This window comes from Xiphophorus couchianus, chromosome 10, assembly GCF_001444195.1.
Source record: "Xiphophorus couchianus chromosome 10, X_couchianus-1.0, whole genome shotgun sequence".
NCBI lineage: Eukaryota > Metazoa > Chordata > Actinopteri > Cyprinodontiformes > Poeciliidae > Xiphophorus > Xiphophorus couchianus.
The window spans coordinates 139,655-428,012 of record NC_040237.1 but is presented as its reverse complement, the minus strand read 5'-3'; the positions used below and the strand labels follow the sequence as shown (position 1 = coordinate 428,012).

The 288,358-nt window shown below is 39.6% G+C and overlaps 12 protein-coding genes and 1 long non-coding RNA gene across 24 annotated transcripts; 5 read left to right on the top strand and 8 right to left on the bottom strand.

The window, feature by feature from the left end:
* The first annotated feature begins 4,519 nt into the window (after positions 1–4,519).
* LOC114151769 (nuclear pore complex protein DDB_G0274915-like) lies at positions 4,520–8,104 on the top strand. Its single transcript, XM_028029165.1, has 5 exons — positions 4,520–5,067; positions 5,192–5,308; positions 6,609–6,696; positions 6,918–7,179; positions 7,268–8,104. The coding sequence occupies exons 1-5, from the start codon at positions 4,593–4,595 to the stop codon at positions 7,433–7,435; spliced, it is 1,110 nt and encodes a 369-aa protein (XP_027884966.1). The 5' UTR covers positions 4,520–4,592; the 3' UTR covers positions 7,436–8,104.
* Positions 8,105–69,232: 61,128 nt separating this feature from the next.
* LOC114152399 (mucin-13-like) lies at positions 69,233–75,758 on the top strand (the record flags this gene model as incomplete). The annotated part of the gene is made up of 11 exons (XM_028030301.1): positions 69,233–69,743; positions 69,847–69,960; positions 71,326–71,432; positions 71,591–71,649; positions 71,747–71,901; positions 73,128–73,256; positions 73,333–73,375; positions 73,467–73,504; positions 74,153–74,240; positions 74,438–74,699; positions 74,832–75,758. Coding segments are annotated over 11 exons (1,596 nt in total), but the record flags the coding sequence as incomplete, so codon positions are not given.
* A 2,133-nt stretch (positions 75,759–77,891) lies between these two features.
* LOC114151776 (protein HEG-like) lies at positions 77,892–80,808 on the bottom strand. Its single transcript, XM_028029172.1, has 7 exons — positions 80,671–80,808; positions 80,169–80,297; positions 80,051–80,093; positions 79,931–79,968; positions 79,078–79,165; positions 78,611–78,842; positions 77,892–78,519 (listed from the first exon to the last, which is right to left on the bottom strand). Exons 1-7 carry the CDS (start codon positions 80,717–80,719, stop codon positions 78,472–78,474), a joined length of 627 nt encoding a protein of 208 aa, XP_027884973.1. The 5' UTR covers positions 80,720–80,808; the 3' UTR covers positions 77,892–78,471.
* Positions 80,809–80,946: 138 nt separating this feature from the next.
* LOC114151777 (uncharacterized) lies at positions 80,947–83,293 on the bottom strand. The gene is made up of 5 exons (XR_003597006.1): positions 83,152–83,293; positions 81,763–82,311; positions 81,517–81,633; positions 81,123–81,229; positions 80,947–81,005 (listed from the first exon to the last, which is right to left on the bottom strand). It is a non-coding gene; the product is annotated as an uncharacterized LOC114151777 (long non-coding RNA).
* Positions 83,294–88,219: 4,926 nt separating this feature from the next.
* On the top strand, positions 88,220–130,955 carry lrp2b (low density lipoprotein receptor-related protein 2b). Its single transcript, XM_028029003.1, has 81 exons — positions 88,220–88,418; positions 89,717–89,827; positions 90,129–90,251; positions 90,761–90,877; positions 91,018–91,128; positions 93,105–93,221; positions 93,300–93,416; positions 94,155–94,298; positions 94,919–95,035; positions 95,232–95,360; positions 96,008–96,177; positions 96,274–96,497; positions 96,628–96,834; positions 96,929–97,131; positions 97,210–97,350; positions 97,480–97,689; positions 97,772–97,964; positions 98,662–98,787; positions 98,906–99,036; positions 99,515–99,652; positions 99,787–100,062; positions 100,150–100,389; positions 100,470–100,592; positions 100,720–100,836; positions 101,337–101,714; positions 101,791–102,039; positions 102,841–103,049; positions 103,124–103,308; positions 103,406–103,634; positions 103,727–103,904; positions 103,987–104,115; positions 104,231–104,397; positions 105,253–105,396; positions 105,563–105,672; positions 105,830–106,007; positions 106,804–107,017; positions 107,182–107,418; positions 107,513–107,704; positions 107,792–108,264; positions 109,378–109,822; positions 110,320–110,485; positions 110,587–110,745; positions 110,818–111,107; positions 111,559–111,762; positions 111,854–112,096; positions 112,702–112,827; positions 112,919–113,038; positions 113,185–113,316; positions 114,145–114,346; positions 114,426–114,721; positions 116,162–116,678; positions 116,777–116,932; positions 117,137–117,307; positions 117,406–117,629; positions 117,717–117,894; positions 118,841–119,037; positions 119,142–119,387; positions 119,494–119,622; positions 119,789–119,908; positions 120,126–120,242; positions 120,911–121,027; positions 121,615–121,752; positions 122,191–122,313; positions 122,894–123,022; positions 124,192–124,323; positions 124,404–124,529; positions 124,643–124,786; positions 125,407–125,572; positions 125,651–125,779; positions 125,860–126,080; positions 126,898–127,080; positions 127,200–127,319; positions 127,437–127,524; positions 128,046–128,110; positions 128,217–128,388; positions 128,571–128,634; positions 128,758–128,889; positions 129,131–129,217; positions 129,455–129,517; positions 129,612–129,668; positions 130,606–130,955. The coding sequence occupies exons 1-81, from the start codon at positions 88,352–88,354 to the stop codon at positions 130,642–130,644; spliced, it is 13,857 nt and encodes a 4,618-aa protein (XP_027884804.1). The 5' UTR covers positions 88,220–88,351; the 3' UTR covers positions 130,645–130,955.
* A 2,207-nt stretch (positions 130,956–133,162) lies between these two features.
* On the top strand, positions 133,163–151,805 carry LOC114151678 (MAGUK p55 subfamily member 3-like). Of its 2 annotated transcripts, XM_028029021.1 has the most exons (20): positions 133,163–133,418; positions 138,904–139,038; positions 139,218–139,336; positions 140,726–140,803; positions 140,926–141,006; positions 141,947–142,084; positions 142,198–142,279; positions 142,642–142,727; positions 143,506–143,580; positions 143,878–144,074; positions 144,148–144,212; positions 145,106–145,123; positions 146,105–146,146; positions 148,197–148,262; positions 148,439–148,597; positions 149,652–149,732; positions 149,848–149,941; positions 150,049–150,157; positions 150,859–150,978; positions 151,078–151,805. In XM_028029021.1, the coding sequence occupies exons 2-20, from the start codon at positions 139,014–139,016 to the stop codon at positions 151,255–151,257; spliced, it is 1,815 nt and encodes a 604-aa protein (XP_027884822.1). In that variant the 5' UTR covers positions 133,163–133,418; positions 138,904–139,013; the 3' UTR covers positions 151,258–151,805. The 2 variants fall into 2 exon arrangements, with proteins under 2 accessions (XP_027884822.1, XP_027884823.1); XM_028029022.1 differs by lacking the exon at positions 148,197–148,262 and having other exon boundaries at positions 133,164–133,418; positions 151,078–151,804.
* Positions 151,806–152,780: 975 nt separating this feature from the next.
* Positions 152,781–157,877, bottom strand: psmc5 (proteasome 26S subunit, ATPase 5). The gene is made up of 11 exons (XM_028030149.1): positions 157,730–157,877; positions 156,618–156,689; positions 156,462–156,531; positions 156,279–156,376; positions 156,143–156,199; positions 155,840–156,070; positions 154,968–155,094; positions 154,687–154,877; positions 153,828–153,926; positions 153,639–153,749; positions 152,781–153,024 (listed from the first exon to the last, which is right to left on the bottom strand). The coding sequence occupies exons 1-11, from the start codon at positions 157,751–157,753 to the stop codon at positions 152,884–152,886; spliced, it is 1,221 nt and encodes a 406-aa protein (XP_027885950.1). The 5' UTR covers positions 157,754–157,877; the 3' UTR covers positions 152,781–152,883.
* A 1,697-nt stretch (positions 157,878–159,574) lies between these two features.
* smarcd2 (SWI/SNF related BAF chromatin remodeling complex subunit D2) lies at positions 159,575–172,899 on the bottom strand. Its single transcript, XM_028029940.1, has 13 exons — positions 172,312–172,899; positions 170,250–170,431; positions 168,144–168,186; positions 167,928–168,050; positions 165,823–165,942; positions 165,034–165,129; positions 164,487–164,588; positions 164,230–164,391; positions 163,753–163,850; positions 163,424–163,559; positions 163,217–163,339; positions 161,639–161,740; positions 159,575–160,720 (listed from the first exon to the last, which is right to left on the bottom strand). Exons 1-13 carry the CDS (start codon positions 172,462–172,464, stop codon positions 160,667–160,669), a joined length of 1,494 nt encoding a protein of 497 aa, XP_027885741.1. The 5' UTR covers positions 172,465–172,899; the 3' UTR covers positions 159,575–160,666.
* A 1,055-nt stretch (positions 172,900–173,954) lies between these two features.
* On the bottom strand, positions 173,955–179,497 carry atxn7l3b (ataxin 7 like 3b). 7 transcript variants are annotated; one of them, XM_028030003.1, is made up of 10 exons: positions 179,365–179,497; positions 178,841–178,874; positions 178,644–178,767; positions 177,321–177,453; positions 176,444–176,615; positions 176,160–176,260; positions 176,050–176,072; positions 175,880–175,925; positions 175,075–175,167; positions 173,955–174,889 (listed from the first exon to the last, which is right to left on the bottom strand). In XM_028030003.1, the coding sequence occupies exons 3-10, from the start codon at positions 178,692–178,694 to the stop codon at positions 174,810–174,812; spliced, it is 699 nt and encodes a 232-aa protein (XP_027885804.1). In that variant the 5' UTR covers positions 178,695–178,767; positions 178,841–178,874; positions 179,365–179,497; the 3' UTR covers positions 173,955–174,809. The 7 variants fall into 7 exon arrangements, with proteins under 7 accessions (XP_027885804.1, XP_027885802.1, XP_027885801.1 ...); XM_028030001.1 differs by having other exon boundaries at positions 178,644–178,770; positions 179,365–179,496; XM_028030000.1 differs by having other exon boundaries at positions 178,644–178,770; positions 178,841–179,001; positions 179,365–179,464.
* A 941-nt stretch (positions 179,498–180,438) lies between these two features.
* LOC114152195 (nucleolar transcription factor 1-B-like) lies at positions 180,439–186,536 on the bottom strand. 4 transcript variants are annotated; one of them, XM_028029998.1, is made up of 17 exons: positions 186,292–186,535; positions 186,143–186,208; positions 186,027–186,062; positions 185,679–185,756; positions 183,984–184,139; positions 183,831–183,895; positions 183,682–183,739; positions 183,547–183,572; positions 182,776–182,914; positions 182,655–182,696; positions 182,518–182,589; positions 182,164–182,207; positions 181,935–182,091; positions 181,805–181,852; positions 181,661–181,732; positions 181,088–181,150; positions 180,439–180,947 (listed from the first exon to the last, which is right to left on the bottom strand). In XM_028029998.1, the coding sequence occupies exons 3-17, from the start codon at positions 186,033–186,035 to the stop codon at positions 180,903–180,905; spliced, it is 1,074 nt and encodes a 357-aa protein (XP_027885799.1). In that variant the 5' UTR covers positions 186,036–186,062; positions 186,143–186,208; positions 186,292–186,535; the 3' UTR covers positions 180,439–180,902. The 4 variants fall into 4 exon arrangements, with proteins under 4 accessions (XP_027885799.1, XP_027885797.1, XP_027885795.1 ...); XM_028029996.1 differs by having other exon boundaries at positions 186,027–186,202; positions 186,292–186,536; XM_028029994.1 differs by having other exon boundaries at positions 186,027–186,208.
* Positions 186,537–187,219: 683 nt separating this feature from the next.
* On the bottom strand, positions 187,220–195,381 carry LOC114152323 (putative upstream-binding factor 1-like protein 6). 2 transcript variants are annotated; one of them, XM_028030172.1, is made up of 16 exons: positions 195,086–195,381; positions 194,801–194,991; positions 193,752–193,829; positions 193,475–193,630; positions 193,317–193,381; positions 193,116–193,230; positions 192,384–192,433; positions 191,449–191,599; positions 191,328–191,369; positions 191,131–191,199; positions 190,024–190,067; positions 189,418–189,604; positions 189,289–189,336; positions 189,150–189,209; positions 188,879–188,934; positions 187,220–187,689 (listed from the first exon to the last, which is right to left on the bottom strand). In XM_028030172.1, the coding sequence occupies exons 1-16, from the start codon at positions 195,123–195,125 to the stop codon at positions 187,503–187,505; spliced, it is 1,539 nt and encodes a 512-aa protein (XP_027885973.1). In that variant the 5' UTR covers positions 195,126–195,381; the 3' UTR covers positions 187,220–187,502. The 2 variants fall into 2 exon arrangements, with proteins under 2 accessions (XP_027885973.1, XP_027885974.1); XM_028030173.1 differs by having other exon boundaries at positions 187,553–187,689; positions 188,867–188,934; positions 195,086–195,380.
* A 786-nt stretch (positions 195,382–196,167) lies between these two features.
* On the bottom strand, positions 196,168–211,029 carry slc4a1b (solute carrier family 4 member 1b (Diego blood group)). Its single transcript, XM_028029126.1, has 18 exons — positions 210,986–211,029; positions 207,888–207,932; positions 206,062–206,240; positions 205,158–205,293; positions 204,090–204,162; positions 203,411–203,453; positions 203,105–203,289; positions 202,809–203,019; positions 201,205–201,408; positions 200,979–201,127; positions 200,706–200,900; positions 200,371–200,619; positions 200,111–200,200; positions 199,839–200,005; positions 198,849–199,090; positions 198,593–198,762; positions 197,555–197,728; positions 196,168–197,476 (listed from the first exon to the last, which is right to left on the bottom strand). The coding sequence occupies exons 3-18, from the start codon at positions 206,216–206,218 to the stop codon at positions 197,396–197,398; spliced, it is 2,526 nt and encodes an 841-aa protein (XP_027884927.1). The 5' UTR covers positions 206,219–206,240; positions 207,888–207,932; positions 210,986–211,029; the 3' UTR covers positions 196,168–197,395.
* A 17,517-nt stretch (positions 211,030–228,546) lies between these two features.
* On the top strand, positions 228,547–267,516 carry ngfrb (nerve growth factor receptor b). The gene is made up of 6 exons (XM_028029903.1): positions 228,547–228,955; positions 237,506–237,647; positions 246,809–247,168; positions 260,905–261,142; positions 262,967–263,127; positions 265,267–267,516. Exons 1-6 carry the CDS (start codon positions 228,902–228,904, stop codon positions 265,608–265,610), a joined length of 1,299 nt encoding a protein of 432 aa, XP_027885704.1. The 5' UTR covers positions 228,547–228,901; the 3' UTR covers positions 265,611–267,516.
* The last annotated feature ends 20,842 nt before the right edge of the window (positions 267,517–288,358 follow it).

Sequence of the window (288,358 nt, the reverse complement as noted above, 5' to 3'; positions counted from 1 at the left end):
AGCACCAACCACAACAAGAAGAGCAACAACCACGACAACAGGAGCACCAACTACGACTACAGCAGCACCAACAACCACCACAGTAGCTCCAACCACAACAACAGGAGCACCAACCACAACTACAGCAGCACCAACAATCACCACAGCACCTCCAACCACAACAGCCCCAACCACAACCACAGCAGCACCAACAACCACCACAGCAGCTCCAACCACAACAACAGCAGCCCCAACCACAACAACAGGAGCACCAACCACAACCACAGCAGCTCCAACCACAACCACAGCAGCCCCAACCACAACAACAGGAGCACCAACCATAACTCTGACAACAATCACAGGATCGCCAATTAAAACCACAGCTACTCTATCTACAACCACAGCAGCAGCAACCACAACCACAGAAATTGAATCTACTACCACAGCAGCTCCATCCACAACTACAGCAGCTTCAACAACCACAGCAGCTACAACCACAACAACTGGAGCACCAACTACAACAACTGAAGCACCAACAACAACCACAGCAGTTCCGACCACAACCACAGCAGCTCCAACCACAACTGTAGCACCATCAACTACCCCAACAGCTCCAACCACAACCACAGTTGCTTCAACAACAAAGACAGCAGCTCCAACGACAACCACAGCAGAGCCAACTACAACATCTGCAGCTCCACCAACCACCACAGCAGCTCCAACCACAACAACAGGAGCACCAACAAAAACCACAGCAGTTCCAAGCACGACAGCAGCACCAACCACAACTACAGCAGCACCAACAACCACCACAGTAGCTCCAACCACAACTACAGCAGCTCCTACCACAAGCACAGCAGCACCAACCACAACTACAGCAGCATCAACAACAACTACAGCAGCTCCAACCACAACCACAACAACAGGAGCACCAACAACAACCACGACAGTTCCAACCACAACGACAGCAGCACCAACTACAACTAGAGCAGCACCAACCACAACAACTGGAGCACCAACAACAACCACAGCAGCACCAACCACAACCAAAGCAGCTCCATCCACATCTACAGCAGCTTCAACAACCACAGCAGCTACAACCACAACAACTGGAGCACCAACTACAACAACTGAAGCACCAACAACAACCACAGCAGTTCCGACCACAACCGTTCCGACCACAACCACAGCAGCTCCAACCACAACCACAGTTTCTTCAACAACAAAGACAGCAGCTCCAACCACAACCATAGCAGAGCCAACTACAACAACAGGAGCACCAACCACAACAACAGGAGCACCAACCACAACTACAGCAGCCCCAACCACAACAACAGGAGCACCAACCACAACGACAGCAGCTCCAACTACAACCACAGCAGCCCCAACCACAACAACAGGAGCACCAACCACAACAACAGGAGTACCAACCACAACTACAGCAGCCCCAACCACAACAACAGGAGCACCAACCACAACCACAGCAGCTCCAACCAAAACCACAGCAGCCCCAACCACAACAACAGGAGCACCAACCACAACCACAGCAGCCCCAACCACAACAACAGGAGCACCAACCACAACAACAGCAGCTGCAACCACAACGACAACAGCACCAACCACAACTACAGCAGCACCAACAACCACCACAGCAGCTCCAACCACAACAACAGGAGCACCAACCACAACTACAGTAGCACCAACAATCACCACAGCAGCTCCAACCACAACCACAGCAGCCCCAACCACAACCACAGCAGCACCAACAACCACCACAGCAGCTCCAACCACAACAACAGCAGCCCCAACCACAACAACAGGAGCACCAACCACAACCACAGCAGCTCCAACCACAACCACAGCAGCCCCAACCACAACAACAGGAGCACCAACCATAACTCTGACAACAATCACAGGATCGCCAATTAAAACCACAGCTACTCTATCTACAACCACAGCAGCAGCAACCACAACCACAGAAATTGAATCTACTACCACAGCAGCTCCATCCACAACTACAGCAGCTTCAACAACCACAGCAGCTACAACCACAACAACTGGAGCACCAACTACAACAACTGAAGCACCAACAACCACAGCAGTTCCGACCACAACCACAGCAGCTCCAACCACAACTGTAGCACCATCAACTACCCCAACAGCTCCAACCACAACCACAGTTGCTTCAACAACAAAGACAGCAGCTCCAACCACAACCACAGCAGAGCCAACTACAACATCTGCAGCTCCACCAACCACCACAGCAGCTCCAACCACAACAACAGGAGCACCAACAAAAACCACAGCAGTTCCAAGCACGACAGCAGCACCAACAACCACCACAGTAGCTCCAACCACAACTACAGCAGCTCCTACCACAAGCACAGCAGCACCAACCACAACTACAGCAGCATCAACAACAACTACAGCAGCTCCAACCACAACCACAACAACAGGAGCACCAACAACAACCATGACAGTTCCAACCACAACGACAGCAGCACCAACTACAACTAGAGCAGCACCAACCACAACAACTGGAGCACCAACAACAACCACAGCAGCACCAACCACAACCACAGCAGCTCCATCCACAACTACAGCAGCTTCAACAACCACAGCAGCTACAACCACAACAACTGGAGCACCAACTACAACAACTGAAGCACCAACAACAACCACAGCAGTTCCGACCACAACCACAGCAGCTCCAACCACAACTGTAGCACCATCAACTACCCCAACAGCTCCAACCACAACCACAGTTGCTTCAACAACAAAGACAGCAGCTCCAACCACAACCACAGCAGAGCCAACTACAACATCTGCAGCTCCACCAACCACCACAGCAGCTCCAACCACAACAACAGGAGCACCAACAAAAACCACAGCAGTTCCAAGCACGACAGCAGCACCAACCACAACTACAGCAGCACCAACAACCACCACAGTAGCTCCAACCACAACTACAGCAGCTCCTACCACAAGCACAGCAGCACCAACCACAACTACAGCAGCATCAACAACAACTACAGCAGCTCCAACCACAACCACAACAACAGGAGCACCAACAACAACCACGACAGTTCCAACCACAACGACAGCAGCACCAACTACAACTAGAGCAGCACCAACCACAACAACTGGAGCACCAACAACAACCACAGCAGCACCAACCACAACCACAGCAGCTCCATCCACATCTACAGCAGCTTCAACAACCACAGCAGCTACAACCACAACAACTGGAGCACCAACTACAACAACTGAAGCACCAACAACAACCACAGCAGTTCCGACCACAACCGTTCCGACCACAACCACAGCAGCTCCAACCACAACCACAGTTTCTTCAACAACAAAGACAGCAGCTCCAACCACAACCATAGCAGAGCCAACTACAACAACAGGAGCACCAACCACAACAACAGGAGCACCAACCACAACTACAGCAGCCCCAACCACAACAACAGGAGCACCAACCACAACGACAGCAGCTCCAACTACAACCACAGCAGCCCCAACCACAACAACAGGAGCACCAACCACAACAACAGGAGTACCAACCACAACTACAGCAGCCCCAACCACAACAACAGGAGCACCAACCACAACCACAGCAGCTCCAACCAAAACCACAGCAGCCCCCAACCACAACAACAGGAGCACCAACCACAACCACAGCAGCCCCAACCACAACAACAGGAGCACCAACCACAACAACAGCAGCTGCAACCACAACGACAACAGCACCAACCACAACTACAGCAGCACCAACAACCACCACAGCAGCTCCAACCACAACAACAGGAGCACCAACCACAACTACAGTAGGACCAACAATCACCACAGCAGCTCCAACCACAACCACAGCAGCCCCAACCACAACCACAGCAGCACCAACAACCACCACAGCAGCTCCAACCACAACAACAGCAGCCCCAACCACAACAACAGGAGCACCAACCACAACCACAGCAGCTCCAACCACAACCACAGCAGCCCCAACCACAACAACAGGAGCACCAACCATAACTCTGACAACAATCACAGGATCGCCAATTAAAACCACAGCTACTCTATCTACAACCACAGCAGCAGCAACCACAACCACAGAAATTGAATCTACTACCACAGCAGCTCCATCCACAACTACAGCAGCTTCAACAACCACAGCAGCTACAACCACAACAACTGGAGCACCAACTACAACAACTGAAGCACCAACAACAACCACAGCAGTTCCGACCACAACCACAGCAGCTCCAACCACAACTGTAGCACCATCAACTACCCCAACAGCTCCAACCACAACCACAGTTGCTTCAACAACAAAGACAGCAGCTCCAACCACAACCACAGCAGAGCCAACTACAACATCTGCAGCTCCACCAACCACCACAGCAGCTCCAACCACAACAACAGGAGCACCAACAAAAACCACAGCAGTTCCAAGCACGACAGCAGCACCAACAACCACCACAGTAGCTCCAACCACAACTACAGCAGCTCCTACCACAAGCACAGCAGCACCAACCACAACTACAGCAGCATCAACAACAACTACAGCAGCTCCAACCACAACCACAACAACAGGAGCACCAACAACAACCATGACAGTTCCAACCCCAACGACAGCAGCACCAACTACAACTAGAGCAGCACCAACCACAACAACTGGAGCACCAACAACAACCACAGCAGTTCCGACCACAACCACAGCAGCTCCAACCACAACTGTAGCACCATCAACTACCCCAACAGCTCCAACCACAACCACAGTTGCTTCAACAACAAAGACAGCAGCTCCAACCACAACCACATCAGCTCCATCCACAACTACAGCAGCTTCAACAACCACAACAGCTCCAACCACAACAAGAGCAGCTCTGACCAAAACCACAGAAGGTCAGACACTCTCTACCACAGCACTTCCCACAGGCACACCTGTCACAAGCACAATGTCTACCACATCAATGGCCACAGGCATACTCTCTACCACAACGCCTGTCACAGGGACACTGTCTACCACAGTTACTCCATCAATAACCACAGAAGTAGGCCAAACGACAACTACAGTTCCTCCCGGTATGTTACCTAATTTATAAATGTATTAATAAAATTTATAATTATAAATTATGTAAATTATTAAGGTCTTACTTAATAGCTGAAATTCTTACATGGTGTTCTTTTGGTTCTTGTCTTAATTTAGGTGTGTGTGCTTCAAACCCATGTCTTTTTGGAAGCACTTGTGAAGAACGTGATAACCAGACTTACGTGTGCTTGTGTATGGCTGGTGAAGTTTATGGTCCTCAAGGTTGTCAAAATGGTAAGTATCTTAATGTAATGCAACAAGGAAATATTGTGCTTCTCATAACTAAGTGCAGAGAATTGTTCATCTAGACAATATGATAAATTATTTCAGTGTTTGCTACAGGTCTTATAGTATTCATAAACTGTTCATAAAACAGACTTATCTATTCACAAATCAATAACCTCAGTGTTTTTGGTGTCTCTTTTCAATTTTAATATATGAAAGCAGTTCCAGCCCTCCACAAATACGGTTTATACACCAATGTGGGCAGAGCATTTGGGCACAAAGTATTCAGTGGGCACTAAAAAAGTATGCTTGTAAAAAGTCATGATCACTATGTTGACGATGACATGTTTAAAATAAATTCTGTAGAGAATATTTATACAGTATAAACAAAACAAAAGGAACACATTTTTGAATAAATAGATATAAAGAGTCAGGGATGTAAAAGAGAAAAGAGAAATAGCCAAATAATAGTTTTCCTCTCATTATGCTCAGAGCAACTCTGAGCACCACTTGGGTGCTCAAAGATTAACAGAGGCAAGATTTTTTTCTTTTTTAGGGTTTGTCACAATGACAAGCACAAACTGCATTTTAAAGTACAAAACAGTTGTAGTGGTCAAAAAATATCAGACATTTATCTGTACAATTTAACAATACTTAAAGAGAAATGGGAAGACAGTTTGTAATTGTTTTACTGCTTGGCAAAAAACATGGAAAGGTATCATTTTACGCAGTTATTTAAGACTCGAGCAACACTAATCTTTGCTTTGAACAAATGAAACTGTGAGAAATGATAAATACAAAAGATACAAATGAACCCTTTGTCATCTGTGTTTTTTCCCCCTAAATTATCTTCTGGCAAAAAAGAGTAGGCGATGTTTTTCTTTTTTGTCTTTTCTTTTGCCAAAATCACTTATGGCAAAATAAATAAATAACTTAAGGCATTATGGCATTATTTTGGGAATGTGACAATTTGCATATCCTCCTCCCAATATTTTACACTTTCCGATGTTCAGCATTTGTTCTCCATATTCATGAAGGCACAGATGTAAAATGGATTGTGCCTGCTATGATGCTCATTTTGCAAACAATATTCTTTAAGCCTTGTTGGTATGAGGTTTTTATACATGCAAACCTTTTAAAGATTCAGCCCTCTTTCTATTTTTCTGAATATTATTTCAAAAACTATTATACAATCTTTTAAATAATTCTTCAAAATACTGAGGCGAAATGCTTGCTAACATTTTGCGTGATCTTGTAGCAAGACCATGCAGAGTCTGAGACTCATTATTGCCTTCTTCTCTGTTGTTAGACTGGTGGTTGATCCTTGTGATCGTTTCCTCTATACTCGGATGTCTGCTCTTCGCCTTGGCGATCAGTCTGCTCGTGGTAGTAAAAAAGTAAGTATGAACGCTATCCATTTATCACCCTGGTTATTTTTTTATTCACCTTTGTCTTGTTAGTTTCTAACCTTTGTATTAGACTATAAGCTATGTTAAGTGTGCTAAGTCTTTTCAAAATTGGGTTATTTTGAAAATGAATTAGTACTGGCTGTACAAAATCTAATTATAAACACAACACAGTAGAACAGATGAATTTGCAATTACTGTCATTTTTACAGATTCAGGAAGAAAATCTTCAAGCGTGAAGAGGAAGATATTTGGAGACCCTACCAAAACCCTGCTTTTGACAAGGGTCCACCATCCTACAGCAGCATCAATGGCTTTTCTGGCTGGGTCAAAGAACCAGCGAACAGCCTGGTAAATTCTGCGGCCCCACGAATCCCACGGGCCAAACTCAGCAACAACTGGGTCAGCAGGCCCAGCTCTCAGCTGACTCCGAGCAACAGCCGACAAAACTTGATTGCTTCAGGAATGAACTCGGTGAGTACACCTCTGCACGAGACCCCGTGAAGACAAACATCTGTTCTGTTCACTCACAAATTATAATCTCTCTTCTTTTCTACTGCAGAAATTCAGCAACATCCAAGATGACATGTTTCCATTCTCCCAGAGTCCACCCAGGAACATTCCCTACGAGGAGGTCCAAGCCAGAAGCAGCCCTTATCACCAACTCCGAGCCAAAAACCCTTACGACAAGGCCCAAGGCCAGACCAGCCCTTACTTAGTAATAACCTAAAAAAGCAAAAAGAACTGGAATCATTTCAGGGGATCCTTCAGTGATAGTATAATATGTTATATATATGAAGTATATAATTACTAAGTCCAGAGTCACCCAAACTCTCATTTCCGTATGTTATCTAAACATAAACACATCATTTTTATGTTTATCCTCACTGAGTTTACAGATGAGGAGTTCTTACAGTTTTTTTTTTTTGTTGTTCATGTATGATTTTACTGAAGTATCTTTAACCATAATCTCAGTCTCACTTTATGTTTAAGCATTGGTAAATGACATGAGCTGAAAATTTCTCCAAATGTATTTATTTATTTATTTTTGGTCAATTTTAACCTTTATGTGCAAAAGTAAGAAAAAAAGAAGAAAAAAACTGCTGAAAAAATAAAACAAAACTAGAACAGAGATAGATAAATATTTAAATTCTTGTCAATGGCAAGAACACAAGGGATCCAAAGTGTGCACTGAATAAAAGTGTAGAAGCTTATTCAACTTCACTTGTTTTAAATACTTACAGCATCATCAAAATCAAAACAGCAAAATATTTCCTGTATACACACATATCTCCAAGGTATTCCAGCTAAGTCTGTAGAAAACCTGTAAAACATAATCAAACCATATTGTATTTGCTTAGCAAATGAGTTGTATATATATTATTTAATGAATGAAAAACAAGTTAGTGGGATGTACAGTTGCTTTCAATATTTGCCTTACCTTTAGTTTTTTAGACAAAACATTCTCTCTTAATTCAGTTTGTTTTTTTAATTTTGAACCACTTCTGTATACTCCTTGGAAGAAGTTTACTATACGCTTTGTACTGAGAAATGCAATTCAGAGAACGAAGATGTTCAGCACTTTAAAGTGTATTTTGAGAAGTGATGAACACTTTATATTGGACACTTTACATTTATTTTATAATTAATTGTTTGAGCAATGTTTGTATATTTATTCTTTTTTTATTGCCTCATGTGATATTTAAAGTATTTTTCTCATGTAACAAGGTATTTAACTGAAAAACTGTAAGTCAGAAAGAATACATCTCTGATAGAATTTTATATGGGAACAATAAAGGTCGTATTGTTGGTTTATGAGTTTCAAATGTTTAATAAGGGTGATTTCCTATGATGGACAATTTTATTTTTAATATTTATGGCTCTAATTCAGACAGATTAGATTGAAATGTTTGCTCATCAATGTATGTTTGAAAAATGTGTTTATTGCAATAACTCAATTCACCAAAACACGTTTAGATTCATTTCACATACTAATGTTTTCCATTTTTAACTATGAGAATTTTTTTGTTTAGTTACAGAAAATGAAAAAAATGACATTAACACACTTCAGCCCAATGAAAAACATTTTAATACAGAAATGTGGGATTAATAAAAGTATATATTATGACATTAAGGTTATTTTCAAAAGGTGCATTTCATTGACTTTGGGTTTTTAATAATGAAGAACTTCAAATATTTCTGTTTCTGGTTGAAATATTTATACAACTAATTGTGACCAATCTAATCTATTAAACATCAAGAAATCAGAGTCCTGTATTGTCACATTATGTAATAATGTTTCAAATTCTGCATTCAAAAAGTAGACATCATCAAAATCTCCAACTCTTTGAGCAAATTTTCTAAGTTTTTGTCTCATAATGTATTATGTAATGCTAAAATTTTAATGTTAAGAGTTAAGAGCTTGTGGTGAATGAACAGGAAAAACAAATTAGATTTGAATTAGAAAAAATATAATATAATGAAAAAAATTATTACTAATTGGACATCAAATAATTACAGACAAAATTATACATAATGTAAACAAAACAAATCAAATAGATAGCTAGTAGTATTTCAAAATTCCATCCATACATCCTGGAATTAAATTCATTACTAAGTTTAGCATTAATTACGAATTAGCTTCTACATTGATTCATTCACAATATGTTGCACAGCAAGGATTCCTTAAAAATACATTCAATGCTCTGTACCGAAATTAAGCTCAGGTATCATAGGCATTTCACTAACAATGCAACAAGCACTAACATAAAAAACGTCAAAACATCATAAATATTAATATGGGTCAATGGCACTTTACCCGATTTATTAAGGACCCTTAAAAAAATCACTTGTGCCATCTTGGATATTAAATAGTTTTGTTTTTTTTCTCACAAACTTATCAAAAAGTTCCAAGTGGTATAAGAGACAAAATGGGACTTAAAATCATGTCCTAGAGAGATTTATAACTTTAGACAAGAGTCCAAGCAGCCTAAATGCCGAGCAGCTCACTGGCAATTCCATATTAAGTTTTCATTCAACTTCAAAATGTGAGACAGACCTCTTCACTTGAGCAACACACCTCCGGCAGAATCCAGCGCCGGAAGTGGCTTCTTCTTCTTCTTTTCTATTATGGCGGCTCGCAAGCAACTTCAAGGTGCATATCGCCACCTACTGTACATGAGTGTGTAGCACAATTACTTTACATCTATTAAATTCTATTTTTTTATTTTGTATTCTGTAGATAAATAAATATTCCTTTCCTTAATCTGTAAATATCCACTATGTTTCCTTCATTTCCCAATATTCCTTTAAGACTCCATTCTTATCCTGTCCTTCCAACCATTCTTCTCAATTTCTCCCTGTCAGGTTCATATGTTTTACAATTCATCAATACAGTTCTACATTTTCTTTCTCTCCACATCCTTCACATTTATCATTATTTTTTCCTCCCTATTGGACATAACATGTCATTTAAATGGGTATGGTCTATTCTTAATCTGATCATTATTAGTTCTTCCCTTCTATTTCTTTCAGTAATATTTTTAATTCATACTGACTTTTGTACTTTATATAATCTTCTTCCTTTCTTGTTTTTATTCCACCTTTTTTGTCATATTTCTATTTCTTAACTCTTAAAAACGGATTTCCCTTCTTCTGTGCTGAAGTGTGGACCAGAATGTTTTTCTTTCTTTAAACTAACTTAAATTCTTATATATATATATTTATATATAGATATAATGCTGTTTCCTTTAAAAACTTAAAAACTACTTTATTTATCTTGTCATGTTGAACTAATATTTTTTTCACTATTAATGTCTCCACATCATATTTCCTAATGTCTTGTTTCAATTTTTCCCAACTTAAATATCTACAAAAGTTTGACATCATGGCGAGATCCAAATAAATTTCCGAACAAGTGAGGAAGAAAGTAACTGAGATCTCTCAGTCTGGAAAGGGTTGCAAAGTCATTTTTGAAGCTTTGGGACTCCAGCAAACCACAGCCAGAGCCACTAAATGCCAAACGGTGAAAACAGGGGAACAGCAGTGAACCTTCCCAGGAGTGGCTGGCTGTTCAAAATTAAAGGCATTTTGTAATAGTTTCTGGTGCATTATGAAATAATATTGTTACATTTTGTGTCAATTTAGGACACTCAGAAAGGTAGAGCTGTGTGACATCAGCTTAGGTGTGATAATGAATACTGTCTCTTAATGATTCCACCCTATGGATCATTAAGATCCATCCTATCACCCTATCATGAACCGATCATTAAGGTCGGTTCAGTGTGTTGGACCTAAATTAGAGTTTCTTGAGAACACCGACGCTGAACATTAATTATTGTTTTTAACATTTGGAAACTGTACTACTTAGATTTACAAACATATATTTATTTAATCTTAACACAAAGTATAGTATGTACTAACAATATGATTTACAAAAACAGGAAAAAAATGTTTTTGACAATTTAGCATGATACGTGGACAACCTTCAGGTCATTATGTGATGATGACGTAACATCTTTTTTCCATCCGCACCCAAGACGACATTGAAATGGAACAAGAAATGAAAAGTGCAAAGAGAATCCAAGTTTTTTATAAAGGTTACTTTGTTTAACGAGTGGCTGACATTATAGCTAAACTTTAGGTACCATACAAACCTTCACTTCCCACTTAGCGTGCATCCCCAATCTCAGCAGTCAGTAATTTAGCTGAGTTGATGCTAACTTCATTCAAATTTTATTTGAGTATATTTTTACAGTGATTTGATAAGAAAGGATATCTTTATATCAAAGGTCCGTAATCTGTTTTACCAAAATGTTTGTGATGATAAATGATGTAAGTGGGTCAAAAAAAAAACCCTTCAGAGACTGAGAATTATTACAAATAAATTATGATAAAGTGTTCAGTGATTTGTGAATGTATTTATATTTATGCTAGTGAATACATCAAGCTTAAATGCCTGTGATAATTGAGGACAGGTGGGGCACTTTTTCGAGCTTTACATCAAGTTGTAATGTTATTCCATCATCAAAAACTTACATGGAGTATTGATTTGATTTTTTCATGCATATTTGAGAAATCCTTTAATGTCCCATTGCAACCATTCGGCAATACCAATATTGAGCTGCGAAGTTACTGGATAACTCTATCCCATCACACTGCTCAGTTATGTGTGATTAAATTAGTTAAATTAGTCTGGCTAGAGTTTTTTTGGCTTTAAAATTTTTACTGCTATTTTGCAACACTTTGACATATTTAAAAAAAATTGCAGTAATATTATTATTTTTACTCCACAGTTTTCAACTTCATCTTTCTTGTGGCCACTCTCCTCACCAACTCCCTCCATGATGACAGCCTCGTAGCACAGGTAAAATCCATGCATGTGCAACTTTGGTTTCTTTATAAGAAATTTACCACTACATAATGGGAATCTTTTAAGATTTGCAACTTGTTGCCCAGAAACACCCTATGAGGAGTGGTTACTGATTAAAACTACCACAACAGGGATGATTTCACACCCATCCTATGATTTCAGGCTCTCAGGTGTCATCCACACAGTTCGTACAGTTTTGTCCTTCAGGTTTCTTTCTACAATGGCTAAAACATTGATTGTGATTTTCATCCTTTTGGATTGCAGTTGGCACTGTTGGTATGCTGTTGGTTTTTTTTATATACCATCATTAGATTACTTCATTTAAAGGTTATAGTGAAGGAACACATTTATGTACCAATTTATTTATACATATGAGGTTGAAAATGTTTGCTTTTCCATTAAAGCAGAAACAGCTGCAGTCTATACCTTTAGGACGACAACAACCACAGAAACTCCAACCACAACCAGAGCACCTTTAACAGCAACCACTACAGCTGCTATAACAACTAAAGCAGCTCCAACCAGACTTATGTGTGTTTGTGTCTGGCTGATGAAGTCTATGGTCCTCAAGGCTGTCAAAAGGGTAAGTGTCTAAATGTGAACTAACAAGGAAATATGTTGTTTCTCATGAATAAGTGTTGAGAAATATTAAGCTTATGAGAAATCACTATCATTATAGTGATCACAACGATGTGTTTAAAATAAAATGTTGTGCATGTTGATAGATGTTTTGCATCAAGAGAAAAGAAAGAGCCAGATGATAGTTGGACGTAGTTCACACTGTGTCTCTGTGGTCCTCTTCTTACCCTTGGCACTCTTTGGCTCACAATGATTTGCATTGAACCACAGCAGCCTTGACCACCACTTGGTAGCTCAAAGCTGACAAAAATAATTTTACTGTTGTAGACAAAAAAAAAATCTCCATCAATTATTCACACTAAACTGCTTTGAACACATGAAAGCTATACATACAAATGCAACAAAGACATGAGAAATGATCCCATGTTCAGTTCAATGATTTACATGGATAAAATGGATTGTTTATTCCTCAAAAGCCAGTAGTGCTTTGCAAAATGTTATGTATAACTGTTGAAGCAAGCTCCTAAAAAGGTTGAGACTCACTGACAACTTCTCGTGTCTTTTTACAGCCTGGCTTTTTTCATTCTTATCATTTCATCTATCCTTGGATGCCTGCTTGTCGCAGTATTGATCACGTTGCTAGTGATAGTGAAAAGGTTTGTTTCAATCCTGTTCATTTATTACCTTAGTGACTTTTAACAATCACCTTTGTCTTGTTTGTTGGAAGCTACATTCCAACCTTTGTATTAAACTATAAGCTGTGTTACTTGTAAGTGGTCATTTTAAAGTTTTTCGGTTTTTTAAAGACACTAGAGCAAGACAGACACTGTTGCACTACTCTTTGTTATTCTTTTTTCAGATTCAAGTTGAAAAACTTCGAAACCACAGAAAAAGGCATTGGGAAACCATACAAAATCCCTCCGACTGTCAGGTCTCCACCATCCTATTGCAGCAACAGCTTTTCCACCAGCATCATTGACCCAACAAACAACCTGGCAAATTCTGGGATCCCACGAATCCCACAGGCAAAACTCAGCAGCAGGACTAACCCGGAGATGACTCCAAGCAACAGCAGACAAAGCTTGATTCCATCCGGGAGCAACTCAGTGGATACACATCTACATATCACACTGTGAAGAAAAAACATTTGCTTTATTTGCTCACAAATTATTTCTCTTTCTTTGCTGCAGCGATTCAGTGACAACCAAGATGACACGTTTTCTTCCAAGAATCGGCCCAGGAACAACACCTACAAGCAGGTATAATGAAACAGAAACCTTTATGCCCAGAACCATTACGCTCAGCTGAGAAGCGAGACCAACTCGGAACCAAACAGGAACATATCATCTGGGATGTGCAATGTAATATAGAAGATATTGTTGTATCGTGTTCCTTTACTGCTTTTGCTTCTATTGTTTAATTTCTATTCTCGCCTGTTATGTACAGTCATAAACCAGTGTGGCTTTCATTGTCAAAAATCAGGAATGTTGTGTTATACTTCCTAGATTATATGTCACCAAGCCTCTCAGTTCTGTATGCTAACTGAACAAAGATACTTAATTTAATTGATGTTTATTCCCACTGAGCAAAATCTCAGATGAGGAAATCTTGTCCAATATTTTTTTTCATTTCTTCATTTATGGATTCACTAAAGTTGTTCATAATGTGTTGCACAACAAGAGTCAAGCCATTCTGCATTCAGTACTCTGTTTGCTTGAACCAAAAATAAACCCAGGTATCACTGGCATTTCACTAAAAATGCTTTGAGCATAGTAGCATACAGGTGCAATGAGAAGCAAAGACACTAAGTCAGGGGTCTCAAACTCCCGTCTTCGAAGGCTGCAGTCCTGCAACTTTTAGTTGTGCTTCTGCTGCACCACACCTGAATAGAGTAATTAGGTCATTAAGGCTCTGGAGAACTTATCTACACAAGAAGGAGGTAATTAAGCCATTTCATTCCAATGTTTTGTACCTGTGGCATATCTAAAAACTGTAGGACAGCAGCCCTCGAGGACTGGAGTTTGAGACCCCTGCTCTAAATGCTGCAGAATATATTAAATCCCCTCCACAAAAAAAAAAAACCCTAAACAAATCTCTTTTTTTAATAATAAAAAAGATAAAGTAATAGATGGTGTTTATCAGCTTCTATTTACTCTTAAATGATAGCAGATGTTAGTAAAATGTTGAAATCCTACAATTAATAATAAGAATTTTTAAAGAATTTTTTCTCTTAAATGGACAGGCACATGAACATTACATACCATATTCTAGGTGAAAATGACAATTATATAATTATTTTTTCCCAAATAGGGCCTTTGTTTTTGTATTTAATGTTTGTATCCCAGTTGCCTTTTTGGGGTTAAAAGAAAAAAGTTAGTATATGTGTAATTAGTCATGTAAGGTTTTTTTTAAACATTCTAAATAATGAAGTAGTTATGTTATTTTCTGCATTGCAAAATAAAAGAAAATGCCACAAAGTAAATGAATTTGAGTAAAGAATCAATTGTAGATCAGTTGAGTTCACATTTTTATAAAACATTTACAACAGAATTGGTAAAACGTTTCTTATTAAAGCAAACCTATGTGATCAAGTCAAGTAATTGTCAGTAGATATTTACTCGTTGCGTCATTGACTTTATACCGATGTAGTGACATCGAAGAGGAACAAACTCCAGTTTAACAGAAGAACAACTCTTGCAAAACCTGAACCTAGCTCAATGTTAGCGTCAATCTGCAGTGACTGACTGGGGGTTTGAGAAAACAGAACATGCACATGTGTAAAAATTGAAAACACAGCCACACAGGCACTGATCTGGGAATACTTTCTATATTGACGCAATGTAAAGAGTTTATGACAGTAGAAACTGTTTTAGTAGCTTCATTCAGCAGATAAAGACAGCCAAGCAGATAAGCTCTTATCCAGTTCTCAACTCCACAGGATGAAAGAGAGTAGAAAAGAAATCTCCATGGAGAAATACACAAACAGTTAGATCTGCAAGACAACTCTGCCGTAGGGCAGAACGAAAATGGCGTAAAACTCAACTCCACGTTCATTGTGACATCTACAAGGAAAGACTATCATTTAACACTAAAACATGCAAGAGAGGCTTTCTTTGCAGATGTCATAAACAAAAACATTAACAATGCTCGAGCTTTATTTGCAACAGTTGACAGAATCACAAACCCTCCTGTGACGTTACCACCTGAATTCCAATGTACTGACGCCTGCAACCAGTTTTCCAGCTTCTCTTCAGAGAAAATTCAAAAAATCAGAGGATTAATCTGTACATCCACTATAAAGCCAGTACCAATGCTGTGCCCAAACAAAACAAATACAGGAAAAATGACCCAATTCCAACTACTTAATTATAAAACCCTACAGGAAATTATAAGTCAACTAAGCTCCAGTTCCTGCTGTCTGGATGTTTTACCCACAAATTTCTTTAAGAAAGTCCTGCCTGTTATTGCTGCTGATCTGATCCAAATAGTAAACTCATCGCTCTCATCAGGCGTTTTCCCCCAGGCTTTGAAAACATCAGTAATCAAACCACTTATAAAAAAGAACAATCTGGACAAATCACTACTGCAGAATTACAGGCCGACCTCTGACCTCTGACCTCCCATTCATCAGCAAAGTTATTGAAAAAGCTGTGTGTAAACAATTAACTAGCTTCCTAACTATAACCAACCTCTTTGACTCCTTCCAGTCTGGTTTTCGTGCTCACCACAGCACGGAGACCGCCCTCGTAAAAGTGTTCAATGACATCCATATAAATACGGACTGTGGCAGAACCACAGTGCTGGTTCTGTTGGACCTCAGTGCAGCTTTTGACACTGTTGACCATGACATATTACTGAATCGACTGGAGAGTTGGGTCGGACTCTCCGGTCCAGTGCTTAACTGGTTTGAATCTTACAGGGATTTCTTTGTTTCAATTGAAAACTTTTCATCAAAGAGGCCAAAGGTCACATGTGGGGTACCCCAAGGTTCAATCCTAGGACCCCTTTTATTCAATATTTATATGCTCCCACTAGCTCAGGTTATAACAGGAAATAATATTAGCTGCCATAACTATGCAGATGATACACAGCTCTACATTACGATGTCACCAGGTGACTCAGAGCCCATCCAATCACTGAACAGATGCTTAGAACAGATAAATGTGTGGATGTGCCAAAACTTTCTCCAGCTGAACAGAAACAAAACTGAAGTTATTATCTTTGGACCTAAAGAGGAACGATCTAGAGTTATAGATCTAGAGTTATAGATCTAGAGTCAATGCACAGCTTCAGTTATTACAACTGAAAACCAGCGATCAGGCCCGAAACCTGGGAGTAGTGATGGACTCTGACCTGAACCTCCAGAGCCACATAAAGACAGTTACAAAGTCGGCCTTCTATCACCTGAAGAACATTTCCAGGATTAAAGGACTAATGTCTCAGCCAGATCTAGAGAAACTCATCCATGCGTTCATCTTCAGTCGTATTGATTATTGCAACAGCGTCTTCACGGGTCTGTCCAACAAATCAATCAAACAGCTGCAGCTGATCCAGAATGCTGCTGCTGGCGTTCTCACTAAAACCAGGAAGATAGAGCACATAACACCAGTTTTAAAGTCCCTCCACTGGCTCCCTGTAGCTCAAAGAATAGACTTTGAAATACTGTTGTTAGTTTACAAATCACTGAATGGCTCAGCACCACAATACATTAAAGATCTGCTGTTATTGTATCAACCTTCCAGACCTCTCAGGTCTTCTGGTTCTGGTTCTGCTCTGCATCCCCAAAACCAGAACCAAACAAGGAGAAGCAGCTTTCAGCATCTATGCACCACAAATTTGGAACAAACATCCAGAAAACTGTAAAACAGCTGAAACACTGAGTTCCTTTACATCTAGACTTAAAGACCCACCTGTTTAGAATTGTATTTGAAACGTAATCAATTACAAATTTATTGATGGAACTTGACTTAATGCTGTGTTTTGATTATTGATTCTATATTGCTTTGTGTTTCTGTGTTTGTAATGATGTAAAGCACTTTGAAATGCCTTGCTGCTGAAATGTGCTATACAAATAAAATTTGATTGATTGATTGAATTTGATAGACAGTTAGTCACAGGAAAAGCTCAGTCGAGAGAGCCCGGGTTAAACACAGAGCAGGGAAGGTTTTGAGTGGAGTGGAGAACTCATTAGGTGTGCAGTAAATCTTCTTGTTATAGTAATAAACTGGTGCTCAAATGCTAGTTTCCTCCTACTGTTGAGAAGAATCATAATATAAAAACGTATGTCCTCTCTATTTTTATCCTTTAACCTAACAATTTGCAATCCTCTTTCCGTGCCAGAGCTGCCAGTAAAACATTAATTCCTGCTGCCATCATACTCTGACTGGCCCGCTACATTCTGTTTGTCTTCTTTATCTTTATCACAGCTTCCCACTGAATCTGAGCCATCACACTCCCTTTTCTTTTTCTTGGACCATAGGAAATACTCAGTGACATTGTCTGAATATCTATAGTTACAGCATAAAGTTAAATAATCCATATTTGAGGGTAAAATAAAGTTTAAATACTATTTTAGTATTGAACTTCTGTAAAGACTCAAAATAAAAGAAATTCTGTTATTTTCTTGTACCATTTGCAGTCACCAAACTGTCACTGAAAGTGCATTACTCTGTTGTAACATATACACATTATTTCATGTAAGAATTCATTTTACATTGAAAAAACTTAATTGAAAATGTTTCTTCTGCCTGAATGTGTTATTTTGTATATTTATTTCTGCTATTTTTTAAATTTTATTCTTTAAAATACGGGAACTTGCACAACTTTATATTTGGTCTAAATTTAGTTGGAATTTTTAATCATTTACTCAGTAGACTTTGATCACTGCAAAGTTTTGTTTCATGTGAAGCAAAACTGGTTTTCTCAGGTAACTGTTCTATCATAAGTATCATACTGAATGTTATCATGCTATCTTTCAAACGACAATAAAACAAGACGGCTAATGAGCCATGGAGTTCCTGAACAGCTTTGTTAAACATTACTCAGGAAGTAAAACATTACAATACAAACCCTTATATAGTCCAATAATAAGAGAATTACAATGAATTGAATAAAATGGGTGCATTTGGGGTAAATGATATGTACATTTACATATCATTAGCATTAAATGTTGTAGGGCCACAACATTTAATGCTGACATTTCAATCTGCTTTCATTTCTGTGTAGAAGCTGTGCTCACTATTGCTTTCTGTTTATTGTCACAATAGACCAAATAGAGCAAAGTCAGGGAGGAGACATTGGACAAGAGCCAGGGGTGATTTTGGGTTGGGTTGAGGGTGGGCTTCTGGTGAATGCACTATTGCTCTCCAACCAGGGGAAACTCTGTTGTGAATGGGAAACATTTATTTGACTTCTAAAACATGTTCTTCATTTGTGAAGGTTGAATAAATAACTCTGAGACACTTTAACTGCTCCGACTCAGAAACTACAGTACAATACTTCGACTCTTCAAACCTGGACTAGATTATGCTGCACTAATAGTAGAATATGCAAAGCCCCGTTGTTGACTCATGAAACTTTTATTTGACTTTACTTTTATTTCCCAGAAAGAGCTTCCTCGGAAAATGACAAAATATGTTGGCTCCTTGGATGCTGTTCACAGCATTTTATGTTTGGAAAAAGTACAATTCAATACATAAGACTATTTGATCTTGCTAAATGAATTAAAAATATTTATTTAATGGATCCTGTCTACATTGCCTTATTTCAAAATTTTTAGTGGATCTATAAAATACAAAAAAAAATGATCTTACTTTTATTTTTGCAAAATGATTTTTCCTGTAGAGTGAAAGCTGTGTCGGACGGATTTTACATGTACAAAAACAGGAGAGTAATGGCTCAAGTAATATTGGCTTGTGAAAATTTGCCTTCAGGAAAATTCTTAAAAATAAACAGTAGCGTTAATATAATACCGCAGTTACTGCAGCACCTTTGAATGCTGCTATAGAGCTACCATTGGAATTTACACACATAAACTCAAGCATAACTATCTTCACTTATTGATCTTTCACAGCCAGAGGAGACACTTATTGAGTTGCCTATCAATAAGTGTTGCTATGACAAAAAAAATGACATTTACAATCAGTTACCTTTGTAAATGCAAACTACAAGGTAAATAGCAAACATGAAACATGAAAAACAAGGATTCGTGTGTTTGTGCATCACGAGAACTGAGAAGTAAGAACTTAAGAGTCTTTGCAGCTTAATAAAAATCACTGACTCATTGCATGAAGTTAAACCGATACATTGTGACTTGTTTATGATTTTTCTTCAGAACTGTTTAGTTTTATTGGTAAAATAAATTTGTTTAACTATTGCATAAAAAAGGGGTTTATATTGCATATTGCTGTAACTAAGAATGTTGCTGTATTATGTTTTACTATACTTTAAAGGGACAACTCACAACATAGGCCTCTGAAATTAGAGGTTTTCTTGGATAAATAAGAAATTTTTTAGGTACACTGCTCTTTGAGAAAATTTGTGTGAAGACAAACAAAGATACAATGTGTGGTTGCTGATACGGTTGCTGATCTCTGCAAGTTGCAGAGATAAGACAGGATATTCGATCTAGAGATTCACAGCAAACGGTGAATTTGCTGCCTTTGAGATGCAAAAGAGTTCACAATCTAAAAGAAGAGGAAAAATAATATAACAAGGAAAAATGGATGAATTAGTGCTTTGCCTCAATAGTTATGAGCACTGACTCTAAAAAAGTCAACAGTAAGACAGGATCTAGATGACATTCTCAAATAATAAATTAGCATTATTCAGATTCAGAGTGACGTTTCTGGAATAGATATTGTATATAAATACAGTAGAATTGATAGTCTGCCTCCCTGAATGTTCATTCAAGGAACAAAAGAGGGGTTGATTTGGCCTCACTGACTCTGTATTTGTATACTTGGTTTCCAGTGTTTCAGTCTCATGTTGCTCAAAAGCTAATTCCATTCACTCCAAAACATCCTCAGTCAAAAGACAAGAATCAGCTGAATGTGCAGCCACACAAGCTGTAGTAAAGGTCACGGCAGAGCAAGAATATTATCCAGGAACTAAATACTAAGACTTGAAGCTGAAGATAAACTGATAGCTGCAGAAGAAGAAACTGCTGTGATAATGCGGTACCTTCAAAGAGAAAAAGATGAGATTGTGAATGTCAAGAGGCAGCTCTTCTAAGGGAACAACGAGAACGGGATGGAAAAAGAATTTGAAATTTCAAAAAGGTTTGAAATGAGAGATCCTGCGTTTGGAGGAGTTAAAAAGGCTAAATGCAGCCGAGATTCATCCAATCCAAGAGTCTAAATCACACAAATCCAAAGTCGCCTTGATGTTACTTTACAATTTCTGGTTTGCATAACAAGATCCATTGTGTGTGTCATAAAAGGAAACGACTTAGCCTGCGCAAATTTCTTAAAAGCCTTTTTATGACAGAGTCAAATTTGTTGTGAAAAATAGGACCTGTTGGGGACACCTGCTCAAAGCATCATCCCATCGGCTTGCATGAAAATTGCTCAAGACACGAACAAGAAGCCCTTGTCCTTTTCTTAACTAAAGTAGTTGTAGTTTTATTTCTCTGACAGAGTTAGATCTAAATTAGAAACGAGTGCTATCCTTGAAATCGTTCTGTTTCCAAATCTCGTTTTAATCATGTCAGTTTGTGAAGGCTTTGAAACCTGTTTGTAATGGACATGCAGCATTGTTCAGGGTGTAGCTTTTCCTATGGTACGTATGATGCGTGGTATACCGTCAAGGCATTTTGTGATGATGACGTAACATCATTTTAACTGTCTGCTGTCATGCTCAGTGTCTGCTGCTGACACTCAGGATGACTTTGAAATTGATAGTGTCAGCGCAAAGAGGAAGAAAGACAAGATAAAAGTGATCTCTGTTAATCAGTAGCAGTGCGACTACAGTTCAGGTCCCATAAAACAATACGTTTCTCACTTCGTATACAACCTTTTCTTAGTAGATAGTAATTTAGCTGATCTCCTGCCAATTCCATACTCATTTTACTTTAGTATACTGATTGACTTCATAAGACATCTTAAAATCAAAGGTCAGATTGTTCATTGTCCCACCTTGTTTTACTGGAAACGGAATGTGATGTGTATTATAGGTGGGTCAGAAAATGCTATTGAGACTTATTACAAATAAATCATAAACTATTTGGTGATGATTTTTCAGTCTAAAGTGGATATAAAAAGTCTACACACCCCTGTTATCAGGTTTTCATGATGCAAAGTGACAGCAAGACAAATAATTTCACAACTTTTTCCTCCTTCAGTGTGACCTATACCCTGTACAACGCATCTGATTAAAAAGAACAAACACTGAATCATTTAAAGGGGGAAAATATAAAATAAAAAACATGGTTGGATAAATATGCACACCCTTAAGCTAATACTTTGTGGCACCACCTTTGGCTTTAATTATGGCACTCAGTCTTTTTAGGTAGCATGACACATTTTGGTGTGGCAGAATTTGCCCACTCTTCTTTGTAAAACCACTCCAAATCTGACAGATTATGAGGACACCGCCTGTACACAGCCCTCTTCAGATCACCCCACAAATGGTCAATGTGTCAGGAAGTGCGGGTGGTGAGAGTGGTGAGGCAGATGCAGCGGACCCAGGTATGATGAATATGATGTTTTAATGAAAATAACTTAGTCTAAACAACGAGCAGGAGTAACACACACTGAACACGAAGAGACTAAACATTGACGACAACAAGGCTAGACATTGACGAGGACCCGACGAGGAACAAAGGACACAGGTGGAGTTAAATACACGGGAGGGTAATCATAGAAACGAGACACACCTGGGAACAATCAAGGGGAGGACAGGACAACGAAGAGACTTAAGGGGACAGAAAACTCTAAATAAACACAGAAAGACACAGATCATGACAGTACCCCCCCCTCAAGGGCGGCTACCAGACGCCCAAGAAAAAAAAAAAAAAACCCAAAAAACCCAACAAGGGTGGGTGGAGGGGTGCCGGACGGCGGGCCAGAGTCCAAACTAACAAAAAAAAAAACTACCCACAGGGTGGGCGGAGGCAAAGGAGGCGGGAACCACTGAGGTGGTCTGGCGGTCGTCCGTGGCAGCGGGAACTACGGAGGCGGTCCGGCGGTCGTCCGCGGCGCTGGAGGCGGGAACCACGGAGGCGGTCCGGCGGTCGTCCGCGGCGCTGGAGGCGGGAACCACGGAGGCGGTCCGGCGGCCGTCCGCGGCGCTGGAGACGGGAACCACGGAGGCGGTCCGGCGGCCGTCCGCGGCGCTGGAGGCGGGAACCACGGAGGCGGTCCGGCGGTCGTCCGCGGCGCTGGAGACGGGAACCACGGAGGCGGTCCGGCGGCCGTCCGTGGCGCTGGAGACGGGAACCACAGAGGCGGTCCGGCGGTCGCCCGCGGCGCCGGAGGTGGCAACGGGGAGTCCCGGGGGCCGCCCACAGACGGCGACGACGAGCCCCCCGAGGCAGGGTCTCTGGTGGAGCACAGGGGGTCTCGGTGGGAACGCCGGGGGTCTGAGTCGGAACACTGGGAGTCTTGTGAGGAACGCAGGGGGTCTTGGTCCTCGGGGTCTCGGGAGTCAAGGTCTCGGGGGTCAGGGTCTCGGAGGGAACGCAGAGGGTCAGGGTCTCGGAGGGAACGCAGAGGGTCAGGGTCTCGGAGGGAACGCAGAGGGTCAGGGTCTCTGGAGGAACGCAGAGGGTCAGGGTCTCTGGAGGAACGCGGGAGGTCAGGGTCTCTGGAGGAACGCTGGAGGTCAGGGTCTCGGGTGGAACGCTGGAGGTCAGGGTCTCGGGTGGAACGCTGGAGGTCAGGGTCTCGGGTGGAACGCTGGAGGTCAGAGTCTCGGGTGGAACGCTGGAGGTCAGGGTCTCGGGTGGAACGCTGGAGGTCAGGGTCTCGGGTGGAACGCTGGAGGTCAGGGTCTCGGGTGGAACGCTGGGAGTCTGAGTCGGAACGCAGGGAGTCTCGGTAGGAACGCAGGGAGTCTCGGTCGGAACACTGGGGGTCTCGGGAGTCGGGGTCTCGGGAGGAACGCAGGGAGTCTCTGGAGGAACACAGGGAGTCGGGGTCTCAGGAGGAACACAGAGGGTCAGGGTCTCAGGAGGAACGCAGAGGGTCTCGGGAGTCGGGGTCCCGGAAGGAACGTAGAGGGTCTCGGTTGGAACACAGGGGGTCTCGGTCGGAACACAGGGGGTCTCGGGAGTCGGGGTCTCGGAGGGAACGTAGAGAGTCTCGGGAGTCGGGGTCTCGGCGGGAACGCCGGCTGATTCGGCCTCGGGTGCGCCGGCTGGAACGCCGGCTGATTCGGCCTCGGGTGCGCCGGCTGGAACGCCGGCTGATTCGGCCTCGGGTGCGCCGGCTGATTCGGCCTCGGGTGCGCCGGCTGGAACGCCGGCTGATTCTGCCTCCGGTGCGCCGGCTGGAACGCCGGCTGATTCTGCCTCGGGTGCGCCGGCTGGAGGTGAGCCGGAGCGGAGCCTCGGTCCCGGCTGCGGGGGCGAACCGCAGCGAAGCCTCGGAAGCGGCTGCGGGGGCGAGCCGCAGCGAAGCCTCGGAAGCGGCTGCGAGCCGCAGCGAAGCCTCGGAACGGGCTCCGGGGGCGAGCCGCAGCGAAGCCTTGGAAACGGCTGCGGGGGCGAGCCGCAGCGAAGCCTTGGAACCGGCTGCGGGGGCGACAGCTCCGGAAGGCGACGAGGGGCCGGGTCCACCGGCGGCTCACGTCGCTGTCTCCGGGCTGACCGTGGAGGTGGCGGCTCCGGAGAGCGACGAGGGGCCGGGTCTGCCGGCGGCTCACGTCGCCGTCTCCGGGCTGACAGCGGAGGTGACGGATCCGGAAGGTGACGAGGGGCCGGGTTCACCGGCGGCTCACGTCGCTGTCTCCCCCGGCGTGAGTAACGGCGGGGGCCGAATCCGGAGGGCTTTGGGGTGGTGACTGGTGGGATCTGACATCTTCTAAATGCCAGGGTATAGTCTGAGTCCAGTCCCATCTCCTCCAGCAGCAGCGGAGATGGCAGGATCTCTACGTCCTTGTAGAGATCCCGCTGAGCCAACTCCAACTGCTGCTGGAACCATGCCTCCTGGTCGTGCTGGGCCATATGCTGCATTCTCACCGTTCGGTATGGTCGGGTCCTTCTGTCAGGAAGTGCGGGTGGTGAGAGTGGTGAGGCAGATGCAGCGGACCCAGGTATGATGAATATGATGTTTTAATGAAAATAACTTAGTCTAAACAACGAGCAGGAGTAACACACACTGAACACGAAGAGACTAAACATTGACGACAACAAGGCTAGACATTGACGAGGACCCGACGAGGAACAAAGGACACAGGTGGAGTTAAATACACGGGAGGGTAATCATAGAAACGAGACACACCTGGGAACAATCAAGGGGAGGACAGGACAACGAAGAGACTTAAGGGGACAGAAAACTCTAAATAAACACAGAAAGACACAGATCATGACACAATGGGATTTAGGTCTGGACTTTGACTGGGCCATTCCAAAGTTTAAGCGTTTTCCGGTAAAGCCATTCTTTTGTTGATTTAGGTGTGTGCTTTGAGTCATCTCCTCTTGATGATGACAGTCTCCACTGTGTTCCACAGTATATTTAATTCCTTGGAAATGCTTTTCACAGAGCCGTGCAGAGACCTTTGGAGGAGCAGGGGCTCAAAGTTAAAAAAGGGCACATTGAACAAGATCTTAAAACATCGTACAATAACATAGCAACAACTCATATTAATCAAGAATTTAATTGGATCCTGCTATATCATTGCCATCATGCAAAACAAATGTAGTCTATATTTTCCCCCAACAGGTGTAAAGTTTCTGTTTCTGCTGCTGACAGTCCTGGAGGGCTGAGTTGATCTGAGGCTGTTGCTGTTAAACAGACCAGAGGAGAGAAGGTCACTGGTTATGAAGTTATGAAATAAGCAGTGATAGTCATAGTACCGTATCAGGATATCTGATATATAGACAGATATTCTTTATATCTGTCAGTGGGACCGACTCAAGCTGCCTGTAGCGAACCGGGCATTTAGCAGCCTGATTAAGTTAAAGTCAGAAGTTTCTCTGCAGCCGAAGCATTTCTGTGTTTAGGGGCGTGGCGGGTTTTTTCCCGCTATTGCGAGGACAATCACGAAACTATAAATAGAATAGAATAGAATAGAATAGAATTCAACTTTATTGTCATTGCACTGTCACAAGTACAAGCAACAAGATGTAGTTTTCATCTATCCAGAAGTGCTGTACAAGATATAAATATTTATTTACAGGTGTACAAGACTATGTATGTATGGACTATAAGGGGTTATAGCAAAGAGATACAGATATTGTGTATAAATATAAATATAAATATGGGAGCTATATGCACAGATTATACAGAATATACAAGAATGTTAGGAAATGGATTATATATGTACAGTATATAATATAATACAAGATAAATAAACTGATTTTTCTAACGTCAACATCAAACCTACGTTTTTACTCACAAAACAAGGTAAAAAAAAAAAAAAATATATATATATATATATATATATATCTTCTTGCCCATAATTTGATAGTTAGAGGGCACAGTTCAGCCCCCCTCCTCCTCACCTGAGAAACTGAGAGTCATTATTAGACTGAGTTCAGCCAGACTAGTATGTTTTGCTAAATTATTATATTTAGCTAAATACTATTGCAGAGGGGCACAAGCAGGCCTTCTGACAGACAGATTAAAAAAATTAAAAATTTGAAAAACCTTTTTCAAAAAAGGCACTAGGGGCATCAAGGATAAAAGGGGCGGGGGCTCAAGCCGCCTTCACATAAGTGTGTGCACACTTATGTGAACGAATTATCTCAGTTTATTTTTAGTTCACCTCCCTGAATGATTTCTTCTTGTTTTTCAATTGTGTTATTCAGGTTAAAGGTCACACTAAAGGCGGAAAGAGTCTTATTTGTCTTGCTTCTTTTTTTTTCACGTCATAAAAACCTGGTATTTGAACAGGTGTGTGCAGACTTTTTTATATTCTGTGTATTCATACTTGAGTAAATAAATCAAGCTTAAGAAAGGGAGAGCTACAAAAGCATTAAAGAACTGGCAAACAATGTAATCTTTGTTCCTCTGGGTTATTATTAACATCTTTCTGCAATCTATGAAGTCACAGGCCGAGATATGCGTGAGAAATCAAAGCAGACCTATGCTTAAATATTTGTTTTGAAATACTGTCACTTTCGATTTGATTGTGTAACAATCTCCAAACTCTTTGCAACTTGTAAGGAAATTAATAAAAGAATAAATATTTCATTGGCAAGCTTTAGTCATTCTATAAAGTTATCTACTCTACACAAGCATATTTGACACATTTATTTAGTACATTGCTGGGTTTAAGAAATACTTACTTCATTTCAGTTTTTAAAAAATACATTAGAGAAATTTACTGTTTAGTAAAGGGCAAAACTAACCAAATGGAAAATAAGTGAGAAACCTAAAACCACAAAAAATAAGCAAGAATAAATAAACAAACAAACAAATAGATTTATAACTTATAAATTAAGTGTTATTAAAACCAAAACCATCTTATATTGTTTGTGGCGTAGATTCACTAAGCTGTAAGGAAACATCCTCAGAGATTTCTTTCCACACTGACATGATAGCATCGCATGTTTTTTTGACTGCACTTCCGTGTTGCAATTCCCCAGATTTCACAATATTCCAAACGTGTTCTGCTGGATGAGTCTGGAGGTTATCACTTATCACTTGCAGTGTAATCATTCTCACGTTGAGAGGATATGGGCTTTGTGACATGAAGGGATTAATGTGGTCAGCAACAAGCCATGCGGTGGATCTGTTGGTAACACTTGTCTTTCAGCAAGAAGGTCCCGGGTTTGAATCCCAACCTTTCTGCATGGAGTTTGCATATTCCTTGTTTCCTGACATAGTCCAATAACGTAACTGTTAAGTTGAATAGTCTCAGTCGCTCTTTGGAGTGAATTTGTGTGTGCGTGGTTGTTAGTCCTTTTTGTCACTGTTTTGCCCTGCGATTGACCGGTGACCTGTCTATAGTATACCTCACCCAATGACCGCTTGAGATAGGCCCCAACTCTCTCACAAGCCTTAGAGGAGCAACACTCAGGAAGGTTGTGGCATTAAAATGATCCTCAGATTGTACAAACGAACCTAAAGTGTTGAGTGAACCCGAGTTTACAATACAATAAACCAGATTTGCGTTTTCAAAAGAATGAGTGAAGATCCCAGTTGATCTTCAGTTTCAAAAATACCCAGACCATTTTGTCTGGCACCAAGTCACATTCAAAGTTACTTCAATCTGATTTCTTCCTCCTGTTGATGCTCACTTTAACACTCACCAAGTCATCCTCAGCATTCATGTTATGTTGGTGTTAACAAATAACAGATCAGGTTTTTGTTGTCAGGTGGCTGGATGTCTAATAAAACTACACATACAATAAACTAGAGATCATTTTACATTTTCGAAAGAATGAGTGAAGATCCCAGTTGATCTTCAGTTTCAAAAATGATCTTCAGTCAATAAATGTTAAGGGTAAATGTTGCTTGAAGTCTGACCCAAAAGATTCATATGTTGTTTTTTTTAAATTTATTTATGTTTTTACTGTTAATTGTGATTTCAGAAATGTAATTGTTAAATGCCACATTTTTAAAACTTTAGATAAGTTATAAGTTAGAGAGCCTTGGATTCTGTTATCATCACTGCTCCCAGAAAAGTCAAAAATACCCTGCTGGTCTTTGCACTCGTTTGCACAGTTCTGGTCCTTTCAAATAACATTTCTGCTGTTATTTGCATATCTCTATTGTTTTATTGTCACTTATTGTAAAATGTCTTTTAACGGACAAGCCCACGTGAACATCTTGTAGATTTTTTTATTATGCTATTCAGTTTCACATTCCTTTGAACCAGAGTATACTATGGTTTTGATTGAACTTCAGTGAATTATGTTGAAATTTTGCCTTTACAGTACTGTATGTTATTTTTAATTCTGTTTTTTAAATTCAGTTCAGTTCAATTCAAATTCAAAAATATTTTGTTGATTGGAAATTAAATGCAGTAACACATATTAATTAAACTTTAAAAGAGTTGTTGTAGATAGTGATGACTGTGGGCAGGAAGGATTTCTTGTAGCAGTCAGTACTACAGTCAATTTCAAAAAGCCTCCGACTGAAGACAATGTTTAGCAATGACAGTCTCACTAAGGGAATCCTCTGCATTGTCCATAATCTTCTTGACTTTATATAAAATTGTTCTTCGTACCAACATCTCTAGATATAACAGATGTTTTTATTGCTTTATTTTGTGTGCCTGGATCGCCTGTCCCTTTGCTGCTGCACCTGTATTTTCCCACTGTGGGACCATGAAGAGTATTTCTATTTTATCCTAGCCTTACTGGTTCCTAAAATTATATTACCTATAAGGAAAGGTTAATTTCTAGATACATTTGACTTTCTAGAGCTTTATTTATGTAGATTTTTAAATGTTTTTATACTTCTGTTGCAACACTGAGATACTTATTTAAATGAAATAGTTTTTGTTAACTTCATGATTTTCAACTTCAAATTATTTTCATGGCCACTCTGCTCTCTGACACTCTTCATGTTGACAGCCAATAGCACAGACGCAATCTTAATTTAAATAGGGCAGTCTGTGCCACTTTTGCAGCAGTAATCAATTATACATGCAGTCTTTGTAGACTGCCATCAAAACGGCCAATAATTGCACGTACAATGCTTCATTTGTTAATGTTTTTTCCATTAGAAATATTGCACTCTTTACTAAGTCTTTTAAGGTCAAGACTCTAGACTAGAGCTAAACAACGCCCCCTGTGGAGTGGGGAGTGGTCACTAATTCAAATTTCCTCATGAGGATGGCTTCTCTTCATTTCTCATGTTACGCTTTGAGGCTCTCAGGTGTCATTCACACATGATTTGTATTGTTTTTTGTCTATTTATGGGATTTTTTCCTTCATGTTTTTGTTTACAATGACTAAGACACTGATTTTGATATTTATCTTTTGGATTTCTGGAAACACTGCTGGTGGTGGTAAGCTTGAATGTTTTTATGCATTATCTGTGAATTACCCTGTTTAGAACATGTTGTGAAGGAACATATTATAACTGTAGAAATTAGATTTTGCTTGATCTAAGTCAAGTTAAAATAATGTATGTTTTTATTAAAGCAGAAACAGCTGCACCCTATAAAGATGTAAGGTAGGAAGATGAAAGGATAGTTTAACAGGTGGATTATATCTATTGTAAAATATTTATTTACTTTCTTGGATTTCATAACTCATTAAAAAGACAACTATGAAAAAAAATGAGTGCCTCAGGCTGCAGGAAGTTAAAAATCAATATGTCTATTCACATAATGAATAGCACAATGCAAAAAATATTCACAGCTTGTCACTTTTCTGTATTCCAGATTTATTTAAATTAATTGATTTCCTTAAAATTCTAGACATCAACATCCTATTATGACAACTTGGAAAAATGTTTCTGACTGTTTTTGCAAATTTATTAAAAATAGAAAACCAAGAAATCACATTTACATAGGAATAAAAGAATTCACAACCTTTGGTTGTCAATCAATCAAATCATCCATCCATTTTCTGTTCACCCTTGTCCCTAATGGGGTCGGAAGGGTTGCTGGTGTCTTTCTCCAGCTACGTTCCGGGCGAGAGGCGGGGTACACCCTGGACAGGTCGCCAGTCTGTCGCAGGGCAACACAGAGACATACAGGACAAACAACCATGCACACACACACTCACACCTAGGGAGAATTTAGAGAAACCAATTGACCTGACAGTCATGTCTGGACTGTGGGAGGAAGCCGGAGTACCCGGAGAGAACCCACGCATGCACAGGGAGAACATGCAAACTCCATGCAGAAAGACCCCGGCCGGGAATCGAACCCAGGACCTTCTTGCTGCAAGGCAACAGTGCTACCAACTGCGCCACTGTGCAGCCCTCAATCAAATCAATCAATCAAATTTTATTTGTATAGCACATTTCAGCAGCAAGGCATTTCAAAGTGCTTTACATCATATCAAACACAGAAACACAAAGCAATATAGAATCAACAATCAAAACACGACATTAAGTCAGGTTCCATTTCAAATACCATTCTAAACAGGTGGGTTTTTAGTCGAGTTTGCGTCCATAGAAGGTTTACTTGTTACACTCCTACTGTGTTATATGGAACAAAATACCTGTTGCTATTTTTATTCCCACTCACGCTCACAATCACACAGTTTAAAACGATGTAAACAGCCTTTCAACAGGCTTCCGGCACAAGGCTCCGTATGCCTCTTTCACGGAATTTCGAGCAGGGACTCCATCGTCCCTCATGGATATGGATTTTGTGCAATTCTATGGTACCTGTTAGTGTCTAGAATTTACAAGGTTTCCGTTACGTGCAATGACCCTCAGTCACTCGCAGTTTTTCTTCCGACAAGAGGCTCCGTACACCTCTTTCACTGAATTTTGATTTCCTTAATTTTGGGAGATCAGTGATCAGCCGATGCTTATATGTGAATCTGATACTATCCACCGATCTTATTTACCTCAACGAAGGTCTAAAAATCAACCACTGTCCTCTTCCAGCCCACCGGGTCATGTCCTCACATTTGCGGTTAACAACAGTCGCCCCACTGTTGCCAAGTCATTGACTTTCTTGTCATATTTAGCAACAACAGAGGAAACAAAATTAGTATTGGTCAAAAACTGAATCGACTGGTCAAGCTTTTTAAATATTGGTAATCGGAGATCTGCTAAAAAACTGTAATTTATGCACCCCTCGTTAATACTTTGTGGATCCACCTATGGCAGAAATTCCAGCCTCAATTCTTTTTTATTTTAATGCCTCAAGCTTAGCACACCTGTCTTTAGGCAGTGCTCATTCGGACCTTAGTGGCAAATTACATTTTCGGCATCCTTCCCCAAATTTGTACCTCTAGAAAGGCACACACAAATCAAGCCATTTGCACTGTAGAAACCACTAAAGGTGGAAACAAATCAATTCTAAGCTTTATCAAGTGTTAAGCAAATGCTCTGAACACTGATGTAAACGTTATTTTTGTGGTTTTCTAATTTTAATAGATTTGCAAAACACTCACACAAAAAAAAATCCATCCATCCATTTTCTAACACTCTTATCCCTAGTGGATTTGGGAGGGATGGTGGTATTTGTTGAATACAACACACGCAAACACAAAATGCAGTTTCTAAATGAAGGTATTTCTTATTAAGAGAAACAAAAAATCCAAACCTATATGGCCTTTTGTATAAAGTGATTAGTACCCTCGGATAAAAAAAAAACAAACTTAACTGTGGATTTATCACAGCCTAGTTAACTTTCTCTTTATCACTTTCCAGTTCTCCCTGGTTCTGCCTCTTTCATGTCTCATTCTAAGGGCGTAGTCTACCCTGAGTTATTTCTCTAGATTATTTACCACAGGTTACTGGAGGACAAACTGATCACTTTTCTTAACTTTCCTCCTTCACTACTCTGCGATTTGTATTATTTGATGTTATTTAAACTGTCAAGTTTAAAGTTTGTCAGTTTATTTTTCTTTCCTTAGAAGCTACATCTGGTTTGGTATTCTGCTTGGCTGTGATGCCTTCCTGCAGGGGAGCATCGACTGAAATAATTGTGTCAACAGTTAACAGCCAGGACAGCATTAGTAATATTGGCTAATATTGTTAATGTCACCACTCCCAGGCCAGGCCAAAAAGAAAAACATAGTTGAACTGAACACTCCCCTCTTGTGTCTTCTTGAAATGGTTTGTTCCTATGGTGTTTTTAGCAGCAGTCAGTACAAGACAATGACAACTGTGATCATCACTATGCAGCCAAGAAAAATAATGACATTAGGTTTTCAAAAAAGAGGGAGAGAGGGAGAAAGAGAGAAAAGAAGGGATACAAAAGAATTGTGTCAATTGGTAATCCAGTTTTTCTCTCAAGAGAGGTGGGTAGACTATGAGAATATCAACTATTTACCATAATTAGCTTAGCTACACACTACTATCTGCCTCCATTTCACCAGCATTTAATCAATGGAGGAACATATTCACCAAACTATTCATATATTTAACTTGTTCCTGTACCTATTACAACACTTAGCAACAGATGAATTGATCAACAACAGCTTTAACCCCCCACACCAGCCTAAACTCCTACCTATTCCAGTGAAAAAGGTGAGCAACATTAACAAGCTAGTTAGTATCATTCCAGGGAACGTATGTGGATTTAACCCGTCTTTTCGCTCTTATTAAAACTACCCAACAAAAACAATGTATTTATTACTGACAAAAAAAATCAAACAATCTTTATAAAATGATCATAGAAACCGTCTGGACTGGAGGCTGGACAGTTTGAACAGTGAGTATCTTACCTTAACTTGCATTTAAGTTACAGATATTAGCTGCCACTTTCCCTCATGACCTGCCCCTTTTCTACTCCTAAGTGAAATTAACAAAATGATACAACATAGCATATTATAGACTGTTATTTGTGGGGAGATACCTTACAGTAAGGTAAAACTAAAATAATAAACTTATTTGCATGCACAGATATTGTGCTACTTTCAATATTGGAACAAAGAAAGTAAGGGAATTGCAAGCCTTTAACTTTAAGTAACGCTTTTGATGAGTAATATTGACTCATGAAATACTTAGCAAACTGTACAGAGGTGGCCCAATTAAATTTTTGTTCATTGGGCCCAACATTCCAGGCGGTACCCTTGGCACAACACATATTTCCTCTTCGTGAAATAGTAAGAATATGAGACTAAGGAGAACCTCTTGCATTTAATGGAAGAGGTTAATAAATATAATAAATAATAAAAAATAATATACAGCCATCAATATAAATGTTAAATTTTAACATGGTTCACAATACAGTATGAGTTCACTGCCATTACTAATTATAGATTAACTTTCAAAAAATTCCTACTTGAACTAAAATATGTCATTGTAAGCAACTGAAGGCAAAACAGAGTTAGTATCTTGAATTAATAACTAATAGATAGCTCATAATTCAGCAGGCATGTTGTGGTAAATAGAGCTGAATATACAATATAAATACCAATTTTTTAAAAAAGGGCTTTATATGATGCAAAGGATAAATTATGTTCGACACTCTGCTACAGCTCAAAGCAGTATAACTGGCATCACAGCAACACCAACAGGAACTACAACAACAACCACAGGAGTTCCAACCACAACCACAGCAGCTCCAACATCCACCACAGCAGCTCCCACTACAACCACAGCGGCACCAACTACAACCACAGAAGCTCCTACCACAACCACTGCAGCTCCAACGACAACCACTGCAGCTCCAACTTCAACCACTGCCTTTCCAACAACAACCACTGAATCTCCAACTACAACCACGGCAGCTCCAACCACAACCACAGGGGTTCCAACCACAACCACAGAAGCTCCAACTACAACAACAGCAGCTCCAACTACAACCACTGAAGCTCCAACCACAACGACTGCAAATCCAACCACAACCACTGCAGCTCCAAAGACAACCACTGCGGCTCCAACTACAACCGCTGCCTTTCCAACAACAACCACTGAATCTCCAACTACAACCACGGCAGCTCCAACCACAACCACAGGAGTTCCAACCACAACCACAGAAGCTCCAACTACAACAACAGCAGCTCCAACTACAACCACAGAAGCTCCAACCACAACGACTGCAACTCCAACCACAACCACAGCAGCTCCAACAACCACGGCAGCTCCTACCACAACCACTGCAGCTCCAACCACAACTACAGCGGCTCCAACTACAACCACTGCAGCTCCAACTACAACCACTGAATCTCCAACCACAACCACAGCACCTCCAACCACAACCACTGCAAATCCAACCACAACCACAGCGGCTCCAACAACCACAGCAGCTCCAACTACAACCACAGCAGCTCCAACCACAACCACAGGAGTTCCAACCACAACCACAGAAGCTCCAACTACAACCACAGCTGCACCAACCACAACCACTGCAGCTCCAACTACAACCACAGCAGCTCCAACAACAAACACAGCAGCTCCCACTACTTCCACAGCAGTTCCAACAACCACAGCAGCTCCAACTACAACCACAGCGGCTCCTACCACAACCACTGCAGCTCCAAACACAACTACAGCGGCTCCAACTACAACCACTGCCTTTCCAACAACAACCACTGAATCTCCAACTACAACCACGGGAGCTCCAACCACAACCACAGGAGTTCCAACCACAACCACAGAAGCTCCAACTACAACCACAGCACCTCCAACCACAACCACTGCAGCCCCAACTACAACCACTGCCTTTCCAACAACAACCACTGAATCTCCAACTACAACCACTGCAGCTCCAACCACAACTACAGCGGCTCCAACTACAACCACTGCAGCTCCAACTACAACCACAGAAGCTCCTACCACAACCACTGCAGCTCCAACTACAACCACAGCGGCACCTACCACAACCACTGCAGCTCCAACGACAACCACTGAAGCTCCAACCACAACGCCTGCAACTCCAACCACAACCACAGAAGCTCCAACTATAACAACAGCAGCTCCAACAACAACCACTGAAGCTCCAACCACAACGACTGCAACTCCAACCACAACCACTGCAGCTCCAACGACAACCACTGCAGCTCCAACTACAACCACTGCCTTTCCAACAACAACCACTGAATCTCCAACTACAACTACTGCAGCTCCAACCACAACTACAGCGGCTCCAACTACATCCACTGCAGCTCCAACTACAACCACTGAATCTCCAACCACAACCACAGCACCTCCAACCACAACCACTGCAAATCCAACCACAACCACAGCGGCTCCAACAACCACAGCAGCTCCAACCACAACCACAGGAGTTCCAACCACAACCACAGCTGCACCAACCACAACCACTGCAGCTCCAACTACAACCACAGCAGCTCCAACAACAACCACAGCAGCTCCCACTACTTCCACAGCAGTTCCAACAACCACAGCAGCTCAAACTACAACCACAGCAGCACCAACTACAACCACAGAAGCTCCTACCACAACCACTACAGCTCCAACGACAACCACTGCAGCTCCAACTACAACCACTGAATCTCCAACCACAACCACAGCACCTCCAACCACAACCACTGCAAATCCAACCACAACCACAGCGGCTCCAACAACCACAGCAGCTCCAACTACAACCACAGCAGCTCCAACCACAACCACAGGAGTTCCAACCACAACCACAGAAGCTCCAACTACAACCACAGCTGCACCAACCACAACCACTGCAGCTCCAACTACAACCACAGCAGCTCCAACAACAAACACAGCAGCTCCCACTACTTCCACAGCAGTTCCAACAACCACAGCAGCTCCAACTACAACCACAGCGGCTCCTACCACAACCACTGCAGCTCCAAACACAACTACAGCGGCTCCAACTACAACCACTGCCTTTCCAACAACAACCACTGAATCTCCAACTACAACCACGGGAGCTCCAACCACAACCACAGGAGTTCCAACCACAACCACAGAAGCTCCAACTACAACCACAGCACCTCCAACCACAACCACTGCAGCCCCAACTACAACCACTGCCTTTCCAACAACAACCACTGAATCTCCAACTACAACCACTGCAGCTCCAACCACAACTACAGCGGCTCCAACTACAACCACTGCAGCTCCAACTACAACCACAGAAGCTCCTACCACAACCACTGCAGCTCCAACTACAACCACAGCGGCACCTACCACAACCACTGCAGCTCCAACGACAACCACTGAAGCTCCAACCACAACGCCTGCAACTCCAACCACAACCACAGAAGCTCCAACTATAACAACAGCAGCTCCAACAACAACCACTGAAGCTCCAACCACAACGACTGCAACTCCAACCACAACCACTGCAGCTCCAACGACAACCACTGCAGCTCCAACTACAACCACTGCCTTTCCAACAACAACCACTGAATCTCCAACTACAACTACTGCAGCTCCAACCACAACTACAGCGGCTCCAACTACATCCACTGCAGCTCCAACTACAACCACTGAATCTCCAACCACAACCACAGCACCTCCAACCACAACCACTGCAAATCCAACCACAACCACAGCGGCTCCAACAACCACAGCAGCTCCAACCACAACCACAGGAGTTCCAACCACAACCACAGCTGCACCAACCACAACCACTGCAGCTCCAACTACAACCACAGCAGCTCCAACAACAACCACAGCAGCTCCCACTACTTCCACAGCAGTTCCAACAACCACAGCAGCTCAAACTACAACCACAGCAGCACCAACTACAACCACAGAAGCTCCTACCACAACCACTACAGCTCCAACGACAACCACTGCAGCTCCAACTTCAACCACTGCCTTTCCAACAACAACCACTGAATCTCCAACTACAACCACGGCAGCTCCAACCACAACCACTGCAGCTCCAACCACAACTACAGCGGCTCCAACTACAACCACTGCAGCTCCAACTACAACCTCTGAATCTCCAACCACAACCACAGCACCTCCAACCACAACCACTACAAATCCAACCACAACCACAGCGGCTCCAACAACCACAGCAGCTCCAACTACAACCACAGCAGCTCCAACCACAACCACAGGAGTTCCAACCACAACCACAGAAGCTCCAACTACAACCACAGCTGCACCAACCACAACCACTGCAGCTCCAACTACAACCACAGCAGCTCCAACTACAACCACAGCGGCACCTACCACAACCACTGCAGCTCCAACGACAACCACAGCGGCACCTACCACAACCACTGCAGCTCCAACGACAACCACTGCAGCTCCAACTTCAACCAGTGCCTTTCCAACAACAACCACTGAATCTCCAACTACAACCACGGCAGCTCCAACCACAACCACAGGAGTTCCAACCACAACCACAGAAGCTCCAACTACAACAACAGCAGCTCCAACTACAACCACTGAAGCTCCAACCACAACGACTGCAACTCCAACCACAACCACTGCAGCTCCAACGACAACCACTGCAGCTCCAACTACAACCACTGCCTTTCCAACAACAACCACTGAATCTCCAACTACAACCACTGCAGCTCCAACCACAACCACTGCAAATCCAACCACAACAACAGCGGCTCCAACAACCACAGCAGCTCCAACTACAACCACAGCAGCTCCAACCACAACCACAGGAGTTCCAACCACAACCACAGAAGCTCCACCTACAACCACAGCTGCACCAACCACAACCACTGCAGCCACAACTACAACCACAGCAGCTCCAACCACAACCACAGGAGCTCCCACTACTTCCACAGCAGTTCCAACAACCACAGCAGCTCCAACTACAACCACAGCAGCACCAACTACAACCACAGAAGCTCCTACCACAACCACTGCAGCTCCAACCACAACTACTGCAGCTCCAACTACAACCAAAGTGGCTCCAACAACCACAGCAGCTCCAACTACAACCACAGCAGCTCCAACCACAACCACAGGAGTTCCAACCACAACCACAGAAGCTCCAACTACAACCACAGCTGCACCAACCATAACCACTGCAGCTCCAACTACAACCACAGCAGCTCCAACAACAACCACAGCAGTTCCAACAACCACAGCAGCTCAAACTACAACCACAGCGGCACCAACTACAACCACAGAAGCTCCTACCTCAACCACTGCAGCTCCAACCACAACTACAGCGGCTCCAACTACAACCACTGCAGCTCCAACTACAACCTCTGAATCTCCAACCACAACCACAGCACCTCCAACCACAACCACTACAAATCCAACCACAACCACAGCGGCTCCAACAACCACAGCAGCTCCAACTACAACCACAGCAGCTCCAACCACAACCACAGGAGTTCCAACCACAACCACAGAAGCTCCAACTACAACCACAGCTGCACCAACCACAACCACTGCAGCTCCAACTACAACCACAGCAGCTCCAACTACAACCACAGCGGCACCTACCACAACCACTGCAGCTCCAACGACAACCACAGCGGCACCTACCACAACCACTGCAGCTCCAACGACAACCACTGCAGCTCCAACTTCAACCAGTGCCTTTCCAACAACAACCACTGAATCTCCAACTACAACCACGGCAGCTCCAACCACAACCACAGGAGTTCCAACCACAACCACAGAAGCTCCAACTACAACAACAGCAGCTCCAACTACAACCACTGAAGCTCCAACCACAACGACTGCAACTCCAACCACAACCACTGCAGCTCCAACGACAACCACTGCAGCTCCAACTACAACCACTGCCTTTCCAACAACAACCACTGAATCTCCAACTACAACCACTGCAGCTCCAACCACAACCACTGCAAATCCAACCACAACAACAGCGGCTCCAACAACCACAGCAGCTCCAACTACAACCACAGCAGCTCCAACCACAACCACAGGAGTTCCAACCACAACCACAGAAGCTCCACCTACAACCACAGCTGCACCAACCACAACCACTGCAGCCACAACTACAACCACAGCAGCTCCAACCACAACCACAGGAGCTCCCACTACTTCCACAGCAGTTCCAACAACCACAGCAGCTCCAACTACAACCACAGCAGCACCAACTACAACCACTGCAGCTCCAACCACAACCACTGCAAATCCAACCACAACAACAGCGGCTCCAACAACCACAGCAGCTCCAACTACAACCACAGCAGCTCCAACCACAACCACAGGAGTTCCAACCACAACCACAGAAGCTCCACCTACAACCACAGCTGCACCAACCACAACCACTGCAGCCACAACTACAACCACAGCAGCTCCAACCACAACCACAGGAGCTCCCACTACTTCCACAGCAGTTCCAACAACCACTGCAGCTCCAACTTCAACCACTGCCTTTCCAACAACCACCACTGAATCTCCAACTACAACAACAGCAGCTCCAACTACAACCACTGATTCTCCAACCACAACCACAGCACCTCCAACCACAAGCACTGCAAATCCAACCACAACCACAGCGGCTCCAACAACTACAGCAGCTCCAACTACAACCACATCAGCTCCAACCACAACCACAGGAGTTCCAACCACTACCACAGGAGTTCCAACCACAACCACTGCAGCTCCAACGACAACCACTGCAGCTCTAACTTCAACCAGTGCCTTTCCAACAACAACCACTGAATCTCCAACTACAACCACGGCAGCACCAACCACAACCACAGGAGTTCCAACCACAACCACAGAAGCTCCAACTACAACAACAGCAGATCCAACTACAACCACTGAAGCTCCAACCACAACGACTGCAACTCCAACCACAACCACTGCAGCTCCAACGACAACCACTGCAGCTCCAACTACAACCACTGCCTTTCCAACAACAACCACTGAATCTCCAACTACAACCACTGCAGCTCCAACCACAACTACAGCGGCTCCAACTACAACCACTGCAGCTCCAACTACAACCACTGAATCTCCAACCACAACCACTGCAAATCCAACCACAACAACAGCGGCTCCAACAACCACAGCAGCTCCAACTACAACCACAGCAGCTCCAACCACAACCACAGGAGTTCCAACCACAACCACAGAAGCTCCACCTACAACCACAGCTGCACCAACCACAACCACTGCAGCCCCAACTACAACCACAGCAGCTCCAACCACAACCACAGGAGCTCCCACTACTTCCACAGCAGTTCCAACAACCACAGCAGCTCCAACTACAACCACAGCAGCACCAACTACAACCACTGCAGCTCCAACTACAACCACTGAATCTCCAACCACAACCACAGCAAATCCAACCACAACCAAAGTGGCTCCAACAACCACAGCAGCTCCAACTACAACCACAGCAGCTCCAACCACAACCACAGGAGTTCCAACCACAACCACAGAAGCTCCAACTACAACCACAGCTGCACCAACCACAACCACTGCAGCTCCAACTACAACCACAGCAGCTCCAACAACAACCACAGCAGTACCAACAACCACAGCAGCTCAAACTACAACCACAGCGGCACCAACTACAACCACAGAAGCTCCTACCTCAACCACTGCAGCTCCATCTACAACCACAGCTGCACCTACCACAACCACTGCAGCTCCAACGACAACCACTGCAGCTCCAACTTCAACCACTGCCTTTCCAACAACCACCACTGAATCTCCAAATACAACAACAGCAGCTCCAACTACAACCACTGATTCTCCAACCACAACCACAGCACCTCCAACCACAACCACTGCAAATCCAACCACAACCACAGCGGCTCCAACAACTACAGCAGCTCCAACTACAACCACATCAGCTCCAACCACAACCACAGGAGTTCCAACCACTACCACAGCAGCTCCAACTACAACCACAGCAGCTCCAACCACAACCACAGGAGTTCCAACCACAACCACAGAAGCTCCAACTACAACCACAGCTGCACCAACCACAACCACTGCAGCCCCAACAACAACCACAGCAGCTGCAACAACAACCACAGCAGCTCCCACTACTTCCACAGCAGTTCCAACAACCACAGTAGCTCCCACTACTTCCACAGCAGTTCCAACAACCACCACTGAATCTCCAACTACAACAACAGCAGCTCCAACTACAACCACTGATTCTCCAACCACAACCACAGCACCTCCAACCACAACCACTGCAAATCCAACCACAACCACAGCGGCTCCAACAACTACAGCAGCTCCAACTACAACCACATCAGCTCCATCCACAACCACAGGAGTTCCAACCACTACCACAGCAGCTCCAACTACAACCACAGCAGCTCCAACCACAACCACAGCAGTTCCAACAACCACAGTAGCTCCCACTACTTCCACAGCAGTTCCAACAACCACAGCAGCTCCAACTACAACCACAGCGGCACCAACTACAACCACAGAAGCTCCTACCACAACCACTGCAGCTCCAACCACAACTACAGCGGCTCCAACTACAACCACTGCAGCTCCAACTACAACCACTGAATCTCCAACCACAACCACATCACCTCCAACCACTGCAAACCCAACAACAACCACAGCGGCTCCAACAACCACAGCAGCTCCAACTACAACCACAGCAGCTCCAACCACAACCACAGGAGTTCCAACCACAACCACAGAAGCTCCAACTACAACCACAGCTGCACCAACCACAACCACTGCAGCTCCAACTACAACCACAGCACCTCCAACAACAACCACAGCAGTTTCAACAACCACAGCAGCTCAAACTACAACCACAGTGGCACCAACTACAACCACAGAAGCTCCTACCACAACCACAGCAGCTCCAACTACAACCACAGCGGCACCTACCACAACCACTGCAGCTCCAACGACAACCACTGCAGCTCCAACTTCAACCACTGCCTTTCCAACAACCACCACTGAATCTCCAACTACAACCACGGCAGCTCCAACCACAACCACAGGAGTTCCAACCACAACCACAGAAGCTCCAACTACAACAACTGCAACTCCAACTACAACCATTGAATCTCCAACCACAACCACAGCACCTCCAACCACAACCACTGCAAATCCAACCACAACCACAGCGGCTCCAACAACCACAGAAGCTCCATCTACAACCACAGCAGCTCCAACCACAACCACAGGAGTTCCAACCACTACCACAGCAGCTCCAACTACAACCACAGCAACTCCAACCACAACCACAGGAGTTCCAACCACAACCACAGAAGCTCCAACTACAACCACAGCTGCACCAACCACAACCACTGCAGCCCCAACTACAACCACAGCAGCTCCAACAACAACCACAGCAGCTCCCACTACTTCCACAGCAGTTCCAACAACCACAGTAGCTCCCACTACTTCCACAGCAGTTCCAACAACCACAGCAGCTCCAACTACAACCACAGCGGCACCAACTACAACCACAGAAGCTCCTGCCACAACCACTGCAGCTCCAACCACAACTACAGCGGCTCCAACTACAACCACTGCAGCTCCAACTACAACCACTGAATCTCCAACCACAACCACATCACCTCCAACCACAACCACTGCAAACCCAACAACAACCACTGCAGCTCCAACAACCACAGCAGCTCCAACTACAACCACAGCAGCTCCAACCACAACCACAGGAGTTCCAACCACAACCACTGCAGCTCCAACTACAACCACAGCAGCTCCAACAACAACCACAGCAGCTCCCACTACTTCCACAGCAGTTCCAACAACCACAGCAGCTCAAACTACAACCACAGCGGCACCAACTACAACCACAGAAGCTCCTACCACAACAACTGCAGCTCCAACTACAACCACAGCGGCACCTACCACAACCACTGCAGCTCCAACGACAACCACTGCAGCTCCAACTTCAACCACTGCATTTCCAACAACAACCACTGAATCTCCAACTACAACCACGGCAGCTCCAACCACAACCACAGGAGTTCCAACCACAACCACAGAAGCTCCAACTACAACAACAGCAGCTCCAACTACAACCACTGAAGCTCCAACAACAACGACTGCAACTCCTACCACAACCACTGCAGCTCCAACGACAACCACTGCAGCTCCAACTACAACCACTGCCTTTCCAACAACAACCACTGAATCTCCAACTACAACCACTGCAGCTCCAACCACAACTACAGCGGCTCCAACTACAACCACTGCAGCTCCAACTACAACCACTGAATCTCCAACCACAACCACTGCAAATCCAAGCACAACCACAGCGGCTCCAACAACCACAGCAGCTCCAACTACAACCACAGCAGCTCCAACCACAACCACAGGAGTTCCAACCACAACCACAGAAGCTCCAACTACAACCACAGCTGCACCAACCACAACAGCCCCAACTACAACCACAGCAGCTCCAACAACAACCACAGCAGCTCCCACTACTTCCACAGCAGTTCCAACAACCACAGCAGCTCCAACTACAACCACTGCAGCTCCAACTACAACCACTGAATCTCCAACCACAACCACAGCACCTCCAACCACAACCACAGCAAATCCAACCACAACCACAGTGGCTCCAACAACCACAGCAGCTCCAACTACAACCACAGCAGCTCCAACCACAACCACAGGAGTTCCAACCACAACCACAGAAGCTCCAACTACAACCACAGCTGCACCAACCACAACAACTGCAGCTCCAACTACAACCACAGTAGCTCCAACAACTACCACAGCAGTTCCAACAACCACAGCAGCTCAAACTACAACCACAGCGGCACCAACTACAACCACAGAAGCTCCTACCACAACCACTGCAGCTCCATCTACAACCACAGCGGCACCTACCACAACCACTGCAGCTCCAACGACAACCACTGCAGCTCCAACTTCAACCACTGCCTTTCCAACAACCACCACTGAATCTCCATCTACAACCACGGCAGCTCCAACCACAACCACAGGAGTTCCAACCACAACCACAGAAGCTCCAACCACAACCACTGCAAATCCAACCACAACCACAGCGGCTCCGACAACCACAGCACCTCCAACTACAACCACAGCAGCTCCAACCACAACCACAGGAGTTCCAACCACTACCACAGCAGCTCCAACTACAACCACAGCAGCTCCAACCACAACCACAGGAGTTCCAACCACAACCACAGAAGCTCCAACTACAACCACAGCTGCACCAACCACAACCACTGCAGCCCCAACTACAACCACAGCAGCTCCAACAACAACCACAGCAGCTCCCACTACTTCCACAGCAGTTCCAACAACCACAGTAGCTCCCACTACTTCCACAGCAGTTCCAACAACCACAGCAGCTCCAACTACAACCACAGAAGCTCCTACCACAACCACTGCAGCTCCAACCACAACTACAGCGGCTCCAACTACAACCACTGCAGCTCCAACTACAACCACTGAATCTCCAACCACAACCACATCACCTCCAACCACAACCACTGCAAACCCAACAACAACCACAGCGGCTCCAACAACCACAGCAGCTCCAACTACAACCACAGCAGCTCCAACCACAACCACAGGAGTTCCAACCACAACCACAGAAGCTCCAACTACAACCACAGCTGCACCAACCCCAACCACTGCAGACCCAACTACAACCACAGCAGATCCAACAACAACCACAGCAGCTCCCACTACTTCCACAGCAGTTCCAACAACCACAGTAGCTCCCACTACTTCCACAGCAGTTCCAACAACCACAGCAGCTCCAACTACAACCACAGCGGCACCAACTACAACCACAGAAGCTCCTACCACAACCACTGCAGCTCCAACCAGAACTACAGCGGCTCCAACTACAACCACTGCAGCTCCAACTACAACCACTGAATCTCCAACCACAACCACATCATCTCCAACCACAACCACTGCAAACCCAACAACAACCACAGCGGCTCCAACAACCACAGCAGCTCCAACTACAACCACAGCAGCTCCAACCACAACCACAGGAGTTCCAACCACAACCACAGAAGCTCCAACTACAACCACAGGAGTTCCAACCACTACCACAGCAGCTCCAACTACAACCACAGCAGCTCCAACCACAACCACAGGAGTTCCAACCACAACCACAGAAGCTCCAACTACAACCACAGCTGCACCAACAACAACCACAGCAGCTCCCACTACTTCCACAGCAGTTCCAACAACCACAGCAGCTCCAACTACAACCACTGCAGCTCCAACTACAACCACTGAATCTCCAACCACAACCACAGCACCTCCAACCACAACCACAGCAAATCCAACCACAACCACAGGAGTTCCAACCACAACCACAGAAGCTCCAACTACAACCACAGCTGCACCAACCACAACAACTGCAGCTCCAACTACAACCACAGTAGCTCCAACAACTACCACAGCAGTTCCAACAACCACAGCAGCTCAAACTACAACCACAGCGGCACCAACTACAACCACAGAAGCTCCTACCACAACCACTGCAGCTCCATCTACAACCACAGCGGCACCTACCACAACCACTGAAGCTCCAACGACAACCACTGCAGCTCCAACTTCAACCACTGCCTTTCCAACAACCACCACTGAATCTCCATCTACAACCACGGCAGCTCCAACCACAACCACAGGAGTTCCAACCACAACCACAGAAGCTCCAACCACAACCACTGCAAATCCAACCACAACCACAGCGGCTCCGACAACCACAGCACCTCCAACTACAACCACAGCAGCTCCAACCACAACCACAGGAGTTCCAACCACTACCACAGCAGCTCCAACTACAACCACAGCAGCTCCAACCACAACCACAGGAGTTCCAACCACAACCACAGAAGCTCCAACTACAACCACAGCTGCACCAACCACAACCACTGCAGCCCCAACTACAACCACAGCAGCTCCAACAACAACCACAGCAGCTCCCACTACTTCCACAGCAGTTCCAACAACCACAGTAGCTCCCACTACTTCCACAGCAGTTCCAACAACCACAGCAGCTCCAACTACAACCACAGAAGCTCCTACCACAACCACTGCAGCTCCAACCACAACTACAGCAGCTCCAACAACCACGGCAGCTCCTACCACAACCACTGCAGCTCCAACCACAACTACAGCGGCTCCAACTACAACCACTGCAGCTCCAACTACAACCACTGAATCTCCAACCACAACCACATCATCTCCAACCACAACCACTGCAAACCCAACAACAACCACAGCGGCTCCAACAACCACAGCAGCTCCAACTACAACCGCAGCAGCTCCAACCACAACCACAGGAGTTCCAACCACAACCACAGAAGCTCCAACTACAACCACAGGAGTTCCAACCACTACCACAGCAGCTCCAACTACAACCACAGCAGCTCCAACCACAACCACAGGAGTTCCAACCACAACCACAGAAGCTCCAACTACAACCACAGCTGCACCAACCACAACCACTGCAGCCCCAACTACAACCACAGCAGCTCCAATAACAACCACAGCAGCTCAGACTACTTCCACAGCAGTTCCAACAACCACAGCAGCTCCAACTACAACCACAGAAGCTCCTACCACAACCACTGCAGCTCCAACCACAACTACAGCGGCTCCAACTACAACCACTGCAGCTCCAACTACAACCACTGAATCTCCAACCACAACCACATCACCTCCAACCACAACCACTGCAAACCCAACAACAACCACAGCGGCTCCAACAACCACAGCAGCTCCAACTACAACCACAGCAGCTCCAACCACAACCACAGGAGTTCCAACCACAACCACAGAAGCTCCAACTACAACCACAGCTGCACCAACCCCAACCACTGCAGACCCAACTACAACCACAGCAGATCCAACAACAACCACAGCAGCTCCCACTACTTCCACAGCAGTTCCAACAACCACAGTAGCTCCCACTACTTCCACAGCAGTTCCAACAACCACAGCAGCTCCAACTACAACCACAGCGGCACCAACTACAACCACAGAAGCTCCTACCACAACCACTGCAGCTCCAACCAGAACTACAGCGGCTCCAACTACAACCACTGCAGCTCCAACTACAACCACTGAATCTCCAACCACAACCACATCATCTCCAACCACAACCACTGCAAACCCAACAACAACCACAGCGGCTCCAACAACCACAGCAGCTCCAACTACAACCACAGCAGCTCCAACCACAACCACAGGAGTTCCAACCACAACCACAGAAGCTCCAACTACAACCACAGCTGCACCAACCACAACCACTGCAGCCCCAACTACAACCACAGCAGCTCCAACAACAACCACAGCAGCTCCCACTACTTCCACAGCAGTTCCAACAACCACAGTAGCTCCCACTACTTCCACAGCAGTTCCAACAACCACAGCAGCTCCAACTACAACCACAGAAGCTCCTACCACAACCACTGCAGCTCCAACCACAACTACAGCAGCTCCAACAACCACGGCAGCTCCTACCACAACCACTGCAGCTCCAACCACAACTACAGCGGCTCCAACTACAACCACTGCAGCTCCAACTACAACCACTGAATCTCCAACCACAACCACATCATCTCCAACCACAACCACTGCAAACCCAACAACAACCACAGCGGCTCCAACAACCACAGCAGCTCCAACTACAACCGCAGCAGCTCCAACCACAACCACAGGAGTTCCAACCACAACCACAGAAGCTCCAACTACAACCACAGGAGTTCCAACCACTACCACAGCAGCTCCAACTACAACCACAGCAGCTCCAACCACAACCACAGGAGTTCCAACCACAACCACAGAAGCTCCAACTACAACCACAGCTGCACCAACCACAACCACTGCAGCCCCAACTACAACCACAGCAGCTCCAATAACAACCACAGCAGCTCCCACTACTTCCACAGCAGTTCCAACAACCACAGCAGCTCCAACTACAACCACAGAAGCTCCTACCACAACCACTGCAGCTCCAACCACAACTACAGCGGCTCCAACTACAACCACTGCAGCTCCAACTACAACCACTGAATCTCCAACCACAACCACATCACCTCCAACCACAACCACTGCAAACCCAACAACAACCACAGCGGCTCCAACAACCACAGCAGCTCCAACTACAACCACAGCAGCTCCAACCACAACCACAGGAGTTCCAACCACAACCACAGAAGCTCCAACTACAACCACAGCTGCACCAACCCCAACCACTGCAGACCCAACTACAACCACAGCAGATCCAACAACAACCACAGCAGCTCCCACTACTTCCACAGCAGTTCCAACAACCACAGTAGCTCCCACTACTTCCACAGCAGTTCCAACAACCACAGCAGCTCCAACTACAACCACAGCGGCACCAACTACAACCACAGAAGCTCCTACCACAACCACTGCAGCTCCAACCAGAACTACAGCGGCTCCAACTACAACCACTGCAGCTCCAACTACAACCACTGAATCTCCAACCACAACCACATCATCTCCAACCACAACCACTGCAAACCCAACAACAACCACAGCGGCTCCAACAACCACAGCAGCTCCAACTACAACCACAGCAGCTCCAACCACAACCACAGGAGTTCCAACCACAACCACAGAAGCTCCAACTACAACCACAGCTGCACCAACCACAACCACTGCAGCCCCAACTACAACCACAGCAGCTCCAACAACAACCACAGCAGCTCCCACTACTTCCACAGCAGTTCCAACAACCACAGTAGCTCCCACTACTTCCACAGCAGTTCCAACAACCACAGCAGCTCCAACTACAACCACAGAAGCTCCTACCACAACCACTGCAGCTCCAACCACAACTACAGCAGCTCCAACAACCACGGCAGCTCCTACCACAACCACTGCAGCTCCAACCACAACTACAGCGGCTCCAACTACAACCACTGCAGCTCCAACTACAACCACTGAATCTCCAACCACAACCACATCATCTCCAACCACAACCACTGCAAACCCAACAACAACCACAGCGGCTCCAACAACCACAGCAGCTCCAACTACAACCGCAGCAGCTCCAACCACAACCACAGGAGTTCCAACCACAACCACAGAAGCTCCAACTACAACCACAGGAGTTCCAACCACTACCACAGCAGCTCCAACTACAACCACAGCAGCTCCAACCACAACCACAGGAGTTCCAACCACAACCACAGAAGCTCCAACTACAACCACAGCTGCACCAACCACAACCACTGCAGCCCCAACTACAACCACAGCAGCTCCAATAACAACCACAGCAGCTCCCACTACTTCCACAGCAGTTCCAACAACCACAGCAGCTCCAACTACAACCACAACGGCACCAATTACAACCACAGAAGCTCCTACCACAACCACGGCAGCTCCAACCACAACCACAGGAGTTCCAACCACAGAAGCTCCAACTACAACAACAGCAGCTCCAACTACAACCACTGAATCTCCAACCACAACCACAGCACCTCCAACCACAACCACTGCAAACCCAACCACAACCACAGCGGCTCCAACAACCACAGCAGCTCCAACTACAACCACAGCAGCTCCAACCACAACCACAGGAGTTCCAACCACAACCACAGCAGCTCAAACTACAACCACAGCAGCTCCAAACACAACCACAGGAGTTCCAATCAGAACCACAGAAGCTCCAACTACAACCACAGCTGCACCAACCACAACCACTGCAGCTCCAACTACAACCACAGCAGCTCCAACAACAACCACAGCAGCTCCCACTACTTCCACAGCAGTTCCAACAACCACAGCAGCTCAAACTACAACCACAGCGGCACCAACTACAACCACAGAAGCTCCTACCACAACCACTGCAGCTCCAACTACAACCACAGCGGCACCTACCACAACCACTGCAGCTCCAACTTCAACCACTGCATTTCCAACAACAACCACTGAATCTCCAACTACAACCACAGCAGCTCCAACCACAACCACAGGAGTTCCAACCACAACAACAGAAGCTCCAACTACAACAACAGCAGCTCCAACTACAACCACTGAAGCTCCAACCACAACGACTGCAACTCCAACCACAACCACTCTAGCTCCAACCACAACCACTGCAAATCCAACCACAACCACAGCGGCTCCAACAACCACAGCAGCTCCAACTACAACCACAGCAGCTCCAACCACAACCACAGGAGTTCCAACTACAACCACAGCACCTCCAACCACAACCACTGCAAATCCAACCACAACCACAGCGGCTCCAACAACCACAGCAGCTCCAACTACAACCACAGCAGCTCCAACCACAACCACAGGAGTTCCAACCACAACCACAGAAGCTCCAACTACAACCACAGCTGCACCAACCACAACCACTGCAGCTCCAACTACAACCACAGCAGCTCCAACAACAACCACAGCAGCTCCCACTACTTCCACAGCAGTTCCAACAACCACAGCAGCTCAAACTACAACCACAGCGGCACCAACTACAACCACAGAAGCTCCTACCACAACCACTGCAGCTCCAACTACAACCACAGCGGCACCTACAAAAACCACTGCAGCTCCAACGACAACCACAGGAGTTCCAACCACAGAAGCTCCAACTACAACCACTGCAGCTCCAACTACAACCACTGAATATCCAACCACAACCACAGCACCTCCAACCACAACCACTGCAAATCCAACCACAACCACAGCGGCTCCAACAACCACAGCAGCTCCAACTACAACCATAGCAGCTCCACCCACAACCACAGGAGTTCCAACCACAACCACACAAGCTCCAACTACAACCACAGCTGCACCAACCACAACAACTGCAGCTCCAACTACAACCACAGCAGCTCCATCAAGAACCACAGCTGCTCCCACTACTTCCACAGCAGTTCCAACAACCACAGCAGCTCAAACTACAACCACAGCGGCACCAACTACAACCACAGAAGCTCCTACCACAACCACTGCAGCTCCAACGACAACCACTGCAGCTCCACCTACAACCACTGCCTTTCCAACAACAACCACTGAATCTCCAACTACAACCACGGCAGCTCCAACCACAACCACAGGAGTTCCAACCACAACCACAGAAGCTCCAACTACAACATCAGCAGCTCCAACTACAACCACTGAAGCTCCAACCACAACGACTGCAACTCCAACCACAACCACTGCAGCTCCGACGACAACCACTGCAGCTCCAACTACAACCACTGCCTTTCCAACAACAACCACTGAATCTCCAACTACAACCACTGCAGCTCCAACCACAACTACAGCGGCTTCAACTACAACCACTGCAGCTCCAACTACAACCACTGAATCTCCAACCACAACCACAGCACCTCCAACCACAACCACTGCAAATCCAACCACAACCACAGCGGCTCCAACAACCACAGCAGCTCCAACTACAACCACAGCAGCTCCAACCACAACCACAGGAGTTCCAACCACAACCACACAAGCTCCAACTACAACCACAGCTGCACCAACCACAACCACAGCAGCTCAAACTACAACGACAGCGGCACCAACAACAACCACAGCAGCTCCCACTACTTCCACAGCAGTTCCAACAACCACAGCAGCTCAAACTACAACCACAGCGGCACCAACTACAACCACAGAAGCTCCTACCACAACCACTGCAGCTCCAACGACAACCACTGCAGCTCCAACTTCAACCACTGCCTTTCCAACAACAACCACTGAATCTCCAACTACAACCACGGCAGCTCCAACCACAACCACAGGAGTTCCAACCACAACCACAGAAGCTCCAATTACAACAACAGCAGTTCCAACTACAACCACTGAAGCACCAACCACATCGACTGCAACTCCAACCACAACCACTGCAGCTCCAACTACAACCACTGCCTTTCCAACAACAACCACTGAATCTCCAACTACATCCACTGCAGCTACAACCACAACGGCTGCAACTCCAACCACAACCACTGCAGCTCCAACTACAACCACTGCCTTTCCAACAACAACCACTAAATCTCCAACTACAACCACTGCAGCTCCACCCACAACTACAGCGGCTCCAACCACAACCACAGAAGCTCCAACTACAACCACAGCTGCACCAACCACAACCACTGCAGCTCCAACTACAACCACAGCAGTTCCAACAACCACAGCAGCTCAAACTACAACCACAGCAGCTCCCACTGCTTCCACAGCAGTTCCAACAACCACAGTAGCTCCCACTACTTCCACAGCAGTTCCAACAACCACAGCAGCTCCAACTACAACTACAGCGGCTCCAACTACAACCACTGCAGCTCCAACTACAACCACTGAATCTCCAACCACAACCACATCACCGCCAACCACAACCACTGCAAACCCAACAACAACCACAGCGGCTCCAACAACCACAGCAGCTCCTACCACAACCACTGCAGCTCCAACCACAACTACAGCGGCTCCAACTACAACCACTGCAGCTCCAACTACAACCACTGAATCTCCAACCACAACCACATCACCTCCAACCACGACCACTGCAAACCCAACAACAACCACAGCGGCTCCAACAACCACAGCAGCTCCAACTACAACCACAGCAGCTCCAACCACAACCACAGGAGTTCCAACCACAACCACAGAAGCTCCAACTACAACCACAGCTGCACCAACCACAACCACTGCAGCTCCAACTACAACCACAGCAGCTCCAACAACAACCACAGCAGCTCCCACTACTTCCACAGCAGTTCCAACAACCACAGCAGCTCAAACTACAACCACAGCGGCACCAACTACAACCACAGAAGCTCCTACCACAACCACTGCAGCTCCAACTACAACCACAGCGGCACCTACCACAACCACTGCAGCTCCAACGACAACCACTGCAGCTCCAACTACAACCACTGCCTTTCCAACAACAACCACTGAATCTCCAACTACAACCACTGCAGCTCCAACCACAACTACAGCGGCTCCAACTACAACCACTGCAGCTCCAACTACAACCACTGAATCTCCAACCACAACCACAGCACCTCCAACCACAACCACTGCAAATCCAACCACAACCACAGCGGCTCCAACAACCACAGCAGCTCCAACTACAACCACAGCAGCTCCAACCACAACCACAGGAGTTCCAACGACAACCACAGAAGCTCCAACTACAACCACAGCTGCACCAACCACAACCACTGCAGCCCCAACTACAACCACAGCAGCTCCAACAACAACCACAGCAGCTCCAACAACAACCACAGCAGTTCCAACAACCACAGCATCTCAAACTACAACCACAGCAGCACCTACCACAACCACTGCAGCTCCAACGACAACCACTGCAGCTCCAACTTCAACCACTGCCTTTCCAACAACCACCACTGAATCTCCAACTACAACCACGGCAGCTCCAACCACAACCACAGGAGTTCCAACCACAACCACAGAAGCTCCAACTACAACAACAGCAGCTCCAACTACAACCACTGAATCTCCAACCACAACCACAGCACCTCCAACCACAACCACAGCATCTCCAACTACAACCACAGCAGCTCCAACCACAACCACAGGAGTTCCAACCACTACCACAGAAGCTCCAACTACAACCACAGCTGCACCAACCACAACCACTGCAGCCCCAACTACAACCACTGCAGCTCCAACTACAACCACTGCAGCTCCAACTACAACCACTGCAGCTCCAACTTCAACCACTGCCTTTCCAACAACAACCACTGAATCTCCAACTACAACCACGGCAGCTCCAACTACAACCACAGCTGCACCAACCACAACCACTGCAGCCCCAACTACAACCACAGCAGCTCCAACAACAACCACAGCAGCTCCCACTGCTTCCACAGCAGTTCCAACAACCACAGCAGCTCCCACTACTTCCACAGCAGTTCCAACAACTACAGCAGCTCCAACTACAACCACAGCGGCACCAACTACAACAACAGAAGCTCCTACCACAACCACTGCAGCTCCAACGACAACCACTGCAGCTCCAACTTCAACCACTGCCTTTCCAACAACAACCACTGAATCTCCAACTACAACCACGGCAGCTCCAACCACAACCACAGGAGTTCCAACCACAACCACAGAAGCTCCAATTACAACAACAGCAGTTCCAACTACAACCACTGAAGCACCAACCACATCGACTGCAACTCCAACCACAACTACTGCAGCTCCAACTACAACCACTGCCTTTCCAACAACAACCACTGAATCTCCAACTACATCCACTGCAGCTCCAACCACAACGGCTGCAACTCCAACCACAACCACTGCAGCTCCAACTACAACCACTGCCTTTCCAACAACAACCACTAAATCTCCAACTACAACCACTGCAGCTCCACCCACAACTACAGCGGCTCCAACCACAACCACAGAAGCTCCAACTACAACCACAGCTGCACCAACCACAACCACTGCAGCTCCAACTACAACCACAGCAGTTCCAACAACCACAGCAGCTCAAACTACAACCACAGCAGCTCCCACTGCTTCCACAGCAGTTCCAACAACCACAGTAGCTCCCACTACTTCCACAGCAGTTCCAACAACCACAGCAGCTCCAACTACAACTACAGCGGCTCCAACTACAACCACTGCAGCTCCAACTACAACCACTGAATCTCCAACCACAACCACATCACCGCCAACCACAACCACTGCAAACCCAACAACAACCACAGCGGCTCCAACAACCACAGCAGCTCCTACCACAACCACTGCAGCTCCAACCACAACTACAGCGGCTCCAACTACAACCACTGCAGCTCCAACTACAACCACTGAATCTCCAACCACAACCACATCACCTCCAACCACGACCACTGCAAACCCAACAACAACCACAGCGGCTCCAACAACCACAGCAGCTCCAACTACAACCACAGCAGCTCCAACCACAACCACAGGAGTTCCAACCACAACCACAGAAGCTCCAACTACAACCACAGCTGCACCAACCACAACCACTGCAGCTCCAACTACAACCACAGCAGCTCCAACAACAACCACAGCAGCTCCCACTACTTCCACAGCAGTTCCAACAACCACAGCAGCTCAAACTACAACCACAGCGGCACCAACTACAACCACAGAAGCTCCTACCACAACCACTGCAGCTCCAACTACAACCACAGCGGCACCTACCACAACCACTGCAGCTCCAACGACAACCACTGCAGCTCCAACTACAACCACTGCCTTTCCAACAACAACCACTGAATCTCCAACTACAACCACTGCAGCTCCAACCACAACTACAGCGGCTCCAACTACAACCACTGCAGCTCCAACTACAACCACTGAATCTCCAACCACAACCACAGCACCTCCAACCACAACCACTGCAAATCCAACCACAACCACAGCGGCTCCAACAACCACAGCAGCTCCAACTACAACCACAGCAGCTCCAACCACAACCACAGGAGTTCCAACGACAACCACAGAAGCTCCAACTACAACCACAGCTGCACCAACCACAACCACTGCAGCCCCAACTACAACCACAGCAGCTCCAACAACAACCACAGCAGCTCCAACAACAACCACAGCAGTTCCAACAACCACAGCATCTCAAACTACAACCACAGCAGCACCTACCACAACCACTGCAGCTCCAACGACAACCACTGCAGCTCCAACTTCAACCACTGCCTTTCCAACAACCACCACTGAATCTCCAACTACAACCACGGCAGCTCCAACCACAACCACAGGAGTTCCAACCACAACCACAGAAGCTCCAACTACAACAACAGCAGCTCCAACTACAACCACTGAATCTCCAACCACAACCACAGCACCTCCAACCACAACCACAGCATCTCCAACTACAACCACAGCAGCTCCAACCACAACCACAGGAGTTCCAACCACTACCACAGAAGCTCCAACTACAACCACAGCTGCACCAACCACAACCACTGCAGCCCCAACTACAACCACTGCAGCTCCAACTACAACCACTGCAGCTCCAACTACAACCACTGCAGCTCCAACTTCAACCACTGCCTTTCCAACAACAACCACTGAATCTCCAACTACAACCACGGCAGCTCCAACTACAACCACAGCTGCACCAACCACAACCACTGCAGCCCCAACTACAACCACAGCAGCTCCAACAACAACCACAGCAGCTCCCACTGCTTCCACAGCAGTTCCAACAACCACAGCAGCTCCCACTACTTCCACAGCAGTTCCAACAACTACAGCAGCTCCAACTACAACCACAGCGGCACCAACTACAACAACAGAAGCTCCTACCACAACCACTGCAGCTCCAACCACAACTACAGCGGCTCCAACTACAACCACTGCAGCTCCAACTACAACCACTGAATCTCCAACCACAACCACAGCACCTCCAACCACAACCACTGCAAACCCAACCACAACCACAGCGGCTCCAACAACCACAGCAGCTCCAACCACAACCACAGGAGTTCCAACCACAACCACAGAAGCTCCAACTACAACCACAGCAGCTCCAACAACAACCACAGCAGCTCCCACTACTTCCACAGCAGTTCCAACAACCACAGCAGCTCAAACTACAACCACAGCGGCACCATCTACAACCACAGAAGCTCCTACCACAACCACTGCAGCTCCAACTACAACCACTGCAGCTCCAACTTCAACCACTGCCTTTCCAACAACAACCACTGAATCTCCAACTACAACCACGGCAGCTCCAACCACAACCACAGGAGTTCCAACCACAACCACAGAAGCTCCTACCACGACCACTGCAGCTCCAACCACAACCACGGCGGCTCCAACCACAACCACAGATGCTCCAACTACAACCATAGCAGCTCCAACTACAACCACGGAATCTCCAACCACAACCACAGCACCTCCAACGACAACCACTGCCAATCCAACCACAACCAAAGCGGATCCAACCACAACAGCTCCAACCACAACCATAGCAGCTCCCACTACTACCACAGCAGCTCCAACCACTACCACAGGAGTTACAACCACAACCACAGCAGCTCCAACTACAACCACAGCAGCTCCAACTACAACAACGGAATCTCCAACCACAACCACAGCACCTCCAACCACAACCACTGCAAATCCAACCACAACCACAGCGGCTCCAACCACTACCACAGGAGTTACAACCACAACCACAGCAGCTCCCACCACAACCACTGCAGCTCCAACCACAACGGCTCCAACCACAACCACAGAAGCTCCAACTACAACCACAGTAGCTCCAACTACAACAACAGAATCTCCAACCACAACCACTGCAAATCCAACCACAACCACAGCGGCTCCAACCACAACAGATCCAACCACAAAAACAGCAGCTCCCACTACTACCACAGCAGCTCCAACTACAACCACACCGGCACCAACAACAACCACAGAAGCACCAACCACAACCACAGCAGCTCCAACAACCACGGCAGCTCCTACCACAACCACTGCAGCTCCAACCACAACTACAGCGGCTCCAACTACAACCACAGATGCTCCAACTACAACCACTGAATCTCCAACCACAACCACTGCAAATCCAACCACAACCACAGCGGCTCCAACAACCACAGCAGCTCCAACTACAACCACAGCAGCTCCAACCACAACCACAGGAGTTTCAACCACAACCACAGAAGCTCCAACTACAACAGCAGTTCCAACTACAACCACTGAAGCTCCAACCACGACTGCAACTCCAACCACAATTACTGCAGCTCCAACGACAACCACTGCAGCTCCAACGACAACCACTGCAGCTCCAACTACAACCACTGCCTTTCCAACAACAACCACTGAATCTCCAACCACAAGCACGGCAGCTCCAACCACAACCACAAGAGTTCCAACCACAACCACAGAAGCTCCAACTACAACAACAGCAGCTCCAACTACAACCACTGAAGCTCCAACCACAACGACTGCAACTCCAACCACAACCACAGCAGCTCCAACAACAACCACAGGAGATCCAACCACAACGACAGCAGCTCCCACTACAACAACAGCAGCTCCAACCACAACCAATGCCTCTCCAACTACACCCACTGAAGCTCCAACCATAACGACTGCAACTCCAACCACAACGGCTCCAACTACAACCACAGATGCTCCACCTACAACCACAGCAGCTCCAACTACAACCACAGATGCTCCAACTACTACCACAGCAGCTCCAACCACTACCACAGGAGTTACAACCACAACCACAGCTGCTCCAACTACAACCACACCTGCACCAACTACAACCACAGAAGCACCAACCACAACCACAGCAGCTCCAACAACCACGGCAGCTCCTACCACAACCACTGCAGCTCCAACCACAACGACAGCGGCTCCAACTACAACCACTGCAGCTCCAACTAAAACCACTGAATCTGCAACCACAACCACAGCACCTCCAACCACCACCACTGCAAATCCAACCACAACCACAGCGGCTCCAACAACCACAGCAGCTCCAACCACAACCACAGGAGTTCCAACCACAACCACAGAAGCTCCAACTACAACCACACCTGCACCAACCACAACCACTGCAGATCCAACTACAACCACAGCAGCTCCAACAACAACCACAGCAGCTCCCACTACTTCCACAGCAGTTCCAACAACCACAGAATCTCCAACTACAACCACAGCAGCTCCAACAACAACCACAGCAGCTCCCACTACGTCCACAGCAGTTCCAACAACCACAGCAGCTCCAACTACAACCACAGCACCTCCACCCACAACCACTGCAGCTCCAACCACAACGGCTCCAACCACAACCACAGAAGCTCCTACTACAACCACAGTAGCTCCAACTACAACAACGGAATCTCCACCAACAACCACAGCACTTCCAACCACAACCACTGCAAATCCAACCACAACCACAGTGGCTCCAACCACAACATATCCAACCACAACAACAGCAGCTCCCACTACTACCACAGCAGCTCCAACCACTACCACAGGAGTTACAACCACAACCACAGCAGCTCCAACTACAACCACACCTGCACCAACTACAACCACAGAAGCACCAACCACAACCACAGCAGCTCCAACAACCACGGCAGCTCCTACCACAACCACTGCAGCTACAACCACAACTACAGCGGCTCCAACTACTTCCACTGCAGCTCCAACTACAACCACTGAATCTGCAACCACAACCACAGCACCTCCAACCACAACCACTGCAAATCCAACCACAACCACAGCGGCTCCAACAACCACAGCAGCTCCAACTACAACCACAGCAGCTGCAACCACAACTACAGGAGTTCCAACCACAACCACAGCAGCTCCAACTACAACCACAGCAGCTCCAACCACAACCACTGCAAATCCAACCACAACCACAGCGGCTCCAACCACAGAAGCTCCAACTACAACCACAGCAGCTCCAACTACAACAATGGAATCTCCAACCACAACCACAGCACCTCCAACCACAACCACTGCAAATCCAACCACAACCACAGCAGCTCCAACCACAACCACAACACCTCCAACCACAACCACAGAAGCTTCCACTACTTCCACAGCGGCTCCCACTACTACCACAGCGGCTCCAACTACAACCACAGCAACTCCAACTACCACCACAGCAGCTCCAACCACTACCACAGGAGTTCCAACCACAACAACAGCAGCTCCAACCACTACCACAGGAATTCCAACCACAACAACAGCAGCTCCATCTACAACCACAGCAGCTCCCACTACTACCACAAGAGCTGCAACTACAACCACAACAGCTCCAACTACAACCACAGCGGCACCAACTACAACCACAGCAGCTCCAACCACAACCACAACAGCTCCAACCACTACCACAGCAGCTCCCACCACAACCACTGCAGCTCCAACCACAACAGCTCCAACCACAACCAAAGAAGCTCCAACTACAACCACAGTAGCTCCAACTACAACAACGGAATCTCCAACCACAACCACAGCACCTCCAACCACAACCACTGCAAATCCAACCACAACGGCTCCAACCACAACAGCTCCAACCACAACAACAGCAGCTCCCACTACTACCACAGCAGCTCCAACCACTACCACAGGAGTTACAACCACAACCACAGCAGCTCCAACTACAACCACACCGGCACCAACTACAACCACAGAAGCACCAACCACAACCACAGCAGCTCCAACAACCACGGCAGCTCCAACCACCACCACTGCAAATCCAACCACAACCACAGCGGCTCCAACAACCACAGCAGCTCCAACCACAACCACAGGAGTTCCACCCACCACCACAGTAGCTCCAACCACAACCACAGCAGCTCCATCAACAACCGCAGCGACTCCACCTACAACCACAGCAGCTCCAACAACAACGACTGCAACCACAACCACAGCAGCTCCACCCACAACCACAGCAGCTCCAACCACAACCACATCCTCTGCAACTACCACCACAACAGCACCAACTACAACCACAGCAGCTCCAACCACAACCACAACAGCTCCAACCACAACCACATCCTCTCCAACAACAACCACATCCTCTGCAACTACAACCACAGCAGCTCCAACCACTACGACAGAAGCTCAAACTACAACCACAATAGCTCCATCAACAACCACAGCAGCTCCAACTACAACCACAGCAGCTCCAACAACAACAACTGCAACGCCAACCACAACCACAGCAGCTCCAACCAAAACCACATCCTCTCCAACAACAACCACAGCTACTCCAACCACAACCACAGCAGCTCCAACCACAAGCACTGCCTCTCCAACTCCAACCACTGAAGATCTAACCAGAACCACTGCAGCTCCAACTACTACCACAGAAGCTTCATCAACAACCACAGCGTCTCCTACCACAACCACTGCAGCTCCCACTACTACCACTGCAGCTCCAACCACTACGACAGAAGCTCAAACTACAACCACAATAGCTCCATCAACAACCACAGCAGCTACAACTACAACAGCACCTCCATCAACAACCGCAGCGACTCCACCTACAACCACAGCAGCTCCAACAACAACGACTGCAACGCCAACCACAACCACAGCAGCTCCAACCACAACCACATCCTCTCCAGCAACAACCACATCCTCTGCAACTACAACCACAGCAGCTCCAACCACAACCACAGAAGCTCCAACTACAACCACAGCTACTCCAACCACAACCACAGCAGCTCCAACCACAAGCACTGCCTCTCCAACTCCAACCACTGAAGATCTAACCAGAACCACAGCAGCTCCAACCAATACCACAGGAGTTCCAGCCACAACCACTGCCTCCCCAACTACAACCACTGCCTCTCCAACAACAACCACTGCCTCTCCATCTACAACCACAGCACCTCCAACAACAACAGCAGTTACATCAACAACCACAGCGGCTCCAACTACAACCACAGCAGCTCCAACCACAACCACTGCAGCTCCCACTACTACCACAGCAGCTCAAACCACTACGACAGAAGCTCGAACTACAACCACAGCAGCTCCAACCACAAACACTGGAGCTCCAACCACAATCACAGCATTACCAATTAAAACCACAGCCTCTCCAACCACAACCACAGAAGATCTGACCACTACTTCTAGAGGAGCTCCAACCACATCCACCACTGGAGCTCCAACTACAACCACAGTGTCTCCTACCACAACCACTGCAGCTCCAACCACTACCACAGAAGCTCAAACTACAACCACAATAGCTCCATCAACTACCACGGCAGCTCCGACTACAACGACAGCAGCTCCAACCACAACCACTGCCCCCTCAACTAGAACCACTGCCTCTCCAACAACAACTACTGCCTCTCCATCAACAACCACAGCAGCTCCAACTACAACCACAGCAGCTCCATCAACAACCACAGTGTCTCCTACCACAACCACAGCAGCAACAAAAACCACAGCAGCTCCAACTACAACCACAGTGTCTCCTACCACAACCACTGCAGTTTCAACCACAACAACAGAAGCTCACACTACAACCACAATAGCTCCAACAACAACCAAAGCAGCTCCAACTACAACCACAGCAGCTCCAACCTCTAACACTCCAGTTCCAACCACAACCACAGCAGCTCGAACTACAACCACAGCAGCTCCAACCACAAACACTGGAGCTCCAACCACAATCACCACTGGAGCTCCAACTACAACCACAGTGTCTCCAACCACAACCACATCCTCTCCAGCAACAACCACATCCTCTGCAACTACAACCACAGCAGCTCCAACCACAACCACAGAAGCTCCAACTACAACCACAGCTACTCCAACCACAACCACAGCAGCTCCAACCACAAGCACTGCCTCTCCAACTCCAACCACTGAAGATCTAACCAGAACCACAGCAGCTCCAACCACTACCACAGGAGTTCCAGCCACAACCACTGCCTCCCCAACTACAACCACTGCCTCTCCAACAACAACCACTGCCTCTCCATCTACAACCACAGCACCTCCAACAACAACAGCAGTTACATCAACAACCACAGCGGCTCCAACTACAACCACAGCAACTCCAAACTCTAACACTCCAGTTCCAACCACAACCACAGCAGCTCCAACCACAAACACTGGAGCTCCAACCACAATCACCACTGGAGCTCCAACTACAACCACAGTGTCTCCTACCACAACCACTACCACAGAAGCTCCATCAACAACCGCAGTGTCTCCTACCACAACCACTGCAGCTCCAACCACTACCACAGAAGCTCAAACTACAACCACAATAGGTCCATCAACAACCACAGCAGTTCCAACTGCAACAGCACCTCCATCAACAACCACAGCGACTCCACCTACAACCACAGCAGCTCCAACAACAACGACTGCAACGCCAACCACAACCACAGCAGCTCCAACCACAACCACAGGAGTTCCAACCACAACCACAGAAGCTCCAACTACAACCACAGCAGCTCCAACAACAACCACTGCAGCTCCAACCACTCTAACCACTATCATATCATCTTCAACAACATCTACTACAGCAGTTCCAACAACAACGACTGCAACGCCAACTATAACCACAGCAGCTGCAACCACAACTACAGGAGTTCCAACCACATCCACAGAAGCTCCAACTACAACCACAGCAGCTCCAACCACTACCACTGCAAATCCAACCACAACCACAGCGGCTCCAACCACAACAGCTCCAACCACAACAACAGCAGCTCCCACTACTACCACAGCAGCTACAACCTCTGCCAAAGGAGTTACAACCACAACCACAGCAGCTCCAACTACAACCACACCGGCACCAACTACAACCACAGAAGCACCAACCACAACCACAGCAGCTCCAACAACCACGGCAGCTCCTACCACAACCACTGCAACTCCAACCACAACTACAGTGGCTCCAACTACAACCACTGCTGCTCCAACTACAACCACTGAATCTCCAACCACAACCACAGCACCTCCAACCACAACCACTGCAAATCCAAGCACAACCACAACAGCTCCAACCACAACCACAACAGCTCCAACCACTACCACAGCAGCTCCCACCACAACCAAAGAATCTCCAACTACAACAACGGAATCTCCAACCACAACCACAGGACCTCCAACCACAACCACTGCAGCTCCAACCACAACAGCTCCAACGACAACCAAAGAAGCTCCAACTACAACCACAGTAGCTACAACAATGGAATCTCCAACCACAACCACAGCACCTCCAACCACAAACACTGCAAATCCAACCACAACAGCTCCAACCACAACAGCTCCAACCACAACAACAGCAGCTCCCACTACTACCACAGCAGCTCCAACCACTACCACAGCAGTTACAACCACAACCACAGCAGCTCCAACTACAACCACACCGGCACCAACTACAACCACAGAAGCACCAACCACAACCACAGCAGCTCCAACAACCACGGCAGCTCCTACCACAACCACTGCAGCTCCAACTACAACCACTGAATCTCCAACCACATCCACAGCAACTCCAACCACAACCACTGCAAATCCAACGACAACCACAGCGGCTCCAACAACCACAGCAGCTCCAACTACAACCACAGCAGCACCAACTACAACCACAGAAGCTCCAACCAAAACCACAGGAGTTCCAACCACAGAAGCTCCAACTACAACCACAGCAGCTCCAACAACAACCACAGCAGCTCCCACTACTTCCACAGCAGTTCTAACAACCACAGCAGCTCCAGCTACAACCACAGCGGCACCAACTACAACCACAGAAGCTCCTACCACAGCCACAGCAGCTCCAACCACAACAGCTCCAGCCACAACCACAGCAGCTCCCACTACTACCACAGCAGCTCCAGCCACTACCACAGGAGTTACAACCACAACCACAACAGCTCCATCTACAACCACACCGGCACCAACTACAACCACAGAAGCACCGACCACAACCACAGAACCTGCAACCACAACCACTGCAAATCCAACTACAACCACAGCAGCTCCAACCACAACCACAACACCTCCAACCACAACCACAGCAGCTCCAACAACCACGGCAGCTCCTACCACAACCACTGCAGCTCCAACCACAACTACAGCGGCTACAACCACTGCAGCTCCAACTACAACCACTGCAAATCCAACTACAACCACAGCAGCTCCAACCACAACCACAACACCTCCAACCACAACCACAGAAGCTTCCACTACTTCCACAGCGGCTCCCACTACTACCACAGCGGCTCCAACTACAACCACAGCAGCTCCAACTACAACCACAGCAGCTCCAACCACTACCACAGGAGTTCCAACCACAACAACAGCAGCTCCAACCACTACCACAGGAATTCCAACCACAACAACAGCAGCTCCATCTACAACCACAGCAGCTCCCACTACTACCACAGCAGCAGCAACTACAACCACAACAGCTCCAACTACAACCACAGCGGCACCAACTACAACCATAGCAGCTCCAACCACAACCACAACAGCTCCAACCACTACCACAGCAGCTCCCACCACAACCACTGCAGCTCCAACCACAACAGCTCCAACCACAACCAAAGAAGCTCCAACTACAACCACAGTAGCTCCAACTACAACAACGGAATCTCCAACCACAACCACAGCACCTCCAACCACAACCACTGCAAATCCAACCACAACGGCTCCAACCACAACAGCTCCAACCACAACAACAGCTCCAACCACAACAACAGCAGCTCCCACTACTACCACAGCAGCTCCAACCACTACCACAGGAGTTACAACCACAACCACAGCAGCTCCAACTACAACCACACCGGCACCAACTACAACCACAGAAGCACCAACCACAACCACAGCAGCTCCAACAACCACGGCAGCTCCAACCACTACCACAGAAGCTCCATCAACAACTGCAAATCCAACCACAACCACAGGAGTTCCAACCACCACCACAGTAGCTCCAACCACAGCCACAGGAGTTCCAACCACAACCACAGCAGCTCCATCAACAACCGCAGCGACTCCACCTACAACCACAGCAGCTCCAACAACAACGACTGCAACCACAACCATAGCAGCTCCAACCACAAACACATCCTCTGCAACTACCACCACAGCAGCTCCAACCACAACCACATCCTCTCCAACAACAACCACATCCTCTGCAACTACAACCACAGCAGCTCCAACCACTACGACAGAAGCTCAAACTACAACCACAATAGCTCCATCAACAACCACAGCAGCTCCAACTACAACCACAGCAGCTCCAACAACAACGACTGCAACGCCAACCACAACCACAGCAGCTCCAACCAAAACCACATCCTCTCCAACAACAACCACAGCTACTCCAACCACAACCACAGCAGCTCCAACCACAAGCACTGCCTCTCCAACTCCAACCACTGAAGATCTAACCAGAACCACTGCAGCTCCAACTACTACCACTGCAGCTCCAACCACTACGACAGAAGCTCAAACTACAACCACAATAGCTCCATCAACAACCACAGCGTCTCCTACCACAACCACTGCAGCTCCCACTACTACCACTGCAGCTCCAACCACTACGACAGAAGCTCAAACTGCAACCACAATAGCTCCATCAACAACCACAGCAGCTACAACTACAACAGCACCTCCATCAACAACCGCAGCGACTCCACCTACAACCACAGCAGCTCCAAAAACAACGACTGCAACGCCAACCACAACCACTGCAGCTCCCACTACTACCACTGCAGCTCCAACCACTACGACAGAAGCTCAAACTACAACCACAATAGCTCCATCAACAACCACAGCAGCTACAACTACAACAGCACCTCCATCAACAACCGCAGCGACTCCACCTACAACCACAGCAGCTCCAACCACAAACACTGGAGCTCCAACCACATCCACCACTGGAGCTCCAACTACAACCACAGTGTCTCCTACCACAACCACTACCACAGAAGCTCCATCACCAACCGCAGTGTCTCCAACTACAACCACAGCAGCTCCAACCTCTAACACTCCAGTTCCAACCACAACCACAGCAGCTCGAACTACAACCACAGCAGCTCCAACCACAAACACTGGAGCTCCAACCACATCCACCACTGGAGCTCCAACTACAACCACAGTGTCTCCTACCACAACCACTGCCCCCTCAACTAGAACCACTGCCTCTCCAACAACAACTACTGCCTCTCCATCAACAACCACAGCAGCTCCAACTACAACCACAGTGTCTCCTACCACAACCACAGCAGCAACAAAAACCACAGCAGCTCCAACTACAACCACAGTGTCTCCTACCACAACCACTGCAGCTCCAACCACAACAACAGAAGCTCACACTACAACCACAATAGCTCCAACAACAACCAAAGCAGCTCCAACTACAACCACAGCAGCTCCAACCTCTAACACTCCAGTTCCAACCACTACCACAGCAGCTCGAACTACAACCACAGCAGCTCCAACCACAAACACTGGAGCTCCAACCACAATCACAGCATTACCAATTACAACCACAGCCTCTCCAACCACAACCACAGAAGATCTGACCACTACTTCTAGAGGAGCTCCAACCACATCCACCACTGGAGCTCCAACTACAACCACAGTGTCTCCTACCACAACCACTACCACAGAAGCTCCATCAACAACCGCAGTGTCTCCTACCACAACCACTGCAGCTCCAACCACTACCACAGAAGCTCAAACTACAACCACAATAGGTCCATCAACAACCACAGCAGTTCCAACTGCAACAGCACCTCCATCAACAACCACAGCGACTCCACCTACAACCACAGCAGCTCCAACAACAACGACTGCAACGCCAACCACAACCACAGCAGCTCCAACCACAACCACAGGAGTTCCAACCACAACCACAGAAGCTCCAACTACAACCACAGCAGCTCCAACAACAACCACTGCAGCTCCAACCACTCTAACCACTATCATATCATCTTCAACAACATCTACTACAGCAGTTCCAACCACAACCGCCACAGCAGCTCCAACCAAAACCACATCCTCTCCAACAACAACCACAGCTACTCCAACCACAACCACAGCAGCTCCAACCACAAGCACTGCCTCTCCAACTCCAACCACTGAAGATCTAACCAGAACCACTGCAGCTCCAACTACTACCACAGAAGCTTCATCAACAACCACAGCGTCTCCTACCACAACCACTGCAGCTCCCACTACTACCACTGCAGCTCCAACCACTACGACAGAAGCTCAAACTACAACCACAATAGCTCCATCAACAACCACAGCAGCTACAACTACAACAGCACCTCCATCAACAACCGCAGCGACTCCACCTACAACCACAGCAGCTCCAAAAACAACGACTGCAACGCCAACCACAACCACTGCAGCTCCCACTACTACCACTGCAGCTCCAACCACTACGACAGAAGCTCAAACTACAACCACAATAGCTCCATCAACAACCACAGCAGCTACAACTACAACAGCACCTCCATCAACAACCGCAGCGACTCCACCTACAACCACAGCAGCTCCAACCACAAACACTGGAGCTCCAACCACATCCACCACTGGAGCTCCAACTACAACCACAGTGTCTCCTACCACAACCACTACCACAGAAGCTCCATCAACAACCGCAGTGTCTCCAACTACAACCACAGCAGCTCCAACCTCTAACACTCCAGTTCCAACCACAACAGCTCGAACTACAACCACAGCAGCTCCAACCACAAACACTGGAGCTCCAACCACATCCACCACTGGAGCTCCAACTACAACCACAGTGTCTCCTACCACAACCACTGCCCCCTCAACTAGAACCACTGCCTCTCCAACAACAACTACTGCCTCTCCATCAACAACCACAGCAGCTCCAACTACAACCACAGTGTCTCCTACCACAACCACAGCAGCAACAAAAACCACAGCAGCTCCAACTACAACCACAGTGTCTCCTACCACAACCACTGCAGCTCCAACCACAACAACAGAAGCTCACACTACAACCACAATAGCTCCAACAACAACCAAAGCAGCTCCAACTACAACCACAGCAGCTCCAACCTCTAACACTCCAGTTCCAACCACTACCACAGCAGCTCGAACTACAACCACAGCAGCTCCAACCACAAACACTGGAGCTCCAACCACAATCACAGCATTACCAATTAAAACCACAGCCTCTCCAACCACAACCACAGAAGATCTGACCACTACTTCTAGAGGAGCTCCAACCACATCCACCACTGGAGCTCCAACTACAACCACAGTGTCTCCTACCACAACCACTACCACAGAAGCTCCATCAACAACCGCAGTGTCTCCTACCACAACCACTGCAGCTCCAACCACTACCACAGAAGCTCAAACTACAACCACAATAGGTCCATCAACAACCACAGCAGTTCCAACTGCAACAGCACCTCCATCAACAACCACAGCGACTCCACCTACAACCACAGCAGCTCCAACAACAACGACTGCAACGCCAACCACAACCACAGCAGCTCCAACCACAACCACAGGAGTTCCACCCACAACCACAGAAGCTCCAACTACAACCACAGCAGCTCCAACAACAACCACTGCAGCTCCAACCACTCTAACCACTATCATATCATCTTCAACAACATCTACTACAGCAGTTCCAACCACAACCGCCACTGGAGCTCCAACTATAACCACAGCAGCTCCAACTACAACAACTGAAGGTCCAACAACAACCACAAAGGCTCCTACCACAACCACTGGAGCTACAACCACAACCACAGCATCTACAACCACAATCACAGCAGCTCCAACCGCATCCACTACAGGAGCTCCAACCACAATCACCACAAAAGCTTCAACCACATCCACCACAGGAGCTGTAATCACAACTACTACTACTTCTACTACTACTACTACAGGATCACAAACCACAACCACATCAGAAGCTACAACTGCACCCACCACACCTCCTACAACAACCACAGCAGGTCCATCAAAAACTACTGCTGTTCCAATATCAACCACAGCAGTTGGCCAAGTGACAACTACACGACCTACAAGTACGTTACAAATAGATACAATTTAATAATACATGCACTCTCATTAGAATAACTGTGCAATAATTTGCCAAATTGTGCATTTGTTCTTGTCTTAATTATCAAGGTGCGTGTGCTTCAAGCCCATGTCTCAGAGGAAGCATCTGTGAAGACCGTGCTGACCAGACTCACGTGTGCTTGTGTCTTCCGGGAGAAGTTTATCGAGAAGGCTGTCAAAAGGGTAAGTATCTGAATGTAAAATATATTGCTTCTCATAATGTATTCATTAGAGGCAATGTGTTGCTTCTCATAAAGCAATAAATCTTTTCACAGTGTCACAACCTGAATCCAGTTTGGTGCTTCCAAACTGGATCCAGTAAAGAGACTAATCTAAAAACGGACTAGATAGTCTTGATGTAATTTATTTGATGGGGGCTCTATTCATGAAACTAGTATATTTTTTGTGCATCTTCAGTTTCAGTTTCTTCACTCACAAAATGTAATAAATTCCACAATGAACTTACGACATACTGTTTTACCAGATGATACAGATCAGAGATCGACACAGATCATAACTACAAGATTATTGTGAGTGAATCAGGTCTCCAAAGAAGCTATTTAAAGCTTATAGAGGGAGCCTATTAGCATAAAGTTTAATGCAGAGTTAAACTTTAGAAGAGTGAAACCTGCACTTGCGGTTCACTTACAGTGTATAGGACACCAAGTGATCAAGAGGACACAAAAAATTTTGACTTTTGAAAAATCATGATCATTACAGTTGTCATAATAATGACATATTTAAAATAAAATTGTGTAGAATGTATCAATATACACAAGCAATAAAAAAGTAATATTTGAAATGAAAAAGCCATAGTAGGAGAAGCCAAACAGAAATAACAGGAAGAAAGATGATCATTGCACATGGCTCGCACTCTGTGCCTCTCCTTTCCTCACACTTGCCCTGTTTGACAGGGATCAGAGAAGCTGTGAACTGCGCTTGGTAATGCCTGAAAGTAAAGTAATGAGATGACATTTTTAAATTATTTTCCTCTCGTAGACAAAAAAAAAATAGCAAAGCATTGTTTTACCTGTATTGTTTCTGCATTGAACAAATGAAAACATGAAAATAATAAATACAGAAGCAGCAAAGACATGGGATATGATCCCATGTTCAACCTGTTACATGTATCCTGCTTAAGAAAATACTTACTTTGAACTGCAGTGTTAAAGTGTGGGTAATCAATTCAACGAAAGATGAACGCATCTTAAGGAGAGTTTCTTAAGATCTTGTTTGAACATAAGTTCTTTAACTCTAGAAATGCTTTTCACGTGACAGAAGGCCACCTTTGCAAATGTCATCATGTATCTCTCAAGTATTCGGTCTGAATCCATCACTACACTCAGATTTTGGGACTGATCCATAGCTTCTATCTGTAATTGCTGAAGCTGTGTTCTAACTCTTGTTCCTTCCTTTTTATTTGTATTTATTTGATAAATGATGCTGCAGTAAACTCCCATTTGAAAACTCTAATTGCTTGAACATTTTTATTTGTGTTTGTGAAATTTTTTGGGAACTTTCTAACAATAATTTTGTTTTTCCAAATAGTCAAGGTTTTCCCTGCTCTGATGGTCTTAGCGGACAGATATCTTCCTGACATGGCCAACAAAAAATCACAAATATTTAAAGAGACTTCAGATAAAATTACTAATGCGGTAAGCTTTCATTTTTCTTTTTCTATATTTTATTTTGTTCCAAATGCCAGAATTATATCCTACTGGTCTCACCTGTGCTTTATCTATCAAAAGGCATTTTGTTCTATGTGCCCAAATACTGACTAAACAGAACACTAAAATACTACTTTAATACACAGGTTAAGAAAGAGTTCAACAAAACACGTGGATTCATTTCATCAATAGTCCTGGAGCTCCGGTAAGTTTCAGTGTTAAATCTGTGTTTTTTAGACAGTAGTGAATGCCTACAGTATGACAAAGACTTACCAGTATTCTCTTCCATATTTTCATTTCAGGGAAATACAATCAGTACTAAGGTCAAACACAGGCAACGTTGAAGCTTCAGTCCAAATCAACTATGAAGCAAAGTCTAACGTCACAGAAGAAATTGTAATAGAAACAATGGAAAGTCTCACCTGCGAAAGCTGTCCACTGCCAGGAAGCTTTACATGTGGGTTTAATATAAATATGTAATTCTGAAGATTCTTACTTTACCTTTCCCTTATACAGTACATTCATTACACTTATCTTTCATAATATAGGTTGTATTAATCAGAAAGCTGTGGTGTTAAGACTGGTTCCTGTTTGTGTTTGGCAGCTTGAATTCTTCTTATTCTTCTATTACCACAATTTCCGGACTATAGAGCGCACCTGATTATAAGCCGCACCCAGTACATTTTTAAAGGAAAAACCATTATGTACATACATAAGCCGCACCTGTCTATAAGCCGCATGTGCCTACATTGAACATTTACAAAGAAAGACGGTACACAGAAAGAGTTTTCAAAGTTTTAATACCTTAGCTTTTCTTTCCAAACAGTGCCTGTGACGCGGCAGTAACACAGCAGCAACATGGTAGCACAGCAGTAACAGTGCTGCTTAAAAAAAAACATACCGGTAAAAGCCACTGAGAGCCGTCTTCATCTTCCTCCTGAGCACTGAAACCATGGAAGTCTTCCTCCTCAGTGTCTGATTGAAATACCTGCTTTTCTTACCTCTGAAAGCTTTTTTGGTCTTTTTACATTGCTCCAGTTCTTCCCGCTGCCGTTTCCAGCGTCTCACCATCGATTCATTCATGAATCGTAAACTTCATGCCAAGTTTACGGGCAGCAGCTCCGTTTTCCTTCTTTATCGGCCAGCTCGATTGCTTTTAACTTGAAAGCTGCATCATATGCATTTCGTCTTGCGTTTTCCATGATGAGGGTCTGTTCATGCTAATTTTATTCATGCAGAAAGCGCGAAGTTACATTAAACTTGCGTCTTCCTCGACACATATATTCCGCCTGTCTCACTCTTACCTTTTCTGCTCGAGCGCACTTGGCGGCCGTTAGAAAAAATGCATAAATTAGCCGCATCATTGTATAAGCCGCAGGGTTGAAAGCGTGAGTCTGGAAATTACGGTATTTCTCTTATTCCACTTTGGATAAGTTTTGTGTTTGGATTTTATTTTATTTTTTTTTTATTTTATTAAGACACACTTTTCAAAAACTTTTAACAGGCATGGCACCTTTTCACACACAAAACATACACATAATGTTGGTCACGATTTCTGTCAAGACTTTAAGTCTGAAAGAATCTCTGAGGAATTTAGATATCAGTGATGTTCTTGATTTTATGTGCTTGTTATGTCATGAAATTTGTTGATCCCATCAAACTTCTTTTCTGTTCCATTTAAAGTGAAACAGCTTTGTGGTTTGGATCCATGTGACGAAACAACAACAAAGTGCAATTCTACAGTGGGCAGTTTCGTGTGCACATGTTTAGATGGTTATATTACATCAAACTACAGTGAAAGATTATGCATGGGTAAGGATATTTAACAATCAAGAGAGTTTAAATATTTCATTGTGCACTGATTATAGTGTAACTTTCTGTACTTTAGCATGTCCCCCTGGTCAGAAAGCTGTGAACAATACATGTAAACCGTAAGTGCATCGATCTGACTGTACGACTTTATGGTTTTCTGCAAGTACAACAGTTTCAAGTTAAACAATTTATTTTTAATATTTTTTTCAGATGTAGCTTTGGTCGTTCTGGAATGAACTGCGAGGATGGTAAGTATACTGTAGTGAAAATCAAAGAATGTTCATCAAGACATTTATTGTTATGTTTGTAAGAGGTTTTTTGGGGGGGCTTGTATTTAGTATATTATGTTATATTGCAAAATATTATATTAACTTTGTCCCTGGAAGCCAAGGACAAAGTTTCATACATTGATTATTCTATTGTCTGTTGACTGTTGACTTTAGCGAAGCTGTGCTGGATGGTGTCTGGTATCGTCCACATGAAAATCTGAAATTTCAGGATATTTTTTAGACAAATACTTTAAATCTCAGAGGGAAAGGTCCTCATTGCAGTCACTGGCTCAAATGTTGGCCTTGGGCCATTTGCTGCTGTATCTGTCCATAGCTGCAAAGGAATTATAAAGTCCAATAGTGCTGCTAAAGCCTTTGCATAGAAAATTATGCAAAGTAATGTTAACACAAAACAACATCGACAATTTTTTTTTTTTTTATTAAAATTTTTAATTTACTTTTTTTTTTTACCAAAGTAGAAGTTTTTGTTGTAAAGGCGATGGCAAAAACTTTTAAATCCACTTTTTCAAAGTTTTGATGCAAAATGTTCTCTAAAATGTTATGTGATCTTGTTGTTTCAAGATCATAGAAAGGCTGAGACTAATTAGTGACTCTGTTGTTTGGTAGAGTCGCTGTTGATCCTTGTGATTGTTTCACCTATTCTCGGATGCCTGCTTGTCGTCTCATTGATCACTCTGCCACTGATAGCAAGAAAGTAAGTTAGAACCTTTTTCATTTATCGCCTTGGTGACTTTTTATAATTACACTTGTCTTATTTGTTAGATTTTTTCTAAAACTGTATTCTAGGTGTGCAAAGTGCTTTTACAAATTAATTACTGCTGCCCGTAGAAATCTAGCTATAAACACTACACAGTAGGACAGACACAGTTTCAGTACTCTTCTATTTTTCAGATTCAAAGGAAAAATGTCCAAGAGGAAAGAAAAAGTCACTTGGAAACCATACATTATCCCGTCCTTTGGCAATGGTCCACCATCCTGCAGTAGCAGCGGTAGCTTTTTCACCTATATCAAAGAACCAGACAACATCCTGGTAAATTCTGCTGTCCCACGAATTCCACGCGCCAAACTCAGCAGCAGCTGGTCTGGCAAGATCGGCACGGAGATTTCTCCAAGCAACAGCCGACAAAGCTCGACTCCTTCAAGGAGAAACTCTGTGAGTACACCTCCGCACAAGACATTGCAAAGACAAACATCTGTGTTTTATTAATTCACAAATTCTCATGTCTTCTTATGACCTGCATGCAATTCAGCAAAAACCAAAATGACATGTTTTTATTCTTCCCAGATTGGACCGCACAACAACCCCTACAAGAACGTAAAATCTATAAGAAACCCTTACGCCCAGAATCAAACCACAGACCAGACCAGACTCTAATGGAGGAGAAGGAAGTTGGATCTCTGTAGGAGTTCCTATGGTGGTATTTATCCCAAGATACTGCATTACATTGGAACTTCCTCAATGTAAAAGATGTAAACAGGAGCGTATCAACAGAGACGTGCAATTAATGTGATAAATATTGTATCCTGTGTTCCTTTACTACTTTTGGTTTGTATTGTGTGACTTCTAGTCAGGCCTGTTAAAAACTGCCATAAACCAGACTGGCTTTCATCATCAAAATCATAAAGTTTGGTTTATAATTCCTGCATTTGTGTTAAATGCACTATTTATTCTCTATGAATTTTCTAGAGTTGTTTTCTGTAAGCATTACAGGTTTAATTTGTGCCTCAGTTTTATATTTATCAAAGTTTTTGTAAATAAGATCAACTGGAAATTTCTTTAAATCTGTTCATATGTTTCATGTAAAAGTAATATCATCGCAACTTTGGGATATTTATCAATGTTTGCATAACTTTTTTTTATTTTTCTTGGTCTAGTTACAAACCAGTTATGCATAACATTTGAACGCTATGACTTTGGTGGATTATAGCTAACTGCTAACGAAAAACACTCACCGAAAATGCTGAATGACTACATGTATGTATAGATAAATGAGATGAGAACAAAGATTCTGTTGTAAAGCACTTTAAGTAGTGTAGTTGGCTAAAAGGGTGCAATATAAGTACAATATGTTTAACTCTTTTTTTTGTCTAAATGTGTTAAAACTTGTTATATTGTAATAACTTAATATGACCACTAAAGGGCTCCAAACATGAAGTTTTACATAAATTATATATTTGTTATCTCACAGAATAAAACCAATGCAATTAAAAATTGTGGTAATGTGATATTTATTCTCTTACTATTAAAAGAATAACCATATTTCAGAGCATATTAGTTGGTTTAAGGATCATCAAAAAAATCCAGTCAGTCAAAATATAAAGACCACCACAAATCAATACCTTCCTGAGATTTTCATTGATCCCTTCTTTCATATTAATATGTGTATGTTTAAATATATATTATTTTTTAATGTCTTCCAGGTTACGAGACCAAAAGACTTCAAATCAATTTTGAATTGTGTTGCTATCCTGGATTATTGAGATCAGCTAATTTCTATTCATTTTAGTTCAGTTCCTTTGTTATGCTATGTTTTTATGGATACATAATTGATCATATTTTCCAGTAACTTTTAATGTGGCTAAAGTTCCAGGCTTGACTAATGAAAGCCTTTATTTCTATGACATCAGGTTGTGTGCCCGGTTCAGCCTCTTTGAGTATTATTTCATTTTATTATGTCATTACCTCTTAAACATACCTGGGGTGTTGCTTTTATTCTTTCTTGGATGTTTGAGGAATCCTTGAATCTCCCATGGCAACCATCCAGGGGCGTAAACTAAAGCAACCCTAAACGCTTGTTTCATGGAAGCAGGGAGGAGCTTGCAAGTCCAAGCTCCTACTTGGACATGCAGTCTCCAGCAGAGCAACTGCCTGACAGAGGCGTTTCCACTCAGCTCCAGCAGAGTACCACCTGCAGCAATTAACAGACAAAAGAAAAAGCAGGAGCTTCTTAATTTCAAGGCATCAAATTGCAAAGTCAATTTTCTTTTAAGTTTTTTTTATATGTAGCATTTTTACAACAACTGACGCTAACATGGTTGGTTATTGCCATAAAATGACACTATGTGCCTAGAAAATACATAATAATACTCTGTACTTTACCCCAGCAATCACATGAAGCATGCCTGTCCCGCCTCCAAAATAGACACAGCAGCTGATCAAAATAATTACTTATGATTAACAAACAGAAAATCAACGTCATCTTTCACACCTTCTTCTTTTCGGTAGAAATTGTAGCTGTAAATCTGTAAACCAGATTTGAAGGGAGTGGGATGAATAGCACAGGAAGGCAGGCTTAGACAACGGCAGACTTGGGAACAATAAGTACGCTGCACAGGGTCAATATGAATACTGAACACCAGGTGGCGCTTCTTTAATGAAGACTGAAATTAGACCGCAGGTACAGTATGCCTTTATTTCACCCCAAACTGTTCATTACAATAGTTATATATCAGAGGCATGAGCCCCGAATTACCTGTAGCAATTTATGGACTTTGAGATATCTGATCTTTATTTACGTCAATTAAAACTATTTTTACAAATAAAAAAAACCCAACTAAACAGACATGCAAGACAACATGACAGAATACATGTAAATTGCAGTTGAACACATACTTAACTGTTATAACTGTCATATTCAGTTCACAGCCTGACAACTGCTTAAACATTGTAAAAATTTAATTAGTTTTTTTTATCAGATATTTGACCCAGAAACAATTATTTTAGTTTTCTTTTAGTCCTTGCATCATTATGCACAGAAGGTAAATCATTAGTATAAATAGTGTACAGTTACTATCCAAGAGCACTTCCCTGTGGTACTCCAGAGCTCACGGTTCTTTCACCAGAATAACAACTGTTGTAAAAAAAAAAACTATTGTATGCTATTTGTCAAGTAGCTTATTAACCAAACCTTGATTTATAGTTGCTGGAGCAATATAATTTGCACTCAACTGAACAATTCTACACCTGGAGGATTATGTGTACAAGAAAGACCAAATGTAATAAGAGATACAGTCTTAATCAACAATGAGATTAAAATTTCCTTTTGAAAATACCAGTCTTAAAGTAACAGAAATACTGTCTGAACCATCTCAATCAAAGGTAACATTAAATGTGTTCATCGCAGCAAGAACCCCTTATGAAACATTTGAAACTCAAAAGCCAGGAATCCAACCTTTATTGTTCCTGAATTAAAAATGCTATCAGAAATTCCAAAAAGAAGATTAACAGTTAATGTCTGATTTCTGGCTTTTCGGTTAAATATTAGATGACACAAGGCAACACAAATAGAAAAATTATTTTCCAAACTGCTGCAATTATATTATAAATTATTTTATTTTTATACAACACATTTTTATATATTGAAAGAAACTGAATATCTTCATATTTTGTGATTTGGATCAAATTTGGGCTAGTCTCATTCACCAAAACTTAGTTAAACCTGAAACTGAGACTCAAATTAAACCTGAAAAGCAACTCTAGTAAATTCAAAAATGAACAAAACAAATATTTGACCAAGAGCTCTTCTCTTAGCTTTTGTTCAGTGAAAATAAAAAGGATTATATATTTAAGTTCAATTAACATACAGAACTGAGAGATTGGGTGACTGAGATTGTAATTATAAATCAAACTTCATGAAAGGCAAACTGGTTTAAGACAACTTACAGCACAGCGGAGTATAAGTCACACAGTTGCAGCTAAAAGTATTAAGGAACACATGATACAACAATATCTGCTACATTACATTGCACATCTTAGCTGAAATGCTTTTGTTTACATGTTTTACATCAAAAGCGTTCTAATAAATTACAGTGTTTTGGGAAAAACACCACTATAGGAACCCCTGAAGTGATCCAGCTTCCCTCTGATCTTGGATCTGAGCGTAAGGTTTTGCGTCTCAGTTCTGGACATTGCGGTTCTTCTTGAGTTAACTCTGGGAGAATGAGACCATGTCAACCTGGTTGTCATCAAATGGCTGCAGCAGAGAAGAAAAGACATCCGAATTTGTGAGTAAATAAAACACAAATGTTTATCTTCACGGGCGTCTTGTTCAGAGGTATACCCACTGAGTTTTGCTCGTTGTTCTGCTGAGTCATCTCCAGGTTGTCCCAGTTGTTGATGGTGTTGGCCCGCGGGATTCGTGGGATCCCAGAATTTTCCAGGCTGCCTTCTGGCTCTTTGAGCCAGGTGTAAAAGCCATTGCTGTTGCTGGACAGCGGGCCTTTGGCAAGAGATGGGATTTGGAACGGCTTCCTAATGTCTTCCTGTTTGGTTCTGAAGAATTTGGTCCTCTTGAATCTTGAGAAAAAGAATAAGAAGGTTATGCAACAGTGAATCTCCTACTTTATTTTTCTTTAGGTTAGATTTCTATAACTCTTTGTAACTGATTTGTAAAACCGCCCAACTTTAAAATGGTCTTGCACATATTATATAGTTTGCAGTCTAATACAAAAGTATGAATGCAGTTTTATAAAAAGGACAAAGGTGATTGTAAAAGTCACTAAGGTGATAAATGAACAGGATTCAAACTTACTTTTTTACTACCACTAGCAGAGCGATCAACGTGACGACCAGCAGGAATCCGAGGACAGAGGAAATGATCACGACGATCAACAACCATTCTAACAACAGAGAAGCGGTCAGTAAAAAAAGCTCTGACTCAGCCTTTTTATGAACTTGGTACAACAGAATCACATAGCATTTTGCAAAATTTAACATTTTGATTTAAAAGATTTTATCATTACCTTAAAAACTCAATGGAAAAGGAAAAAATATATTTCTTTTTCAGTGGATGTTTTATGTGTTAATATTGATTTGATAACTTTTTAAATAAGACTTTTATAGTATTAGTGGCCTTTGTTTGTCAAACTAACAGGAATAATTTCATTTGCATGTGGAAGGTTGTATCTTACACATTGTGGAAAATATTTTTAAACAATTTCACAAAGAAACACGCTGAAGTTATCGGAAAATTTCTCACAGTGGTAATGTTTTGTGTGGAAAATGCGACACACCAGCCAGGGCAGCTTCGCAAAAGTCAGTTGAATTAGAAAAATTGTCTGATGCTGTCAGTTTAATAGTGAACGCCATAAAATTTGAAATTATCTTGCACACTATAGCTGATTAGTGAGGACAAAAAGCTCCAGGTTGAACCTAAATTACAGCACTACTTCATAATTTTTTTTAATTGAACTTTAGAAAGCAATTGCCTCAAAATTGCTTTTCCGTTCCATTCAATGGAATGCATATGAAGCATGAATTTGGTGTTTCGAGTGAGTTACAACTTCTTTGCAAACAATTCAATAATTTGACTGTCCATGTCAAAATTTTGATGATATACTAAGTCCAAACTCTTGTCTGGTGTGAGTATACTGCTGTATACTCACCATCCTCGCAGTTCAAGCCAGTACGACCAAAGTCACATCTGAAAAGAAGAAATTGTTTTACTTGAAACTGTTGTACTTGCAGAAAACCATAAAGTCGTACAGTCAGATCGATGCACTTACAGTTTACATTTATTGTTCACAGCTTTCTGACCAGGGGGACATGCTAAAGTACAGAAAGTTACACTACAATCAGTGGCAGTAAAATATTTCAATTCTGTGGATTGTTAAATATCCTTACCCATGCATAATCTGTCACTGTAATCTGTGTTAATGTAGCCGTCTACACAGCTGCATGTGAAACTGCCGGCTGTAGGTTTACATGTTGTAGATGAATTGTCACATGGTTTGGAATCACAAAGGTTTTTGGCTTTTGAATGGAACAGAAAAGAAGATATCAGAAAACTTTATAACATAACATGCACATACAATCCAGAACTTCTTCAGACTTAAAGTCTTGACAAAAATCATAACATTTTACACCAACACCATTTTTTGTTCAAGCAGAGGTGCCAATTTTCTTACAAATGTTAAAAAATAAGTATGTAGTAAAGGAAAACTAAGACAACACTAAACAATAGAAGAAGAGGAAGAAATCAAGCTCACACAAAAATGAAAACCATTTCTGATTAATTTAGTGTAGATATTCTGGGTAAGTGTAATGAATGTGCTATTTATAGAATAAGAGAAAGGTGAACTAGACTAGAATCCTTAGAATAGGAAGATATTTGTTTAAAACCCACATGCAAAGTTTCCTTGCAATGGACAGCTTTCGCAGGTTAGATTCATCATTGTTTCTGTTACAGTGTCTTCTTTGATGTCAGACGTTGTTTCAAAAATGATTTGTAGTGATGCTTTAACGCGGCCTGTCTCCCCTCCATCTGTCTCGCTTTGTTTTGAATCCATATGTGAAAAAATTTAACAATTAAGGAAGACTGCACCAAGCAGTGGATTAGTCTACATCACACTGTAAATATTCACTAGTGGATAAAAAACACAGTTTTGATTCTGAAACTTACCAGAGCTCCAGCACTAAAGATGAAATGTGTCCAGTTTTATTTTCAAACTCTTTGTCAACCTGTATATTAAAAATAGTGTTTTAGTGAACAATGTTCTGTTTAGGCAATATTTGGGGGCAAAGAACAAAATGCCATTTGGCAGGTGCAAAGATAGGGAAAAATAAATGACTGCTTACCAAATCAATAATTTTATCTGAAGTCTCTTTAAATATTTGTGATGTTTTGTCACACATTTCAGGATCATATTTTATCTTCCAGACTAGCAGTCCAGGGAAGACTTTGGCTGTTTGGAAAAATGTAATTATTTTGAGAAATTAAATATTTACAAAAAAAAATCTCAGTTAGGTTAGTATTAATGTGGTAGATCACAACAAAATTGCTTTAAGATTGGATGGATAGATGCACTTGGTGCCCTACACACTACGCATGATCCACATGTGCAGAGTTGGCGCTGCATTTTAAAAATTTAATCTTAAAAAAGTACTCAAACAAAAAAGACTGAACATATTTTTAGATCAGTCTGTTTACTGAGATCAGTTTATAGTCTCTGCATCACATTCAGACACTTACCCTTTTGACAGCCTCGAGGACCATAAGCTTCACCAGCCAGACACAAGCACACATAAGTCGGGTTAGCACGTTCTTCACAGGTGCTTCCACAGAGGCATGGGCTTGAAGCACACGCACCTTGATAATTAAGACAAAAGCAACAAACACGCAATGTAAGAATTTCACACTTTAAGTGAATTATATACACAGTTATTTTAATGGAGCTAGGCGTATTAAATTATTGTGTTTGTGAAGTCCCTGAATTACCTTCTGCTACTGTAGTTGTCATTGGAGCTGCTAGAGTTGTTGAAGCTGCTGTCGTTGACGTAGTTGGAGCTGTTCTAGTTGTCATTGGAGATGCTGTAGTTATTGGAGTTGGTGGATTTGTCGTTGTTGGATCAGTTGAACTTGTTGTTGGATCAGTTGAACTTGTTGGATCAGTTGAACTTGTTGTTGGAGCTGCTGAACTTGTTGTCATTGGAGCTTCTGTAGTTGTTGGAGCTGCTGCTGTAGTTGTGGTTGGAGCTGCTGTGGTTGTGGTTGGAGCTGCTGTAGTTGTGGTTGGAGCTGCTGTAGTTGTGGTTGGAGCTGCTGTAGTTGTGGTTGGAGCTGCTGTAGTTGTGGTTGGAGCTGCTGTGTTTGTGGTAGGAGCCACTGTCATTGTGGTAGGAGCTGCTGTCATTGTGGTTGGAACTGTCGTGGTTGTGGTTGGTGCTCCTGTTGTTGTGGTTGGAGCTGCTGAACTTGTTGTCATTGGAGCTGCTGTAGTTGTTGTTGGAGCTGCTGTAGTTTCTGTAGCTGCCAATTCACTTGTTGCTATAATTGTCGGTGCAATCGATGTTGACAGAGTTACTCCAATGATAACAATAACAGCACCAGTAAATGCATGTCATCTTTAAACAGTAAACCTTTTTGGATTTTTTTTAGATAAATGGTATAATGTATATGGCTGCACAGTGGCGCAGTTGGTAGCACTGTTGCCTTGCAGCAAGAAGGTCCTGGGTTCGATTCCCGGCCGGGGTCTTTCTGCATGGAGTTTGCATGTTCTCCCTGTGCATGCGTGGGTTCTCTCCGGGTACTCCGGCTTCCTCCCACAGTCCAAAAACATGACTGTTAGGTTAATTGGTCTATCTAAGTTCTCCCTAGGGGTGTGTGTTGTGTGTGAATGGTTGTTTGTCCTGTATGTCTCTGTGTTGCCCTGCGACAGACTGGCGACCTGTCCAGGGCGTACCCCGCCTCCCGCCTGGAACGTAGCTGGAGATAGGCACCAGCAACCCTCCCGACCCCATTAGGGACAAGGGTGAACAGAAAATGGATGGATGGATGGTATAATGTATTTCTTTTAATTGGGGTTTCTGCATTTCAGTCTGTAGACATTATCTGTGTTTGAAAACAAATGTACATTTCTTGCAGCTTGAGGTGCTCATTTAAAAATAATATATCATGGTTGCTTCTTTTATGTTCTAAGGGCTAATTTCTGTTACAAGATCTATAAAAGGAAATAAATAATTTCTAATAGTTATAATCTGTTAAAATATTCACCTGTCTTACTTGTAATTCTTTGCAGACTGCATCTAACTAGTACACAAATAATCTGTTCCTACTCAACAACTTTTAAACAAGTTAAAGATAATAACTGAAAATGTAGCCACTTACCAACAGAGTCAACAGAAAGCAAAAGGATGACAGTCATGATCAATGTTTTAGCCATTGCAAAAACAAAAAATTAATAAATGGAAGGACAAAATCTCACAAAAAGACTGAAAGCAGTGTGAACTGTGTGTATGACACCTGAGATCTGAAAATGTACGATGAGTGTGAAATTAATCCTAAAGGGGAACTTATAAACAGTAACGTCTCTTCTCAGGGCGTTGCTAAGCACTAAATGGGTTACCAAAAAAAGAGACCGTGGTTTGTTTGTTTTTTAGGGGGATGGTTTGATATAGCCATCTGAAATCATAAACTGTATCTGCCATATATTTCAGGAAGTGTCACAGATTAAGGATATGGGTCAAAATACTATCAATAAAATGAAATATGTAAAAAGGAAGTTCTTTGTTATGAGTGAAAAAAAATCTTAAATCAATCCAGAGTTTTTCATTTGGGTCAGACAACACGCTAAGTGCTTTATATTCATATCAAAGTGTATGGAAATTTTTAAAAAAGGCATAAAACAGGGTAAACATTTTTATCCCTGTTTTGGTACATTTTCTAACGATGAATACAGTTTTATTATTTGTAAATTTGACCTCGTGAGCTTTAAAAAATGTTACATTAAATCAGAAACAGTTGTGTTTTTTAAAGACGTATAACTGAGGCAGGTGAAGGAGAAAATAAGGTAGGATTTTATTTCCAGACCCAGATATCTTTGTTCACACAAAGATAAAAAAAAAAAAAAAAACTTATGTTAAAAAATGTATTTAAATTGTTTTGACATGTTTTTATGCCCAGTAGCTCTTTACTAAATGGTAAATTTCTCTATATTTTTGAAAATTGAAATTAAGTGCTTGTTAAACACACCAAAGTAGTGCACAAATGTTCTTGTGCAGAATAAATATCTTTATACTGAAGCTTGTCGTGAAATATTTATCCCTCATTGACTTCCCTTGAAGTTGCAAATAGTTTAGAGGATGGTGTACAAAAAGACGATATAATTATTAAAAATAGGCCATCTTTGACTTTAGAATACAGATTTGTTTTTCATGCTGTTTCACTTCTTTTCTCACGAATATCTCTGCCTTTGACTTTATAGGTCACAGAAACATGTTAATAATAAACAAGAGGAAGAAAGGTAGTATTCCTTGTCTCTTGTTTATTGTTTTTACAACTTCCCCACCTGTAATCTGTTAACATGGAAATAATTTTTAAGCTTGATTTATTCGCTAACCTGCATAGGAATTATTGAAGTTGACTTTTGATTGTTGTCTGACTCAGGAAATGGCTAAAGGGAAATTCCGCCAAATTTTTTGATACTTTGAACATCCTTAATTTGTTCTAGTTTAAAAAAGCCAGACTCAGACTCTTCACACTCGAATTAGATTATTCTATACAGATAACACCACCTTTCAAACTCAGTTTGTTATTTGAGAAACCTTGGTTTTATTTGTGAAATCTTCATTACAAGGCCAAGAAAATTCCACTTTGGTTTTGTCACCTTTTTTATGAGTTGGACATGTAATCCTTGCAGCGCATCTCTCTCAATAACTGAAACAGACACACATATTAACATTTTTGTCTATATAAATAGCCTTAAATTAATAATGCCATGTGGTGTTAACATTGAATTTAGTTATACCCCTGGCCATTTCTATGTTTTTTCTTCAGCATTGTGTCCCTTGATATTTATGAATCACCCAGCTCTCAACACAGAAGCAATTTAAAAATCTAGAACTATAAATATCATTCATTAAGCTGATGTTTTGAAAATCAATTTTTGGCGTGCATAGATTTGAATTGCTAATGAAATGCGAAACCCAGGATTCCAACATTTTGCTGACACCTACCGTTATTTAAGAGAAACTACAAGCTTACAATCACTACCTCTTTTATGTATATTTAGTCTTTAAAAATAAACTTATAAGGGATAATCTAAAGCATGGCAAAATTCAAGAATAAACAATGAAAACAAACAAAGAAAGAAAATGAATCATTGGACAAAATAGTGTCTTTCTGTAGATTGTGTATGTGTAATAAAAAGCTAGTATCTTTTTATATTGATAATTAATTGCCTGTTAAAGATCACTAATATAATATTGTCCAAAAATAACAATTTCATATCAACCTTTATTGTTAGACTGGGTGTAAGTCTGGGTGATTAAGACCGGAGCAGAATATGAGATGCAGACTCGCCACTAGAGAGCACCTCTAGTGGCGAGGAAAAGTTTTACAGACACTACTGGATTTCAAGAAGGAATATTATGGTCTTTACTTATCCCCCTGTTTTTTTTATTAACGTGTCTTTTCTGGCAGTGTATCACTCTTTCCTGTCTGAAGATTTCAACACTCTTCATGGCTTAATTGCTAAAGATAATTTTAAATTAGTTGCTTTCCTGGCAACTAATTAACATTTAAATAAAATCCATAGATTTTGAATTTGGTTTGGTTTGTTCTGCTCCAAGTGTGCTTGTTTGATCCGATCTGTTAGTTAATTTAGGTCAGAAGGTTGAAAGTTGGATGTTTCATAAGAAAATAAAACTCAAAACACATCAAATGTTTGGGAAATGAAAGATCCTGAAAATGAGCGTTTAGATTGACGTTTTAAACGGTCTGAACTCAACATATTTGAAACTCTTTATTAAGTGTGCCCAAAAGCTGTTATATAGAAATTAATTAATTCAAATTAACATTATCATTTCAGTCAAGAAGAATTGCCAGAATTATTTTTGGAAACGTGTTGATGGTGGTACAAAATATGTGGCTGAGTGGAAATTTGATGAGACTTACATTATCATAATGAATTTATAATTTTCAACCTGTGCATCAAATGATTAATTTTTAAGAATAATTTCAGTTTGTTTGAACCACAATCATTCCAACCCGAATTTAGAACATTTCAAATAATTTCTATAAAGCTTAAAATTAAAATGTTATTTTGGGAAACTGTCAATCCAATTTCAGGATAAACTGATGTCATTTTCAAACCCTTTATGTCTGAAAGTGCTTGCGCTTTGCATTCCTTTTTTAAAAAACTGCCACTGGAGGGCAACAACATCTTACTTCATTCTTAAGCAAGTATTAACAAGTTTATTGTCCGGGGGCACAGCCTTTGGATAAACATCACCTCTCTCCCAGCATATCGTTTAGCACAAAAGAAAAGACTTTAATAATAAATTATTAAAGAACAAATTAATTTATTTAATGTGTTTTAGAGTTTTAAATTTTGGCGAGTTGAATTTCTAATTTACCGGTCTCAGAAGCTGCATGCTGTTGAGTCTCTAGTTTTTTCCCTGAATCATTTAGACACTGAAATAATTGTGCTTCTTGTTCCTACTGAAAAGCCATAAACCAGTTGATAAGAACTTTAGTGACAAGGTAACCCACCATAAAAGTCCAATAAAGGAGCTCGGCAAAAGCTGCTTAGTCAGTTTTTACTGAGTGTAAGGATGATAATTTTCCAATAATGTGGGATTAACATAACATAAAACTGCTGCACATTGCATCTTGGTGAAACTTCCTGGTCCTTACCTGGAAAAGAATAAAAATATGCATGAACGATGCGGAAATATAATTGTACATGCATGTGTGGAACATCAGCTGTAATTGGCTCCTGACTCGCAGGAGGGATCTGACAGTGTTTCCAAACAGATACTGTTCAAGGGACATTTCTGCTGATCTCCGAAAACAAAGACAGCAAACTCATCACACCAAAAATCAAGTGTTATCTTCCAAAGAAACGTGGATAAGCAAATTTAGAAAACAGTTAACCGTTTCTTCAGTTTAAGTCATTATTCACAATTCTGCATTTAGAAAGACACCGGACAAAAATGGCTTTTATGAGAAAGTTCCACAGTGAAAACACCACTTATCAAAAAAACCAAAGGTGTTACATTTGCAGGAAAACATCTTGATGATCTCCTAATCTTTGGCATAAAATTAACAAAGCATTTGAGAATTAGAACAACATGGACCTGATGGTACCATGGACTCTGCTGACAAAGAGAAAATAATGCAGGAAAGTCCACCAATGTAGCTGAATTAAAACAATTCTGCCAAGAAGAGTAGGTCGATGTTGTTCTGCAATGATGTTAGAAAAATATTTCAAAATACTTTTTTCACATCATTGAATAAACTTTGTTTAGATACTTTTGCATTTTTTGGTGCATCATGACTTTTTCACGTGACATTTGTGTTCTGAAAACATTTTAAATACAGAAATTACAGGAAAACCTACAGTACAGCACCAAACGTTGGTGTTCAAAATAGAACAGACAAGAACCAGGCTCATGGTAAGCAGTTTGCCACATGGAGTTGTTTTACATTTCTCACTTTTGCAGTTTGACCGTGTATCTTAGGTAATGATTCACATTTTCGGCACTGTTATATCAAAAGTCATGTGTTGAGATGGTTTAGGTTTATAAAACATCTCCATGACGCTACAATGTTGTGCAATATAACAATCGATTCACAATTGGGAGACGTTTTGTAATTCATCCATTACATACTGTATTTAGCTTAATAAATCCTTGTTTTCATTTTCACTCAGTTTGAAAGTGTTTCTTTAAATCTTTGGAGGCAAATAATAAACATTTCTGCATTTTGTGATAATTTAATAGCTTAACTATTTTTTAACATACTTTTAGCATTTATTTAGGGTTGTTTTAAATAATAATTGAGAAAAATGATAAAACTCTCATAAGCATTGAACCATCACTGCATAATGCACAAATGGACCCATTAATCTCTACATGAAGCTAAACTGATGGGAAAACATTTAATATGATCAAATATTTAAACAGCTTCAATAACATAAATGTTTTGAAATGTGACTGGTTCCATCAGAAAATGCTTAAAATCTGTCCCTTCCTTTAGCTGCTGGCTGTGAACTTCCTGTCACAAAGTTACTAAAAAATGAGTGCTTACTCTTTTTTTGCTGGCGTAGACAACAAATCGACAGGTAAAAGTTAATCTTAGATGAAGTTTATGCAAAGTAACGAGCCATAAAAACCAGTTTTACTCCGTTGTCACATTACTGATCTGCTGCCTGCTCAGGGTTTTACATCTCAATCTCAGAGTCATTACCACACTTCGAATCATTTGGCTTCAGAGAGTCATGATTGCAGACTGAGCATGAGTTCACACACCGGACCGAAATAACACCTTAGCAGTGAAACACAGGAGGAAAACTGAACCTTTCACAATGGCCCTACTGGGTCTTCATCTTCTGTCTCTGTTACTGCTGTCCCAAGGAATTCACCTCATTCAAGGCAAGTACATTTTTCACTTAAAATTCAAGTTATAGTTTAAACTTCAACTTTTGGTCATTTTCAATAAAAAAATAAATTTATGAGAATATTTACCATACAATTATGTCTAAAATCTTTTTGAAGTAGCTTAATAACTAAACTATAAACTTAGGAACTGTGTCTTATTTATAGTATTCAATTTCTTAAACCTCAACAGAATATATATACATATTTTATTCAAAAGAATTATTTATTTATGAAGAAGTGATTTTCAAAGGATCCAATCAGTGCAATAAATTTCTAATAATACAATTCTGTCGAGTCCAACTCTAAATTATGGTAATTTTTTCTATGTTTCATTAAAAAATAAAAAGTAAAAGTTCCAAAATTTTAGATTTGAAGACCTCTCTTTGATTCAGGGTTATATAAAGCTGTTTTAATTCTCTCTTTGTCCATGTTGACCTTCTCCCTGCCAACTTTTATCCACAGAATATTCATGTAATCTTAGAAATATAAATGTGGGCATAAATCCTGACGTGGAACAAAAACCACTAACACAAGATAAAATATCATTTTGCAAATGTCACACTAATAACAGATTTGAAATTGACAGCAAAGCGTAAAAAGATCACGAGTTGGACTTGTCTTTTGTGGTGAAGAATTAACTTTTCTTTAAAGGCCAAATCACATGCTATCAGGTTCAGATGCTGCACACGGAGTAAATATAAAAGCCATAAACATGGTAATTCATTTGTAAAAGAAACAATAAAATACATTTTTATTCAAACTAAAATGACACTGACTTAAAGAATTTTAATAAAATGTCATAAAAATAATAATAAAACAAGACTTTTGGCTGTGTCAGTGTAAAGTCAACCAACGTCAGAGTTCAACTAAACAGATGAGCAAAGGAACTTGTTACTTTTTTTTAAGGTGGTATTTTTGTGAGTCATTTTCTACTAATTTAAAACTCTTGAAGCCCTTCAACTTCTCATATACATTTTTTGCAAGTAGTTTTATCTGATTTATGAAGATCAGAACGCATCTGCCTGACTTCAAATTGCATTTTCTCTTGTCTTTCCCCTTTTGAAGAGAGGCTAAGAGGAAATATTCCTTTTTTCACTTCCTATTTAAGCCTCACAGACTCAGTAGGCTACATTTTGCTAATTAAATGTTTCCAGATACTCCGATCAGTTGAAAACAGTAAAGTTTGTGATAAATCCTGATATTGTGCAGTGCCAATTTGTACCTTTTTTGTTCACTGAAGCATTGCTAATTTATGTTGTACTTTATGTGATGTGCTTTTGTGTATTCTGCAGGAAGTTGTGCCAGTGATGAGTTTCAATGCAGAAATGGACAATGCATCAACAAAGCTTGGAGGTGTGATGGAACTAAGGACTGCACAGATGACTCTGATGAGCTGAACTGCCGTAAGTGCAGCTTTTGATTTCAAATTTATCACAAACTGTGAATGGATGGTGGTTATTTCTTAACACAACACAAGAGCGTTCCGAGTGTGTAAATAGAAGGTACATGGACTTCTTTTCTTGGCCTTAATTTTCTATGAAAGAAGTTCAGTTACCTTCCATTTAAGCATTTGGGATTCCCAAAAGCTGGATGACTGACAATCTACAAGGACAGAGAAGACAAGCACAAAAACAGACAAGCAGCAAAATAAGTCAGCGAGGGAAGTCCAAAAACAATTTCACCTGTTTTGTTTCCCTGCTGCAGCACCTCCGTCATGCAGCTCGCAGGAATTTAAGTGTGTGACAAGTGGTGAATGCATCTCACTGGGATTTGTCTGTGATGGGGAGGAGGACTGCGTTGACGGATCCGATGAACAAAGAACCTGTGGTACAGACTACAAGTTTAATTTTTAATTTCAAAGAGAAAGATTCAAGGTTGTTTTCCTGTTTCTTAAGATGAAGACAGGTGCTGAAACTGCCTGGAATTACATGTAATATCATGTCAAACTGCTAAATTACACAAAAACAATTTGCAGTGATGCAAACCAAAACCACTAGATGGCCCCGTTATCTCACTGTACACTTTTCTCACACAGGAAGTTATAATAAGTGAACTCAAAGCCACAACTTATATCTCTGTCCATAAAGAACATAGACAAATAAGTAAATTGTATTTATCATAAGCCTTAGGAGACACTATTTGCATGTGTTTATTTCTATATATCGCTGTGTTAAATAACACTGGAGTTATTGCAAATAACTCCAATAACTTTTACATTGAGCTGAGGAATGACCTCTAAATCATTGTATTTTTTTTAATAAAAATAATTTTTGAAGTATGTGTCTAGTTGTAATAACCCAAATGCAAAGAAAGCCCCTGACCCAGTTCTGTTTCAGACGGACGCACCTGCAGGCCAGACCAGTTCACCTGCCAGGAGGGCCAGTGCATCCCCAGCAAATACAGATGTGACCGAGTGACGGACTGTGTGGACAACACTGATGAGAAAAACTGCAGTAAGACTTTTGTTTTTAAAGTCTGCTGAGCCTGTCGTGCTTGTAGTTGCATTTTTCTGCTGTCAGGTGGTCTCCAGTGTTGTCTCAAACTTAATTTAAAATATTTCCATAGACTTAAGCACTTTACCTTTTCTTTACAGATTATCCTCAATGCACCCAGAAGACATGTGCAAACGGAGCCTGTTACAATAACTCTCAGCACTGTAATGGGCTACAGGACTGCAGAGACGGATCTGATGAGACCAACTGCAGTGAGTAGACAGCAATCAGCATCATTCTCTGTTTGATCAAAGATGTATCCAACACATTTTATGGAATTGAAATTAGGCTTGCAACAACGTGGATGTGGTTTGTACTTCAGGGCTACCGTACCTGTACCCTATCCTAGCTCTGAGAATAAAAACAAGTGTCTGGAATACTTAATTTTTTGTATTCCAGACACAATACAACTTGCAGTATTTAGACAGAAAATGGGCAAAGAGAAAATGGGGTGGGGGATGTTTGGGGAAATTAAGACAACAATACGTCATTTGGTCCTGTCTGTGTGAATTTGGCTTGGTTCATACTGCTGGAGGATGGATTATGGGGCCGGATGACCATGGGCCTTACCAGAGGGGCCGCTTTTCATTGGCTGATGCCCATTCTACGTGGTCACGTGCGTGGCCGTCTCACAAACACACTTAGCTTCCCGTTAGCTAAGTACAGCATAATGGCAGAACTGATACAACTTCTACACCTTGAAGCCTGTCTGCTACACAGTCTTACGTAGCTAAACAGATCAATATGCAATGTGTCTGTATCTGACATACACTAAAGATTTTATTTTAGCAGAAAAGGCTTTGGACTGTCAGTTTGTAGCTTCTCATATTGACGTCATCAAACCAAATTTCAGATCTACCATAACTGACTGACACCTGCTGGCCTCAGGTTTGCAACCAGCTTGTGACTGAGAAACCAGTAACCTCCTCCCAGATGATGACATGAACTTGTTAGTTCCTCTGTCCATTCTAGTGGATGATATATTGTGAAAATCCGGTAGAAATGATGCACTAATGGAGTCATGTTTACATAGAAACAAGGCTTTGCCGCGAGGCTTTGCTTGTGAGACTTGCGGTCACGTGGGTCGGTTGTGGGCGGAGCTTGGTAAGGTCCATTTTAGGAAGCCGGTTGTCTCGCCTGAATTTTGCATTTTAAAAGTCCCTGAGTCAATATTTCCTCTTCAAAAGAAAAAAAAAAGAAACTTTTTTTCACAAATAACTGCGCATTTAAACCAAAGAAACGTTAAGTACGCTTGCGTTTATAAACAGTAAATGCGTAGCTGTTAAATTTTAGGCATACTTCACATTTCTGTTTTTAAATGCATCAGTGTCTTGACGAACAAACTACGGGCGCCATATTGGCTTACCTTCGGTTAATGACGACTCAGAATTTTATTTTGTTTTGTTGTAAAAGTAAGGTAATCAACTCCTTCTGTCTGCTATTTATTTTTGCGGACATACATTTCAAAATATAGATATACAAGAACACGACGTAATAACAGTTAAACAGTTTAAGAGTTTCTTTAGCTTTGAGATTATTTATGATCATTGAGACCAACTGTATATCTGTACATTAAAATAATGTAACTAAATCAACAGAAAACCTATCGTGCTTAAAATATATTTAAACTTAGTCAAATTTATCTCATAAACTGTTAAATTTAATTCAGTTCTAGTTATAGTAAGCATATTTGAAAATTAGCCTGTATCGATACAGTGCTAGTTATTTGGTCAAAAATGATTATCTAAAGTGGATGTAAGACCAATAAATCTTGTTTTTCAGATGTTTATTATTGTTTAAATACTAAAGTAAAAATAAGTGGTGGCGAGGAATATTGAAAATGTCATCTAATCAACTACTATTTAAGCTATTAATGATGTGATATTGTAAATAACAACATGCAGTCAGATGAAGCTCTGATTGCCAGACTGAAAGTACCTTTAGAAAATTATAACCTTTAAGCATGTATTAAACATATTTTAAGCTCACATTTCCAATAAAATGTGATTTTACTGGTCTGATGTATAAAATGTAAAATTTTTCTTGAATTTCTTCAAATTTGTCCCTTACAATATGTAACAAACACTGACATCCATTCTGGATACTCAGGCAGGATTTATTCTTTGTTTATGAAGTGGCATTCTGGTTTAATATCTTTCTACAATACCGTTTTTGTTTTATTTTCCAGCCACTCACCACTGTCCCATCCACCAGTTCGAGTGTGTGAATGGCTTCTGTGTGCCACTTGCGTTTGTGTGCGACCACTGGGACGACTGTGGGGATAACAGTGATGAGCAAGACTGTGGTAACTTACATTTCTAAAGAAGTGGCAACAAATGTGCAATCTGCCTCCTGACTCCCATTAAACATCTTCGCCTTGCAGAATATCCAACCTGCAGTGGCAGCGAGTTCACTTGTTCCAGTGGCCGCTGCATTCCTCAGAACTGGGTGTGTGACAAGTTCAACGACTGTGGAGACTTCAGTGACGAAAGTGGATGTGGTGAGATTCATGTGGACTTCCATTTTGTCTTGCTATCATCCTACTTAAAGCTCTGTGAAGAGAGCATTCTTCACTAAATTTAACAATTCAGAAATAAATTTGATCTACTCTAGATTGAAATCTAAGAATAGTTATGGTTCAATTGGTAATTTTGCTTACCATATATATTCGATAAAACAGTTTGTGATTTGTGAAGCATTTATTGACTTAATGTCAATCTCTTTCTTTTGCTTTAAAATCAATTTACATTTGAACTTAGTAAAATCACCCTATTTTTAGTTTTTATAATTTAAAAAAGGTTTCACAAGTCCCAAACAGTGTTTTATGTGTCATTAGCTTAAAGTCATGCTGTGCATGTACAGTAGGTGATGCAGTTTTTAAGATGCAAAAACCTTAATATCCCTCTCTTTTGAGCTATTTTTTTTACAAAACAAACAGTTTTATATGTAGTTACTTAGTATCACAGATCAAATTTGACCATCTTAAGTATTGCTAGAATTTGACCTTTTAATTTGACTGTTATAGTTCTCCATTTAATGTAAAATTTCTCATTTAGACATTTTGAAATATAACAATTGATTTTACTATAAGATGGTGTGACATTGAGAGTGTTAGTAGTTGTTATCACATTTTAAGGCATGATATCAATGTGAAACCTTCCTTAATAAGATTTGGTTTGTTGAAATATTTGCTAAAATGAACACTTTTTAAATATTTGTTTTTTTCTGTGGCTTTCAGATAGTGACTCTCGGGACTGTTACCCTGGTGAGTGGGGTTGCCCAGGCTCAACTGCATGCATCACATTGGGTAAAGTGTGCGACGGCAAACCTGATTGTCCTGGAGCAACAGATGAGACCAACACCACGGTACATCAAACATGTGGTAAGTTTTTAGAATAAGATTTTTTAAAAAGGAAAAAATTCAGCACTGATAAAGTTTGGAGGATAAGTCAACATAATTTAAGGAAGTATTAAGTATATTTCAGATGTTGATTAGTATGGGGAAACCTAAATGATTTTACCAAAAGCAGTATATCCAGACTTCATTCCCAAAACTATTCTTTAAAGGTTATTCATTCATACACATGATTGGATAACCTAAATGATTTTACCAAAAGCAGTATATCTAGACTTCATTCCCAGAACTATTCTCTAAAGATTATCCATTCATCAATAACCGGAAGGGATCCAGGTGTAAATGAGAATGTTGTACAGTTTCAGCACATGCTTTTTACTGTAAATCAAGGTCCTACGGTCTTAAACGTGGTGTACTGAACTCCCAGCTTATCATTTTGTAAGATTATATTGTCATCATAACTACTATCTGCTTTCATACACTCCCGGTTTAAGATTAACCATTTTTGGTTTGCCATTCTCAGTTTATCATACCAATGATTCTGGTCATGTTGATGCTCTTGTGATAATGTTTTTTATTATCTTCTTCCTTGATGATAACAAGCTTGTAAAAAGACCCAATAAACATGATTTGGATTTTATTCACAGGTCTGGACCGGTGCTCTGCCTTGAGTTGCGAGTATCTCTGCCACCCTTCTCCCCAGGGTGGCACATGTTACTGCCCTGATGGATTTATAGTAGCTAACGACAGCCGCTCCTGTGTAGGTGAGTCACATGTCACTACTGTGTAAAACGTCCTGGAAGTCTGCAACAAAATGCTTTCAGTGTGTTTTTTTTATTCTTGATTATGAGTCAGCATAGAAGAGCTAAATTTACAGCCTTAATTTCACAGCTGTCTGGTTATAGATCCTTGCTGTTTGCCCTTTACGCATAAAACGTGACTGTTTGCTTTGCTGCACAGACTATGATGACTGTAACATCTGGGGGATCTGTGATCAACTTTGTGAGGATCGACCTGGGACTCACCACTGTAGCTGCGCAGATGGATTCTTCTTGGAGCAGGGACACGTCTGCAAAGCCAATGTGTCAGGTACACAAACATCAGATTTAGATCTCACTCTACACACTGTAAAACGTTTGTAGGTTGTTTAACTTGAAAACAAAAATCCACCAGCTGCCGTGAAAAAACAATTTAAGTCAAGAGGAAAACTGTTTTGGCTTTAACTCAAATTAAAGTTCATGAAGTTGATTTAACAAGAGACAAGTTGTCTAAACATTGTTTTTTAAGTTCATTAATCTTGAATTGTGAATTTTACCTTAATGTTGCAATTCAAACATTCCAGGTATGCTTTTGTTGAGGGGATGACATTGTAACATGATGTAAAGCTAAAAAAGAAAGATTTTACATAATACTGTCACTTTAAAAATGAGCATGAGGTAATTTTTACAGTTTTTCATCTTTAGTTTCATGCAAGATGTTTGTGTCAAAAAGATATTTCCCCCCAATTTGACCCAAGCAAATATTACAAGTCAATGTCCCAGTAGAGTTTCTACTCTTAGAACTGTTGAGTTTGGATAGAAAATGTGTTTTTCTGGCATACCTTTGAAATAAAATGTCTTTTACATGTCATAAAAAGTGTGGCAAAGATTATTTTTAAAAGATAAATTTAATACAGTTGAACGTTCCATATCTCACAATTTCTTTTCCAACTTCATCGTTATCTTTTTTACTTTTAGGAGGGCTGCCACAGCTCATTTTTACAAATGGGGGAGACGTGTTGATGGCTGATATTCACGGGCGCTTTGTCAGAACTCTGGTGCCGGCCCAGGGCAAAGGTTACGCCGTTGGGGTGGCCTACAACATTCGGAGCAATGTAGTCTTCTGGAGTGATACAAATACAAAAAAGGTCTGTCTGGTTCAGTGTCTGCTTGTTTTTCCTCCAAACATTCAGTAACTCGTTTTTTAATGATTGCAAAACCAACTCCTTAAATCTCTTTTCTAGGTTTATTCTGCCAGCTACAACGGGGAAAACATCAAGGAAATTCTGACCACTGCAGTCCCAAATGTCCAAAATCTTGCAGTGGATTGGATCAACTTTAAACTTTATGTTTTGGATGCAACTCTGGATCGAATTGATATGTGCGACTATGATGGAGGGAATCGAGTCACGCTGGTGGCTGAAAACTTAGAAACTCCTCATGGCCTCGCCCTGGATCCTACAGTGGGGTGAGTCAAATCGAACCACATCCTTTCAATCAAATCACATATTTTCTTGACATCTGGCAGCCCTGTGAGATACCTGGATGTGTTTGTTGTTGCACAACATCTCCCTTCAATGTTTGCTTCCTGTTTGCAGCTACATGTTTTTCTCAGACATGGGTGTGAGCCAGGAGAAGACAAAGCTGGAACGGGCCTTCATGGACGGCAGTAACCGCGTGGAGATCATCAAAAGCAGACTCGGCACACCCACTGCGATCACCCTGGACATCATAACAAAGAGGGTCTACTGGTCCGACAGCCACTTTGACACGGTGGAGACGGTCACATACAGCGGTTTGGACAGGTTTGTGATTTTTCAGCTTTTGTTGGAATGTGTTGCGTTTCTCTCAAAGTGACATCTGAAGTGTGGCTGTTTTTCTTTTGTTTTTGTTTTTCAGGAAAATAGTCCTCAACGGTGCAATGCAGTCACCACATCCTTTTGGGATGGCTGTTTTTGAAAACCATGTCTTCTTCACTGACTGGACCAAGATGGGGGTGATCAGAACCAATCGCTTCAATGGCAGCAATCCCACTCTCCTGTATCGTACGGCCAATCGACCAGGACACGTTGTCGTCTCTCACTCTGCCGTTCAGCCTTTTGGTAGGAATACACACGTTCGTCTTGGGACAACAGACCAGTCTGATCATGAGAGGTAATCCCACCTATTTCTTGTTGCAGTCATAAACCCATGTGGCAGACACAATGGCGGCTGTCAGCATATTTGTGTTTTAAGCCACCGCTCAGATAATGGTGGTTTGGGCTTCCGCTGTAAATGTCGCTACGGTTACGATCTGGGATCCGACCGTCATAGCTGCTTTAGTGAGTTTCCCTTTTCTTTCTGGTTGTGTTCCAGGTTCTGCTTATTTAATGACGAAACTGTTGGATACATTGTAATTACTTTAAACATTGAATTGAATTTGTTAAACTGCAGTCTTTCTCTTTCCACAGAGATTAAGGACTACTTGTTGGTGGCTTCCTCTCTGGCCATCCGGGGAATCCCTCTGAACTTATCTCTCCAGGAGGACGTCACTCTTCCTCTGACTGGACTCGGATCCTCTTTTTCTGGCTCCGCTGTGGAATTTGATGGGAACGAAGAGGCTGTGTTTTACAACGACAGGTCCAAAGGACTCATTTACAAATCCAACCTCAATGGGACTGGTTAGTATACGAAGCACGTTTTGTGGATATTGCTAGTAATTTTGGGTCACTTCTTACTCTGTTGTTGTTTGAACCCCATCAGCTCAGCAGATTTTGACTGGGAAGACAGTGGGAATTGTTGATGCGATGGCTTATGACTGGACTTCCAAGGTTTTGTTCTGGACCACATCAACATACAGGGCAGTGGTGGCCTTCAGAGTCACAGACAAGTCCAAAAAAGACATTGTTACTGGGCTCAGATACCCAAAGGGTATTGCGATTCATCCAAGTGCAGGGTAAGTGCTTCAAATAATGAAGAATATGTGTAATTTATTGGGATTTTATGTGATTGACCAGCAGAAAAGGGTACATAATGACAATTCTGTTTTCTTGTTTTTCTTAGATAAATTTGTAAGTTCAGCTGTGTATCTTTATTCAGTTTTTTGCCCACATGCCCCTAAACTAAATTCAGTATAAATTCACCTAACTCATAAGCATGGTCTAGTCAAAGTCCAGACTGTAAATCTATTTTAGAATTTAGAATCTGCGGCAAAACTTGAAAATTGATGTTCACGGATGATTTATTCATTCAGGATATTCATCCTGAATGAACTTGAGCTACTTTGCAATGAATTGGTGAAAATGCTGGATGCTGCTGTTGACATAAACTTAAAGAATTACAGTTGTAATTGCTGCAAAAGCTTTTTCTACTAAATATGGAATCAGCATGGCTGTATAAAGATGTGAGGCCCACTTTATAATTATTATATATATTTTTTTAAATCCACTATTTATTTCTTCTTCACAATTATGACACAAATAATCTATTATACAAAATTCCATTTGTTCTTCTATAATGTGAAGAAATGCTAAAGAGTTTGTAGCGTATGATTTACTCTGGATGACGCTGTTTGGACAGTATGCAGTTTATTGCATATTAAAGTCAGTAATGTTTTTATTTTTTATCATTTTCATTCTTTCATTGTTTCGCAGATACTTGTTCTGGTCTGACTGGTACCGTCCAGCCGTCATAATGAAAGCATTCCCTGACGGCAGCAACGCTGTTCCTCTGGTCAACACAACGCTGGGATGGCCGTATGGACTCGCTCTGGATTATGTGTAAGGATGACTCTGATATCTGCTGTTTATCTGTGCACTCCCAACCTTTTTCTTTTAAAATGAAAAGAAAACACAGTGTGTTTTCCTTGATCATTGGATGTGATTTCTGTATTTGCAGAATGGACAGGTTGTACTGGGTGGATTCCCTTCTCGATCAGGTTGGCCACATTAGCATCGAAGGAACTGACAGACAGACATTCACCAGCATTGGCCAGATCACTCAGCCATACTCGTTGACAGTTTATTCAGGTGATCTTGTTAATTGCAGCATCATGATTTGAAATTTTGGTTTAGATTTTTCTCCATCACAACTCTATACTATTAACTACTTTCTTCATGTATAAGAATGACTTAATAGTAGATAACCACAGATATAATTGTAAGGTGAGATTATAAAAGAAACATAATAGAAAGTTACATGCGTCTTCTGGTATTTTTAAGAATAAAATAAAAAACTGTGTTAAAATAAATTACAAAATAGCAAATTCAAGAAAAAACAAACACTTCCAAATCAAATTTTTCATACCATAAAGCTTCTAAGTTTATCTATTATACGGTGAAATCTGAAGCTGATACTTTTGGTAGATAAAATATATGACCAGGTTCATGCTTCAGGATGGTCAGTTTGGATTTGTTTACTGAAGTTTCTTTTTTAAATAATAATTTTATTTTGGAAGTAAAATGCTTATTTAGGAAATAAAATCCTTATATATTTTCTGTCCTGTAGACTACCTCTACATATCTGACACAAGGACTAGAGCAATATTTGAGATGAGGAAGAGGGATGCAGGAGGAAGCATAATGATCAGACAAGGAGTCACCGGCATTTTGAACATCAAGGCCTATTCAGCTGACCTCCACGGCAGTAAGTTCACATAAAACAAGACACCAATATCTTGTTGAGACACTTAGACATGATTTATGATTTGAAACTTGAATCTATTTACTGGTTCGAGAGTCAAGAATCCATTAACTCCCTATTTGTCCTCGTTCCTACAGCCTTCAACAGCCGCTGTAATTCGGTGCCCAATGGACTCTGCAGCCACTTCTGTTTCCCAACTCCCTCCTTGAGCCGGGTGTGTGGCTGTCCGTACGGCATGAAGCTTCAGGCCAATCAGAGGGACTGCATCAAGGACGATTCCGTCCCTCCGCCTGACGACTGCGGCGACTACGCCTTTGAATGCGACGAAGGACGCTGCAGGCCTAACTCTTTCCGCTGTGATGGCATTTTTGATTGTGTTGACAAGACCGATGAGGCCAACTGCACTGATACTGGTAAATGTGTTTGTGGAGTAGCTGTGCGCAATATTTAATCTCAATGATTTTAATAAATGAGCTGAAAGACTCATGCATCCCCACCAGGATCAACCTGCTCTCCGTACGCCTTCACCTGCAACAACAAGCACTGCATTTACTCCAGCTGGCGTTGTGACGGCCACGACGACTGTGGAGATGGTTCAGATGAGGTCAACTGTCCCACTCGTGTTCCAACCACCTGTGGGTCTTCCTACTTCACCTGTAATAACAACAAGTGCATCTCCAAGAATTGGGTGTGTGACGGTGAGAATGACTGCGGTGATGGCTCTGACGAACAGAACTGCGGTAAGTTTATTCTTGTCTCTTTAGTCTCCACACACGTATGTGATCATTTAAGTATGTTAAAGGAAAAGTATAATTCCCAGATTCATCCATCACCACATGCCCCCCTGGCTACTTTCTGTGCCCGGACCACCGCTGTATCAGCGACTTCTACGTGTGTGATGGAGACCAGGACTGCTTGGATGGATCAGATGAGAAAAACTGTGGTACGCACCTGTATTTTATTTTATTTTATTTTATTTTAGATTTTCAGTTTTATTGACTAACATAGAAAGATTCTGGTGTTGTTATTCTATATGTTCCATGTTTTCTCTCCTTTCCAACTCCTTCCAGAGTTCTCCTGTCAGTCCTATGAGTTTGCCTGTGCCAGCGGAGACCAGTGCATCAGCTCCTATTATCGCTGCGATGGCGTGTTCGACTGCAGGGACCATTCAGATGAACAAAACTGCCGTATGTTAACCATAATGAAATGATATGTATGATTATAATCATCCCAATTTATGGTGTTCATCAATACATTTGATATGTTTTCCATAGAGGAATTAGGAGTGGGCATTTATCGTGATAAATTTGTCTCATGATAACAAATTAAATTTATTGTTGTTACGATAAATTACAAATGTTTAAACTTCCAAAACTTCCCTTATTGTTTGGATTATTAATTTCACTATTTTCTGCACTTCTAAGAATGCGTTTTTCATTATTTCATTTCATTATTTGTGTTTGTCGGAACATTAATGGTCACAGTCATACAGTTACCTGAAAAAAGAAGTAATAAATAGTTCTTTTTGTCACTTTTATCGTTTTCACAATACTACCACAAAATATTGTGATAAAAGTCTCAGTCTGTATCGCTGACCCCTGCTTCTGACTGACACTGTACATTAACTGGGTCAGCTATATTTTTTCAGTGATGCTCAGAGTTTAATGTTCTGCTTCGGGACCTGCAGCCACTCGGGGTCCGGGCCTTTGCCACAACGACGAGTTCCAGTGCCAAACTGACGGTTTCTGCATACCAGACGAGTGGGAGTGTGACGGCCATCCGGACTGCGAGGACGGATCCGATGAGCACAACACATGCCCGGCCGTCACCTGCAGCTCCAGCTACTTCCAGTGCACCAACAAAATGTGCATCCCAATGAGCTGGTTGTGCGATGGCGAAAACGACTGTCGGGACATGAGCGATGAACAGAACTGTCCCACCCCTCCTTTCAGCTGTCCCTCTGGACAGTGGCTGTGCCCCACCGACCAAGTGTGCATTGACCTGGACAAGGTGTGCGACGGGCAAAGAGACTGTCCCAACGGAGCAGACGAATCACCAATCTGCAGTGAGTTTCTTCCCGTTTATGCCCCACTAAAGAGAAGAACAGTGAAACTGATAGATTCTGATGCACTTCTTTAAAGACCAAGACGACTGCGCTCTGAACAACGGAGGCTGCACTGACGGTTGCATTCAGGGACCGTTCGGGGCTCAGTGTACCTGCTCACCTGGGTTTCAGCTCCTCAACGACTCCAAGACGTGTGATGATATCGACGAGTGTCTGATCCCTGGTTTCTGCAGCCAGCAGTGCTACAACGAGAGAGGAAGCTTCAGGTGCCACTGCTCTCACGGTTACCTCTTAGAGCCGGACGGACGCACATGCAAAGTTACAGGTAAAAACTAAGCGGAGCAACAATAAATCTGAAAAAGGCTAAAATGATGTAATGACAAAGAAATGTAAGGATATATATACTACATACTGTATCTGTAAATACAGACATGCACAATTTGGCATTTTTATCTGAAACACAGTTAGCTAATTCATTGCTTAACTGTAAACGAAGCATTTTCTTAAAATAACTTCAAAAGTTATTTGGACTTTAATTGTGAATTATTTATTTTTTTAGTTTATTTTCATTATATATTATTCTTATATGCTAATTTATTTATATTTGCTTAACTTTAAGAAGCTTTATTTGAGTTGATTTTACATACAGTTATTTTAAATTAAATCCAAATGCATCTATCTTTTACAATTACAATTATTGCAAATTATTTAAAAATGTGTTACCAAATTTTTAAATAGTTTTTATTTGGTGAATGATTTGTTTCTGTAGCTTAAGTTAGATTTTTCATGACTTCAATTGGTTTTAACAATTCCTCATCTATAATATCTAATTTATTAATCAATCAAATAATAGGGTTTTGACCTTTTTATTATTTACTAAGTGAGAAAATGTCATATTTTTGTTTTTATATTTTATTTTAATCTATTTTGTAACTTCTGTGAAGCTTTCTGTTACCCTTGTTTTTTTTTAAAAGTGTCCGATAATCAAAGTTTGATTAATTGAACAGAACAAAAACAAAACAACAAATATCTAAGTGTTTTAGTACCAATAATCATAAATTCTCTTTAGATGGAGCTTTGGATTTTGTACACAGAACATTGACACATTTTATTTCCTTGCCTTCAGACCCACATGCTGCTGTACTTTTGGTTGCACAGCGTAGCCAAATCCTGGCCAACAGACTCATCATGAGGCCACCACTGATCCGTCCAGTGGCCACCGGGTCAAACATCGTGACTGTGGACTTTGACCGTGAGACTTCCAGGATCTACTGGGCTGATGCCATACAGAAAAAGATATGGAGTGCCTTTCAGAACGGTACAGAGAAGCGAGAGGTAAGTGAAACAGAAAAAATTAGCTACATATGCACTGAATACATGGGTAGGCTGTTAATGTCTCTCTGGTTTAGGTGTTTTCCACTGGTTTGATGGTGCCAGAGAGCATTGCTGTGGACTGGGTGGGTCGAAATCTTTACTGGACTGACTCTGATCTGGAAAACATTGAGGTTTCAACTCTGGACGGTCATTATCGGAAGGTCCTCTTAAACAAAAATGTAACCAGCCCTCGTGGGCTTGCTTTAGATCCACGCAACCAGTAAGCTCATATTCAAACATGTTCTTAAATATTTGAAATGACCACTTCATTTTTGGAAACTGTCAACACCAGCTAAATAAGTCGATGTTTCTTGCAGCACCTACTTGATGTTCTGGTCCGACTGGGGTCAGAACCCCAGGATTGAGCGAGCCAGCATGGATGGAGCCATGAGACAAGTGATTGTCAGCACTAAGGTCTATTGGCCCAACGGTCTAGCTCTGGACTACACCACACACAGAGTCTACTTTGCAGACGCTTACCTAAAATATATCGACTACTGTGATTATGATGGCAGAAACCGCCATCAGGTCATGGCAAGTGACTTGGTATGTTAAATCTATTGTTAGAAAAGAGCAAAGTGCTTGCTTGCTTTGTAAAGTTTCTAAACTCCAGGTAAATGTGTGCCTGCTCGCATCAGAATCTCCAACATCCACACGGTATGACTATATTTGAGGACAGCGTCTACTGGTCGGAGCGCTACACCGGCAAGGTGATGAGTACGAACAAGTTCCATGGTGGAAACATCACGATTCTTTTCAACAATATCTACCAGCCAATGGGTATCGTAATGGACCATCCAGTCAAACAGCCAGCAGGTCTGTGCTTTACATACAGTACGTACTCATAAAGTCATAAGTTTGATCAAATTAATGGTTTCTAACTGACTTTTGTGTTCAGCCATCAACCCTTGCAGAGAGCACCTTTGCACACAGCTGTGCCTGCTGTCTACCATGAGGCCGAGGTATTACACCTGCCACTGTCAGTCTGGCTGGAAGCTGGATTCAGACCAGCGCACCTGTATCAAAGGCAGGTTTCCAACTAGTTGTAATAATATAAGATAAATATCATATATTCAGCACATTTTTCTCAACAACTTAAAAATATCTTATATTTTCTCATGTTTTCTCCTGTTTTGCTGTAGATGACTCTCCCTTCTTGATGGTGGTGAGGGACACTGTGATCTTTGGCATCCCTCTGGACCCCACTGACCCTTCCAACAACGCCATGGCCCCCATATCTGGCATCACCGAGGGACAAGACATTGACTTTGATGACAAGGAGCAATATGTGTACTGGGTGCAAGGCACTGTGAGTAGACAAACTAGACAAAGATTTTAAGACACCGGGGAAACAAATGGTATCTTTAGTAGCAATTAATATCATTGGTAATTTTTTGTCTAAACTTATCACTGTCTCACATCATTGTGAAGGGATTTTGAGCCATTCTTAATAAACGTATTGCTTCAGTTAAATGCACAACCCTTGAAAAGTCCCAGGGTAGGATTAACCGAGTCACTGCAACACTCTGATTCTTTTCTACTTCTGCCACTCTGTTGTAGATTTGCTGCTTTGTTTTGTTTCCCCAAACTTCCAATTTGGGGAAAGTTTTAGCTATTGCACACAGAACCTCATGTTTAGTTCGGGTTTCTAGTGGAAATATATTTAAAAAGTCAATTTTGTTTGTCTTTTCCAACTATTTATCTTCCAACTGAGGCCTTTAGAGCTTAACTTGTTTCTCTAAACATTGTTAAGTGTAATACTGGGGTAAATATTTTGGGATATTCACTCCTGGGATGATTTCCAACAATCTTACAGGTTTACCACTTGTGAATCAAATTTCTCTCTTTAGAGAGACTCTTCTTAGACTGACTGACATCAACAATTGCATCTTTAAGCTATTGCTAATATTTGTCTGCATACTCCAGAAGATATTGGAGGATGCAGCTTGATAATAAGCTCCTGTTTCCTGCATTCCCATCTAAATCCTATGGAATCAACGGAGATAAACTTAAATTTTCCAGTATAATGAGTCATTTAAACTCTCCTTTTCTTCTGACTGTAAATGCTTGTGTTTAGTTATTTACAATTTAATTGAATGCATAATTTAAACCAGTGTATTTCTAACATATTTTTGCTGATCTCTTATTTTGTTCTGTTTTTTAGAGTTCAATTTGGCGAATCAAAACCAACGGCAGCGACAGAGCTCAGTTTGCTCCGGCTGCTTACATGGGCTCGCCATCTGGTCTGGCCTTTGATTGGATAAGCCGAATAATGTATTATACTAATCCCACCAGCCAGACCATTGAAGTGAGGACTTTCTGTTTTTGTGTTCTTAAATACTCTACTGCACATTGCCAGAACTTATCTTGGTTAACGTCGATAATGAAATTAAAACTCTAAATAAAACTGAAATAGACTTTTTGTTCTGATTTTCAGTTGTACAAAAAAGTAATAAATGTTGGGGTTTTTTTAGGTTATTCGTGTAGATGGAAACGAGAAATACAGGAAAACCCTCATCGCCTCAACTGGAAAACCAGAGGGAGCAGGAAAGCCTTTTGGGATTGCACTAGATCCTGTCCGAGGGTAATCCATCTGTCCACTAAAGAGGGGGAAAAATCAACCTAAGGAAGCTAGATGTTTTACTGTGCTTCTTATACAGGCAGACTAGACTTCATGTAAAATGTTACAGGGCAGTGTATGGCGAGATTCATTTGTTTCTCACATCTGTTTCCCTCTCAAGGAAGCTGTTTTGGACAGACAAAGGGTCAGATAAGGGTGTTCCTCCAAAGGTTGGCAGCGCTGATATGGATGGAAGCAACCTGAAGAACCTTTACACCACGAACCTGGCGAACATTGGGTTTATCACTGCCGACATCTCCACCACGAAACTGTACTGGGGGGTCTCAGGGTCAGGGGTGGTACGTAAAAAAAAAGTACCAGCACAACACATTGAGTATTACCAATTATTTCGTTTTTTAACACGACTTGTACCAATAAATCTATATTTTTTTTGTCTAAAAATCAACTTACAGCCAACAAACAGGTTCTTCTTCGATGTATTTTTTTGAATTTGTAAAAATCAGATAGAGCATAGGCTTAATAGCTTTCATGCATGAATTGGGACAGTCTTGCAATTTCTTCATATTTGATTAGATTCAGACATTTTACTTTTATGTTACAGCCGGAAGACAGGCAGAAAGGGAGGAAAGAAAGGATTAGGCCAGGGGTCTACAACCTGCAGCTCAGGAGACACAAGTGGCTTTTTGGACCTTCTTAATAACTTTGGCTAAATATTTAATGGAACCAGTTAACATTTTGAAATACAAATGCAGGTTCTTAAATGTTTTTATGTTTTTTTCCTGAATGATTTTCACTGAATTTCAACATTGAATGACACTAAAAGCACCTTTGTTTTTTTAAATAAAATATCCATCCTCTTTTATGTTTATCTTTATTGCAAATCCTAAAAATAGAAACAAAATGCTGGTCCTTGACAAGAAAATTCCTAAAGTGGATATTTTTCTGAAAAGATGTAATTTTTCAAAAAGTCATGTGACATTTGCAACTCTAAGCGAATTTTATTTGGCTGTCCTAAGAGCAAAGTGGCTCTTTCTTTAGGTTGTAAAGGTTGCAGACCTTTGGGTTAGGAGGTGTAGGCATTTTTTTGTTCTTTTCCTTGCTTTTTTTTGTGACTCCTCTGTTTTGTTTGCTCAGATCGAATGCGGCACCATGGATGGAGTGACCCGTGTTACAGTGGTCAGCGGCCTGTCTCATCCTGGGGGCCTTACAGTCTACCAGAACCACCTGTACTACACCGACCTGGACTATGAGGTCCTTGAGAGGGTGGACAAGGACACTGGAGCCAACATGGTGGTGATGCGGAGCGGCCTGTCTGGCCTGCATGCCCTAAAAGTCCACGCCAGAGACAGTATGTGAATATTTATATAGACTTCTGTTGATAAAGACTCATAATTCATTAATTTCTTTCACAAATGAAAAGATCTAAATTTTGTAAAATTTACATCCAGAGGTTGATTTTCATCTACGTTTATTTTAGTCAAAGTATTAACAATTTTCCTTCCTTTTCCTCAGACTCAGCAGGAACTACAAATGGCTGTAGCACCAACAATGGAGGCTGTCCACACCTCTGTCTCCCCAAACCTGAGAATCAGAAGACATGCGCCTGCACTACCGGATTTTACCCATCTCATGACGGCTCCCGCTGTGAAGAGTATGAATCGTTCGCCGTCGTCTCCACATCTGAGTACATCCGTGGCTTCCACATCAACAGCTCGGACCACTCTGAGGCGATGGTGCCCGTTGGTCGATGTATGTCGATGATATGTTGCTTTGCATGTTGGTTTTCGGGTGTGTTTTGAAAACTTCCACTAATGGCAGGTGGGATCTGATGGTTTCTTTACAGCATATTATTCTACTAAAAACAAGGTGGACCTCCATATTGAGTCAGGCTTTGTTTATTGGAGTGAAGACAGCAGCTACTCGTCATACAGAGGCATCTTCAGGGCCAAAACAGATGGAGGAAGTTTCAGCCGTATCATCAATTCAGGTGTTGGAGTAGGAGGCATTCAGGGTTTGGCTGTGGACTGGATTGCGGGTATGACTCATCCTAAAAAAGGTTTTGCTTTGCTCATTTGTGAGGAAGATCACAGTTATTGAATTATATTTCATGTTCAAATTTCAGGCAATCTGTACTTCACCAACGCCTTTGAAAAAGAAACTTTTCTGGAGATTCAGTCCATCAACTCCTCCTACAGAATGATACTAGTGAGGAGTTTTGAGGACCAGCCCAGAGACCTGGCGGTCAGCCCCAAACTCCGCTACCTGTTCTGGACGGATGGTGGCCAGTCACCCAAGATTGAGCGCGCCCTGCTGGACGGGACGAATCGCACAGTTTTGGCCTCGGAGAGCCTGGCGTCACCTCGGGCTCTGACTGTCGATTACACCAACAACTTCCTGTACTGGACCGACGATGTTCTTGACATGATCTCCCGCATGGCCGTGGACGGGACGGAGCGGGAGATCATCCGCTACGGGAGCCGCTATCCGTCTCCAACGGGATTGGCTATTTTTGGAAACTACATGCTGTGGGTGGATAAGAAGCTTGACAAGCTTTTCCAGGCCAGTAAAGACCCGGCCAATACGAACCAGACAGAAGTGAGTCATGAGTTTCGTTTAACATCTGCTGTTTGATTCTCAAAGTAATTTTGTTGCAAAACAAGAAATATGTGCACAAATCTTAAAGTAATTGCATAAACCATATGTAGAATTTAGTGTTTCTGAATTTCATTCACATAAATATTTATTTCATTAATAGCAATAGTATAAAAAACTGTGATAAATAGAAATAATAAACCTTTATACTGTCCAAACCTTAGAAGTATGTAGCAGAAAACAAAACTTATGGGTGAATTTTTTTCCAATAATTTTTAATAACTTCTTCATGCTCTCTTCCTGTCCAATAAATTTTAATCTTTATGTCTTCAAGCATATTTTATTTGTTAAATTACAGAAAAATTTAAGTTTGGGGTAACGTAAACACTGTCAACATCAAGCAGTAAAATAGTATTGGGTTCCTAAAGTCTGGCAAAGCCTTTAATTTAAGATTTTTTAGCTTTGAATATTCATGGTAACAGGAAGTGGGTGAAAAAATAATTTGAGCTTTATTCTTTGTACTTATATTCATCCATCTTATCGGTCCATTTTTTCATTTGTAAGTTAATACGTAAGTTTGTAGATTGTTTTTACATCTACAAACTCAAACTGGGCCTTTTGCAGGTCAGCAACCTTTTCCACTCAAAGGAAAAGAGACACTTTTTCCCCCACTGTAACAAAATAAAACTCGATTAAAGTCACAAAAAACAATTTTTTAAATATAGATGAAATGTTTTACTATAAAAGCTAACAAAATTAAAATATATTTCTATTTTTAAATTTCAGAACAAAATGATTCTTCTATTACAAAAGAAAAAAAAGCAATTTTGTAGAAAGAGAAGAGCCTTTTCTATATATATGGAAAATGAATAAAGATATATTTCATGATTTGAAGCTAGCTATTTTCAAAAGCCTGTACACAGGCCTAAACAACATAAGTAGCCTTCTCTTCTGCCTCATGGTTTTTGCAGGCTTTGTGTTTGCAGCTTGACCTCTGCAGGAATATCCAACCATAATCTCCACCTGTTGGTTTTGAAAGCACTGTTGAAATTAATAGTGATTTCAAGGTTTGCTGTTCTTCTTTTTAAGCAGAAAATATGTTTTAAACGTTGCCAGGTGATCCGGGACAGCCTTAACGGGGTGATGGATGTCGCCGTCTTCGACTCTCACGTTCAGCCCACCTCTGCCAACCTGGTGGGCTTCAACCCCTGCCATGAAGACAACGGACGCTGCCAGCAGCTCTGCTTCGCCATTCCCGAGCAGCAGAAACCCAAATGTGCCTGCGCTCACGGCTCGCTCCTTAGTAACGGTGTCACATGCGGTTACGGGCAGGACGAGTTTTTAGTTTTCACCACCGACTACACGTTGAATAGCCTAAGGTTGGACCCAACGGATCACAGCCTTCCCTTCCCCACGGTGAATTTGGACTACAATGTTATAGCGTTGGATTTCGACTACAAAGAGAGGCGAATTTTCTACACCCAGTCAAAGGGGTTAGGTCGGAGCATCATCGGCTACATCACAACATCAATCACCAGTCCGCCTGTAATCCTGGCCTCAAGTGAGTTTACTGCAAAGCATCACCTCAATTTACTTCGTCATTCTTCATTAGAATCACAATGATAAATTTTCCAGGACGATAAATTGGCCAAGAAATTATTGCAAAAAGCAATAACGTTGTTTTAATACCATTCTCAATCAATATAATGTAAGGACAAAATAATGCAAGTACACAGAGATCAATAAACTTTGATTTCCCTTGAACAGTTAACACCAGAAGTGGAAAACATTTTAAATATCCCAAATAAATAAACAAAACAACAAATAAAATGGATGCTGAAGTCTCAAAACAAGGTTGTCCTTTTAAAAAAGGGGCTAGTTGAGATCAGTACACCAGAATGAAGCCTTTTGTGTCATGTAGTCATTTTAGAAAAACAAAGAATGCAAATGGAAATTATCGAGCTTGATTTAATTCATTTTGTAATTATTTGATTTATTGCGACAGGCTTATTTTTGATCTCTCTGTTTTTTAACATCTCACATTCGCTTACTCCCCAGACTTGGATGATCCAGACGGGCTGGCGTATGATTGGATCCACAAGCGTCTCTACTTCACCGACTACGCTACGCGTAACATCCAGTCGATTGGCCTGGATGGGCAGAACCGCTCAGTCATTGCCCACGCATATCGTCCCAGAGGCATCATCGTTGACCCGTGCTATGGGTAAAAAAAACGCTAAATGTTTCAATTTAAGTTGATTTAATTGTATTTTTACACATCATATGTAATGTCTCCTTTAATTTTGTTGCATTGTCTATTCCCAGTTACTTGTACTGGACTGATTGGGGAACCCCAGCTAAGATTGAGAGGGCGACGCTAGGTGGGAACTTCCGGACCGCCATCGTCAACGACAGTCTGATAACACCAAATGGCCTGTCTATAGACTATGAGGAGAGGATGCTCTACTGGGCTGACGCCTCGCTGTAAGTCTAAAACATCCCTCTTCCCTAAAGAAAGTAAACTTTCCCCATTTATTTACTCGTGTTTTTCAACAGTTACAAAATCGAGCGGGCCACCCTGAACGGCGAGAACCGAGAGGTGATTCTTCAGGGAGTCCAGTACCCGTTTTCCATGACCGTGTTTCAGCAGGACATCTTCTGGACGGACTGGACGGAGCGGGGTGTGTTCAGGGCCGGAAAGGACGACGGCTCGGGTTACACAGTGCTAGCCCAGGACTTGCAGTACCGACCCAATGACATCCACATTTATGCGAGCTCCAAGCAGGAGGCGTGTGTCAGCTTCTGTCAGCAGTTCAACGGAGGCTGCAGTGACATCTGCGTTTCCGGTGAGAACCCAGTCATCGTTTCATTACTGAAAACAGGTGCAACAGTATGGCCAGGCAAAATTACATATTAGGGTCACAGTAGATAGAAGAGAAGAGGAACTCCAAGGAGTGCATTGGTGAAAAAAGTCTGATTTTCCAAAAATGTACTCGTCAAAACCCAAAAGTGTGATTAATCAATAAATTGATTTGTCAGCCAGACCTATACGACAGCTTAAAATTACTTCTTTTTACTTTTCCGTACCTGAATTAGACTGTGTGTTTCTCTACATGTAACATTGTAATAAGATCTTTTCTCAGGTAAATCAGATGCAAATGAAAACATTATTATTTTGGTAAATAATTTATTTAAATTGTAAGGCATCTTTAGTTTAGAGCCTCCGCAACAAAAAGAGACATTAATTAGCTCTGGTTCTGTTACTATCTCTTACTTTCTCTCTCATCGTTCCTGCAGGTCCAGTGGGCCCGGAATGCCAGTGTCCTCACGAGGGGAATTGGTACCTTGCAAATAATGGCAAAGATTGCATCAAAGACACAGGGAAGCGCTGTCAGCCTGAACAGTTCACCTGTCTCAACGGCAACTGCATTTCAGCTCGCTGGAAATGCGACGGCTTCAACGACTGCAATGATCGCTCCGACGAGCTGGAGAGAGTGTGCGGTGAGACAGAAAAGGAGTTTTTATGCCTCTATTGTATAAAATAATGTTTTGTTTTACGTAAGAAGCTATAATCTCTTATTTTGCTTCCTAGCTTTCCACACTTGCTCACCGTTGGACTTCACCTGCGACAACGGTCGCTGCGTCCCGATGAGCTACGTCTGTGACTACACCGACGACTGCGGTGACAACAGCGACGAGCGGGGCTGCGCCTTCCCCACCTGCAACCCGACAGTAGACTTCACCTGCGCCAACGGACGCTGCATCAACTCGGCCTACGTCTGCGACGGACGCAACGACTGTCGAGACAACGTTACATCTGATGAAATCAACTGCCGTGAGTAATGACAGGGCGGTTGATTCATGGAGAAATGAGTTTAGATCTACATGGAGGGGCAACACAGTTTTAAAGTCAGGGAGAGTAGTGAATTCAATGTAAATAATTTTTCATCCATTTATTTATCAGTTAGTCCAACTATTTCTCCTTTTATGCACCAGTCTTTCCGTCTTTCTATCTTCCATTGTCATTTCTGCGAATTTTATTATTGAATTTTTATTGGGAAAATGTGTAGAAACTCTGGATATAGAAAACTGTACGGAAAACTTACTACTTACAGAAAGAACTCCAGATTATCTGGCGTTTCTCAGTAACTACGCTAAAGTATTAATAGTCAGGATAGAATATGAATAGAATCCATGTCTCTGTTTCTTTTGTTCTCTAACCAAAGTATTAAATCTCCTCCTAGTTTCAAATCACAATTCAAAATGCACCTGTTCAAGTTGACCTATTCTTTATAATTTGTCTTATTTCATTTCTATTGAAATGAAATATAAAGGTGCTAACAAATAAAAAATGCATTATTAGTCAGATTAATATATCCTGCATTACTGTATAAGTCGTATCTGTGTGGCACTGAAGCTCTGATCTTCCTCCTTTTCCAGCTGACCGTGTGTGTCCAGGTGGCCAGATCAAGTGTGAACGCAACAATATCTGCATCTTCCCTGAAAACCTGTGTGACGGCTACAACAACTGTGGTGACAACAGCGACGAGAACCCCCTATTCTGCGGTAAAACACCACAAGAAACTTTCTTTAAAGAGACTTGATCATTAAAAGCTTTTTCCATTCTGAATTTGTTTTTTATGTACCACAACTGCAGCCGGCCGTACATGCGCTGCCAATCAGTTCAGTTGTGATGAAGGAAAGTGTATTCCTCAGTCATGGGTCTGTGACTCCATCACTGACTGCGCTGATAAGACGGATGAGCCTCCTTCTTGTGGTAAACCTTCTCTATTTAGGTTTAAAATATATCAGTTCTGTTCTTTTAAGAATCGTTTTCTTGCATAAATAAATATGTACTGTTTTAATTTGATGTTTTGAGTCACATTGAAATGTAATTTAAAGGTATTTCTCTGTTTTGTGCAGTGGACATAGTCAAAACATGTGCTGCTGGCGAGTTCACATGCACCAACGGGAACTGTATCCCTCAGTCCGTGGTTTGTGACGGCAACAATGACTGCTGGGACAACAGTGATGAGGCTCCAGAACTGCAGTGTGGTGAGACAGCGGTTTTACTTAAAAAGTATTTATAACACTTTTGATTCTTAAAGTTCTGTTATGTTACAATCACAGATTTTGAAGTATTTCATTGGAACTTGATGTGACAAACCGACCAAAAAGTTATTCATAAACATGAGCAGGAAAGAAAGGAAGCCATGATTTTCAGAAATGTTCAACAAATAAAGATCTAAAATTGAAGTATACTCGTTACTTATCAGGTGACTTCTAAAAATGTTTTCATTTTGGGTTTGCAAAACGCAACTTCATACTCAAGATCCCTTTTCAGTTTTAATAGTTTAAACACTAAATACACTTTAATATGTTTTAATATGCTCAGTGGAAACTGTTTTAGTTCTAAGGCAGGAATTACCGTCTACAGTCTTCCTTGTTTCTACTCTTAGTCGTTCCGGCAATCACCATAAAGGAAAATGAATGCCGCTCCTTGATTGGCTGCTTTGCAAATGCCAGCCAATAGTCAAGAAGCTGCAATTTCACATATTTTTGATATGGTCTACGAACACAAATTTGCAAATAGATAAATTTTTGCAAATAAAATTCCGTGAATACTTAACCAAGAGAGAATAATTTTAGTTTGCACTAATTTTGCTACTTTGTATTAATCTATTGCACTTAATTGAGTGAGTGACTCTATTCCTAAGGACCCAATGTCTTATTCGAAGATGTGTTCCTGCTCCATCTCAGCTGAATTACATTCTTAGTATGTAAAAATGTTTTGTATTGGCCTCATACTGAACCACTTATTTGATTCAGTAGTTGATCCTGAAACACACATTTTACCGTATTACCTTTCTCTTTGTCCTGTAGGTGAGCGTACCTGCAGTTCCAACCAGTTCACCTGTCCAACCTGGTACCCGGGTCACCCTCGCTGCGTGCCGCTGAACGCCGTGTGCGACGGGGAGAAAGACTGCGCTAACGCAGCCGACGAGCTGCAGAACTGTCCCATCCGGAACTGCCACATGAACGAGTTTGCCTGTGCCAACGGACTCTGCATCCTCATCCCATACCAGTGCGTGTGAAACATTTGCACAAGCGTAACAGCAGACGTTATTTAGCTCAGCCTAAACCTAACTCTCTACCTCTCCCAGCTGTGACCGCGTGAACGACTGCGGAGACGGCAGCGACGAGTTGAACTGTAAGTACGACACCTGCAGCAGCAGCCAGTTCACCTGCGGGAACGGAGCCTGCATCCCCGCCTCCTACACCTGCGACGGGAGTAACGACTGCCTGGACGGTTCAGATGAGGCCGACAGCTTGTGCGTCACGCTGCAGCCGACCTGCTCGCCCCAGCAGTACATGTGCAGCTCAGGAGAGTGTATTGACCTCCACAAGGTGTGCAACGGGCAGAAGGACTGCCAGGACAACAGCGATGAAAAAGGCTGCGGTGAGAGAAATGAGCTCATGTACATTACTGTGTTTGATTCGTTACAGTGAAGACAGATTAAAGGTGTCACCTAAACAGGATATGTTTTAAGACAAATTAACCCGGATGAGATCCTTAGAGCATGATGGGCCGTTCCTTTGTTTTTATTCTAAGCCGTTTTTACTGGAGTGATTGACTTTGTAGCTCAAATATTTTATTTGTAGAATAGTTGTCTCAGTTCAATTCAATTCAATTCAATTTTACCCTGCAAAAACACAAAATCTTACCAAGTATTTTTGGTCCAGTTTCTTAGTACACTTGAAATAAGAGAAAACTAACTTAAAATTACTTTTCAGCAAGATGTAGGAGCTTGTTTTAGGTCAATAATTTCTTAACATTGATGGAAAAGTTACACTGGAAGATCATTTCATTAAAAACATGAAGAAACTGTCTTGTTGTAAGTGAAACAATTGACTTAAAACAAGCACCTATATCTTACTGAAAAGTAATTTTAAGTTGGTTTTGTCTTATTTCAAGTGTACTGAGATATTTGCACTAAAAACTTGACAAAACTACTTGTTTTTGCAGTGTTTTTATATAGAGACAATCCAAAACAAATCTCATCTTGAGCCACATCATTTTAATTCAATCACACTTACCAATAATCCTAGTTGTTAAACAGTGCATTAAGCTCAAATTATCATTCTAAGGAAATCCAGCAGATTGGATGCAGAATTCACTCCTCTTATACAAGACAGTGGACGATCGCTTTCTTTGTGTCATTGACATTACAACAATCCCTTTTACTCTTGTTCTCTAGGGGGGAAAAGTTCCCAATGGAAATCATTAAAGGGAACATTTTTTTTGTCACACTTTCTTCTCAGCATAATCTACAAGATTCTTCTGTTACGCTTCTATTTTGTTCTGTTTGTCCACCAGGTGGCGCATCTTTTTCTTATTCAAAGCATGCATCAAAACTTCAAACTTTCTTCTAACTTTTAGCAAGTGTGCTTTGCCACAGTAATGCTAATTATGGATCACTGTTCATTTTAGATCATGGCGTGTGTGTTTTAGAAATCTACATATGCATAATGTATTTTATGGAGAATTATTTATTTATTTGTCAACAACTGGTCAATAAAGAAGCATGGAAGAGGATTAGGGCAACAGAAGAAAACGACTCTTTTCTTATAATTCTGACTGTTTTCTGACTTTTTTCTCAGAAGATTTAAGTCAGAATTCTGAGAAAAAAGTCAGAATCTCTTCTGTAGAAAACATACCAAAATCTGCTACATAGTTTTAAAACACTGGCCTGTTTAAACAAAAAAAATGTAAATACATTATATTTTTTCCCAACTTTAATTAGAGTAATTAGAGTTTTTCAGCTATTTTTGCTTTTTTAAATATTCTCAGTGCAAAACTAATCTTTATTTTTGTATTTTTTTTTTTCTTTCTGCTTAGGAGTCAATGAGTGTTTGAACACACAGGTCCATCAGTGCGCTCAGCTCTGCACAGACACCCTCACCGGCTATTACTGCTCCTGTAACCCAGGCTACCGCCTCATGCCCGATGGAAAAGCCTGCGAGGACATCAACGAGTGCACCACCACGCCGGCTGTGTGCAGTCAGATCTGCGAGAACAGCGTCGGCTCTTTCCACTGTAAATGCGCTCCTGGGTACATCCGCGAACCGGACGGACGCACCTGTCGTCAGAACAGCGGCGTCCCCTCTTACCTGTTGTACACCAATCGCTACTACATCCGTTATTTATACGTAGATGGGACGAAGTCTGGCATAGCGCAGCAGGGCTTGTCAAATGTGGTCGCTGTAGATTATGATGACTATGAGAAATGGCTGTATTGGCTGGATGTGGGTGCTGGAAAGATTGAGAGGATGCGTTTTGACGGCACTGGCAGAGAGACACTAGTGGCTCATAACATCGGAGGAGCTGAAGGCCTGGTAGTAGACTGGGTGGGAAGGTGAGTAAAAGGAGAGCAACATAAAGGATTAGGCTTATACATTATAGTCAAATGTTTGCAATTAAAGTACGTCAGTAAGAATGTTTTGCATCTTGCAGGAAGCTGTACTGGGTGGATAGTTATTATAGCTCGGTTCATGTGATGGAGTTGGACGGGCGCTACCAGAAGAAGCTGGTGACCGGAGAGTTCAAAAACGGAAATGACACGTATTTCATCAGCCGACCGCGCGCCGTGGCCATCAACCCCAAATATGGGTACACATACACAATAAAGCACAAGCTTTAAAGTTGTTGAATAACTCAAAAAAAATAATTTTAACTCTTTGTGTGAGACATTTTTGTAACTTTAAGATCTAATTGTATGTATAGATGATATATTTGAATAAAAATTCCTACTAATCTCATTATTTGACTTTTCCTCGCCCTCCTTCTTCTTCCCTGAATGTCTCTTTTTCTCAGATGGCTGTACTGGACAGACTGGGGCGACAAAGCGTATATCGGTAGAGTTGGCATGGATGGCAGGAACATCAGCGCCATCATCACGACCAAACTGGAGTGGCCCAACGCTCTGACCATCGACTACACCACCAACAAAATCTTCTTTGCTGATTCACATCTTAACTTTTTGGAGTGAGTTACTAAAAAATTACAGTGCATTCACAAACTGTGAAAAGTGTTTTCCTTTTGGGAAATACAAATTTCCTCTCATTTTTGTTTAAATATTTTAGCTATGCAGACATGGACGGCCAGAACCGACACCGGGCCATTGCTGGGACTCTTCCTCACGTCTTTGCTGCTTCCCTGTTTGAAGACTGGATCTACTGGACAGACTGGAACACTCACACCTTAGAGAGAGCGCATAAATATACCGGCGAGCAGCGCATCATCATGGGGAACAACACCCATCGGCCCTATGACATACGAGTCCACCACCCTTACAGGCAGCCTAGAAGTAAATCAATATATAGTATTTAAATTGAGTGTATGAGAAGACTACAACAACTATTTTATTATTTTTTGGGATAATTTTATTCACCAGGTGAGAACCCTTGCTCCTCACATCACCTGACCTGCAGCCATCTGTGCCTGATCGCTCCTGGAGGTCAGCAAGCTTCCTGCGAGTGTCCGGATCACTTCATTGGCATAGCGTTGGGATTTCAGATCCAGTGTGTGGCAGACTGCTCCAGCACCCAGTTCCGCTGTGGAGACAACGAGAAGTTAGTCTGATGGAAAATGCTGCTTCGTATCTGTTTCATTTCATAATCCACTGTTATACTTATTCATCAAATCACTCCTAATTTGTCAACTACCATCACAAAGATGTTTTACTAAACGATTTAATAAAATTATAATAATTAGCATATTTTGAGAGAGGCACAAGTGTCACAATTTGAATGTGAATTTATTTAATAAGTGACAGTGCAAATTAATCAATAAACAGATTTAGCAATGAGGGCTAATTTTCATCTGATTTAATACAAAGATAAGTTTGGGGAAAAAAATGAAAAGAAAATGTAAATAACTGCGTAAATTAATTAGATATGGCTTCGCAATTTATAAAATACTAAATAAAATATTTACATTTTAAAATTATTTATTATTTTCATTTAATATTCATAGCATACACATTTATCTGTTGGTGGTATATAGTTTACTGATTTTAAACATTTTTATGTTGCAACGGATTCATTTATTTATTTTATCTCCCAGTTTTACAAATATCAGTGGTAAAATTGGAAATTGGAAATTTTATCACTGATTAGTTCGTGATTAGTAATTAGTTTGTTGTTGTGTGGCTGTGTGACTCGAGCAATCCAATGTCAGTTTAGATCATTTCATTTGAGAAAAGAAATATGAAATAAATAAACATTAGAGAATTTAATATGTAATGAATTAAGTTTTTGGTTAATTTTTAACAACTGATTATTTTTTATTTGATAAATTAATAAATTATTTACAGTAATTATAAATGTCTGTAAAATTTGACTTGGATTTCTGACATATTCCAATATTTGCTCACAACTCATGATCAAATAAAAATGGAAAATTAAAAACATCTCTATTAATTCATATAAATTCAAAAAAGGAAATTTGAAGGGAAAATTAATTATAAAGGTTTATCTATCTATCTTAATTTGCCACTGTTTTTGTGTGTTTTTCTAGATGTGTGCCTATATGGTGGAAGTGCGACGGCCAATCAGATTGCGGCGATGGTTCAGACGAACCTCAGACCTGTCCACCTCGGTACTGCCGCATCGGCCAGTTCCAGTGTCGGGACGGGAACTGTACCTTCCCCGGTTTCCTCTGCGACGGACACCCAGACTGTCCTGACAGCTCAGATGAGGACGCTGCCCTCTGCAGTATGGGAGTTTCATAAACCTGAAAATATTAAATATATCAGTCAATCAAATCTGATCAGATTCTTAGTGGAAGTCGGTTCATGTTGTGTTTTGTGTTCTTGTAGGCGATCATCGATGCGAGGTGAACCAGTTCCAGTGTAAAAACAAGAAGTGCATCCCTGTGTCCTGGCACTGCGATGGATTCACCGACTGCTCTGACGGCAGCGATGAGGACGCAGAGACTTGTGCTCAGAAGACCTGCCGACCTGGAGAGTTCAAGTGCGCCAATGGCCGCTGCCTACCTTCTAGCTACGTGTGTGACGCCCAGGACGACTGCGGAGATGGATCAGATGAGCCGTTTGAAACCTGCAGTAAGTATCAGAACGGGTCCGGTGGAGGTCTGGTGTTACTGGAACGTCTTGCACGTTTCTGCACGTTCAGATCTCACCTCTCGTTTATCTTTCTGTCTCTTCTCAGTGGGTCCAGAATACAAGTGTGATGAAGACACAGAGTTTTCCTGCAAGACAAACTACCGCTGTGTTCCTCAGTGGGCCCGCTGCGACGGCACAAACGACTGCTTGGACAACAGCGACGAGGAAGGCTGCGGTCAGTTCTTACCTGCTATCTCCACGTTTGATCTTCTTGTCCTTCAATATTCTTTTACTTTTGAGGAGTTTTCTACCTGACTGCAAACAATAAACCAAGAGCTTATTAACTTTGATACCAAACTGCAGTCATTATTCACTGACCATGTGTTCAATCGCCCAAACAGAGGAGCTGACCTGTGACCCTCTGGGAGATTTCCGCTGTGACAACCACCGTTGTGTTCCCATACGATGGAAGTGTGACGGCGCCGACGACTGCGGCGATGGATCTGATGAGAGAAACTGCGGTAAGTCTTTGATTCTTTATGTTTGAACTCAGTCGTTGTTGAAGCTTCTGAAAAATATTACATCCATGTTTCTCTTGCTTTATAGATTTTGCTATTTTTTAATCTAATTTGTACTTTGTTAATTTATTCTCCTTTCCTTGTAAGCTTTATATCAGATGAATCAGCTGCTTTCAGGCTGTAGATAAATGTTTCTTTGTGATTGATTTTTTTTTTCCAGAGCCAAGGTCTTGCACTGAAAGCGAGTTTCGTTGCGACAACGCTCAATGCATCCCTGGAAACTGGCGGTGCGACCATGACAACGACTGCGGAGACAACTCGGATGAACGAGACTGCGGTGAGCATGCAGTGCATTTAAAACCCACTTCGTTTTTGGTTTGCAGCTCTACCTTTATCAGCGTTCCTGCACAGAAGTGAAAAGTGTTAAGTTTGCTTTTGATACTTTCTAGGTTTGGATTCACTGAGCACTGAAAATTCTTCTTTCCAGACTTTATTCTTTATTCTAAAAGTTACAAAATTACATTTTTATTTATATTTGTATAACCTGCATTGTTTATATATGTGTCTTGGATTTTCAATTTTCCATTTTTTGGGTTTCTGACTTATATTTTACTGTTTTTGGGCTTTAGACAACTTTTAGTCTCAGAACAAGTCCTGTTTGTCTTAAATTTCTTCCACATCAGTCACCTGCTACTTTTAAAAATTTGTACAAAGACAAAACTTATCAGTTGAAAAACTCTGTTTTACACAATTGGTTTTTAGTTTTGGATAATCCAGTCCAGATTTGGCAAATCTAAAAATAATAATCCTTTTTTTAATTTCAAGGACAGTTTCAGTCTGATCCCATGATTTGTAGAACAGATGAAGCATTTTCAGGGTGTACTCAGATCTCCCTAAAGTAATAACAATAATAATAAGAAAATAAATTTGACTCTGGAAAATAATTCAGAAATTTTAAAACAAAAGATGCTTTAAGACCCTGATTTGTGCTTCTCTCTCCTTCAGAGCTGCTGACATGTCGCCCGGGTTTCTTCCAGTGCAACTCGGGTCACTGCATCCCCACCGCGCTGCAGTGTGATGGTCAGGCCGACTGTCTGGATTTATCTGATGAGACAAGCTGTCGTAAGTAAACATGAAAACTAACAAAACCCTGCCAGGTATCCAAGTATTTTAGTTCACTTTCTCTTACAAATATAGAAACATTATTCCAGATTACTGGCTTCCAAAATGATCAAACGGTTGTGTAACACAATGGTTTACATCTTTATGATTAAAGTTAACATGAATCGTTCCCAGAATACTTCCTTAAATGACTGAAAACGTAATTTTCTTGCAACAGCAGTAATTAATATCACAGAAATGTAAAATTATACTTTTTTTTAATTCAAAATTGAAACTTGCAAACTGGACAATATGTAAAAGCCATAAATATTTGAAAGCTTAACAGCAGATTAGTTCATTCCTTTTCATGTTTTACTTCAGTTTTATGCGTAATACTTAAACACAAGTTCTAAAAAGTGTTTCTTCATTGACATGCAACAAAAATGTATTTAAGTGATGCACTGGAGTTTATTCTTTATTTTCAATTTGAATATCTTCTTGTTCAACTTAATTTTGAGAAATGTTTTTGTGTCGTCACAAATAATTTGGTTTATACATATATTTTTTTTTGCAGCAATGTGATTCTCTGATTCTTCCGACTTTTCCAGCAACTCGCTACCCAGGAGGCCGTTGGTGTCGTCCCAATCAGTTCCAGTGCGCGAACCGGCTGTGTGTGAGTCCAAGCTGGGTGTGTGACGGCGTCAACGACTGTGGAGATCGCTCCGACGAAGTGCTCAGTCTTTGCTGTGAGAAAAATTGCCATTTTTATCCTTATAATATTCTGTTAAAGGTTTTATTTAAACACAAACGTTTCTGATGAGAATATCGTGATGTACATATGTAGGTTCTTATGATCAACACAAAAAAGCTCAAAATAATAAGCTGTTTTTGAGTTAAGCTAAATTAACAATAAATATAAAAATCAATAGTATGTGACATGTAAGAAAACTAACTATAGACTTATTGTTATGAAACTTTTGTAGTGTTACAGTTTGAGTTTTGACTTTAAAACAACGTTTTTTAACATACGTCTGAACTTCAGACATGGAAATTAATATATTTACTATGAGCTACAAACCTTGACCCACCTACAGAAAATTCAGATGTAAAATTGGAAAAATGTTGGTTTAAACTGTTCGTCATTTGATAAAAACAGAAGTAAAATTATGTTTGTTTTTAATCAGTGAACGTCACCTGTAAGATGCCGTCCAGGTTCCGCTGTGCCAACGGCTACTGCATCTACTCAGGCCTGCTGTGCAACATGAAGGATGACTGCGGAGACGGCAGCGATGAAGACGAAGTCCTCTGTATGATTTACACACACACAAACAACATTTTATCTGCATCTATAAACCACAACACCACATCCAAAGCAAGCTCGGAAACATGTGGACAAATCCACATTTGCAAGCTTCAAATCAGGATAAGTGCAGAACTGTTGTCCATTTGTTTTGTCTTTTAAATGTAGCCATAACCAGATTTGTGTTAAGTTTCTGAGATTGCCAAGCATTAGTCTAAACCCCTCTAATGCGCTGACCTTTGCTGAACCGAGGTCAGTGAAACGGGAAATCCCGATGTAAAACCAGTGACCCCAAAGGTCACAACGCCTCCAGCTTCCAGATGATAAGAAAGTAGTTCACTTCATGAAAATGTTGCACAATCGGCTTAAACATCCATCAAATTATTCTTAGAGAAGATTATATTGTTAGGGGCAGGGTAGTCATTCCCACTGGCTTGTTCATGGAAAATAAATTGTTTGTTGGTCATATCATGTTACAACATGCAGCCATTGTTTCTGTGTGGCCTCTTAGTGTTTGATATCAAAGTGTGGTGGAAAATGTTTTTATCTTTAGGTCTCTTTAAAGAATAATTGTGCGTCTTTGACAGGCCGTGAGCCCACCCTGGCCCCCTGCACGCTAGAAGAGTTTAAATGTACCAACGGACACTGTGTGGCCCTGGCTTACGTCTGTGACCACAACGACAACTGTGGGGACCATACAGATGAAATGGGCTGCAGTGAGTAACACAAACACTTATTAACCTTATCGAAAACATATTTGAGTTATTCTATGTCTATTTGTAAGAAAAATTAGACAAAAGTTGGACATTTATTCACCAAAAATTTCAGATTAAACATATTTGGGGTTTAATTCCAACTAAAGAGATATATCAGACTTATTGGCTGCCATTTTTTGCTTTAATTGCTTAATTGGTTGTTAAGTTACTCTACTGACAGGGCTGAATTATTAAAAACAGCTTCATATCTGCTATTGGGTGTTACGGTTATAACATGTAAAAGGTAACAAAATTGAACTTGTTACCTTTTTAAAGCTAGAACTTTCTGGCGATATAAAACCATGTTTGACTTACAAGAAGACAAGTTTTTAAAAACATAAACACCTCAAAAGCACAAAATCTTACCAGGTATTTTTGGTTTAGTTTCTAATGAAAATGTCTTAGTAAAGCTGAGAGAAAACAAAGTTGAATCACAAGTAACTTTTCACCATAATATAGGAACTTGTTTTAAATTAATTCCTTAATGTTGCTGAAAAATTTCTAGTTATAAGTGAAATAATTTGGCAGTGGAATAAGACATTTTTCTCATATTATAATTTGAAAATGTCTTGTTCCACTGGCAGATTATTTCACTTACAGCTAGCACTTTTTCATCAGTATTAAGGAATTATTGACTTAAAACAAGCTCATATATCTTGCTGAGAAGTTACTTGTATGTTAGTTTGGTCATATTTCAAGTGTACACAGATATTTGCACTAGAAACTGGACAAAAATACTTGATAATATGTTTTTGCAGTAAAGGTATTTGATCTATGCAAAAAATAACATTAAAACGTTGCAGTTTTGAACTACAACGTTCTGTTTAACTCACTTTAGTTGTTAGCTTTGCTAATCTTGAGTTAAATAAGATGTTAAAGTAAGTTAGGTTATTTTCCTAATCTTCTCAATCTTAAAAAGGGTCTCAAAATGTTTTGAAGTGTTTTTTATAAAATAGCTGCAAACCCTTGAAGCTAGGTAGTAGATAATAAAAAGATCTGATGTGAACATTTTCTGTTTTGATATTTACATAAAGATCAAAATTCCTCTTGTTCTTTTCCCATTTTCTTCTTGAGTTCTTTAACAATGTTTTGTTTGTTTGTTTGTTTTTTTCTACAAACTCTGAATCCAGATTTTGGCCAAGATCGAAACTGCGATGAGAAGCTCTGCCAGCACGTTTGCACCAACCTGGACGGTACCGGCTTTATCTGCTCCTGCAGGACTGGATATAAGGTGGACCCCGACAGCACCTACAACTGCCTCGGTACACGCATTCCCAACCCAAAGAGGTCCAAACCCACTTGTTCTCCCTTTCAGAACCTGACAATTTTCTCTGTCTTGCAGACATCGATGAGTGTAAAGAGTACGGTACCTGTCCTCAGGTTTGTAAGAACACCAAAGGAAGCTACGACTGCGAGTGTTCATCTGGCTACAGGAAAGTGGGTGAAGGAAAGATGTGTGAGGCTGAAGGTGAGAGCAATCTTTTATGGGCCTGAAGCAACTTACGGGGTGACGAAAAATCGAGGGACATTTTCACCGTGGTAAATATGTGCTAAAATATGTAGCGTGTGCTTCTCCTTCAGGAGCCGCTCCTCTGCTGCTGCTCCCGGAGAGCGTTCGCATCCGGAGGTTCAACCTGCAGGCGGAAACTTACCACGACTTCCTCCAGGAGGAGGAGCGCATCATGGCTCTGGACTATGACTGGGACCACAACAACACTGGATTCAGTAAGACGCTTTTACCAGTCGTCGCTTTAACAGGAACATTTTGTGCAAAATTCACATCTTTTACGTTATTATACTTCCATTTAAGTCTCAAATGGTTCTCAGACACTCAGCACGTCAAAAAACTACCCAGACATTTTTTTTGGCAATATGGTAGTGTTTTTTTGTTTCTGGAAAATGAGCCGTATCAAAAACCTCCTGATTGTTGAGCCACAATTAACAGACACTGCGCTGTTACCTAGCAACCCCAGATGACCCTTGCCCCTCTAGAAACCCAAGCAGAGCTCCAGCACATTTGATCAGCTTGTTTTACTGCTGTATGTACAATGGCTGCTGGAAAAGACAAGTGTGTTATTGTTGACTTACCGTTCAAAAGCCACTTGATGCATTCTTGTTGGTTATGCAGGAGGCTCCACTTCTGCTTTTCAAAGATGCACAGTTGTATAATTTTGCATCTGTTTGCAGCCATTTTCAGGTGCAAGTGCAAACTTTGATTTGTGGGGGCGTGGCCAGCTGCATCTTATATGGATTAGGATGTAAAATGACAAGACGCCCTAAAACATCTCATTCTTTGCCTTTTGTTTATTAACCTTTTGTTTGCCTTTTGTTTATTAACCTTTTAGGTATGGTATACTTCACTGTTGCTGGTAAGGACTCTGAGCCTGGTGCCATTAAGAGAGCATACATACCTTCAGTGGATGATGGCAGTAATAACATCGCTGCTGCTGTTGACCTGGGTATCAAATACATCACAACACCAGATGGCATCGCTGTGGACTGGGTGGGCAGGTGAGGTACTTGATTTCTGCATAAGCTTGTTATTATAAGATTGTCCTCTAATGAGAAGTTTGTATTTTCTCTTCCTAGAAACCTTTACTGGGCAGATTCCAGGCTGAAAAGATTAGAAGTGGCCATGTTGGATGGACGCTACAGGAAGCATCTTGTGAAGACTGATTTGGGGTATCCATCTGCTGTGGCGGTCAACCCTCGGCTCGGGTAAGGCAGGAAAAGATTGCGTTGCTGTTGACAGAAATAAAACAAACCTGTAAAAATTACTTGTCTAATTCCTGCTGCAGAATGCTGTACTGGGCAGACCGAGGAGACGTAGCTAAGATCGAGTGTTCGTGGTTGGACGGGCAGGAGAGAAAAGTTCTAGTAGCCGACGGCCTGGGTTGGCCCACCGGCCTGTCCATCGACTTCGCCAACGGAGACAGAATTTACTGGTCGGACTCCAAGGAAAGCCGTATTGAGTCTGTTCTGCCTTCAGGAGAGCAACGCAGAACAGCAGTTTTTATAGGTGAGAAACAAGAAGTGGTTCTTAAATGGCTCACATTGTACAATAAATATGACCCAGTAATTAAAGGTAATAAATAATGGCTGTCTTCTTGCTGCTTCTCCTTGAAAGTCACCTTTGTTTAGTGTTGGACTAATAGACTAGACTCTCCCACCTGATCTATACATGGCAAAAACACTAAATCTTACCAAGTATTTTTGATGTAGTTTCTAGCGCAAATATCTTGAAATAAGACCAAACCAGTTTTAAGTCAGTGATTCCTTAATATTGATTAAAGAGTATTAGTCCCGCTGACACATTATTTGAATAATCTGCCAGTAGGACTAGCATTTAGCAATTATTGACATAAAACAAGCTCCTTGCTCAAAAGTTACTGATAAGTTAGTTTTGTCTTATTAATACTGTACTAAGATATTTGCACTAGAAACAGACAAAAAATACTGATTTTGTATTTTTGCAGCCCTTCTATAGTTACAAAAGGCCATGTGGCTGTTTGATTCTCTCTTTTCCCTGAAATCTACTGTCACATGTTGGACTCTATTAAGTAATTAGCTGACATTTTATGACAATTAGGTTTATTTTATTTAGAGGTGAACCAGGGTAAATACCAGTGTGAAAAGATTGACAACCACAAAGATAGTTCTTTTTCTTCTCCCGGCATAACTGTGCACTATTTCATGTTGGTTTATCAAATAAAGAGATTAAAGTTTGATTGTCCAAGTGGTTTGATTATGTGGAAAATTTCAGGGTCTGCTGCATTTACATGCCTGAAGCTTATAAAATATCAAACTTTCTGTCTTTTTTTTTTTTTTATGCGTAGATGTGAGAAACCCCTTCAGCGTGTGCGTGTTTGAGGACCACGTTTACTGGAGCACTCAGGAGAAAGGCGAGATTTTCCGGCAGGACAAGTTTGGCCAAGGAGACAAAGTGAAACTGTTGACTGCTGGACCTTGGCTGACTCAGATCTCTGTGTACCAGCAGCAGAGATACAACTCCATGGCCAGTAAGACCAACACTCACATCACATGTTCAACAGCTCTATGAAGAGAATGTCGTAGTATGTCCTTTATTCTCCACTCTTTTCATTCCACCTTTTTTTTCTATTTTTTTTTACGCATGCAGTAAAGAATCCATGCAAAGGAACCTGCAGCCACCTGTGCTTGATCCGGCCTGGAGGCTACACCTGCGCCTGTCCTGAGGGCACCAACTTCATCACCGGCAGCAACACAGAATGCGACGCCGGTAAGAAACAAAACCTTTTAGCTTCACTTGTGTTAAGAGAGCAGAAGGAGATGAATTTGTGCAGATACAAGAACAGAGAAGAGAGAAAACTCACTCAGTACTTCTATGATTGCTCAGGTTTTGATCCACCGCCCACCATGCCTCCACCATGCCAGTGTCAAAATGGAGGCACGTGCTACTTTGACGACAACAAGGCTCTTTGCATGTAAGAGTTTGGGTTCTGTTTCACTGCATTAAACTGTCTTAAAAATGAAAAAACACAAGTTCATCTTTTATTGCAATGCCATGATCACACACAGTAAAAAAGATGAAAAATCCAACCTTCACTGGGGAAATTATTCATTTAATTCATTATGAAACATGGTTCAGACTGTTTAGAAACTTTTTATTTCTAACAAATGACTTGTTTAATGGGGTCTTTGTATGAGATACACACTTTATTTTGCCCCTCCTTTAAATATAGGAAAGACAAGAAAACACTTTAAAAGTCAGGCAGAGGCTGCAGGGAAATAGCTACTTCCTTAAATGAAGTCAGTTAGATGATTGACTTTTTTTTAAAAACTGAAACTGTGACAAAAAAAAACTGGAAAGCATCTATATTTAATCTGTGGGGGATATTGTAAAAATCTCCAAAGCTAAGTGTTGAAATTATGAATGCCAATAAGTTGAATATTTGTTCAGAATATAAACAATGTGGGGTTTTTTATGTATGTTTTTACTCCACAGATGTCCTTCTGCATGGAAGGGTGACTACTGCCAGACCAGTGTGCACAACGTGGTTGCATCTTCAGGTATGTTTTTATTTCCATAGATATAACAGAGGAAAATAAAAATAACATTAATATTATTATCAAAAAGTCTCATCCTGTGTCTCTTCCTTTTGTGTTTCCCTGACAGTTGGAATAGCCATTGGGGTGACGGTGCTGGTTGTGGCCCTGCTGGTGGCTCTGGTTTACTTCTGCAGGAAGAAGTCCAACATCATGGAGAGGCTGCAGGGCAGCTTGCCCAGCATGCCCAGCATGCCCAGTATGCCCAGTATGCCATCCATGCCCACTTTCTCAGGTTTAAGGTAAGCTGTTGAGGTCAAATATTCAATCATAGCAGAAAGATGCACATGGGACAAATATTACAACATATTTTGGATGCTAAAACTGGTTTATATTCTACTTTTTTAAAGGCGGTTTCTATATTTTTAATGCATTTGACTGTGTCAGCGTTTTGACACGTTGAGTTTTTCTTGATGATGTTTAGGAACGGATTCACCCAAAATGGACCAAATACAGAAGAGAATGAATCGAGGCCGAACGGAGATACAGTCAGTAATAATTATCTTTATTACCTTCTTTTTGTCTCATTATGATTTTTCAGCACCGTTTTAAACTTCTAACCCGGCTAGTAAACAGTGTAAATAAACGGCTGTATTTTCGCCCGGGGTCAGGTTCCCTCCATCTCGGTGTCGATCTTTGACACGGAGGGGAAGAGCTTCGAGAATCCGGCATATGAAGCTGAAGGGCAGCCTGGCTCTACCAGCAGGGTGACGCCCACTTCCACTCCTGCTCAAACACACAAGGTCATTAAAAACACACACAACTGTTCGCCTCCACTTTGGAGTTATTCCACTCACACCTCAACCTGTTCATAGCTGAAAAAGTTCTTATCCTTCTAGATATGTTGTTAAATGTATTCTGTCTGATGCCATTTTCTCATGTTTTTTGATGGAAATATGTTTAAAAGACATTTATAATTTATGCTCATGACATTGTAAACAAGTGCAGCATAAATGTTGATGAGCTTAATTTATTCTTCCTCAGGAGAACATTATTAACCCCCTGTATGTGGAGGAAGGTCAAGCTATGGGTGACCTCACAACAAGTTCAGCTAAATCTGCCATTTCTAAGGTCAGTCTATTAACCAATTGAAACAATAAATTATTTTTATTGTGATAGATATTGTGATCTGTCTGTCTATACCTATCAGCATCTATTTATATATCTACATTTACATCTATCTAAATATCTACATCTAGCTATATATCTCTATCTGTCTCTATTTATTCTGTAAGTCTGTGTTTCTGGACCTCATGTTTCTGAGCTCAGCATCAAGGATTTAATCTTCCTGCCTGTCTTCTTTCTCAGGAGGCTGTCGGTGCATTTGAAGAGGATGTTGATGTTGCATCAAGTTCCCGGGTAGCCATGGAGGTATGCATCAAAGTTTAGGACAAAAGGTTTGCAATCCGATGACGGCCTCTGTAAAACCTTTGTCTAATCGAAACTTAATTTCTGTTTTCAACAGCAAATCAAACCCACTCAGGATGAAGGTTCAGGCGCCGTCGTGAATCCCATCTACATGGTGAGCGAAAACTCACCATGCAGAAATCTCTCTATCATGTAGCCATGGAGTCTCATGTTTTATTTGAAGTAAATATTTACCTAATAAAGCAGTGCCATGTGGTAGAAAGCCTTAAGAACATTTATTCTTCCTGTGTTCTCAAACTGTTTTTGTAAAATTAGGATTCCAAAACTACAATAGCACCAGAAAAAGTATCTTTTTTTGTCCTACTATCACAAATGTAAACAAAAATGTATTACTCAAGACTAAGAGTTAACTTTCCCTACAACAAACAGTCCAGGTGGGACTGACATCAAAATAAGAAATAAAAAATAAACTACCTCATTCCTACTGTTAAGTACAGTGAGCGATCTGTGATGCTGTGGGCCTGTTGCTCTTCTAAATGCCCTAATATTCTTGTTAGAATATATAGCGTCAACAATTCAACTCAACTTTATTAACAGTTGACAGTTTCACAAATACTCACAGAAACATCCAAACAACAGGAACCTAAGATGAGAAAGAAAACCTTACAAAAAAATCAAATAAAAACAAAAAAAGTAAAAAAAGGCAAACAGCAGGGCAGATGTTCTTGGAAAAACTAGTTTAGTTGTGTTTGTTCTTTAATACTACAAATACTAATAAATACTACTACTTTTTAAATGAATGAAAATCCGAAAAGTGACTAAATCATTGCAGAAATGTTTTTTAGGTGCAAAATTGATCTCCCTAGAAAATCTTAGTTCCCGGATAAAAACCTGGAGACCCTTGTAGAGAGAAGAACTGTCATTATTTTATACAGTTTTAACAGCAGAAGGATAATCCTGTATGTACTCAAATTAAAGGCTTTATTCATTTTTATTCTTTCACACATCTTCACAATGTTAGTGACTTTAACTTGGATAGAAATTAGTTCATTTTGCTGCATCTCTATACAACATTTTTGATGTTCTTGCAGGCATACGAACGAGAGTCTACTTCTGATTCTGACGTTTGAGATGACCTCTGCGCTCCTGGATGGGAGATAAACCCACCGGAAATAAAAACATGGACTTAACAAAATTTATCTAGAAACCTTGTGAAAGACAAAACACAGTATTCTGTGACACCTTTAGATGTAACTTAACTTCAGTGAAGGTATTTGTATGAATATAATCTGGAATATGTGATTTCTAATGAGTAGAATCCGGCTGGTTTAGTTCAGCGAATATTGTAAATCAAACCATTGAAACATTCTTTATTAAGAGTTTGTCTCTTTTGTAAATTTTAATTCCATGAAGCATCTTTTATTAAACTTTTATCATTAAATTGTGTCTGTCACTGGCATTATTCTTTGATCTTTCAGTCTAATCACAAGAAGAGGCTCCCCCCTGCGTTATCCCTTTTGATCACAGATAAAACTCTGATCTCCATCTTCTGCGTCTGACCCACTGAGCGACTACGAAACGCTTTGTCATCCTCTATTTAATCCTGTGATCGCAGAGCAACCACAACACTTCTATGTGCCTTTTCTCACACACTCCGGTGTGTCTGAACACATTAGGGCCGTGCCAGCCAAACGAGCAGAGGCACCACAGACAAGTGAACAAGGCAGATAAGAGAGAGGGGCTGGGAAGGGTGGTGGGAGCCGTGTTTTCGTGCCTCGTGATGATTCACAGTCCACGTTTCCAACCTGCTGGTTCCCCACGAGGCATCACCCAGAGAGCGAGCTGCACTCAGAGAGGTGGAGGGAGGAAGAGATGCACACCAAAGAGGCATGCAGCTCACAGCATGTGTGCACACAGTGCTGCCTTCGGGGATTGTGGGAACATTACCTCATGCATGAATTGTCCAGTTATACCAGAATGGGTTTTAGAAAGCCAAGGAATTCCCATATTTAAAAACTAGAGTTGGAACATGTCAGTTTTCTTCTGAGTGACAGAAAAACCTGTGTTTTTGCACATCCGACTGGATGTAACCGGATCCTTTCTGCGTTTGCTGGTTTTATGGAATGACACGGTTTGTCTTTGTCAATTTATTCTGACGAGAACAGCAAACAGAAAAATGGGCCGCCCGCTCCAAGTCCTACACAAAACAGAAGTATATAGCAAAATGGAAATAAATACCTGCTACTTTGCAATTGTATGTTCACTTAGTCATTCACATAAACAAATGTATTTATGTATTACAACACTGATTATGAAAATAATAAATAATAAACTGTATTTATTTGGATAAAAAAAAAACACTCTCCTATGCCGCAGGACAACTTGACAAAAGGGGTACACAACGGGTTCCCGATCTTAAAGTCAGACAGTTATAACAACGACGAAGTTTTCAAAGGTGTTACAGTCAGGTAAGGAACAAACTGAATAACAAAAAAAAACCCTACATTTTGTGTAATTACAACAAAAGAGAAGTACAACCCAGTTACAAGTGCATCAAAACTAAGAATTCTAACAAATTCTTAGTGCACTGATTGCAGTTTTCTGGCCGATCACTGATTACCGATCTTTAAAAAGCCTGACCTGCTGATTGCGATTCCTTTTGTCTGAAATGTTGCTAAATATAGTAAGAAAGTTGCTGAGTTGGCAACAGTGGGGCGACTGTTGTTAAATGCAAACATGCAGACATGATCTGGTGGGCCAGTCTGTCAGTCAAACCTCTCTAATTGCAAAGCAAAAGAGGACAGTGGCTGATTTTTAGACCTTTGCTGAGGTAGATAAGATTGGGGAATAAGATCGGCTTCACAGATGAGTATCAGCTGATCACCGATCTCCTAAAATTAAGAAAATCAGCTGGGATAAATCGTCGTATTCTACTATGAACACATCCACTACTATGCATGTACTTTAATGTATTTTTCTTTTAATTAATCTAAAATAATACAAAGGTTTGGGACATATGTCTGGATACACAGATGCGGATAATCTCTTATTTTGTGCGCATGTTAAGTAGGTTTTTTTCTTTCTTTTTTGCCTCATAAAGTCCATGGAAAATTAATCCTAAGCTGTTGCTCAAATCTCAGATTGGATTGGAAATTATTAGCAGCCAGAACAATCCAGACTGGTGCATCCCAATAAAAATAGATAGCAATATTCACTTCGCCCTTTTTGAACATTCAAATGATGTTATACTTTAAACAGAGAGGAATATATTGTCCGCATTCACGATCCCATTAACACAAGATCTAAAACAAATAAAAACACATTTCTTCTGACTTACTAATCATTGATGATATGGGTGTGATCATGGTAACCAAACCTCTACAAAACAAGTCACATCACATATTAGCAGGTTCTTTTAAAGCAGATATTGCTCAGGATATTGCTTATGTCACATATAGGAAAGAGATTAACTGTGCACATCTTTTTGTCACCTATAAGGATTTCAGTAAAAAATTTAGAAGAAACAATACATCGGAATAACCACAGATGGATTTCTACTCACTTATTTTTTACGAAAACAGTATTTATAAAGAAAGAACCCGCTGAAAAACCCCTGAGCATGGAATTTACGAGGCGTCCCGGAAGGCAGCAGGAGGAGAGCAGAGACAAGGCGAGAGCGAAGTGGCGTCGGGGGGGAAGCGGCGGCTCATTTAGATAGACAGGAAGGAGCGGGGAAATAAAACCTAATGTGTGCCACTCAGCTGCGGACTAGACAGACAGAACCTGAGAATAAAGAAATAAATAAACAAAACAAAGGTTGGTTTGAATTTATAGCTGCCGGGCTGTCGAGTGGAAACAAAGACAGACGGAGAGAGGACCGCACGCTGAGAGGAGCCTCAACAAGGTAAGGATGCTTTCAATATGCGCTCACTCACCTCTGCACGCTTTTTTAGCCCTTATTTATTAGTCTGAGACTGAATGAGCGATGTAGAAATATACAGCGCAGGGGTCTGAGACTAAACAGCGCTGAAAGAATATGCTTTTTTTTTTTAAAAAAAGCTTTGAATAACTCTTAAATGTTGCAGGTTTGACAGCACATGTGTGAAGGATAAACGTGTGACTGACTGGGTTGCATGTTAAATGAGGGGTGTGGACTACTACCTGGGGTTGAATGATAGCCAGCTCCAGTCCATCTCATAAAACCACAAAAAGTAATTTTATGGCTTTATTTGCTCTTTGTAGACACGTAAAGAGATTTGTTGAGGGAATTTAAGAAATTAGTGATTTTAATTAGCAGTAAGTGAACACACAGAAGTTCTAAAGGCATTTTTATGATTCTGTAACTGTGTTGGGAATAATAAAAACAATAAAATCTTTATCCTAATGGAAATATATACTTTATACCTGAAGCACGATATTTTGGTGAGCACATATTTTGCAATCAGTGCAAGTAAAGTAAACAAATGCAAGGAATGTCCTGCGCTAATGCAAAGATAAATACTTTTTTTTTACCTTTTGGTAGTAATAAATTGCACATGGGGTTCCACAAAGCGTCATTCTCGGGTCACTTCCATTCAATATATGTTTGCTGCTCCTAGCTCAGATTGCAGAGCGAAATAATGTCTCTTAAATCAGCACTAAAAACACTTTTGGTAACTGTAGCCTTTCCTGTTTTGTTTTTTCTTATTTTACTAATTGGTTTTTATGCAATTTTCTGTACCTTTCGTTCCTTAATTTTTATTTAAAGTTCTTAGCATATCCTCTTTATGAATGCTGCTACTGGTAAACTTCCCTTGTCTTAAATATTCAAAACATTAGCAACAAATAGCAGAATACAGAAAAGAACTACACTGATAGAGGCCCCACATAGTCATTTATTGGACAAAATAAATGTAAATACACAAGAAATAAGAAAAAAGTGGCAAAATTGTGGGGTGGTGGTGAACAGCCACAAATATACAGATAACATACACAAAAGCATGTTAGAATAGCGGAGTATAATACAGTAACAAGTTGCCAAATACTGCAGATTAACAAAAAAAAAATGACTTTAGGACTTAAAATGATGCAACAATTGCTGTAAGGGGCAAAATAACATATATACCTCTTAAAATATGACCAAATTAATCAAAAAAAATATAAACATATTGCATTGATTTATGATTTGGCCAAAGTTTATCGGTAACAAACTATAAAATCTTACAAATATTTATAAATCTCGTTTGAGATTTATAGCCTTGTATCCCACCCATCTGTGTCGTCTTCTAGCTTTCCACTAGATATTGTTACACTGTATTATTGCCACTTTCCCATCATCCTTGAATCAAACCTCTTCAGCATCGACTTCTGTATAAAATTTCTACTCTGACATGAAAGATAAAAAGATTTTGCCTGCAGGCTTTTGGAGTGTTTTGTGAGATGGACTCTGAAATCTCGGGGTCGTTCCCTCAGACACAAAGGCAGCTTTTATTCCAGCAGCGAGCGCTCAGGCCGGCCTGATCCTCCATCCGGCTGCTTCTCAAATGGGGGCGTGCTGAAGGTGTTTTCAAGTGATTTTCTTATAAGCTTCTTAAGAGCCGTCTGCCTCCTGACCTCCTCTGCACAAACATTTCAGTTTCTGTCTGGTGTTTTATCAAAGCAGTCTCAAAATCTCACATAATCGTATGATATCGAAATAACAATGCAGATTATAATTTCATATTTGGGCTTGGTTTCAAATCTTGATTTTAAACTTGTAAGATTACATTTAGTGAGACATTTACAATAATTTGGTAAGAGAAGCTTGTTTTTGCTAATAATTAGATGGAAATGAATTTCTTTTTAGATCCCAGGTATCAAAAACAAGGTCTAGGGGCCAAATCCGGCCCACCGTACCTTTTTAAGTGGCCGTTTAGACTCCAGACTTAAGCATAAATAGAACCGTAAAGAGAACAGTTGTGTGCTTAAATATTGTTTTATTAATCTAATCAAAGTGGCTTTTATCTGTTTACTGCCAAATTACATTAGTCAATGCTTCCAGTTTTACTGCGATGTGGAAATTCACACAAAATCAACAAGTTGCGGCATTTTTTGTGATTATTCATAATTGGGAGTTTACTGAAAATTTGAAGTGATGCCAACTCCCACCTGTAGGTGGCAGTATATTGTATTCCTCCACTTCTGCCTCTTCTTTACTTATGTCAAGTTCTAGTCTGTGATTGATTTTTTTCCAGTAATAAAAGGTCACATTTAATGTCGTACATAAGTGGAAATATTGTAAAAGTCCTTGGTAATATTTTTAAATGAGCAATTTATTGCAAAACATTACAAAATAAAATGAAATCCTGGAGGGACTGAGCAATGTGAAAATGAACTTATCAAATGCAGAGACGGTTCTAACCATTTGTTTATCGGGTTTATCGATACATTTTGGCACAACTGGCCCTTTAAGAATATTCGTGATCTTAATGTGGCCCAAAATGAAAACGAGTTTGACACCCCGTTTTAGATTAACATAATCTGCATCTGGAGATTTGCGCTCTACAGAATATATGAGAATATAATCGGTCAAATGCAAATATGTCAGATGTATTTTGTGGGTGGCATCATAAACGGTGGCTAGGCTTCACACATACACACACACAATGATGGCCAGATGGCATCTGCAGCATATTGGTGACCTGGCCTCCCCTTTAGTCTTCCTCTCGGGACCCATTCAGCAGCGAATGAATCTGACAGGCAGGTGGCGTCCACGCATGTTTACATTCGAGCCGAGGGGAGAGAGACATTTGGTTAAAATATCTGTACACAATATTTGGAGATTTGGCCGGTTTCTCGTTTAACAACATGTGTGATCCACATTAACGTAAGCTGATTTACCAAGTATACACTCCGCCTCATGCAGTTTGTAGTTTTTGTCTCTTTATTGACAATTTCTCTGCATCACTACTGACACTTCCTTCTGCTTTAGTTCCATTGAAATCTTCATTCATGCTCTCACTGCGCGCTCTGTCGTCTAAATCCTAGAGGTTAGATAAAAGCACCATATGGCGCGTGGAAACCATAAGTAACTCGAGTTAATGAGTGAGAGAAACACCAGAATGATGGTTGGGTTAAGCTGTCGCTGACAGATTGTGATTGGAGAGAGTCGGATTGTCGACTCTCAGGGACAAACATAGAAAACTCGAATGTGCTAAGTAGGCAAAAGCCTGATTCTCTTGGTGTAATGACCCTGAGCATCCAGGTGCTGACACCAAAATATGAATATGAATATTGAATATTCAATATAATATTGCTGTAAGAACCATTTTTGCATTACTATAATTTTGACAAATGGACTCAAAGCAAAAATGAAAACCCTTAATTTTCTTTAAGTATTTATATTAAAGCCTTTTTGCTTTTCTCTTTATGCAGTGCAAACAAAAATAGAAAGCTACTATTAGCTAGTTAGTTAGTCAGGTTATGGCCAACATTTATCGTTCTCTTAACCAAGGAAAAGATGAGAGCCTGCAAGGTCAGACCTGCAGTGCACAGTATCTTAGTGTTCCTTCATAGGTATTCTTGGTGGATCCATGTTTAGTGCCAAGTGAGAATTCAAATTGAAATTAATTAAAAAATACTTTATTAATCCCAGAGGGAAATTAAATGTAACCCGTATTATTCAAGGTTCTTCAAAAGGTTGTTGAGAAGGAGAATTGTTCGTTTGTTTTGGTTCTGAGAACAAGCCAAGCTATAAATAGTATTTTAAAAAACAATATCACTAAATCATGCCAACTCTGACAAGTTTTTATTTACTACGTTGAAATGCGGTTTCTGGTCTGTTTAGTTTTCTGAAACAAATACATATTTGCCAATTAAAATACATCATGTCGTAATGTAATCTTTAATCTTTGATATTGTCGTATCAAAGATTAAAGCTAAAGAAACGACAGTCAGTTAAACAGACGATAATCATTCACTTCTTAATATCTGCATTGTACTTAACCAGCTTTTAAAATGGAGTCAAGAATTCAGATTTCCCAACTTTATCTGAACTGAGATTTTCTACATTTTAAGTATATTTTCTAAAACCATAACAGAACACTTTAATGTGTTAAAAACACAACAGTTTTATTTCTCTGCTGTAGCTCTGCACATTCAGCTCAATAAACACATAATGAGTGAAGTTGAGCTAAAGTTGTAACATGAACGCATCCAGCGGCGTTAGACTGAATCAGTCTGGGAGGATTATTATTATTGATGCCTGGTTTAAGGCTCAGTTTTTGACTGAGGTTAAAGGTCATGACTCAGCTGAGCAGTTTCACACAGATGGCTTGTAATCACAGTGGCGACATAAGTCCATACTGCATGAGGATTAGTTCAGGCACAGCTGTGCAAAATAATAGGGTTGACAAGAAGCAGATAAAAGTTTGTCTTTGTCACTTTTACTTGCATACAGACATATTTACCACTGTAAACACTGATATTGCTTATTTTCTTGCAGCACAACGTTCGAGTAAAATTACTAGCATCGCAGCATTTAGAGAAACGCATTATTACAGTATAGCCACATGCCAATTTGTGCTACATTTGTGCTGGTTTGTGGAGCAAAAAAATTCATTTGTGCTGCTGTCATTTTAAGATATTAATAAAAGTTTCTGGAGGTCAGAGAACTTCAATCTGTGGCTCCCACATTTATGAAATCAAATCAAACTGAGCAGCCAAAAGTTGTTTTTTGTCTCTTTTTGTTATAGACAGACATATATATACTGCTCAAAAAAATAAAGGGAACACTTTAAGTGTTAAACACCTGTTTAAGTGTTCCCTTTATTTTTTTGAGCAGTGTACATCTATGGTCAATGATATGGCTTATTTTCTTGCAGCACAATGTTCTAGTGATGATTGACACCAAATTTGGTGCGCTACAATTTTCCTGCACAAACATAGGACATACGTCTAACATTAATTTTGTTTCATTTAGGTAATGTAGAGGGGCCGGTTGAACCTTTGACCTTTAGATTTCATTAATATCTTCAAAACAAAAGCAGCACAAACGCAGCTCTTAACCAAGAATGACAAATATTAACACATTAATATTGGTGGGATGATGAGTGATGGTATCATTCCAGGCTAAATTGGCCAGTTTTATTTGACCTCACAGTTCTCTAGTGCAGCAGTTTGAGATTAGCTTCATGCCTCAGTAAAAAGAGCAGGTAATAATTACAGCAAAGCTTCAGCATGAATGAATCCATTGATCACCATCAGAACGACGCCACTCTCTCCTTCATCTTACATTTAATGGCTTTTTAATTAGAAATTACAATCAGAGCTCTGCCCTCTGTAATGTCACGCATAAAAAGGTTTTAATTGTCAGAGCATACAACTTTGATTTACCTTTACTGACTATAAATATGTTGGTTTTTTTCCTGTAGTTGTGTGTGACTCCCCACACGTGAGGATAAGAAGAAAACAGAATCAGCTTTCCTTCCTTTCCCCTCCTCGTTCTCTCCATCTCCTCATCCTCCTCTGAAGGGTTGAAGCCATGCCCATCGTTTCTGCAAATACAGGTAGAGTGAAATAAATGTCCTCCATATTTGTTCACGTTCGATGCTGTTTATGTGCTTAAAAAAGCCAGATGTTGTACGATGGTCAGTTGCCGGTTATTTAAAAACTGGATTGTGAAGGAATAAAACAAGGATGCAAATAATGGTATGATTATTTTTTTATTTATTATTTGTATTTGCAGGGCTGCATGAGACTCTGGCCATCCTCACATCTCAGCTCCACCCTGATGCCAACCACAAGGAGGACCTGGTCTTCCTCAGAGACGTCTTCAGTGAGAAAGGCATCGGTTACCTCATGAAGGTAGAGCAGATTCTTAATATTAGATGTACAAAATGTAATTTATCATTAACTAATTAATAAAATCCACTACCACTCTGTTTCCATAAATATTATTAAAATTAGCAACTAAGTTGTTGTTATTTAATATATATAAAAATATTGAATGCACAGTTATCTAATTTGTTGTAAATAATTTGTTGTTTTGTTCACAAATATGCATTCACGTTTATTTATTTTTTTTAATTACCCTCCTCATTTGCCCATTTCTTTTAAACACAATAGGATATTTTTAAAAACTGTGCGGGACGAGGTCCCCAGAGACTGGGGACCTCGCCGAGGTGGTTAGAAAGCTCCTCGGTGGCAAGGCCCTGGAAGTGGATGAGATCCGCCCGGAGTTCCTTAAGGCTCTGGATGTTGTAGGGTTGTGTTGGTTGACGCGACTCTGCAATATCGCATGGACATCGGGGGCAGTTCCCCTGGATTGGCAGACTGGGGTGGTGGTCCCCCTGTTCAAAAAAGGGGACCGGAGGGTGTGCTCCAATTACCCGGGGGTCACACTCTTAAGCCTCCCTGGAAAGATCTACTCAGGGGTCCTGCAGAGGAGGGTCTGTCGGATAGTGGAACCTCGGATTCAGGAAGAGCAGTGTGGTTTTCGTCCTGGTCGTGGAACACTGGACCAGCTCTACACCCTCAGCAGGGTCCTGGAGGGTGCATGGGAGTTCGCCCAATCAGTCTACATGTGTTTTGTGGACTTGGAGAAGGCGTTCGACCGTGTCCCTCGGGGAGCCCTGTGGGGGGTTCTCCGGGAGTATGGGGTACCGGGCCCTTTGATACGGGCTGTCAGGTCCCTGTATGACCGGTGTCAGAGTCTGGTCCGCATTGCCGGCAGTAAGTCGGGCTCGTTTCCGGTGAGAGTTGGACTCCGCCAGGGCTGCCCTTTGTCACCGATTCTGTTCATTACTTTGATGGGCAGAATTTCTAGGTGCAGCCAAGGTGTTGAGGGGATCCGATTTGGTGGCCTTAGGATCTCATCTCTGCTTTTTGCGGATTATGCGGTCCTATTGGCTTCATCAGGCCGTGATCTGCAGCTCTCGCTGGAGCGGTTCGCAGCCGGGATGGGGATCAGTGCCTCCAAATCCGAGGCCATGGTCTTGAGCCGGAAAAAGGTAGAGTGCCTTCTCCGGGTCAGGGGGGGGATGTCCTGCCCCAAGTGGAGGAGTTCAAGTATCTCGGGATCTTGTTCACGAATGAGGGAAGAAGGGAGCGGGAGATTGAGGAAATCAAGCTAGTGATACCCCAAAATATATTGGGGTATCACTAGCTTTTAAGTTTATGATTTCTTAAAAAATAAGTTTCATTAATATTCATCATCTCTCATATATCTATTTAGTTTCTCTTATGTCCCTGCAGATCCATGAGCGGTTAAAGCTGTATGAGAAGTACAGCCCCACTCCGGTCCTACACAGCGCCTCCTGTCTGGCAGAGGATGTATGTGCAGTGAAGTTTCCCTCCGAACATTCTTTAAATTGAACTGTTCATTTCTCTTTGTGTGACACTAATATCTCATAGAGTGATCTATAAAAGAAATAAGTGTGATTTTGGCTCGTTAGCTGGCAGAAGAGCTTCAGAGTGGGCCGCTGCAGGATGACGAGCAAGAGCTGCTCCTTTTGCTGAACACACCTCACCTGAAGGTAGATTCCCATTTACTCTAAAACTAGCTTTTAAAAAACTGAATGTTCAGTCTATTCCCCTTTAATAATGACATTCAGCTAAGTGGTTTTCTTTTGGGGAATAGAAGATGAACGTAAAAATGAATCTCTTGGTTTTTCCCTCAACTTTTCCTCAACATTGGATAATATTTTTGCCTTTTTCAATTTTAAAAAATGCTTTATTTATCCCAGAGAAATAAGATGTTGTTGTATCTTGAAAAAGTTGTGCATGGTGATGCTGTGGTAGCAGTCAGTCTCGCAGCGAATATAAAGAGGCCTCTGACTGAAGACAGTTGCTGACGTACTAACAGCTTAGTTTCCAGGGCACAGAGACAATATTTCACATCAACATGTCCTGTATGACTGTTTAAATTCTCTGTTTTTAACTCCTTTGGTATTTGGGGCTTTTAGTTCAGGTATTATTTGAGCTTTTGAGATGCTAATCAACTGCTCCCAGTTGTAATAACAAGATCTTGTTGCTACAGTTTTGTAGAAATAAAAAAAAAAGACCGGGTGCTGTGGTGGCGCGGGGCGTGGCGCGGCCCGGCCTGCGTGTTGGGGCCTCGGTCCTTGTGGCGGTGGTCGTGGGTTTGGTTCCCGGCCTGGCGGCATTTGCCGCATGTCTTCCCCCTCTCTCGTTGCCCTGTTTCCTGTAGAGCTACTTTCGGGTGGAGGCCACTAGACCCAACAAAACCGTAGAAAAAAAAAACAGGCCAATAATCCTTCCATACGCACAGTGTCTAAAACCAGAGCGAATGATTGTCCAAACGTTTAATCTCAGCTAAAAACAAGTCTGAAAAGAAGTTGAGAAAAAACAGATCAGACTAAAGTAGGAGAGTTTCTCCAAGTTGCTGCCTCCGTGAGCGAACTCTGTGTTCTCGGTTTACTTTAATGCATCTGTTTTATCTGTTGGCTCATGCAGGCGGTGCTGTCAGCTCACGACATTGTTGCCCAGAAGAAATTTGACCCGGTTCTTCCCCCGTTGCCAGAAGATTTGGACGATGACTTTGAGGAAGAGTCGGTGAAGATCGTCCGTCTGGTTAAGAACAAAGAGCCTCTGGTGAGGGTTGACTTTAAATGCTTACCTTGACCAGAGAAAACCCAAGCTCCAGTTGAACGTTCAGTTTTGTTTTTGTTATTTTTTAATTTATTTTTTCTTTTCTTTTTCACAAGGGAGCAACCATTCGGAGAGACGAGGCCACTGGAGCTGTAATCGTGGCCAGAATCATGCGGGGAGGGGCGGCTGACCGCAGCGGTGAGGCCTGTGAATCGCTAAATCTTTCTGTTCTTTTAGGAATCAAATGAACATTCAGCAGGACAGCAGCAGGAAGGAGCTATATGTAAATAATCCTGAAGCTTCTATAGAGGAAACTACAGTAATCTTTCTCTTATATGTTAGAAGTTGATGTCATCAGAGCTGCTACATGTGAGCAGATTAAACTCTGCGACCCATTGAACTGTCAGCGGGCATCAAATCCTTGAGATTATGGCCACAGAATTGCATATTTCCAGATTATAAGCGACTGGCCTTCGCCATGGGGATGTTGTTGACTTGTCGCCAGTGGGAAATAGCTCCAGTATTTTTCTGCCTACGGTTTGAAACACGTCTGCTTTCAGGTCTGGTCCATGTAGGAGATGAACTGCGAGAGGTGAACGGAAACCTGATCACTCACAAAAGGCCTGATGAGATCAGCCAGATCCTGGTAAACACCGAACAACTGTTGGCGTTCAGAATGATGATGATGATGGTGGTGATGATGATGATGATGGTGGTTATGATGGTGATGATGATGATGATGGTGATGATGATGATGGTGGTGACGATGGTGATGATGGTGGTGATGATGATGGTGGTGATGATGATGATGGTGGTAGTGATGACGGTGATGATGATGATGGTGGTGATGATGATGGTGGTGACGATGGTGATGATGGTGGTGGTGATGATGGTGGTGGTGATGATGATGATGGTGGTGATGATGATGATGGTCGTTATGATGGTGATGATGATGATGGTGGTGATGATGATGGTGGTGATGATGGTGGGGATGATGATGATGGTGGGGATGATGATGATGGTGGGGATGATGATGGTGGTGATGATCATCATCATGATAATGATTATGGTGATGATGATGATGGTGGTGACGATGGTGATGATGGAGGTGATGATGATGATGATGGTGGTGATAATGATGATGGTGGTGATGATGGTGGGGATGATGATGATGGTGGTGATGACGGTGATGATGATGATGGTCGTTATGATGTGATGATGGTAATGATGGTGATGATGATGATGATGGTGGGGATGATGATGATGGTGGGGATGATGATGGTGGTGATGATGGTGGGGATGATGATGATGGTGGGGATGATGATGGTGGTGATGATCATCATCATGATAATGATTATGGTGATGATGATGATGGTGGTGACGATGAAGATGGTGACCATGTTTCTCTGCTGGTGTCTCCTCAGTCTCAGTCTCAGGGCTCCATCACTCTGAAAATCATCCCAGCTGTTGCTGAAGAAGATCGACTGAAGGAGAGCAGAGTAAAGTTCATCCATCCATTTAATCATCCTTCCATCCATCCATCCATTTAATTATTAATGCTCCCATCTGTCCATCCACTCATCCATCATCTGTTCATCCATCCAGAATACATCCATCCATCTGTTTCATCATCCATCCATCCTTCTGCCTATCCATTAATTATTCATCCTTCCCTCATTTGTTTAGTTCTATCCATCCATCTTGTTCTGTACCTGTATTTATTTTTTAAACTCTTCATTGTTTTGTCCAGTGGAATAATCTAAAGTATTTAGTCATTTTTGCTTCCTGACCTGAAGGTCTACCTGCGCGCTCTGTTTGACTACACACCGTTTGAGGACAAGGCAACGCCGTGTCAAGAGGCGGGACTTCCTTTCAAGAGAGGGGATGTCCTGCAGGTCGTCAGCCAGGAGGACGCCACCTGGTGGCAAGCCAAGAAAGTGGGCGACTGCAACCTGCGTGCTGCCCTCATCCCCTCCATTCAGTTTCAGGAGAGGTAAAATTACTCTTTTGACATTATTGTGTGTATCGTCTCTTTTGTAATGGAAACGTTATGGATCTGGTTCCAGGCGTCTGAGATACAGAATGAAGATGAATTCCCTTCCTGCTCCTCTGTCGCCCAAAGCTCCAACATGTAAGAGTTACTTACCTCTGAAAACTCATCAAAATCTCTGCATATGACCTGCAACTGTACATGACATCAAATGTAGATGAAATCCAATCTATGGAAGATACGCAGAAAAAGAGATTATTTAAAAAATTGAGCTTAATCTCTGAAATAATTAAAGATTTAATTTTAAAATAACATGAAACAAAAACAAATCTATTCTTACAATCAAATTACCAAACTAGACATTTTTCAGTCATGTCACAAGACTCTGGTGAACATAGATTTAAATTTAATGTGTCCTTCCAACCTCATGTCCTTCCTTTCTTTCTTCCCGTTTAACCTTCTTTTTTTTTCTTGTCCTAAGTTCCATCTTTCCTCGAGTCATTCTTTCTCTCTTTCCTTGTTTTTTGTTCTTTCCTTTCTTTTTCCATTTTTCTCCTACATTGCTTCTACCTTCCTTCCTTTTTCTTTTCTTGTTTTCTTCTTTCTTCCTTTGTTCCTTTTTTCTTTGTTTTCTTCTTTCTTCCTTAGTTCTTTTATTTTTTTGTTTGTTCCTTTCACCACCATTTATATCTGGACTATGCCTATAAAGGAGTTCTGGTTTGTTTTTAATTTTTCCCCTGTTGTGTTTTCTATAATTATCGGATTCTGGGAAACACATTGGGTTATAATTTTACAAGCCCAAACTTAACAGCATTGAGTGATCATAAATGCATCTAAACTTCTCACCAGACCTCAGTTATCCAGGTCCAAACCTCCCTGATAATATAGGTACAGAAAAGCAGAAATATGACACTTTAAAAATGGTTGTGAATTTGAGAAAAACATTCTAATATGTACAGTAGAAGCCCGAGAACGTTGGTATTAACGTTTTGCTACAATGATGCTTTATGTTGCTCTCACTTTGCCAACCTCAGATGATCGGACAGAGAAAGGTACGTTCAGAAACCCTCATGTTAGAAAACATGAACCATCTTTAGACAGAAACAGCCGACCTGAGGCGCTAAACACAAATACAACTCAACAGAGTAACCAAAAACTGTACTCAAGTAAGAGTAGCACTACTTATTTTTACTCAATTAGAGTAAAAGGTATTTGGTAAAGCACCTACTCAAGTACTGAGAAATTGATCAAATTATCAATCATTTAATATTTAAAATTTACATGATCAGACTGACCAAAATATAAAGTTAAGTGGAAATTTTGGTATTTTAAGGATGAAAATGACAATAATTTAAAGAAGTAACAAAATCAGGCAAAAGAAAAAAATTTCAAATCAGTTTCTTTCAATAAAAAACTCATGAAACTTTAACAAAAACTGCAGGTGTGTGTCTGTGTCTGATGAATTTTGATTAGAACATGTTTGTTTTTCATTCAGTAGGTAGAAAATTTAGTCAAGTAAGAGTAGAGATACGTCATAATAAAATTACTCAAGTGAAAGTAAAAAGTACAGCAATAAAAGTTATATTTTTTTTCCATAAAGTTATTCAAGTAACTGTAATTTAGTAAATGTAACTAGCTACCAACCAACTCTGCTCAGACACAGCAGTGAAAAGTTTTTTTATTGTTTTTATCTAAAAACTGCTTTTCAGAGGACATGTAAAAGTGTTTATACTTCTCTGAATATTTTTTCTTCTTTGTTGTTTTTGTGTTTGACGCCTCGGTGAAACCATATTTTCATGCCTTAATATCGTTCTGAAATTCTCCCAAGTGTTTTGCCTGAAACTTAGAAACATTCGGATTCAGTTTTAGTCCTTCCTTCATACAGGATCATGAATTTGCTTTAAAACATTTGTTTTTGCTTTGTTTATACCACGCCTCTCCTGACTGTAGCTGTACTGTGCCTGCTGTGAGTCTCCTCTGCAGCATCCCCTCCCTGTTCTCACCCCGTTTTCTCCCTCCTTGTTGTCCCACAGAAGACTGTGACAGTAAAAGTGCTCTGAATGGAAAGGATGTAGGTGAGGAAGCACGCCGCCTTAAACATCATGTTGGCTTAGCCTGTGCGCTAATTCATGCTTTATTTTAGAGGCTGCAGGCTATTGTTGCTAAAGTGTTAATGTAGGTGTTTGTGCGTGTGTTTTTTCTGCTCCTTACATATTAAAGTTGTTGTTTTTTCTTTAAATATTCATTTATTTAAAGAAATGTAAAAAAAATTCCTTTGATATTTGTGAGCTGTCTCTTAGTTTCCAAGGTGCTCAGCTTTCTAAAGAAAACTGTTCTGAACAAATATGCTGGGATGAGTTACATTTTTTAGGTTAGGAGAAAAATTACCATCTTTTCCTTTAAATTCAGTAGATAAAACTGTTAAATCAGTATTCTGCTTCTTTAAAAAGCTGAACTTTCCTGCTTGGTTAAAAAGTTTTTAAGGATATTAAATCACAGTTTAAACACAGTTATTGAGACTTGATGATATAAAACAAAGTAATGAATAATGCATTTTGTCACTAACTCTAACATTGTGTGTTAGATTGGTAAATAAGTTATTTTACTTCTTTTGCTTGTTAAATTGCACATTAATCTTTAGATTGAAGTCATCATTGTAAGTCAATGAAACCTACACTAGGACACAAAATCTTTTACTTCCACTTTTAATGACAGAAACATTTGGTTTTCAGATGAGTTTCTCTTTCTGTGATGGTTTAACTTTCACTGTGAACTTTTTTGGAAAAGTTAATTAAACTGTTGCCATCACTTCACGACAAGAACTACTAAATAATTTAATTTCTTAAAAGAATAAAATTAAAAGGAAATGGGCCAAACAGTTAACTAACTACTACACCCTCATAAAGAAATGAGTATCAGTGTCACTTCTAATAAGTTTTTAAATTAGGTATTCTCAAAATCTTATATGGACATTGATACTCACCGGGTATATTTACGTCAAATATGTGTAAAACTGCGTGATTTGTCTCCCCCTGCTGGCAAACGTAGTAATACTTTTGATGTATTACTTTAGAAAGTAGCATTTAGGTTTTTTTCTTGTTTTTTTTTTTTTAGAACAAATAAGCAAATCCCCAAAATAAAAATATTTCAAGTGAGTTCTTGCTGATTTATTCTTTGCTAAATAAATAAATTTTTTTGTTAGTTCGTTGGAACATGAACAGTTAGGTGTGAAAATTACCAGGATGGAGCTTTTATAGTTTATCACATAATATCTACATCGTAGTGATTTCCTTTATAAGTTAGTCTTTGAAATTTTTGCAACTTGATTAATTCAAAGTAAAATGACTTCCTTCTCCAAAATATTAAACTTAAACTAATTTTTTATTTTTATTACATAGGGGGAAAAAACAACAAAATACAACAACAAAACAGTTTCATCTAAATCTTCTGCTCTAATATGGAGGATAAACAACTATCTAATTCAGTTGAAGAAATGTATCTAAACCGATGTGCTTGAGCAGAGAAAAGCTGAATATTTCTATGTAAATATTGGGAATTAATCAGTATTTACACAAAGTACTTGTGTAAATGTGTTTAAGTGTTTCCTTCTCCAGTTTACGTCTTATCCTATTTTGTTTTGTTTCTGTTGCATTTAGAGTTAAACTGGATTTTAAAGTTTACGTTGATTTAGAACAGTTTTGATTATCACTAACACACGGCTGGGCTGAATGTCTTTAAGTGCTTGATATCCGGTTCATCTCTTCTCTGTTTCCAAAAAAGTAATAATCTACTGTATTACTGCAGCATACAGATTATTAGTAAATGTACACATTTTAAATGAATCTCTGACATCATAGGAGGTATCTGAATGGCTTATTGTGCCTTCTGTTTCTTTGAAACGCCTTTTTGAGCTAATTTATTCTAACAAGCAGGATTGTTGGAATATATTAGGGTTTTTGTCTCACCAAGCTTCTCACAGTGTCACTGTGGGCCATCATGGCTTCTCATTGGCTAGCTCCAACTGCTGATTTTTTTCCAAAGGCGGACGCAGCCTGCATGGCTTCATAGCTTCCATTGTGTTGGTGACTGAAACTGGTGAAATAAATGTCTAATATGAAGCTGTAGTTTCTCCCAAGAGTAAGGCAGCTCCTGCCTTCTGTGGCCATGCTTTCTCATGGGAATTTTACTCAGGTACTCTTACTGGTTTCCTACGGTGTTTGCTGTGCTGTAACACAGTTCTAATCGTGCTTTTGACATATGTTTAGATAAAAAAAGACAGTTTATACTTAAGGAATTGTTGCATTTTACTGAATCTCTTCTATTTTCTGGAAAAACAACAAGTTTGTTTCTGTATGTCTCGACCGCAGCCAGTTTACGCCGAAGTTTCAGGCTGAAAAAAGATCGACAGGGTTCACCGGCAGAGACCCAAACGCCAGACGGCCATCGGACGGACTTCCGGATCTATGAGGAAGTTACGCAATATTTGCCACGCCCTGGAGAAAAGCCCCGCCTTATTGTACTGATAGGTAGGTACGCTGTTAAAAAACTGACATATTTTCAAAGAAAACATTTGTTGTGGCAGCAGAAATGAAAGAAACGAGTTAGGACTTAAGCGAGAAGGATTTATTTTAAAAAACGGATTTAAATTACTGTTGTGAGAAGTCAAAAATGTGTTTTTCAGTCTTTAAATTAAAATGTGTTAAAATCAGGCTAAACAAATACAATAAGGTTTATGTTTTCTTTTAGTTGGAATTCCTTGGAGATATATTAGAAAAATATGCGGGAAAGATTATGCTGCTTTGATTTTGATGATACTTTATGAATAACAAAGTGAAAGCGGTGCTCCGTTTACACTTTGTTTGCTCTTCTTGCCATTGACAGGAATTTACTTTTTAAAATCTATTTCTGTATTTGTTTTGTCTTGTTTTTTTATGTTTCTTTGGTAGCACTTTATTTGAAGGGATTTGCATATGACTGACATGCATTTGGTAAATAATGACACTCGTACTGCAAAATTGACACTTTTATTGGATTTTTAATGCATGTTTAATTGAACTTTGCGTTAAAAGTTTCATTATTTACCAAATAATGCAAAGTTGGCACGTTTAATGGTCTTTTAATTCTTCTTTTAGTGCATCTTTTCATTAAAATTGTCATTATTATTAAATAAATAATTATTAGATTATTTATTTAATGCAAAGTTGACACTTTTATTGGACTTTTCATGGTTGTTTAATTGAACTTTACATTAAAAGTTTCATTATTTACTAAATAATGCAAAGTTGACACTATTAATCAACATTTAATGCAACTTTGTATTAAAATTGTCATTATTTAACGAATGATATTCACGACAGCAGTGGTAAACATTTATGAAGACTCTTTCATTTTCATGACAGTTGTCATGTCAATCTTATGCATATGCCTTCAAAAAAAGTGCTATCTTTTCCTTTTTGACTTGTACATGGAAAGGTTAAAAATGACAGAAAAATAAATAAAATTCCAATATCAGATTTGATGGAAATTATAGGGTTACATTTTTTAAAAATATGTTTAAACTAATCATTTTCGGGGTCACAGGTTCGCTAGGAGCTCGGGTCACGGAGCTAAAACAGAAGGTGATAGCAGATAATCCTCGATGGTTTGGTCTGGCTGTTCCTCGTAAGTATTCCTGTACGTAAAATGCATAATTTAGCTGATGCAGCCACTATATTCAATAACATGTGTTTATCTCCATTTCATCTGGCCTGGTGGTTGTTTGAACCTTGACCTGAAGACACGACCCGAGCCAGAAAGACTCACGAGAGAGAAGGAGTGGAGTATCACTTCATCAGCAGGGCAGCTTTTGAGGTCGACATCCAGAATGGGAAGTGAGTAAACAAACAGTATTATAAATAGAAAGTTTTAACAAAACGATGATTTTTGGTTTTTTTAACTCGTGCAAATTCATTTCTGAGAATTATGTTTTGTTCTTCAGGTTTATTGAATATGGGGAGTATAAAGAGAATCTGTACGGCACCAGCTTGGAGTCCATTCATAAAGTTCTGACTCAGAACAAAGTCTGTTTAGTGGATGTGCAGCCAGAGGTGAGTATGACTGTCATCATCTACAGCAGGGATGACAAACCCATCTTCCTTTTGGGCCAAACCAAGACCTTGGATGTTCTTAAAGGGCCAGAATGTACTGATAAAGTCTATTGAACTGTTGAAATATAAATAAATCCTTAAAATTAAATAATATTGAACATCTGTTGAGTCCATCCAGAATTTTGCGATTGTTTCTGTAATTTTTTTAAATGTTTTATTTTGCACTAGAAAAGTATTTGTGGTAGTACTTTAGAAATGTTTGCGACTTTTTATTAGTCACCACATCATTATGGATTATAACTCAACATTAAGAAAGGCTGAGGTAGCTGTTTAGTAGAAGTAAGAAAACATTAATCAGTGCCATTATTTTCCTCCATTTTTGTGAAAAATCTACAATAAACTCACAATCAAAGAAAGTGCAGGGTTTTGTTGATTTTTACATGAATTTCCATGATAATTCACAAGAAACTGGAGGGTCTGACTGATGCAATTTGGCAGTAAACAGATAAAACCTGATTTGAATTGACTGATAAAATAATATTTAAACACACTGTTGTTATCTTGATGGGTTTTTTTATGTATCCAACTACTGGTTGTTATGTTACATCTCAGTTTAAGGTACATTTTTAATTATAAATGACTGTAATGTATCCTGGTAGGTGGTTTAGCTGCATTGTGATGAATGTTTCCACATCATTCAGGCCCTGAAGACTCTGCGAACGGCCGAGTTCAAACCATACATCATCTTCGTGACGCCTCGCTTCCCCGACAGTCAAAGAAAACACTTCGGCTCCTCTTCCTCTCTTAGCGGCGGGATCACGGTAACTCACACGGCGACAACACGCACACGAAAAGCAGCATACGGATTTTTATTACTGGTGATGTTTGGTGAGTGAAAGTAATTGTCTGGTTGTCGCCAGGAGGAGGACCTCCAGGAAATGAAGCAGTCTGCAGAGAAGATGGACGAGTGCTACGGCCATTGGGTGGATTACGTGTTGGTGAAGGAGGACCCAGTGAGTGCCTTAGTGGAGCTCCAGGTGGCGCTGGAGAGGGTGCAGACAGAGCCGCAGTGGGTTCCTGTGTGCTGGGTGAGGCGTTAGCCTAATCAACTTCCTGACAAACGGAGACCACTGTGCAAGGACCCACCGCTGTGGGGGGTCAAATGTTTACTGCCATGCAACCATCCCACACTTAGAGAAGGACCGCCATGAAAAACAGAAAAATGTTTCTGATAGTTGATACAGTCACAGGAAAAATAAGTACACCCTGTTTTGGCAGACTCTTAAAGGGCCAGCAGACGTTTTCCACCGTTTTATAGCACCGTCAAGTAACTATGTTAACTTCTGATATAAAAATGCTGTATGACTTTGTCATTTAATGAAGTAAAATTATTAAAACTCCTGCTCTTTCTAAAACTCCACCTTCAGGAAATCATCACAACATGGCTCCTCTATTAACCCTTTAACAGTTTTACCAGCACTGCATTTAGCAGTAGCTCATATAATAAGCTCAGCAGTTCCACCTGAGGTGTTTGCTAATTGCTGCTGGCTAGTCTGAAGGAGCTGAATGAGCTGCTCTGTGAAGCAGAAGCTTGAGAGCCTCAGCTCTGAGGAGGAGCTGCGTCTTGAAGGCGGGGCTAGGTCCATCTAGATGTTTTGCTCAGCTGAATGGTTGCCATGGGAGACTCAGTGATTTCTGATACATGCATGAAAGAATCTGGAAAAAAATTAAGAGCCCACTGCACTGAACTGCATTGGAAACCTCATGCCAATTCCACCAAATATTGATTTCTTTACTCTTCCTAAGTTAAAACATTAGTATTGTTGTTTCTAAATGAATATGAACTTGTTCTCTTTGCATTATGTGAGGTCTGAAAGCACTGCATCTTTTTTGACCATTTCTCATTTTCTGCAATACTAAATATTTGCTTTGAATTTTAGAGACATGTCAGTAGTTCATAGAATAAAAGAACAATCTTCATTTTACTCAAACATATACCTATAAAAAGCAAAATCAGAGAAAGTGATCGTTTTAAGTGGTCTCTTAAATTTTTACAGAGCTGCATGTGTTTTTGATGAGGGAATAACTTAACATGATGCAGCTCTAAATTTATTGCCGATACCCTTCCATACTGGTGTTAAAACACACCTGGAGATAAGGAAAAATTATTTATTATTTAGCAAAGATTCCACACATAGATGACTAATTTATCTTTGTAAAATCCTCTGAAAGCAGCAAGGGTGTACTTATTTTCCTATGCCTGTTGTTACAGTTAAGGAAACTTTCTTTGTGTCGTTATTGCAAATAAAGTCTGCAGTGGCTGCCAGGTTGCAGGTGAGACTGTTGTAGTGAAGCAGTGCTGATGTACATACTGTATATCTAAAGTACAGCGGTAGAATAACAGCTAACTCAGACATGTTTCAGTCAATGTCACAGATCTGTTGTGGTCAGTAATAGAAGACCTGTTTTAATAGCAGCTATACTGTGAAGTGCCATAATGAATGTGTTGAATTCACACAGGAAACTGTTGTAACCTGTGAGCTGACAGAATAAATCTGCCCTGCTGGACAAATGTCAAGTTTGGTTTATTAAATATTTGGAATAAAAAGAAAAACTAATCAAATATCACCAGGGAAACTATTTAATTCTGGACTCATACAAACAAAGAAAGGAAAATGTACATATGTATTTGCAACATGTGCAGGAACTCCACACTTTTTTTTCTTTTACTTCCACAGCTTCTTGATAGACATGTTCTTCTCGCTGTCTTTCTGCATCACCTTCGCCACGGCCATCTCAAAGTCCTCCTGCGTGACGTGAACTCTCCGTTCCCTCAGAGCGTACATCCCTGCCTCTGTGCAGACGCCCTAAAACCAAAAACACGCACATTATGTACTAATCGATTATTCTGGCCATTAATCGGATAAAAACAAATTGCCAAATTCTGCTGATTTTTTTATTTAACCTGTAGAGACTTTTTATACAGTATTGAAAATGCATTAAAAACTGCAAATATTTAATAACCTAAAATGCAATAATATGGCATTTCTTTAGTGAACGTTTGATCATTTGCAGCAAAGGATGAATTTGTAGCTAAAAGAAATACTTTAAACATCAATATGTGTAATGCTTGATTGAACGTCAATACAGTCTATGACTGATTAATTTTTTCATTAACCAATTACTAGGATAACTAAAGGTCCTTGATAGGATTTTTTTTAATGAGGTGAAGCTAATACTGTTTATTTTTAATCTGATTGAAAATTTTTGTACAGTTTTGGCTGAATTACTGCTCTCAGTATGCTGCTCTTTCAGTAAATTGTTTTTTTTAGTCTATATTCCAGCTAACGATTAATTATCTATTAAATTAGTTGACGATTATTTCAAGAATCAATTAATCGGTTCAGCCCTGAACCAGATTTAGTTGTGTTCCTGCTCATCCAGATGCTAAATTCCTCAGATTAACAGACGTAATTCCCACCTTGACCTCGGCTCCGGAGGCTCCCGGCATGAGCTCTGCGATCTTCCTCAGGTTGATGCCCCGAGTGAGATTCATTTTCCTGGAGTGGATCTTCAGGATGTCCAGACGGGCCTGTTACACGCAGAAGTGTCAACGTTTTTAAGCAAATAAAATAAATGACCATTTTTAAGAAAATGTAGTGATAGGAACCTCTTCGTTAGGAGGAGGGAACTCGATCTTTCTGTCGATCCTTCCTGGCCTGAGCAGAGCCGAGTCCAAGATGTCAATACGGTTGGTGGCCATGATGACCTGAAAAGTAACGGCACGTCAGCTTTTCTCTAACGAGGGACTGTTTGTCATCTCTAAGCAGAACGTCCATTTTCTGAAATGTGACCTGTGATCAGATTTCACAGATCAGGGAATACATCAGTTCTAACAGGTTCAAGTAAAACACTCTTCGGTGTGGAAGTTATTACTGTTAAAAAAAAAAAAGAGAGACTTATTCTTATCCATATAAGGATCCATTCGTTTTGTCTTGTGTGTTTGACAAAAAAGTTAGATTGTTAAAGTAATACTTTAATCTGATATGTGTGATATTTCTGATGTTGCAATGACAATATTTTGTTGGCTCTTTGTTCTCAGAATGTCCCCGATGCCGTTTGACCTTTAGCCTCTCAAATACTTTGGACACTGATGGCAGGAAAAGCAAATCTAGAAGGCCAAGTATATAACTGCAGTGGTCAATTTGCATTTGTAATGGTATAATTTCACATTTTTATGAATGACCGTCCTTACAGTTTGTTTTTCTTAAGAAGATAAAGGGAAAATCTTTATACAGTGGGAACATTTTTACTATACCTGCCATAAAATTGTAAAAGTGATATAGATATCAGAAAATTAGTTGCAGCTGTTACGGGGGAATTTTATAATTTTCAAAAACTTTTCTATTTTAAACTGATTACATATGCCATTATAACTACTTTTGAGTGGGTTTCTTACTTATGGTGCAGGACACTTCACTGTACAGTCGTTAAACCTTTAGTCGTGGAACCGAACAGATCTGCGTCACCTTGATGTTTTTAGTGGCCTCGAACCCGTCCAGCTGGTTGAGCAGCTCCAGCATCGTCCTCTGCACCTCGCTGTCTCCACCCGAGCCGCCCTCCAGGCGGGACGAGCCGATGGAGTCGATCTCGTCCATGAAAATGATGGAGGGGGCGTGTTCCCTCGCCATAACGAACAGCTCACGCACCATGCGAGCGCCTGGGACGGAGCCGGAGACATTACAGAGTTAGGAGACGTTTCAGGAACTTGGCTGCAGGATTGATAAGAGATGTGAAGATGGGAAGTCACCCTCTCCGATGAATTTCTGGACCAGTTCAGAGCCGGAGACCCTGATGAAGGTGCAGTCAGTGTGGTGGGCTACCGCTCTGGCTAGCAGAGTCTTCCCAGTTCCTGGTGGTCCATACAGCAGCACACCCTGCAACGAACAAGAAACTTTGCTGACTACTGCGGCAATGAATCAATTAATCCAATTTCTGGCATTTTAAGATTTAATTTTTGGAGAATCTGGATTTTTTCTTTCCACTGATGCACCACTATCTGTGTTTCCATGGTTCAGAGTGATGTAAGCACGCCCAAGGCAGCCATCTTGTGTGATAAGCAACCTTCACAGCTTCAACTTATTTGGACTTCGAAGCTACACTGCTCAAAAAAATAAAGGGAACACTTAAACAGGTGTTTAACACTTAAAGTGTTCCCTTTATTTTTTTGAGCAGTATATTATTTTTTTTTTTAATTACAAAAATAAAGTTGTAACATTAGGAGAATGAAGCAGTAACTTTCTGAAAATCAAACAAAAAAATTAAATGTGGAATGTTGAGCATCTTGTAAAGTTACACAGCATCACTTTTACAGATAATACCTGATAGAAATACTTCATCTTTTAACACATCAGAATCACATGATTATCAGTAACAGGACTTTGAAACTACATTCCTGTAATTAAACAAAAATTCTTGTAGCCTGATCTTACTACTCTGTTGTACCACTAAAATAAAACACACTTTTTGAAAATATTTTAGGCATTTGTCATTTCTTTTTTAGAAAAGAACACTAAAAAAGAAAATAAGTTGATTAAAATCAGAAAACTTGCTCAGCCCTACTGGTCTCCAAACTGACTGTAAAACACCCCAAAATAAAAGCATTCATTAACTTTCACCCACCTTTGGCTGTGCGATTCCCAAAGCCTCAAACAGCTCTGGGTGCTTCACCGGCAGCTCTATGACTTCTTTGATCTCCTTGATCTGTTTGTCCAGCCCACCAATCATTTCATAGGTGGAGTCCGGAACCTTCTCCACCATCATCAGGGAAACCAGAGGGTCCACTTTGTTGGGCAGGATCTTGTGTAGGGTATAGCTGTCGTTACGCAAAGCCACGCGGCAATTTGGAGTTACCTGGTGGAAAAGTGACATTAACATAAAACCTGAAAATGTGTTCTCCTGAAACTGATCGGCTATAATACTTACATCATTGATGTCAATGTTCTTGTCCACATCCACAACAAATTTCCCCTCAGGATGCACCTATGCGGACAAAGGAAGAAGTCAGATAAAACTGCAGAGAAAGCATTAAGCTGCAGTTCAGCCCCGCAGCGCTGCATACCTTCACCAGCACTTTCTTTTTGTCCATAACCCGAACCACTTCCCCCACGTAGGATCCCTGCTCCTGCAGCAGCTGCAGCTCCTCACGGAGCAGACGCACTGACGGGCAAAAACAGATAAACATGTTTATATCCAAACCCTGTGAGCTTTTTAAAAATAATATGTTAAAAAAATAAAAATCTACCTTTGGCATTGAGTTCATTCCTTTGCGCCTGCAGACGTCTCAGATTCTGGCTCTTATCGTTCACCGTCAGCTGTTATGAGAGAAAGACAACAACAGAAATGAAGCACTGACCCTTTAGCAGAAGGAGTTCTCACTAACTTTGCATATCATGCTCACCTGTAGCTCTTCTATCTTCGATAAGTAGTACTGCCGGAGACCTGACCCACCTTTAAACTCCCCTGTCTCCATCTGGCAGAGGAGAAGTGACCTTAAATGCGTTTCTTATACAGCCGGATTTTGCCTCTGAACAATTATTTACTGTACATTTAGAGTGGAATGGGGTCAGGCTTATATTATTGTATCTTACAAGCATGAAAACAATAAAAAAGGGAGATTAAAAACAACAAAATACTAAAAAGTTTTCTATTCATGGTCTTAATGAAACCAGAAAAAGTCGGGTAAGGAAAAAAAAACAAAGAACAAAATTACCTACACCTTAAATGGTGGAAATATGTTGAACATCTTACACTCCAATATGAAGTAAAAATGATTATAGAACAATATTTGCTCTATTTTACTCTATCCTTTTTACGCTATATAAAAAACGGATACATATTGTTCCTCTTAGCTTTTATTTTATTTCGTCTACGTATTAATGCAATGTATGCTTGAAGTCGAAGTCAAATTCCTTGGGCACCAAATCTTGGCCAATAGAGCTAATTCAGATATCGATGAAAACTGATGGATCACTGCACTTTAAAAGCACTTGTTTGTAAAAGTAACAAACCTAAAGTGTGGAGAGTATCAGTACACAACTGAAATGTATACATAAGCACAAATTTCAGTGACTCCAGGGTGAAATTAGCTTTCTTTTAACTCTGACTAACATTTGTTAGCATGAGCTAATACCCGAGTAAACGTTTGGTTAAAAGGTGATAAACCAAAAATTTGGTTGCTTATAAAAACACAATTCATCTTAAATGTAAAAACATACGCTACAATTGTGAAGAAGTTGTTTACATTCGATACAGGAAGCAAAGTTAATGTTAACGAAGCCTATAGTTGACAGCGAGCCTACAGCTCCTTAGCAGGCTCGGCTACAATGAGACAGCAAACCTGCACAACACATTCATTGTTTTCAATAAAAATATCCCTTAGGTTTTTTAACTAAAGCCCCCAATACCTGACACAACAGGTCAAAAGTAATTATTCACCAAAAAGCGCTACAATATAATTTTTCTACTATTTTTATGATTAAAATCAACAAAACGACAGAAAATTACACCTACTTGATCGGTTCCGTCTACCTCCATCTTGAAATTTCGGCGTCCGCTTCAGCGCAGTCGTATTTCCGGTGAGCTTCTTCTTCAATGTGGATTTGTAGTAAATAACTTAGATCGCCCCCTGCAGTTCAAGTTATAAAACGGAACTACTGTTTCTTCGTTTAACCGAATGGTTCCCAAACTTTTTATACAAAATACTCAGAAGTTCAGTAAACAACCGTATTCAAGTAAAAGTAGCAATACCTCAACATATTTTAGTGAAGTAGCTGCCTAAAAAATTACTCAAGCAAAAAAGTATTTGGTAAAATGGCTACTGAAGTACTGAGCACCTGGTCAGAACGACTGACTTTAATGTTTATAAAAGGATTTCACTACACAGGCAAAAAATAAAAAAAGATATGTGCAAATTTTAAAGACTGAAATAAAAAAAATAACACTATTTTAAGCACTTTTCCAAATCATATTTTACCATGTAAAACGTCTGACTATAGGTAATGTACATACTTTAGAACAGTTCTTGCAGTTATAAGTGTTTACCTTAAATTCACTTGACCTCCAAATGGCACATTAGGCTCTGCGGATAACAGAGAAGCATTTTTTAAAAAAAAGAAAAAAGAAGGTCTGCTCACATTTTACATAAACTGTAGATTTATCTAAAATATATCTCATGCAATTTCTACTAAGAATTTCTTAGTTCTTCATTTAACAAATTTACTCACTGGAGAGTATCCAGAAATTTCACTTAAGTAGCTTTAGTGTAGTGAAAAGGTGTAGTGAAACTAATCCTAAAAGTAATTTTCTGCACTACTCTCATAAGAAGTGTTGGATAAATAAAAAAAATACAGTATGTGCTTTAACAAACTATTTTAGCAATATTAAAGGTAACTAAACTCAACCACTGAGCTTAACCCATACATGGTGCAGCAATTCCTCACACCACATTAATAGCAAAACCTATCTGATATTTAAATGGATAAAAAGAAAATCAATAAAACATTGAGTGGGAGGAAAAGGTTGTCCATATTTGCTTTAAAACCTGATAAACTGGCAGTGGTGGTTTTTCATGAGGGATTATATACCTTTGGGATTCCCACAAAAATATCAGTTGCACCCCATATTAGTATACTATTGCCAGTCAATGCAAATGAACAACCACTATGGTCTGGACACTAAATACTAAGAATTTATCTGTGTACATCAAGTGGCTAGTGACACTGAAGCTGGTATATGATTCAGTGTAAAAAGACTCTTTTTGAAGACTTCAGTCTAAAATATACTGCTCAAAAAAATAAAGGGAACACTTTAAGTGTTAAACACCTGTTTAAGTGTTCCCTTTATTTTTTTGAGCAGTGTACTTTGGTCAGACCTAATTTTGAAAATTCAGTTCATGAAACCTTTAGTCCACTTGTAAAACCCACAAAAAAAAAATGCAATACTTCCTTGGTATTATCAATCTAGACCAATTCCTAACAGCTCAATGTTGTTAGTTCATGATTCTGATTAGACTTTTATTTTTTTTGCCAACTAAGCTTCTTTGGAACTGGGTATGCCCAGCGTGCCATTAAATGTGAGAACAACCACTGTAAACCGGTGTCAATTTGCAAGCCGAAACTCAGAAAGGGAGGTTGTATTTATCTTCGCTTGTAGTTTAGGAGTGGTAGTGTTTGAGTAAAACCAGATATACCTGTTGAAACGGCAGCCCTGCAGAACAACCTGAGCCCTGGGACCAGCCCAAACACGCAGCAGTACCCCTACAGCACAAGCAGAGGAGGTATCACTATCATCTGCCGTGACCGTGCAAAGGAAAGCATCGCACAGAAATGCACAACTTTTTATGAACTTAAAAAAAAAAAAGATTTATAAGTATATTTATTGAAAAATACCTCAAATGTATAAAAGATAAAAGCTTTTGAACAAACAAGCCAACATTTTACAAAGAAGCTTTCCAAAAATACTTGTACACATTTCTTATTCACAAAACACATTTTGGCACAATACGGTGGAATGGTTCAAACCTTTACAGAGGATTTTAATTAAACTCTTCATAAGTTCTAAAGATCTAACACGTTGGAATTTGCACTATTAATTATTAATAAACTTCCACAAAGTCTGCCAAGATTTCTCCTTTTGGTCTTAAAACAATGATAAACACAAACAAAGAAAACAGCATGCTAACCTTCAGAAGGTCATGGTGAAAGCCAGTGAAGTGCTTTCTCACATATCAAATCTTAAAAGAATATCAAAAACATAAACAGCACAAATTACTCAAATGTATTTTTGCATAAAAAGAGCTTCCTGTTCTGATGTCCTACAAAGAATGGGATGGTAATTTTTAAAATGCTTTGAAGCATTTGTTACTAGACACTGGGCACTTTGGGTATTTAAATGTTACTTCTCTTTTTTTTTTAAACGTTTTGTTGGCTCTAGTGGCCTTTATTTGAAGGTAGTTAAACAGGAAAGAGTAATGAGAGAGGAGGAAGACATGCGGCAAACGTCGCCAGGCCGGGAATCAAACCTGCGACCACCGGCACGAGGATTATGGCCTCAATATGTGGCTCATGCTTTGCCCCTGCGCCACCACAGCACCTCAAAGGTTACTTCTCTTTAATATGAGCAAAGACCCCTCTAATAAATGGTAAAAATAAAATACAGAACCAGCACCTATTGGTTTTCAGGATTTTGTACCATATATAAAATATGTAAAACAAGGCACCATTTTTTTTTTTTATGCTCACAATGACAGACAATGCCAAGCAAATATTTTACTACATAACACATAAATCCTCACTTTTGTCCCACTTTCTTGCTAAGAGAAAAAGGCTGTGTTAAACATTTTAACCTGCAAGAATGGCTGAACTATTTCCAGTTTCAAATAAGCAAATATCAAGATTGGATGAGCTGACTTAAGCAGACTGGTGGCTACGAAGAAACGAGAATCCGTCTTTAGGTGAGTCGGATGCCCAACACTTGCTCCAACTCCTGCTTCCTCTGCTGCACCTGAAACAAAGATGGTTTAATGCAGACATGTCAAACTGATTTGGCCCTTTTGGGTCAAATCAAGATCATAACTGTTTTTAAAGGGCCACAATGTACTGATAAAATCAGTTAAACTGTTGAAATATAAATGACTTCTTCAAATTAAATAATACTGAACATCTTTTCAGTCCTTCCAGGATTTCGCAATTGTTATGGTGATTTTTTTTTTTGCATTGGAAAATGTTTGTGGTAGTAATTTAGAAATATTTGCAACTTTTTATTACTCGCCACATCATTATGGATTGTAACTCAACATTAAGGCTGAGGCAGCTGTTTAGTAGAAGTAAGAAGCCATCACTTAAATCCAATGTTTTGCTCCATTTTTGCAAAAAATCTGTAATAAACTTACAATTATACATTAGCGCAAAAAAAGTGCAGGGATTTGATGTTTTTGTGTGAATTTCCACAATAATTAAGAAACTGGAGGGACTGATTTATGCAATTTGACAGTAAACAGATAAAAACGGCTTTGAATTGACTGATAAAATAATATTTAAACACACTGTTATCTTGATGATTCTTTTTATGTGTCACTTTAGAGTCTAGAGGGCATAAAAAAAAAACATAAAAAGCTATAGTGGGCCAGATTTGGCCCCTGGGTTTGACACGTGGTTTAGAGTATGCAAACGGTAACAAAAAACAATCTGCTAATTAACCTGTCACTTTGCTTAGCACTTTAAAATTCAATTCAGCTTATTTATACAGCAACAATTCACAACACTTAGCCATTAGGCACAAGATCAAGAGTGCAATGATAAAAGCGGGGATGTTTTTAATAAATAAAATTGAGTCTAAAATAAAATTAAAATTTACATTTAGACTAGAAACTTTAACGAACATTAAAGTCACCCACTAAAAACAGTGATAGTTTGCTCTTACTTTGGAATAGACATATCTGCCCACTGCTTCAGGAACCCAGGGTTCCTGGTAGAACTCAGTTTTTCGCTCTTCTTCTGGGTTTCCTGCTACATCGGTCATCAGCTGGTGGAACAGAAACGCTTCATGAATGCAGTGAACCATATTCCAAGCCTACACAAACCTTTAATCACAAGGCCTGAAACCTGAAAACCTGTTTTTGTGAATAAAGGCACAACCGAAGAGCAGGAAAACAAATGAAATGTAGACAGGTTAAGCCTTTAAAGCCCAAAATTCATAGTTGGTGGGCGAAAGGTTTTACCTCATGACATGTTCTTAGACATTTTGTTTCAAGTCTGACACTCCTTAGCCAGAGTATAATTATTTTCTAAACTAAGGTGAATTTGAGCTGTCTAATCATACCCTCATTATGGGGTTGGTTGAAAGTTTTATTTATATTGGATTAAGTGTTTCGCTGACAACACATGAAGGCTGTGTTTCTGTGTGTGAATGTTTCCCTGCTTAAAGAAACGGAGCAGCTGAGAAGTTTTTTTAAAGAAAAGCTTTAGATTAATTTAAACCATTAGAAATTTATGAATAAGTGAGCTAAATAATTAATTTACAATAAACAATTTACATACTGGAGAACTCTCTTTAGTTTGTTTTAATTTGCTCCCTAATCAAGTCTGATGGTAATTTCCAGCACAGGAGTTTCCTTTATCTATGTCTACTGTCGGCTAAAATGGAAAGTTAAATGATTAAAATTTTTCGTGTCATTATTTGTAAATAAACCACTTAAAGAAACTACACTACTCTTTTAAACATTTACAGAGGTTCTACTTTAACAAAGATAAATACTGAGTAGTAGTAGTTTTTCTTTATAGTTTAGTTTCATTTTGCTTTGACTTCTTGTCTAATCAGTTTTCAGAGCGCGTTTGCTAGTTTTTAGTAGTTATTAGTTAAATATTGCTTAGTTTTAGTTTTTATTAGTTATAGTAATAGTTTTTTAATACTTTGGTTAACGTATTTTGGGGCAGTATTCAAAAAGGTCAAAGTATTGTATTGTGATTATCTATACCTCGACTCTAATGTATAATCAACAGAAGATACAATTTTCAAAAAGTTTATTCAATCATTGTTGAACAACCAACTGACTCTTCTGTTTAATCCCAACTTTTGCAGTCGCCATTTTGCAGACAACCGTAGTGCCACCAGGAGGATTAAGGGCTACAGTAATTTTCTGACAGCTGACGTAATTTCAGTATGTTTTAGTTAGTTTTATAGTCACACGATATAGTTCTGGTTAGTAATAGTTTTCCCCCATTAATTACAGTTTTTTATCTATTTTAGTTAACGAAAAAGTTCTCAATTTCAGCCGTCGTTATTTTGTTCATTTTAGTTAACTATAAAAACCTTGATTCAGAACCTCTGAGCAAAATATTGTGTTAATAATTTATACAGTTTAACTTCCAAGCAGTATTTAAAAAACATTTTAATCTGTATTAAAATGAGGTTCTATAAACACAAGAGATGTTATATTGACTAACATCCAACAAAGACTCCAGTGTTGTTAAGCTGGTAGAAATGTTTACATTTATTTACCTTCAGATCTCTGCACTGAGACTTCAACCAGTCCTTGATGAACTCTTGTGGATTATTGCTGAAGCTCAGCATGAAGTCTCTCTCCGTCTTCAGCTGGTTAATGTATTCAATCGTTTCATGGATCTGTAGCAAGCAGAAGAAATGTTTCACTCTCTCAGTTTTATGATGAGGATTAAAAAAGTTTGGGAATTACTGTTCAGGTCCGACCTTCATTTCAAGAGCAGCAATTTCCTGTTGGTTGGTGGTGGAGGACAGGAAGCTGTTCATTTGGCCTTTCAGAGGGTCGTCCACCTCCACGTCGATATCATAACAGGCCGTTTTCTTCTGATCGGTGGGGTCCACACTATACAGAGAAAACATACAGGTGGAGAGCTGCTGCTAATCAGGGTTTGATTTAAATGATTTCAAAGAAAAATCAAGTTCAGACAACAGGACAGTTTTCAACTGTCCCTCATTTCAGGAGAATGTATATATATATTTTTAAAAAAGAAGCAAAACACACCCAAACAGAGATTGGACAATAAATATTCCTTTACCTGATGATGTGATTAATGATGATGGGGTCGGGGTGGTGCAGCAGGCCTGCTAGTTTCATGGGAATGTCAGAGAACTTCATGCGTGGACAGCCGAAAATCTGAGATATGTTACAATAATCAATCAGTAAAATGCCTCAAAAAGGTAAATATCTGTGCAATACATGTCAAAGAAAAGATGAGGATATAACTGAACTTCATGAATGCCAGCTCTGACTAAACTAAGCCGGAACTTCTGGGCCACAATCCCATCATATAACTTTACAAAAACCAACACTGAGCATCACCAAAAGAACACTATGCCCAGACTGAAACATGCGGGTGACGGCTCCAAATATCTGCAAGAAAGCTTAAGTTGAGGAGGGATTTCCTTTTTTGGTATCGAAAGGAATCAAAATCAACAAATTTTCGGCTTCAGCAGAGAATTTTACAAGTTGTAAAATGGTTGCCATTTAAAGCCATCAGACTCTGTGGCCTGACCTGTCTAAAGTAGCGGTTGCAGTTGATGTACTCCTTCTCGTGGCTGTCCTGCAGCTTGTTATTCTTGATGTAGAGCCAGAGAGCTTGCATGATGCTGGCCCGAGTCTGCGTGTGAACGCCCAGAAGACGCGCCAAGCGAGGGTCCAGCTTGTACTGCGGGGGCTGAACAGGAGAAATGTTGGCCAAAAGTGAGTCCTGGTCGACAAAAAATATATTAAACTATGAAAAAAAGAGCAGTGACAGAGGGGTTTTGCTACCTGGTGGTCAAGCATGAGCAGAAGAGTGCATTTTACATTCACATCGCCCGGCCTTTTCACCTGGAAACCATCCGTCTCCTGAGTGGTGGGCATTCTGTGCCACTGGGGAAAAAAACGAACAAAATTGAATAAAATTATCTTAAATTACAATAGAATGGGTGTAAATTTAAAACTCCGGGTGTAGAAAACAAGTGGAAACAAACCTGAAAAGACTTGCAGTGAAAGACTGTTTTTACAAAGCACTTAACTTTTATAAAAAAATAATTTAAGATGAACAATTGTTTTAAAAAACTATTCATTGTTTTACTCCAGTAACGTTAATTTACTCTCAATTTCACAACTTTATTCTTGTAGTTTTATTATTTTTATTTTCTTAGCATAATGAGTAAATGTATTTGTAATTACTTATAAGTACTGAAAGTCATGTAAGCTGGTGTAAATATTGGATATCTGCTGCTTTGGATGTTTAAACACTGTTTAAATGAAGAAAACGCAAGGAAACCACCTCTTTTGATAAATCATTTGAAGCTGGATCATTGCTGCGTACCTCTACTAAGTGATTGTCAGGTCCATAAAGCTCCTTATCGAGCTCAATCACCAGACTTTTGAAGAAAGAGGAGAACTTCTTCTTCTGCTTACCAGGCTGAAAAAAACCCAGAAAGAGACAAAGAAAGAGAGACAGAGAGCACAAAGACTGTGAAAAGCCAGCACAACACGTTGGCCTCAGTGTTTCCTTACTCTGCAGTGTCAGTCCACAACTGCATTGTTTAGCTCTGACCACATCGGGAGTGAGGAACCAAACTGTTGAGTAGAAAAAGCTGTTGCACCCCCCCCAGCCTTCTCGCTGCCCTGTCAAAGCCTGTTTGCTCAACGTGACCCCTCTCACTCCTTCCCTGACATCCCCTTTTCCTTTTTTTCACTTGCTCCATGCGGCGCTCCTACGCATGCCTGAACCAATGAGCAAGAGGGAAAAAATTAACAGAAAGAGAAAAAAAGAAAAAAGATCCATCTTCTGTGGCCCCAGATGACACAATGAGCCGGGCTAGAATTGATGGAGGGAGGGGAGGCATGTCAGCTCTTGGTATGCAACGGCCAGTGGTTTCAATTCCGTGTTTCAACAGAGAGTGAGCTTGCGTGCGTGCGTGTGTGTGTGTAAGAACTTTGAGCTGTTGTGGGGTGGGATAGGGGAAAGCTGTAAACGCACATCTGGCTACGCGGTCTGAGCCAAGGACCAACTGCAACTCGCAGGAACACAGCAACGGGAAATCAGAAGGCAGCGAGCAAACGTCCAAACAGAAACAAAAGGTCCGGTTCCCCAGCTGCGCCGTCCACTTACTTCCTCCAGGAGTTTGCCTTCCACTCTCAGCTCCCAGGAGGACACTTTCTCAGATTCCTCTCCCTCCGGCTTGCTGGGAGTGTAAGTGTTGGAAATGTAGATGCGAAGCTTGCGCTTTTGCTGCGTCAAGAAGAGAAAGAAGAAGAAAAAAAGAGGCTGTAAATTTAGGCCAGCGTAACGGCTCCGATGCAACAGCTGTTTAATAAAACCTGTTTCTGATAAATGGAAGGTTCTACGCATGCTGGCATGAGTCAAAAAAGCTCTTAAAATAAAGAGCTTTCTGAGTCTTAAATGGAGAAATTCAAGTGCAGCTTTAGAATTAAGGACATTTATCGTATCACTCATCATGATAAATTTATCGTTTTACAATAAATTCAAATTCATGATGTTTAAAAACCCCGAAAGCTGCCCTTATTGTCAGGATTGACAATATATTTGCTCAATAAAAGCATCAATAAAATCAATAAAATACCAATCAGTTTGAAAAACCACTGACCGCTTGGAGTTTAGTGATTCAAATCACACTTCTTTATGCGACCAAATGAAAAACATTACAACTGGGAATGTTTTTAATGTTTTATTATTTGCATTTGTGGGGCTGTGAATGCTGTCACAGTCATAGAGTTACCTCAAAAAGATATAATAAAATAGTTCTTTTTGTCAGTTTTATCTTCTGTACTGTTTCCCAAGGTTGGAGCAGACAGAGAGGAATCTTTTAACACTTCTCTCCAGACTCATTAGTTTTCCCATTTGTTCTCTTCTCAGCTCATCGTACAAGTTTCCTATCAGATTTAGACATGGTGACTGAGAGGTGAATGGCAGAAGGTTAATTTTGTGTCTGCCAAACCATTTTAACCATATTTTTGAACATATTCCTCCTAGAAAACCCAATTATGACCATTTTACTGGTTTATTGGTGCCAGGTTTTTATTTCAAAAATCCATAAAGCTATGGACTCTAGAATCGTTCGCTGAGTCTTTGGGAAAGAAACAGATCCACAGCAGAACATCATGTCAGGTCACATTTAGACTCCAGGGAAACAGAAAATAATTGATTATTTCATCCAAGAGTTTCTAGAAACTTTGATCAACTTTAAAAAAACAAACAAAAAAACACATCACACACTTACAATAAAACTAGTTAGCATTTTACCAGAAATGTTATGTAGAGACTATGCTTTAGAGTGTGAATAATCACGTTTAGATTTGAAAGTTTTTTATGATCAAACTTTATTTGTTACTAATAACCTTCTGTAGATTGAAAGCTCATAAAGTCCTGGAGCCATGAATCATTGGAGGTTCTCTTAGCCGTTTAATCGCAACACTTCCAGGTGATAGACTAAGCCGAATCAGAATATATCAGGTTTTTTCTTAGATTAAGTATGCCAGTTTTAGTTGGATCTAAGCAGGAAATTCATCCATATTTATGCACCAAATCCTTCTTTTACATAATCAATAATTCAGTGATCCAAAGAAACCATGCATGCGTCACGCCGCCTCCAGGTTTTCAACAGGTTTTATGATTTGGATCATAGCCTCTAACATGCTTTTATCTAGAGTTTCTACTACACATTAATCTCGCTGTCATTTCACAAATGATTACTGTAAAATCTAGGCTGTTCTTTTAATTTTAGACCAAATGAATCATCTGCAACTTGATATAAACTAAAAATTTGTTCCTGTGAACTTTTTTCTAAATGCTACTTCATGGAAAGTTTCATCTCATTGCTGAATCCTGAACAGATGTTTCTTTGAGAAGAAAAAAAAAAAAACAGCATTAGTCTGCTGTTGTTGCCAGTGGACAGCCAGAGTTTTCACACTGCAGAGTTTATTGTCAGACTGGATAAAAAAATCTTTCCGTAACCTAACAGTGATCTCTTTCACTTCCATTCAAAGCCCTTTGAACAACATGTTGGTCAACAGCAACAAATTTGAATTAACTGATCTGTTATGCAAATAATAAACTGAAAGAAATGCACATCAGGAATATTTCTAATAATCTTTGGTTCTCAGACAAAAACAACCCCTACAGCTCTTCTTAACTCGAGTTTCTGCTGCTTGAAAAGCCTGAAATCCACAAAAGATAAGTGAATAAAGAGGAGATACCATGATCGGCTTCTTGATGGCCTCCTGAATTTCCATGCGTTTCCGAGCGATAGTCTGATCCAGCTTCCTTTCAAAGGCCAGAAGATCCATGTAGGCCTGAGACTCGGGGACCAGATCTCGAATCTAAACATCGAGAAAACGGGGAGTTTTTATGTGCTCTAGTCACCTTTGATGGGTTGTTTTTACTTATGACTGTTGGGTCAAACGTATACCTACCCTTTGAGGAAGAACCTTGTCGGCCATTTTGCGCCTTTTTGCTCTAAAACGACCAGAAAACAAACGGTAAGCTCACTAACTGACAGGAAACAAGCCCTTCTATGTTGCGTCTCATCACTCTTTGGTTAACCAATTTCTCAGGAACTCAATAAAAGACCATATTTGATTATCAAATACTGGGGAATAACTTCACAGTGCAATCACACGATCACAGCCAATGTTAGCTCTTTATTAAATCTTCCTGAGGTTTCTACTGATTATTTGCTGCTCAACACACAAGAGCTGATCTATTCTTTTAATCTAATTATACAGTACTCCCTCCCCCACTTTCATTCAGGATGATGCTTTAAGCAATTTGGCGTTCCTTAATAAACATTACTGTGTTGCTAAATAAACCCCAGAGCGCAGCAGATTCATTAAAGCTGATGCTGTAAATGTCCTTTCACGTCGCGGTGCAGCACTTTCATAAGAGTGGCGTCACCAAGTGGTTTGAAGTCAAAAATAGCCTCTTGTGTCTGTTGCTTTGAAAGCCAAAGGCCAGTCATGAGACACTGGTCTCTTCGCGTCATTGGGAGTTTTAACACTGCAGCAGCTTTCAGAGATCTACTTTAGGATCGTTACTTTAAGGAAACACACACACAAAAAAATAGTTTGACTTCACTAATTCGCTCCTTTGTTAAGGAGATTCATCAAAAATAAAATGATCGGAATCAGAACCGATTTGTGAATGGCTGGTCAGAAACTAAGAATCCGATCTTTTTTTCTGATCAGTGAATGCACCAAAACTAAGCTAAGTCACTGTCAGCAGCAACCTTCAGTGTAGAAGTTATTACTGAGGAAAGAACATGCACAGTTAGCAAGATGTTTTTAATTTACTACCAAAACCGAAGAGTTAGACATCAGGAAGCTGAACGTAATACAGCAAAACTTAACAATTAAAGTACAAATCTATAAACTCTCCAGAAAGTACACACAAAATGATCTTTACAGTTATTAATGCTAACCGCACCAACTATGCTAATAGTGCTCAATGCAAAAATAAAGTGCTAACAAACGTTTAAAACGGCACTCTGTAATCGTTTGGGAAATCTGTTTACCTGCAGAGCTGTGTAATACCAACTGCTCTTTCTCATGCACACAGTGTGTCAAAAAATTTAATAAATGATAACTGACTATGACTGAGAAAATCCTTATGGCTTCTTTATAGTTTTAAAACGTTAGTGGAAGAATCATAGAAGTAAATCAGCTTTTTTGTAGAAAACAATTAACATATTTTAACATGGAGCTTCTACAGTTTTCAGTCTACAAAAATAATGTAAAGAGTAACTGTCTTGGAAAGGAGAAATGCAGATATTCTGTAAATCTTTTTACCACTGCGTCCTGACTTAAGAATTTCACTTTGTAGGTTTTCAGTCATCCAGACAGAATTGCAAAGCTGAGACGATTAATAGCAAACAATTGATTATTGAAATAATCATCACCTAATTTAGAACTCGTGAATGATCGGGAGTATCCAGATTTTAAAAAAAGACCATTTGGTGAAAAAAAAAATTCAGCAGTAACCAAGATAAAATTGTACAAAATATATTTTGAGTTTAAGATAAAAATACTTTTGTCTGCAAATATGTTCTACCCAAAACACTTTGAGTGGCAGATTTAGCTTCACTTGGTTCAAACTTACTAAGGGAATGCTATATTATTGTATTTTGGGAAATACAATTTTCAAAAAGGAATTTGTTTATTTGCGTCTACTAATATTTTTCTAATATTGCATATAAAAAAAGCTTGAAGTCAAATGAGTAAAGAAAGTGCCAATGTTTTAAAATCGATTAATCGATAGATCAATTAACATCCTTGTCCTATCATCCTATAGAAATTTCATTTTTATGACAGAACCTCCAAACATTAAGTATCTTGATATTATTGATACTTCTTTAAAAGTCGTCGTAATCCACTAAAATCTACATCAAACCTTTACAAAAGTGATCAAATAACAGCTATAATATTCCTGATTGTTTTCATTTTTACATATTACATATAAAAATCACTTTCAATTATATTACTTAATTTACAAATTATGCAGCTAAACTTATTTTGCATATTTACCCTCTTCTTGGGCCTCCCAGCGCCTCCTGCTGCTGAAGGAAGCGCTTCCTTGAGGCGTCCATGCCGGGATGGCCCATGCCTGGACGCATCGGAATGCTGCCACCGCCGTAAGAAGGGCCCGGCATCTGACCCCCCATGGATCCTATGAGGCCTCCCAATCTGCTAGGAGGCATCCCAGATCGCTGGAGTAAAAAAAAAAAGAGGGAGATTGACAAATAAAAGTATTGCAAAGCTAACAGTATAAAACTACAGATCTGTGGGGAAAAAAAACATAAAATAGGTCAAACACAAAATGTATAAAACATAAAATAACTTAACAGCAGCACAGAGGCTTGAGGCAAAAAGCTGTAGCACTCTGTTGGTTCAGCAACTGTAATAACCCTTCTAAGCTCCCCTCACTATCCTCTGCAGGACCATTTTCTCTGCCGTACTGCAGTCAGAGTACAACCATGATTTCAAGTTTATCATGAATATCGAGACATTTTGGAAATCTAAACCCTTTTCTTCTGATTAGAGAAAGTTATTTCTATTTTTGACTTATTTCCATTACATTCAATCCAATGTTCTGAATTAAAACAATCTATATTCTGGTGGTCTTCAGCCACATGGCAGTAACCCTCCCTTTCCTCAGCAGGGCTGCAGTGGGCCGAAAGAAAAGCGTAGGAATGATAGCTTTAGTTACTCGGTTGGTCTTCAAACTCCTTAAAACCCACTGTAACTTGTCCTCAATTCAAAGCATCATCTTTTACCATAAGTTTTGACGATAAATAAAAATGTCAACGTGTGATTTCCTTTATTATTTGATATAATGGCATGGTATTGAAGATTCCAGTTTTCATTTCTGATAAAAGACATGTGTAAACCCAAGTGTTGATCAATGCTAGAATCAAGAAATAATTTTCTCTCGGAGTTTAATGGTTGAGGGTTTTAACCCATACTAGGCCTGGTTTCATTGGGGTTTTAGAGAAAACTGCAAAAAAATAAATAAATCTGACTATTCCAATGGTTTTAAAAGTGCCTGTAATGACATGAAGTAGAAGGTAGCAGAGTGACAAGAGTTTTTAAGGGGTTGAGAATATTTGCAGTCTTGGAAAATGAACAGTTTGTGCATGGAAATTAAAAGGAAATACAATTATCCGTCAACTGCAGTTCACAAGCCATTAGCAAAATAACTGAATGCAGGCTAGCTAAAATGGTAGAAAAAAAACAATAAGTTGGTTCAATTGAAAACTACTACTTTATGTGAAAGTTGTTTATTCCCTATTTTACTAACTACATGTATTAATAAAAAAATACTTTAAAATGATGCCTTAAGATTCAAATTATTTTAACTGAGGTCAAAATAATTGTTGCTTATCTGCATCAAACTAAATTATGTTACACTTTTTTTGTTTCAAACATTTCAGCAAATACAGTTGTATAGTGAAAAACAAAATATGAATGGTGGATGTTTATATATTTTGGATGGATATTATTTTCAGGTTTTACGCTGAAATATTATGAGAAAGTGTAGAACATGTGTCTTTATCTGATCTCAAGTAAAATAACTGAAGCCCCGCACGTTTTCACTGCCAAAAGAAATGTCTGCTGTGTTTGTGCATGTCAGTTTCAACAATATGAACCTGCAGATGGTATAAGTGGGATAATATATGCAGGTTTGCCCTGGGGTCAGATGGTGGTGATGATAAACTGTTGTTTTCACTAACTGACAGGATGCTAAGGGCAACCACGTGACCTTCGCCTTCATACTTGAACAAAACACATTTATTTTATCACTTTTTTCATATTTAATTATATGCAAAGCATCTTAAGTTTCATTAGGGGGGGGGGAATTACAGTAAAGAGTTGTGGCAATTTAACAGATGGCAGGAAAGTAGTGTAGAGGTCTTTCAAAGGCGGAAGTGCCATGAACAATGTGGCATTTTAACACATTGAAAATTAATTGTACTTCTATAACTTTGTATTAAATTATACAAAGCAGCTCAAATTATAAATCTTAAGAAAAACACTGACTCGATTCACTAAGTAAATGGAAGTTGAATATAAAAAAGGAAGTTCAAACCTGGTGGTATTGGGGAGTGCTGGTCATGCTCCGGGGGTAACCCGCGGGAGGCTGCGGCATCCCAGGCATCCTCATGCCCGGGATATGGCCAATATTCATGGGGCTCACAGTCGGATTCATCTGGGGAGCCGGGAAGCCCCCTCTTGATGCCATCTTCTGGATCCACAAGTGTCTTTTTTTAAAGTGACGGAAACTCAAAGAGGTTTTGAATGTGTAAATAAAAGTCCGGAAGGCTTTTAAAAAAAGAAGCGCTCAACGTGAGAGAGCCTTCCGCCTTTCCTCCGCGGAGTTGCGGCTGCTTTGACAGCAAACACACTGTCAACGAAAAGCTAGCTGATGTTAGCTCGTTTCCGACCGTTGCGAGTTCCGGGGTTGTTTTTTTTTTTGCGTCCGTAAAGCCCCCTCACTTCCTCACTCACTAACTCAGAGCTGACTGTTGTTCCTCACCTCCCGCCTGCGTTCACCCTCCTGAACAAGCCCAACTTACATCGACTTGACTGCCTCACCTGGCGCCTTCTCCACAGCGCCTGACTTCAGACAAATCCGGAGTCCTAAAAGCCAAACCAACTGCTCGGTCTGAGCACTGCCCACACACGAGACACCAGCGGCGCCTTCAGGTACCGTCGGAAACATCGAATGTTGTCAAGGCTTTCCGCACAGTTCCGATTTTTAACGTCTACACCTGTTTTTTCAGTAGAAGAATGCTTTAACTTATTATTCTTTCAGAGTAATTATACTTAGTTTTCCAAATTAATGAACGGAAGAAATTAAAGTTTTACACACATCAGCCCCCCCCCCTCCTCCTCGCTGCATGAAACCAAAATTTTCTAGTTTTAGGTCAATTAGAATTAGCAAAATTATTTCTATTAGCTAAATGCGCCAATAATGAGAGAAATTATTACTACTGTCTTTAAAAACGAAAGTGATTTCCTCTGTATTAGGTTACATTGACCTTTAAGCTATCAGTCAAAACTTTTGGGGTTCCTTACACAAGCTTCTCAATACTTTGGTTGAACTCTGGCTTATTTCTCCTGACAGAACCTTTGCTTGACAGACACGTCTTGCTGGATTTACATTTCAGACAATGGAACAAACAATAGATATGTGAGATCTTCAAAGCTTGTGATGTTGTTTAGAAACTGAACCCCGTTTTAAACTTCTCCCAAGTTGCTGTTTTCCTTGTTTCATAATCCCATCTGCTCAATAATGTTCTCCAACAAGCCTCTCGAGAGCTTCAAAGAACAGCTGGATTTATACTGAAATAAAATTACTCACAGGTGCACTCTATTTACTAAAATGACGGACTTCTGAAGGTACTTTGCTAGATTTTATTTATGGGTAAATGGGGCTGAGTGCATGTTTGCCAGATCTTTAGAGCTGAGAGTGACTCAGGTATGACTGGGTGAACTGATTGTTAAGAAAAGGGTTATTCTTTTGGGGGAAAAACAAAACAAAGAACCAATTACTTAACAATTAATACAAAACCAAAATAGAGTCACTGTGTGAGGAAAACTACTGCATTATTTTGCGTTTATTAGACTTCTACTACGGAGTGAGACACTTTAAATTAAGATCGGGTCCAATTGGTGATGGCTGCCCCCTGTGGGTCAGTTCGTTTTAGTCAAGCAAGCATGAATCCTTCCGACAGGTAACAAATCATTTATTATGCTAGACAGATGAAAACAAACCGAGCCATGACAGCAGCAATTCGACTAATAGAATATTTACACTATCACATCACAACAAGGACAAATGTGAACCTTTACAATGTAAACATGATACAAAGACATATTTGAATGCTAGAAAACAAGCTGAGTCTATCCACCGAAAGAGAACCCAAAAGAAACCTGCTTTCTGCAGGCAACCTGCAGCCTGCGTGCAAAATCAGATGTTCATTCACTGAACATTTCAAAACCAGTTTCCGTGGGCGAGCACCAAACAGTGTTGCTCACGCCGTGAACTGGAAAACTACATCCCCGACAGTCAAAGTGGAAACAAAAGACAAACCATTTCCAATGATTGTCTTTGACATTAGTTCTCAAATAATTAGATTTTCTTTAAAAAAAAAAAATAAAAATGAGGAGATGTCAGCTCACCTACTGCCTGATCGTTTCTGTCTTATGAAATAAAATACTGTGTGCAGCCGTCTTCGCTTTGCCTCTGGATCATTTCCAGACTCTTACTCTGTGCAGAAAAATTATACATGATGATATTCACTATTCAGAACAAAATATATATATATATATAATTAAACAAATGAGAAAACCTTGTTTGGTTCAATGATTCTGTGATTAAAACTGAAACAAATCCATCAAGAACAAAGTGGGAGGTTCAGGATTGCTTCTGCAGAGCAGCAGACACCACGAATGTCACCGATAACATCAACGTCCGCTGGTTCGACAATGTAAAGAACCGAAGGGCTCCTGCTCTCCCTCGCGTTCTCTTCCTGTGTGTGTTCGTCTACACAGTTCAAGAAGGTGTGTTTGTGGCCAAGTGCGTTACTGAGAGAAAGCCTCGTCTTTCATCAGCATGCGGGGACTCTCCTGGTTTTCCAATCGCCGTCTAGGACCCATCATGCCTGTGCAGGAATAAAAAGCAAGGGGTCACTCCTAAAACACAACATACACTGTGAACTCGTAAGAGTCAAGATGCACAAACTCTTTTCTAATACATGATATTTGGAGAGGAAAAATAACTAACAAAACATAAAGACAAGCAGATTCTACATGGTCAGTCAGCTACAAACCCATATGAAAGGTTTACCCCTGTTCCTACCCACAGGCCTTGAAGAGGCAATGTATGAGTCTTTGGGCGGCGCATGAGCTTCATTGTCTTGATTGGTCTTACTGGCTGTACCTGGGAAAAGGCGGATAAAAGGCATTTTGTTAAAACATTTTGTCGCAACACATTTTTCAGTTCAAAATGTCAGACTTCTGCAGAATCTAATGTTCATGTTTCTTTACCCTTCTTAAAATATGAAACCAATGTAAGAAAAAAGGTGCAGATGTTTCTGCAGTGGTCAGAGGAAAATGTCAACACTGTAGACTTTCAGGAAACGGACAGATGGAAGGATGGAGTGACTAACACATGAATGGATAGATGGTTAGATTAATGGAACAGTAATTGGAAAAATGGACGGACGGACAAAAAATGATTGGAAGGACGGAGAAATGGAAGAATGGACAAACGGATGAGGGGACAGGTACAGATGGATGGATAAATAAGTGGACTGATGAATAGATTTAATATAACTTTTAGAGAATGGGAATAGAAAATAAAATATTGAAATATTTCTTCCACACATGATTTCTATTTCGATTCTTATCAAAATCTGAATAATATAAGTAAATGCTTTATTGTAAACCACCTTACAGACTTCTTCACACATGTAAACTTGAGTTTACATCAATTTTTAAAGATTTTTTCACAAAGCTACAGTGTTAAGGTCTTTAAATGGGAGTCTTACGAGCATATGTGGTGTTTAGATAAATTTCCTGAAACATAAATCAACCAAATGCCATCAAAAAATACTACTAATAATAATAATAATAAAGATATGTTTACTTACTGCTTTTATGCTTGAATGATTTGGATCTTCTTGGTGAATTTGGATTCTGAGGAAAAGAAATAGAGCTAATATTTGGTTTGGGTTAAGAAGTCAGGACAAAAATTCTGAACACTTTCATGAATAAAACAGATGATAAAAAAAATATGTATTTAAGGGTAAAATAAAAGCACCTTATCCGACTTTCTTTTCTTTGCTGTAAAATAAAAAAACAGATAAGGAAAAACAGAAAATCTGCAGTGAATCAGTTTTTGAGGAACATGAAGAAAGTCCAAAGCTTCACCTTTCTTTTCTGCCCCGTAGGACCAGTCGTTATCGTTGACGTCGTCATTATCTTCTTGGTCACTCTCCGACTTATTGTTGGTGTTGTTACCAGTAACTATTCTGTAGAACGGCGAGAGATGACAGCATTACTCATGAGAAATAACACAAAACAGATTCCAGTAAGAAACCATGAAGCTAATTCTGATTGGGGGAACCAATCAGATTCACAGATGGAATTGGAGATAAACACAATGTGAACATCTGAGCTGATGCTGGTCTGCACTTCCTGTTTTGCCTTCGAACCTGCGGTTAGCTATACGGCTGCTGTTGCGTCCCATCCCGAGGCATTTCTCCAGGTGCGGCGCAAAGCGAGACGCCGCAATGCTCCGGTTGCAGTTGGGACAAACACACTCTTTGTTTTTCCACTGGTTGTACACTTGGCCGAACACGTCCAGTCCAGGCTGGTCCACAATTTCTGAAAGCGATTCAAATCAAGAACCTTGAATAAAACTGCCATCAAATCTCAAACTAAATACCTTAAGGAAAATTCTGCATTTAATCAGAGAACATTTAGTCAGTGAGGAAAAGAAAAATAATGTAGATTTTCAAAATCAATCACAGTTTTCACAATTTCTGTCAACAATAAATCTAAAACTCTTCTGTGAGTTGTAAAAAAATTATTCTAAACATGGATCCTCTTTCAGCCATGATTGTTCCCGTAGTTTTAAACAGTTTAATTATTGCTCTGACTCCAGATAATAGTAACTTATAAAGATTAAGACACATCTGTATTACACGACGGACATGTTCTCTTGTCATTCCTATTTTGAACAACTGATAAGAGAAATAGCCATATTTTTACCCCAGATAAACAGAAAAGCATGGATGGCAAAACAGATGTTTCTAGATACATTTCTAGTGAACAATTGTTCTTTAATGCGGCATGTCTTTTCACTGAATAAATAAAATATAATCTCAATCAGCATAAGATTATACTGGAGAACTGATTCATTTATTGTAGGGTTTTAGACATCTTTAACAGAATCAACACAAATTTGTGTGCATCTGTGCATTAATTGTTATTATCTGAATGTTCACTAGTTTGACAAACTCAGATTTTTGTGTTTTGCTTTTCTTCAGTGATGTAATCGTTTTGCAAGGTAAGGCAGGTTGTGCTCACCAAAGTCCCTCATGCTTTCTTGGTCCGTGTCATCCAGGAAGAAGTAGCCCTGCTTCACAGCCCGGTGGACCTCAAAGCAAAGACCCAGACATGCGTCCTCCACCAGGTCAGACAGGATGTCCTGAGCCATTGCCTGCCAGGGACGACATGCGGTACATTTTTGTGGCGTGTCTGTGGTGAAAAAGCCTTAATCCCCTCCAAAATAAATTCTGCTTTTGCTTTTTTATAAAGCCCACTTGCAAGTTTGAGATTTAACCAATTCAGACAAAAAATAACCTAACTGCAAAAAAAAAAAAATAAAAAAATTCTGATTTCATTAATTAAGGGTAAAACATTTTCTAAACGAACCCTATGTGAAAGGTTGTTTCCATCCAGTGTCGCATACATTTTTCTGAATATGGTTAAGGTCTGAACTCTGGTGGAAATGAAGTCTTATGTTCAAGGAAACCGCTCAGTCACAATTTGAGCTCTGCATCATCATCCTGGAATATCCCCGTTTATCAGGGAATTAGTATATTCAGGTAATCAGCTGACGTCATGATGCTGCTGACCAGTTGCAGCAACCCCAGGGCTTAGTGCTTCCTCCACAGGCTGCTACAGTAGACACAAAGTATGATGGGAGCATAAATTCATCTGCTTCTCTTCTTACCCTGAAGCACCCATCACTCAGGAAGAGGGTAAATCTGGACTCATCAGAGCACATGACCTTCTTCCATCACTCTGGAGTTCCATCTTTTTGCTCCTTTGCAGGTTGAAGCATTTTCTCCAGTTACCCTCACAACTTTTCAGTCCTAATTCTTTTAGCTTTCTTCACATTGAGGTGTGAAAATACTCATAGTTTCACTATTAAACATAGTTCTAGTTTCGTTTTTCTTTGATTTGATCTCACCAAACTTTCCAATGATCACTCAGGATTTATTTTCTGACATTTCCTCTTCAAAGACGGCGATTCCCCTCTTTCGCTACAGTTTTTAACAACAAGTTGGACAGTTCTCAACCCAGTTTTAGTACTTTCCTTAAAGATTTTCTCTGCTTGATGCCAGTTATTTTACTCTTCTTAAACAACCACAGGATGCCTTTTCAACATCCAACAGGAGACTTGCACTCATTTGCTTTTTTGGGGGGGAGGGAATCAGGCAGTGTACAGTATCATAGTTTGGGTGGGTATTTCTTTTTAAAACATGAATGAAATCATGATTTGAAAATGTTATTTTTTGCCTTTTCACAGGTTTGGTCTGATATTAAAACGTCTTTGATGACACCTGCTTACAACAATGCGTTTCTGCTTGTTGCTGCTTTCCACCATCATCATCATCACCGTACCTCCAGCTTGCTGTTGTCCAGGCTGGACACCGAAAGCTCCTCCATTTTCATTTGCCAGATCTGCCAGATGAGCAGACGTTGCTGTGTTCATGCTGTAGCGCAGCAAGCATCGGCCAGAGCTGGGCTGCTGCAGGAGGGGAGCACAGTTAGCAGCACAGATGCCAGTCGGTCACTGAGAAAGGGATGCAGGTACTCACAAAGGAGCAGGGGGCTGCTTCCCGCACTCACAGCCTGATAACAAGCACACAGACACAAAACACGAAAAGGAAAGTCAGCGGAGTCCAAAACACGGCCGAGTCCTCGACACTTCCCAGCAGCCCCGAGCATTGCCATTCAATGAAAGGAGCTTAGCTTGAAGCTGGAGGAAAACAAAGAGCGCGGCTATGAATAGGCTGGAGGTAGTGAAAATATAACAGAAGAAGCAGCGTCCTGCGTCAACAGCTAATATGGCGACAACACAGAAGATGTACACGAGCGGTTGTAATTATAACAGCGATAAATATATGTATATTTTTTTAATTGTTTCGCAGTTGGAGGAACATCCAACAGTAGCTAGGCTGCTCGTCCCTGAAGCCAACACTGCTGCTGCTGCTGCTGCAGTGCGGCTCCCTGGAAGAACCTTCTGCAGCCAAAATCCCGGTTCTCAACCCCCAAATGCAGCCTTCCCGGCGGGGGATATCGCAACCGCGGTCCCAGCACAACCTTAATTGAGTTTATTTACCTATTTCTACAGGCATCCATCTTTACTAAGCGTTCAGGCAGAAACAATCACTCTCTGAACGAGTTCCACCGATGGCCTCCTGTGCCGCAGATTACCCTGCTGCGTCCACTTTATCTGCTAATTCTGCTCATTTGAAACCCCACCAGAAATAAAAAAGCGACATAATTAACAAAATTCATACATTTCTTACATTTACAAGAGAAACTATTAAGGAGCTTAATGCAAAACCTAAGTAAAATTATCCGTATTTTGATATCCACTCGTCTCAGGCAGAAGCAATCGATCTCCTCAGGACTCTCACAGCTGCGGCTCTTGAGCTGCACTGATTCCCAGCGCTGTTGCTACTTTGATCAAATCCACCTTTTAACAATTTAACGACCATTGATGAATTTAATGCGCGTCATATTTAAAAATATATAGTTTCTTTTTAGAGAAACATAAAAGTTCAACCACCTTCTGTCATGGAGATCGTTTTTAGTATATTAGAAACATTTTGTAAAATTTCACTGAATAAATTAAAAGTATTTATGTAGATTTATTTACAACATGTAGAAAATATTTTTAGGTGTATTACTACAACATACGGAGGCAAATTACATTAAAAATGGACTGCCACTAAGGCTGCAGCACTAGATCTGTTTTTATACCAATAAAAGCACATTTGGTTTTGTGTATGTTTGCTTCCAACTGTGAATCTCAGTGTATATTTTTCAGTTGTACTCAACTCTTTACTGACCTATGCACAATTTATTTATGAAATATAGCAATAAAGTGATTTTAAAAAATAAAAGCTCGACGAACTGACTGAACTTCAGTAAACGACATTTACAATCCATTCAGCTCATTTTGAAAGTCGCATCTAAATTGTAAAACACAAACATAAGTTGTATTATAAAATCTGCAAGATAAATGACCTCTATTCTTTAAACAGTTCTGTTTTTTTAAAGAAAACTTCCACACCTCTTGAACAAAAACACTAAATTGGCCTTTAACTGAAATAAAGATATAATTTGTCAGTGAAATTACTTATATCTGTTCTATATTTTTCATTTAAAAAAACCTACAAATCCCAAATTCATTTTTTAGTATTTTTTAATTAAATCATCGATGACATGTCCCATGCTTTAGTATAACATGTTCGTGTACAAAGTGACAAAAACAACAACTGCATTTCAAATTTACATTAATTACATTCCCAATTCTCCTCAATGAATATGAATTTTAAACAGTTTAAATCTTTCTAACCAAGAGGCGAATGAACTAAAAAAAAAAAAGCACTTGAAAAATGTAAAATTATCTTGGCGTGAACGAGAAAATGACCATTTCTGTTCTACTGTAATCTTCTTTCTTGACAGTCGATATTTAGAAAATGGTGAACCAAAACTGGTAACACGGTTACTCCCAGGAACTCACTCTAAAACTATGAAAATATTCTTGAAGTAGCTATAATAACTGCACAAGTAAACATTATTGAGAAGTATCTCTGCCACACAAATGATGTAACTTTACAGGGAGTGTGAAGGTTCTGATTCTGTCCATCAGCGATGCCTCTCAAACATGTCCCAGTCCTCTCCACTCTCACCCTATGGACCAGAAGATGGTAGAATTGAATAAATTAATATTTTATTACACTCTCATAACTACAAACTGACTCATTTAGAAAAATCCAACAATTATTCTGAGTATACTTATTGTTTTCAACAGGAAGAACCATCGACATCACCTCATAACTGCTCCAAATATCCTCTTCACTGCTGATCTCTATGATCTCTTCGTCCTCTGAGTCCTGAGTACCAAAACAAACAGGAAGCAAAATTACAGCTCAGCGTGAGAAACCTCTTCCTTATCTCACAAGTCAAAGAACTGTCAGCAATGTGAGAAAATATCATTGGGTAGCGGTCATGCATCCTGGATGTAAATCAATATGTCAAAAGTCTCTCTCCCTGGCTTTGTAACCAGTCACAGATTTAAAGAGGAGCGGCAAAAGCAAATGAGGCAAATTTTCAGAGCGCGTAAACGACAGATGGTGTCATCCAGAAAATTTTAGAGTGAAAGATCGTCTCTGCTGGCCGAACATGGAGCGGTTAGCATTATTATGACAGTCATAAAGCAGAGGCTTCTTCAGATTTGTTGCAACACTGACTGCTTTCCTTCCTGCCCACGGCATCACCATTTACAAAAACTTTTTGAATACAATTGGATGACATACGTTATGACCACATTTCATTTCCATTTTAGATTAAAAGAATTATTTTTTACCTGGATTGAATGTATGCGTTTTATTCATATAACTTACTGAAGGCTGACTCAGATGTAGCTCTTCTCTGTCGTACACCTGTTTTTTTTTGCCATCGAGGAACCGCAATTTCTGCAATGCAAGTTGGAACATGAGTTTCAGAAAATCAACTTTGAAAACATTGGTGAATTTCAAAGTACTCACACTGGGTTTTTGTTTCAAATATTTCGTTTGCTCTTCTGGGGTCAGTTTCTGCACAGAGAATGGAAAATAGATACATTTACCTCCCAGAGCATTTGAAAAACCCAAAGTGAAGATGGACATTTCTAAACACCTCGAACCACTTTTGCAGGTTTTCTGAGTATTGCTCCATGTTTGAATGCATCTGTTCTTTGTAACGTTCCTTCTCCTTCACAGGGAGCTCGTGCCAAAGTTTCTTAGATCTGGCTAAAGACATCCTCTTATCTCTGGCAAAGTATGTGAGTAGAGTTCTGAAAAACAGAGCTAAATTAGTCAAACAATCTTTTCAGGGAACATTTCGGAGGTTTTGGTTATACACTCACTGGCTGGGCATCTTGGGCTCACGGGGTGACATCCTCTGCACAGACTAAAACAAGTGTTTATACGAAGTGAAGATCCAACACAATAGCAGCAAGTACAGAAGTATTCACACCTCTTCAACTTCAATTTATTGGGATTTAATTTTGTCGTTTCAAAAAGTAAAACTCATATCACCTAAATCCATTAAATGTGAAGTGAAATATTTCAAACTATTGTATTTTTTGTGACTTAAACCTTATATTTTAGGATTGCATATACATAACATGAGTAACTGTGAAACTTAAAACATTAAAAATATCCATAGATTAAGTGTTTATTGAGTTTATTAACAAGGAAACTGTTAGATTTCATCTTACCAAAGGCTTCGCCTTCATGAATCTGATTTCTTGTTCTTTAATGAATAGCTGCTTCTCTGTCTCATCAAAGCGCTGAGGAACAAACAAGCTGTCACACAACGCCTCTTTCTGTTAAATCTAAAAAAGTCTCAACTTACATCCAAATATTCCTTCAGCTTGGCATTATACTCATGCCTCATCTAAAAATGACCAAAAAAACCCATTTAGGGTATTTTTAAGTCAAAACAACTACATTCTTCTTTTGTCCTATGTTGGTACCTTTAGACAGCGTGTGTAATACTCATGCTTCTCTGTTGCATCCAGTTTTCTCCAGCGTTTCTTCATATTGCTGGAGAAATCTGAACCCAATGAAGGTTTTTCTGCAGCATGCTCCTTGATGAACAGAGACAGAGCACCTCTGAAAGTATGCAAAAGGACAGAAAATTAGACAAACAGCAACAAAAATCTGGAAATAACGAGATTAAAGTTCTAACCTAACAACGCAAAGTTTGTTAGGTTAGGGGCTGTTTTCAATGGGACCGACTGAAGGTTTCCCAGTCGAAATATAAACACAATTATCAAACCTTCTGATTTTAAGCAGAATAATAATAGTAAAAATGTTCCTAGCAACTTCCTCAGCTGTCTATTGTAAGCTTTATGAGTTTTAGTGTTCACGACCTTTTCAGTGTGAGAAAATAAGCTTGTAAAGAGTCAGTTCAGTTCATTTTAAGAGGTGGTTAGACAAGTAAAAAATTTGCAGTCAGAGCAATCTCAGTTTGGTGAATCATGGAGAGATTTTCAGTGTAGCCATGCTAACAGGAGTTATTTCTGCAAGTCTCATTAAACTGAATTTGAGACTTTTAATGGCCTTTTCAGACCATGTTTGGACCCACCTTTATGAAAAGTAATAAGTTACTTAAATTATATCACCTTAACAGCTCAAGTTAAAAATGTAAAAAAAAAAAAAAAAGGTCAACAAAATAAACCACTTTAAAAGATTTGCTTTTTTCTAACTAGAGTAAAAAAAATGTGACAAAAACAATCTCTTACCTGGGTGGCTTCACAGGCAGGCCTTCCTACAGAGACAAGTAAGAGATTTATATCAAACATCTACAGTACCAAACGTTTCTCACTCAGCAATTCGTGCAAACAGCATGCTGAGACAAGGCAGAATGGAAGACTTACAATTGCAGCGAGTTTTGCCTTTCTAGATCTTCGAGTACAATGCAGATTGTTGTTTTTACTGAAAAAGAGCACACACCAAAAAAGTTTCACAATATAAATTTAGATGAACTGGTTTGTTAAATCACGCCTGCAAAGAGGGAGTTTTGTACCAAAAGTTGTCGAGCTTTCTCAAATACTTCGCACGTTCAAGGGCGTGCCTCTTCTTATATTCATCCTACAGTAAAAAGTCAAATCTGTCAACTTCCAAGTCACTCTTATCAATGAGTATTTATTTATACATCCACTTCTCATAGATTACCAACCTTCTTTTCATCTGGAAGCTCATTGTACTTCTTGAGTGCCTTCACCACAATCTCTGTCATCGCCAGCCGTGGGTGCTTCTTTTTTAACCTGGAAAAGTTCTTCTTCATGTAGTCTATTCTTGGACTACAAGGGTACTTTGGGAAGTCTGGGTGGGTCTGGGAGAAAAATAAAATAGAAATTGAGACAAACGATCACAAAATGTTTGAGTTTTTTGTTCAGGTAATCACATTCGAGCCAATCTGATCAGGAGGAGGGAAGGTCAGTGACTTAACACACTCCCTGGGTAGAATTTAACCGTTTTACCAATTGGCACAAAAAGCTTAACTTGACTGCACTGTTTTATACGAAAGCTCTAATTAGAACAACATTTAATTATGGATGTATGACAGTACTGATTTCAGGGATTTCACAACATAATTAAATGTTGTTCTAATTAGACTTTTCATATAAAACAGTGCAGTCAAGTTAATTATGGATGTATGACAGTACTGATTTCAGGGACTTCACGATCTTGCAACTTGGGGTGCACTGCTAAATTGTCCCCAATTTCCTTCATTGTGCATCATCAGCCGATACAAGTGAAACCTAAAAAAAAAAAAAAAAAATTCACCAACTGTCCCCATTTGGTCTGCTAGGAAACAAGAGTGAAAGACAGATCCACTCATTAGATCACATCTGTATTCTTGTCGCAATAAGCAATTAATTAATTAATCGCATCATGATTTAAAATGAGTTTAATCATTTTCATCCTGATTATTAATTTTGAATGGAAATTGTTTAGAGGAATATTTGTGGTTTCAGTTGTGTGTGGTTTTCATTTCCGTTTAATTTATTGATTAGTTATGGCTTAGTTTGGATATTTAAATATATTTCCGTTCCAGTGTTAAATGTTCTTTACAAAATTAAAGTTTATTGATCATTGGGAGGGCCATTATGAATAGATTACTTGAAAATGGTCTCAAAACAACAAAATTATAAATTATTGCAATAATTACTGGGACATTTTATTGTCCAGCAAACACTTTTGAACCTGCGCATATAACAACAGTCACCCCACTGTTGCTAACTTAGCAACTTTATTGCTATATTTACCAACTTTTTATATGATTTAAACAAACAAGAGAAAAAAAACAAAACACAAATCGCCCATCCAAATGAGAAGGTTTGGTTAAAGATCAGTGATCGTCTGGAAACCTGCAATTGATGCACCACTACTTGGAACATTAATTAATGATTAACGATACACCAAGGAGGTCATTCAGCCTTTTGGAGCAGAGATGCATCCAAAAGTTGTACTAAAGTGGCACTTGAGTATCAAAGTTGCAGACCCGGGTTTAAACCATCTAGAATCATCTATAATACAAAAATAAAACGTTAACATTCTGAAGGCAGTTTTATTTGGCTATAGATTTAAAAGACAAAATAAGAATTGGCATTTGAAGGGAGTAAGTAATAGATGATCTCTCAAGTGAAATTTTAAATCAAAGTGTGACCAATCTTGTTGAAAGCTTTTTCTTGTAACTTCAGGTCAATTTACTTACATAAAAATGCATAAAAACAGATGCTTACCAAGGTGCTGTACAAAAGCAAGAAATCAACAATTAAAACAGAAACATTTTACTCAAAAGTCGCGTTAAAACAAAATACAATTCATGTATTTTATTGCTCCATGTATGTACACATTAGGTATTTACCCTTCTGTGAAGGAGAGGCTTGGAAACGACCTCTTCAGCTTCGGCAATGAGGTCTGGCAGGCTCCGAACTTTGCGCATCTAAGCAACAATAACAAATTTATCACACTTTCTACAAAGGTTTCCCACATTTTGTCACAATGCAACCTCAATCTGCAAAGTATTCTATTGGGATTTTGCATGATAGACCAACACAAAGTAGTGTAAATTTATTAAGTGAATGGAAAAACAAATGTTTCTCCACACGTGAGTAATTCAATCTCAGCTGTTCTATGACGACATCAGTGAACAAACAGCACCATAAAAACCAAGGAGCACAGTAATTAGGGAGGTGTTTAGAGGAGAGCTCACCTTTTTCATCACCTTTTGCCACTTGTCATGGCATTCCTTTGCAGAATAGGGAGGGAATGCTGTTTTATCCCAGTTTACAGACAATAGTCCACTCTGATAACTTGTCGTTTTCTCACTTTCTGGGGTGTTGATCCTAATACGGCCAACAAGCTTCAGGAGGTTTGCGGTGGTCCATGCTTTAGCTACAGCACATTTACACAGAACATACTCACTTAACCTCAATTTACCAGCAGCACGTTTTCATTAAGACAGTAATTATACCTACCAGATTCTGCAACGTCCATTTCACGTTCACTCATTTTTTTAAAAAAACACCCAAAACGTCTTCCTTTTCAAGACTTTTAAGTGTGTCGAAGTAACAGGCAGTAGATAAAACACGCAACTGAGAAGCAAACTTTAAAATTAGATTATCATATCAACCTAAAACAGTCTTTAAAAAAAACTGTAGTCAAACACATGGCGTTGTGTTTTGAAACATCAGCTAAAAATCAGCTTTTGCTAATGGGCGGAACCCTAGTTGGGAAGTCCAATCAGAGAGGAGAACTAAGAAACGTCACTTGAGCAGCGGAAACACCAACCAATAAGATGTGTCCGTGTTGCAGCTTGAAGAATGTCCAGTAGTCGCCCCCTACTGGCCCGGACAGCGAAAAGCCACGTGAAATTAAAATGATTAAACGAGCTATATTGAGGACCAATTTAATATTTTAAAATAAATATTTATAGGTTGCATGTCATACTATAAATAAAACTGAAACTTCATAACTTAAATACATACATTTTATGTAATCATGTACATTTTTCAACAGTTCATTTGTAATTGTGTTGCATTATAAACATGTAGAATTAATCCAGTATTCACAAATTCCCTAAAAGTGCATCTATTTCTCGATAACTTTATAGTTTTCTTGTATTACAGAAATATATTTTTGTATTACTGTAGTTCTTTTCTTTCATGGTTGTTTTTTTTATGAGCATCTGTAGGCCATTTGCCTGTCACCGTCACCAATTAGAGGGTAGCACCTGCAGTCAAATTCAATAAAGTAGAATATGAGTTCAGAGAAGGCTCATTTGTCAATTTAAAAGTACCATTCAAAACAACATTAAAGGTGGTATTAAACATACTTTCCATAACTCCAAATTTCTGTGTTACTCTGATATGATAATCTAATTTCATTAGCTGAAAGTCAAGATAATAAAAAAACATAAATATTTATTTTATTTTATTGGCACATATTTGCTGGATCATAAAGTAGCAACAACAAACAAATCTGTTGGAGAGGTACATCTAAAAACAGAAAAAAAAATTAGGCTTCATTAAAGCTACTTCTTTAACTTTATGTAATTCAAATAAAAAAAACATTTTCCTTATGAATGGCATGAAAATATGTAAACATTCTTATGTCCAGTAGTTGGAAACACATTATAAGCAAAGTCCAAGCCAACGATTTCTGTGTGGCATTATTTAGATTTTTTTTTTCAGTGCATGAACTTCAGCTCTGCATCTGCCAACCTGCAGAAAGTTAACACAGCACCGCCTCTCCTGGGTGGCGTTTTCTTCCTGGCGTCCATCATAGAAACCAGTTGGTTGAGAATCCTCCATCTGGATTTGTAATCAATCATACGCCTCGAACCTGTTGCCATCCTTTTTAGTTTCGCTCTCAACCTGATGATGAAAGCATGATAATTAACAAATTGATGCGATATGTACCGATAAGATGGATTCTAAATGCATTTTTTACATCAACAATATTTGCATTCAATCCTTTAAGACGACTAGAATTAATTCTTTTTGCTGAAGGCCGAAATGAGAACAAATTTGAGAGATTTTTTTTGTTATTGTATTTCAAAAACAAATTTACCCAGCTGAGGATGTCATGGCTTTTGAATCTTTTGTAATTTAAAACAATGGAGACCCACCAGTGGGGGGATTTGAGAGCAACACCTAAAACACCCTGCAAACTTGTGTGACGTCACAGAAAAATCAAAAAGATCACTGAACGCATTAGGAGGAGTGACTGGTTCCTCCTTACGTTTCAACTTCCTGTTTTCTGATGGTGCATATATTTGCTAAAACAAAAATATTCAAGCAGTCTTGAACGTCCAGCCATCATTCAGTTCAGGAAGGAGACGGGTTCTCTGACCAGAGATAAATGTGTTTTAGTAAAAAAAGTACTTTACAGACATGGGCTGAGTCAGCCATTACTCCAAAAACAAGGATTTCAAAATTGTTTCTGTGATTTATTTTTGCAATCAAAACGACTTTATGATTTTGTGGAGCTAACGTAGAAAAGAATTATGATTATTTTGTTACTTAAAATAACCTACAGATGGGAGTTAGTCACTTAAACCCAATGTTTTTTTTCTCTCAGAAAATTTGCAATTAGCTAAAAATCCTACATTATCACAAAAAAATTCTGAGATCTGTTTATTTTTGTAAATTTCCGCAATCACGGAATTGCAAAACAACCTAAGGTACTGCCTAAGAGACAAGAACCTGATTATTGGAGACACGTTGTCTGGTCTAATGAAATGAAATTAAAAGTATTTAGTTATAATCAGCAAGTTAAAAAGTTGGAAAGCTATTTGAAAGCCATGTGAATAGTCTCAGAAAATTACCATTTATTGAGAGAAGCTTGTGGAAAATGTTTGACATTTTAGGTCACACAGTTCAAAAGGGAATTCTATCAAGTATAAAAAGAAATGTAGTTAAACTTAGCGGCATTTAGCAAACAGAAATAATTTGGAGAAAACTATCTGACCTAAAAGTTTAATCTGATTTAATGTCAGACGGAGAGAAACAAATAGTCATGTGTTTTTACGCAGCGTATAAAGTAAACAACCTTAGTCCTCACAATTTCTTCTTTCTTCTACGTCCTTTCGTTCTACTTGTCTTCTCATCCTTTACGTCCTGTGTGCCAAAAACAAACAAAAACTGAACATACATTCATTCTTTATCTGTGTATTCCAGTCATCCATTTTTATTTTTATTTTCATAAGATTCATCAATTGCTGCCAAATACATTTCAGATCAGCTTATTGTTTCTGTGCATTAAAAAGTTGAAGGTGTGAGCATATTTTAGAAGCAAATCAAAATTATGTCACTATTATTATCTTTATACTTACTGAAGATAGGTTATGAGAATCCTCTATGGCGTCTATATGTTTCTGGAGAAAAATAACCTTCTGTGGAACAGAAGGTGATGCGATTAGAAACTTTCTTTCAGGCATCTTGAAATAAAAATAATAAATTAAAGGGACTTGCATCAGGTTTTTTCTTCAAGTAAACCATCTGATCCTTTTGAGTCAGCGTCTACTCAAATAATGCAGAACAATTTTAACTCCCAGCTGAAATTTCAAACACTTGAGTTAAAATGAATGACTGGATGAATACCTGGAACCACGCTCGCAGCTCTTCTGTGTATTTTCTCATATTTTCCTCAATTATTTCAGCATATCGATTCTTCTCCCTTTCTGAGAGCTCGTGCCACTCTTTCTTGGCCCTTGCCATACGCTCTTTTCTTGGTATAGATTTCCAGGCATGTTTCAACATATCCGAGTGAAAATATATAAACCCAGATCTGAAGAAAAAAATGCAACGTTTTCAGGTTGGATTTTGAGAAAAAAAAAATTCATATCTTTTAGGATATTTTGGTTACACGATGTGGGGAAAAAATTTCCTCCTTACAATTTTTTTTCCCATTATTTTGCTTTTAATTACACTTAAATGTTTCAGATAATCTAAAAAAAATGAGACAAATATAACCAGTGTAAAGAAAAGAGGTTTATTTTAAATGTCGATTTTGATTGAAAAAATTTAAAACTTTATTTCCTAAACCTAATAAGTTTATGTGTCACCCTTGGAGACAACAACTACAATCAACATACATTTAACAATGAGCCTTTTACATTCTTATAGGCAGAATTGTTTTTTTGAAGAAATTCACGAGAAGACCAATTTAAAAAAAAAAAATTTTTTAACCGCACTTTATATACTCACTGGGGGGGCATCTTCGGCTCACCCGGTAGTCTGATGTATCGGTCCTACAGTGAAATAAACACAAAAAACTTTAGAGGAAATTCCCAGAACGAGGCCTTGAATTTAGGCGCCTGTCTCTTTAAGAAGCTTCTACTGGTTCCACCACTCCACCTTCAGCATGTCATCCCAACAGCATTTATCTGTTACACTGTTTTCAAACGATTTTTGGAGTGCTGGACGGAGAAACAGTTCAAATAATGAGTTCTGCAGATGTGCAGTTCCACCAGGTGTTTGCCAATTGCTGCTGCCGCTAGTCTGGAGGAGCTAGGTGAGGAAGGTGTGGGGGAGGGGGCCTTGAACTGTGTTTTTAGGTACAAGTTTATGTGAATAAAGTCAACAAGAAATAATTAAACCCCAGGAAAACCCCAGGTTGCAAATTAAATGATAAGCTAATTGCAATTAGCTTATGTATTTTATTATAATTGTATTTTACGACAAAATCATTTAATATAAGTCAATTAACAAATGCTGAGTCCTTAAACTTAATTCAGAAAGCTTTGGTGGTCAAATGTGAGCATAAATTAATTCAGATTTAAATCGGAACAGAACAGAACTTTGAAATATTTCTCATAAGAGGTGATCAACACTGATCACAAGAGGCAAGGAGAACTCTACGGCAAGCCATTTTGGTCTTTAATTGGGCACTTTCCAGCATCCCCTGGCATCTCCAGAACACCGCTGAAAGTGCCACATGGCGTTTATTAGCACCACTACATGTTTAATGAATGCCAACAAACATTTAATAGGAACACTGAAACATTAAAGCACCACAAGGTGTTAATTAAACATCTGGTAGCACTTAAGTAACTCTGCCCAACTGTTTTGACAGCCAGTAGTTTTGAATTGCAAGTTCAGATGTTCAAACATGGAAAAAAAAAAGATGCACACACACAATGTTTGTCTGTAGGTTAAACACGAATTTTTAAGAGCTCAAAAAGACGTCAGTTTTTTGATGGAAATGGTTGCAGGGTTTGAATGTCGTCACTTCAACACCATTGAGCTCACGACTGCACCCACCACATCTGTGTGTTTCAAACATCTGAGAAAAAGTAGAAAATGAAAGCTTACCGGAGTCTTCTTTGGGATTTTGATTCCTTTTTCCTCAATGATCTGCTTCTTCTCCTCCTCATTTAACTTCTGCAGAATATAAAGCAAAGCAAAAAAAAGTGACTGTTTCCATGACGACAAAGCAGATTTTACAAGTTAAGCTGCGGAAATGCAATATATACTGTATATTGCCGTTGAAAACTCTCAACCTTACTTACACCCAGATAGTTCATCAGCGTTTCTTCGTAGTTTTTCTTCATCTGAAATAACAAACTGTGTTTAACAAACTCGAGGTAAGAAAAGGTGTCATTTTTTTCTTGTTGGACAATCTGTTAATACCTCTGCACAGCGTTTATTGTACTTCTGTTTCTCATTTTCACTCAATTCTTTCCAGTGTTGACTCATAACCCGAATAAAACTCGCTCCATGTGAAGTCTCGCCTCCTTTGCCTGCTGCAGAGTGTTCTATGAGGAACAGAGTATAACCATTCCTGAAAATACAGAAGAAAAAAAAAACAACATAATGACCAAATCGTAAAATCTCAAGAAAAAATCCAACACAAAGGTGATAAGGACTCAAAATATCAAATCGAGGTTTGAATTTGATAAGGTCTTTTCCTACCTTTATTAGGCTAAAATAGCTTTTGTGTTGCATAGAATATAATGACTGTTCATCAGAGGTGGGAAGAGCAACCAAAAATATACTCAAGTTGAACTATAAAGTATTAATAAAAAACAAAATACTCAAGTAAAATTTAAAAAGTATTTGGTAAAAACAACAAAAGAAAGAAAAGCATATCTTTCTTACGTGTGGATTCATTTGCAATGTGTGCAAAGATATGTGCAACCTCTAGTATTTTCAAGAATAAAAGAAATCATAAAGAGAAATTATTACAAAATAACAAATGGAAGAAGAAAAACATTTCCAAATAAAATTTCTCACAACCTAAACATTAACTTTATCTAAAGAGGGATTTTCATGCACTGAATTCATGTAGGTATGGTCACTTCAGATGTTCTGGAGATTTTTTTTTTGCCTGATTGTATATACCACTAATGAAATGTGACTGAAAATAATTGTCTATGGATCGATTTTAAAGTTGTTGAGCAATGGGAGTTGAAAAGAAAAAAGAAATTAATTCTGCTGTAAACTAAAAAATGTATTTCGATGTACACTTCCTGAAAACATTAAGAACTGTTTCTTAAAACTATTAAATGATAAATATGTTACAATAAAGACAGTTTACAAAGCGGTGGACAGTGAGTCTTACTTACCCAGGTGGTTTCTGAGGAAGACCTTTGTATTTACTGCATCCTTCACCTTCCTTCAAATTAATAAAAATGTAAGATACTTAACCTCTAACAATGATTCTACACATTTTTCAGTACAAAATAGTGCAATAGTTTTTAATTTTCTTAATAACATTTTACTGTTTATCTCTTACATACAAAAACTCTTAAACTAGAAACCCCAAAGTCCAATTTATTCTTCTTTCAGTCTGTTTTTCCTGCCCGATTTATTTCTTCCCCAGTTTTTCTTTTCTTTAACAAACAAATATGATGATATTCTAATTACCAAGAAATGTTAAAAAAAGAAGGTAAAAGTAAACACAACTTGATAAATTGATAAAACATTTCTTAAAAGGATTAGTATGTTTGTCAAAAATATTCAAGGTGCGCAATTAAAAGGCAACCAACGCAACTTAAATAATCAATGTGTCTTGCCATTTGAAATTTTTTTAAAAAGCAGTTTAATTTATCTTCTTCTTTTAAGTATAAGAATAAGGGATAATTTCCAAAAGCAAAATTTTTTCATACCATCTTTTCCACTCATACTTAAATAGATTTAGAATGTGACAAAAAGTATTTTCCATAGTTTTCCTGAGAATGTAGGAAACATGAACCAATATTTACTGTTAATCAAAGTAGAACAGAGTAGGATAGTTTAAACCTGCTAACCATGTGAGCAACAAGCAGCATTTCCCGAGAAAGAGAAAAATCACTCACATCTTCAGGGAAGATCCTTCCCTTTTTCTTCTTCTTCTTCTTCTTCTGCTTCTTCTTCTTCTTCTTCTTCTCCTTCTCATTCTCCTTTATAGGAAGATGCAGATTGTTGTCTTTGCTGAACGACAAAAGAATTTGCTGTACATTAAGTTTAGACTGGCAATTTTGCCAAATCAAATGCGAATACCAAAGTTGCTTTTCTACCAGAAGGTCTGTATATTTCTGCTGTATTCTTCAAATGCAACGCTGTACTTCTTTGCATATTTAGCCTAAAGAGCAAAATAAAAAAAAAAGGAGTTAAGTGTCAGTTCTTTGAGATATTAAGTATTGTTTTACAAACAGGCTCACTACAGACAACCTACTTTCTTTTCGTCTGAGAGTTTTTCATACTTCTTGGAAAAGGTCTTTCTCATTAACCGTACGTTCACCCCTGGATTTTTCCTCGCATACCTGGTAATTTTCTTCCTAATATAAGCAATTTTTGGAGGATCAGGCGGTTTTGGGAGGTCTGGGTGAATCTGCAAGAAAAATAAACCACACATTTACAAAAACAAGGATGTGTTATTATCCTGGGAACATTTATACTAAATAGTACCAAACTGCATTACAGTCACACGAGTTTGAAGGTTGATCGCTTACATTTTTGTCACAGAAGGGGTTTGAAAGCAAATCTTCAGCTTCATCAAGGAGATCAGGAAGGCTGCGACATCTGCGCATCTGAGGAACAACAACAGTAGAGAGAGCATCACATATGCCACATTCAAATTTTCAGCAGCACAACGTCACATTTCGCTTATTTTACCCAGCTTTTGTGCGCTTCAACAAAAGGAGGTTTGACAGTTTGTGAGGAATTTATGCTAATTTATCTTGGCGCTAGTTCAGAATCTGAAGTATTTCCACTTCATATAGGTAAAAATAACAAAATAATACAGATGTGCTTCTATGTATCTGATGAATGAATGGATGAATGAAACCAACATTTAGACAACAGTAAAGAGAACAAGCACTTTGAAATGCCTTGCTGCTGAAATGTGCTATACAAATAAAATTTGATTGATTGATTGATCTAAAACATAAATATTTTTTCCATATTGTCCTACTTTTTCTATATATCCAAATCCTACAGATACTTTAATCAAATTTTATACTATTTCAGGTTGCGAAGGAATCACCATCAGGGGTGGATGGATACTAACTACTAACATTTACTCAATTAGATTATGTTGAGTAACTTTCTTTGAAAAAAAAAAAAATCCTTTTAGGAGTATTTTTTACAATGCTTTATTTTTTACTTTTGAGTAATTTTATTATGAAGTATCGCTACTCTTACTCGAGTAAAATTTCTGGATTCTCAACCCACTGAATGAAAAATTTCTCCTTAAAATACAAAATATTCCACTTTATATTTTGGCCTGTCTTTTTATGTAATTTTTAAACATTAAATTATCGATAATTTGATCAGTTACTCAGTACTGAAAAGCCTGTTTACCAAATACCTTTTTTACTCCTTGAATAGTTTCTTGGATGACTACTATTTCCTTTTATTTCAGCAAAAATATGTTGAAGTAGTGCTACTCTTATTTGAGTAAAATTTTGGGGTACTCTACCCACCTCTGATCACAACACTATATTTGGAGCAGGAAATCCAACATCTAAATAAACATTTAAAGCTTCAGCACACTGCTCACCTTCCTCATCAGGCTGTTCCATTTCTCATGGCATTCACCTGCAGAAAACGGGGGGAATGCAACTTTATCCCAGTCTACAGCTTTCAATCCATGACCATAAGTCTGCGTTTTGTCATTCTCTGGGACGGTGTCTTTCAGAGAAGCAACGAGCTTCTGGAGGTTTTCCTGCGTCCATCCTGTAGATTCAGCCCCTTTACACAGAAAACGGTTCAATAATCTGCTCAAAATACTGTTGCTTATCTGAGGCAGCAGCAGGAAGGAGCTTTAATAATTAGCCGTACTCACCTGATTCACCATCTTCAATTGCTGCTTCGCTCATTTTCATAATTAAAACGAAAAACGTTGAAAATGTGAGAAACAAGCCTGAACGATTCACATATTTTTCCACTCTATTCCCGGTTATCGGCAGAAAACCAGCGGTGAAATAACAACTGTCGAATCATTCATTCAAACTATGAGAAAAGTAACAACCTGAAATGCATCTAAAGTCTGTAGAAACCACATGGCGTGTGTTTCTGTTTGAATACAACTTTTTCTTCTTCTGCTGCTGCTACTTCTTCTTCTTTGTATGGCGGTTGGCAAGCAGCTAATGGATGTCCATTACTGCCATCTACTGGAGTGGAGTTTGGACCGGGATGCTACATGTTTAATAGAACTTCCGTATGAGCTTCCATAAAGGCGGAGCCTTTCAGAGGAAACAGCCAATCAGGAACGAGACGATAGAAACGTCGCTAAGCAACGGAAAAAGACATTAATCCTGGAAAACCCGGTCACTAAAAAATTTATGACAAAGATCAACTTTTTAGATGGTTAGAATATCCTATAAAAATAGGATGTTTTCAGATTTATTTTACTTTTATAAGATTTTATGAAAATGTAATAGTAAATTAAAAAAAAAAAAGAAACCCAACATATTTTGTTTAAAAAAAGCGACGTAGTATTACAAAACTGGGTCGTACAGGGTTAAATGAGAACGTTGTGTTTAAAGTTGTAGAATGTGGGTGCGTTAGAAAAGAACATGAAACTTGCTGTTTCTTTTTTAAAATCAACCCCTTTTTATTCTTGCGAAAGTTTCAAATCCACAAATGTAAAGTACTGAAAACTTTGTAAAAAGGAAGTTAAATTGTATCTGGAAACCAAATCTGCCTTGCCCAACCTTAAAGGTGGCAAAAAATAAAAATTGCTCTGAATTTAATCTATTACTCTATTAGATCTGATCTAGACGACTTTTTTTCCCAGTACGTGTGTTTTTCTGTTTTGACAACCAGCTGGTGACCTCATGGTTTTGAATGTGTCTCTTCCTTTTAAAACATGTTTAAAAAATAATATAAAACACATTTTGTATTAAAAGGTACTAGTAGTGGTGTAAAAAGCACTTTTTCTTATTATAACTTCTAACAACTTCAGGGTCGTCTTTCTGCTAGTGATTCCATTACAGTGATGCAATAGAAATATAATACATCCTTTTGCAACCCTTAACCTTTTATGATGAGGGGCCATGTGTTGGATTTTTTTTTTCTTTATTCAATGATGAATAGATTTGATGTGGTGTACCTTTAACTCCAACAAAAGGCTAACCAACAAAACATAGAATTCATAAATTTTCCTTTAATATTTACATTTGAGAAGTCAAAAAGATAGCAACTGCAGCCAAAAAAGTGTTTAAAAACACAAATACCGCCATCTTTTCCATTGCCAAAGACCACTGTTGTCCTATGTTAAAGCCTGCTTCCATTTTGCTGCACAAGTAGCATGTAAATCACAAAACCTTTTAATCAGAATTTGTCTTCAAGTCAGCAAATTGAAACAATTGTTCTAATATTATATTCTGTATAGTTGCATGGAATAGACATACAGGTTTGGCTATGAATACAATCATTTTAAAACTTTTTAAAAATACTTCACTTTTTTGTTTTAATTACTTGTAAAATGCTCCTCTGTTTGCCATGGATCAACTAACATTCAGTTGACATGCATTCCACAAAACATTTATGTAAAATGCAGATGTGCTATACTTTCTGGTGTGAGAAACTAAAATTAGAGAGCAATGTATCCTCTGATCGAGTCTGCCTCAGTCGGGGCTTTCTTCTCCGTTTACATTCAAATGTCAAAAATCAGTCAAGCCTGCTTTTCTTTTCTCAGTTTTGAATTTCAAATTATCAATCTATGGGGGCTCGTCCGGGATGCCCCAGAGAACATCAATGCATCAAAGATGAACTATATTTTATGGAGAGCATGTTAACTGATTTTTATGTGACAGTCAACCATGAAAAAACATTTTAGCCTTTTTTTTCCAAGCTTTTTTTAAAAGTTTTTTTAGCAAAAATACAGAAATCATCAAATGTTTAGCTTTAGAAATGCATAAGCAAAAAGTTTTCTAAGAATATTTAAACTAAGGGGCTTTCCAGAAATTGCTAAAGCTATCAGTAATCACCCTCAATAAATATAATCTGCATCTTCATTTATCATGATACAGTAAATAAATATTAAATATCTTGCTCATCAGGGAATTGAAAACTCACTTGAGCCTAAAATAAAATAACTATACAGTTCCTTTAGGATAAAAAAAGTGTCAGCAGCCATTATTTCAGATGTCTACAAAGGCATCTGAGTTTCACAGTACACATCCTGTCCAGGCTCCTCCTCAAACATCACCTTGGCATCATCAGCATCCAGCTAAAATAAACAAAAAATATGGGATTTATGAATGCAACAGAGCAAATTTTCACCATTAATTAATGAGAAGACTCTTACACATTTCATTTCCAGTTCGGTGAAGAGATGCCCAGTCATGACCATTCTCAGAGGGATGGTGAGGATGAGAACGAAGGGAAGAGCAAGGGATATCAGGCTGGACTTTACGAGCCACAGGATGCCGAGGCAAACTACCTGGATGGCCGTATACAGGTGCATTCGTCCTGTGCTTACCTGTGTCAAACATACACAGATATCAGTCAAGCAAATCGGGTCCTAAATATGATCAATCAATCAATCAAGCCTATCTGTATAGAATATCTCAACAACTAGGCGGTTCAAAGTGCTTTACATCATAAAAACACAAAAATACAAAACCATCAACAATTGAAACATTACATTTTCTAAGTGCCATCATTTCACATCAGTATTTTGAGTAATGTTTCATTTATGGTTCAAAAGCAACTCTAACCAGGTGAGGTTTTAGTCTAGATTTAAAGGAACTCAGTTTTACAATTGTCAGAAAGATTGTTCCAGATTTGTGGTGCATAGAAGCTGAATGCTGCTTCTCCATGTTTGGCTCTGGTCCTTGGGATGCAGAGCAGAACCAGAACCAGAAGACCTAGGAGGTCAGGAAAGTTGATACAACAGAAGCAGATCTCTAATGGGTGCTAAGCCATTAGTGATTTATAAACTAACAACAGTATATTAAAGTTTATTCTCTCAGTGTAAGGACATTAAAACTGGGGTGTTGTGCTCTATCTTCCTTGTTTTAGTCAGAACTTGAGCAGCAGCGTTCTGGATCAGATGCAGTTGTCTGATTTTTTAGGCAGACCTGTGACGACACCGTTGCAGTGACCAATGCGACTAAAGATAAACACACGGATGAGTTTCTCTAGATCTTGCTTAGACATTAGTCCTCTACTCCTGGAAATGTTCTTCAGGTGACAGAAGGTTGACTTTGTATGAAAAGAAAACTATTGATACAATCGGTGTATATTTACCTACATATTGTATCTTAGGTATCTACATGTTTTTGGATACGCTTCTTTCCTGCATTATGCTCTTCAGCTCCGGTGAAAATGAGGGGACTCTTACTCTGGTGGCGTAAGGTTCATCTGGATGGTATTTCTTTGGAATGAGGAGAAGCAGTATGCGATCCCACATCTGGATACCATTCAGTGACGTCACTCCCATGTAGAGGAAGATCCCAAACAAAGCTGACATGGGAATCAACTTTAGGATTGGCTCCATAAGAATTGATAAACCTGGATATAAGAGGATATTTTTTTTATAAAGGTATCTCCGTTTCCATAAATCAATACATGAGAAGAAGACAATAAGCAGGACCTACCAACAAGCAGAGCTACCACAATGCCACTGATTCGCTGCTCCACTACTCTCTCTATCTTGGGTTTTGTTCCTTTGCTCATGACTGTGAGAGCGTTGGCGTGGGTTACAGATCTGACCGTGGCAGCGCTCAGCCAAGGCACACCAAATATGGCGCTGAGTCCTCCCATGCCGACCAAAACCAGCAGGTCAAAGTGGAACCCGGAGCCTTTGGCCATCTTCCGCTCCGGTTTACTGATGATCAGACTGCTCAGAGACAGGAGGGATAAATCAAGGTAAAGAAAGGCCACACTCTCTGGTGATAAAGATCTAGAGAGAAATTACAAAACGTTTCCACAATTTGACACTTTATAACCACAAGTGTCGATATTTTGTTTGGATTATAAGTGGCAGAACAACACAAAATAGGTTGGGGTTTATTCAGCTTTTCACAGGTTTTCCTCTCAGAGTCCATTGTGGGATGGACTCTGAGAAGCTAAAAGTATTCCTCATAGCATGATGCTAATGCCTCCATGTTCTTCTGCAGTGAAAATGTTCAGCGTAATGGTCAGTGTTAGTTTTTCAAAACACAGCGCTCTGGCAAGTAGGCCAGAAACATCTGTTTGATCTGAATCTATGATAACATCATTTTCTAGATGTTTTCTTTACCCTCTTCATTGTGACTTGTGGCAAATGTAAATAGGAGTACTATTGGATTTTCTTCAGCAGCAGATTTCTTTTCACCAAATTTGTGGATTGCTTGTTTAACAGTTGTCATGTTGACAGATTCTCCCTGAGCTCCTTCAAAGTTATCTGGTGGTTTAGAGAAAAAGGGGCTGAAAATACTTTTTTATTTGCAATAATAAATATGTAAAAAAGAAAACATCTAACTTCTAACTTCTTTGAGTTGGTCTAGCACATACAATCTGAATAGATTATCTTAAAGTTTGTGGTTGTAACAAAATGTGGGAAAAGTCAATAGATGTATCTGTTTTTGCAGGACACTGTAACTCACGTAGTGATCTGAGACTCCAAGAAGATGAGAATGAAGACAAGAAGAGCAGGAACGCAGGATGCAAACATCAGCCATACGGGAAAAGATTTGTGCTCCCCAAAGGGATTGATAAGCCAGCCTCTTTTGGCCGGATTAGACACCGTCAGGCCTTTAGGAACAACCAGTTTCTGCACATAAGAAGTAAAATGTTGTCAGTTGAGGACATTTGAGGTTTACTGTCTGTCCAAGTCTGTCTTTTAAACAATATGGAAGCTTTGAAAGAAAAGGCCAACCTGAGTGTAGGTATCTTCGATATTATAGTCCGCAACAACCATGAGGAAAATTGCAATGGGAACTCCAAAGTCGCCAAGCAAGCGCCTGATCTGAAGAAGAGAGGCAAAATCCAAAATAGTTGATTATTAAATCCACTTGATTTAATAATCAATCATTAAAGTCATAATGTTTGAAGAATGAAGTAGTAATTTTATGAGAACTCTAATACAAAAAAAAAAAAATTCAAATGGGAAACTTTTAGCATCTTGTCATGTTATACTTTTCCAGGAAGGAAAGTCCCGTTCTTGAACTGCCGCAGGAAAAAAGCGATGAAGAAGCAGCCAAACATGAGGCACATGGAGAGCAGGGCCGTGTTCGGGTACGGAGGCTTCACAGTGTTCTCAATCACCGTCGTGTTTCCAGTTTTGTTGTCATATGTAGTGATCCACTCCACCCTTGGGTGCCAGGGATTTTCCAATGTTGCATTCACATGATCATAATTCATAATCAGTGGATGTGCCTTGAAGGTCTGAGAAGAAGTTGACAGAGAGTTAACAAAGAGATGTGAGATGATTTATTTGAGGAGAGAGAATATATCTTTAAGTTTTTGTTTACCCTTCCTAGCTTGGAAAAGGTTTCATAAATGAAGATGATGGAGATGAGAATGGAGAAGATTTCCTGGGTGAAGCGTGAGATGTAGCGCACTAGAAAGCTGCCCTCAAAGGCGACAATGATCACCACGATGATGACGAGCCACACCCCGACCCACACCCTTCCAACGATGTACTCGATGTCCTGGGACTTACAGAACTGAACAAAGAAAACTAGGGATGAAGTGAGCCGTGACCATGATCAAATGTTTTTTAAAACCCCACAGTTTAACCTCACAGCAAAGAAGGCCTCTTCAAACACCAAAAGAGGGCCGGAAAAACCGATAACCAGGATGGGCTGAGCTGCGACGAAGCAGAAGATGATACCCTGGATGCTGGTGGAGATGAGGAGCTCCGGCACACCCATCATGTTGTCTACCTTATCAGCTAAAGAGAGAAATGCTTAAAAGTTATTCAGTGATTCTATCTGGAAAATAAACGCAGATTTCGATTTGGTTACACACCCAGCAGGCCTCCAAAGGTGATGGCAGGAGACAAAGCAGCAAAGTAGATGAAAATAATGGCGGCCAGAGCCTGGGCGTTTAGGGCATCTGTGAGGTCACTCTTGTAGTATTGGTAGCGTCTCTTTATGTCTCGAATCATCCCGCCGAAAGGCCGACCCGTGCGTGAAAGGGGATCTTCAACAGAAGCCCCACTCGCTATAGAAACTGCAGAGAAATGCTGTCAAGTTAAAACTGCTCCCAAATTTGTATGTTGGTGAACATATTGGTCTTAACTTGAGGAAATTAAGTAAATTTGAACAAGTTCTGCCTTGTTTTTTTAACTTCATGTGCTGCTTTTTACCCACAGATGCACAGAGTACCCAAAAATTGTACTCAAGTAAAAGAGGCAATAATTTCACATATTTTACTTTACTCAAGTAAAGTTAAAATGTAGCTCTCCAAGAAATTACTCAAGTCAGAGTAAAAAAGCATTTGGCAAAAAGTCTGATCAAATTCTGAGTAACTGATCAAATTATCAATTATTTTATATTTTAAAATTACATAACCAGACGTACCAAAACATAAAGTGAAGTGGAAATTTTGGTGTTTTAAGAAACAAGATGACAGTAATTCATATAAGTAATAAAAAATAACAAAGTTGGGCAAAAAAAATGTTTCCAAATCAGTTTCTTTCAATATAAAACTGAATTTTTGGTTAAAATACATTTGTTTTTCAGTCAAGTAAGAGTAGCATTACTTTGTGATAAAATTACTCAAGTAAAAGTAAAAAGCACATTTAAAAAAAAGTTACTCAAGTAGATGTAATTGAGTAAATGTATCTAGTTACTACCCAACTCTGCACATTTAATCTGAATAGTGAGCGTATACTGGGATCAAGAGTGAGAAATTCAGTGTATTTTTGTTTATTTATTAATAGTTAAGGACCAACTGAACGTATGGAAATATTTTTTATGAACTATTTATTGATTTAATGCTTCCTAAATGCTCCCACCTGTTCATATAATTAAAAGCAAAATTTACCATCTTTACCATCCTGGTTTATCTGGCTATCTTGTGTATGCTACAGTGTTAAATATGTAGTAATTAAATCCCACAGTGATATTTCCCCTTAGATGTGATGAGAGTATTCACCAATCATTATTTAGCAGCTTGTCAGATTAACTGGTGTTAATGATCAGTGGTTTTGTGTGTGGTTTGGTACAACATTTATTAGCTCCATTGGTTGAAAAAAGTTAAAAAAAATAAAGATTGCACTCTTTGTGGCTGTTCTCTAAACATTGAATATTTTTCACATCCCTTACCAGCATACCCACTGAGTTTGGTGTCATGGTAAACAGGGATTCTCCATCTTTGTTCCAGTTTCACTTGTCTGAAACTGCTAAGTCATGGCCATAACTGTTTATATGGGCAACTTATGTTTGAGCTATTTTTCTTCTGACAAAAAAATCTCCATAAATCTTGTAGATTTATGGCAATCTAAGTGTATGTTAAAATAGGATTCAGGTTCATTTTTAAATATGAGTGTGGGATCATGCTCCTGCAAAAGAAAAATCTGGGGTTTTTTGCACATCTTTAATAGAGGTGGTTTTAAAAGTAACTCTCACCTCTGCGAGTTTTGGAATCCCTCCGGAGCGTCAGGTCTTGAGACTGCGGTCTGTCCTTCAGGAGTTTCTTCTGAAAGCTGATGATGGAGCTGAGCATCCCTTCATTCTTGATTTCAGTGGGTGGGATGACAATGCTGCAGTCGATAAAATCCACCAAGGCATCCGTTAGCTCTCTGGCCGTCTTTGCTTGAAAGGCCTCCTGGTTAAAAACCTTGGATGGAGAAAGTGGGAAAAACTTTTAATTTCTCTCACAAATAATTTGATATAAAATTTGGTATGTTTGACAAATGTCTCACTTTGTCAGCCATCAGAGCGGCCATAGCTCGGCCAGTCTCATGGTAGTCCAGGTCAACTTTGCTTGGGCCAATCAGAACAAAGACGAAGCGAACGGGAACCGGGACTTCCAGAGCTGAGTCGAGGGAAACCGCTTCCTTCAGCCGCACAAAAACAATCGTGGCTTTCTCGAGAAAGTCCAAGGCTCCTGGTCAGAAAGAGACACAGTAAATGTTGTATTTGAAGTTAGATAAAATAAAAATGATGGCCGTAAGAAACCAGTTCCATCACTGGAAGAAGGTAAAATAAGAACAAAACCTGGAGCTCACCTACTAGCACCATGGAGGCCTCAACATGATCGCATTCATCTTTCTGACCAAGACACAAAAAAAACATGAGTTAAAAATATATACTTTATCTTTAAGAAGGTTCTCATATGCAGAGGTAAGTAAAGTACCCAAAAATTTACTTACGAGTAAGAGTAGCACTACTTTAACATATTTTTAATCAAGTAAAAGTAAAAAGTAGCCGTTCAAGAAATTACTCAAGTAAAAGTAAGAAGTACAGCGTAGTAAAAGTAAAACACATTACATAATAAAATGTAATTGAGTAAATGTAATTAGTTACAACCCAACTCTGCGTACATGCTGCTGTATGCCAGCGCTTCTCAATTCCAGTCCTCAGGCCCCCCTGCTCTGCATGTTTTGGATGTACCTCTATTCCAGAACAGCTGATTCAAATGATTGCATGACCATCAAGTGCTGCAGAAACCTGTTAATCACCAAAATATTCAATCCAGGTGTGTGGCAGAAGGGAAACACCTAAAACATGTAGGACATGGGGGGCGTGAGGAACGGAATTGAGAATCACTGCTGTATGCTCTGCAGCAGTAAAACCAAAACCGTCTCATGCAAAATGCTTTCCTCTTTGAAAAATTGAAAGAAATAATATCAAAGGCAGCCTCATTGTTTTATCAGAAGGAAAGTTTGGTTCCAGTGGGGAACTTACTCTTTCCCTGACAGAAAACCTGTGCAGGTCCGTCCCATCAGTCAGCTTTTGGCCCTCTGGGTCGGCGGATTCACTGCAGGCAGAAACGTCACAAGCTTAAAGCTTTATCTTCACATATATAATGCACAAAAGTTAGTCAATTAAATCTTCTCATTTAAATAATAATTTAAAAAATCTGAGTACCCTGATGTGTTAAAGAGACTTACAGATATTTTGTCTAATCAGCAAATGCAGAAAAACAAACAAACAATTCTTTAATAATTAAATAATTAAATCCGTTCTAGTTATTGGTTCAACAAGAGGCCAACAATCTTTTAAATACAAATAGCTATGAAATAAATTGTATCCAAAGGCCCCAAAAAATAAATATAAATATTTACTAAATTAAAAGTTTTATTTTGAAAGCTATCGCTGCTTAGAAATCTTAAATGTTATCTTATTGATAAAACAAATTCTCTTGTCTTGTCTTTAACACTCTGATCATTTTTGTGTTTTCATGACGGTTTTGTCACAAAACTACGCCCCAAAATAACATATTGATTTAAAAGTAAATAAAATCATATTTTGAAAATGGTTTTATGCTTTTGCTTCAAATTGGAGTAATACCTAACATGACAACATGCCTTCTCGTCCAACATCAGTGTCTGACCTCACAAATGCTCTTCAGTAACAACATTCAAAAATTTCATAAAACACACTCTGAAACATCATGGTTGAAGCTGTCACAACTCCAAAGGAAGGGCAAATAAGAGGCCAAATCTTTTGCAATGTATTGTAAATTAAAAAAAGAAGTAATCATAAAAATAATGTTAATGTTTTTTTTTTTATTTATTCTGCTTTTAACATGTATGGTAACTATTGTCCGGATTGGTTGCTTTGCAGGCAGATTGTTTGGTGGTCATTGATGTTCCCTTAATCACAGGTTTGGGCATTACAGCAGCAACTTTCTCTAACTAAAGCAGTTAAACCCAAACCTCCTGAGTGGAGCTTTGGTTAATTGCCTCAGCGGAAAGCCTACGTGTAGGTCACCATGTTTGAGTCACTGCTGGGTGGCGTCTCAAAGGGTACCTGCGATTTTGAAGCAGAGAGTTGAGCACACCTTCGCGGTCTCCAGATCTAATCTCTTTCTTGCTAACCATCTCGCCAACCACCTTCTCAGCGATGGCAGCCAAAGTTTTCTCCTCGCAGTCGAAGATTGTCACAACTTGAGAGGAGAAATATAAGTGGACATTTTAATAACACGAGGAAAATAATCTGTTTTCGCACCATTTTGCAAAGGCAGCATTCAAATTTCTATTATATTTACTGTACTTTTGAGAAAAAAATGTGTGCAGTGTTGCTAAGCTTCTGAATTTGATGTACACTGCAAAAATAGCAAATATTTTGGTCTAATTTTTAGTGCAAAATAAGAAATAATAAGAAAAAAAATTAACTTACAAGATATTTTCCACAAATCTGGAATAAACTTTCAGAAAACTGCAAAACAGCTGAGTTCCTTAACGTATAAACCCGAGTAAAAACCCAGCTGTTTGGAGTTACTTTTGAAACATAATCAGTAAAACATTAATTAAAAATCTGATATGTAATAATGGCAAAATGTAGTGTTTCAGTGTTGGCTGTGTGTTCTGACTTTGTATTTTTGTGTTTTTATTATGTAAAGCACTTTGAAATGCCTTGTTGCTGAAGTAATCTGCCAGTGGAGCTAATATTTTTTCATCAATCTTAAAGATTATCGACATAAAACGAGCTCTTATTTCTTGCTGAGAAGTGACATGTAGGTTTTGTCTTATTTCAAACATATTAAGATATTTTCACTAGAAACCAGACCAAAAATACTTGGTGAGATTTTGTGTTTTTGCAGTGGGTAATAAATCAATATTTAAACCTCTAAGGTTCAGTGGGACACACAAACACATTAAAACACATTAAATATTCCCAAAGAGACATGTTTTTAGAAATGTTTGCCACTGACCGGTGTTCATCGTGCGCCGCAGCTGGATGAGGCTCTTGAAGGTGAGGTAGGAGATTTGGGTGGATGCCCACACCCCAGCGTGCGGGTCCAAGCTCTCCTCGTAGCCCGCCCATCGGCCCGTCTCCTGCCAGTAGCCCTGCTGCTCCTGCTCCTTCATCTCCGCCTTCTGCTTCACACACCTGTGAGCGGACAGAGGCACACAGAGGTGAGGGCATGGTGGAGCTGCTGGTTAAATGAAGAGCTGCACAGGGCTGGTGGATGAGCTGGAGCTGCGCCGCCTACGAGCACAGCCTGAGCATGTGGTTTGCAGCTGAGGTTTCTGTGACCACTTCATGTACGTGGTCCGTGGGCCAGATAAATGACGAACAAGACAGTGGCTTGTTTGTAATAAGTAGAGAGTGCAACCAGAAAGAGCTGCTTCCTTTTAGCCTGATTTTGTAGTAAACTCTGGTTAAAACAAGAGAATTATTGGAAAACTAACTCTGATTTTTCTTGATACAGTTAAAACATGAAGGTAGTTCTTCTGTAATTACTCAGCTGATTCTTTTTCTTGTATTTTTTGTTGTTGTTTTAGGTTTTATTACCTAATTTTGGGCGGTTGGATGACAGGAGAAGCATCAGTAACATTTAAATTACTGAACTTTTGGTCTAGTTTTAGTACAAATATCTTAGTATACTTGAAATAAGGCTAAATTAATTTACAATTAATGTTTCAGCAAGATATAGTAGCTTGTTTTAAGTAAATAATTCCTTAATAAAAAAAAAGTAATTCATTATTTCACCTATAGCACTTTTTCCATCAGTATTTAGCAATTATTGAGTGAAAACAAGCTCATATATATTGCTGTAAAGTTACTTATAAGTTAACTTTGTTTTATTTCAAGTGTACTACGATATTTGCATTGAAACTAGATCAACACTACACTGTGTTTTTGCAGTGTGCCGTACATTTTTGTGCAGCCTTCTTTACTCTGAAACACGTAATTCAAATCCAGTTCAAATGTCTTCAGTTGTTCTCTGAACAGTGAAATTGAAACTGAAGAGGATTAGAATCACTGGGGGGGGAAAAACCCATCTGAATTCTTAGAAAAAAGTTGGAATTATGAGATTGACTTCAGATTTTTTAAGTATAGCTACTCTGGGAAGGCATCCGTGGTTTGTTAATTAAGTTAAGTGAATGAAGAATGAAGCATGGGAATGGCAGCATAATGCTGCGAGGATGCTTTTCTTTAACAGAGATGTGGAGACAGGTTAGAAGTCGTGATAAAAAGCCTCATGCGCCACCATGTCTGGGTCTATTATACAAAATCCCAACCAAATACAACCAAGTTTGTGATAAAACAATGGAAACACTCAATGGGGCATAAATACTATTGCAATGCCAATATGCTTGATAGAGGGCAACTAAACTTTCTGCCGTGGTTCAGTTGACTTCTTTTCAAGCACGTCGGATTACCGCGACCTGGATCACTGGAAGACTTCAGAGACCACAGGATCAGATAAAAATCACCTTCATGCTTTACTGCAAGACCCAAACACACAAGATATAATGGGTGTTGTTTTCCCCCACAGCGGCAACAGGTACAACACCAAGTTAGGTCAGTCATCTCCGACAAACTGGACATGGATCAAGAGGAATTGGGAAGGTGACGCTTTGTGTCTAAAGTAAACATGGTGGCTATCCTGTTTCAGGAGGAAACTGGCTGCAGGGTCTGCTTCGTTGCTGGTTTCTGTCAGCGGCGCGAACGACGGATCACCCTGGACACCTTCCACCGACTTGTTTGCACTGTCAATACGTCTTGAGTGGTTTGGTGTGTGCCGTGTACCTGGCAGTCTTTCACTGGGATTTTCGTTGGAGGTTGTCTTCCTTTCTGCTGAAAGAAACAGTATTGAGCAAAATAGAGATAATTTTAAAAAATGAACATATGAATATAGTCAAGAGTTTGAGAGGGAGTTTATCCAGAGTGTAGCGGTTGACCTCTAATCCCAAAAGGTGGGTAAAGAACCCAAAACTTACACTCAAGTAAGAATAGCACGACTTCATCATATTTTTACTCAAGTAAACCAGAGTTATATCTACTCAATTACATTTACTTGAGTAACTTGTTGGATATAAGGTACTTTTAGGAGTCTTTTTACTACGCTGTACTTTTGAGTAATTGTATTATAAAGTATTTCTACTGTTACTTGTGTAAAATATCTGGATTTTCTACCCAGTGAATGAAAAATAAACATGTTTTAACCAGAACTTCACCAGACACACACACACATCTGCAGTTTTTGTCAAAGTTTCTGAATTTCTTATTGAAAGAAACTAATTAGAAAAAATTTATTTTACCTGATTTTGTTATTTTTTGTTACTTATATAAATTGTTGTCATTTTCATCCTTAAAATACCAATATTTCCACTTAATTTTTAATTTTTGTTCCATCTGATTATGTAATTTATAAATATTAAATGATTAATAATTTGATCAGTTACTCAGTACATGAGTACACTTTTTACCAAATATGTTTTCACTTTTTCTTGAGTAAAAATATGCTGAAGTAGTGCTACTCTTACTTGAGTAAAAAAAATTTTGCCTACATCTAAGTTAATTTTAAAAATATCCATCCAAGAAATTACACAAGTAAGAGTAAAAAAGTATTTGGTAAAAAGTACTGAGTAACTGATCAAATTATCAAATATTTTATATTTAAAAACTACATAATCAGATGGACCAAAATATGCAGTTAAGTGGTAATTTTGGTATTTTATGGACAAAAATGACAATAACTCATATTAACAACAAAAACGAAAATCACAAATCTGTTAAAAAATTAGTTTTTTTTCCAATAAACCTTAACAAAAACTGCAGCGGTGTGCCTGTGTCTGGTGGATTTTTGGCTAAAACATGTTTGTTTTCCTTCCAGTGGGTAGAAAATCCAGAAATTTTACTACAACTTAAAGTAGAGATAATAAACATAATTATAATAAAATTACTCAAGTAAAAGTAACTAGAACAGCGTGGTGAAAATACTTCTAAAAGTTTTTTTGTTTTTTTTCCTGAAAGTTACTCAAGTAAATGTAACTGGAGATATCAAGTTTTAAGACTTGGACTTGTTCAGGTTTGCTCTGGGATGGGCAGAGTTGGGTAGTAACTATTAAAAACATTTTATAACATGAAAAAATTAAACACATTTTGTTCGTTTGTGCCTTTTTTCCATTGCAGTTGGATCAAATCTCTGTTGTGTTTACATAGTTTCTATTTTATCTGAGATCAAACCTGAAGTTTTCTGTAACGACAAAAAGATTTATTTCCAAAACACGGCTGTTCAAAGAGCAGTTGATTCAGAAGATTAAACTGGGATGATGCTGCTCAGCCGGGAGTCTGGGGTGTGTACCGGGCAACGCTGCATATTGAGGACCTTTTGCATAATCTCTTACTCTCTAAAGACCGATAGGGTTCATATTGCCGACAGTATCCTACAACCTTTAGATGTTTCTTTGGTTTAACAAAGCTGAAACAAATTTCTAAGGATCTAATTTTATGAATCAGGTGTGTTGAAGTAGAGACACATCTAAAAGTTGCGAGACATTGTCCTTAGAGGACTGGAGTTTGAGACTTGTGCTTTATTTGACATCCTAAAGTAGTGGATCATTATTGTTTGAGCTACCATGTGTTTGGTTTAGATGCTTTAGGTAAAGTTTAAAGCTGGAATAAGTTCAAGGTTGGACACAATTTAATAGAAGTCAGTGCAAGCCCCTAATGTGGTACATGTGTGGACTTATTTACGACACCGACTTTGGACATTTTCTATAATAATCACTCAACTTTTGAAGACTAGTAGTAAAACCAAATCTTGTTCCTACTGCTGCAAACCCCAACGTTTAGAGTTAGGTGCGATTAGAATTGCTAAGTCCATAAAAAGTTGGACTGTGTTAAGAAAGAAGAGCTTGTGATTTTGTTTGTTTATATATGATGATGGAGTCCATTATTCATTTACTACTTGTTAACATGGGGACCAAATTGACTTTGGTTTTAGTTTCAGGGTTAAACTGTGAATTAGTTAGGTTTAAGTTAAGGTTCAGATAGAAGATTTTAAATGACCTAACATTAAATTTTTGGCAGGCGGGGACATACAAATCTAATCTTGAATAATATGCATAAATATCCATAGTAAATATGCATTTTAATGTGTGTTTGTCTTGTTTTACCCGTACAGATTGAATTTTTTCTTAAAAAAGCCAAAATTGGGGACACATTTCTATTCATAAACTTGAGGAGTGAACTTGAAATTAGTGTTCAGGACTCAACTTTTTAGCTTCCAGCCAAAATAATAGGGAGGTTCAACTATCATGTCAATAAAATATTAATTAAATGTTGAATAACAGGAAAAGAAGCCGTAATATCTAAATTATTGCTCATATCTATTTTATGTTGGATAGTTTTTTTTAATGATAAAATGTTATCAAGCCCATACAAATAAAAAGTATAATAGAAACTTAATTAAATAGAAAAGAACACAATATTTTGAAAATTGCATAACAACTAGATTCTATTCTGTAGCAAGAATATTCTATTCTATTCTGTAGAATAGAATAGAATAGACATTACCTTTCTTTTGGATTTGAGCATCAACAGTTTCCAAGTATTTATTTGTATTTTTCATTTCTATTTGTCGCCACAATTTTTCAGTAAACAGTAAAAGTAACAGCTGTTGCATCCGTCATATTTTCCTAACAATTTAATTAAAAAAATAAACCAAATTATGAAGAAATTCTTCACTGAACTGTGGAAAGCACCCAACGCAACAATGACTCTCAGAAAATAACACGAAGCGCACATTTTCCAGGAAGTGTTCTGCTCCCATATTTTTCGCCCTGCAAAGTTACAGCTTTACTTGCATTCAAAACTTCATCATAAAAAAAAGTGACACCTACCTTCTGCGGGCAAAGTGCTGCCATGTAAGTGTCCAGGATGGCAAAGAAAAGTGACTTTATAAACACTCCCTCTTTCAAAGCCTCTCTCTCTGCATATGTAAATGCATGTTATATTATGATGGGTGGGACTAAAACATGTATGCACAGACGTGAACATGGAGACTGTAATTCTTTGGGACATCCTTCTACAGCGCAATGTGTTCTGCACTAACCCATAATATTGATGGTGCATACACTGACTTGGCATGCCAGCAAACCAGCCACACTGTGTCATTATACAGCCAGCAGCTTATCAAATTTTTGTTCGTGTTTATTTGACAACAAAGTCTTTGATTACGCTGCCAGGTTTGCCCTCTAACCTTTGCCGTCTTCTTTTTCTCTAAACTGTTCAACCCTTGATGTCTACTTTGGGATGTGCTCTTACGAAATATAACAAAGTTAGGAAGATGGGAAGATATAATACTGAACAAAATGATATTGGAGCAACGTTTCACAAACTTTAGCAAACACTCAAGGACCATCGAACTTTAAATTACCCCACAATGACACACACAAAAATATGAATCTCTTACCTCACTTATTGTCATGAACCATTCATTTTGAGTTGTTTACATATTGTATTGGATTATTTTTGAATCCGATACATCGTATATGATCCGATCATATACAGATCATCGTATCAGATCTGATATATGATATATGAAAAATATATGTTCCGGATACGGATATACGTATATCCGTATCTGATTGTCGCATTCATCAGGTGCGACAATCAGATCGCACCTGATGAATGCGACCTGATTGTCGCATTCATCAAGTTAGATGAATGCGACAATGAAGGACGCATTCATCTGACCTGATTGTCACTGATACTCGACAAACAACACTATTCTGCGCCCTTATACGCGCAAGCGAGAAGAAAAACAACAACCATGGCGGACGATAACGAGGATTTAGCTGTTAATACGCTGCTCTGGTCAGACAACAAACTTCAAAATCGTAAGCTATGCTCCACCCTTAGCATCCACATTTACCTCCGCAAACACTGAGCACTACTTTTTTATGGCCATTGTCAAAACTGAGCATGGCTCTCTGATGTTATTTCGCCCTCTACTGCGCATGCAGGACACTTTCAGGTCGTTTACAGTTCACACTGGAGATCGCATTTAGATATACTGTAGGTATAAAGGTATATTTGGAAATGTGAATGACCACGGCAAGAAAAAAACAATTTGATTTGACAAAAAATCAGAATTACGTCAGTTCAGCTCTGCACATCCAAATTCATGAATAGTCCCTTCCTTCTTTCTCTTCCTCTTTTTTTCTAATTTTTACTTCCTAACAATGTTGCTTTATCTTAAATACTCATATTTACTGGTTATTTTTTTTATACAAGCATAGCTTTAGAGAATACCAGAAAAATGAAAGAAATAAAGCATAGATGTGCATTCCTTTAGCTAACATAAAATTTAAAATTGCCATTTGATCTATTTCTGTTTATTTATTTATTATTATTATTTATATCTGTGTCCATTACATTTGAAATAAACTCAAATAAGTATCACTGTAATGCTCCATTTGTGAAAGTAAATCTGTTGGTTCTCATCTTGACAGTCAGAAATCAACTCCGATTATATATTTTGATCTTTCTGTTAGTCACACAGTTTTCAGTCACCTGTGAAACACAACGCCGTTGCCCTTGGCAATGGAGCGTGATCTCATTACGCTTGTTTATGTTTGTTGCGTTTTTCCTCTCTGTGCCTGAGGTGTTGCCCTCTTAAGTCTTTTATAAACTGTTTAATTCTTTATAAACCGTGTTTAATTCTTGATTGACTGTCTTGCAGTAATTTATAATAGCCACTCCCTTCTACTGTAAACAGAAATGCATGCTGCGCTTTGTGTGCTCCTTCAAAGTGCCAAGCGACAGGTCAGTGGCCACTGTGTCCCAAATCCTGGCCTGCATCTCCTGTTGAATCACAGGAAATTGCTTGTAGCACATAGCAGCATGTCATCCACCCCTGCAGACCGTCAACAAATATTAAATCTAGACAGGAGACATTGTTTCACTGTGGCCTTTTATTTTTATTTTTACAGTGTTTGCATAAAAACCGATTTAATAAACTGGTTTCAAGGAATTGTTACAGTCTTATCTGTTGGACAATTTACCCGAAATGTACAAATTATTGTTTTCAGAAGTTGTATGCTGTAAAGTAGTATTTTAAGAACTGGACTTTTCTTGACCAGTTATTAGTCAGAAATGTTTTTTTAAAAACACGTAACAGTCAATTCGAGGTTACTGCAGATGCTTCTGTAAGCAGATCATTATTTCAAAGTAAATGATGGTTAAAATTTTATCCAAACTACAGGAACTCCTGGAGCTCTATGCTTTTAGATCTATCAACAGCATTCAATACTGTTGACAAAGCAACAAAATCACATTTTACCAAGTAATTTTGATCTAGCTTCTAGTGCACTTGAAATAAGACAAAATTAACTTGAAATATACTTTTTAGCAAGATGTAGGAGCTTGTTTTAAGTCAAACATACTATTTCCACTGGTAAATCATTTCACTTCTAACTACTTTATCATCAATATTAAGGAATTATTAACTTAAAACAAGCTCCTATATTTTAAGTTAAAGTTAATTTCAAGTCAGTCTTGTCTTATTTCAAGTGTACTAAAATATTTAAAAATGCTCTTCTGTTGTGATTTTGTGTTTTTGCAGTGAAAAGCATTTATATCACTCATCTGCTGCTTTGGGTTGGAATCAAAAGTCTAACGCTGGATTAGCTACTTCCAAACCTCAGTGAGAAATATTTCTGTATCAAACTTAAACATGTTCTGTCCACTCCAGAGCTTCTTTTCCCTCAGTTTTTTCTTAAAAGTTGATTCTTGGCGCTCTGCGTTTTTTAACTATATGGGTTTATTCTGTGAAAACGCTGCATCTCCTTCCTCTGGGGGGGATGCTACCATTATGAGGGTAATAAAAGTTCCTAATTTACGATTTAGTAAACAGCTGAGCTTATTTAGCAGAAACTTTCTTTTATTTAAAGTAGACAGAAGGAGGAGAAAGAAGGAGGAGAAAGCCATGAGTCAGTTATTTTAAGGCAAAATGCTTTTTTCACATTGCTGCTGTTATTGGAGATAATGTGTTGTCAGACCTCACTTCCACTCCACCTGCTTCTGATAGTTTTGTTAACTAAGAATATATTTTTAACAATTTTATCTGTTAATTGGCCCAATGTGTGAAACAGAATTGATTTTAATATCCGTCTTTTGGCTCAGAAATGCTTAAATGGTCTTTTCTCTCTGTATCATTTTCACCTTTTTTAAACTTACTTTCTATCACACACACAGACACACACACACACACACACACACACACACACACACAGACACACACAAATCATAAATCAGGTTACCATTGTAACCTGATTGTTGTTTTTTTAAATACTTTGCTAAAGCTTACACTTTAAACTTGGTGTGTGTTACTTGTTAGACACCTCAAGGCGCACATTCATGGAACAGACTACCAGCATATTTCAGAGACAGCAGAAACTAAAGCACTGGTTTAAAGTAAACCAGTTATGTAACCATTTATGCCTCCCACTGCTTATTGAGGAGGGTTTTTCTATCCAGTATTTATATTGTCACCTTCTGAAAATAATGGCTGGAGTAATATTTATTTCTCAAAAATGAAAAGTTCCTTTTGGCAAAAAATTGACTCAGGTCATTATTTTAGTAAGACAATGGCATTGTTTCTGTCTGTTTTCTATTACCCTATTTTCCACAATATAAGGCGCACCTTCAATGAATGGCCTATTTTAAAACATTTTCATATATAAGGCGCATAGATTAGACGCTACAGTAGAGGCTGGGGTTACGTTATGCATCCAGGAGCTGCACTAAAGGGAATGTCAACAAAATAGTCAGATAGGTCAGTCAAACTTTATTAATAGATTACAAACCAACGTTCTGAAAACTCAGTTCATTCCCAAAATGAATAAACAGCTGTTTTATTATTTTCCCCGAGGTAAAGTAAGTGACGTGGTATTTTCGTGACACAGTTTATCTTTTAACAACGACAAGGTATAACATATAGTGGAGGGGAACTTTTCCTCGATTCAATAAACACGTAAAAAACAGTCTGATACTGTTATGGTAAATCAAACGTTAGTGCGATCACAATATATATCCACTTCCGCACCATTGATTCGTTCGTGTTAAATTCTCTGGCTGCTGCTCTATCCCCGTGTTCTACTGCGTGACTGATCGCCTTGAGCTTAAATTCTGTGTCGTAAGCTTGTCTCTTAATAGGAGCCATTTTGGGGTCTTTACACAAAACCCAGCATGCACCGCGCGCTTCTTCTTCTACGGGGGAAAATGAAGTCAGTGGCTGCTTACCGTAGTTGAAAGACCTGTTGTGGCTCAATATTGGTCCATATATAAGGCGCACCGGATTATAAGGCGCACTCACGGCTTTTGAGAAAATTGAAGGTTTTTAGGTGCGCCTTACAGTGCGGAAAATACGGTAATTTCTTGTGTAAATGCTTTCTTTTGTTGTTTTTTAAAAATTTATTTTAATATAACTGTGTACTGTGTTCTGTCCTATGAATTGGATAGTGAGGTGTTTTTTTTTTGTCTTGGGACAAAGGATGAAATTAATCTAATGTGCTAATTCCTGCACAATTACACTGCCATGAATTGGGGTAATGTCCTAATCAAATAAATAAAGCAAATTAAATAAATTCTTATTTTTAAGTCTCTGTTTAAAGCAAATATACTCCCAGTCGCCTTCAGCTCGATGTTTAGTTTTTATATTTATTTGATATATTTTACACAGTTTGCAGTTGAAGAAGTCCAACTTCTTCAAGCTGGACTAAAGTTGAAGTCCAACTTCTTCAACTTTAAAGTCTGCTTTTTAAGCAAACTGGACTTGACCTTATGTTACAGTGTAAAACTACGCTGCTTTAAGCAAAACGGAAACTGAACCAAGTGCATGATTCGGCAGCTGCAGAGCTCCAAATAGTTTCTTTACATGTACGTGTGTTTACACTAATTCGTGCATGAGGTGATTGCAGAGGACACCAGCAGTATCCTACAAGCTGTGGCGCTGCGGGTTCAAGAGTCATTAACATTATGGTCTGTGTCAATTAATCTCAAAGCAGTGTTTATAGGGGCCAGTGACACCATTGACCCTCCCGCCGCTTCGTCCAGTCAGGAAGAAGAAAGATTGTTTCCAGAGGCGACGCTGATGCTCCCAGTCCTCCAGGTTTGACTCTGGCTATCAAGATGACTCTTCACCTTATATGGGCCTGCCGGTGCTTTGGATGTCAGTCGCTTCATCACGTCAGTTTAATTTGACTTGAGCGTGAAAAAAAAAAAAAAAAAATTCGATGGTAGAAAACATGTTTTGCCTCCAGCCCTTATTTGGTGTGTTTAGGAAGAAAACAAAAGTCAATTAACTTGAGCTGTCAACCAATTTTCAAACATTTACAAACCATTTTGTCTGTTTTTGGTTTGGAAAAGTCAAGATAACAGACTGCTAACTGCTTTTAATATTACAGAAAAATTAAAGTAAGATATTTAATGAAAAAGACATAAACTAGGGTTAAGCTGCAGATGCCATGTTTGCATTTATTTATCATATAATATCCATATGTGCTTGGAGCTGGAGTCAAGATCCACATATGTATGTGTTTTGGTTTTAAGTCTTTTCTTGCTGTTTATTTTTGCTTATTAGGTCTGGCTATACTCAGTTCATTTATTTGTGTTCATTATTGTTAGAATAACAATAATGAATCAGCTCATTCCTTTGTGTTTAGTTTCTAAGGCTACGTTCACATTGCGGCCCGAAGTGAGACAAATCCGATTTTTTATTTATTTATTTTTTTGCCTGGGCTGTTCACACCTCCAAATAAATGTGAACTGAATGCGATCTCCAGTGTGAACTGCAAATGACCTGAAAATGTCCTGCATGCGCAGTAGAGGGCGCTGTAACGCCGCGCATACAGAGCATGCTCAAGAAGTAGTGCTCAGTGTTTGCGTATGGTGGAGCATAGTTTACGATTTTGAAATTGTCCGACCGGAGCAGCACATTAACAACTTAATCCGCACTATAGTCCGCCATGGTTGCTGTTTTTCTGCCCGCTTGTGCGTATCAGGGCGCAGAATAGTGACGCTTGTCGAGTATCAATGACGTTCAGGTTGAAAGAACGTGACCTGGCCGTTCAGATTCTCGTCACATTTGAAAAGATCGGATATATATCGGATATCTAAGTGGTCTGGGTCGCTTTCGAAAAAAATCCGACCTGTTTTGTTCAGACTGTCATGTAAAGATTAGACACAGGTCACATTACGGCGAGAAAAATAATTCCTCTCCTACAAGTTTCCTTGTTTTGCTGCTGAATGCAACGTATCTATGAACATTACTGTTCAAGTTGGGCCTTAGATTCTTGGTATGATTTGGGTCTGGGCTTTGACTAGGCCAGATGAAAATGCTTTGATCTAAACTATTAGCTCTGGCTGTATCTTTTGTAACAAATAAAGCATGTATGGTTTACATACTATAATGTATTTTTATATTTGGGTTTTGTCTTGCTAAAAAATTAATCTCCACTCGAAACTCGAGCCGTTTTTTTGTCTGTATTATTATTTTCTGTACTAAATCTAATTTATTAGTATATTCTTATATGATTGTATTTCCTGATCTCCTTCACAATAACTTTGATTCCTTTTCTGTTTAACATAAAATCCCAATAAAATATTTACTTACTCAAACTTTGACTGTCTATGCAAATAAAGTTTACTGATCTAATTTTGTTGTAATAAAACCAGTAAAAAATAAAATGTGATCATTTTTCTCCAGTTGCAAACTGGAGAAAAATTATATTTCTTTCTCACCATTTTTCCAGATGCATATTTAGAAAAAGCTAAATGCACCAGATGCGTATCTGGTACATCTGGTGCATTTAGCACCAGATATGCTGGTGCATTTAGAAGTTTTTAAAATCTGATTTTGTTTAGGGTGGTAAATATTTTTTTTACTGTTGCATAAAGTAAAAATTCTGTGTAAAATATTAAAATCTTAAAACTTTTAAAATGTTTAATTTTTTCATATTTTTTTATATTTTATTTAATATTTATATTAACATATATATTTGTATTACATTATTTGTATTATGGTTCTATATATGCTGTATATATACAGTATATATACAGTATATATACAGTATATATATATATTCTCATATATATATATATATTCTTTCATATATAAATGTTTTATTTTATTTTTATATTTGGAGTCAGTTTTTGTCCTGTAACTACTATGAAAACAATTAAACAAGAAATTGTTTAAAAATATATCACAACATGGTCGCATGTTTGCTTTACATACTTTGATAATCATTTAAAACAAAAGATTTCTAACAGCCCTCCAGTGTAAAGCTCAACTACGAGTATGAACAGATGTTCACCACCAGGGGACAGAATCGGATGGTTTTGAGATTTTTCTGCTTCACGTTTATATTAGAAGATCAGTTATCCTAATTATTTCATTTTCTTGGCTTTTGAGTGAAGATATTTAGAAATACTGCATTCCATAAAACTGAATTCTGCACATTTTCATCAAAATGAGCATTATGTATTTATGTATTTGATCCAATAATGAAGTTTGCTGGTGATACAAACTTATTTAACCTTAATGCCTCTTTTCCTATGATATGAGGTGAAGTGTCTTTGCTTGTCTCTAAATTCGGTAAACACTGAACAAAGCATCAGTAGACCTTAGACAAATTTTAGTTTATTACATGTTTTGTTTTGTGGACATTGCTGACAGATTTCAGCCTCTGGGGAATGAATGATCTCAGATTTGTACAAATGTGTGGACAGACGTTCAACTGTTATTCACTAATGATTCATTTTGGAGTCTTTCTGCTGTTTGTCCTGTTGAAAGAATTATTTAGTTTTTAACCTCTGATGCTGGAAGTCACCTTCAATTTGAAGATAGAAATAAGCAAAACAACTCTAAGCAAATCCAAATTGTTTTGGGGATTTTTCTTTTCAAGGAAGAAAAGCATCAGCTTAAAGAAAACACTTTTGTCAGTAGTTTAAACTACAGCACAGAGGAGTGAGATGGCCATTGAAGAGGGTTGAAGGTGAATAAAAAACACTCAGTAATTTCATCCAACCATGCTGCTACACACTGCATTAGCAGAGTTTTTGAAGAGAAATCGGCCCACAGCATCACAGATCCACCCGTGTACTGTACCCCTGTGTTACACTATTCAAATAATTAACTCATTGTTTCTCAAATTTGAAATATGAATTACTTTTGATATAGGAGTTTCTTTCTAGAAGTCATTTCTTGCTTCTACGGCATGTTCTCATTTTAACAGTGAAAAAAGGGAAAAATGTTTAGAGTTTAAAGCAAACTATCTGAAAAGAATGTGGTAGGGAATTGGTACTTTTTACTATTTATTCACTGATGGATCAGCTGTTTTTATACTTCTGCAACATGTGATTTCCTGTTAAAGATGTTTCCAGACAATATGCAGACACTTTCACAGCTGTGTACAAAAACAGGTAACATCCTGTGCAAACCTAAGCTGTCTTAAAGAGTTACCATATATGGAATGTATTTTCCTGTATTTGCCTGTGCTGTTGAATTATCACTATGAGGACACGCCTATGCTTAGAAGTAAATAAATATTGAAGGGCTGAAAGCCCCCGTTGGAGTTGGCCTGTTGGAGTTAACTTGTCTGACGCAGCTAAGTCTGACACGTGTCTCCCCTTTTGCAAAAGACAAGTTTTTGTGTCCTTGTGATTCTCTCAGAGTTTATTTGAAGAATAAACCCAACCCCCATTCTAACAGTGAAAAAAAAAAATGTTTAGAGTTTAAAGCAAAATATCTGAAAATATTGTTTGTAGGTTCTCATTAAAAGTTCTACCCTGCAAAAACACAAAATCTTATCAAGCAAATATGGTCTTGTTTTTGGTGAAAATTTCTTAGTACACTCAAATAAAGACAAAAACAAATTAGAAGCAAGTTTTCAGCAAGATAAAGAAGATTGATAATTCCTTAATATTGATGAAAACGTATTGACAAATTAGTTTGCTTATAACAAGACACTCTTCCCATGTCGCAATGAAATAATCTGCCAATAACTATAGTAATTTTTCAACAGTATTGAGCAGTTAGACTTAAAACAAGCTCCAATATCTTTCTGAAAACATATTTGTAATTTGGTTTAGCCTTATTTTAAGTGTACTAAGATATTTTCACTAGAAACTAGAGTTAAATTAATCGGTGTTATGCTGTGTTTTTGCAGTGTATGAAGTCATCATCACACCAGTGGGTGTTTCTTGCATAATAGACTTTATTGATTGTCCTCAGCCTGAGGCTCATTGTCACCGCAGTGTTTTGGAGGGAGGGAGATGTATCCTCCAACTCTGATCAATAATATGGCCGACTGAACTGAAAAAACATCAATGAATATATTAAAGTGAATAAAAAATATTCCCCCAAACATCTGCTGTGTCATAAAAGAAACAAATACAATGCTGTTGTTAATGTTCAGGGAAACCTCAAGACATGTAAATCCTTAAAGCGTTATCAAAGTCCTTAATCTCCAGGTTAGAAGGTCGGCTTCGTCAGCGGAAGAAACAACCGCTTTAATTTCTTCATTCATTGTGGATTTTTGAGGACAAAGATCGTGGGAAAAAAAACTCATTCACTCCAGCGTTTAGGAGAAAAGTCACAGAACAAGCAGCAGCTTAAATGGACAGAAGCAGCTCTGGCGACACCTTGTTTTCAGTTATAGTTAAACAAAGACTCTCCAACTGCTGCCGTGACTCTAATCCACTAAACATTTCATTTTTGAATTCTTAAAAAAGGAAGGTAGATGAGCAGAAATGCAAGTAAACACAACCAAAACACAGATTGTTTTTTTTAACAACAAAATAAATATGTCTCAGTCAATGAGTTGCAAAAATGAGACGTAATGGCCGACCACAAATGTTCTACTCTGTGGAAAATGATGCTTTACAGGTTGTAAGAGGCTGCACAGATTAAATAATATATAAACAAACAAATAAATAAACTAAATAAATACATAAATAAACATACAAGTAAATATACAAATAAATCAGCAAATACATAAACAAACAAATAGATACATAAATAAATAAGCAAATAAAGAAACAAACACATACATAAATAAAAGATACATATGAATGAACAAAATACTTTTTAAATACTGAAGTATAGTAACAGAAAATGACTGAAGTGTATCTGTCAGATTCTTGGTGTGAATCAAAAGCTCAAAGTGTGAACTATTTTCTGCTGGATGCATAAAGATTAAATTATTTATACCCTGTCTGCATGATGTGACAGCAGCGAACAAAGGACGGAGCGTGGGTGTGGAGGAAAGAGGGTTAGACAGATCAGATCAATAAAGAGCAGATGAGGGAATCCCAGGGGGAAACGTTGGGTTTGTTGCCATCTGGTCATCCTGCAGTCCACAAACTCCACCATCCAGTTCCTACAGCAGCCGTACAATAAGATCAACAATATCTACCAACTTCACCAGCCGGGGCCTTTCAGGATGTAATGACTGTTTTGCTGAACTTTCTCCAAAATCACACGGATAAACAACACAAGAGTCCCGTACCGAAAACAACATGATATCGCTCCAGTTATTGGTGCGAGTGCTCTCAGAGTAATTCAAGGGCTTCCTCTGCTTGTCATATGATGCCCCTGCAGCTATTACAGTGCATTAGAGGGAGAGCGCGCAGGAAAACCGTGGATCACGTTGCCCATGCTTATGCTCCTGATGCAGGACCGACTGTAGATTAAGGAGATGGAAGAAAAATGACAGTAATTATACATGAAGAGATCGCTCAGGTGGGTTGGAACAAGAAGATATGAACCGCTGAAAGGATTGACAGAATTAGAGAGACTGCCTTTTATCATCTCTATGGGGTGTTATATTAATATTTATAAATCAAACAAGTCCTGAAATGTATCAAAATCAGTCAAAATGATTTATTTTGAGCCTTTTTATATATTAATATAGGAATTTATATTCATTGGAACAAAATATTAAAGGACAAACAAATAATGGAAAAAACAAATTTCTTTTATGTTAATAAAACAAAGGTGTGCAGTTTCGAAAATTTGGGGGTTAAACGTTTTTGTATTTTGTTGGTGTAGAAATTATTTTTATTCTATTCCCGTCAATAAGTACTTTCTTCGAAAAATAGGTGCTATATTTGGCCAGGTTTAATTAACAGAATAGTTATCTGTTGTTTAAAAAAGTCCTTAATGCAGCTTGTAGATAAGAAATGTTTAATCAAAAAGATGAACAAAAAAATTTAGCAAAATTCATGGGGAACACAGGGAACCCGAGTCAAACAAAAACAGGAATCCAGAACAAAAAGGCAGCAGGATAAAACAGGGAAGCAAATACTTTGTTTAGTACTTAAAACTCTTCTTTTAAGGAGATATTAATCAGCCTTCAAAAACTTCAGCCTTCAAAAATAACAAAACGTGTCCATCAGCATCAGCTGTCTTTGCTGGAGGGTCAAATTTGAGCCATTCTTGAACTGCAGTCAGGGGACACGCAAAATGTCTCCAAGGTCCACCAGTGGCTCCAGGACTGAAGTTTGGACATGCCTTCTCGGAAGCTTTCTCTCTCTGGATGATAATGAAATGATTTACCAACATTAAAGGGGAAAATTGCTTCTTGATACATTTTCTAGGTTACATTGATGCACAAAGAAAACATGTTCATGTTTTTCAGTAAATAAAGTCAATTTGGGGGAATCCTATTCGCCATGAGTCTGTAAAAATGTTCACAAACCTAACTATAACAACTGACAGCCCAAACTTAGACCTAACAATCACCCTTAAATTAAGATCTGACCATTAAACAGCTTTTTAAACGTCTGATTCTGGGAGCCCCATGCAGACTCTCCCTTGCTTGGCCTCTTAAAAACAAAGATATATGGACTCAATAAAAGAACAAGATCCTTTTACTGAAACTTTAGATAGGACAGTTAAGGTATCATGGACCACCCATCCTCTGTTAATCTGTCTGGGAGCAGATGGCCACTGTGAGTGTACACTATGCACAGCTGTGATTTCAGACCGAAACAGACCAGTACGTTTTCACTTTGTCTTAAAAATATGAAGTTTTCTTGCTTTCACATCCTTGTTATTACAAAAGGAAACAGAGAAAGTTTTTTTTTTTAAAAATTACTCTTACACTCTTTATCTGCAATTGAAATTTCTGTTCGGAAAAAAGCTTTCCGTTTCAGTTATAAATATTCTTTGAAGGAAATATTAAAAGAATTTTAACGGTTGCAAACCGTTCATATTTTCCAGCCTTATTCTTTGTAGCTGACAGCCATGTTGCGTGGCAGTTGCTATGGAGTTGCTATGACAACATTAAAGAAGCCACACGCTTAGAACTAGCTCTTGTCTAGTCCTTGACTTATAAACAGTATCATTACGACTGTTACCCGGTCACAATTTTTGAGTACTCTACCCATCTCTGTGTAATACTAAGATAAATATCAATAGTACAGTTACTGTTGAGCTAGCAAAATTAGCTTAGCTAATATAGCTTCTGTCAGCTAGCTAAGACAGACATGTCGCCTACATGTATGTTCCCATATTTACTTACTTTCCCAGCCAGCAGGGCCTTACAAAAAGAGTATGTAGTCCTTTACAAGTCTTTTTAAACATTGATTGTATTCGTCCATAGATTTCAGGCTAAGTTCCTCCATTGCTTCTTGAACACACTTTTTGTGTTCACTAACTATATGGTAGTATGAGATCGGAGGCAGCTTGTCCACATCATCTGACATATTTTCCTTCACCTTCTCATCAATCCCGACAGCAACCATTTTGTTCATGTGTCTTTCTTTCGCACATTGTTCAAAAGTGTCCACAGATTTTCTTTTTGATGGTCTCAAAGCCACAAGTCTGCTATTCACTCCATATGTGTGATGGATAACTTCCGGTTCAGACTTTTGGAAATACAAAAGAAAAGAAAAACTCCATCTAAGTTTTCTCTTCCATGTAACTCTGATACTCGGAGTTGTTTTGGTTTCTCATATTTTTGTATTCATGAATTATTTATTTAACCAATTCCACAGCAGCTTCCTCTCTCCCTCTTCATCAGCTGTAAATCCACACAGCACTTAGTCCTGACAGGATTTCTGTAAATCAAAGCCTCATCAAGTGTAATTTGTGATGCATCACCATCAAGCCTCATGCTGTAAAAACGCTCTACAAACACTGTCATGGAGGCTTTAATATTTAAGAAGTCAGTACGGTAGCAATCAAGCTCGGAGCTGCGACTTTACAGCAACGTCCTACAAATACCAAATGTTTGCACATGAACATTAAATTAAATTACTGTTTTCTGGACATTATAAGTCCAAGATGCCACTCTTTGAGTTCTCCAGATGTGAACTTTGGGTTATTTTTATACATTTGCCATTCCCCTCTGTCAAAATCTTGTGTTGTTTTGCGTTTTCCTGAGTTTCTAGTTTAGATTTTTTGTTGTCTGTTTGACCTTAGTTAGTCTTTGTTTTCTTTTTCCCTGTTTTGTTTTGATCAGATTAACTTCTGTTTCTATCTTACTTTAGGTCAGTCCGATCTTTTAGTTAGATCATGTTTATTTATTTCTTGTGTTTTGTTATTCTTTGGTCCTTTTAAATTAAGGGCCTGCATATGGAAAATAGCTTTTTCCTGTTTCCCAGTTTGCTTACTTCACCTTGCTCCTCCATCTCTTTCTCTCCCTCACTCTGCCTTCTGCTCTCTCCTCACAGCTGCACCCTGATCATAATTCTGCACCAAAAGGCCTCTGAAATTAGTTGCGCTTTCCTCTTTCTTAGCTTTCTTCGTCTTGTTATGATCTTATGACAATGACTACTCACTGTAAAACATTTGAGCCACATTTAGTTGTGACTACTATCTTCTACTCTCTAAGTCAAATAAATTTAGTGAGTTTTAGATCTCGAACCTAAATGTGTGAGTTTGTGAAAAATAAACTTACAGTAATAAGTTGTGTTAACTTTTAGTAATTTTGTTTAATAAACTAGAGTTTTTAGGTTTGCACTTAAAAAAAATGAAAGAAGCAAAAGACAGGAGTGGGAACTTTTTTCCCAGAGTGCTTAGCGGCACGTTTTTGTCTCCTGACTCTTGTGAGTTATTAGTTAATGCAAATGTTTATTTTAATGAAAATAATACAGAAGTGTGTGCTCTTTGACTAGCTTAGGGTAGTTTTTTAGTGCATATTTTGAAATAATTATTTGGTTGAAATTGTAGCATTAAGTTAAAACAATTCAAGATGAATGAACTTTAAAAACATTGCTTAGACTCTTTGTTTCATGAACTTTAATTTCTGAGTTAAAACCAAAAGAATTTTGTTGTTCACTTTAATTGCATTTTCAAGGCAGCAGGTGGACTTTCATTTTAAAGTTAAACGACCTTAAATTGTTTTACAGTGCTTACATAAACACTAAGTTGCTATATGATGTCTCGGTTTTTCTTTTGAAACATGGAGCCCCCTTTGCGGTTGTAAAACATTCACACAACAGTCTGACTGAGCTTGCATTTATTTGTTAGTAATATGTAGAACTATGCAAAAAAAAAAAAGAAGCAAAAAATTAGAAATGATATATCACTTGAGTAATACTCTATAATGAAATCTGTCATCGCAACATAACTCATTATCGATGAATACCAACAAGTTTGGGCCTGTTAGGATGTAGAACAACATCCAAACCCTTCAAAAGTTTGAAGTGCAGCCATAAAACAAGTTTTTACATTCATTTTGCTAGAGGCTTTCGGAGCATAAAATCCTACAGAGCAGTTACAACACGTGAAAAACAACTGTTACATTTTGCTGTTTATAACCAAATGTATAAACAGTCAGTGAACTTAGTGACCCTTACAGCTCAAAGCCGAATATAATTATCAGAGGCGGCCAATAATCCACATCAGGTGTCAACTCCTTCAACTTCTTGTAAATTATTGAAATTTGTATAATAAAAGAGAAAAATAGGTGGAAATTCTTTTTGAAAAGCAGTGAGAAAGAGCTCTGTTATTTGGGAACAGGCACTAAACATCGCTAACATACCGAGTACAAGAAAAGGAAACAGAAACAGATTAATTGTGAAAGTTTGCTTCAAAAGTGTCGGGTTTTGATATGGGTCATATGGGCGGTAGCCCAGAGCGGTAGAAATGGCAGAGCAGCAAGAACTAAAAACTAAAATATCTTTCCAGTCTTGTATGAATATGCAGTGGAGTATGTTTCTCTAGCTTATTGCTGAGTAAATGAAGACTAAGTTACCTATTAAAAAAAGATCATTGGTTCAGTTTACTTAAATCTTTTTCTTAATAAAATAAGAATTTTCCTCCAGAGAGTTATAGACACCCACAAAAAATGTAAGTCACAAGTTGTTTATTTCCAAAGTAGCTGGCTATTCACAAAGTGGTGCACCCAAAATATTAAAGGGAAGTTGAGTGGAAGGTAAAACTCTGCTAAAAAAGCATCCATTGTCAGCAGTGATGTTATCTGTTAGTGTTGGTTCACCTTGTTTGATCAAATCTTATGTCAGATATCTTGGATACCTTTATGCTTCCCTGATTGATATGCTAATTTTATTTTTTAGCAAGTCTTGGCACCTGCTCTGCCAAAAGTTGCAAAATCTACTTTAATAACTGGGAATTCAATGTGTTTGAAGAGCCAGCAAACTGTCCTGGACTAAACCCCAAACTCATTTTCATTTTGGGCCAAATCAAGATCATGAATGCTCTTAAAGGGCCGGTTGTGCCAGAAGGTATTGATAAAACCTATTCGCAAACTGTTAAAGTATCAATGAATTCTTAAAATTTAATTATATTATTGAATATCTTTTCATCAGTTCCTCCAGGATTTTGTGATACTTTTTGTGATTTTTTGCAAAATAAAAAAAAAAAAATCAAAGTGTTTGTGGTACTAATTTGGAAATATTTGTACTTATTTATGACAGTAAATGTGACTTTTTATTACTCGCTGTACAGATCATGGACTATAATCTGACATAAATTAAGGTTGAGGCAGCTGTTTAGCACAAGTAAGAGGTTTTGATGATTTTTGAGAAAAAATCTGCAATAAACTCCGAATTATGTATTAGCGCCAAAAAGTGTGTGAATCTGCTGATTTTGCGTGAAGGTCCACAATAATTTTCAGGAAAGTAGAGGGACTGATTGATATAATCTGGCAGTAAACAGATAAAAAGTGAATTTATTTGATTGATAACATAATATTTAAACACACTTAGTGTTTAGTCTAGAATCTAAAGGGCCACATAAACAGCTATGGTGGGCCAGATTTGGCCCACGGGCCTTGAGTTTGATACTCTGGAGAGGTTCATCATGGGGAAGATGAGAGAGACCAGAACCAACAGTACAGCTGCTGTTATAGCAACCTGGTTGCTTTAGAACCGCAGCTTTGCCACAGGCTGATTGCTTCCTTTGAAGGACTGGAAACATTATACATTCAGCTGAAACCAGATATTTACATACACTGGTTTAAAAGAGCCCCATCTGACATTAAATCAGATGTAACTTTTCCCCTTTCATTCACATTATTTGAGTTAACTGGAGACACGCAGATGGATTTATTTCAACGGTTTCCTTCTGAGACATTATAGAAGTATCAAATAACAAAAGATGACAGGCAGGGAATTGTGTACCTTTACACGTCTGGTTCATACTTGGGGACAATTTCCAGGTACCTGAAGATGTCACATTCATCTGTTCAAGCATAAACAGCCTGGGAACGTCCAGCGGAGATAGGAATGTGTTTTCATGTGCAACATGAGCACCACAGACCAAAGGAAAAACTTTATTAAGATATTGGCTGAAACTGATTAAAACAGGGTCATTATCCAGTGAAACATGGCCGACACCAACATGGGCTGAAGGGCCAATCAGGAAAGAAGAAGCTATTTAACTCAAAAAGCTTTGCACTTTTAGTAATCAATTTAAAATCCTTAAATTTATCTACACCAAAACTGTTAAAATCTGATTTTATTGCATTGTCTTTCTCAATAAACAAATGTTACAATTCTACATCTGTGGTCTGTGTTATAAGTGAAGCATTTATGGCAGGTCCTTGAAGGTCTGGGGACTGTTGGCAGCTGTTTAGTTCTCTTATGCCTTGGGCCGGCTGAGTCTCAAAGCAAATATGTGCACAGACTTGACTCTGTTCACCAGTTCTGACACAAGGAATGGCTCAAAATCAAGGCAAATAATTGTGAGGCTCTTATGGAGCCAACATCAAACTAAAGTATTTATTTAAGGATTAAGGATTTATTGATGAAAACAAGCTCCTGAAAAGTTACTTGTAAGTTTTTGTTTTCTCTAAAAAAATCAAAATGCACTAACCAACAGGTGTAGCTAATCGGCCTTGTGCTACACAACAGCAGCGTCCTGGAGCGTAATTGGAGTGGTTAAAGATAGAACACGCTGTGTCCAGCTGTGTGTGCGCAGAGTGGGCGTGGAAACGGGCGCTACTGCTTCCCCGAGCGGAGCCGACGCGCTTCAGCCAAACCCGGCGGAAGAAAAGCGCACACAACCAGAACAACCCCCGATGGGTCATCCTCACCGTCATCTGGACCCTCAAACTGGATTGTAGCTACGCGCAGGGGGCGCTTTAAAAACTGAGCTACTTTTGTTGTTTTTTTTTCTAAGCGACTTGCCATTTGGAGAGTTTCTCTCCTCCTCCTCGTCTCTCTGACAACAAACCAAGAAAGAATCGCGCAGCAATGACAGCCGTGATTCCTTCACCAATAAGTTGCTGAGACTTCACCCTCCGTCGATCTTGCATCTGATTGCCGACGCTTCTAGAAATATGCAAAGGAGATACAGGATGAAATTGGTTTTAATAGCAGCCTTACTTGGACTGGTGAGTGACACTTTTTGTGCAAATTTTGTGCGTCAAACATGTTAAACCTTTATTTGTTTTGATAAAAGTTTTTATATATGTTTATAAGACAGTTCCCCCCCCCTTTTATTGATCTAAGATTACCAAAATCACTGCATTTCCTTAAAATCCCTCAGTTTAGCGATAAAGTCTCACAAATCGTTGCTTTTGTTCTGGCTTTCTCCGCCTTGCACCTGTCTTGTTTCTGGCGCTGGACAGTGCAGTAGCAGGACGGATGCATGCAGCCGAGCAGTCATTCAGGTTGACACTTTATAGCTCCGACTGCTGCATGGAGCTGTAGCTCTCCACCGGTCTCAGTTACATGTGCGCCCGCAGAGGGGAGGACAAAACCGGGGACCTGATTTATTCACTTTTTGCCACTCCAAAAATGGTCTACTATACAAGGAGCTTTTCTGTTTGTCCAGAGTCACATGACCTCATATCAAAACTTACACAAGAGTCAAAACAGGAGCAAGAGGCTCTCCAAACATGAGGGGAATTCAAGAGGAAGCCCAGCTTGACAGTTATATAATACCTGTGATTTACCTCGAGGTTAAAGGAGGGGATAACTTTTTCAGTTTCTGAAAGCAATGGTCGGTGGGTTCCATGAGTTTGTCCGGGTCCTGATTTAGGAGCCCGCTACATCACCAGCACATGACAGCTGCTCCCACTAATGGCTATGCATCCCCTGCTGGCTCAGCACATGCAATATTGATAGGTACTGGACCACTCTTCCTCCTCGTCCTCATCCTCCTCAATCTTCCTCTCCTCCCTTCGTCTGCCACTCTCCATCTTATCCTCGTTCTGCTTCTCCCTTCCTCTGTTTAAGAAGTGATGATTCAGCATTGTTCGTTTGACATATAGGACTTCTGCTTGGTTTTAAATTCAACTCAACATCATAAAACATTTATTTTACAAGGAATATGTGTTTTTTAAAAAATTAAGCAGGCACAAAAAGTAAGAAAATTTGTTTTCACTCTTCTTTTTTTAGAAAAAGTAATTAAATTTTTTTATTTATTGCGATCTGTAAGTATTAGAGAGTTAGCCTGAAGGCTATTTTTCACCAGATGGTAAAAACCAAAGGAATAAAAATAAAACTTTATCATTACATGAACAAAATAACAATTACAAAATATACTAGCTAAAATGTACATAAAAAACAAACGTGTGAAAAGATGACAGCAGAAGATGTTGACAACTCTGATTATTAATTTGCTGTGTTCTTAATTGTATCTTAAATTTGTTTAAGATACAGTTAAAAAAAGGCTAATTAGTTGATTTCTTCAACATTGTTTCTTGTCTTGTTGAAAAACTTGTTGATTTTCTCTTAAATTGTGCTGAAAAAAGAGAAAGGAACTCAAACTTTAAAAAAAACGAGTTAATTTGTTACATGCAATCAAATTTAGTGTGTCAAGCTTAATTTATTTACATTTATTTAACATGACAACTTATGTTATATAACATATACATTAGTCCAATATGTTAATGTTGGATTAAGTTAATCCAACATATTTACTTGGATTAATTTAATTTGATTATTTGTAACTCAGTTGTTTTCTTTTTTTCAGTGTTAGGAAAATTAATTCATAAAAAACTTATAAAACAATTTATCAGTGTCCAGGAACATTTAGTGGAGGCAGTATGATGCTGCGGGGTGGCAACTCACTGACTGAAAAACGCCCCAGCAGAGCATTTTTATCACACATTGCCTCCAGAATTTGGAAGTGAAAAGTAGATAAATGTCCATTTTTAATCAACTTGTGCTTGAAGAATGGGTTGGCGTTCCACAGCACTGTTTGACTAAGCTGGTGCCCACGATGAATCGGTACCAAGCTGCTGTACTGCTGTCTGCTAAATTTCAAATATATCATTTTGCTTAAAATGTCAGTCATCCAATCTAATAAACACGGATGCAGCCTAAATACTCGACTCTACATTTTCTTACAAATGTTGTAAGAAAAGTTAGTTTGCCATGTGGCGTCAGTTATTGGTAAAGAAAAAAAGCGGAGCCAGTCGTGCAGCAGGTACTCATCCTAAGCAAGCATGTGGCGACAGTGGAAAGGAACAACCCACTTTAAACAGAAATAATTCTACTCATGATTTTGAGCAATTTTCTTGTTATTGCTGTTACTAGCAAAATCAAAGATGTTCGTAGATTCGTAGTGCTTGGAGGTTGCATGTCTAATTCCTGTCAGTGACATAATGCATACACAGTCTGGGCTGAGGTTACTCATAACAAGTAAAAACAACAGTTTTCTGCTCTGAAGAAGAAAGGGTCAACAGTAATATTTGTCCTCTTTTGCATTTCCTCATTCCAAGTCTCTGTATAACATCATTAGAATCAGTATAACATATACTGATATTAGCACATTGAGTACACTTAAAACTGTTTAATGGGCTGTAAGTGTTTTCAGTAATAACTTTTTTCTGCAGAAATGTAGTTCAGCCTCCAGTTTGTTCAACCCATTGAGTCATTTCACAGTTTTTAAAGGAACCTGGACATTTGCTTATCTGTAGTCAAAAGCTAAAATACCTGATTGTGCTAATCAAACTTCACTTGCATTATTCAAAAGAAAATTATTTTTAAAAAATTTCTAGCTTAAAAAATACAAAATGAGGTTTTTATAGGCAGAGGTGGGCAGTGTCCAAACAGTGCCCAAACAGTGCTACTTTGAAATAGTAGTATTATAGTAGTACTATTTCAAAAATATTTGTACTCAAGTAAAAGCAAAAGTATCCATCCAAGAAATTACTAAAGTAAGAGTAAAAAAGTATTTGGTAAAAAAAAGTTTACTCAAGTACTGAGTATCTAAAATGTAAAAATTACATCATCAGACAGACAAAATGTAAAGTTAAGTGGACATTTTTGGTATTTTGTCAATGAAAATTACAATTATTTATTTAAGTAACAAAAAATAACAAAATCAGGCAAAAGAAAAAAAAATCTAATCGGTTTCTTTTAATATTAAATTTATGAAACTTTAGCAAAAACTGCAAGTGTGTGTCTAAATTTTAGCTTTGTTTTTCACTCTGGGTAGAGAATCCAGAAATTTTACTCAAGTAAAAGTAGAGATACTTAATAATAAAATTACTCAAGTAAAAGTAAAAAGTAAAGCATAGTAAAATACTCCTAAAAGTGTTTTATTCCCCCAAAAAGTTACATTTTGAAGGCCTTCAAAGCCTCTTAAATTGAGGTTTGACATATTGGTTTACAACAAGTCCTGAGGTTAACCCTGAGCGGAGCAGTCAGGTCCATTAGAGCAATAAAACCGTGTTGAGATCTGATAGAGCGTTTATTTCAGCCTTCATATTTATCACCAGTGTACAATTTGTTCCATCTTCAGGGACTTCACATTAAAACCAGCTTATGGAAGCATGAAAGTCGAGCTTCGACTTGCCAAAAAGGCTTGTTAAAAATAATTTTTTCTTCCATTTCACACGCCATGTGCTCAAATGCCAACCTAAAATAATCTCTTTGCACCATTCATCAGATTTTAGCCAGCTGATGCGTTTTAATCTCGTCTTTGAGCCGGTGTTTTGTTGCACCGACACCTGGAGCTAAAAACGAGTCGAAGAGAGAGAAAGAGAGAGAGAGAAAAATAAATAAGCAAATGCCAAACACTGGAATCACTCCAGGTGTCATTTTAAAACGGGTTTGTTCAGATCACGGGAGGTATGAGCGGAGGCGTGTGTCTGTCGAAGGGCGGGTGCGTTAAATTAGGGGGGCAGAAAAGGGGAAGCACGCAGCAGGTGGGCTTGATTTACATTTTAATGGCTGCTTTTGTGGAGTGTAATAGTGAGGCACAGCATGTCTTGCGGTTTTGAACAATTTGTGGGAGACAAGAAGCATCTCTGAGGTTCTAAATGCTGTATAAAAAATTACTATGTTCAGGTTTTCCCCCACTGCAGATTTAACCTGAGGGAATATAAACCAACCTAACCCTAAGGGATCAAATAATTGCACCCTAAGCCTAATAACTGAGTTTGCAAAAATGATTTGTAATAAAAGGTAGAGATCAGAAAGATGTTCTGCTCCACAAGCAGCTTAGCCGACCAACTCCATCGGTTTTGACTGTTTTGCTGTTGTTTAATTAATTTATTTTTTACATTTGTGATGTCGCCTTATTTGTTCTTCTTGTTTTTTATGATTAACTGATGTGCTATTCGAGTAACTTTGGTTGGCTAAGCACTGTTCCAGTTTTGAATTTTTATCACTTTTGCTGGTCCTTATTTTTTTCTACTTTTGCCTTTTTTCCACTTCTGTTCTTCCTCAGTGATTCTAGTTCTGTTTTTTTCTTGTTTCTAGCTATTTTCTGTTGTTCTAGTTTATCATGTGTCTTCAGTCCAGCGCTTCTCAATTCCAGTCCTCAGGCCTCCCTGCTCTGCATGTTTTAGATGTGCCTCTATTCCAGAACAGCTGATTCAAATGATTGCATGACCATCAAGTGCTGCAGAAACCTGTTGATCACCCATAGATTCAATCCAGGTGTGTAGCAGAAGGGAAACACCTAAAACATGCAGGGCAGGGGGGCCTGAGGACCGGAATTGAGAAACACTGCTTTAGTCTAAGTCAGAGGTCCCCAAACGCGGTCCTGGAGGGCCGGCATCCTGCACGTTTTAGTTCTCTCCCTGGTGGTAGTAACAAGCTTTTCAGCATGTCAATGTTCTTCTTATAAGGCCTATAGGCCTTCTAACGAGCCATCATTGGATCCAGGTGCATTAAACCAGGGAGAGAACTAAAACATGCAGGATGCCGGCCCTCCCCGACCGAGTTTGGGGACCCCTGGTCTAAGTTACTCTTAAGTAACTTCTTGTTTCCCTGTGCCACTTTCTCTCCTGCATCTGGAATCAATCAGCTCATCAGCTCAGGCCTTTTGTTAAGCTCCCTAAGCCTCTCATTCTCAGCCACTACTTGCTGGATCCTCATGTCTACAACCTTCACTTCCTCGTGTTCCACTTGCTGGATCTTTTTACATTTACTTTTGGTTTTTGTGTTTTTGCCTTGGCTCCCTTTGGTTTTTGTAAGTTTGTCTTTTCATATTCTTTATAACATTTTCATATTCACTGGCCGCTTCCGTCTCCTGCATTTGGGTTTTACTGCAAAACATTTCCAAACTCATGACAGCTCCAGGGTTTCTCCATTTGTGAATAATTCCTCTTGTTGTGATTTACACTCAAATCTCTAGAAATTTAGCTTTTTCAGACATAGAGAGCAGTTTTCTGGATTCTTATGGTTCAGGGCATCGTGTGTCGATTGCTTCATGCTGTCAGGAAGGTTCTGTTTAAGTAATCTCTTAATTGCACAGGTCAGTATTACAAAAAGAAGACAGTTAATTCATATTGCTTAATTATATTTTCAACACAGACAATTGGGTTTGGCTTTCACAGATGATCAGACTCATAATTTACTGTCAAGACATAATGAAAATTAGAATTTTTATAAAAGTTACACTGAAACTTTATTAAATAAATTATTGGCTTTTCTGTATTAACTCAATTAATTTTTTCTGACAAAAAAGTAAAAATACAAGAAATCTTTTCAATGATAATTTTTATTTACTACATAATATGGCATGGTCATTGTGTAAAACAATTTCAAACTCAAGGCCCGGGGGCCAAATCTGGCCCACTGCAGCTTTTCATGTGGCCCTCTGGACTCCAGATTATAGCAATAAGTCTCTCCACTTTTTCCACAAATCTTCAAAATTCACACAAAATCCAACTTTTTTCAGATTTTGTTGACATTTATTTTCTCAAATATCGGTCAGAAACATTGGGTTTAATCGCCTGCTGCTCCAGCCTTGATGTCAAGTTATAGTCTGTGATCGACACAGCGAGTAACATACAGTACATTAGCGCAAATATCATAATTCCTTACATATATTTCTAAATTAGCACCACCATATCTGTGAGTTGGTGTTTCAAAAAACAAACAAAAAACCCACAAAATTATCTTTTTATTAGTATTTCAACAGTTTAATGTGTTTTATCAATACATTCAGGCAAACTGGCTCTTTAAGAACATTCCAATTTTTGATATGGCCAAAAATTAAATGAATTTTTTAAAGTTAATAGATCTCCATCAATTTCCACAAACTCAATGACAGATTCTTGACCAGAAGGAGAATGTTGGAGGGCGAATGTCCAAGGTGAACCATGTGAGGTCAGGCGCGGTGTTTGAGTTTGCTCTCTTGCTCACACGGCTTCAGAAACTCGTCAGCTGACTCAGAGGAGTCTGAAGTAACGCTCGGTCCTCGCTCTCCCGTCAGCCGCATTCCTCACACACCTGAACCCTGACGATTTACACAGGGCGTACCTCCTTCGCTCAAAACCTGCATGTGTGCGCACATCCCTTTAAACGGCGCTAAACTCTCTCATGATCGTAGGTGGGTGGAGAACCCAAAATCTGTACTCGCGTAGAAGCAGCACCGCTTCAAAGTATTTTTACTCGAGTCAAAGTAAAAGGTAGCCATCCAAGAAATGAAGTAAGGGTAAAAAAAAGTATTTGGTAAAATGTCTACTCAAGTTACATAATCAGATAAACAAAATATAAAGTTAAATGGAAATTTTGATATTTTAGGGACAAAAAATAACTAACTCGTGTAAGTAACAAAAAATAACGAAATCACGTAAGAGAAAACATTTCCAAATCTGTTTTTTTTTTTTTTTTTTTTTAAAGTTATGTAACTTTAACAAAAACTGCAGGTGTGTGTCTGTCTGGTGAGGTTTTAGTTAAAACATGTTTGTTTTTCACTCAGTGGTTAGAAAATCCCAAGACTTTACTCAAGAGTAGCAATACGTCATAATAAAATTAAGTAAAAAGTACCGCATAATACTCTTAAAAGTACATTTGTTCAAATAGTTACTCGAGTAAATATAACTGAGTAAATGTAACCAGCGACAATCCAACTCAACTCCGTCCCAGTAGGAAACAAGCCGAATCACATGATGCTTAAAAACAGTTTCTGCTCTGATTTATGGAGAGTTGGAGACGCTTTGGGAAGCTGATGCTGATAAATGCTGGCCTGAAGTGTAACTGTAGAGCAGGAGAGTCCAAAACGTGTCTCTTAGCACAGCCAGTGTGCAAAATCCTTTTAACGTTTCGGAGTGAATAACATTCCTATCCTCCAAAAGGAGAAAAAAAACTAAACAACTAACTTTTTTTTTTTTAAAGAAAAGTTTGGAAAACCTCCCTGCTGTAGAGTATCAGTGAATCTGATTTAGTTTGAAACTTATCACCGCTCTAATCAAGTTTCTCCAAATGATAAAGGCGTTCGTTGGATAAGAGATGGAAAAACTAAGAGGTGGTGCGAGAAACATTTGGTGGTGTGATACCATTTTTTTTTTTTTTACAGATCGCAGATTAATTTTTTTATATAAACGTGGGAATTTCAAGATTGGAGCAAAGTGGCTTTGTGCACAAACACCTCAGGTTAGTCTCTGAAGAAAACACAGTGACTTCACTTTGCATGGATGTGTTGCGTTCATTGATAACCAGCTTCTCACTTACACGTGTAAATATTCAAACTCAGAGCCAGCCAGAGGGATGGTGGGTCATTAACCCTTTAAGACCCGACACTTGCAATAACCTAAGGACTCAAACAGGTTAAATTCAAGTAGGAAAGCACTCAAAAAATGTATCAGCAGGTAAAATATGCCTGCTAATACATTTTTATCACGATTTTGCTATAAAACATTGTTTGCCTTGAGGTCGTAACCTTTCCAACCCCAGTGTGGTTTTCTTTTCCTGATTGTCTCGACTTTGTTTAGAAGCCAGATGAAGATAAGCAGTCTTGTTTTTCACAAGATCATGGGAAAGTGAGAAAGAAGCTGAAAGTTTTCCAGTTTTTTTTTTTGTTCATTTCTATTCCAAGCCCTTATCCGACTGCATAAGGACTGATATCTCTTCAGATCCTAAATTTATCAAAGGAAATTCCAAAAATAAGTTTGTTAGAGAGAAAGAAATGGAATGAAAAGAGAGGGAGAGAGAAAGAGCATTGTTTCTGCTTTCTCTTGCCAAGTATTTTTACTTTCATTTCTAGTGCAAATATCTTAGTAAATTTGGATTGAGACAAAACTAACTTACAAGTAACTTATCAGCAAGATACAGGAGCTTGTTTTAACTAAATAATTCCTTAAAATTTGCTGGAAAAGTCCTAATTTCACTGGCAGATATATTTACTTGTAACGAGACAATTTTTCAAGACAAATCTGACTGATATAATTTGGCAGTAAACAAGAGAAAAACTGCATTGATTTGATTGATAACATAATATTTAAGCACACTTAGTGTTAAGAATCTAGAGGGCCACATACAAAGCTCTGACGGGCCGGATTTAGCCCTGAGTTTAACACATACGCCCTAAAATATTGGAAAAATATTTTAATTTGCACAATAATTGCACTTTCTTTTGATAAGCAACACAAACCTTTGCATTTTGCAAACAAATGCATCAACTTTTTAAAGTGATAAGCATTTGCGTGCACAGCTGAATGGAAGTAAGCGCTCATTTGCTTTCTCTTGAATCGCAGGCCGGAGCTGTGGCCTCTCAGCTCAGCTGTCCGTCGGGCGAGAACACGACCAGCGGAGAATGCTGCAGGCGGTGTCCACCCGGCGAGGGCGTCGTCACGCCCTGCGGCACCAAACAGACGGAGTGTGCTGCGTGTCTTGACAGTGAGTACCAAACAAGTCATTTTCTTCTCCCCCAAGTAGACTGGTTCTGTGTTTGATTATACTGCCTGTAGTAAAAAGAGAGAAACAGGGAATATTGGGATAAGATGCACCAGTTTTCAACCTTAGATTGGTTGCCAACTTCTACAGCTGCATATTTATAGCCCTGATTTTGCTGGACTTATTCCAGATCTTATAACGATAATATTGTTGCTTTGAGACCATTTTCAAGTAATGTAATGGTTAAGAACGCATTCTGAAAGATCAGTGAACTTTAAATTATAATAAACATTTGACATTGGAACTGGAAGACATTTGAAATTTACAAAATAAATAAAACAACAAACAAAAAGAATTAAGACATCTCTGCAAGCACCAAACTGAAGACCAATTTTAGTAGAAAGAGAGTTAAATCATGCAAATGGAAATGATTGAGCTTGTTTTAATTTATCATGTGATTAATTGATTTATTTATTGTGATAGACCTAATTGTGCATTCCTTCTAACAATCAGAATGAGTTTTCCTGAAACTTAACTGTTTCAGAAAAAGTTGTTTAATGGCCCAACTTTCCTCAAAGCTGCCATTCAGACTTTATTTGTGCCCAAATCTAAAATGCAACACTTTGATCGTCAGTTTATGGCCTCGTGTTGTAGGTCAGACACAGCATGATATATATATTAATAAAACAAATTTATGGTCTAAGCACAATTTTTATGAAACTTATGATAGACAAAATTCATGTCAAGACTGAAAAACATTTCTTAAGAAATAAAAAACTTATATAATATATATTTGAGGATTTTTTCCATTGTTTCAAACAATCAGAATGAGTGTAAACATGATCAGTGTTTTGTTTTTTTTAAAAATCTTTTTTAACAAACAAGAAGTGGCTCAACTCCTAGTCTTCCCTAAAATGTATCTTTTACTAGTTTTTGCTGATTTATTTCTAACTTCTGAGGTTGGATTTATTTTTAAGGACACATACTTACTTGCAAATATTCAAACCTTATTTAAAAGAAATCAAACCACACAAATTCAGTTTTATCCTTATTATTATGCAGTCAATGTATTGTGAACACTTTAGGTTGTTACTGCTTCCAAATGAAGACTAACAATTTTAACTTATAAGAAAAAGAAAAACTCAGTTTAATCTGTTTTGAGATTCTGGCTGCTGATGCTGACTGCAGCCAAGGTCGGAAATGACCGTCCCGATTATTAGCAGAGAGTTCAGAAGCCAATCATCTGCAGCAGATATGCATTAATACACTTTGGCATCGGCGGCGGCTCAAGCTGAAACCTCTGATGATAAACAACCACATCGATTTTAAAGCAGCAGACGGAGCGTTTGGAAAACCTTCGTCTACTTTAGCAAGGAGATGTTATTCAGGAGGGAAGTGGATTGCCTGACGTCACACGCTAAAGAACATATACATGTCATGAAGTGAAACTAAACTAAACGAATCACACAGACATAAACACAAACACAAAATCTTACCAAGTGTTTTTGATCTAGTTTCTACTGCAAATAGTTTCTATTTCAAACCAAATGATGGTTAAAACTTATTCCAAACTGCAGAATCTCCTGAAGCGCTCTATGCTTTTAGATCTGATGGCAGCATTTGATACTGTTGACAACACAACAAAAACACATTTTACCAAGTATTTTAGGTTTTTGTGTAAATATCTTAGTACACTTGAAATAAGACAAAACTAGCTTATAAGTAACTTTTCAGCAAAATATAGTGTCGTGATCTGAGTTTTCTGTGTCCCTGAGTCTCTGTGCCTTCTTGTCTCCCCTTGATCATTCCCAGGTGTGTCTCGTTTCTGTGATTACCCTCTGTGTATTTAATGCCACCTGTGTGTCTGCGTCCTTGTCAGGTCCTAGTCGTTTGTGCGTGCTGTCTCTGTCTTGATGTCCATTCGTATAGCTAGTGCTACCTGTGTTGAGCCCTGGTCTCCACTCTGCAGTGCTGCCTGGTTTTGGACTTTGTGTTGGCTTTTTTGTCATTAAATCACCATTATTCATCTAACCTGGTTCCATCGCGTCTGCCTCACCACTCATCCACACCGCACCTCATGACATATAGTAGCTTGTTTAAAGTAAATACATACTTAAAGTTCCTGAAAAAGTGCTAGTTCAATTGGCAGATTTTTTCACTTATAACAAGGAAAAAATGTCGTTATGAGTGAAATAATCTACCAGTGGTATAAATACTTTAGTTAAAATCAATTATAAGAAATTATTGACTTAAAACAAGCTCTTATGTCTTGCTGAAAAGTTACTTCTAAGTTAGTTTTGTTTTACTTCAAGAGTACTAGATCAACTGGACCCAAAAATCCTGGTAGGATTTTATGTTTTTGCAGTGTAGTCAGGAGGAGTTTACCTCTAAACTCCTCATTGGACTAATTTGGAACAATAAATTAGTCACAATAAACCTGAAATACTTCATATAATATGTGAAAAAGGATCAAGTGGGATTGTTATCTTTGAGGAAAGTCCATTACAGGCTTCAGTTTCTTCTGAGCTCTTATATCTTGCTAAAAAGTTACGTTTAAGTTAGTTTTTGTCTTATTTTAGGTGCATTAAGATATTTGCACTAGAAACTAGACCAAAAATACATAGTAATATTTTGTGTCTTTGCAGTGTAAGTCCTAAACTCTCAGCAATATCTATGTTTTCTCAACAATTAGTGCGACAAAAAGCATAAATTATCATTTGCAAGCATCTTTTTTCATTCAAATGAAAGAATCCGAGCGCAGTAGAGTGTTTTTCAGCACAGCTGCCCTCATCCTGGCCTTTGCCATGTAGGGAGAGAAGCTCTGGATGACGGATACACACGAGGACAGTAGCGTAAGCAGGATAAAAGAGTGGGATCCGCTCCAGATGCAGTTGAACGGATCTCCAGGGGGAGACATTTAAAGCATCGGATACGTTATTGAACTATAATTAAAGCGGGATGCATTGTAAATTCAAACTGGACAAGCACAACCGGTAGCTGAAGAAGTCTGCGTATTTTTAAAGGTTGCCTCTTTGAGGTGAATTTATGCTTGAGAGTAACCATTACATGAGGTCAAAGGTTACTGTGTCCTCTGCGGAGGACGGGGTTGGGCCTCTGCCAGCGTTCCCAGAGATTTTCCACGTATGAATTCCCCAACTCTCCCTCATCCTGCCCAGGAAGTAGATGTCAACCTCATTGGGTCAGTGAAACATTGTAAACCATAAGCAAAGGATTCAAATGAAGGTCATGAGAGAAGTCACAGAGATGGAAAATTTATTATAGTGTCTGCAGAATGCCTTTGGATGGATTGATACCGCACCTCAAATCAAGAGTCAAACCCCCAATTTTCTCCTTGTGCAGTTTGGGATTAACGTGACCTCCTTCCTCTGAGACATTCTCGGATGTTTTGTCTTTCCGTTGTACAACATGGACGTTTTTAGAGGTGATAAAAACCAGTCGTACACTCCTTGTTCTGCTCAGACATGAGCAAACGCACCATGACAAGCCATGTGCATTCAATCATGGACATGGAGAAATACAGACAGCTCTCTGTCCGATTTTATCACACAGCCACAAATTAAGATGGAGTGATATGATGTGTAGCACAAGCATGTAAACTATTTTTTTCACCCTGGTTGAAAGGCGTTAAACTCTGACCTTTCAGCTGCAGAGCATTTTTAAGTACCTGCTTCTGAAACAATGACTGAGCTGTTAAAAAGCAACGTTTTCATGACTGCAAATGTTAAAACGATTAGCTGTTCTTCCTGTAAATACTAGCATAATTGGGAAACAGTTGTAAAGATTAGGCTAATCTTTCAGAGAAGATATTTAGGTTGCCAATATAAATGACTTGTAAACAAATAAACAGTGAGAAAAAAATAAAGGTTTATGTGTTCTATATTGTTAGCTTGCTCTGCAGGTTATGAACATCCAGGGGAAAAAACTAAACTGATGGTTTGTGAAAAGCTTTACTGCTCTGTAGGAAGCTTTGTACATTTATTTTGGGATGGTAAGACATGATATGCATTTTTTTTTTCTTGCAAACTGGTGTGAATGCAATAAGCTTCCGGTGCTGCTTTCATGCAAAATTGTCAATCTTAAAATGCATCTCCTACTTCTCCAGCAATGACCACTGAATGCTTTCTCTCTTCTTGTTTGACTCCCTCGCCTCCTTCCTCGTTGTGCATGGCTGCACTGCCTCTTCTTGGATAATTTGCCTATTTGTAGATTTTCTTTGTAGAGCACATCTAAAATTTTAAAAAGAAAAAGCAGCAATAGGTCAGCTCAATGCTACTTGATATGCTATAAACAAGCCAATATAGTTGGCTGCAAGAGAAAGATGAGAGACTATGAAGTGTAGTAGTGCCAATTCGGTTTCCACTGCTTATATTAATGCATATTTAGTCTTATTTGGTGCTTGAACTATTAAATAGGCAGTTTAAAGCGTTTTTAGTGGGAGTAACAACTAAATGCAGATTTTAGCTACTACCTGGGGTCCTGTCTTGTTCGTCACAGTTTTTTCTGCAATTCCTCTAACTTTGGATACCAACAAATCCTGCCTTATGAAAATATCTTCCTTCCTTGGGTGGCAAATTCTTTTGTCTTTCCCATTTTAAAGAGTGGCCTAAAGAAAGAGACCATTGGGAAGTAAAGGAAACAGTGCTTTAGCTGTCTTTATCATAAAGTTTGGTTCAAATAACGGTGGCATTTCTGATTTATTCAAAAACAGTTATTAATTAACAGCATGTCTTCCAACCTTCTAAATAAACAAACTGATAAAAAAAAGTAATTTCCTACTGTAGAATTTGTTAATAAAGGCTTTTTTTGTACATGTCAATCAATGAGCTGTTACTCAATGTCTATAATTTCCCATATGTTGGAGAATGCAGAATTTTCTGCCACAAGTTTTTAGCCAAAGTTTCCACATAGGCTTCATTTTGAACAAATGGTAACCAGACGTTTGGCTGAAAAGCAGCAAGGGATATCCAAGTTTAAAACATCAGAGGAGTTTGGATGAATGTGCAGATAACTGGAAATAAAACAGAATTTTTTTAGTCAAGAGTCGAGGCATCATGCACACACCCACACACACCGCGAGCCAAAGTGGGCGACGTTAGAGTCCTTATTTGGGTGTTAAAACAAACGGAAAGACAGCATGTTTGACCAGTGGCAGCAGAACGGAGATCTTGTCCTTCAGAAGGAGAATTCAGTCTCCTTCTCTCCCCCTTCTCCCATTTCTCTTTCTCTCCAAGCTGCAGCCACTGTTATTAATGTATTGACTTGCATTATTGATGCTTGGCATTATGATAATGGCTCCGAGAGCCCTCGTGGGGGACAGTCAGAGTAGTCTGAGTGTGTGCGTCTGTTTGAGTAGAGCAGATAATGGGGGGGGATTGCAATACATGACTGGACACCAACAAGGCCTTGATGGTTTCTAGCTCTGAAAAAACACAATTAAGTAAAAATGCGAGGGACCCACATTTGACACCATCAATTAAAAACACAACGGACTGAGATTGGTCTGCTTTTCAGATGTCTCTGATTTCTTTTGTCTCTCTGTCTTAGGGTCTATCTCTTCTCATCTCTGTTTTAATCTCTGTGGCATCAGAGCATTTGGCGTTGTTGGTGGGCAAATATAATGCAGGCTGAGAACTTGATCTGCAGCAAAAACCTACCTCCCACAAGCTCCTAAACGCAATTTATTTCCTGTTTAGTTTAATGTTGTATGGAAAATAAACTGATAGAAACTTTAGAAGCTTAATACGTTGTATGAGAAGCACTTTTCTGCATTACTAAATTAAAGGAGTATAAGAATGGTTTTCTTTTCTTAAGCAGGGAAGATGGTGGGAACAAAAGACCGACAGAAAAGAGAGATATTATCTGTAAAATTGATTCTCCTGATTGGTTTTCACATCTTTTACTCCCCCATTTTACATCAAACAAGTTTATACAAGCAGGCAATCACAGTGAATTAGTGTCCACATTATTAATAATTAGTAGTTAATATTAAATAGACGACGTAGTGAAATGGCCACCATTTCGAGAAGCCGTGACAAAACATAATTATGTCAAACATGCTGAAGCTCTTTTTCAATCTAGAGGAGGTTAATTTTTCTCAACTGTTTTGTGGGAGTGGATTTCAGTTTTTTTGTGTGTCTTACTTTGTCTCATGAATCATCCAATGACAGTAATAACTAGAACTTATTGATTTATTCTCAGAAAGTAAAAACTACCCGACCATATTCTATCTCTTAATGCAGTGTAATAGGATATGAAGTCTTCTTGTTTTGAGTTTTCTTGGATTCGGTTTACAATCCTTACCAGTAGGTGGCAGTAGTCAGTAATCCTCCATTAAGTTGTTTACCAACAAACAACAAGAAGTGGAAGAACTGATCAGCGTCCCTGAACACAGGATCGCAACGCCTCACTAACATAAAAATTAGAAAAACTACTCAATCAGACTCGATGTCAGCAGCTGATTGAATCACTTTTAAGCTCCTTGGGAGGAAATTTTAGGCTAATATAGAAACTCTGAGAGAAAATCTTGAAGAGTACTACAGAGGCCCCTAGGGGACATGGAGGATGTTTTTTTTCTTTTGCGTTCCCTCACAATCAAGGGCGTAGGTTTGGTCTACGTTTTGGTGGGACCTTACAACTTACTGACTGCCCCCCATCCCCCCGCACCGACCATTTTTGACCAATGGGGGGGCACCACATTGGCTTAATAACCCCCTCCCCCCCAACCATAACCATAACTTGATGATACATCTTGTGTATACAACCAGATACAGTCATACTCAGCAGATCAGTTCAAGAACACTTTATTTTTTCCTTTTCAAAATTCAGCAAACATTACAAGTAAGATCAAAAGAAATATCCTCTGGATCTACTGATTATACAACAAACACAATTGCAGATAAGAACAAAAAATGACTTCTTGCACTTCAGGAAAAAGATCCAATTGTTGAGATATTATGCATTTAAGAGGAAAAAAGATTCATAAAATAACAAGTAAATGCGCCTTCACTGTCAGCACCATGGACCAAGCTTCCGTTCCGCGTGTGGCCAGCTGGCCGCTGCCTGTTGCAGCTAATCAAAGAACGTAGATCCACGTTCTGTGAGCCAATAGCGGGTCGTCATAGTTCATAACAGCGAATTTTAAAATGAATGCTACCACTGCGTAGTATATTGAAATATTAAACTAATCAATGTAGATTTTCGTTTATTTATTTTGTTTTTGTTAAAAAATACATGTGTTTTTTTTTTTTTTAATTAATATGGCAAAAATTGGTTGGGACTATTTTATATCCCTTGAATATTGGTCGTGACATGTCACGACCGTCCATACCCAAACCTACGCCCATGCTCACAATAATTTCCTGATCAGTTCATGCAGCATAACTAAATACTGAGTCTTTCTTACGGTGGCTCCAGTACTATTTTCTATAATATAAGGTTTCTGTATTGTTAATATCTCGTTTGTGAGAAATCTGAAGTTTTACATCTTTTTGCACCACAAACCGGTGGGCAAAATGCAAAAGCAAAACAGGCCAAATATGGACTTTCCATCTCTTTCCATCCCTTCTATGATATAAACAAAGACTTTCTGAAGGAAAGAAAGTAAAAATACATCCAAAGTATTTGGACTATTTCTGAGTTATTTTCAAGGGGTAATAAAGTGATTACCTCATGATGACTTTATTAACAGTTTTGTTTGTGTCTTTTTGTGTTGGTCTGAATGGTTAATAAAAGACGTTTTTATTGTGCAGCTCCATCTCAAATTACACAGACAAACATACTGTGAATAAATTGATTTTTAGTCAGTGTTTTGCACCAATGAGTTAAGAATATACAAACACGTTTTCTTTGAGGCTCTTTAAATATGTGTAAATGTCCATTTTAAATTGCCATTTGTGACTGTATACAAAATAGACCAGGGTGTATATGCTCATTGCGAGGGAACGCAAAAGAAAAATGTTCCCCTTCAGACCAATCCACAATCTCATTCCCTGGATTGAGGATTTCTCTGCCCCCTTAAGATAATATCTACTCTCTCTCTTGGATGTTAGACGGTAACATGTTGGTAACATGTTGGCCATCTTTGACGGCTGCCAGACAGGAAATGGTCATTAGAGGAGAGGTAGACATGCAGCAAAGGTCTCAAGGATCAGAATCTACAACACGGGTCGTCCCAGACACACCATCCAAACATGTAAAGTACAGTGTCCTTCAGTATTTCTATCAGTTATTGATCCTGTGCAAATAACATGTAAAACTCAATATTTATATTTGACATTGAAAAGTTAAACTACAAAACTTGATGCAAACACTGTATTAAGAAATAAATAAATGATGAACAAATCTAATCAGTCTGTGTGTCTTGAAAACAGAGATTGCACAGTCATATTTGCCTTACGATCTCTCTTATAGTTTCATTTCTTCTGCTGTTTAGTCTTACACAAACACACTCACTGCTTTTACAAATGGGTCTGTTGCATAATTTAGTGCATTTCCCAGTTCTCTATCCAGCTGAAATACAATTCCATAAACCATGAAGTATCGATTGTAACCTTTGCAGATATGTCTGTCCGAGGATTTCTGGCAGGTGTTCAAAACATATTATTGACGTCCTTATCATTAAAAAAAAAAACCCCAAACATTTACATAAATATCAAAATATTGCTTCTCACTTTTAGTATGAAAGAAATATTTTCCTGTTCAGGCGGAGAAATTTATACAGAAACAGTTTTGGGTTTATGAAATGAAAGCAAATGTGAGCTGGGGACTCAAAACTATCAGCAAGGTTTGAACTTGCATGAATTTTACTACAACTGGAATCAAAATGGAAGTAACTAAATTTGATTCTGTCTGTATGATTGATTTATTTGATCACATTTTTCTGCATATAAACAGAATTGGTTTTGTCTTGTACAAAGACAAGGAATTGCATTCCCTCAAAATAAATAAGCAAATATACCCTAGTCTGTTTTATATACAGTCACAAATGTCAATTTAAAAATGCAAATATAATGAACTGCTTAAGCTGTCCAAAACCTTTTATTGAACTTTGGGCCTTTTCTTCTTAAATGGGTTCCCAAAACTGTTGTGTGTATGCAGACATAAAACCAAAAAGGTGATTTTTCCTTCTGCCATTCCTCTTCTAGGTGAAACCTTCTCAGAAAGCTTCAGCCACACAGAGAAATGTCAGCTTTGTACAAAATGCACAGGCCTGCTCCGCATGAACACGCCCTGCACCGACACCAACGACGCCATTTGCACATGCAACTATGGCTACTACCAAAGCAAAATCACGGAGCGGTGTGAAGCCTGCACCAAATGTCCCGAAGGCCAGGGCATGCTGTACAGCTGCGAGTCGGACCACGACACGGTGTGTGAGTCGTGCGACGATGACACTTTCTCGGACCAGGATAGTTTCAGGGACCCCTGCATCCCCTGCACAACTTGTGATGAGGGAGATGAGGTGCTGCAGGAGTGCAGTCCTGTCAGCGACACTGTTTGCCAATGTAAGTCAATTATATTCATTTTTTCTACAATAAATTATTTGAATATACTGTAAAATTGCCTAGGTTCACACTGCAGCCTGAAGTGACCCAAATCCGATTGCTTTTGTGAAATCAGATTTTTCCAAATATATGCGAACTGTATGTGATCTCCAGTGTGAACTGCAAACGACCCGTACACACAGTAAAGGGCACCATTATGTCACACATGGAGATTGTGCTCAGTTTTTTCTCAACCGCCATAAAGAAGTAAAGCTCAGTGTTTGCGAAAGTAAACCTGGGTGCTAACGGTGGAGCACATCTTGCGGTTTTGAAGTAGTTGTCCAACCGTAGACAGCATATTAACAACTTAATCCTCATTACAGTCCGCCATGGTTGTTGTTTTTCTTCTCGCTTGCGAGTATCAGGGCGGAAAATAGTGACGCTTGTCGAGTATCAATGACGTTCAGGTCCTGGCCGTTCAGATTCAGGTCACATTTGAAAAGATCAGACATCAGATATCCAAGTGGCCTGTGTCGCATTCGTAAACAATCCAACAGTGTTGTTCAGACTGTCATAAAAAGATCAGATGCAGGTCGCACTAAGGCAAAAAAATAAATAAAAATCGGAATTGGGTCACTTCAGCTTGCAGTGTGAACAAAGGCTAAATGTTTTTGCACTTTTGATGATTGAGGTGAGTTGAACAAAACACAACTCTACCCACCGAAGAGCAACAATTTAAAAGAAAAAATCATCAAGATTAATAATTCTACCAATGTGCTCTTCATTCACAGAAAATATGTGATTCAGGTATCGAAATGAATTGTCTTTACAGAAACCTTTTCTGGGGATCAGAGTATAATATTTCAAAATGTCCAGTGTATATTTTCCAGGAATATTTTGGTTAGAAATTCATAGAGAAATAGAAAAATTATATTTTCCCCCAATACTATTATGCTGTTATCGGATTAAAAAACTCTAACGCTTTGGTTCCAAATCATTTACTTTGAGAGAACCAAACATTTTTACCAGTTCACATGCAAATATCTATTTGCTTTATTGCTGCACACTCAGTTACCTTTTCTTATTCATAATATAACACTTTTTTTCTTGAAGATGTAAGAGCCAATTTGGTATTTTATGTGTCGAAATCAAATTTCAGGATATATCCGTTTATGCAGATGACGAGATGAATTCCCTAACTTATTTTTCATGTCAATTTATTTCTGCTAAAGTTATGTAGCTGCACAAATCTTTGGCTTAGATCATTAAAAATACCAAAGAGAGCCTGATCGAATGGACATCTCTAAAAGCACGAAACAGCCAAGTTGGACAGTTCTGTTGAAATAATGCAGTGGATTTTATTTATTTATTTTATGTTAGCTTATAAACTAATACATATGGAGTTGTTCTGTCTGACCAGCAGGCACATTTATCAAACTTTTGTGCAGAGTGATTTAGTGGGTTCACTGGCCAGGGTCACGCTGAAGTCAATGGAATATAACTGAGTGCATATTTGCTGAGCGGACAGTTCAATGACTGGACAGATGATTCATCAGCCGCATTATCAGCTCATCTCAGTGCAACACTAAAGGCGCTGTTGGCCTAAATGCCAAGCTCAAGCTAGTCTCGTTGTCTTCTTGGACACATCCCCTCTCAAGGAACAAGGACTATAGTCTTTTTTTAATATATATATATATATATATATATATATATATATATTGGATTTCTTCAGGGTCATATCTATAAACAGGGCTTCGAATTTTTCTTCTCTTTTTTTTAATATCATTGGACCCTGTGGGTATCATGCTCTAAATCACAAATTCCTAACGACCGCAGTCACTTCTCATTCCGATGATCTGATGCCTCGCAGATTAAATCAACGCTTTTGTGAACTGACAATAAGGAGTCTGTTGATTAGCCATGCAAGCGCTCTGAAAGATGTGATCACAGCCGCAAACACAGAGTTACTCTCAAGCTGAAGGCAGTCTATTGTTCGACTCTAATGAACTTGTGTGGCCGGTGAAGAGTTTTGGGGATGAACATAGATGCTGTCTTTAATTCAGGGTATGCTCGATAATTTTAACCATTTCTTAAAAGTCATAAAACTGTTTTTGTAAATCGTTGATTCAAAGCTTCTGTCTTGACTTTTGTACTTCCTAGAACTTAAGATCTTGGGTTGAGCTTATTTTACTCAATTAGGTGACATAAAGGTGATAGCCATTATTAAACCAACCTGAGATGCTACTCAGAAATGTGAAATAATTTCCAGGGTTTTTATGCAATTTTGGAAAGTGTTTATTTTTATTTGACAGTTTTCCAGATTTGGAAAAATTTAGATTTTACGTATTTTTATTGTGCAATACAGTGAACCCTCGTTATATCGCGGTTCACCTTTCGTGATCTCGCTGCTTCGCGGATTTGCATCGTGCATTGTGTTCTGCATTCTGATTGGCTAAACAGTCTCTCCGCTTCTTCTCTACCTGTGCGTCAACAACGTTGCGGTATAATATGTACACGTATGTAAAGCAGCTTGCCAAATTTAACATAATCGATGGTGGCATGTCGGTTTATAAGAATCTTTTTGCCCAGAAGAAAAAAAGAGCGACAACAACTACCGATAACTATGTTCTTCTCTCGAAAAAACACACCTGCACCGCAAAAAAAAACCCCGCTACAGAGCGGAGTCAGGATGCAGCGGCTCAGTCAGAAGAGCAGTGAAATACACGTGAGTCACTATTTGTCCTACTGTACGTTGTTTTGTTTTCATTTTTTATTTTCTCCTGTTCTAATCCAATGACTCAGGTCGTGGTGGGGGGGGCGCTGATCTCCGCAATTCGGGCACTGGAATCCGCCTTCAGTTTGTATTAAAATTATTATTTTACAGTACAGTAGTTATTTGTAAAAAAAAAAAAAGAGAGAAAAATGTTCATACAGTACTTTTTATTTGTTAAACAAATGTTTGGGCCTGTAAAAAGGTTTTGTTCTTTGGTTTCAAGGTATTATGGAATATTTCATTGTATAATAATTGTAAAAAAAAAAAAACTACTACTTAGTGGATTTTGCCTATCGCAGGTTCTTTTTGGAACGTAACCGCAAAAAACGAGGGTTCACTGTATTCTATACCCGCAATGTGTTTTTTTCATTTATTTAGTTTTTTGTTTTTTATATAATTTTATATTTAATTCTCAATTATTTACATTTTCAACATTTTATCCATCAGAATTTTGGTTTTGTTGACAGGCTGCTCAATAAAGAATAAAGAAAACATAAATATTGAAGCTCTTAGGCTTTAGACGACTTGCAATGCAGGCTTTTAGCTGAATTGTACCATTGATGCTATTGGTACCACTTGTACCAAATGTACAAATAGAAGAGTTTAAAGTGACTCGTGTACTTACTTTAAAAGTTTGTAAGTACAAAAGTTAAAGATTTTGAAATGGAGACGAGAAAAACAGTGAAATGGCTCTAAGTCACACTCTGAACAGCTCATTTTAGCACCGTGTTGTTTCTTGTTTTGTGAAACCAACAAGAAAATGACTAATTTAGCAGTTCAGAATGAAAATTAAGAAATTTCAAAAAAACTAAATTTCAGTGTCAAAAAGTATAAGATAAAGAGAAATGCTTTGGAACATAATTTTTAAGTAATTTATCTCGTGCATAACACATTTTATATAATTTTCATCATTTACATGTGATTAAACTATAAAATTTGAGTGAGCGCAATGGTAATCAATTGTTTGTTGTCTTCCTGGCTTTAAAAGGAGCTTGGGAAATAGACCGCAGATGGATTAGGTTATTTGACAAGCAAAAGTGAAAAAACACGTATTGATGTTTTCCACTAAGTGCCCTGCTACTGTTAGCAACAACGCTTTAGCAGCTTAATACAGGCTGTGGTCTCTGAGTGGGAAGCGCGTTTGGCTGAATGACGCACCCAAGATCAAGACATAAGAAGCCAGAACTCCAACGGTAATACATCCCTTCTGATAATAAACCAACCACACATCATGATGAATGGGAATTAACTGTGATTGTAAGCATGATGACTTACAGCCCACTGCGTATGGGCTCTATGGTCATATCCTACTCCTCCCTCTAACCCAATCATGTGCCTTTTATTTCTAATCTTTTTAGGGAAGAACAAGCGTTATCGGCGCTTACGAATCTGTGGCGCTGCCAGATGTCCATATCCATTAATATTGTGGAGTCAGGCGAAGCAGGCCTGAAGGCTAAACACAGCCAGGAAGGTAACAGGGCAAGCTGTAACTTGAGATACTAGAGACATAGTTTAGCTGTAGGTGGAAAGAACAAATCATCAATTTAATCAGATTATCCTTTGAGAAAAAGCTGGATTTCCTGCTTCTCTGTTTTGATTATGCTTAAATTCAGCGTCAAGGGCAATTTTTCCCCTGTGATAATTTAAGATTTTTGCTATTTGGTGGGAAATACACCCAATTTCCTCCAACTCCTCCGGTGGGATAGTTCATGTTTTGAGTCACACTCACAAAATTCCTCATCTTACTCTATAATATCTTACTCAGTCTTTTTCAGGCTAGGCCTCCAAAGTTGACACTTTGACAGCAAGATGGTTATCTTAAGAAGTGTGATATGGCTTCTACTCCTCTGTAGGCCACAGAGCAAGGTCAAAGGTTGAAGATCATGGGAGGCTTGTATTTTAAGAAGGATTATCAGGCAGAGTTAGCTCCCACCAGAGCTGAACAACACGGTATATAATCCTTTCAGGGGTTAAAACATCAAATCAGCAACAGTGAAAATGAGGGTAATTAGGTAATAATTAAAGTAATAGAGCATAAATAAGTCGATATATTCACAACTACAACTCTGATCAATATTTATAAGATTATTAGTCAAAGCATGTAGCAAAAAAGTGATCTTAAATACAGCCAGTTAATTTTTTAAATATAAAATGTGTTTTTTCTGCAGTATTAATCTTAGAGATTAAATGTTTAATATTTACTCTGTAGCATTACAGGATCTATGTACTCCAGAGGAGTGGGTTCCAAACCTTCCAGCTTCTTATCCACAAAATAAAAATATTTTATTTTTATTTAGAAATTCAAGCATTTCTACTGTCAGTTAAAAAGTATATTGGCCAACATGTTACTTTTATTCACTTCAGATATTTCTTTTTTTAAAACATATTTTTCTAAAATGCAAGTGATTACTCATAGTCATTTTTGGTATTGGTATCATGACTCCAAATGGACCCCCCCAAGTTTGGATGCTCAGAACCCAAATTAAATGCTCCAAATTGCAGTTAATTTGGGTCTCAAGTTTATTTACACTGAACTAATTCAAAACAATGTAATCTCAAGTCATTGTAGAGAACAGACTGGTCCAAAAACATGGGACCTGTTCTTGGTTATTGTAGCAACATTTTGTTTTGCAACAGTGGAAACTTATGAGGATTAGCATCATGTCAAGATGGGGGCAACACAAGACTTCTTGTCCATCTCAGAAATTTCTAAATCCTACAAAATCAGTACCACTAAGACACTTCTGTTGCATCAACTTGGCCATATTCATATTGGCAGACCTACAAACCATCCAGCTATACAGATCGTTTGGGACAGTGGCGCCTGCAGCTGTGCGTAGCTTGAGATTTTCCTTTGAGTAAAAATAAAATATTGTAGTTATTGTACTTTATATTGTGTTTCCCCTTTGCTATTCACGAGATGGTGGAATAAAATAAAAATGATCTTTTGTGTCAAAATATCGTGTATGTAGCCCACAGCTACACAGGCATATGTCCTTATTGTAATAGATAATGTTATCGTAACACTTTCTTTATTTGGTGGCTTGGTGCTCTGTCTGTAAGCTAAATGCTACCATACAGTGAAGCTAGCTAAAAATGAATAAGCGGACATTTTACCCTCATGCAGTTTTACCCCACCTGAACTTTTTATCCTGTGCGCAGTCCGCCTGCGTTTATTTTTGAAGCACCACATCGCTTCTCCATTGACAGACCATGACACCTGCCGCGCACTTTACCTGTGCCAAGCTATACTGGGAGAGTGAAACAGTTAAATCCATTCAAAACGTTTGTCAAAAAGAGTAGAAATTAAGCAAACATTATCGCTTCACCTTGTCCTCCTCTGGAAGACTCAGACACACTACCTGAATCTGGGAATCATCATCCTCCTCCCGTGGATCTGTCTTTATTATTTAGTGTAATTTATCAAAAATAGTAGGCTGTGGAGGCATAAATGTGTACGCGTGTGTGGAGGCGTGCACCTGTGTGCTGCATTTGGACTCATCGGGCGTTGTGTGGATCAGATCTGCTGTTTCTGTGCCATCGCATCACGTTGCGACAGCGTTCATGTGGATTAGGTGCAATGATAGTTTTGTGGGTACCCTCCGATAATATCCTGCAGGCGCCAGTGGTTTGGGATAAGTTAAGTGTTGGCCTGATCTAAGAACGATCATATAGGTGGAACGGAGAGCTGATTTGAAGTAATGCACATTTATTCCACAGAGAGATTATTTCAAAATACATAATTAATAGGAGTGGGGAGTCATGCTAGCTCAGTGTTCCAAGGCCCTTTTATTGCCATGATTAAAGATGAATGAGTTGTGCTTGAGTTTGACGAAGTAGGTGTTGCTCGTTCTTATCAGGTTGAGGTTTTGGCTAAAATCAGAGATGTTCAATGGCAGTGTTCTGCCTTGGGATTTTACCCAGAACTGACAGAGCCAATGTGAGCTAACCTTTCACCCAAAGCTAGAGGTTCCTAAAGGTTCTGACTCTAAGGCTGCAAAAACAACACCACATGTGAAATCATTTTACTTGTGCAAAAAAAAGAAGAAAAAAAGAGGAAAGTTCAAGGGATTTGTTCACTGTGAGTCACCATAAAACTAAGCCACGTGTGTTTTCTTCCGGGCACTGACACTTCTCAGCACAAATTGAAATCAATAAGATGACTGATTGAACATCACAGATGGAAAGATGAAGGTTTAGAGAAAGGGAGGCAGAAATTGACTGGGTCAAGTCCATTCGGGTATTGAGTTGATAGGTGAGAAGGCCAGGAGCTGCTCCCTTCCTGAATTCGGTTGACCTTAACAATAGACAGCCTGGCCTCTGCAAGCGAGAAAGCAAGATCGACTAACCGGCATAATGCACAACCTCTCTGACACAAAGAGAGGGACGGGAGGAGAAGGTCAAACATGAAAAGGATTAAGGTGCATGAAAAGAGCGGAGGAAGATGGATTAGACACAAAACCTCATCTGTCGCTGGCGGATGTCGTTTTTCTTATTCACTGATTTGTGCACACAAGGCAAACATTACAGACTAGAAAGAAAAGGTATTGATCTACAAAATAAACTAGATGAGCGAACCATAACAAAGAAGCAGAACAAATTAAAATGTGTACATTTTGTCTAATGCATCGTTTGGCAAAAAAAAGAGATGTTTTTTTTTCTTTTCTTTGCCAAAATCACTTCTGGAAAAAAATATTTAGCCCATTATTTTTAGAAAAGTAACAATTTTCAAGGATTAGGATACGTTTTTCATTTATTTTTGGCAGTTATTTTCTGATTTTAATTCTTATTAGTAGTAGTACTAGTATTTTTCCCTAATATTACTTGTTTTAGTTAATCGACTACGGCCACATTAGTCTTGGGTAGAAGTGGGAAAGAAGGGAAAAAAATAACGAAACAAATAAATAAATTAAAGAGCTAAAGAATATGGTGGTTTTTAACCATTTATCATTTACAATGAATTTGTAGTTATCAGTCTGTTGTGATAGTTTTAATGGTTTTAATGAAAATGACCAATATTACTAATATTGCCTGTGGGTGCAAATCATTTTTCAAAAAAATGAAGATTTAGTACGACTTATTCCAGTCATTATATACAGTTAAGTCCAAAGGTCTTCAGTGAGACAGGCATTTCTCAAAAGATGATCTCAAAGATCTTTATGTTTTATGTTTTAATAAAAAAAAAGATAATTTCTACAATTTTCATCAAAAATGTATCTGCATTTTTTTGGTCTGTTGATATAAAACACACTGACATTTATGCTTTTAATAAAAAAACATGAATAATCTTTGAATAAATTAGTAAACAAAGGTGTCAAAAACTTCTCTTACATTATATATACACCCATACAGCTCTGAAAAAGATATATTTTACACATCACTTTAACATGATGCAAATTTTGACTTGTAGGGAGTCTAGTTATCACCACCAAACAATAAATTAGTGATCCTAATGTGCATTTGAAAGGAATCTGACAGACAAACAAAGAAACCATGAGACAAATGGGGGAAATGACAAAAGAACAAAATGCCATGAACATTCCTGATTTTCTGTGTGTAAAACCACATCAACTCTACAGATATGAGGAATCCCCAAACCCACTCCCACTTAACAATTGTCAGTCTTTGTACATCACAGTCCGTCTTTGTGCGGCTTATGGCTTGGATCACTTGCAGTGACCTATATCTCAACTGAGCTGGGGTGTACGGCCGCAGCTGACCTCGTCTTTTTTACCCTCTTGATCCTTGCTCCACACAGTATGCACATTGTAACGATGAGGGACACTTTTAAAGGCGACAACATGTATGCACCCTGACTCCGTCTCCTAAAGCTGCCAGCCAGCACGCAGGAATTTGCCCTGACATTCCAAGTGGGAAAGTTTTCGGGGGGTGATTTTTACACGAGCGAATGTGTCGGGTGGCAGGGGTGAACACAACAGTCCCTGTGCGCACTCGTGCCGTCAATTCGTTGTCAAAAGTTCAGCACGTTTTTTTTTTCCTCATGAAGATTTAGAGTCTTGTGTTGGTTGAAAGTGTCTTTGTCAAGTCCAGTCCCTTTCACATTGATGTTGTGTTTTAATTTCCCATAGATGATCCAGTGGAGTCGGTATAAAGTGGCATAAAGAATGACAATCAATAAAAGATGGGTTTTCTGCAGCCTTGTCCACATGTAGCCTGGTATTAAAGAAATATCTGTTTTTCTAAACACAAACCCATACAAATCTGTCACTGAGCGTTGCTGTAAACATGCCAAACCCATAGAGGGCAGTGTAGCTCAAAGTTAAAACCAATCAGCCAATCGGATTGCTTCAAAGCAACCATAACTTCCTTTTAGGAATTAAACATGGCGCGATGAGGTTCATATGAAATACTTTTAAATAGCGTATTAGAATAAAAACAAAACGGTGTTGATTGGGAATCGTGTCAAAGCAAGTACATAAAACTAACTTTTCTGCAAGATATAGGAGCTTTTATAAGTCAATAATTTCTTAGTAATAATAAAAAAGTAGAATATTTCACTTATAAGAATATATTCTGTCGTACAATATTAATGAATTATTTACTTAAAACAAGCTCCTATATCTTGCTGAAAAATACATTAGATTTGTCTTATTTCTGGAATACTAAGATTTTTGCACTAGAAACTTGACTGAAACTACTTGGTCAGATTTTATAGTACTTGCAGTGAACATTGCGCTACTTTCACACCTTCTTTTTATTATCTTCAGAGCAGCTGAACTAAAATGTCCCCATTTATCTTTTCAGTGACTTGAAGCTTTTCTGTCCCTCAAATAAACAATGCAAACAATAAAGACTCTCAGGCTTGTGGCTTAAGTGGCAAAAATATACCACATATATCAAGGAAGTTCATCCTCTTAAAAATAATACGAAAAAAATATTGAATTTGACGGTAAACAGGACAAAGAAACAGAGAGCTTCACAAACGACAGAGATGGAAAGCTTCTCAGGGTGGAGAAGGAGGACAGATGCTCAGAATGTGGCTTGGTCGATAAAACCGATGGAGTTACTCTTCTGCACTCGGGTTTCCCAAGTTGACCTCTACGAGTGCCGATCACATTCTGCTGCAGAAGAGGCAAACACACACATCCACTGGAGTGTCACGCGTGCACACATGGCAGCTTCCCATCCACAAACATGCACACTTAGAGGTGTGGCTCAAGTATACGCATAGAAAATTGAGATGGGTCAAATAAGCTGGAATCACAGCCAGAAGTCTCAAGGAGAAAAGAGAAAGTTGTGAGAAAGAACGGATAAAACGAACAGGGATAGTGTTATTGGTTGTTTCTCTTTGTTGCTCGTTTCTTGCTCTGGGTTTGTCTTGCTTTATCTGGGTGGGTGCAGCTCATAAAAAAGAAGCTCCTCCTTTCCTTTACATTAAGACGGCAAGGTATTGAAACATCAACACCTGTTTGCAAGAGGCTGCAAGCTGCTGGAATTACAAGTTAAACTCAGGTGTGGCTGAGTAACTTATACACACACACCCGTCGCACACAAAGCACTCATGCAAGGGCGTAAGGTAACAGCGTCTTCCTATGTAATTACTTGCTTGACAACACATGCATGAGTGGATTTCCTGTCACAAGTCGTTATCAGATGAAGCAAGAAGAAAAATTCTTTTAATATTACTAACAATCAGACTTGACATTAAAAATATGGATTAAAAGGTTTTGTTACTGTTATAGTTGGTTTCCAGCTGACAGATCCTGTTAATTTAAAAGCTCTGCACTTTTCAGCTTTAAAATGTTTAATGACAAGCTTGGGTAATGGAGGCACCTGGAGTCTCCGGGCTTGATTTGTAGCCTCCTCATTTGTTTTATGTTTAAAGCTGAGGGTGTAAGGGAGAGTTATGCTGGCCCACAATAGACCAGTTTTTCCTTCAGAACTGAACTAATGTTCTGTCTTATAGATCCAAGGTATCCAGTGTCCTTCTCAGACTTTTTGGTCCATACTGGCAGGATAACATCACACAGCTAATGCAGATTTGTCAACTAAACATTCATATAGCTCAGCATAACGAATGAATTGGAATGAAAGTCAAACATATAAACATGCAATCTAGAAGGTTACATAGTAGTAATTTCATGTGACTTAGAAGCATGATAAATTAATACAAAACTAACTAAACAGAAGGTTGAAAACTGATAGCAGCACAAGGATAAAATGTAGAAGCCTGGAAGATGAAGAGAGAAGGTGGGGAGGGGACCTTGTCCTGGTCAAAGGACATTTTTGTCAATGAATGGTGTCCTGTTTCCTGAGTATATATGTCTTCTTGGGGGTAAAAGATAATGGGGTGAGGTGGGGTAACTATGGAGATCATGGTGATACTGGTGCATGTTTTTGTCTTGTGCAGAAGATGGCTGAATGGGACATGACTGATTATAGTTTCTTCTTAGAATCTAAGCAAATAAATAATCAACACAGAAACATACAGATCATTACATATTCACTCAAATCAAAACAATAGTATAAACTTTCATTGACATTAACTCAATACATTTTAAACAAAAAACTTTTAACTTTGGTCTGCTTAGAGTACTTTAATGCAAACACACACTCAGTTCACTGAGTGAACGTTGAGTGGCGTTGACCTTTCGGTCGGAAGGTGACCCCTCCTCAATAAATCGTAGCTGCTGAGTCATAGCTACTAGAAACCGCGGAGCGCTGCACTGATGAGCCGTTTACAGATATTTTTAACACTTTGCTTGAGACGTGCCATTTGTCAGACTGTTATAAATCCTACACCTAAAATAATCACAGCACGTAGGTCCGAATGACCACATAGCAGTTTAGAGACTTTAATAATATGGTTTCTGTAAAGGTATATAATTTTTGAGCTAGCTGAATGCAGTTGGTATGGGGGAATTTTTCTGTCATAATTTGAGAGCACACATTCTCAGTTTGAAAGCAGGATTTCATGTCTTTTGTACTCAAAATTTCTGTTCTTTTTAAATATTCCATGTGCTTTCTCAAACCTGTCTCCTCGTGCTCAAAACTTGTCTCTGCTCGAATCAAATCTCCACTTGCAAACCTCTCTGCGAATCATTTTCTGCTTGCACTTGAAACAAAAACTTACTTTTGCCTGGCAACCTCCAAGCCAATAGAACGAAAGTGTTATAATGGGTGCGCTTGTTTCCTTCTAGTGGGTGTGCCTGTGTGGCTACTATTGAGTGTGACAACCTGTGCCACCCACTGGATGTAGGGAGAAACAATGACCTCAACTTTCTGCTTCTTGTTACACTAAATATATAATATCACTAACAGCTGCTGATCTCAGGCAGGAGTTTGTTTATCCAACCAAAGAAAATGGATCCACAGAACCAGCCGTGTTGCAGCTTAGTCACAACATGATATCTGTCTGCCTGTCGGTCGGTAGTAGCCACACAGGCACTCCCACTAGAAGGAAACGAACGCACCCAGTATAACACTTTCGTTCTATTGGCTGAGAGGTTGCCAGGCAACGGTATTTCTTTGCTCCAAGCGAGTATAGAATGATTCGCAAGCGATCAGAGCGGTTTGCAAGCGGAGATTTGATCCGAGCAGACAAGTTTTGAGCGTGAGGAGACAGGTTTGAGAGAGCACAGTGAATATTTGAAGGAGAGCAGAAGTTTTGAGTACGAGAATTACAAGTTTTGAGAAGAAAGACATGAAGTCCTGCTTTCAAACTGAAAATATGTGCTCTCAAGTTATTGCAGAAAAATTCCCCCATAAATTGGTTATCTAACAAATACTAAACTGTCAACAGTTCAATAAATAGAGCAGCAAAGGAAGGAAGGAAGAGAAAGATACCTTTTATAAGTTATGAATACACAAATCTGATAATATTAATTGATTTGCAGCGTGTTGAACACCAATAAAAGGTGCCTCAGTTTTGCTGAGGCTTTAGACTTTAGCATAATTGTTCAGCAAGGTTGTCATAAGACTGGGGTGGAACAAATAAAACAGCCTTAAGAACAGTTTCCGGTCCTTAACAAGTAGGAAAGTGTTGGTGTTTCCACAAAGCACTTTTCTCATCCCTGAAAATTCCTTTGCCAAAAGCTCCACAGCAGCTCACCGCATCGTCTTGTAAACGTTTTCACCTCCTCAGTGAAAAATGGACGCCTTGCACTCAGCAGCTCTCCTCAAGTATTTAAAGCCCTTAGAAGCCAACACGCTGATTTCCTGTTAATGATGTGAGCAAGTGTAAGTAAGTGACAGGCGAGGATAGGTTTCCATATCCGCGGTGAGGAGGGAACATGTCCACTAATGGTCGGAGGAATGCGGGCAGGACTGGATGGACGAATCTGCTCTTACGCTCATTAATGGTTCCTCTGGGATTTGGGGGAAATGACCCTGATGTGGGATCCAATGTGTGTCTGCATTTGCAGCTATGGAGGACAGAGGCTGAAAAGGAAACAGGAGCTTGTAGAATTTATATCTTCAATCCTGTATGTGATATTTAAAAGCATGTTGCTCCATAAGCTGCAACTTATGGAGAAGCAAACATTGTCAAGGTACAATCCTTATAATAAAATATATTATGATGCAATATAGACAAATAGCTTCTATATAATCAAATATGCAGGCACTGATCATGTGATTTTTGTTTTTGTTCTGGTTTTTATGTATTTAATTTAGTAGAAAATGATTTTTAAGACTCATATGTTCTAACGTTCTCTGGTATTTTAATCCAGTTGTGAGAAGCTGTCACTGATAATGAGTTCTGAATAAATGTACGTCTAAGACCAAACAGAGATTTGCAAACATGGTCAAGCACTAATTCAAATATCAGTAAATGTTTATAGCCTGGAGAAGCTGGCTGTAGATCAAACAGAAAGCTGAAAGGAGAAAGAATATTGGAGTGACACCAAAAGGAGTCAAACAAGCTAAAGCCCGTCATTGGAATGCTGTTATTCTACTGTATTTATGATGCTTAATAATAAAACCTTAATAATAAAACCCAGTTTATATGTGGTTGTTTTTGCAGCAAACTACCCAACGCAGACATCCACGCCTTATACTAGTTTCCCAGGGATGTTTGAGGAATACAATACCCTAGAAAACCTCCCACCAGAGGCACCTAGTCCCAACACCACCACCGCCACTACCAATGGAGACTCCAAAGAAAGGCTCTACCAGGGCATTAACGACAAACTCATCCCCATCTACTGCTCCATCCTGGCAGCTGTCGTCGTGGGTCTTGTGGCCTTCATCATCTTTAAGAGGTGAGTACTCCGTGGTTAAAGACGTCATAAAGAATCACAAAAACAAAGCATTTGCTGGGTTTCAGATGACGCAGCACAACGTCACCCAATGCAGATGGAGGGCAGGAACTAAATGTAGCCCATTTACTTCTGTTGATCCAGCTTCAAAATGTCTGTGTGCTGTACGGTTGTTCTAACCGTTCTAATAGAGAGCAAGATAAAAGTTATTTTTGTGTTGCAAAGGTAGTTGGTCACAAGGAAGTTAATTTTTAAAAACTTACAGAAAAAAGACGATAAAATTGGATCAACAATCTACGGCTAAAAACAGGAGGTGCGGAAACCAACAGTGCCAGAGTTTGTAGTGACCACTTTCTAACAGGTAACAATCGCATCGTTTAAATTGTATTTTCGGATATTTTATTGGACAGTTACTTAGAAAGACAAGCAGTCATATGTAAGGTAAGATATATTATTTTTACGCCTTAGCTTGATCAAACCATGTTTTTAATGAGGTTTCTGTAGATCGCCGCCAACGGTCGGCCTACCTTGTAGAAATGCAGTACGACTCAACATTAATATACAACTCCAGCATGAATTTAGGTTTACAGAAGCTAAATAAATTATTTACCAGGAGATCCAAGCACATAGAAATAACATGGGTTAGCTTGTTGTTAGCATTAGCTATAGCATTATTGTCACAGACTAATTCCTTAAAATAGCACAACTCACTACTTACCCGGGCAGAAACCAGTTTAATGTTCCTTTTGATCCTAAATGATTGACCCAACCTGAAACAAAATCATTGTTATGCTTCAGGCTTTTGAAAGCTTTCATCTGGCTCGTCATATAATATAAACTATGCAGCACCAGATAGTTATGTCAATCGCCTCGATGCCAGATAAATTCTCAAGATTTTATGAAAAGTCTTTTTTTACCAAGATAATATGGATCATATCCTAAATATACACATGTTTTTTCGAGATACCTCGTCTGTGCCAGCCCATTTAGGGCATTAGCTACTCGTTATGATCCATTTTATCCTGTTTTGAACTGGAGAAATCCACTTCCTGACCCCCATCTGAATTTTGCACATCATCCCGGTCACGTGTGTAAAACCAGCAACATAATGAATCCATGAAGCTGAATCTTTTTTAACCTAAATCTTTTTGTTGAGTCTTTATAAATCAACGTATTGTAAACCTTTGTTGAGAGTGTGATATTACAAGTAAAGGTGCACTGATGCCTAAGTAAATAAATAAATGTTGAACTCACCAGATTTAAAATATGGCTGTTTTTTCATATTTAATGAAATCGTCTGCTTCTACATCTCGATATGGCAACAATCTGCTTGTTTTATGGGTCACCGTATCCATTCCTGCCATAAATGTTGTATGCACCATATGTTTAGGTATTAATGTTGTATTAGTGAGGCACAATGAAAATGTTTACCACTGTATTAAAAGTCCTGGTGTAAAATTTTCATAATTAGGTTTCAGTTAGTTTATTTTTAGAACAAACCTCACAGAAGGAAAGGTGAATGGGGGACTAGGAAGTGCATCTAACAGTAACTACTAATAACTAGACACAAGAAATAAACATAATAAACTAGAATCACTAACAAATGACTAAAGAAAAACAGGAACAACAATGATCTAACAAAAATAGGAAACTAACACTAACAATAATAAAACTAGAATCAAATCCAACTACATTTACAATCCAGAGAGGTAAATCGAGTGTTGAAAGCAGGCAGGTGTTGCATTTTCTCTCTCTGGATACTCTGACTTCGTCCCACAAAGCAAAGTTCAAGGTCATACTTTTTGTTTGCACTGATTTTTCATTCAGGTGGAACAGCTGTAAGCAGAACAAGCAAGGAGCGAACAACTGCACGACCAACCCGAACCAGACTCCGTCTCCAGAGGGGGAGAAGCTCCACAGCGACAGCGGCATTTCTGTGGACAGCCAAAGTCTGCAGGAGCAGCAGGGCCAGACTCAGTCACAAACAGGTAGCCGCATCATTCACATTAAAAAACAAAACACTACCTTTATGTAAAGACATATACATAAAGGCATATACTGTACATCCTTTATGTAAAGACAGAAACATCTGAGTGGCATTTAGTTGTGTCTACTATCTTCTGCTCTTTAAGTCAAATAAATTTAACGAGTTTTAGATTTTGAACCTAAATGTGTGAGTTTGTGTAAGATAAACCCAATATACTGGATAGTTTAATTTCACAATCCAGGTTCAGAAAGAGCCCCATACAAAAAAGATGCCATTGACCACAGGGACAAGGATTAAAGGGGGGAAATAAAGTATTCAAATCAGGAGCAAAACAAATAAACACAAAACATTTAGTTATGCAAACAAATCTGCAAAAGAAAAACAAATTAAATAGAAGGCCTTTCAGTTTTTAGCTCAACCAAAGAAAAAAGGTTTCACAGAAAAATGAAATCAGCCAAAAAAAATCTGACCTATGTTTGGTTGTAATACACTACAGCTTAAAATTACCAAAACCCACAACAATAAATATACTGTATCAATTTTTTTTCAACTTATTACGTAAAACACAAAATCATTCAACAGTACAAACCTTGGTTTTAACTATGCAAATGGGTCCAAAGCTTGCGTTCTGGTGGGCAGCTGGTGCGGTTGGTGTAGCGCTGAGCTAACAGATTTAGCTTTAACTGGCAGCAAACAGAGAGTTTGAGAGTTAATGTTGTAAGATTGTTAGAATAATAAGAGGTTTTACCATTTACTGAACACAAGGAACTTATCGCTGATTGTGTGCAGTAAGGTTTCAAAGATCGAAACCTTTTCAAACAGGCATTTCTGTCTGACAGGAGAGGAAACAGGAAGTGACATAACTTGCTGTCACTCTTTATATACACTTCAGGAGAGCAACAACAATGCAATTTGGTAACCAGGTTATTAATTTTGTCAAACCTCCAAGAGCTGAATAAACTAGTCATTTTAGGTTAGCACTTAAAAAAACTGAAAGAAGAAAAAGAGTGGGAACTATTTCCCAGAATGCTTAGCGGCATGTTTGAGATGGAAGTGCGTTACATTGATCTGTGTTTTATTAATGCAAATGTTTATTTTGAGACTAACGTCCTGCTCACACTAAATGTTTTTGAGCTGAATTCATTGTGATTTTATATCAGCGCCGAAATTTTCTTTATGCAATTTGAGACTAGAATTTAAATTATTAAAATAAAATAAGTAGTTATTTTAACTTAATATTGTGAGTGAAAATAATAGCAAAATGTGATTTCTCTTTAACCAGGTGAGGGCAGGTTTTTTTATTGTGAAATAATAATTTGGTTTAAATTGCAGCATTAAGTTAAACTCAGAATTCAAGATTAATTAACTTAAAAAACAATGTTTAGAAAACTTGTCTCTTGTTGTTAAATCAACTTCATGAACTTTAATTTCTGAGTTAAAACCAAAACATGACTTAAATTGCATTTTCAAGACAGCAGAGTGGTTTAAAGTTAAACCACCTTCAAATGTTTTACAGTGTAGTAATTGCGTTGCATGCAGACATGTTTTAATTTGAAAAAATTAGTATTTTTGTTTGGATTCCTTTAGTTTAGTTTTTTTTCTGAACTGTTCCTCCAGAGGAAGCTTTCACTAACTCCATGTTAACAATGACCTTTGAGACTTAATCTAGCAAATCAGCAGAGCAGGACTAGAAAACTGACAGTGTTTGTTTTCAGGGCAGTGCATGTTGTTGCTGCTGCTGCTGGTGGTTTTCTGTAAAGTCCTGACAAACCAGCTCAAGACAATTTATGGATTTCAAAGCATCTGTTGCCCATAAAACCTTAAAGGAAACAAAACCAACTGAGTATTTAAACAGCATTTTCTGTATTTTAAGTTGAAGGAAACATCCACAATCAGTGCACAAAGACCAATTTAAACACAAAATAAGAAGTTACACTTTTTTTTCAGCTTTTATGAACAAACAAGGCGACTCCTTTAGATGTCTTGCATGGTCATTACAGCGTAACGTCCATTTAAGGAACTATTGCTACTTGCCCAGACTGCTTCTCGCAGCCGACAGAATTTGGATAAAAAATTCCCATCAATTTTTGCAAGTAAATAATTCAAAATAAAATAAATCGTTCCTAATTTCTCCTTACAGTTGTGACCATCGACGAAGAACCGTGTCTGCTCCTTCCTCTCCATACCAGAGAGAAAGTGGAGAAGCTGCTTTTCCAGGACAACGAAGGGAAAAACTGCGACCACATGCAGGACAGCGACTGGTGCAACCTGGCAGGCCTCCTCGGTTATGAGGAAGAGCGAATTGCGACCTTCCAGCAGGAGGAGCATCCCGTCCGAGCGCTGCTGTCCGACTGGGCGAGGAAGGACTGTGCAAGCGTCGACGCGTTGTGCACAGCGCTCCGCAAGATCAACCGTGACGACATCGCGCAAAGTCTGGTACTCAGCCCTAGCGGCACAAAGCCCACTGCTACCTCTGTGGTGTAGCGTCTCTCCGTTCCTGTCCGAAACAACTTAACACCTGGACCTTAACATTCAAATATTCCAAATACAGCATCTTAGATTATTCCACATAATTCCTGCTGCAGCTGCTTGACACTATATCTTTATGATGCAAGTCAGAGAGATTATCCTAGAAACCCATTAATCACGTTATAAATCATTCTGAATCTGAAATAAATTAGCAAAAAAAAAGCAAAGTTAGGTTTTCCAAATTATTTAAACTGGCAGACAATGGAAAACTAAAGCAATTTAAAAATAGGAAAGACACATTATACTTTAAATTATGGGGACAACAGGTTTAAAATCCTCTGACTGAACTCGCCGTGGAGCAGTTGTCTGCTATGAACACAAACTTTTGTGGATAACTTCCTCTTAGTTTTTTTCTGCTCCATTCTTTTTTTATCTTCGTATTTTCTGTGGGCCTTCCACTTATTACATTGTGTCTTTCTTTTTACGTCTATGTTACTAAAGAAGCTGAAGTGTTTTTCAGGCCCAACCTGTTCAGCGACATTATTTACACGCCCTGTCAGACTTTTTAAATTTAACTTGACAAGTGGCTTGCGTCTGTAACTACTGTGGCTGTTTCTTCTACTGTATGAAGAAGTATCTGGATCGTCAGCCTGAGGAGGTTCTAATGAACTCATTTCAAGTGAACCTGCTTCTTCGCTCCCTTATTATTAGTAGTATTAGATAAAAGCTCAAAGCAGCAGTGCATGAGGATGTTATCTCCACGTCACTCCATCTACTTCTGCTGACTCTTGTTTTATTAATTCTCCCTGAGGCGCTGTAAAAAGTGCAGCCTGTTGGTATGTAGGCCTTGGCTTGCTTTTAACCGCTCAAACATCATTCCAGTATCACAGTTTCTCATCCTTACCCTGAAATGGTAGAAACTCTGTAAAAATCCTATGTACTATATTTACATGACAAACAAGTAGATACAAATGTAGATGTAGTTGACATACATTCACACCTACAGTCTGTAGCCCTGCATGCATGTACTGTGCTCAACAAACACACATTTGCATTCAAAATTAATGATGATAAAATGAGAAAGACATTATATTCTGCCACTTATATGGCATGGCGCACTCAACCGAGGGACCATATACTGTTTATTGTTCTTATTTGTGGCAATTTGTTCAATGATCTCTAAGGTCTTTGGTTGCTTTTGTTGGTAACAGGCAGGAAATAATGCTGACTAAATTATTGCTCTATTTTTTATGAACACATAGCTGACTCAAGACATACAGCTGCAGTCTACAATATATTTACAACTTCCTCTGGTTTGACATTTTGCTCCACACCTAGCATTTTCACGTGTCTGTTTTACATTCAAAGTCTATGTTGAGGCGCGTTGAGGGCGCGTCAAATTCGCTCTACCCGTTTTTTTCTGTTCCAATCGCACCGCACTAGATGCATGAAACGCGGCGCGACGGGACCTTCAAGCACCTTCACGCACCTCCACGCACCTCCACGTAGACTTTGAATGTAAAACAGACCCACCTGATGCGCAAAACACGTTTGGTGTGAACGCACCATGACTTTAGCATTTTCCTCTGTTTTGATATGATCCGTTAATAACTCAGTACACACTTAAGAGGTGCAGCAGCCAAGACAGTCTCTCTTTTAGCCCATTTCAAACCATCAGAAACAGTTCTCCCTCCGCCAAATAAACCCCAAAAATGTAGAATCTAGAATAGAATTCTCAGGGACGTTAAGTCAAATCTCAAACGCTCAGCAACTGAATAAACACGCTCCGATGTGACAAAAGATGCCCTTATTCTCGCAACTGACAATCCTTAAAGCTGACTAGTTAGACACAGTAACTGGTCAGCAGAAAAGGAAGAAAAAAAAGGAGAGGGGAGTTTCACTTCTTCTTTGTTTGGAACAACGAACGGCGGATAAAAGGCAGGCCAGCTGAGACAAAAGCCACAGGATGAGAGAAACGGAGAAGTCTCAGATTACCGTACTTCAATCAATGCAAAGGAGAAACCCAGGCCTATATGTTAAACAACTTGTTCAGAAGTAAGCATGTTGATTTTTTTTTCCTTGTTTTGTCTTTTTATTTGAATTTAAGAAAATATTTTCTTCATCTCATGTTATATCTTATTTCTTTACAATTGCGTTACATTTTTTGTTCACAAACGTAGAGTTAACTCACCCGACTCTCCAACTCGAAGCACACATTACTATTATTCACTTGTACACTGAGCATATTGCTGGTCTATTACTTTATATGAAGGTATTCTTACTACTACTACTAGTACTCCTAACAAGCAATTTTAAATGGTATTACATTTCTGTTTTTGATTGTAGCACTTAAATGTGTAATCATTTATGTTTTATGAATCACAAGTGCCTGGGAACTATTTCAGGTGTATGTTGGTGTACATTTATTGTTTTAAGGAATTTGTAAGTGTAATTCTAGTTTTTTTTTTACTTGTAAATAATTTGTCTTGATCTTTTCTTTGTAGTTTTGTTGAAGCATTGGAGGCAACACTATATATATGTATAGTGTAAATGTAAATAGGCCTTATGTTCTTACTGTCAGCGCTGTCCTTGTTTATCTAAGTAAATAGCAAAAGGAAATTGACTTCATTTATAATTATAGACCATCAAGTAAATTAAAATTAAGAAGACAAAAATCAAAGTTAGATTTAGATAATAAAAAAAAGAAGCATTAAGTCTGAAAGTTATCAGGTGTTTTAGCAAATACACCTTAGTTGGTGTGGTTTACAATATTTTATACATAAACACACAAAGAAGAAATTTCACAACCAAAGAGCAACAATTTCTCATAAAAAGCCTAATGAAGCTAAATGAGGCTTTTCTGTACTATCCTATTAGTACCATATAGTAAATTTTGTTTAATTGTGAATAAGTTATGAGAGGAGATGCATGCACCACTTTTAAACTCTGAAAATCTGCAATTATAAGTTTGTTAATGCAACTGCAGGGAGGCATGGATGTGAACTATTTATGCTAATTTTACTACTTTACTCAATTTCCAAATTGAAAAGGCGAGCCTTCTTTCCCCTAAAATAAAAAGTATTTTATCATTTATGTCCAGATGAGGTCATCTGCATAAGTTTTCAGTTCTGGTGGATGTGTTGTAGTATCCATACATGTGCACTATTACTAGTTGTAGCACAAAAAAACGTCATAATATCACACATTACAAATAAATTACAAAACATTCCCAGATCAGAGTATTTGAAACATTTGCACCAGCAAAAGCATAACTCAGTTTAAGCCTCTAGATGAGCTACAATATTACAATATCACATAAAAAAACACATTAGAGAGAGAAATTTTAGTTATTGATACTTATAATGTCTAAAGGATTGCTCATCCTCATACTGATCATCTGTGTATTCTGCATGTATCTTGGTTTATTTAAATTATGTCAAACAATATAAATGATTTTTTTTCTGGCCTTTTCTGCCTAAGACGCTGGTCTACCTGTACAGTTGAAGGTGAATGTGATGATATTGCACTTGAGACACAAGTTACAACCTAATTATGCAAAAAGGGACTGATAAATATAGGTTGGAGTGAGAGAGTAAGGGTGAAAAACTGTGTTTTTGGTTAAAAAAAAACCAAACCCTGATAGAAAACAGTGATGAGAATGACAGTAAACCAGGACTGAATTGTACAGAAACAGTGAATGTTCCATGTATACTTACACATATACTGTCCTATACTGAATGTGAATTTGCTTTAAGTTCTTCAATAGACAAGCAGTAAATAAAGCTCTTTAATTCACTCATGCTCTTTATTGATCCAACATAATACAGATGAGTGTGTCAAATTACAGGCTTCACACAATGAATAATTAAAGGAGATGAGAACAAAATCATGTGAATATACAAAAATATCAGATTTGAGTGAATTAAGAAATTATTTTTGGATTGCAACACTTTTATTTTCCACTTATTTTACCTTATAGTTAGCCAGCAACAACAAATATTTGTTTCAGATTTCCAAGGTCAAGCTGAATTCATAAATGTTTTTTGTAACATACAGCTCTGGAAACAAATTTTAAAAACCACTTAAAATAGTTTTTCTGATGTTACCCTTTATATGTATAGATTGAGTAAAATGAACATTGTTCTTCTATTCTATGACAACATGTGTCTGAAATTCCAAGTAAAAATTTAGTATTTATTTGGTCAAAATAACAAAAAAGCTGCAGTGCTGGCAGACCTCAAATTATGCAAAGAAAACAAGTTTATATTCATTTAGAAACAACAATACTAAAGTTTTAACTCAGAAGTCACTATTTGGTGGAATAACCAGGAGGTTTTCAGTGGAGTTCAGTGCAGTGGTCCCTTCATTTTCTCCAGAGCTGAATATTTATTATTTTATCATGAATTCCTACTGGATATGAAAAGAAAATATGATCTCTTGAAAATTGTTTGGATATGAATTTGCAGAGAAATCAAAACAGAAAAATGCAAAACCAAGAACTCCTGTTCAACATGCATTCAAATTTAGTATTTAAATGGATATGGATATGTACAAAACAAAAATCCTTAATTTTTAAACCAGGTTTTATTTGAAAGAGATTTGCCTTCCGCACCAAAAAGGCATATTCCTTCAGATTAATTCTAACTAAACAGAGGAAGAGCAATTGTTTAGTAGAGTAACAGATATTAAAAAAAAGTGTGTGCCTTCCTCATCTTCATCAGCCCGACTGCATGAAATATGGCACTGCATGTTGTAATCGGTAGCCCTGCTCTGTTATGATAAACTGTCAGCTCTGCTTCCTGTGGCTGATGAGTGATGCGGAAAATAAATGGTGCATGAAAAGGCCGAACAGATGGAGCTTCTACGAAGAGTAACGTGTTTTCACTGGATAAAACAATAACAGTAGACGTCATATTATACCTCTAATACAAATAAATAAACAGAAAAAGGGTAAAACCTTATTTTCACAAAAGCTACATAATGATTTATTGATTTTATGACTAAATTGTTTAAATAGCTTAATGTATTGAGAAATTGATTTTGTGTGAGGTGAAATGTTTCTTTTATTTTTAATTTATTTGATTAAATTTAAAAACTGTATTTTTTATGGTCATAGTTCTGGTTGAGTAATAAAACTAGATTCCTGCAGTTCATCTTGCAGCATTTTGTAGATGCAGTCAGAGAATATTAGATCTGTAAAGCATTTTTACACATTTTTTATGTAAATTCAGACTTCTTCAGAGTGTGGAGAATGTTACATTTATGTAAAAATTTAACATTTTGCATAAATATTTAATTACAAATCAGAAAATCTCACTATAAATCAATGACAGATATTTCTATATATATAAAGGAAGGATGCATTTTAGGGAAAAACGAAATGTACAAAAGACAAAGGAAAGTAGTAAGGGCATATCATGAAAAGGAAAGGAGAGAAGAAAACATACAAATATTTTGTATTTTGTAGGAAGTACAAATATTTTCTGTCCTCTTATTTTCTTTTACTAATCATCTGGAAAAGACTGAAATCCTCTCAGAAAACCTTCCAGATTAGAACCTTGATTTATTGAGCTATATCATCCAAATCTCTTATTTATTATCAAGTCTTATACCAACATAATTAATACATGGGTATTTCTCTCAAATAAAATTAGATTTATATTTGAGGTAAAGTGAAACACACCAGTATTTCTTCACAAGACTCAAGCTGTCAAAACTGGTCTCAAACAATCGACTTAAAACCAATTTTACGAGCTCCTAATCCATATAAAAATGGTGTAATAGTCTCTAACCTGTATCCACAACCTCGCTCCACCTTGATCTCTCTCAGCTTGTTCAGATCAGAAATGACAAAAGCAGGTCGTAAAACAGCCCCAGCATCCAATATCAGTTTCCAAGTTACCCCTTCCCCAAATGGAAAACACATTTCCAAGCTAACTGTTGCCCTCCAGTGAGCCGTTAGCGGGAAACGCTACACGTGTGAACGGATCCATGTGTGCAGAAGTGACATGCGGTGGTGAAAGGCGATAAGTCAGGCTGAGGTGAGGTGACCAGTTAGATATGGAGTTAAAGACAGGGAAGAAAAGCTGCTCTCGCTTTAAGACAAACTGCATCGACAGTTTAAGTTTCTGCTATGAATCAAAAGAATGGGACTTTTGGTTTGTAAGATTACAGGTACGTTAAAAGAAATGAAGGTATAATGTTACAGACGAGAATGTGCTGTTTTTCAAGCAAACACAATAAAGTTGTGAGTACGAATGTTGTCAGTGAAGTTTATTTGTACAGCACATTCAGCAACAAGGTAGTTCAAAGTGCTTTCCATCTATATTCTCCCACTAGCTCAGGTTGTAACAGGAAATAAGATTAGCTACCATATCTATGCAGATGATACACAGCTCTGCATCATAATGTCACCAGGTGACTCTGAACTCATCCAATCACCAAACAGATGATTAGAACAGATAAATGTGTGGATGTGCCAAAACTTTCTCCAGCTGAACAGAAACAAAACTGAAGTTATTATCTTTGGACCTAAAGAGGAACGATCTAGAGTTATAGATCTAGAGTCAACATAGAGCTTCAGTTATTACAACTGAAAACCAGCGATCAGCCCGAAACCTGGGAGTAGTGATGGACTCTTACCTGAACCTCCAGAGCCACATAAAGACAGTTACAAAGTCGGCCTTATTTCACCTGAAGAACATTTCCAGAATTAAAGGACTAATGTCTCAGCCAGATCTAGAGAAACTCATCCATGCGTTCATCTGCAGTCGTATTGATTATTGCAACAGAGTCTTCACGGGTCTGTCCAACAAATCAATCACACAGCTGCAGCTGATCCAGAATGCTGCTGCTGGCGTTCTGACTAAAACCAGTTAGATAGAGCACATCACCCCAGTTCTAAAGTCCTTCCACTGGCTCCCTGTATCTCAGGGAACAGACTTTAAAATACTGTTTGTTTATAAATCACTGAATGGCTTAGGACCACAATACATTAAAGATCTGCTGGTGTTGAATCAACCTTCCAGACCTCTCAGGTGGTCTGGTTCTGGTGATGCAGAGCAGAACCAGAACCTGAACCAAACATGAAGGAGCAGTATTCAGGTTCTATGCACTAGAAAACTGTAAATCTAGACTAAAACCCACTAGTTTAGAGTTGCTTTTATACCATAATAAATGAAACTCTAACCAACATTTTGATGTGTGATGACGGCACTTGGAAAAATGAAATGTTTCAACTTTTATTTTGTGTTTTTATGACATAAAGCAATCTGAACTGCCTTGCTGCTGAAATGTGCTATATAAATGAAACTTAATTTAATTTAGATTTAATAAGACAACTTCTCAATGCCACTGCAGGTTGTTTTCACACCTGATAGTCCAGTAAAATCGTTTCAAATTGGGACCAATTTAGCAACATTTGGACCATTTTCAGTTGGTGCTGTTTGTTTCAAACAATCTAAATCATTCTACAGCAAAACTTGCTGTAGAATTGAAGTCAATGCAGATTAATTGTATTTCATAATGAGTTTATCAATCTGTTAAATGTTTGTGCACTTTTCCGTCTGTGGTTCTACATGTAGTTTTAGTGTTGATTAAATATTAGGATAGATTCTTGAAACTAGCTTTCCTGGTGCATCTGGTGATTTTTATTAATAAACCATAGGTATACTTATTCACGTATTTACACAAACAAATTGAAAATGTTTTAGTTTTGCTGTTGGGGTGTACAGTAAGTGTTTTCCTCAGTTCTCAAAGGGGACAGTCTAACCCATATTCTTACAAGCTGTCCATCTAAACAATGAATTAGTGCGGTTTCCACCTCTGTTCTATTATTCTGCTCATAATCCTCCCCATCACCTGCCTCTGTTTGCTGAAACACACAGCCAGACTCTCCCTGTGACCCACACAATTAAGTGAAGACTGATGAAATGATCTGTCTTGTATGAGCAAATGGACAGATGAGTGGATGGAAAGGCGAAGTGGGATGGAGGGTGAGTCCATTCGGCTTCCCTCTGAGACCAGGGGAAATTCTATTAGGCTCATAATAGAGCCATTTTTCACCTTCTCCCACATCATCCTATCATTATTTAATTCCTCCAGTCGTTTCTCTTCTGTTTGTTTCTCTCCAGAGTCGGTACAACGTCATTACAGGGTTGCCTCTCCTACCTTTTGTTTGTGTGTATTGTACCAAACTTCCATCCTGCTTTTTAGCTAACTTGATTAATTAATATAATAAATTATTCCTAGATTACATAAAAACTCATTCTTAATGTTTGGAAACCAGATTCTGACGTAAATGTCTGTTTTGGAAACACGGGAACAAAAGTTATGTTGGTGTTGCTTGAAACATGCATAAATGTAATCCATTATTATTATTATTATTATTATTATTATTATTATTATTATTATTATTATTATTATTATTATGTGCTTCAGAAACACCTAACTTAACACTCTAATAGTAATCTGTGTCTAGAAATGAATTGCTTAGGAGTAGAGTAGAGAAGTAACTTGTTACATTTACTCATTTACATTTATTTGAGTAACTTTTGGGAAAAAGGTTACTTGTAGGACTATTTTTTACTATGCTTTACTTTTTGCTTTTACTTCAGTAATTTTATTATGAAGTACCTCTGCTCTAATTTGAGTGAAATTTCTGGATTCTCTACCCACTAAATGAAAAACAAACATGCTTGAACCAAAAATTCACCAGACACAGACACACACCTGCAATTTGTGTTAAAGTTTCAGACGTTTTTTTATTGAAAACCTGATTTGGAAGAATTTTATTTTTGCCTGATTTTTGTCTTTCTTTTGTTACTGATATTATTGTCATTATTCATCCTTAAAATACATAAATAAATCCACCTAACTTTCTATTTTTATCCATCTGATGAAGTAATTTTTACAATTTAAACTATTGATAATTTGATCAGGAGTTGAGTAGACTTTTAACAACATAATTTTCACTCTCACTGGAGTAATTTTAATTTTACTTGAGTAAAAATATCTTAAAGTACTGCTAATCTTAGTTAAGATTGCCCAATATTAGGGTACTCTACCCACCTCTGCTTAGGAGACACAAAAGTCTACAAAAAGCTTTTCAAAGTTTGTTTATCGTAAAGTTTTAGCTACTTTGCAACATAAAGACTCGTTTGATTTGATCATTTGCACAAGAGCCTCTGTTACGTTTGTGTTAATTTCAAAATGCATCAAAGGTTTTCAGAGGATGTCTCTGAATCCAGACTTTACTTTAAGTCTGCCTTAAAACCCTTCCTTTCACACCCTGTTTGCAGATTAAATACAGATAAAAACAGATATTTGCATGTGCTGTATAAAAATATAAAAAGAAACATAAATAGTTTTCAAGCCCTGACAATAAATCAAATTACAACAAATCTCAATCTAAATCAGGTTCTGTATTTTCTAGATTTTTATTCAAATTATTCATGAAAAAATGTCCTACTTTTGGACTTTCCTGTAAAGCAGATTTTAAATGTTCAAAAGCTGAATATCTAGCCGCAGTGCTGCTTGACTCGTTATTGACTCTATTAACTTGTTGACCCAATGAGGAGCGGTGATGATGCTCTTACTATTCAGAAGGAAATACTGAGACATAAACATATTAAATGCGTTTCATGTAAAACAAATGTCTTGTTCAGAGTTTCTACTTTTTGTCTCTTGTGACTTTACCAGGAAATAATAGACTTTCCACCTTTTTTTATCCTTTTGTTACATAATCCTGACAAGTGAGTCGTTGAACTAAAGGGATCTGCATGTCATAACAAAGAAAAGGTCCGTAGTTCACTCACCCAGACAGGAAAGTTCCCTCCAAAGCTTTTGTGCACCTGAAGATGAAACCTGCTGGAGTGAAACAGATACTTTGTGTCAGCTTTACATTACAAAGAGCAGGGAGTTAAAAACACTGCAGATGTTTACAATGCAGTGATTTTGCATGTTGTCAATGAAACGAGTTAAGTAAAAAAATATATACATTATTAGATTTATTAGACAGATCCCTCTAAGATTCTGAATTTGATTCCTTCTGTTACACCATGATGTGCAGCAATTGTTCTTAAGGTTTTGGTCTCTGTTTTTTTTTTTTAAAAACCCACCAATAATATGTATATATTTTTTATTATTTCCAGAGACTAAACTGGGAGAAAAAATATTGGGACCATCATAATTCTATCATTATCTAAATAAGATAATGTATTTTTGATTTTTAAATTAAATCACTTCAAAAAAACCTAGTGAAATTATGAAACATTAACAACATTGATATTAAAATATATGTCATAAAATAGTCCAACTCAAATTTTTTCAACTGGGTGGTCTTCACACTTTACTTTGTCTTGATTTTCTGTCTTAGGCAACAATAATATATGCCAATATTCGTTTTTGCTATTAATATGCTAAGTATTTCTAAACATAAATTGGACACGTGTCTAATCTCTATGTTTTTCCGTAAATACTAACTGAATGAAAGAGTAGTTTCTCTTTGAGATTAACGTTTTTTCTCTTGGTTTGAGCCAATTAACCAGTATCCGCATGCATCATTCATTTTACTCATTCTGAAGGCGACGGTTGCGATAATCAAACGTGGAAAAAACCCACCTTAAATCTTACACAAACGATACAAATTATGAGCTTCTTTATCAGAAAACCAGCATTCTGCATGCTGAGGTGAGTGAATCTTTATCAGGACATACAGAGCTTCAACACTGCGTTGCATGAGATTCATTAATATTACCACAGGCTCAGGGTTGTGACATTGTGCGATAATAATGAGGCAGTTTTGCTTAGCTGGATATCAAATTGCAGAGCCAGAACCAGATGGATAGAAAGGGATTCTGTTGCGCAATTTCTTGAAAGCAATGCATAAGTCAACACTCATTCAATTTTGTGTCTTTTTCTAAATATTTAAACCTTTTCACATCTTTTTTGTGTTTCTTAGTCAATATTTTCAATAGATATTCACACTATCTGTACAGTGATACGTGTATTAAACCTCTTCAAACTTATGATAAGTTTGGTGTTAGCATTAGCTTGTCGGACACAGTTATGCGGTTTTTCTACCAGATGGTCAGCTGACTTTACATTTTCATTTAAAGATCAACAATAAAAAATAATCTTTTTGATTCAGTGTGGTGCTTATGTGGGAAAGCAACCATTTAGTGCAAAATCATAACTGAGTGATGAGTAGTGAGATCAGAAAGACTGTGAGTCAAGTAAAGCTTCAATGAAAATGTTTCAGAAGCATCTTAACATAATCCTTGTCAGACGTCAACCTCTTGCTGAAGAATTTCCGTTCATTTTTAAAGCAAAATACTTCCAGAAGAATCTACTGTAAGGTGTTTTTTAGGAGAAAAGGCATCAGCAAACTAAAACTTTGTTCTCCATATTCTGTTGCCTGAAATCTGATCAGTCATCAGAACAGCCAAGGACAAGCACCAATGTTCTGCATCTCATATAATACATGGGCTCCGGTTTTGATTGCAGCAACTTGTCTCTCTGGTGAATGCAGGTATAGAGTGATGGTCATGATGTCACATTGACATGGCCTCTAAATAATAGAGTGATGTAATATTGCACTCTGGATGCAGAAAAGGCTAACAGGAGCAAATTACTGTACTCCTAAAAAAAGATACCGCTCTCTGGCAGGACATGGCGCTTTCCCACGTTCATCTGCAGATCCTAGAAAGAGAACTTCACTCAGATGTTCTTTTATCCGATGTTGCGTTTGTTATCACATGATATTGTTCCCTGTTGAGACGGAAATGTGAATAAAGGAAGCAGATACTGTCACTTATACAGAAGCATCTTTTAATAGACGGTAAATTGCGAAAATTACTTGCTTGATATTGAAAGTTCCAGTTGTTATGAATAAATGGGCAAATATATTTACTCACAGGACATTTAAAGAACTACGTACAATTAAAATTAGCAAAAGTATCCTGGCAGACATTTAAATTTAGGATATAAAGAGTTAATACACTTTAATATGAATAAAAAAGTACCAGTTTCAGTAATAACAATACATTTTCCCCATCTTTTATGACTTCTTTAATTTAAATATTGAAATAAATGTACCAATGTTCCAATATATTTCAATGCAACCCATGTCAAGCTATAATTCTAATAATTTCTGGCTTATAAATGCAACTAAAACTCGTCTAAACTGTGTTGTGATGCAGATTTACAGTAAATCCTCTGAGTATGTATGAATCTGACAGTTTTCACTGTATTACTCAAGCCTGATCATGTTTTGTGATGACAGACAGGGGCCTAGTGGGTCAACACACGCTGCATTGTTGACCTGAGGCAGAATGTGTCGCAGCTTGTCTGTTTGTGAGTTTCCAAAACTGGATTGGGAATCTCTTGAGACAAGAGTGCAAGGCATGCTTTGATCTTTTCTGTAGGTACAAAATGTCAGACCAAACCAGCAGCATTGACAAGGGCAAAGGTGGCTGAAAAACAAGCAACTCATTACACAACAACAGTATTTTTAAGTGGATAGTGTCTAAAAGGCTTTTTTCCAGCTTAATGCAGATTCTTATATGACTGATGTCTCCAATAGCATGGGGTTCTTGCATGCTGGTGAGCTCCATGCGCAGGAAAGCAATATTTACACAATCCCTTGCAGGAAAAATACAAATGCAAAACTATGAAAAGTTTGTTAGATCTCAAAGTATTACCAAATTAATTATTTGGTAATTAATTTGCAGTTAATTACCAAATAATATTTGCACCAAATAATATTTGGTAATTAACTGCAAAATCACAAGGAGATGCTTACAGATCAAAGACCTCAGGTCATTCTGAACTATGCAAGCTGTGACGCTGTTGATGTTGAGACGCTTCTTAGCAAAAGAAAAACAAAGCAAATGATGTTGGGATAATAATGTAACTGTTTGAGTAAGATCATTGTGCAACACAAGGTTGGACAGATTTATAGGTGTTTATAAGTCTCTTAAGTCTGAGAATTTGTAGTATCACATGTAAAGGCATTCACTATTGTTCTTTAATCTCCTTGGCAACAGTGGGGGAAAATAATTTTGAGTTATTGTGTCTTCAAGCCGCAGCAAGCCACAGGAGTTAGACTTGGTTTGTTAGAACCATGACAACAATCTGTCTCGTGTTTAAAAGGGCATGAATATTTTTGTTCTCCTTCAGTTCAATATACACTGCTCAAAAAAATAAAGGGAACACTCAAATAACACATCCTAGATCTGAATGAAAGAAATATTCTCATTGAATACTTTGTTCTTTACAAAGTTGAATGTGCTGACAACAAAATCACACAAAAATCATCAATGGAAATCAAATTTATTAACCAATGGAGGCCTGGATTTGGAGCCACACACAAAATTAAAGTGAAATAACACTACACACTGATCCAACTTTAATGTAATGTCCTTAAAACAAGTCAAGATGAGGCTCAGTATTGTGTGTGGCCTCCACGTGCCTGTATGACCTCCCTACAACGCCTGGGCATGCTCCTGATGAGGTGGCGGATGGTCTCCTGAGGGATCTCCTCCCAGACCTGGACTAAAGCATCCGCCAACTCCTGGACAGTCTGTGGTGCAACGTGACGTTGGTGGATGGAGCGAGACATGATGTCCCAGATGTGCTCAATCGGATTCAGGTCTGGGGAACGGGCTGGCCAGTCCATAGCTTCAATGCCTTCATCTTGCAGGAACTGCTGACACACTCCAGCCACATGAGGTCTAGCATTGTCCTGCATTAGGAGGAACCCAGGGCCAACCGCACCAGCATATGGTCTCACAAGGGGTCTGAGGATCTCATCTCGGTACCTAATGGCAGTCAGGCTACCTCTGGTGAGCACATGGAGGGCTGTGCGGCCCTCCAAAGAAATGCCACCCCACACCATTACTGACCCACTGCCAAACCGGTCATGCTGAAGGATGTTGCAGGCAGCAGACCGCTCTCCACGGCGTCTCCAGACTCTGTCACGTCTGTCACATGTGCTCAGTGTGAACCTGCTTTCATCTGTGAAGAGCACAAGGCGCCAGTGGCGAATTTGCCAATCCTGGTGTTCTCTGGCAAATGCCAAGCATCCTGCACGGTGTTGGGCTGTGAGCACAACCCCCATCTGTGGACGTCGGGCCCTCATACCATCCTCATGGAGTCGGTTTCTAACTGTTTGTGCAGACACATGCACATTTGTGGCCTGCTGGAGGTCATTTTGCAGGGCTCTGGCAGTGCTCCTCCTGTTCCTTCTTGCACAAAAGCGGAGGTAGCGGTCCTGCTGCTGGGTTGTTGCCCTCCTACGGCCTCCTCCACGTCTCCTGGTGTACTGGCCTGTCTCCTGGTAGCGCCTCCAGCCTCTGGACACTACGCTGACAGACACAGCAAACCTTCTTGCCACAGCTCGCATTGATGTGCCATCCTGGATGAGCTGCACTACCTGAGCCACTTGTGTGGGTTGTGGAGTCCATCTCATGCTACCACGAGTGTGAAAGCACCACCAACATTCAAAACTGACCAAAACATCAGCCAGACAGCATAGGTACTGAGAAGTGGTCTGTGGTCCCAACTGCAGAACCACTCCTTTATTGAGTGTGTCTTGCTAATTGCCAATAATTTCCACCTTTTGTCTATTCCATTTGCACTACAGCAGGTGAAATTGATTGTCAATCAGTGTTGCTTCCTAAGTGGACAGTTTGATTTCACAGAAGTTTGATTTACTTGGAGTTATATTGTGTTGTTTAAGTGTTCCCTTTATTTTTTTGAGCAGTGTACTAAACATTAAGTCAGATCCATATAATAAAATAATAAGGCAATGCCAAAACCTTTCTGACTGATCGGGGTCGAACGGGAAGGCGGAGATAATGGCAGCCAGAGAAGACTTCTGGGATGCAAAAGGAGTCCTACATAAGGTTCATGCATGAAACATTACAACCAGAGAAAATTTACTTCTGTCTCACAAATCATTTAGAAAAACATCAAGGTCAATACTTGATTCCTCCTACTTGCAGTGGGTTGGCCTTCCATTGATCAATAGGCAGGGTACAATCTGAACAGGTTGTAAATCCATAAAGACATTTTCACAATAAAGAAGAAAAGAGTGAGAGAAATTTTCCTGAAAGCTTTGCTTCAGATCACCCTACAGGTTTTCTACACGAATAAGGTCTGATGAATGAGGTGGCAATAAAAAAAATAAAATTTTATGAGTGATGAACTATTTTTGTGTTGACTTACGAATATTTTTTTAGATCATTCTCCTAATTAAACACCCAATCACAACTGATTTTCAATGTTTTAACAGGCATTACATATTATATAAATAAAATAAAATATCATTTCAAATTCTCTGATTTTACTTTTTATATGTATTTGAGTAAAATGAATATTGCTCTTTTATTCTATGAACTACTGATAACGTGTGTCCGATAGTCTAAGCAAAAATTTTGCATTTATTTGCAGAAAATGAGAAATAATCAAAATAATGAAGAAGATGCAATCTCTTTCAGACCTCAAATAATGCAAAGAAAAAAGTTAACATGCATTTAGAAACAACAATAACAATGTTTTAACTCAGGAAGAGTTCAGAAATCAGTATTTGGTGGAATAACAAGGAGGATTTAATTTTTTTCCAGAGCTATACTTATTTTTTGATATTTCAAAGAAGTTGGAGTTGGAAGAGAACCAAGCCCACAAGTGTGAGAAAAAACTAAATTTCAGTCCTCCAGTTTATGATTAAATAGACATGATTAAAATTTTTGCATAATCAAACAGACTTTTTATTAAGTTCTGGTGATACGTTTTTAAAATCAAGAATATTGAGGAATGAGTCAAACATTTAAGACTGGTGCCCCTTCAGAACCACAATTATAGTTGCCATAGATACTTGGTGGCCCAAATATAAGAATTTGAATGCAGTTTCTTTTAAAATAGTGGCATGTAGAAGTGGGAATGTGTTCCTCTGATCAGCTAAAAAAAGTCACATACAAACTGTTGAGTTACATTTATATTATTTTAATTGTTAAAAAAGTTGGAGGGAAAAAAGTTGCAAAAAAATCAACTTCATTCAATAAGTGCTAACAAATTCAAAAGATTAAACATGTTCAGCTGTTGCAATAAATGATTGATTTAAATTGAGACTTTTTACAAAACTTTACCAGAAGTACTGGAAGTGTAGAAAATTTGTATTTTTCAAGTTTAAAACATGTTTATGAGGCAGTAGGTTCAGAAATAATTTGCACCAAACAGTTATGCTATGCTTAAGTCTTTTATGTTTTCAATGTATAAAAAATATATAGTTAAACACTTCAACAATAACATACTAAATTGATACAGCTTACTTTATTGTTAACTAGACTTTCTGTAAATGGAAGATGCCAGAGGTGAAGATGTGAACATCTTGTCGATATAAATTATAATCCAATGTCCAAAATCTGTAATAATGTTCTTATCATACTTGTCAAATACATAGAAACCAATGACAGTAGTAAAAATTAGACTTTTGTTAATCCTAGGGGCTTTTCTGTCCTTTATTACAGGCCGTGACCTCCTGCAGTGAGTTTAACCATGAGGGTCACAGTGTCTGTCTGGCATACAACACCAGATACTTCGGCATTCAGCTGCGCTCCTGTCAGACCTGCACTTCTCTTCCCATTCTGGATTTCTACAGATGCAGGACCCAGTGTCAGGTTCAGCTACCGGATCGGCTGTCAGGGACTGGAGTTAGATCAAAGTGGGAGGCTGAAAAGAGTTAGATCCACACCCCAAACTCCAAACCGTACAAAGAAGCGAAGGAGCAAGCCCCTCTCCCATGGGAGTTGTAATGGGAGCGACCAATTACCCCAGAGTAAATCTGTTTTGCCCAACCTGGGGGAACCACAAAGGGCCACATTTATGATTATCAGTGACCCTGTAGCTCTCTGAATTTCTGCAAAGAGAATTGCTCTGCTGTGATTACGTCAGCTCATTAAATGCAATGCTTCCTGAACTGAGAAGACCAAAATCTGGCCTAGTGTTATTCATGTCAGTCTGGTGGTGTTTTTATCTGATGCATCCTAAAGAGCTATCCTGCTCTCCCTGCTTGACAAAACCAAGATAAAATGAAGTTAGAACCGATCCACTGCCCAATTTATCTCAAATCCTCGCCAATGCAGATCTAATTTCAGCCTCTTAGTACCACAAACAGGAAGAAGAGTCAGTCGATAAACAGCCCATGGTGACTGTTGGAGGGAGTAACGAGGTGGAGTGGTGGCGGGGGTGGAGAAACATGGTAACACATTGGAAAAGAAAAGCAGAGAGGTTATTACCCTGTGTCCAGTCTCCTGCTCCATCAGCCCCTGGCCTTATTCCTGGACTAAACCTAATTAGAGCAAGCAAGCAAATTAGCTAAAAGGATTTTAAGTAAATTGAAAATACTCAGAAAACTTTACACAACTGGGTCAAAATAAATCACCAGAAAACTGAATAAGGCTTTGATTTTCTCAAACATGACCTAAGTTTGTTTGTAGATAACAACAGGAGGTGGAGGAAGGATAGCAAAGGAGAAAGAAATGCTTTGGCTTTAGGCCATAGTTACACATTTCAGCTGATGCAGTTTTCTGAACTCAGAGATGATGATCAAAAAACTGCTTTCAAAACAGCGCCTAGTGTTTTCTAGGCCATGAGGCTTGACTCAGGACCATGCAGCATCTTTACTATATATAAAAAAGACTTAGTCAAACCTGTGACCAACAGCTATGTTCGTTTAAGGCATACCTTAAACACTGCGTTCTTTTTAGATATTTCCAATATTTTATGTTCTTTTAATTTGTCAACAACTCTGTGTTACGTAATTATCTCTAAATATGTCACAGAAAACCGTCCCTACATATCATACTGTATGACTAAAAGCAATTCATCAGTGTCAGATATTACAAAGCTTACTGTTCCTAAAAACACATTACCTGGAAATGTCAATAATACCAGTGATGTCACACGCGCAAGATCCCTCCCACTTCTCTCTGCTGTGTTGGACCAGCATTGCTTGTGTGGCTAACACTGTGTTGCACCAGTGTTTATGTTTAGCATTAGTGCTAAACATAAATGCAGGTTTAGCATTTATGTTTTATTATTATTGGGGCCTGCCCATAGCAATGCATAGGGAGAGCAGTGACTGCCTTGCGAAGTCACTGCAAGGCAGTACTTGCCTCCCATGCACCTATTGTTCTACACCTAATAGAATGTCTCTCTATTATTATTATTATTATCTAGCAGGGTGTTGTGCCAGTGGTGGCGCCAGCGGGGCGCTAGGGGGTGCTATACCTCCCCCTGAAAAAGTCATAGCACCCCCAGAAAATATTTGATTTTTTTTTTTTCTTTTTTTATCTGATTTAATATTACTTGTATCTGGTTGTTGCGGCATTTTCATCAAAAGACACAAAATAAAAATAAATGATTAAATATTGAGTTAAAAAAAAAAAAAACATCCCACAAGAGGATTTGAACTTTTTCTATGTATATGGACCTTACCAGAGGGGCCGCTTTTCATTGGCTGATGCCCATTCTACGTGGTCACGTGCGTGGACGTCTCACAAACACACTTAGCTTCCCGTTAGCTAACTACAGCATAATGGCAGAACTGATACAACTTCTACACATTGAAGCCTGTCTGCTACACAGTCTTACGTAGCTAAACAGATCAATATGCAACATGTACTGTATCTGACATACACTAAAGATTTTATTTTAGCAGAAAAGGCTTTGGACTAAACTGTTACTCCTGTTAGCCACGTTAGCACCAAGTACAGCTAGTCAATCAACCATCGCTGTGTTCAGGGAAGCGCTGATTAATAATCGAGAAATAAATATCAAGCCTGGAAACTTGATATGGTAACGGACTGAATGTTATGTTTTTAACGTAATCTTTGCTCGTCTTGCGGGGCGTAGGCTGTTGCCACGGTAACAGGTGTGCTTAAACTACAAAGAGAGAGAGAGTAAAAAGGTAGGAGTGGTTTTGAGTTGATCACCTGTTCGGGTTATTTTACCTTTGTTTACCTTTGCTGCGGCGCATTACAGCCGCTGTAGTTTCTAGACGTTGGACTAATTACCTCGTTCGTTTGTGAGTTTACGTCATTCACAACAAACATCAAATAAAACAAATATATTTCATAAAATTTTAACAAGTGGCTTCTACCGAGGTAATTATGTGAAATTAAGTTAATTATACCCCAACTTCAGAAGATTTGCCTTTACCTTTACAGAGCTCTTTGGTTCCTCCTATCAGTCTGTAGCTTCTCATATTGACGTCATCAAACCAAATGTCAGATCTACCATAACTGACTGACACCTGCTGGCCTCAGGTTTGCAACCAGCTTGTGACTGAGAAACCAGTAACCTCCTCCCAGATGATGACATGAACTTGTTAGTTCCTCTGTCCATTGTAGTGGATGATATATTGTGAAAATCCGGTAGAAATGATGCACTAATCAGTCATGTTTACATAGAAACAACGCGCCGCGAGGCTTTGCTTGTAAGACTTGCGGTCACGTGGGTGGGTTGTGGGCGGAGCTTGGTAAGGTCCATTATCACTTCCAGGAAACGATTGACATGATGCCGGCTCCGCCCCCTGCAGACGTGGATCCAATCATTCCAGGGTATTTGTCAGCAACTGACCAATCAGCAATTTGTCAGGAAGTGTACGTCCTTTATGAACCGACTTTAACATATTGACAGTGTTTATCATAGCAAACTACCATGTTAGCACAAAGGTAACCGGTAATAAGCATAACATGTTTTTATCATAATAGCGATAGTCAAGTCAAGGCCTGTAGCAGTTAATTAGGCAATTAAATAAACACAAGTTAATAAAAATAAATAAATTAAAAACATATATGACAAAGGAACACGTGACCCTTTGCACGTGACGTCACTGTCTCCACCGCCACGGATGCTCTCCTGTATAAAGCCTGTCAAAATACGTACATGTGGTAGGGTAATATTGTTTTCATTTAGTTGATTTCGCAGTAAAAATGCTCACAAGGTGCTGCGCGGTCGGCTGCACAAACAGACAAGGGTCAAAAACAAGCTTGTCTTTGTATTTTAATGAGGAAAGATGCGGCGATGGACATCAGCCGTTAAATCCTAACGACTGGCAGCTGTTGGTGTAACCGCGGATTTGCAGCGAACACTTTATACAAGGTAAGAAGATTAACGTTCATACACCTTATAAGTAAGTATGATTAGAAAGAAATCAAATATCGCATTATGGAGAAGGTAGCGTCTAACCATTAGTAACTATGGAAACAGTGCCACGCCGTCATGTAGCCTAGCTTATATGGGAAAAAATGATTAGCGTCTCGTATTCTGTACGTTTTTATGGCTGCTCCGGTTTAAGGGGAACACTGTTTGTGACGTAGTTACATAAATCATGTGGTGTGAATTCAGGCAAAGTTGGTAATTTCATCAACACGTCAGGAGGGAGGAGGTACGGGTCAGTTTCTAAGCTAGCTGTTTCAGGCTTCTGTAAATATTGCCGTCTATGAGCCCCAAACAGGTGTGCTACGTTCACAGACAAATTAGCTTGATTCCAGCAAGTAGAAACCAAGAATAAACTGACAAAAACAACTTTAGCCGCTCAGTTCAATACTCCCGATTCTCACTTCCGGTCTACATCATGGCGCTTCAAATGATTAAGTGACGTAGTTGCAAAAGGTCAGTACTAGGGTATCCCCTTTGTCATGAATGCTGTTGTAACCTAAACAATGTAATATTATCTGAAAGTCATCTGACTAATGGCTCAAGGCTTCATGCTGACATCTAAGCGTCAAATAAATGCAAATCACTCTGATTAAAATAACAAAACTAATGCGTGTGTGTTGATAACTACAGGGGAAAAAAGATCCATCATAGCATCCTCAGTAAAATGCTTGGCTCCCCCTGAGCACCTGCAGAAAAACATTTCTGGAGCCGCTTTGTGCATATTTTTGGCATATGAACAAAGCAGCATATGCCTATACAATGTGGCATATACTTTCTTTTCCTTGTGTCTGCTGTAGATTTATAATTAAGCTAATTGTAAATCTGTGCACTTCACTCAGCTAACAAGCTAATGTTCAACTGTCAAATGTCCAGATGTGACACTAAACGTTGTCTTAACGTTCATTCTGAACATTCACTCACTATGGAAAAAATGTTTTTGCTGTGATTTTATTTAAACAGATTTAATATCTACCTTTATGGTAGTTACTATTTTTCACAAAATCTAAATTTTTGTCGTTAGAATAAGTTTGCACCTCTGAAAGTTATCTGAACATCTGTGTGTCAATTTTGTAGAATAAGGATACAAAACTTCAATGCCGCACTTATCCACTCTCCATTAAAATAATGGTTATATGTCCGATTTCTAATGTGCATTGCATTTATTCTAACCTTAGGTTAACAGAACTTTAAGGAGAACATTATCCATCCATCCATTTTCTTACACCCTTGTCCCCTAGTAGGGTCGGGAGGGCTGCTGGTGCCTCTCCAGCTAACGTTACGGGCGAGAGGCGGGGTCACCCTGAACAGCTCGCCAGTCTGTCGCAGGGCAACACAGAGACAGACAGGACAAACAACCATGCACACACACACTCACACCTAGGAAGAATTTAGAAAGACAAATTGACCTTACAGTAATGTTTTTGGACTGTGGGAAGAATCCGGAGTACCCGGCGAGAACCCACGCATGCACAGGGAGAACATGCAAACTCCGTGCAGAAAGACCCCAGGCCGGGAATCGAACCCAGGACCTTCTTGCTGCAAGGCAACAGTGCTACCAACTGCTCCACTGTGCAGCCCCGGGAGAACATTACTTAAATAAATATATAAAAGAACTTAATTTATAATAAATATTCATATTTATTCTTCATATTTATTTCGCATATTTCTGCGACTGGTGTCACTTTCGGACTTCCATTTCTGGCTTCTCTTGGGACTTCTACCACCACCCTGACAACTGGAGCCAGGCTTCTGTATTTTATTGAAAAATAATGGGATCTACTTTGTTTGGTAAGTTTTGTTTATTTGTATCATATTCTGACCAAGCACAAGGCTAGGGCGTAAAAATCCTTAAAGCTTGTTACCAGCGTTTTGTTGTGTCATATTTTGTAAAGGCAACATGGCAGAAGTGCGACCACTGTCTCAGACTTTATATTTTATTTTATATACTTTTATTATTGAAAGTTGAAGAGGAGCACTGAATTATTTGTTTTTCTTGTGAACAAAATGTTTAAATATTATTGTTTCTCTAAATGGCATTAATTTATCTTATGGTGCCAGCTAGATTCAGTTTCTGCAAGCTTCTTTGAGGAAGTGTAACAAGTGTTAGAATTGCACAAAATGTTTTTTTTATTTTTTATTTTTTGGTTATTTATATTGTTAATTACTTGACTGAAACAACTTTAAAAAAAAACTCTGTCATTGTTTTAACCATGTTACTTTAAGATTGGAAGCCCCTTGTTTTTATTTCTGCTTCTGTGGTATTGTTTTTAAATTGTTTGCGCCCCTTAGACCCTCCCTTTTGTCATGTTGTCCTGTGGGAGGGGTGTATAATGTAATGTAAATATTTAAGTGAATCTGCGATCGCAAAATAGCAGGATTAATTTTAGTTTTGTTATGTACTTTTGTTTTGTGTAGGACTTGGAGCGGGTGGCCTATAACACGTTGTTTTCTGTTGTTCTCGTCAGAAATAAATCGAGAAACCATCAATTTCAAAGAAATCCCATGTCACGGCCCTGATCATTCAATAAAACCAGCAC

Coding starts and splice junctions, on each gene's coding strand:
- LOC114151769 (XM_028029165.1), top strand. CDS start 4,593: ATGACAGTTCCAACCCCAACGACAGCAGCACCAACTACAACTAGAGCA. Junction 5,068..5,191: donor GACAACTACAGTTCCTCCCG/GTATGTTACCTA, acceptor GTCTTAATTTAG/GTGTGTGTGCTTCAAACCCA. Junction 6,697..6,917: donor CTGCTCGTGGTAGTAAAAAA/GTAAGTATGAAC, acceptor TCATTTTTACAG/ATTCAGGAAGAAAATCTTCA.
- LOC114151776 (XM_028029172.1), bottom strand. CDS start 80,719: ATGATGAATCTAACCTGCGAAAGCTGTCCATTGCAAGGAAACTTTGCA. Junction 80,094..80,168: donor CAGTGACAGATTATGCATGG/GTAAGGATATTT, acceptor TCTGTACTTTAG/CATGTCCCCCTGGTCAGAAA. Junction 79,969..80,050: donor GTGAACAATAAATGTAAACT/GTAAGTGCATCG, acceptor TCTTCTTTTCAG/ATGTGACTTTGGTCGTACTG.
- lrp2b (XM_028029003.1), top strand. CDS start 88,352: ATGGCCCTACTGGGTCTTCATCTTCTGTCTCTGTTACTGCTGTCCCAA. Junction 104,116..104,230: donor CCAGCGCACCTGTATCAAAG/GCAGGTTTCCAA, acceptor GTTTTGCTGTAG/ATGACTCTCCCTTCTTGATG. Junction 117,630..117,716: donor CCCTTACAGGCAGCCTAGAA/GTAAATCAATAT, acceptor TTTATTCACCAG/GTGAGAACCCTTGCTCCTCA.
- LOC114151678 (XM_028029021.1), top strand. CDS start 139,014: ATGCCCATCGTTTCTGCAAATACAG. Junction 149,942..150,048: donor GTCGACATCCAGAATGGGAA/GTGAGTAAACAA, acceptor TTTGTTCTTCAG/GTTTATTGAATATGGGGAGT. Junction 150,158..150,858: donor TAGTGGATGTGCAGCCAGAG/GTGAGTATGACT, acceptor CACATCATTCAG/GCCCTGAAGACTCTGCGAAC.
- psmc5 (XM_028030149.1), bottom strand. CDS start 157,753: ATGGAGGTAGACGGAACCGATCAA. Junction 156,690..157,729: donor AGGTAGACGGAACCGATCAA/GTAGGTGTAATT, acceptor CTCCTCTGCCAG/ATGGAGACAGGGGAGTTTAA. Junction 156,200..156,278: donor AAAAGAAAGTGCTGGTGAAG/GTATGCAGCGCT, acceptor TTGTCCGCATAG/GTGCATCCTGAGGGGAAATT.
- smarcd2 (XM_028029940.1), bottom strand. CDS start 172,464: ATGGCATCAAGAGGGGGCTTCCCGGCTCCCCAGATGAATCCGACTGTG. Junction 165,130..165,822: donor AAGGCAAACTCCTGGAGGAA/GTAAGTGGACGG, acceptor GGTTTTTTTCAG/CCTGGTAAGCAGAAGAAGAA. Junction 161,741..163,216: donor CTCAGTGCAGAGATCTGAAG/GTAAATAAATGT, acceptor CTGTTCCACCAG/CTGATGACCGATGTAGCAGG.
- atxn7l3b (XM_028030003.1), bottom strand. CDS start 178,694: ATGAAAATGGAGGAGCTTTCGGTGTCCAGCCTGGACAACAGCAAGCTG. Junction 175,926..176,049: donor AGAAAAGAAAGTCGGATAAG/GTGCTTTTATTT, acceptor TCTTTTCCTCAG/AATCCAAATTCACCAAGAAG. Junction 174,890..175,074: donor GCCTGTGGGTAGGAACAGGG/GTAAACCTTTCA, acceptor ATTCCTGCACAG/GCATGATGGGTCCTAGACGG.
- LOC114152195 (XM_028029994.1), bottom strand. CDS start 186,325: ATGAGTGAACGTGAAATGGACGTTGCAGAATCTG. Junction 185,757..186,026: donor GGCAAAAGGTGATGAAAAAG/GTGAGCTCTCCT, acceptor ATTGTTGCTTAG/ATGCGCAAAGTTCGGAGCCT. Junction 182,697..182,775: donor ATTACACACGCTGTCTAAAG/GTACCAACATAG, acceptor GGTCATTTTTAG/ATGAGGCATGAGTATAATGC.
- LOC114152323 (XM_028030172.1), bottom strand. CDS start 195,125: ATGAAAATGAGCGAAGCAGCAATTGAAGATGGTGAATCAG. Junction 193,382..193,474: donor AACTCTCAGACGAAAAGAAA/GTAGGTTGTCTG, acceptor TTTGCTCTTTAG/GCTAAATATGCAAAGAAGTA. Junction 187,690..188,878: donor CGTAGAAGAAAGAAGAAATT/GTGAGGACTAAG, acceptor TTTCATCATCAG/GTTGAGAGCGAAACTAAAAA.
- slc4a1b (XM_028029126.1), bottom strand. CDS start 206,218: ATGAAGGAGCAGGAGCAGCAGGGCTACTGGCAGGAGACGGGCCGATGG. Junction 204,163..205,157: donor TCTCTGCTTCAAAATCGCAG/GTACCCTTTGAG, acceptor TTCTGCCTGCAG/TGAATCCGCCGACCCAGAGG. Junction 201,128..201,204: donor CACCTTTGGAGGCCTGCTGG/GTGTGTAACCAA, acceptor TTCTCTCTTTAG/CTGATAAGGTAGACAACATG.
- ngfrb (XM_028029903.1), top strand. CDS start 228,902: ATGCAAAGGAGATACAGGATGAAATTGGTTTTAATAGCAGCCTTACTT. Junction 237,648..246,808: donor GTGTGCTGCGTGTCTTGACA/GTGAGTACCAAA, acceptor TTCCTCTTCTAG/GTGAAACCTTCTCAGAAAGC. Junction 247,169..260,904: donor CAGCGACACTGTTTGCCAAT/GTAAGTCAATTA, acceptor TTGTTTTTGCAG/CAAACTACCCAACGCAGACA.